General features: G+C 43.6%; 2 protein-coding genes and 4 long non-coding RNA genes across 10 annotated transcripts; 4 read left to right on the plus strand and 2 right to left on the minus strand.

Moving 5' to 3' along the window:
* Positions 1 to 35,002: 35,002 nt before the first annotated feature.
* On the minus strand, positions 35,003 to 37,607 carry LOC311013484. The gene is made up of 3 exons (XR_014597138.1): positions 37,462 to 37,607; positions 35,168 to 35,258; positions 35,003 to 35,085 (listed from the first exon to the last, which is right to left on the minus strand). It is a non-coding gene; the product is annotated as an uncharacterized lncRNA (long non-coding RNA).
* On the plus strand, positions 37,138 to 233,857 carry LOC311013486. The gene is made up of 2 exons (XR_014597140.1): positions 37,138 to 37,245; positions 229,746 to 233,857. It is a non-coding gene; the product is annotated as an uncharacterized lncRNA (long non-coding RNA).
* On the plus strand, positions 67,392 to 233,857 carry LOC311013455 (storkhead-box protein 2-like). Of its 4 annotated transcripts, none has more exons than XR_014597129.1 (5): positions 67,392 to 68,546; positions 174,240 to 174,392; positions 223,098 to 225,474; positions 227,544 to 232,539; positions 232,590 to 233,857. XR_014597129.1 is itself a non-coding variant. In XM_084009542.1 (4 exons), the coding sequence occupies exons 1-4, from the start codon at positions 68,354 to 68,356 to the stop codon at positions 227,746 to 227,748; spliced, it is 2,928 nt and encodes a 975-aa protein (XP_083865668.1). In that variant the 5' UTR covers positions 67,392 to 68,353; the 3' UTR covers positions 227,749 to 233,857. The 4 variants fall into 4 exon arrangements, 2 of the variants coding, with proteins under 2 accessions (XP_083865668.1, XP_083865669.1); XR_014597130.1 differs by having other exon boundaries at positions 227,544 to 232,514; positions 232,565 to 233,857; XM_084009542.1 differs by having other exon boundaries at positions 227,544 to 233,857.
* On the plus strand, positions 88,905 to 94,887 carry LOC311013461 (uncharacterized protein). 2 transcript variants are annotated; one of them, XM_084009554.1, is made up of 14 exons: positions 88,905 to 89,305; positions 90,577 to 90,790; positions 90,956 to 91,031; positions 91,121 to 91,404; positions 91,519 to 91,581; positions 91,676 to 91,752; positions 91,899 to 91,967; positions 92,395 to 92,600; positions 92,876 to 92,978; positions 93,102 to 93,264; positions 93,406 to 93,509; positions 93,789 to 93,933; positions 94,033 to 94,159; positions 94,657 to 94,887. In XM_084009554.1, exons 1-14 carry the CDS (start codon positions 89,226 to 89,228, stop codon positions 94,860 to 94,862), a joined length of 1,917 nt encoding a protein of 638 aa, XP_083865680.1. In that variant the 5' UTR covers positions 88,905 to 89,225; the 3' UTR covers positions 94,863 to 94,887. The 2 variants fall into 2 exon arrangements, with proteins under 2 accessions (XP_083865680.1, XP_083865681.1); XM_084009555.1 differs by having other exon boundaries at positions 90,588 to 90,790.
* LOC311013488 lies at positions 99,702 to 104,651 on the plus strand. The gene is made up of 3 exons (XR_014597144.1): positions 99,702 to 99,771; positions 100,045 to 100,145; positions 104,240 to 104,651. It is a non-coding gene; the product is annotated as an uncharacterized lncRNA (long non-coding RNA).
* LOC311013498 lies at positions 187,203 to 188,130 on the minus strand. The gene is made up of 3 exons (XR_014597154.1): positions 187,985 to 188,130; positions 187,414 to 187,503; positions 187,203 to 187,287 (listed from the first exon to the last, which is right to left on the minus strand). It is a non-coding gene; the product is annotated as an uncharacterized lncRNA (long non-coding RNA).
* Positions 233,858 to 288,358: the final 54,501 nt, after the last annotated feature.

Raw genomic sequence — 288,358 nt, forward strand, 5'->3', positions numbered from 1 at the left:
GCGTACGTAATTTTCCACTCCAACGTTCAGATGTATCAAAAGTGAAATGAGCGTGGAAATGTGCGGTGTCCCACGCCAGCTTCATGGCTGGCGTACGCACGTTTCTACAGCTATTGTTCCTTTGGCGACACTCTGAGGTGATGCTGGGAAACTGTTAATTATGTGAAAACAATTAGTCCTCAGAGTAATGTGCACATCAGAGACACATTAATGGACAATTAACACACACGTGTTTGCAATCATATGGATGGATATAAAAGCATGCGCAAAGTGATGAAAAAATGGCATTAACAATGGCAGCCTTGGCCTTGTTAGAAAACATCGCAAACGGTAACATCAGACGTGAGAGGGTGTTTATAAAACGGGAGGATATGTTAGCAAATGACGACAACTGGCTCATGAGTCGTTTTAGGTTGCCGAGGCCAGTGTTACTGGAGCTGTGCGCAGAGCTGCGGCCGGCCCTAGAAAGAAACACAGCCAGGAGCCAGGGGTTGTCCGTGCCCACACAGGTGCTGACCACTCTGGGGTTTCTGGCAACAGGAGCCTTCCAGAGGGAACTGGCCGACCGGTCAGGAGTGTGCCAGTCCACTCTGAGCCGAGCCATGCCAGCTGTGTGGGACGGGATCAGAATGTCATCCAGGTACATCAAATTCCCATACAATGCTGTTGAACAGGCCAACATTAAAGCGCAATTTGCAGCAAGAGCCGGTTTCCCTAATGTAATCGGAGCTATTGACTGCACACATGTTGCTATAAAAGCGCCATCACAGGATGAATTTGTTTTTGTCAACAGGAAACATTTTCATTCAATAAATGTTCAAATAATATGTGATGCACAAATGCAGCTCACCAACATCGTGGCAAGGTGGCCTGGTTCAACGCTCGTTCATTCTTACTAATAGCATGGTTGATAACAGGCTGGAGGCTGGCACGGTGCGCGATGGGTGGCTTCTCGGTGAGTAAATGTATCCGTTTAATTGCGCCCCGAATGTAAACCAGCACAATGCCCATTTGGGCACGTGCATTCAAATATGTGCATTTGTTTTTCCCTGGTGAAAATAGAGCGGCAGAGCTATCTAACAAGCCCTTTATTGTCTCCTTGTGTTCAGTATTTGTGTCGATAAACGCGTGCGTAAAGTTGGAAATGTCACACACTGCAGTAGCCACGGCGCACTTCTGCAGTCATTAATATATATAATAATATAATATATAATATATTAATATCCTCCTGTCCCCCCGCCCATTGCGGTCACGCTTCGGCGGTGGGCCGAAATCCTCCGCTTCACCTCCACTTTCACGTCGGACCATTTCTTTTTTATTTCAGGGAGTGTGCGCTGCTCCGACCCCACAGCGTTCACTGCCTCACACACACGCTCCCACTCACATTTCTTTTTTTTTGTGTTTATGCCTGATGAGAGGCTACCAAATAATACTGTTCTTTGAGTCTCGACTTCGTTTAAGAGCGTTTCGAGCTCAGACTCGGTGAAGTTGCGCTTCTTCCCTTTTTCATTTTGGTGGTGCAGAGAGGGGAATCCCCGGTGCAGGCCCTATTTAAATTAATTTGCATATTTAAATGGAGGCGTGGACAGGGAGGAGTTTAGCACTTCCACATGTGCGCTTAATTCCACGTTGATTGGGATGTACAAAGGAAAAGTGCTTGGATCCATGCGTACGCACACTTTGATACATCTGATTTTTTTTGTGCGTAGGACAGTTTCTGGATTCTAGCGTACGCAATGTTTCAGTAGGAAATCCACGCAATTCTTAGTACATGAGGCCCCAGGTATCTTGTTGAGCTGCTCAGTGATTCTCTTCTTCCACTCTGGCGGGATAGATGATTCTCCAAAATCCAACTTCAGAGTAGGGGGAGGTTCTGATGGTGAACGGCTCATTGACACAGTATGTGATAAGATCTGGGGTGAAACTGCAAGTTCAGCGATGGTGGAGAGAGGTGGAATGGTCACATCCTGGTCCGACTCATTGCTGAGGATGACTGGGATCTTCTTATGGGACTGGCTTGGGAGCATAACCAAGGAGTTCTTTTTTTTTTTTTTACATGTATTTTTATTGGTTGTTAGACAAGATGTACACTGTCACACATGTTGCAATATGTCAGTTAAATTTCTTTTTGTGTCAATGTACAATGAAACAGTAGCATTTTAACAATTTACATTTTTATATTTTTATAAACCCCATCCCACCCTAACAATCCCTGTGCCATAAAAAAAAAAAATATATATATATATATATATATATATATATATATATATATATATATATACACACACATATATACATATAAAATAAAATAAAAAAAATAAAAAAAATAAAATAAAAAAAAAAATAAAAAGGGGGGGGGGGGGGGGGGGGAGTTCTCCTAAGATGAAAGTGTTTGCGCTTTACGTTAACGCTTATATACTAATGAGAGGGGAGAGTGACAAGTTTGTCAAAATAAACCAGTAAAGGGTCCCAGACTTTGTTGAATTTTTCGGTTGATCCTCTAAGAAAGTATTTAACTTTTTCAATTTTTAAAAACATCATCATATCAGAAAGCCACACAGATGCCTTCGGTGGTAATTGGGATTTCCATTCCAAGAGAATTCTCCTTCGAGCAATTAGAGTGGCAAAGGCAATAACATTTTTCTTGTTAGTGGCTGTCGCAGTGTCGTTACCTCTTACCCCAAATATAGCCATTAAAGGGCTAGGTTGTAGATGTAGGCCAAAAGCAACATTCAAAATCCCAAATATTGATTTCCAAAACTCTTCCAACTTGGAGCACGTCCAGAACATATGAGCTAGGTCTGCGTTAGTGGCTTTACAGCGATCACACGTATCATCTAGTTCAGGGTATATTTTTGCAAGTCTGGCCTTACTATAGTGAGTACGGTGGAGAACTTTAAATTGAATCAGATTGAGGCGTACACAAGAAGAGGTTCCATTTACACAGCTAAGAGCTCTAACCCATGTCTCGTCTGAAATGGCTGTTCCTAATTCTTCCTCCCATTTTGTCTTGATGTCCTCGGTTGATACACTATACGACATAATTGAATTATATAAATCTAATTATATAAATTAGAGATTTGGCCCTTCAAAGTTAAGGGAATCTTTAGTATGACATCCAAGTTTGAACTTTCCGGTAATTGAGGGAACGATGGGTTGTACGTTTGAATAAAGTGGCGTATCTGAAGATATCGGAAAAAAATGGATTTAGAAATGTGTGAGTGTTTTTTGTCCAAATCTGTGAAAGTAGGAAAAATATTATCTATGAAAAAGTCCTTGCATGTAGTAAGACCCATAGTGTCCCATTGTATGAATGTGACATCAAGTTCCGCAGCTGGAAAAAGGTGGTTGTTACATATGGGACTTAGCATAGAAAGGCCAGACAATTTAAATGTTTGCCTGAATTGTATCCAAATTCTTAGGGATGAGCGCACTACTGGGCTTGAGGAAAACTGTGACGGGGAGAGAGGAAGTTTTGTTGTTAACAGTGCAGGAAGTGATGACAGATTACAGAGCTTTGCCTCCTCACTGCACCAACCCGTGTCTGGGGCCTGAAACCAGTACATTATTTTTTGCAGATTCGCTGCCCAATAATAAACCCTGAAATTTGGGAGAGCAAGCCCACCCCCTTTTCTTGGCCTTTCAAGCAATGTTTTACGAAGTCTTGAAGATTTACCTCCCCATATGAAACTTGAGAGTAGGGCATCAAGTAAACGGAAGAAGGATTTTGGCAGGAAAACTGGGAGGCTCTGGAACAAGTATAAAAATCTAGGCAACACATTCATCTTGACGCAGTTGATTTTTCCAGCTAAAGAAAGGTAAATAGCACTCCATCTCTGGAGGTCAGATTTTAGTTTCTCCATAGGTGTGAAGTTGGCTTTAAACAGTTCAGAAAAAGAAGGGGTGATATTTATTCCCAAATACTTAAAACCTGAATGTGATATACAAAATGGCAAGTCTGTGTCTGGAATCTGCTTTGTTTATCATTGATAGGGAAACACACACTTTTTGAATAGTTAATTTTATAACCTGAAAAACCACCAAAGTCAACCAGAATCTTCAAAAGTTCGGATTTACAGGATAGCGGGTCCGTTAAAAATATTGAGAGATCATCAGCATACAAGGAAGCTTTATATTCCATCTCCATCCTTCTAATGCCATGTATGGATGGTGTAGTTCTAAGTTTAATTGACAGGGGCTCTATCGCTAAAATGAACAGTAATGGGCTAAGTGGGCAGCCTTGACGCGTGCCCCTAGATAAAGGAAAATACTGTGAACATAATTTATTAGTGACTACTGCAGCTTTAGGAGATGAATATAATAGACGAACCCAGGACATAAATTTCGGCCCAAACCCAAATTTACCCAGTACAGCAAAAAGATATTCCCATTCTACTGTGTCGAATGCCTTCTCCGCGTCTAGGGAGACCACCACCTCTGGTCCTCCCCCAGACGCTGGAGAATGCACCACATTCAGGAGTCTACGAATTTTAATGAATGAGTGACGGCCTCTCACAAAACCGGTTTGATCATTTGAAATTATGTCTGATATTATGGTGTTTATTCGAGAGGCCAGAATTTTAGACAGTATCTTAACGTCCACGTTCAGTAAAGAAATAGGCCTATAAGAGCTGCAATCCACCGGGTCTTTACCAGGCTTCAGTAAGACTGTGATGAGAGCCTCTGTGAGGCTCTTTGGGAGAGCTGTCTGTTCAAACGAGTACTTAAACATATTGAGAAGCAAAGGGATCAGTTTTAAGGAGAATTTTTTATAGAATTCGACTGGGAAGCTGTCCGGCCCAGGGGCCTTCCCGCTCTGCATGTCCTTAATTGAGTCATCTACTTCCTGTCGGTTTAGAGGTCTTTCCAGGTTGTCCCTTTGTTCCTGTGCAATTGTTGGAGTATTCAGGGTTTCTAAAAAATTAACCATAGAAGAAGTGTCCTGAGGAAATTCTGAGGTATATAACTCAGAATAAAATGTTTTAAAGGTATTATTAATTTCTTGGGGATCAATTGTCAATTCTTGAGGTGTTTTCCTAATTGTTGATATGAGTTGGGCAGACGACTTAGCCTTTAACTGGTGAGCAAGTAGGCGTCCTGCCTTCTCCCCATGTTCATAAAAGAATGCTCGTGATCTTAACAAGTTATGTTCAGTCTTTCCAGTAGATAATAAATCATATTTTGCTTTCAGATTTAAATTTTCTTTGTATAGTTCAGGTGTTGGAGTTGTTGAGTATTGATGATCAATTTTAAGAATAGAATCAATGAGCTCCTCCTGTCTTTGTTTTCTTTTTTTTATTACGTGAAGCTGAAAATGATATTATTTGTCCCCTCAGTACGACTTTTAATGTTTCCCATAATATGGATGGTGATACAGAGTCATTCTGATTGGTTAAAATGAAATCATCTATTGCTTTAGACATGAACTGACAAAAATCTTCATCTGAAAGTAATGCCGTGTTAAGTCTCCAAGCTGGCCTTGGTGGGTAGTTAAGTGTAAAGCCAATATCAAGAATAACGGGTGCATGATCAGATTCTACAATAGCAGAGTAGTCTACAGATTTCACTGAGGGAAGAAGACGCTTATCAATGAAAAAATAGTCTATTCTTGAATACGACTGATGAACATGTGAAAAACAAGAGAATTCTTTTTTGTTTGGATTCAAAAATCTCCATGGGTCAATACAGCCAAGGTGCGTCATAAGACTTAAAAGAGCTCTGGACATTTTGGATGGAGGTGCAGATTTGGGACTTGACCGGTCTATGGCTGTGTCCATCACGCAGTTCATATCACCGCCAAATATTAGATGATGAGTATTTAAATCTGGTAATAAGGTGATTATCTTCCTGAAAAAATCTGCATCATCCCAGTTGGGGGCGTAAATACTGACTAAAACCACCGGGGGACTTCCGGTTATGGCGTCGAGCTAGAAAGTTGCACTTCGTGAGTCTCTGACAAGTGAATCATAAAACAGACCCTTTTAAGTCCTGAACGGCAGCTAAGGCGGAGAAAGCAAACCAAAATGGGGAAGAGCAAAAATTCAACAAGACAAAAAACTGAAAATCAGTTTAATGCTGAAATACCAACAACGAGGTCGACGCTAGCTAGCAACGAGCAACGGGCTAGTGACGACGAGGAGGCTGCTAGCCCGCTCGCGGATAATGGCATCACCAAGATGACGGACACAGCCGCAGTCTCCGATGAAGAGTCTCCTCATTACATTCATCCCCAACAGCCAGATCCTATACTTGCGGCCATTAATTCACTAAAGGCAGAAAGTTTAGAGCGTCATCGTGAAGTCCTTGACGGTATAGCACACATCAGAACCGATCTGGATAAAATCAGGGCACGATTAACCACAGCTGAAACCCGCATAGGTGACACGGAAGATACAGCACACAGCTTACAGCCAAGATGACGAAGTTGGAAACGCAAGTAAAGTTTCTTACTGAGAAGAACGAGGACCTCGAGAATCGCTCACGTCGCTCCAATCTCCGTCTCATCGGCCTCCCAGAAACCGCAGAAGGCAGGGACGCAGAAGCCTTCCTGGAGAAGTGGCTCCCCGATATCCTTGGTGCTGAGAATTTCCCTACGGCGGTGCGGATTGAACGGGCTCATCGTATCCCCAGCTTCTCCACCGGTCCAGCAAATTCCACGCGCTCTGCCCCCTTTCCCAGGCCGTTAATAATTAAGTTTTTAAACTTCAAGGATAAAGTTTGAGTGATGAAGGCGGCGCAAGCAAAGGGGAAAGTTATGTTCGAAAACAGGCAAGTGAAGTTTTTTTCCGACTTCTCCGCTGAAGTGCAACGTCAGAGGAAAGCCTACGACGCGGTGAAACAGAGGCTCCGCTCGGAGGGAATCCAGTACGGTTTGCAGTTCCCTGCTAAGCTCCGCATCACACACGGTGGAAAGAACTATACATTTCTGTCGCCTCAAGATGTACATGTCTTCCTCCAGAAACATATCAGGAGCGGCCACCCAGAAGAGGTTGAATAAGTGAGTTATGTCATATGTGCCTGGGTTCCCACCCCACACGGAGCAGTGTGCCATACGGTAATACAGTGCGTATTTACAGATGTTAAAGTGATGCATTTATTGAAACGTTTGAGTAGCTTTCGATGGTAGACTTTATTTCAATGATGACTGAAATCCCCCTCTCTTGAGTTGTGAGCATGGACTTTTAGATTATTTCATCATTAGACAGCACATGCAAATATAATATACTTTGGGTGGTAATCTTGACATTATATACTTTACAATTATCTGTTGATTTGCGCAGTGCATAGTTTTCTGTTTGTTTCTTCCATCTACCTTTAAACTGTCCCGTGCAACAATATTAAGAGACAGAAACATAAGCTATTATTTACACCTAGTTTGTGTTAAATGATTATTAATCCAAGTCAACCTGAGCAAATCAACATTTACAATTTTAGTTTCATAAGAAATCCTGTATATTCAAAGGGTCTTTATATTATGTAGACTAATAGTCAGAGATAAAGCGTAAACGAGTTAGATTTATTTCCGTTGCTCCTCTTTGCAGGATCAACAAAAGCCAAGGAAGTTGGTGTAATGATTTAGTTTTGACTGTAGATAGAAGGCAGTCGTTAGGTCGATGACACAGGTGTTAACTGTGGTTGTTTTGCAGGTTCTAGCAAATTGTTATATGTCGATGTTGCTTTTCGTGTGTTTGTTTTGTCTTTGTTTGTTTTTTTTTTCCTTTTGGATTTCTCACAATTTGTCTTATGGTTATTTTGACCTGTTGTTCAACCTCTTTTGTAAAGCTCGTTGATACGGTGATACAGCCACTCAGATTCAGGATGGTCCCTTTTGACAGATCTATTTATCAAAGTTTACATGGCTAGTAATCAGCTATTTAAAATATCCTCTTGGAATGTCAGAGGCCTGGGTAGATTGGTCAAATTAAAACAAGTTATGACAAGGCTTAAACACTTGGGTTCTAAAATAGTACTCCTACAGGAGACACATTTAACTTCAGGTGAAGTTATCAGGTTAAGGAGAAGGTGGCAAGGTCAGGTCTTTGTGGCTAATTTCTCATCCCATGCTAGAGGGGTGGCCATCCTAATTCACAAGTCAATACCATTTCAGGTCAATACCACCACTCTAGACCCCGGGGGCAGGTTCATTATATTACAGGGCTCTCTCTTTGGTCAAAATCTTATTTTAGTAAATGTCTATGGCCCTAATAAAGATGAGCCACAATTTTATAATAATATTTTCCTAACACTTGCCTCACTTAGAGGGGATATTATTATAGGTGGGGATTTCAATTGTGTGTTAAATCCAGATTTTGATCGTAATGGTAACCAGGTCTCCTCCCACAATCAATCGAGGAAAATAATCCTTAACTTCACGCGGAAGAGTTGGGCCTTTGCGATGTTTGGCGGGAGCGTAACCCAGACAAGAGAGAGTTTTCATGTTATTCGACTACGCATAAGACGTTCTCAAGATTGGATTTCTTCCTGTTCTCCAAAATTTTAGTACCAAATGTGAAAAATTGTTATTACAATAGCATAATCATCTCCGATCATGCTACCGTATCTATTGAGTACAGTGCTACCAAAGAATTCTCTGGACCTCCCAGATGGAAATTTGATACTAGATGGTTGCAGGATCACGAATTTATCCGCTTCATTGACCAACATATAGATTTGTTTTTTCTTGTCAATACCACTGAAACCTCTTCCTTAATTAGATGGGAAGCTTTTAAGGCGTATATAAGAGGCCAGATCATTAGTTATACAAGCTTTAAATCTAAACAGTTCAAGAACAAAATGACAGAAATTGAAAACCAAATTAAAGAGTTGGAAGGTGAGGTCATAATTAACCATACCCCAGCACTTGAACATAAACTAACCATACTGAGAGCCCATTATAATGAACAGTCAGCAAACAAGGCCCTATCTAATTTAAATAAATTAAAGCAGTCCTTTTATGACCAGGGGGAAAAAGCCGGTAAACTGCTTGCCTGGCGAATTAAAAAATTACAGAATGAGAAAATGATCCACGAAATTGAAAATTCAATTGGAGTTGTTACAAATGACCAAAAGGAAATAAATGAGAGATTTAAATTATATTATGAAAAACTTTATAAATCTGAACTGCCTAGTAACACGAACAAGATCACAAGAACCAGTTTTCTGGACAGTCTTGATTTTCCAACTCTTTCTGTTGAGGACCAGGAACTTCTGGACAGTCCAATGAAGCTTTCAGAGCTAGAAATTGCACTTGCAGCTATGAAGGGGGGAAAAGCGGCAGGCCCTGATGGACTTCCCATCGATATATTAAAGACTTTTAAAGACAAGCTGCTGCCTCCCTTTCTGGACATGCTTGAAGAAGCATTCAAAATAAATTCCTTGCCACCTTCTCTCTCTAAAGCTCTTATTATGAACATTCTGAAGCCGGGTAAACCACCATCTAAATGTGAATCATATCGACCCATATCACTTTTAAATGCTGATGCAAAGCTTATAGCCAAAGTCATAGCAAAGAGGCTAGACAATCTCCTGCCAAGTCTAATTCATGTAGACCAAAATGGATTCGTTAGAGGCAGACAGGCGTTTCAAAATTTAAGAAGGGTGCTCAATGTTGTTCACAACGAAAAGGAAAGACCAGATGCGGCCATTCTATCCCTGGACGCTGAAAAAGCCTTCGACAGAGTAGAATGGCCTTACTTATTTGAAATATTGCCCAGATTCGGTTTTGGAGAAAACATTGTTAAATGGTTAAAACTGCTCTACAACAATCCCACTGCTGAAGTTCTGACAAACACAATTATTTCAGAACCCTTTAAACTAACCAGGGGTACCCGACAGGGGTGCCCATTGTCACCTCTCTTATTTGTCCTGTCGATCGAACCCCTAGCAATGACAATCAGATCCCACCCCTTAATAACAGGAGTTACAATTGGAAATTATGAACACCGTCTGGGCCTCTTTGCTGATGATATTGTTATATTCTTGAGACACTTAGCGCAATCCTTACCAACACTTATAAAATTGTTGGACACTTTTGGAAGTATCTCTGGTTATAAGGTGAATAACACAAAATTTAATATTATGTTCTTTAGGAAGACTGAGAGGGACAACCCCCCATTAGTGAATACATTTCATAACTCACCTCATGGCTTTACCTATCTAGGAATAAAAATAACTCCAGATATCAACGACATAGTTCATACAAACTACGATCCAATTTTAAAATCAGTATCAGAATCCCTTAAAAGATGGTCAGAGCTTCCCATTTCTATGATTGGCCGTGTCAACATTATTAAGATGAATATCCTACCAAAACTTTTATATTTATTCCAATCTATCCCTTTGCAGCCCCCTTCTAATCTATTCCCCAAATTGAAAGAAATGACAACAAACTTTATTTGGAACAACAAACGCCCAAGGCTTAGACTCACCCTACTTTACCTGCCATTCGAAAGAGGAGGACTGAAAGTTCCAAACTTTATCTGGTATTATTGGGCGGCCCAGATTAGTGCAGCAATGTTCTGGTTCTCAGACAATTCCACAATACCCTGGGTCTCAATAGAAAATGCCAATACATCTCCTCTCCCACTAAAGCTCTATCTGTATTCTAATACATTGAAAAATCTGCTTAAAGACACCCATAACCCATTCGTCAAGAATACAATAAGAGTCTGGTATAAAATTCAATCTTACTTTAAAATAGACCCAGTTATTTCAGGCTTTACACCGATCTGGGGAAATAGCAGATTTTCTCCAGGCAAAAGGGACCTCGGCTTTAAATTGTGGGCAGAGAGAGGGATTAGTAAAGTTATGGATATGTTAATGAGGATGGTCTGCTTTACAGCTTTGATGATTTAAAAACAATCTATAATATACCTTCAAAACATTTTTTCAAATACCTACAAATTAGGAGTTATATTTTAACAGCACTCAAACAGTCCCCCTATAGACCACCTTTGTCTACTCTCGAACAGGCTGTTATTGATCATCTTAAAGGACGCGGACAGGTCTCTTTGATTTACAAGATCCTTGTGAATGAATCTAAAGAATCATCAGATAAAAGTAGATTGGCCTGGTCTAGAGATTTGGATGTAGAGATAACTGAGGACGAATGGAAGAGAGTTTGCCATGATGCACAAACCCAGACTATCAATACCAGATACAAACTTTTACAATTTAAATGGATCATGCGTACATACATAACTCCCTCTCTGCTACATCGCTTTGATAATAATAACCCAGATGTATGTATTAAATGTGGTCTCGAAGAAGGAATATTGTTTCACTGCCTCTGGAGCTGCCCTAATATTAAAAGTTTTTGGGAAAAGGTAATTGAAACTATTTCAGTTTTCCACCAGATTTACAGTTGTCAAGTTTGAACAAAAAAATTGTTATTCTCTGCTCCCTACTGGCTAAACACTGTATAGCAGTCACATGGAAAAGTACAGAGACTCCGACAGTGAGTCATTGGCTCAAAAGCCTCTCCAACTGTTTAGCTTTAGAAAAATTGACATATGCTTCCAAGGGGAAAATGAAAATGTTCTTTAAAGTGTGGGGACAATTTATGGGATTTCTTGAGAGCCACCAAGCAAGGGATTTACTTGATTTAGATTGTCATTTCTGATGCCAGTGCAAAATTTTGGAGCATAATTTCTATAGAAAATGCAGGTTGTAATTACTCATGTATCTCTAAGTATTATTATTTACTTGTGATTTGTTTTTTATTTGTTTTATATGTGAATATTTGTATTTGTCTATATTAGAGTTGAGCCGGATACTCGGCTGAAACGAGTATCCGGTACGGATAAAGCACTTTTGCCGAGTACGAGTATTATACGAGTAATACGAGTCAATATCTGTGCTCGGATTAAATAAAAATCCTCATTGGGTAGCTGACTGTGTCTGCGTCCTGTGATATGCTACAGCCCCTCCCCTACACACTCGCAGATGTGTTGTTGTGTCCGCTCTGATCACTCACACACAGAACAGCTCTCTGTCTCTCCCTCAGTCACTCAGGTTCGCGGGTCGTTTTCCGTTAATGTTTAGGGTTTCTTTCTTCAGCTTCAGGTTTGTTATTACTTAGGTTGGTACTTACTTATGAACTAGTAGAGTTCTGGTACTTCGTTCAGACGTGGTGCCGACTCGCGTTGCGTCTCTGCCTGTCGGAGATTTTTCTTTTTCTTTTTTTAACCGTCATCTGGCTGCCTGGCTCTAACACTTTCTTGCTGTATTTCGTGAAAAAATAAAGCTGGTAGTGGTATAAATATTGGAAATCAAGCTACACACACACACACACACCTGGTGTGGGGAAAAAAAAAAAAATATATATATATATATATATATATATATATATATATATATATATATATATATATATATATATAAAAAAAGATCACACTGATCATAAAAAAAATTAAAGTTAAAAGAAAAAAGTTATTGTTGAGTATGAAAACTCTTGTTCATTACATTTTACTTGGTAATTGCAACCGCATGTGTTGTATTCATTGTTGCAAAACTTGTTCTGTAAATAGTTTGTTTGCTATCGTGATCAAAACCATTGATCTGAAGCTCAATGCTGATGCTGTCCTGTAAATAGTTTTCTAATCAGCAATAAATAACAATTTCTGATCAGCCCATATCAATTGCATGCTTAAAATAACATACCAGTTAAAACCTCGCTCATTTCAAGACAACCAGACCCACTTCCGGGTTAAATCCCGCCCATTTCCGGGTTAGGGCCCGCCCACTCCGAGTACAGATACAGATAATTCATATGGTTAACAGATACAGATACAGATAATGCTGTACTCGCTCATCCCTAGTCTATATGTCTATTTGTTGAAAAATTTGAAAAGCCAATAAATATATTTCTAAAAAAAAAAAAAAACCCACCGGGGTGTGATAGAGACGACCTGATACTATAACATAGCGTCCCTGGGGATCTGAAATTATTTTTGAAGCAGTGAAGAGTACTTTTTAATGGATTATAATTGCAGCACCTCTAACTCTGTTACTAAAGGTTGAATGGTACACCTGACCTATCCAGGCCTTTCTAAGCAAAACTTGATCTTGTACTCGTAGGTGCGTTTCCTGCAGAAATGCAATTTCAGTGTGCAACCGTTTTAAATGTGAAAAAATTCACGCCCTTTTCACTGGGCCATTCATGCCTCTGACATTCCAGCTAACAAAACGTACTGCAGACCCTCCAGCTAAAGTTGTGTTTGCTCTATTCATAGCTTAATAAACAAGCGGATTGGGTAATGATACGGCTGAAATGGATGGTGCTGTATAGCCAGATCGGGAGAGTATAAAATGGAGAAGAACGGGAGAAGAAAAAATAAATAAATAAAAAAAATAAATAAAAAATAAACCCACCCTGGAACATGTGTAAACTCTAGGTTCGTTCTCTGAACAGTAACGAACCGCAGCTATCTTACTGTGACTATGCTTCCAATAGCCCATGCGTTTTTCCCCCTTACACAATGCTCCCCAATCTCACTTTAACAAGTATACACACTCAGCGCATTGACTCTGAACAGAGATTAATAACATTGTAGTTCCCAGTCAACATAAACAACCGCCAATATTATAACAAGTAGGCAGGCTAACTTAGCATTATTCGAACTATTGCATAGACAGGATAGATGGCTAAATGATAAATAAATGAATCTGAACCATAGGATCTGAACAAATAGTCTAGGAAAGTAGTTTTGCTTGGGCTACGCCCCTCTCAGGCTGTAACGTTAGCCAGCTGACAACAAACATTCTGCTATCGATTATGAAAGTGATACAGACTGATATTAGCTTCACTTAAAATGTAACAGCTCAAATTAACCAACCTTCAAACATATTGATAACTTGAGCTCGATGGATTTCTGTCGGTCTCAGATTAGTCCATTTGAGTCAGAATCAGTCAATTGGTCCGGCAACCCGACGGTCATAGAACACCTTGGCAGCTTCTGGTGAGTGGAAAAAGAGAGTCTCATCCTCAAACTGAACTCGGAGACGTACGGGATGCAGCAGGCTGAATCGTATCTTCTTCTCATAGAGGAGCTGCTTGACGTTTTTAAATGCAGTGCGTTTCTTCGCCAGGCCCGCAGACATGTCCGGGTAGATCCTCAGTTTGGAGCCGTTAAACTCCACGTCGTGCGTCCGGGCCCACCGCAATGCCTTTTCTTTCACCTGGAAACGATGGAAACACCACAAAGGGACGGGGCGGCTGTCCTTCTCGAGGTCTTTGGCCGGGAGAACGATGAGCCCGCTCCAACTCCGGTGGGTTTCCAAAAACCTCTTCGCCCATTGCTTCCATTAGCAGGTCGGATATAAACTTGACGGTGTACTGGCCCTTCTCGCTGTCCTCCGGGACGTTCAGGATTCTCAGGTTTGCTCTGCGAGAGCGGTTCTCCAGGTCATCCACGCGCTCGAGCAGTGTGGCATTTTGCTCCTCTAGTCGTTTTATTTTCCCGTCCGCTGTGAAAATCGCACTGAAGTTATCCCCAGCCAGAACTTCGGTTGCGCTTAGCCGTGCTTGAAAGCTAGTAACAGTCTCTGTCAGTGCATTCACGGAGGACTGAAGCGGGGCAATTGACTCTTGAATTAAAGCAGAGATGTCCTCCTTGAGCGAAGACCGTTGTTTCGACAACTCGGCTACAAGCTGGCTCACGGAAACAGCCTCGGCGTTTGCAGTCGTTCCACCACTGTGTGGGCCAGCACCAGCCATAGCAGCTACCTTGCCAGCTACACTAGTTCGGGTTGCTGGCGCAGCCCACAGCGGCGGCGCACTGGTCGACTTATTCTTACTCATCTCGCCAAAGTTAGTGGCCTTTTGTCTGTCTTAGACTGATTTAAGCAGTTGGATGTCCTGAGCGGCGTTTTTAAAGGTTAATATTGATAAGTTAGGTGGGGAGCTCTGCCTTCGAGCGTCCTACCCCCGCATGGCCAAACCGGAAGAACCAAGGAGTTCTTGACACACAGCCCACCTGACAGTGGTGAGGCTGGATGCTCCACAAGCGCCCACTGACCAGGAGACAGCATACTGGTGTGGATGGAGCCATCTATGAGGGTGGTGTGACCAGCAGGGATGCAGATAGGAGACTTGCTGGCTAACCTCACCACTCCATCTCTGCCCACCTGTTGTTGCTGGTGGCGGATCTGCAGCAGTTTAAGCACTGCTTTGTAGCCATGGGCAGTCGGTTGGAAGTTGGCGTATTCACTCCCCATGCACTGGTTGTAGAGTGGCTCCAGGCTGTTCATGCCAATTAACACTGTGGACTGATGGGCTCCGACGTCGGGAACGACAAGTGCCAGCGTAGAAACATCCAAATCAACTCCCAGGAACTCACTGGGGAATGTGACCACCACCTCCACATATCCAAGATAAGGAACTGCTTGTCCTGCAGCTCCTTCCACTTGCAGTAAATCACACAGGGATTTCACCGGTTGGTCCGCAAAATGCTGGTTATAGAATGTCACCGGGATCGTAGTAACTTGCGACCCCGTATCCAACAGACAATCAAATTCTTCACCAGCGATTTTTTGATGTTGGCTGTGCAGCGGGATCCGACCAAGCCTTTGGGCAATCTAGCTGGAACAGCGGGGGTGGTCTGGGTTACTTCATGACATTCAACATGGTCTCTTTGATTGGGACATTGTGGGTCCACAACAGTTCCGGTTCGCCCCACAACTGGAACTGACTTTAGTTTAAAAGACGTCTTGAAGGAATGTCTGATTTCTGCCATCTTTGCTGCTTATCGCTGAACTGCTTCTTCTTTGCGGCAACAAGTGCAGAGTTCGGGGGATTGTCACAGTGGGTCTTTATATGGCCGTCTTCATCACACCGATAGCAGTAGCCGGGCTTGGAAACAGAAGACGGGTTCTTTGATGACTTGCCCGCCCTCTGCCCCTCACCCCACATGCGGCCCGGTGTGGGCTTGAAAGCAGCGGCTTGACTGGAGCTTGAGCTTGACTGGGCAGCAGTGAGAGTGGCAAGCTGCTTCTGTATATCAGCCAGTTGTTGAGCAAGTTGCTGCGTGATGTTGGTGAGTGAAGCAATCTCTCCTCTCTCTGCACTGTCGGGATAAGCATACTGCACGTGGACTGCAGCTCTGGGTCGTGATGATCCGAGATGTTGCTTCATGCGGATGGCTTTTGCAGCTTCACGATCTTCCTCAGTTCGTAGAAGGAGCAGAAATTCAGCAAACGATGGGGGATTATGTTTACGTTGCTTCAGTTGGAGTTCTGTAATCAGAGAATTGTCCCAACAGCCACGGCAGAACTGAGTCAGTATGTGTCGACCAAAGTCTTTGTTTAACACTCCCCCTCGTTTCATAGCCTGATTCAGCGCCACCTGCAACCGTTGCAGATAATGGGACGGCTTCTCTCCACCATCCTGGAATGTGTCCATGAATTTGGCATATAACTCATCGCCATCCTGTACCGTCCCATATGCTGAGTCAAGTGTCTGTAGATACATTGCTGCTGGAGTGGTCTCAAGTGCTTAACCATATCAGCAGCAGGTGGTAACAAGCTGTCGAAGATTTTACGTGAGCGTTGTAGGTCGGACACTGCAGGATCTTGTAACAGCAACTCAACTCCGGAACGCCATGAGTCGTAGTCTGACTCGGTTTGAGGTCTGGGCGATCTTCCAGAGAAGGCTCTAAGACGCTGTGTGGGATGCATAGCGCTGTCGTCATTCTTGACAATATGCTCAACCACATAGCGTTGAACTTCAGGTGGATTAAGGTTGGCGTGTGACATGGCTGGCAAAGAAGGTCTTGGGGCGTGTTGGGCTGGGGGGTCTGACTGGACCTTTGGCCGTGGTTCAGTGCCCTGTTCTGAAGCAGCAGGACCCACTGGAGGACCAAAGGTGGCAGCAGAGAGCAGTGGTGGATTTTGCAGACTGACTGTGACAGCAGGCGGTGGCTTTCCATCCTCCTCCGAAGGAAACTCAACATCAGTGGCAGTGGGGTTGAGCTGGGAGACTGACTGACCGAGCAGAGACATCACCCCGTTAAGGACAACCGCAAAATCTTGGCCGGTCAACTTTGCGACTATTTTTAATTCGGAGAGGTAGTTCTTAGTTTGCAACTTCCCTACCTCATCCGCGCAGACTGTAGATAGGTCAAAGATCTTATAAGTAACCTCACCGCCGTTACACTCATATACATATGGTAAGGTTGGATGCAACTCAGCTAATGCAGCGCCCGAATAATATTCAACCACAATCGAATGGTGAAAAGCGGAATCGGGTTCATCAATACGTCCGATATTTGAAACGGAACCATACTGCTGTAAAAAATCGATTACCTCATCATCTGTCTCAGTTTTTGTCGCTTCCTTTATCAAAACTGAATTTGGAATCTTAATGCCACGTTTCTCGAATATGTCCATTGCCACAGAGTGCAGAACAATAACCATTACTCTCTATTCAAATTCATCCATCCATCCATTGTCTACCGCTTATCCTGTATTCAGGGTTGCGGGGGGGCTGGAGCCGATCCCAGCTGTCGATGGGCGAAGGCAGGGTACACCCTGGACACCAGTCTATCACAGGGCCAACATGTATAGACAAACAACCATTCCCTCTCACATTCACACCTACGGGCAATTTAGAGTCACCAATTAACCTATCCCCATCCTGCATGTCTTTGGACTGTGGGAGGAAGCCGGAGAACCCGGAGAGAACCCACGCTTACACGGGGAGAACATGCAAACTCCACACAGAAGGAACCCAGGCCGACCCGGGAATCGAACCCGGGATCCTCTTGCTGTGAGGCGAGAGTGCTACCCAATACACCACCGTGCAGCCCACCCGACAATCCAGAACTATATATTCAAAACTTAACATCCGTAACATCACCTTCCACCGAACTCACCGTCTCAGCAAAGTGCAGGAGAATAAAATCAGGCCCATCATCGTCTAATTCGAACACTATCAGCATAAGGAACTTCTCAAAAGCAAAGGAAAACTACTTAAGGACACCAATTTCAGAATAAACGACCAATACCCACGGGGAAATAAACGAACGAAGGAAAGCTCTCTACCCCATACTAAAGGAACAACGGAAAAACAACATATGTGCAGTTATGGCAGTTGACAAACTAAACATAAACGGACACTTATTCAGAAGCCCAGAAATTACACCCTGGCTTTTCTGACCACACAACTATGCCAGATACAATTACACCTCTTAGCTCTCAGAACTAGCTAGCCCTACAGTCAAGGTTACCCTCTCTACTTGCTCCCTCAGTTTCTTTTTTCTTCCTCTATTCAACCGTCTCTCTCTCTCTCTCTCTCTCTCTCTCTCTCTCTCTCTCTCTCTTTTAATGTACCACTCTCTGCATATTGCTTGTTTATGTCCTGTCTTTTTGTCTGTCTTTGTCAATTTGTGTAAAATCCCCTTGTTCAGTGTCTGTTTAGGTCTGTACTCCTCAGCACCATTATTACCTCTCAGCTCAACCTCAAGGGAAAAGAATGGAAAACATGCTATGCAAGATATAACACACATTCAGATTTCTGATGACCAAAAACACACACAACATATCCCCTTAACTGAACCCCTCTATCTCTTCCTCCCTCTTCCTTTATTTTTGCCATTTTAAATATCCCCTAACCCAAATACACACACCAGCACACAATTCTGACATACTTGGCATACACTCATGCGTCCACTTAAATTGATATCATGGAATATACGTGGCTTCCGTAACCAATCCAAAAGACTTAAAGTAATTAATCATCTGACAAAATTAAAGGCTGACATTTGCTTCCTACAAGAAACACATCTAACAGTCACAGAAATACAGAATCTTAAATTCGGTCAATTTGACAAAATATACTCTTCAACATACAACAGCAAACAAAGAGGTTTCTCAATTCTAATTAATAAAAACATTCAGTTCTCACTAAACCAATCTATCACAGACCCAGAAGGAAGATTCATCATCATAAACGCAGTTTTTAACCATACAACATTCACACTGGCAAATATTTATGGCCAAAACAATGACGATCCATTTTTTTTCCACAACCTTTTCTCCTCGCTATCAAATTCCAGCAACCTCATCATAGCAGGAGACTTCAACACTGTCATTAATCCCACAGTTGACCGCTCAAGCAGCTCTGGCAACTCAAGAACTTGGCATTCCACTAACACAATAAAACAATATATGGAGGACTATGGCCTTGGCAACAGTTGGAGAATGAGCAACCCCTCTCTAAGAGAATATTCATATTTTTCGACAGTTCACCATTGTTCCTCTAGAATTGATCTATTTATAGTCAGTAACTCGCTTATACCCAAGATATCAGATAACACAATCCACTCAATAGTAATTAGCGAACATGCCCCCATCTCCCTCTCTATAAATACTCAGACATATACCAAAACTTCAACCACATGGCGATTCAATACCTCACTGTTAGAAGACCCCGACTTTACAACCCTTATAAGGCGAGAGTGGCCATTCTTTCTGGAGATGAACGACTCTCCGGACTCCTCACCTTCACTGCTATGGGAAACTGGGAAAGCCGTAATCAGAGGCAAAATCATTTCATACTCTTCATACAAGAAAAAACAGCAACAGCATTTGGAAAACACATTGTAACAAAACATCAAACATTTAACGAATGAAATATCCCACCACCCCAGTGAACCAAAACAAAAAGAATTTAAAAAACTCAGAACGCAACTTGACGATATCATACAGAAAAAAACACAATTCCAAATTCAACAACTGAACTATAATGGTTTTCAATACAGCAATAAAGTAAACAGTAAATATTTAGCAAATCTACTCCAACACAAAAAAAGAGAAATCAATCATCCCATCCATTTCGGACTCCGCAGGAATTATTAATCAAGACCCACAGGATATAAACAACATTTTTCGCAAATTTTTACATCAACCTCTATTCCCCCACCCACCAACCAACACAACTGGAAATAGACACCTTCCTAGACAATGTGACTTTACCCAAATTAACTAAAGAACAAACAGACATTTTAGACGCACCTCTTAGCCTCAATGAATTAATAATAATAATAATACATTTTATTTAGAAGCGCCTTTCAGGTCACTCAAGGACACTTTACAATTTAAAACAAGAGCAAACAAATAACAAAACCATTAAAAGTGCAAGTAAAAACATCATGAAAACTACAATGAGAATGCTGTCCTGAAAAGCTGGGTTTTGAGAGCGGATTTGAACTGAGGGAGGGAGTCAATATTTCGGATGTCCGATGGGAGTGAGTTCCAGAGTTTGGGAGCAGAGCGGCTGAAAGCTCTGCTCCCCATGGTGGTGAGCCGGGCAGAGGGGACAGTGAGGTGGATGGAAGAGGAGGATTTGAGGGAGCGGGTGGAGGTGGCAGTGTGAAGGAGGTCAGACAGGTAGGGAGGGGCGAGGTTGTGAATGACTTTAAAGGTATGAAGGAGAATTTTGAAGTTAATACGGAAGATAATTGGAAGCCAGTGGAGTTGCTGTAGGATGGGGGTGATGTGGTGAAAAGAGGGGGTTTGGGAGATGATAAGGGCAGCTGAGTTCTAGACCAGTTGGAGCTTATGGAGGGATTTCTGGGGGAGACCAAAGAGGAGAGAGTTACAATAATCGATACGGGAGGTGACAAGGCTATGTACAAGAATAGAGGTGGTGTGGGGGGTGAGGGAGGGACGGAGGCGATTTATATTACGAAGATGGAAGTAGGCAGTGCGGTGGTGATGTTGATATGGGATTTGAAGGAGAGTGAGCCATCGAGGATGACACCCAGACTCTTCACCTTGGGGGAGGGGGAAACTATGGAACTGTCAATTGAGAGGGAAAAACTGTCAACTTTGGATAGAGTGGATTTAGTACCAACTAGAAGGATTTCTGTTTTATCACTGTTAAGTTTGAGGAAGTTTGAGGTGAACCAGGTTTGTATTTCAGAAAGGCAATCTGTCAGGGAGGAGGGAGGGAGGATGGAGTTGGGTTTGATGGAGAGGTAGAGCTGGGTGTCATCCGCGAAGCAGTGAAAAAGAATATTAAATTTACGGAAAATAAGGCCAAGGGGAAGGAGGTAAGTAATGAAAAGGAGGGGACCCAGGACAGAGCCCTGGGGGATACCAGAGGAGACAGGGGAGGGTTGGGAATGGAAGGATTTGAGTTGGATGAACTGAGTGTGGTCTGAGAGTGTAGGAAAACAAGGTTAATACCTAAAGGTACCTATGTAAACTGTGTATGTAAGGAAACTAGGGACGATATTAAAATATGTATATCAATGTGTATTAATCTACAATTTTAATACCTGCTCTCGTAAAAGGGGCACCATCTGTTGGTCAGACAGAACTTTATAGAATTCACGTTAATGACTCTAATGACCACTTATTAATTAATCAATCAATATCATTTAATAAATCAGTCTCATTTCCTTAGATCATAAGTTCTTCAAATAGGGATCTTTGTATTCTGCACAGAAGAAATATCCACGGACAACGACTTTATGCTATAAGGTTATTTATTGATTAACTAGGGATGAAACAAAAGTGAATAAAACAATAACAGATGTAATAAACAAAACACCAATACAACGCCAGGAATATAACTGGAAATGTGATCAACAGCTCATCTAGCACGTTTGGCGATAAAGGCGAGTGTGTTCTTTCTAAGAATTTGGACTCCTTAGTAAGAGGAAAAGGTGAATTAGGGAATAAATGACCTCACAGGTATTAGATATTAACAGACGCTATACTTATATTATATATATATATTATATTATACATATTTTGTAGAATGTTTAAGCTTACACCAGAGATAGAGGCAGAAGTGATAGAAGTCTTTTATCTGCAAAAATGGGAGCTCAGTCACTCTTCAAATGTACTACTTTATTTCAACAAGCCACATTTTAAGTACCTACCATACTAGGTTATCATTGAGCTACACCCCTGATATTCGATGTCTGGAGGCTATCAGTAACAGATATACACTGTAGAAATTTTGAAGGCCACAGGTGAGATAGTTTTCCAGATATTGCTGTTTAAAAATGGCTTTTCAGAGCATGATGCCAAAAACCGTCTAAACTACCCTTCATTCAATGATGTTTCATGAGAAAACTATTGAGAGTAGAGACTTAATATTTTGGATTTTTCCTAGTAACAAGTGTATCTTTGTACTCAAATTTTTTCAGGACATTGTGAGATGGTCAGGTGGGAAGATTTTCAGAAATTTGATGAAATGACACGGAATGACCCCAAAGCACTAGCCACCAGAATAGAAACAGTCACTCCCATACTCATTCATCCAGATCAGACAGGCTTCATAAAAAATAGACACAGATAATGTCCGCAGACTGTTCAACCTATTCAATATATCACAAGAAACAACAGAAAACCATTATCATTTCACTTGATGCAGAAAAAGCTTTTGATAAGGTAAACTGGTCATTTTTATTCAATACTCTCCACAGGTTTGGCTTTGGAGAGTCGTTTATCCATTGGATTAAAACACTGTACACATTACCAAGGGCCACAATTACCACAAACGGAATCACATTGAACCTCTTGCAGCAGCAATACGACAAAACAGCATTATCAAAGGAATTCAGGTAGCAAACAAACAATACAAAATCAGTTCATATGCAGATGACCACTTACTTTACATACAGAACCCAAAGGTGTCACTGAAAGAAACTTTCAATATCATGAATAGATTTTCTCATGTCTCACATTACACTATCAACTGGAACAAATCAATCTTACTACCTCTCTCCGATAATGCATGGGATTCTGGAGCTCAGGACACCTCCCCCCATTTTCAAACTGGCAACATCAAATACCTAGGGATTCATATTTCCCCCAGGCTGTCAGAGCTTTTTAGCCTCAACTGTACTCCCCTCCTCAGGAAAATTGAAGACGATTTCAAACGCTGGTCAAAACACCCACTCACACTCATCGGAAGAATAGCTGCTGTCAAAATGAAAACCCTTCCTCAGAGTAACTACCTCTTCTCTATGATCCCCACTACTCCCACAGATAATTGGTTCAAAAGTCTCAATTCATTAACAACACAATCTTATTGGAAATATAAAAAACCCAGAATATCACTCTCAACACTGCAAAATAAAAAATCACATGTCGGGCTTGAGGCACCAAACTTCCATCACTACTTCCTGGCAAATCAATTACAATACCTAGTTAAATGGATCAACATACAAAATCACAACTACCCATGGCTGGAAATAGAACAAAACCAATGTACAAATATCACAATAGCAGACCTCCCCTTCCTCTCACAATCAATCAAAAATTCCAACTTCTGCCAACGCATTACCATCAATTCAACTCTGACAGCCTGGTGGAAAACAAACCAAATCACAAAATCATCACTAGCACTAAACGTGTACACCCCACTCTGGCACAACCCAGTGTTCACATTACAGAATAAACCTTTTCACTTCTCCACATGGGCACACAAAGGAATCTCACATCTTCAACACATGTTTGACAACCATCAATTCATGTCATTCAATACACTGACAGAAATATGGGGTTGGGAGAGAACAGTATACCAACAGCTTAAACTTAAAATTAAAGATAAAACAAGCCTCACCAACAACACATTACAACCATCTGAACTTGTAGAAAAACTCATGAAAATTAATAACTTCAAAAAATTAACCTCCCAGCTATATACAATAATCACAAACCTAAAAACAACAATAACACTCCCAACAACCAAGTGGGAAAATGACTTGGCGTTCTCTCCCAACCCTGATTACTGGGAACAAATCTGCAATGACACATTTTCCATGACCACTAACACAAAGCTACAGCTTATTCAGTATAAAGTCATTCATAGATCTCATATCACTCAAAGTAAAATGTTTAAAATGGGCTTAGCCAACACAGATATTTGTTCACAATGCACTTTAGGTAACACAGACGACTATCTGCACGCCATGTGGCTCTGTCAACCAGTCTACTCTTTTTGGATCACAATCATTGAGGCATTCTCTACCATACTGGACTCCAGAATCCCATCATCTCCAACACTCTTCTTAATGACATCTCTAAAATCCACATAACGCAAAACCCCTTGCTCATCTCTCTAGCTGTCGCTATTTCCAAAACTGGAAATCAAAGAAATCATGCCACATCAATCACTGGAAAAACTTAATCACAGAATACATCCATCCATCCATCCATCCATCCATTGTCTACCGCTTATCCTGTATTCAGGGTCGTGGGGGGGCTGGAGCCAATCCCAGCTGTCATTGGGCGAAGGCGGGGTACACTGTGGACAGGTCGCCAGTCCATCGCAGGGCCAATATGTAGAGACAAACAACAATTCACACTCACATTCACACCTACAGGCAATTTAGAGTCACGAACCTATCCCCATCCTGCATGTCTTTGGACTGTGGGAGGAAGCCGGAGAACCCGGAGAGAACTCACACTTACACGGGGAGAACATGCAAACTCCACACAGAAGGAGCCCGGGCCGGCACAGAATACATTACAATAGAAAAACATTATGCACATAGAAGGAAGCAAATGTCAGCCTTTGAAAACACCTGGTCCCCTTTTCTATCATTTTTAAATTTAACAAAAACATAACCATTACCCCCCCCCCCCCCCCCCCCCACCCCTTTCCTTGCCCCCCCTTTCTGTCTTTATTTGTGTATACATTAATTGATTAATTAATCAATTGATTGAACTCCATCCATCCATTTTCTACCGCTTATCCTGTATTCAGGGTCGCGGGGGGGCTGGAGCCGATCCCAGCTGTCATTGGGCGAAGGCAGGGTACACCCTGGACAGGACGCCAGTCTATCGCAGGGCCAACATGTAGAGACAGACAACCATTCACGCTCACATTCACACCTATGGGCAATTTAGAGTCACCAATTTACCTATTGATTAAACTCAATTTATTTATTTTATTTAACTATATTTCCTCCTTTCCCCCCCTACATTCACCATTCTACAGACACACACTAACAACACTCAAACATAGCATGTAAACAAAGCCCTTCCCAAAACCTGACCATGACCATTCACAGACCTTTCCACTCAATTACTATGCGTAACTGTCTAGTGCCGTCCTGTCAGTTCTGTTGTCGTCCCATCCCACTGTCTGTCTCCCTGTCTGTCTGTTTTTTTATTAATTTAACTTTGTACTTTCCTTTTGTATCTTATCCTTTTAATTTTTCAAACTCAAACTGAAATATTATTTTAGCACAAACCAATTTAACACAAAATCAATGAAGTCAATGCGGCAGCGTGTTCCTTAACCAATCCACACAGCAGTTAAACATAAACTTGAACATATAAAGCAGCATTTCAAACACCATGAAAGTAAATAAAACATTTCACTGACCATTGGCATCTTTGGACTGAAACTATGAGTGAACTTGGAGCGTCTTCTCTCTGAAGTTTCTTTGTCTGAGTGACTGAGAACCTCCATATCTTCACAGGTACTCCAAATCAGTTACAATGACTGATCAGGTGACAAGCAGCCAGTTTGCTGCTGCTGGTGCACTCTGGGAAGTGTGGTTCTTTCAGACCCATTCCTGAGATTCAGCTCAACAATGTGGGCTAGATGTTACATGCATGAAATCATATTTACCACTGAACTGTCTGAATTCCTTTGACACTAGTTGAGGTCCGTTATCACTAACTGCACCTCTGGAATCCTCTACCTTGCAAATGTGGCTTTTAACTTTCCTATGACCTGGCCACAGCTTATCATAGGTAAGTGTAGGATCTCTATTGCTGCACTTCCCCCATCCTATCCCACTACGTTCATCTCTGTTCTGCACTAGCTACATTGTGGAGGGAGACAAGAAAAAAAAAACACCTGCCAACCACCTGCTAACCAATCACCAGCCTTCTCCCACAGTGGACAGGCGTTCCTAATTCCCTCATCGTCCTAGCATATGTGCAGCCACACCTCTTAGAAGGGGAGGGAACCCAAACTCAAAGAAATACACACTATGACACTGTGAGGTGTTAATTTTGTGCTGTTAAGTATGGCTATTGCAGAGGGGATGAAGGATTTCTTGTAGATGTTTTTCAGATAGATAGATAGACTTTATTGATCCCAAGCTGGGAAATTAGAGTCTAGCAGCAGCATTACACACAGTGACAACACAGTAACTAAAGATAAAGAACACAATATGTAAAAAAAAAAAAAAAAAAAAAAAACATATTGGAAGAGCAATATAAAAAGTATAAGATGTATAAATCGCAGTAGATTAAAGCGCAAATTGAACAGTGAAAAAATAAATAAATAAAAATCAGGTGCAGTGAACAGATAAACAGGGGCTTGAGGGGTGTATTATTATTATGAACAGAGTTTTAGTTTTAATTTTATTGTAGAGTGTGATGGCATGTGGCAGGAAAGATTTCCTGTATCTGTCCCTTCGGACAGTGGTACATAATTGTCACGACTATGGGTTTTTGTAGTTTTGGTTTTCGGTTTTATTTTGTAGTCCTTCTGTCTTGTGTTGTCACGTGCTTTACTTGCCTGTTTCCCTCCTTTTTTGTCTCCCAGCTGTGTTTCATTGTCTCGTCAGCCTTGCCCCTCGTTCTCCCCCAATCACCATAGCCTGCTCTTGTGTTTCCACACCTGTCTGTCGTCGAACTGATCATCCCTGGTGTATTTAGTCTGTGTGTTTCCTTTCTGTCTTTGCTCGGTCGTCTGTTATATCCCTGGATGTATACCCACCACCTGATCTGTCCTGCATGTGTCTCCTGGTGTTTTCTGGATTACTGTTTGTGAGTTCTCTTTTTCTGTGGATTATCTTGTTCCCTTTTTTTTGTGGGTTAGGGATAGTGTTCTGCCCTTGTGGCCTCCTTGAGTTTTTTGGAGGTCCTAAACAATATTATGTGTACTTGGGTCCATAACTCCTTGATTTTTAGTATACTATTGACAGTTACAAAGTTTGCCTGATGGTAGTAACTGCAAGGAGTGATGGAGGGGGTGAGAGGGGTCCTGTGTGATCAGGCTGGCTTTCCTGATGTCTGAGCGGCTGTACAGTTCAGATGGGGGGGGGGGATTATTTTACAGAGTGATTAACTATGTGTGAGAGTCTTGTTTTGTGTTTGATGGTGAGTTGGTTGTACCAGGAGTAAATATTGTAAGTGAGAACTGATTCAATGAGGGAACAGTAAACCAAAGTTAAAATGTCCTTGCTGACCTCAAAAGTTTATGAGCAGGTGGAGACGTTGTGCTTTTTTGTATGTTGTATCTGTGTGTTGTGAGAAGGACAGGTAAGTGTCTATTTCTGTTCCCAGGTACCAGAATACCTGCACCTGTTCCACTGGGTGACCCTGGATGCTGAGTGGGGACACAGCCAGAGCGCAGGAGGTGTTGGAACAACCTGCTGATACCCCCACTTAGCTGAGTGGAGCATTCCTTGAGCACCCTGCCTCTACACCTGTCAGGGCCAGAGGCCTTGTGTGGGTTGACTCTGTGCATTGTGGAGTTCACCAGATGCTCGTCAATAATGAGGGGCTGGAGGTTGGAGCAGGGGGTTGGGGTGGCCCAGGTGGGTGTTGTGCTGCCCCCATTGAAGCGGGTGAAGATGTTATCTGCAATAGTTGAACCTGGGCAGGCAGCCCCTACAGGCCTGGGTGTACTGCCCATCATGATGTTTAAGCCTTGCCATGTCTCCCTCGCATTCCCAGAAGTTAGCTTCTGCTCCACCTTGTTCTCATAATCAATTTTGGCTAAATTGCTCTTCCTTCTAAACTCCTTCTCTAGTTCCATCACTATATTTCTCTAAACCCCTTTCTTTTTCTTAGACAGATATGGAGTTATATATAGAGAAATATATATTTATTTCTACTAGCTAGGCTAGCTGCTTTCTTCAACTTCCATTTTTGTGCTCAGCTAGGCCATGTTGTGGATGGGACATCAACTTCAATGACCTTGAAATGAAGAACATTTTCTTTTTGTGCTAGACAAGATGATGGTTAGCTGAGGTTGTGAGTTAACTTTTGGGGAAAATAAGCTTATGTTAGCTTAATGTTAGCTTCATGTTCCTCTCATCAACAAAACTAAAAAGATAAGGAGGATTTCTCTTTCTACGCCTTGAGCTAACAGATTCCTCCAGTTTCCAGTCTTTGTGCTAAGGTAGGTTAAACATATTGTAGACTTTCTTTAGCTAATGACGTACAAGTTTTACTTTGTCTTATGCATAACTGTACAGGATGGCTGCATCAAATGCTCACATTTGTTTGGATTGAGTTCAGAATAAGAAATCAGAAACAAATTTATTGTTAAGTACATTTTCACAAACAAGGAATTTGAAGTTACAAGTCTTCTCTGTCCATTTAGCTCAGTTAGGATCTTGGTCCAGTTAGTTTGGAGTAAGCACCTGAGTCCGGTTAGCTCAGAGTTAGTATCTAGGTCCAGTTAACTTTTGGTGCCTGTTAGTTGCACTGAAAGAGCGCCAGGCTTGAAGCTAATTTTACATAGTGGCAAAATGGTTGAATTACAACTTCCAGGTCCGTCACGTGATGCTGTTGGGCCCAAACATACTTTCCCCACAGACATACATCATTAAAGAGATATTTGTAAATCAGCGGATATTATCCATCAGTCCTCATTTAAATCATTGGGCAAATACAAAGTTATTTTCCTTCCTCCGTTCATGTGAATGAGACAGTCAGGGCCAAGAGCTGGGAGGGAGGGCAGAAGAACATCTGTGTAATTTTACCCAGAGATCGCCTTCAACATTTGTACAAAATCCCCACTCGCTTCCCAAACAACCGGCTTGTCATCATGCTGCTCCAGCTCTCCCTGCCCAGAACGCACAGCTGAGGACGATCAGCTGATTCCGGATGCCATATAACTCACCTGTTGCCGCAAGCCATGGGTCACATCCAGACAGGTCTCCTTTTTCCTGGCTAGCAAACTCTAACTGTGTGCGTCATCGGCACGCCACCGATTGCATCCGGACGGATCGCTAGCCCGAGAGCATCCAGACACGTCTCCTATTTCCTGGCTGGCAAACTATACCGGCGTGCGTCGCTAGCACGCCACCGTTTGCCTCCGGACGGATCGCTAGCCCGAGAGCATCCAGACACATCTCCTTTCTCCTGGCCGGCAAACTCTACATTTACATTTACGTCATTTAGCAGACGCCTTTGTCCAAAGCGACTTACAATAAGTACATTTGTCAAAAGAAGGAAACAAAGAAACCACAACGTATCATTGCCGATAAAGTAAGAGCTAAAAATAGAACAAGTGTTAGTTCCTCATCTGAGTAAAGTAGTACCTTAAGAGCAACAGTGCTATGATCAGAGTGCTATAGGTAATGGTGTTTTTTTTGTTTTGTTTTTTGGGGGGGGGGGGGGTGTTAGTGGGTCATGCTGTTGAGTTGAGGTGAAGTCTGAACAGGTGAGTCTTGAGCCTTTTTCGGAAGATGGCAAATGACTCTGCTGTCCTGACATTAGTCGGGAGTTTGTTCCACCACTGAGGCGCCAAAACAGAGAAGAGTCTGGACTTTGCTGAGCGACATTTGTTTGATTTCAGCGATGGTGGTACCAGCCGGCCAGCTGAAGTAGAGGAGCGAAGTGCTCGCTTCGGGGCATGAGGTTTGACCAGTGTTTGAAGGTAGATGGGTGCCGTTCCATTGATGGCCCTGAAGGCCAGTGCCATCGTCTTGAATTGGATGCGTGCTGCAACAGGGAGCCAGGAGGGGGGTCACATGGGAGAATTTGGGTAGATTGAAGATAAGGCGTGCTGCAGCGTTCTGGATACGCTGCAATGGTTTAATCGCAGAGGCCGGGAGTCCGGCCAAGAGAGAGTTGCAGTAGTCAAGGCGGGAGATGACTATTGCTTGGACCAGGAGTTGCGTTGCATCCTTTGTGAGGAAGGTCCGAATCCTGCGTATATTGTAGAGGGCAAATCTGCAGGATCGGGCCACAGCAGTGATGTTGGGGGTGCAGGATAGTTGGTCATCGAGGATTACACCCAGGTTCCTCGCAGTTGACGACGGCAATACTGTGATGCCCTCGACAGTGACCGACAGATCCATGCGAGGGCAGTCTTTCCCTGGGATGACGAGGAGTTCAGTTTTATTCAAGTTAAGCTTGAGGTGTCAGCCAGACAGTCCGAGATGCGAGTTGCAATGTGAGTGTCAGAGGTTGGGGGAAAAGACAGGCAACCCATTGTCATTATTTAAATACATTTCTGTTAAGTCACGATCTAATGAGTTGACACAATAGTGATAAGATGAAAGCAGTTCTCTCTAAAGGTGCTATTGACATCATTGATAACGTCCAGCCACTAGATGTCACACTCATCCTCCCCCCTTCCATTGCATTCACGTCACAACACAGCTGTTGCTCAAAGCGCATGCGCCCTCAATGGGTTGCCAGTTTGTTGTCATGGTCAAAAGTGACACTCAGACAGACTCAGTCATGTCAAGTGATGTCACACATCTACACAGAGGTAAACAAAACATTAATTTTGGACCCATCAATTAAAAAAAAAAATTATTCATTCACGATCAAAACATTTTTTTCACGAAAAGTGATACTTTGATTTTGCAGCTTTCTAAAAGCTCTGTGGATGGATAATTTTTTTTCATTATTCGTTTAAATAAAAATGTTATCAATATGACCTTTAAATCAAAAGCTGTTTGATCCAAAAACACGTCTATGATTTATCACCATAGAAGCTGCCAAACAGACACCAACGGAGATCTCTTTCTTAAAGGGATAGTTCGGAATTTTGGACATAAGACCTAATTCCAACTCAGCCGGTGTGTTCGAGACGTCTGGAGACGTTTTCAAGAAATTTCATTCAGTTCTTCTAGATGCCGAGTTCGCTTGTGCTATGGCTAGCGCAAGTCAATTAAAACATGTAGGAATTTTGTTCACAAGTTAGTCAATCAGAAGGACCTCACAGAGTCTATATTGCGTTGTTCAGATTCTGCAGGAGGATCACGAAGACAGCGGAGTCGTTGGTTCTTTAGTGCGCCATTACTGCAGGCATTTATTTGCAGATGGACATCAGATGAACAGACGTCTGGAGAAAATCTCTTCTCTAGCTAAGAGCTGCTGTGTGCAACACAGTGCTCTGTACCAGAGGCAAAAATGTTCTGGTGTCTATACTATCTGCTCCAGAATATATATTGTTACAAAGGCAGGGCTTATGTGTCATGCTTATGTGTGCAGATGTGTATTTTTGAGTTGCTGCTCCCTCCTCCGAGTGGTTCCTCTTTTGGTCTTTGAGATGATGGACGCAGTGACAGTCCCGAGAGTTGGGGCCTCTTCCTGCTCGCTGACCTCCATCACCTCGCTGACCTCCATCACCTCCATCCTCGGGTCCTGCAAAGAAAACCCTAATGCGCGTCTGCCATACATCATGTGTCCCCCCCCCTGTCTGCCTCAGGCAACTTATAATTGATGACTTCATGTGTGTAAGCGTCTGCTGTTTTTGTTCCTCTAATGTGATTAAATGCGTTCATGGAAAGTGTATAAGTCCTCTATTCGGCTGCGTCTGTGCTCTACAATGAGTGTCTCATGGCAGTGCCTTTGCTGATTGTGACTTTCCAGCCGCTGTCTATAGCCGCTGGATAGATTAATATCAAACACATTACATGATTATAAAACATACATGATTATGGAGAACCTACATGATTATGAAAAGCCTCCATGATTATGAGACATGCAATTTATGAAACCTACAATTTCCAGGTGTCCTGAACTTCTAATCATTTTTATATCTACAAACACTAGACTGTCGATGTACATATCTGTGTTGATAGAATAATATTTGAAACAAAACTAACCTCGCATCGCATGAATCATCCATTTTTTGAGGGACTAGTTTCTCAGCAACAGCAGAATTTTACTTTGCCCCGTCAGACTCAAAATTCTAAGACGCACTGCTCGGAATCCAGCCGGAAAATACACACCTGAACACCGCCGATTTGTCGGCCCTTAAGCCCCCAAGGCTGCCTGAAAAGCCCTCGGAGCTCACTCAAACACTGGGCAGCACACGGCCCTGCGAACCCACAATTACGCACCGCGAACCCGAACCTCTGCTCCCTCCATAGAACCGTAAACCCTCGGAGGTGTTGCGGGGAATCCCTCCGGTAAATACACACCTGAACACCGCCGAATTGTTGGCCCTTATGCCCCCAAGGCTGTCGGAAAAGCGCTTGGACCTCACACAAACACCGGGCAGCACATGGCCACGTGAATCCACACATGCGGACTCTCCGTCGGACTCAAAACTCTAGGACGCCCCGCCCGAAATGCTGCCCGTAAATAGGCAATCGAACTCGGGCCGAAATCAGGTCAAATTGTCGGGCCTCATGCCCTCAGACCTGGGTGAAAAGCGCTTGGACCTCACGCAAACACCGGGCAGCCCACGGCCCAGCCAACCCACAATTACACACCGCAAACCTCTGCTCCGTCTGGAGAACCGTGAAACCTTCGGACGCGTTGCGGGGATTCCCTCCTGGCACCACCAGTCTCCGTTTGTTCGGTTCCGGTTCTCAGCTCCAGCGGGGGCTATCTCAGTCTCCACAGACGCTTGTTCACATTCTGCCCTTTGAGCATCCCTCTCGCGCAATTCTTCCTCTGTATATTCAGGCTCGTACAGGTACGGTGGGTTTGGGTGGAAAAAAACTTGTCATCAGATCTTCAAAAGTTTCAGTATATTCTCCAAAAGTGGCCATTTCTGTGAGATTGAAGAAACTAGCACTGCAGGCTACTCTGCGTCTGTAGCAATGACAGCAGGTAAACAAACTATTATAGAACCGGTAACTTATAAGTGCTAAGTGATATCAGTCCGCCGCTGCCATAGTCTACTAGGAAGTATGACACGCTGCTGAGACATAAATCCTTAAAAATGCAAGGTTGGTTTTATTTCAAACATTCTATCAACACAGATATGTACATCGATAGTCTGCCGTTACAATTGATTTGCCTCGGGTGCACTGTGGAGTCGGTATGAGTGTTTTTAATGCCATGCAAACTAGAACGATTGACTTGCGCTAGCCATAGCACAAGCGAACTCGGCAACTAGAAGAACTGAATGAAATTTCTTGAAAACGTCTCCAGACGTCTCGAACACACCGGCTGAGTTGGAAAATAGGTCTTATGTCCAAAATTCCGAACTATCCCTTTAAAGAAGTCTGCATTCCAGGACTGAATATGTCAATGCAAGTCTTCCAGGTCGTCCTATTGGAGTGTAAAAAATCATCCAAATGTCTCAAACACATATTATCCGGTGTCCCCGAAGTCCTCATGTCCTTTTTGAAGGAGTTACTTTGGATTTCTGGGTACATCAGAGAATTTAAGTCTCTTGCTGCCGGTCACCAGGAGGTCGACAGTCAGCTAAATGCGTTTCCATTGCGGGCAGCATGGGTGGTGATCCGGTTCCTGCTGTGCACGGGTTGCCCCTGGCTGTAGATGGTGTCCTGGGGCCTCATTTATAAAGCTTGCGTACACACAAAACGGGGCTGGAAACGTGCGTACACCACTTTCCACGCAAATGTTGTGATCTATAAAAACCAAACTTGACAGGAAAGTGTGCGTACCCGTAAGCAAACTCTGAGGCATGCGTACCGGTACGCATATTCTGGAGACTGGAAGGGAATCAGCAGTAAACGTGAGAAGAACTATATATTTTTGATGCCTCGCACACATTTAATTACACTCCATATCATACGTTAGATCTGCGTTATCATGATGAACTCCAGCAATGTTTTTGACGCTTTTAATGAGTGATAGTTTTTTTCATATTAACACCTTCTTTTAAAATCTGACTTATATCTTAAATCAAAATAATTTTGAAATAAAAATGAATTCTTTCTTTCGACAAATGTACTTATTGGGGGGCATTAGCTCAGGAGGTAGGGCGGGTTGGCAAGATTGCTGGTTCGATCCCTGGCTCCTCCTAGCTGAGTGGCTGGTGTCCCTGAGCAAGACACCTCACCCTAATTGCTCCTGACGAGCTGGCTGTCGCCCTGCGTGGTTGACTGTGGTGTGAATGTGTGTATGAATGGGTGAATTGTCAGTCAACACTGTAAAGTGCTTTGGATAAAAGCGCTATATAAATGAGGCCATTTTATTGTAAGTCCCTTTGGACAAAATGCTAAATGCCCTAAATGTATATGTAAATGTAGGGGCTGTAATGAAATTGTATCTGTATTTGTATATATGTCCTTTTTGATGAACTTGTATGTTTCTTATTTTGTGCATCTGTATCTATTATCAATACAAAATATGACAAAGCTAAAATGTGAAATGCAAAGAAATATACTGAGTAAGTAAGAGTTTCAATCTAATAAGGGTGTTGTCTGATCTGTATGAAAAGGAGTAAACACCATATTTTGTTTAGTCTATTATGATAAACATTTGAATCTAGACGTTTTGAGTTCATTAGCCCTTTTTGGGCCTTTAAGCATTTGAAAATATTTTTAAATGCCGTCAAACTGCAACTTATTTAGTTTAAACAATTTAATATTTGTCCTTGACTGTTATTATAGCCATATAGCATTATGTTAGTACATACAGCAAAGATAGCAATTTTTGTGTTTTTATCCATTGGCCAAAATTCAGCTCACTGGTCAAACAGCTCTGATAAGACTCACATAAAGATTAATGTGATAATTGACTAATGTGATGGTTGACCATGATTCATAGAACAAACACAGTGTTGACAATGTTTACTTTCTCACTAGATTTATTTAGACTTATTTCGCGCACCAGGAGACAAGCTATATACAGGAAAACATGATATTGTAAATCAATATCTGGAACAATAATATAATACTTATTCAGAAATAGTTAGTTAAAATAAATAGGTTGGCTCCCTAGGATAGGCCTAAATACACAGTATAAAAATGTCTTCTCAGATTCTTATATGGAAATGTATGACCAATTATAGTTCTAAGGAAGAAGAACTACTTGTTAGCGTTCCTGTTGTCTGCGCTGCTACTTCCTGGATCATCAGCTGTTCAGGGCTAATGAGGCTCTACTTGAAGTGACTCACTGAATTTGGGTCTGAGCTCCACCCTCTCCTGTTCGTCTATGTTATCCAGGATGGTGTATCTGGTTTTCTTCCTCACTTTAGTCTGTCTCTTCCTGGATGCAGTGGACACAAACAGGCTATTGACTACACAATGACTCATTTCACTCACTAGCAGGAAAAACAATGTGAGTTCACCTCTTGAAGCAGCAGATGAAGGTCCAGCTGAGGGACAGGATGAAGACCATGAGCATGAAGCTGGTCAGGATGACGTACAGGACCCTCCAGTCTGACAGGAACAACAGTTGTGTTACATGAAAGCTACTGCCGATTTAAGCCTTTTATCTAATGATAGATTCACAGTTTAATATATTAACTGCATAACAATTGATAATAAGGACATACTTTTACTGAAGGAGTATTTTTACTGTGTAGTATTATTCATTTTATTGTAACTGTGTGTAATTTACTTTGTGGTAAAATCGACCACTCAGGGGCGCGTCAGGAAATCAGCCATTTTGGGCCATTTTTGCAGTTTTATCCAATTTTAGTGTTTGTATTTTAATTTGCTCCTCCTACACCGGTCTGATCCCTACCAAACTTGGTGAGCCTGTTGTTAAGACTTTAACAATGAAAAATGATCAAAAGCTCTTACATAAGTCAAAGGGCGTGGCCAGGTCGGGGCCATGACCGCGAACAAATGTCATGCTTCGCTACCAAACTGGAAGTTGTTATAACTTCAGTGTACATTGTCTGATCTGCTCCAAACTTCACTTTTGTCAAGAGTCTATCCCTGAACATGCCTGCACTGTATTATTGACCTGCGGTCAGAGCGCCACCTACTGGTCACATGAAATGTCATGTTTTTACACGTTTATGCGCTCCTCCTCATGTCTTGGCCTGATCCACCTCAAATTTGGTCAGAAAAGCCTCAAGACGTTGCTCATGCTTACTGTTGAAGATTGGGAGGATGCCTTGAACACCGTTACCGTGGCAATGCATTTCAGCAATATAAGAGGAAAGGATATTTCCAGTGAGTTGCTAAAGTCCCGATATCCTGAAAATTTGTACACCAGTCCATACCATGTCTGATATGGTTATCAACAGATGAAAATTCAGACACGGGACGACCAAGCTCGCAGTTTTGATTATAAGTGTATCACTGTGTGGTATAACTTTATTATAAGTGTATTACTGCGTGATATAACTGTGTGGTATAACTAATTATAAGTGTATTACTTTGTTGTATAACTTAATGTGTACAACCATGTGGTATAAATTAATAGTAAGTGTATTACTGTGTGGTATAAATTAATAACAAGTGGCCCATGGCGCAAGGGGAAGGAGAAGTGGAGGCAAATTCAGGAGGAGGTGAGGGCTGTAGCGGAGGAAGGCACAGGCAACAGGCAATGGACCGGAAAGTCACCTGGACAGACCTATGGCAGGCGGAGTCACACCGCATCGCCTTCCTGATTCAGGCAGTCTACAATGTCCTGCCTAGCCTGGTGGACCTCTTCACCTGGGGAAAGGTGGAACCCCCAAACTGCTCTCTGTGCTCAGCCAGGGGAACATTGGAGCACATCCTGAGCCCCTGCCCAAAAGCCCTCAGTGAGGGCCGGTACACATGGTGTCATAACCAGGTGCTGAAACTGATTGCGGATGCCACCAGCAAGGGTATCAGCAGCTGCTAGCGAGTGCCAAACACCACCAGCACAATAGCATTTGTCAAGGCAGGAGTGCAGCCAAGGCCAGGACACAATACTGTGGCAGCAGGAATCCTGTCAACAGCAGCTCTTAGTGGACCTGGAGAAACAGCTCAGATTCACCCAGCACATCATCAGCACCATTTTGAGGCCAGATATACTTCTGGTCTCCGAGGCTTCCAAGAACATCCTCATCGTAGAGCTGATGGTGCCATGGGAAGATGGCTTGGGGGAGGCTCATGAAAGAAAGAGGACCAAATATGAACATCTGGTCATCGGCTGTCAAGAGCAGGGCTGGAAGGCAAAGTGTATGCCCATCAGAGTAGGCTGCAGAGGATTTGGATCACTCCACAGATCCCTCAGTGTACTGGGCATCACAGGAGAAGGACCAGAGCCATCAAGAACATCACAGAGGCAGCTGAGAAAGCGTTGAGATGGCTCTGGATCCGGAGAGAAGGTCCATAGGGACAAGCGAATGCCACCTGAACACGCATCGCGGTCTGATCAACCGTGGTGGGTCACTTGGAGGAGGGTGTATGATGTTGTGAGACCCGAAACACCCGAGGATACCAGGTTAGATCACTGATGATGTGTTCAGGTGCATCAGAAGATGTATTCGAGAACAGTGTATAACACAGTAGTATAATACAGTGTATAACTCTATTATTTAATAATAGGCGTATTATTGTGTGGCATTTGTAAATAATAACTTTATCACTGTGTATTATTAGTTAATAATAACTATTACTATTATGTGTCATGTATGATGTCAATAATGTTTATATATACCACAGTTACTCTCTCCGTCGCCAAGGTATCGACGAATCAGGTTCTCTGTCCAGAATGGGTCACATACACATTCCTTGGAGATTGGATCACACTGACCACGCCCCGAACAGCGAAGCTGGCACACTGAAATTAAACATTAGTGAGTTGCTGTTTAAACATTTCTTTAAACTGTTTGTTCTAAAGAGATAAAAGCAATTCAATGTTCAGCATCATCAGCAAGTTTCTAGTGGAGCATCATTAGCATTCAAAGTGTTACGCTGCACTGAGCAGGTGATGTTAACTGTTTAGCTCAGGTGACTGTTGGTGATGCAGACTGTGGTTAGAGTTTTGTAGCTGCAGTTGTGCAAGCCATCGTTTAGCGATTGGAAACAACTGTAATGTCCACACAATGCTCAAGGCGTGATAAAATGACCATATGATCCGCAGTGTCAAAGGCAGCAGAATTGGTGCAATAAAATTAATTGAGTTGACAGTTAAAAGTAGGTTATTAAAAACTGTTAACAGAGCTGTTTCAGTTCTGTGGAGTAATTTTAAAGCCAGACTGGAACTTTTCATAAAGTCCACAGTTCTTAAAATGATTGCAAACTGAATAAAAACAACTTTCTCAAAAACATATTAGAGGATGAGAGGGATTGCTATCTAGAGGGCAATTTGTGGGGTGCAGACGCTGCATTACCTCTCATAATTGTCATGATCTGTGTGTCATGATCTGTGTGTGTCATGATCTGTGTTTTCTTGATTTTGATTTCCTGTTTTATTTTGTAATTTTGCCCTCGTGATTCCCTGTCTCGTACTTCCTGGTCCTTGTTGTTTCCACTGTCTTGACTCCCCCACCCTCTCGTGTTGATTACCATGCCTGCCCTGATGTGTTTCACCTGTTCCTCGTCAGCTCCCTGCCTCCCTGTGTATATAGTCTGTGTGTTTCCCCTGTCTCATTGTTGGGTCATTGTCGTTTGTCGCTGTTGCTGTCTGTCACTCCCTGTCTGCTGCACCACGTCATGTCCATGGATTTATTCGTTTCTGCCTCCCGTGTCTCTTCGTGTTTTGGTTCCTTTTTCGTAAGTGTTTCTTTGACTGGTGTTTTTGCCCCTGAGGTCTCCCTGGTTTGATACTTTGTTTTTTGACTTAATTTTTGGTTTTGTATTTAGTTTGTTATTGAAATAAAACCTTTTAACTGCATTTGGGTCCTCACCCCCTTTTTCCGAGTCTCCGTTTGCCCCGAACCTGACAGAATGACCCAACCAAGAGAGGACCTAGCAGCTCATGGTCAGGACATTATCAGGTGGGTTCAGGACTTTATGACGAATCCTGCTAGCAGGGCTCGCCAAGTTGCTGCCAGCAAACCTTTTTTTGAAGCCGCAGCTAAGCCACCAGCCCATGTCTCAGCCACAACCATGCTAGCAGCCCATGCCACAGTCACAGCCATGCCACCAGATCATGTCTCAGCCACCGCACAGCTTCCCAGCTCCTGCCCGAACCCGTTTAGGGGTACTCGTCTGGCCCTGGGAGGGCCAAGGAGCATCTAGCTGGCTAACCGGCAGTTGGCTCGTCGGTTGCCGGCCTCGAGGAGGAGGTGCGGCACGAGGAAGCGAGCCTCCCCGATGCTGCTCACATCGGTTCTGACGGGGGGCCGTCCGTCACCAGCCCACGCCTCAGTCACAGCCAAGCAACCAGCCCACGACTCGGTCACAGCCGCGCCACTAGCCCATGTCTCGGCCAGTGGTCTTCAGTCGGCGGTCCGGTCGACACCTGCCATTGGTCTTCAGTCGGCGGTCCGGTCGACACCTGCCATTGGTCTTCAGTCGGCGGTCCGGTCGACACCTGCCATTGGTCTTCAGTCGGCGGCCCGGTCGACACCTGCCATTGGTCTTCAGTCGGCGGCCCGGTTGACTCCCTCCAGTGGTCTTCAGTCGGCGGCCCGGTCGACTCCCTCCAGTGGTCTTCAGTCGGCGGCCCGGTCAACTCCCTCCAGTGGTCTTCAGTCGGCGGCCCGGTCGACACTCTCCAGTGGTCTTCAGTCGGCGGCCCGTCCGTCACCAGTCCCGGCAGAGGATCGTCCGGCACCAGCCCAGACAGGGGTCCGTCCGACGCCTGCTCCACGCAGCCTTCGGGAGGTCCGCTCGTCACCCGTTCCTGTTCCGACGGGGGGCCGTCCTGCGCCTGCTCCACGCAGCCTTCGGGAGGTCCGCTCGTCACCCGTTCCTGTTCCGACGGGGGGCCGTCCTACGCCTGCTCCACGCAGCCTTCGGGAGGTCCGCTTGTCACCCGTTCCTGTTCCGACAGGGGGCCGTCCTACACCTGCTCCACGCAGCCTTCAGGAGGTCCGCTCGTCACCCGTTCCTGTTCCGACGGGGGGCCGTCCTACGCCTGCCCCACGCAGCCTTCGGGAGGTCCGCAGGTGACGGGGGGCCGTCCTACGCCTGCTCCACGCAGCCTTCGGGAGGTCCGCTCGTCACCCGTTCCTGTTCTGACTTTTCTCACCCACTTATCCTCTCTGTCATTGAACATAATACTGCTGGGCAACTTCAATATTCACATGGACAATCCTCATCTCCCTCTCACCAAAGACTTCACGTCCTGCTTAGACAGTTTTGCATATCGGCAGTACACCACTATTCCCACTCACTACAAAGGATACATTCTGGACTTAATCTGCTGCACAGGTGTCTCCCCTCTCAACATTACAGCTGATGCACTCCCCATTACTGACCACCGTCTCCTCTCATTTACAATAGAACTCACTCTCTCCATCACTAAGTCACCACCGATTTCCTTTCGAAATATAAAGAACATTGACCCCACCACTCTCACTTCAAGCATCCATTCTTCCTGCCTCCTCGACATCCATAACCTATACACCCCTGGGCCCAGTATTTCAATAGTGATCCGACTGAATTATCCTGGTCGGATTGGATTAAATCGTGATCTGATCTGAAAACTGGGTATTTCAACACAGATCCAGTTTTGGTAATCCAATCCTCCCTTGAATCCAGATAAAGGGCTGGATTTGGGTATTTCAAAACGTAAGGCAGAGATCTGGATCAGCTTGATACCAAAAATTCAGGATCATTTGGATCCCACCTCAGAGGTGGATTTGACTTGGATTGACAATGTCTCAGCTAGAGATGCACCGATTGCAAAATTCTTGGCCGATACCGATTTCCGGTTTTAAAGGAGGTCTGACCTGCCAAAACCGTTTTTTCCGATACCGATTTTCTATCTAAGAAATTATTATAATCATATAATAGACACCAAATGTGTTTGGCTTGAGTACCCTTTCCCAAATTTTATACAAGTACCCCTCTCCCAGACAACATTTTGCTTATATAACTGCAATTAAAACCACAACTAGTGGTAGGCTATATGATGCTATCATAACCCCCATTTTCAAGAATAAAACATCACAAATAAGAAATATGTTTTGGACACTCGGGTGAAGAGAGGGGCTGAGCTGTCAACTGATCACCACCTGGTGGTGAGTTGGATCCGCTGGCAGGGGAGGAAGCTGGACAGACTTGGCAGACCTAAACGCGTTGTGAGGGTCTGCTGGGAACGTCTGGTGGAACTCTCTGTCAGGGAGGTCTTCAACTCCCACCTCCGGGAGAGCTTTGACCAGATCCCGAGGGAGGCTGGGGACATTGAGTCCGAATGGACCTTGTTCTCTGCTTCCATTGTTGACGCGGCTGTTCGAAGCTGTGGCCGTAAGGTCTCCGGTGCCTGTCGTGGCGGCAATCCCCGAACCCGGTGGTGGACACCGGAAGTAAGGGATGCTGTCAAGCTGAGGAAGGAGTCCTACCGAGCCTAGTTTGTTCGGGGGACCCCCGAGGCAGCTGACGGGTACCGGCAGGCCAAGCGTGCTGCAGCACGGACGGTCGCTGAAGCAAAGGTTCGGGTCTGGGAAGAGTTCGGGGAGGCCATGGAGGAGGACTATCGGTAAGCCTCGAGGAAATTCTGGCAAACCATCCGGCGCCTTAGGAAGGGGAAGCAGCCCTCCACCAACACTGTTTACGGTGGAGGTGGGGAGCTGCTGACTTCGACTGGGGATATCGTCGGGCGGTGGAAGGAATACTTCGAGGATCTCCTCAACCACACTGTCACGTCTCCCATTGGGGAAGCAGAGGCTGGAGACTCAGAGGCTCATCCACCCATTACCCGGGCTGAAGTCACCGAGGTAGTTAAGAAGCTCCCCGGTGGCAAGGCACCGGGGGTGGATGAGATCCGCCTTGAGTACCTCAAGTCTCTGGATGTTGTGGGGCTGTCTTGGTTGACACGTCTCTGCAACATCGCGTGGCGGTCGGGGACAGTGCCTCTGGACTGGCAGACCGGGGTGGTGGTCCCTCTATTCAAAAAGGGGGACCGGAGGGTGTGTTCCAACTATCGGGGGATCACACTTCTCAGCCTCCCCGGGAAAGTCTATTCCAGGGTGCTGGAGAGGAGAATTCGGCCGATAGTCGAACCTCGGATTCAGGAGGAACAATGCGGTTTTCGTCCTGGCCGTGGAACACTGGACCAGCTCTATACCCTCCGCAGGGTGCTCGAGGGTTCATGGGAGTTTGCCCAACCAGTCCACATGTGTTTTGTGGACTTGGAGAAGGCATTCGACCGTGTCCCTCGTGGCATTCTGTGGGAGGTACTTCGGGAGTACGGGGTCGGGGGCCCTCTGCTAAGGGCTGTTCGGTCCCTCTATGACCGGAGCTGGAGCTTGGTTCGCATTGCCGGCAGTAAGTCAGACCTGTTCCAGGTGCATGTTGGACTCCGGCAGGGCTGCCCTTTGTCACCGGTCCTGTTCATTATTTTTATGGACAGGATTTCTAGGCGCAGCCGTGGGCCGGAGGGGATCTGGTTCGGGAGCCACTGTATTTCATCCCTGCTTTTTGCGGACGATGTGGTCTTGTTGGCTCCTTCGAGCCAGGACCTCCAGTCCTGGGGCGGTTTGCAGCCGAGTGTGAAGCAGCCGGGATGAGGATTAGCACCTCCAAATCTGAGGCCATGGTTCTCGACCGGAAAAAGGTGGCTTGCTCCCTCCAGGTCGGGGGGGGAGTTCCTGCCTCAAGTGGAGGAGTTTAAGTATCTTGGGGTCTTGTTCACGAGTAAGGGAAGGATGGAGCGTGAGATTGACAGGCGGATCGGTGCAGCGGCTGCAGTAATGCGGTCGCTGTATCGGTCCGTCGTGGTAAAGAGAGAGCTGAGCCGAAAGGCGAAGCTCTCGGTTTACCGGTCAATCTACGTTCCTACCCTCACCTATGGTCATGAACTTTGGGTCATGACCGAAAGAATAAGATCCCGGATACAAGCGGCCGAAATGAGCTTCCTCCGCAGGGTGGCGGGGCGCTCCCTTAGAGATAGGGTGAGGAGCTCCGTCACACGGGGGGAGCTCGGAGTAGAGCCGCTGCTCCTCCACATCGAGAGGAGCCAGTTGAGGTGGCTCGGGCATCTGCATCGGATGCCCCCTGGACGCCTCCCTCGGGAGGTGTTCCAGGCATGCCCCACCGGGAGGAGACCCCGAGGAAGACCCAGGACACGCTGGAGTGACTATGTCACCCGGCTGGCCTGGGAACGCCTTGGGGTCCTCCCGGAGGAGCTGGGGGAAGTGTCTGGGGAGAGGGAAGTCTGGGCGTCCCTGCTCAGGCAGCTGCCCCCGCGACCCGGTTCCGGATAAGCGGAGGAAAATGGATGGATGGATGGAAATAAGAAATAGACTGAAAGTTTCAACAGTGCCTCCTGAGCAGATTTATTTTCAACACTGACCATAACATTCAGTCCAGTTTACAGGTCAATAACTAACTTACATTCAAACAACAACATTCAAAAACGCCCCAGCAGTTGCCTGGAACAATGTAATTTATTGACTAACCCTCCAGTACCTCTGGGTACCCCCATTTGAGAAACACTGGAATAGTTGACTTTCAATGTCACATCACATTCAATATATTGCAGGCTTTCAACAACACCTCAACACAAGCAGCAAACTTTAAGACAAAAGAAAACTTTAACTCCATCTAAAAAAATAAAGTGCAATGAAATCTTTGTACTTGAAAATTAAAGCTGGTGCTCAAAGTAAATTACACCACCTCTTTTAATATTTCAAAATAAAAAGTGCAGCATATAATATAGGATAAAACTAAAATATTAATACAAACAAAAGATAAAGTGCACTATATGTACTTGAAAATGAAAACTGGTTCTCAAAGTAAATTGCACCACATTACAGGCCTTTGACCTCTCTTGACATCTCTAAATAAAAAAGTGCAACATAATATGGGATAAAAAAAAAAACCACTAATACAAACAGGTAGCTTTAGGTTGTGAGCAAAGTACTGTAGAAGAAAATGTATTACCTTACAATTCTTATTTGGTTTTGGTATTCTCTCTAAACATCAAATGTCCTGCTGAGCTGTTTTCCATTGTGTTAACCCTTGCCGTCTTGATGAAAAGGCTCTTTGATCATTCCCTCTTCTCTGTAACATTTGTCTCAAATACATTGATCAAGGCCCGATGAGTGACCCCTGTAGTGACATCGTCTAGCTCTCCCGAGAACGGTCACACCTTGTAGATATCAACAGATGTCTCTTCCTCTGCAGAGAGACATGTGTTGATTCAATGCAAATCCACTGATGATGCCTTCGCTTTTGTTCTCTGGCATGTTCTGTATAAATCCATCTCAGCCAGGCCATTCATGACGCCTTCCCTTTTGTTCTCTGGCATGTTCGGTCACACCTTGTAGATATCAACAGATGTCTCTTCCTCTGCAGAGAGACATGTGTTGATTCAATGCAAATCCACTCATGACGCCTTCCCTTTTGTTCTCTGGCATGTTCTGTATAAATCCATCTCGGCCAGGCCATTCATGGATACACTGTGAATTTCTTTTCTCCACTGTCAGTGATTAAACCTCATTTGAACCAGCCACAGAATTGGACCTGAAGAGTTTTCTTCTACAGTACTCAGTCCCACTCTCAATGCAATCACTTAACCATCAATGACAGGTTCTTCTTCACAAACAGAAGCATCTCTGCCTTCTCACCAGAAAGCCTGTTTCTTTTCTCATCTATGACATTACTAGCCAAGCTAAACAAGCGCTCACTATCGACGCTTGTACATGGAGCAGAAAGGTAGGCTTGGGCAAGCGGGGCAAGTGCAGGGTAGTGTGTTTTGTTTTCGTGCCAGTATTTCAGTACATCATTTACAGTTTCATCTTCAGATCTCTTGATGGGTAACTCGGACAGGTAACGATGTAACTGCACAGATGAAGGGCTGCCCAGCAGTCGCTCTTCCTCATTGCTAGCACTCTCCTTCAGTATCTCATCATGCACCGAAAGCAGTAGACTTGCCCTTTTGGCTGCAGGTTCCTCAGAAGGCTGATCAGGTTTGTGTCTGCTGGCACTGGTGTCCACTGTGTCCAGCATGTTCAGAAGCACCCTTTTCACTTCATCCTTTACTTCTGCTTAGAAGTAGCAGGTTTTGTATCTGTATCAACAGACAAAAGGAATTATTTATTTATTATTTATTATATTTATTTTTATTATATAGCCACATTAGCCAGGCAATACATAAATGTTGTGCACTCTGCACATACACAATCAGGCACTAAAAGGCCAACAAAAAACACCTTTTTTTGTTTTAATTAATTTTATGTTTTGATATACCCATGCAAACACATTAGCCTATAGCTTAGTAGCAAATGCTTATTCATTTAAGAATAGTAGTTGGCTAATAAACATTATTAGCAGTAAGTTATAACTTGCCTGGGATCCATAGCAGTGGCCACAGCGTACAGTGAATTCTTCTCGATGTCTGCAAACCTTCTCTGGACCGCTTCCAACAGCGTGGCTTTGGCAGTGCCCACACCACGGTCTGTGTCTGCTGCTCTCCCCAAAAGGCGTTTCAGTGCAGTGATTTCAGGGATGACAACTGCGGCGGTGGCTGACGAGGAGCTAATTGTCTTAGTGAGTTCCTCAAAAGGTTTAAGGATGCTCAACACATTCTCAATTAAACCCCACTGATTTGTGCTGAGTACGGCCGGGGAGCTCGTGTTCTGTTGCGTATAAGCCTAGGGCACGTTTCTGTTCCAACAGCGACTGCAACATATAAAATGTGCTGTTCCACCTCGTGGGGACATCTTGTTGCAAGCGCTTCGTGGGTTGACCCAACTCCTCCTGGATAGCGTGGAGTTTTGAATAGGCTAGCAATGAATGTTTAAAGTGCGTGACTATTCTCCTGCCTGTTGCCACAGTGTCAGTGCGTTGAGACTGCAGTCCCTCACTCACCGCTAACTGGAGTGTATGAGCCATACAAGGGATACTGGGGAAGTTGCCATCATCCAGTGCTTTGGTCATATTCCGAGCGTTGTCACGCAACACGACATGAACCCTCTTCTTGTCGATTTTCCACTCCACCAACATTTTTTCAAATTTGGCTCTTAGATTGTCCGCGGTGTGGGACCTGGGGCATTCTTCACAGTTTAGAAGGACTTGATGTAGCTCAAATTCATCATCCAGCCACTGAGCAGTCAGGCTCAACATTGACATTAAGCTCACGTTAGAAGTCCAAATGTCCGTTGTGAAACTGACCGGGGATTTAGTGGCGTCCAGCAGTCTGTGTATATGGCTTGAAACGCTCTCAAACAACTCTGGCAGCGCTGTGTCAGAAAAGTACCGCCTACTTGGTAATTTGTACCGTGGACTCAGGTGTTTCATCAGATTTACGAAGCCTTTATCCTGTACTACGCTAAACGGCTGGTCGTCCAGTGCCATAAACTCCATTATTTTCCTAGTGGTGGCGTTGGACTTTTCAGTGTTGATGTTGAACATAGGAGCCACGGTGGAGGGTTGTTGTGGTTGCTGCGGCTCTGCTGCATCCCTCCTCTTAGCAGCAGTGTCCTCCTTATATTTGCTAAACAAACCTGGATGCTTCTTTTCCAAGTGGCGTATTAAGTTTGTTGTTCCAAATGTCTTAGGCGTTGATCCTCCACGGCTTACTTTTGACTTGCAAGCACTACAAACAGCGTGTTTTGGGTCGTCCTGGGGCAAAGTGAAATAAGTCCAAATCAGCGACATGTTTTCTTCCTGAGTCTTGCTAGACCGAAAGACCTTCTAGGCCGAAAACCGGAAATTACGACAGTGACCGGCCGGTCACCGATTGGGGCCGATTGGATATAAAACCGGCTTTTTTAATCGGCGGCCGATTGATCGGTGCATCTGTAGTCTCAGCTCCACTTCTCCTAGATATTGTTACTCAAGATGTTCATTACACTTAATCTAAATTGTCAGTGCATTACTTGAAACAAATTGGAGTAATTTAAGAACATTTAAGGTGTAGCAAAAGTGTTTGGCTATGTTTGTGTACAAACTGATTATTTTACTTAACCAAATCAGATGCTATTTTGCTTTAAATGACCACAATTATGTTTAGTGAGAGCCTTCTACATAAAGGGAGAAAAATTAGGATGGAAAAAATGTATCTAATTGTGTCAATGATCAAGCTATAATACATGAAAATAATGCAACTACAGTTTCAAACACTTTCCAGCACTTTATTCAAAATCCAACAACTTATCACTGCAATTGAAGCATTTCTAAGGATTTCCAGCACTAATACAGACCATGTCCTTAATAGCAGAGTGGGCTCTGCAAGTAGAAGAACGGGAAGGAGTATGAGTAATATCTTTGTCTTCATTTGGACTCCACAATAGTGACAGAAATTGTGTGCATGATGATAACAGCATGATTTTCCCAGCATTACTGTAGCATCCTGACACTTCTGAATGAACTGCATAATTCATACACAACACAAATATACACAGTGAAATGTTTCCAAAGCACTGTAGCAGTCTGGTCTGTACACATGTAGCCTATTTTAAGTCTGCTGTGTTGCCAATGACGTTACGCTAATAAACTCTGAACAGGTTGATGTTAGTTTAAACAGTTATGGTATAATGTACCTCAGATTAATTACCTTGTAAATCAAACAAGTCAATGGAGCCGAGTTAGCTACCGTTAGCACGGCCACGGCTCAATTAGAGATCGCTACAGCCTGGTTTTCAGTACGTGACAATTCATATAGTTAGCTAGCACGATATGTTGGTTGGCGTTCATATGGTCCTTAAACCGCTCAACATTAGACAACGGTAAACTTACATTTTTGACGTGAAAGTTGTGCTCCCAGCTGCTCCTTCCGTGAAGTAGTCCGCCATGTTTCAGATCCGGAGGCGGAGACTTGAGATTTGGTAATCCCTATCCAGCCAGGTCGGGATCACGGTTTTCCACCCGGCCAGTGTTTTGAAATACTCAGATAAAGTCAGCAGGATCACCTTGATCCATGACTGAGAAAAGGAGGATTTCATTATCTGGATTATTCTGATCCGGATTACAAGTTTTGAAATACTGGGCCCTGATGATCTGGTTTCCCATTACAACGCTGGACTACATAATATCCTCAACTCTCTTGCTCCGCTAAAATCCAGATGTGTTTCTTTATCTGTCTCTGCCCCCTGGTTCACCCCTGATCTTTGTCTGCTGAAAGCCAAAGGTCAGCAACTAGAACGACTCTGCAGGAAAACTGGTCTAATTATTCCCAAAGAAACTGCATCGCTAAATCCAAAACCCTTTTTTACACGAACCAAGGAAACTCCAAATCACTGTTCACCCTACTCAATAATATCACCAAACCCCATGGCTCTCCCCCCCTCATCTATACACAACCTCCATCTGCAACTCCAACCCTCATCTCAGCATCCCATCTCACTTTCATTCGCCCCCTCAAACATTCTCCTCCTTCCGGCAGAAGTCATTGAACTAGACCCCCTTCCCACACAACTTGTTAAAGCCTCCCTCCCCTCCTTGGTCCCCCTCATCTCTGCCATCATCCACTCCTCTCTCACCACTGGAACTGTCCCTATATCCTTCAAAACTGCTGCCATTACCCCAATTTTGAAAACACCTGGTGCTGACCCTAGTAACTTCAACAACTTTCGTCCTATCTCCAATCTACCTTTCATGTCTAAAATTCTGGAAAAAACTGTGGCCTCCCAACTCCATTCTCACCTTTCCCACAATAATCTGTATGAACAGTTCCAGTCTGGTTTCCACCCACTCCATAGCACTGAAACAGCACTCGTCAAAATTACCAACGACCTTGGCAGCTGATTCTGGACTCCTCACCATCCTCATCCTCCTTGACCTGAGTGCGGCCTTTGATACCATCAGCCACACCACCCTCCTTAATAGGCTATCACCAACTGGCATCATCCACACCCCATTAGACTGGTTCACCTCTTTCCTCTCTGGCCGCACTGAGTTTGTTCAACTGAAGTCCTTAACATCCACCCTTTCCCCCGTCACTACAGGTGTGCCCCAGGGCTTTGTCCTGGGGCCCCTCCTCTTCATCGTCTACCTTCTTCCCCTTGGCAATAGCTTCCACAAATTCAATATTAGTTTTCACTGTTATGCGGATGACACCCAGCTCTATCTCACCGCTAAACCCTCATCATTCTCGCCACTGTCGCTGTAACGCTTGCCCCTGGGTGATGTTGGGAATTTGAAATTGTGTTGACTCTTGAAATTTTGAATTTTTCTAGTCCTGCTCAATGTGTTAAGTGTCCTGAGATGACTTCTGTTGTGATTTGACACTATAAATAAAATTGAATTGAATTGAAAATCCACTCTCCCGCCCACCGCTCTCACTGATTGCATCTCTGAAATAAAAACCTGGTTCACCTTAAACTTTCTTAAATGAAACAATGACAAAGCTGAGCTGCTTCTCATTGGTACCAAATCCATTTTATCCAAAACCAACAGCTTCTCTCTCACTATCGATAATTCCTCTGTTTCACCATCCCCCCAGGCTAAGAGTCTGGGTTTCATCCTTGACAACACATTATCTTTCCAGCCCCATATCAATAACATTACCCAGACTGCATACTACCACTTACGAAACATTAATCGTCTCCACCCTTCTCTCACCTTCCATACAGCTGCCATCCTTGTCCACAGTCTCGTCACTTCCCGCTGGATTACTGTAATTCTCTCCTTTTCAGCCTCCCTCACAAATCTCTCCATAAACTTCAACTTGTCCAGAATTCAGCTGCCCGAATCATCACCCGAACCCCCCTCCATGAACCACATCACTTCAACAGGTCCACTGGCTCCCAGTTCAGTTCCGCATCCAATATAAAATGCTCCTGTTAACATTCAAGGCCATCCACAACCTCGCTCCGTCCTCCAGTCTACCTTCTCGCTCTCTCAGATCCTCTTCCTCTATACACTTGTCTGTCCCCTCTGCCCGTCTCACCACAATGGGGAGCAGGGCATTCAGCCGCTCTCCTCCTCGTCTCTGGAACTCCTTACCACCCCAACTCAGGAACATTGATTCACTCACACATTTCAAACCACAACTCAAAACATATCTGTTTAAAAAGCCCTATTTCATCTGACATCAGTTGCTTTATTGTTTATTTTTATTTATTATCATTATTATTATTGAAGATTATTATTATTTCATTACTTTGTTTCAACACTTGTCACTTTATATTGTTTGTTCTTTGATTGTTTCATTTAAAAATGTATTTTATGGAAGTACGGTTGGGCTGCACAGTGGTGTAGGGGGTAGCACTGTCGCCTCACAGCGAGAGGATCGAGAGGGTTTGATTCCCGGGTCGGCCCTGGGTTCCTTCTGTGTGGAGTTGCATGTTCTCCCCGTGCAAGCGTGGGTTTCCTCCGGGTTCTCCGGCTTCCTCCCACAGTCCAAAGACATGCAGGATGGGGATAGGTTAATTGATAACTCTAAATTGCCCGTAGGTGTGAATGTGAGCATGAATGGTTGTCTGTCTCTACATGTCAGCCCTGCGATAGACTGGCGACCTGTCCAGGGTGTACCCTGCCTTTGCCCAATGACAGCTGGGATCGGCTCCAGCCCCCCCGCAGCCCTGAATACAGGATAAGCGGTAGACAATGGATGGATGGATGGATGGATGTATGTACGGTGTCCTTGAGTGACCAGAAAGGTGCCTTTAAGAGTAATAATAATCATGCTTTATATTTTGATAATTATTTTCCATTAAACAGGATCTAGAACCGCAAACGTTATCGATTCAGTTACGTGAGAAGATGAGGACGAGATGTCAATAAAGTTAAAAAAACAAAAAAAAAATGTAGTATGAGATGTGTATACTTCCATGTGAACAGTCTGAGGGTAACAGCATACTCAAACGTATATTTAGTAGGAAGTATGCAGTACATACACTGCGGGATGTTTGTGTCAAAATGATTCAATCAAAAAAAAAAACGACTTCAAAACTTTCTTCACTTCATTCAAATAACTTCAAATCGAAAAAAAATATTTTCAATAAAAAACACTTCAAATTCTTTTTTGCATTTGAGTTTTTCCTTTGATTGAAAATCTTTTTTTTTGATTGAAGCAACTTTTTTGGGATTGAATAATTAAGACACAAATGTCCTACCATAATATGGCCCAAACACAAAAAAGATTACTTCAATCAAAGAAACATTTTCAATCAAAAAAAAGTGTTCAAATGCAATTTTTTGAGTCTCAAATCTTTTTTTGCATTCAAAAACTTTTTTCTATGATTGAAAAAGTTTTTTTTTTGATTGAAGTGACTTTTTTATTGAAAATACATTTTTTTTTTTTTGAAGCAACTTCTTTTTTGATTGAATTATAAAGACACAAATGTCCTACCCATAATATGGCCCAAACACAAAACAACATTACTTCAATCTAAAAAGTTGCTTCAAACAAAAAAACCTTCATTTCTATCAAAGAAAACATTTTCAATCAAAGAAAAACAGTGTTCAAATGCATTTTTTTTTTGAGTCTCAACCATATTTTTGCATTCAAACACTTTTTTTCTTTGATTGAAAAGGGTTTTTTTGATTGAAAATATATATTTTGATTGTAGCAACCTTTTTTTTGATTGAATAATAAAGACACAAATCTACCTCCAAAGGCAATACACATATATACAAATATGTGTATTTCAACGGTATATCTGCACTACCATTCTCTCTCTCTCTCCCTCTCTCTCTCTCTGAACGGATAAATACAAGAAGTGTTCAAACTTCTTGGTTACAGAAACATGGCGTATTAATTTTATGGGGTTATTTACTCCATAATGAAAAAAATAGCTCTGAACAGCTGAGCAGAAGCGCTTGTGGACCGTCACGGAGAAATACGCGTCTGGTGTGAACAGGGGGGCAGCGGACTGTGCGCGATTTTCTACGGCGCGGTGGGCCGGTGTGAACCTGGCGTTAGTGAGAAATCAAAGATCCTTGTGTGCTCAGTTAAGAACAGGAATCCTTCCTCTGGCCCTTGAAGTTGGCAGATTTAAAATCATCCCAGAGGAACACACACAGACTTTGTGAACTTTGTGACTTAGGAGAGGTAGAAAATGAATCTCATTTTATTTTATATTGTCCTTTTTTATGATGAGCTGAGAATACCTTTTTTCAACGAAATGTTTATTCAGTATCCTGAAATGTTTTGGAGCACTGATGATGACAGGATTGAAGGGTTGTTTAATATCAATGTTTTTAAGTTAGCCTCTTTTGTTGCTAAAGCTTGGAAGAAACGTCAGGATGGTTTATTTTGTTAGTATTAGTATTGTTAAGCATCTACTTTTGGTTTCTGGTCTTTTTGTTGTCTAATATTGGTGTCTTGTAAGCCCTTGTGGGCTGGGCATATTGATTATGCATGACACAATAATAAAATTGAATCAATCAATCAATCATGTACTCGTTCATCGCTTCCCAGCAGCAGCAACCCGAGGCTGAGACATCCCAGACCAGATGACACCAGTTAGGATACCAACGCAGAGCGGCGCTCACGGTCCTGAACCATCCCTCGGCAGACGGTACCTGCAAACTTCAGTGCCCTAATTTACCGACGGGAAGAGTAACTGCTTGGGTTTCCAAGGAAAAGCTGAGACCACGCTGCATAACGTAAGACCGACACAGTCTACACTCAGTTGGTGACCAGAGTTGAGGCAAATGTGAAACTAATTAATAGCGTTCACTAATATTTTATATCCGTTGAGGCATTAGGCTTTATTACTAAGAAAGTCCAAATTCTTAGGAGAAACACACACTCGTCCTTATCGCCAAACTCCCTATTTTCATGGTTAATCAGTTTCTTTCAGCTATACTTCTTGTGTTTTATGTGTGTTAACATAAATTCCACTTGTACTCTTTTATTCCCTTTGTTTAATCCTTAGTTAATCAATAAATACCCCAAAATCATAAAGTCGTTGTCCGTGGATGTTTCTCCTGTGCAGAATACAAAGATCCCTATTTCAAGAGCTTATGATCTGAGGAAATGAGACTGATTGATTAAATGATGATAAGTGGTCATTAAAGTTGTAGGGGCCACAGCCCAAAGATTCTCGGATGTGACTTCTCAACGAACGAAAGATGAACTATTCACCTTTAAAAGATATACAGACAAAGGTCCCCTCGCAGCAGATGAGTAAACATTCTCCTTCAGATCACTGGACCGATCTGGAGGAAATGGAGGCCACTTTATGGCTCGGTTAAAGGATTTCCGAACCCCGAAGTCAGAGCATCAACGAGTTCCCCACGCACCCCGGATGAGAAGAGGGGGGGGCAAAACCTTCAGAAACACCAGACTTTGTGGCACCATTAACACATTAGTGGTTGATTTAACACCTTGATTCCACAGAGAAACCTGGTCGGGTTAACAGATTACGACCTCCTGTCCCCCTCTCCGGACCTTCTCAGAGATATAAGGTCTGGTTAGATACCAGTGGGAGTCTGCTGTGTTGGTCATATAAATACCTTTGACCAGGGCCGGCCCGTGGCATAGGCCGTATAGGCAAATGCTAAGGGCGCCGTCCATCGGGGGGCGACACGCCAGTGCCACAAATGGTAAAAAAAAAAAAAAAAAAAGTTGGTACAAGAAATAATCCCACGTTAATTAAAATGCAAAGCAAAGCGTATTTAATAGAAATAATATTTGTAACAACATTACAACCCCCCCCCCCATGCACGGTGCGCCCCCTCCCTTCCCGTATCATGATTCTTTTTGGACGTCATCACATCAAAAAATCAACACAAGATGTCAAAACGGCCAAAACTGTCCGGTGCCCAGGGAAGAAAAACAAGAAAAGAAGAGGAGGAGGAACGAGCAAAAGACAGAGGTAACGTTACACGAAATTATTTGTCTGTTACAGATAGTAACCTGGCTTTTTAGCATTAGGATAACGTTACATGATTCGCTAATTGCTAATCAATAAATAGCTAATGTTAGTTGACTGTTTTAACGTCAGTTAATATTGTGGAGGGGGCTAAGTTGTTATGGAAAGTAATAATGTAACGTTAGGTAATTACAGTACTCCCACCTTACATTCCTCAGGGACATTTGTATTAGATCTTTTAAGCAGGTGTTTTATATATTTTAGGGTTTGTATTGCCTTCTGGTTAGCTCACGTTTGCCCTGCTGGTAATAGTCACTTTTCCACCCCTTTATATATTATAGTAAGCCTAGTTGTTAAAGTGCACATCATTAATGTTAATTAAGCAATATCACATGAGAGAGAATGCTGTTTTGAATATGAGCACTGCTGTGATTCGGTCAAAGATAATCATAACATTCTCATATGATATATTACTGCTACTTTGCATTCTGCTATTCAGCATTTCACTGTAATGATGACAATAAATTGAATCTAATCTAATTTGCATATCAGTTAACATCATACATATATCTCTTTGGTTTTCATTTATATTATATCATTTCATTTTATTCCTGGAATCATGTTTTTATTATTAGACTGTAATCCTCAATGGTGTCACATACTCTCTTCAGATGCACTGTTGAAGTTTCTAAATCCCACCCCTGGGCCATCTACCACATCTACCACTGCTGCCTCCACCTCAGCAGCACAACCCAGCCATGATGCAGCATCAGCAGCACAACCCAGCAGTGATGCAGCAGCATCAAGTGGTCCTCCTGTTGCCCCCACCTCAGCAGCACAACCCAGCAGTGATGCAGCAGCATCAAGTGGTCCTCCTGTTGCCCCCACCTCAGCAGCACAACCCAGCAGTGATGCAGCAGCATCAAGTGGTCCTACTGTTGCCCCCACCTTTAATATCTTGTTTTGTGCAGTGCCTTATTTATATTGTATTTTTAATTTATCTTATGCAACTTGTTGACACGTTTTATTTTGTGTTTAGTTAGATTTAAGGCTATTTATGAATGTATGTAAAAATGATTGTATTTCATATATTCATTTTATTTTTTGTATTCATTTATTTATTCATAATGTTTTATCTTGTTAACTATTCTGATTGTGAATTTGCTTTCTTTAAGTAAAAAAAAGGTCAAAAATAAATAATAAATACATTTTTTTTATATTCTTTATTTAGGTATGGCAGTTAATGTCATAAAGGCAAAGGCAGTATCATTTTTCTCCGCCATCCAATTTTTACATTTTAGATAAGTTAGCATAGAACAGTAACAAAAAACAAAAAAAAAGAAAGAAAGAGAAAGAGAGAGAGAAACCATAAAGAACTTTGTACAGTTTGGGAGAGAAAGTGTGCACATACATGTCCATAATGTCCTTACAGTAGAGAAGTGACCAACATGATTCTTAGGTAGGTGGGGGGGTGGGGGGGTTATGGGTAGTCTTCAGCATGTATGGGAGGAGCGGGAGCAGTTCTCAGTGCATGGCAGGGGAAAGGTGGATCGGGGGAGTCGAGGGTGGGATCAGAATATTAATAGGATCGTATCAGTGTCAATCTTCAGCATTAAAAAAAAAAAAAAAAAGGGACAGGGTGAGAGGAAAGGAGAGACAACAAAACAAGGTTCATTTATCTAATACCTCCACAAACTCTGGGCGTAAAGGTTTCACATATTCAACCCATTTTGTCCAAAGTTTAACAAATGCATTTTTCTGGAGACGGAGACAGAATGTAATCTTTTCCATGACGTAAATATCATTCACTATGTCTATCCACTCCTGAACAGTGGGGGACTCAGGGAGCAGCCATCGCCTTGTGAGCGCTTTTTTAGCAGCAGATATCAAAATACCAAATAGATATTCATCTGACCGTTTCACCAGGAAGTTGGCCTTTCCCAAATATAGTGTAGAAAACTCAAAAGTCATATCAGCATTGAATATGGTTTTCAGTACTTTGTGAATCTCTATCCAAAAGGGCTGTATCCCTGGGCATTCCCAGAAAACATGCCAGTGGTTAGCTCCCTGAAGTCCACACTGTCTCCAACATTTGGTATTAGCCTCTCCAGTATATGCTTTCTGTTTTGGTGTAATGAAAAATCTTACCAAACATTTCCACCCAAACTCCCGCCATGTGTTAGAATTTGTGCACTTCCACTGGAATTTACATTTTTCGAGCCAATCTTCACTTGTAATCGAGAAATTACCTTCCTCTTCCCATCTTGCTTTAATATATTCAGTAGAGTGGGCTTTTTTTGTCCTAAGGCCTTTATAGAATCTGGAGATAACCCCTTTATTTGAGTCTTCTTGATAGGCACCGATAAGTATCTTCAATATGGGGTCATTTAAGTCTGTTTTCTTTTTAATATTGTGTTCGAAATGGTTACGTATTTGGAGATACCTATAAAAATCAGATTTTTCAAGGCAGTATTCTTTCCTCAAATTTTCAAAGTCCTTTAATTGTCCTTTTTTTGTTAAGGAGTAGAATGTCGTTATCCCTTTTGACACCCAGAGTTTGAACCTATGGTCTATTGTGTTAGGCTTGAAGTCAGGGTCATAAGCACACCATTGGATTATTTGTAATTTATGGTCTAGTTTGTACTCTTCTTTCATCATGCTCCACGTTCTCATTTGAGCTTTGATCCATGGATTCTGCAGACGATTAATGAAATCTCTTAAATTTTTGTAAGCTAAAATTGCGTGAATTGGGGGATCATTTTGAATAGAGAGCTCAATATCTTTCCACCTGGCGTGGAATGTTGGATTACATATATTAATTAGAGGTTAAGCCTGAGCTGCAAAAAAATAATCTTTAAAGTTTGGAAGAGCCATTCCTCCTTCCTCCCTTGGGAGCTGCAGGGTTTTAAATTTCACTCTGGGTTTTTCCCCCTGCCAGACGAATCTAGAAATAACCTTATTCAGTTCGGATAGCTGTTGTGACGGCATTTCTACCGGGAGTGCTTGAAATAAATATAGGTACCGTGGAAGGATGTTCATTCTTACCGAATCTATTCTGTGGGTAAGACCAAGGAAAGAGATAGAATTCCATCTATGTATATCATCTTTAATTTTTGTTGATAGAGGGCCATAGTTTATCTCTCCCAGTGTTAGAATGTCTTTTGGTAAGTATATCCCAAGGTATTTCAAAGTGCACTGGTCCCATTTAAATTGAAATTTCTCTCTGAGGTGTCTTGAGGGTGAATGATTGAAGGTCAAAATTTGCGTTTTTTGTATATTCAACTTGTATCCTGAGTAACTACCGAATGTTTCTAAAAGGTTCATTAATTCAAAAAAAGAGTTAGGGGGGTCACTTAAATAGATCAGCACGTCATCGGCATACAAAGCCAGTTTGTGGTCTTCATCATTTATACGGATACCTTTGATGTTTTCGCACTGCCTTATCCATTGTGCGAGGGGCTCAATATAGAGCGCAAAGAGAAGCGGTGAGGCAGGGCAGCCCTGTCTAGTGCCCCGTTCTAATGTAATGGCATCTGAAAGGTGTCCGTTTATTTTTATCCGAGCTGACGGTTTATTGTACAGCGTGTGGATGATCTTGACAAAGCCCTCATGCATCCCAAATTTTCCTAGGACTCTGTGTAGAAAAGGCCAACTCACTGAGTCAAATGCCTTCTCGGCATCTAAGCTAATTAAGAAAGCTTCAATTTTGTTCTGTTGGATATGTTCCAGTATGTGTAGTGACCGTCTGATATTGTCGTGAGTCTCTCTTTGTGAGATAAATCCAGTCTGGTCATTATGTATTAACTGGGGGAGAATCTTCTCTAATCTTCTGGCAAGGATAGCTGTGTATAATTTATAGTCAACATTTAACACCGATATCGGTCTGTATGACCCACATTCTAATTTATCTTTTCCCTCTTTTGGGATAACAGAGATCACTGCCTCATTCCATGATGGAGGCATTTTAGCATTCGTCATTGATGTATTGCAGGCACGCAGAAGGCTTGGCATCAGATCAAGTCGGAAAACTTTGTACCACTCTGATGGGAAGCCATCTGGGCCAGGTGACTTGTTCGCTTTAAGCCTGGAGATGGCATCATTTAACTCCTTCTCAGTTACTGCAGTCGTTAATGTTTTATTTTGGTCTTCTGATAAGACAGGCAAATTGAGAGAGTCGAGGAACCTATCAATTTGCTGTTCATCTTTTAAGTGTGGTTGTGTATATAGAGACTTGTAGTATTTCCTAAATGTGTTTTGTATTTCATCTTGTTTATATTGAATAGTTTTGGAGTCTGGGTCTCTTATTTTATATATTGTACTGTCTGTTTGCTGTTTTTGTAGCTTCCTTGCCAGAAGCTTAGATGATTTTGAATCTGATTCGTAGTATTTCTGTCTTGTAAATATCATTTTTTTCTCAATTTCTTGTGAGAAGAGCATATTTATTTCGTTTCTAATTTTCTTAATGTTTGTCATCAAAGTCGATTTCTGTTCTCTTTCATGCTGCATCTCAAGGTCCTTTAATTCTTTATTGAGGCTAATTTCAGTTGTTTTTCATGAGCACAGAATGAAATAATCCTTCCTCTGACAACTGCCTTTAATGCATCCCATACTATAGTTGAATCAATTTCTCCTGTATCGTTGTCTTCTAGAAACATTTTTATTTCGTCTTTCATTTGGGTCTTTAATTTAGGGTTGTTAAGGATGCTCGTATTTAATCTCCATAATGTTCTTCTCATATTGTCACCAATATGAACCTTGCAAGAGAGAGGTGCATGGTCAGATAAATCAATGCATCCGATATCACAGTTTTGTACTTTATGGCGGTCCCTTTTCAACACGAAAAAATAATCTATCCTCGAATACACGTCATGAGGACATGAGTAAAAAGTGTAATCACGGCTCGATGGGTAAAAATCCCGCCAAAGATCAAGTATACCTAGTTCTGACATTAATATGTTAATTTTCTTATGTAATGATGTGACGGTTGTATTTTTTGATGAGTCTAATTTTGGGTTAAGACGGATATTCCAATCTCCACCGAAAATGACAGTACCAGTCGCCCCTATCATCAAATCAAAAAGTTTTCTATATAGGGCAAAATCACTTCCAGGAGGTGTATAGATGCTACCTAGTGTTATGATTGTATCCTCAATTTTCCCTGTAACCATTATGTACCTTCCTTCTTTGTCTGATATCTCTGAGATGTGTTCAAATGACACTTTTTGTGAAATCAAAATTGCTACACCTCTTCTATGCCCTGATTTGTAAGATGAATGATATACCTTTGAAAATCCCATTCTTTTAAGTTTCCCATGTTCTGATGGAGTGAGATGTGTCTCTTGTAAGAGCACAACCTGAGCACTTTCCTTTTTCATTTTTGACAGTATTTTACTTCTCTTTGCTGGGTTTAGAATACCGTTTACATTAAGTGAGACTACCTTAAGTATTTGCTTATTCATAATTTACCACGTCAGTTAAATCCACCCTCTCTGTGCCCCTGTTGGCATTGGATTTATACACTTTAAACATCTCTCCCAAAAAACAGACATAGTAAGAACAAATTGAAACAGTCTTTATCAACACGCCACCAAAACAAAAAGGAACAGTTGTTTCCGGTGGTGAGGCTCGTCTCAAAGGAGCCTTGCGGGACTCTGGAAAGTCAAAGCCCTCGTAAGGGAGAAACCCACGTCGCAGCCGCGGTGGGGCCCTTAATTGTTGTCGCATAACTATGGTAATAACAAAACCAAACGTGGATTGTTCGCCCACTAACAAGTCCCGACTCTTAATTAGTCAAAATGATATTGTAGGACGACTCGTGGATATGTGAAGCCCAATAACTTTTCCTGAACAAACACTCAGTGTGGGGCGCAGCCGTCCGGGTGTGAAATACCACTTATCTGCATCTACAGCGTGGCTGTAGTCGCTCCTGCCTCGGGCACCTGCCTCCTAAACTCCTGGAGTATTTCTTTATATTGGGAGTGGGGGTTTCTCTTGGGTTGAGTGCAGCCGTCCGCTGCATCGGGTTGATCTCCGTGGCGGTCGCGCCGTCTCCCCGCTGCCGGCTGCCATGTAGATAGAAGCCCGATTTCCTCTTGATCCGGAGCGCTGGCGGATTTCACCACAGCCACTGAAAATCCCCGTGCGACCATATCTCTCGTTGCCTCCGCAGCATCCTGGTATAGACGGGTGCCGTCGTTGTAAAATACGCGCATCTTTGCAGGATAGGGCGTCTGGAACTTGATCTGTCTTTCTTTCAGCACTTTCTTGGCTTCGGCGTATTCCCCGCGTTTCTTCAGCACTTCAGAAGGAAAGTCATGGTCGACATAGAAGCGGACATTGTCGCAAAGCACTTCTTTCTTCCGCCAGGCTCTCCGCTATTCGGTTTCTTGTGAGTATATACACTACACTGCCGATGCAAGGGGGGCGCCACCTAAAATCTTGCCTAGGGCTCCAGATTGGTTAGGGCCGGGCCTGCCTTTGACACTTGAAGCCACATATGTAGATAAGGAACACCATATGTTGTTCCTTTGAAGTAATGGTAGACATTTCCTCAGTCGAGACCACTTTTAGAGTGTTGGGACCTAACCGTTAGGACTACACAATGCGGCCTACAAAGCCTACCCAATGCGGCCAGACAAAGAGACAAAGGAGATAAAAAACTACAACCACCATTTTAGTGTCACCTCCACCTGGTCGCGAGATCTGACGTCACACAACTGGGGCCCTATTGGCTGACAACTGCATGGGACTCCAGGGGGTCCCCCGGACCAGCCGTGAGCTATAAATCCCGCGGCCACCAGGAAACTTTCTCTCTCCAAAGTAACTCGCGTTACGCCAGGAGGTGAACATAACGTCCAGGGTTCGACAATAACGGTTGCCCGATTGCCCGGGGCAAGTAAAAATAACCGGCGGGCAGGTAGAACCTGTTCAGACTTGCCCGGTCGGGCAAGCACAAACTCCGACAAATTCGTATCATCTGTCTGCTGCAGTTGCAGTGTGCTGGTTTTTTTTTTTTTTTTTTTTTTTTTGTGTGTGCTTCGATTGGCTAATGGTACAGACACACCAACTCCGGCAGCGACGCAACGGACCGTCGAACGCACCGGCGAGTGGGCAGTTCTGTGTTCAAGTTGGATCAATTGGATAGACGTCCTGCGAAGTGGGCGGGACTTGAGTTTTGCTCTGCCGTTTCCAACATGGCGGCCGGGCCACAAACGATCTCATTTTACAGTTAAACTACACGTTAAAGCATGTTTCTGAAAACATTTGAGGCGGGAAATGTGTAGTGCAGTAACAGAATCTGGATTCATATTTGATCAACACTGCCTAGTTTGATAGTTTGAACGAAGTTTCTGGAGCCGGCGGCACTGCGTTGGACGGACGGCATTTACATAAAGTTCAATCCATCGAACTTTATGCAAATTCACATACGGCGACAGGGCCGCCAATTCGACGTGCCGTACCCATCATGCGGAGCTCCTGCTCTACAAAGACAATAGGCTCGTTCGGGATGGTCTTGGCTTGACTTGACTTGACTTACCACGCCGACGAGAGCTGCAGGTGTCTGAGGGGTCGGGCTCTAAAAGAGACGGCAGGCAAACGCCGTCAAGTCGGACAACAAAGTCAACGTGACTATAGTGCTCAAGCGATAGAACACAGCAGCAAACCAAAGAGGATATGTTTTATATATATATAAAACATATATATTACACACACACACACACACATACATATATACATAAATACATACACACACACACACACACACGCAAGGCAACATGTGGAAGGCATTATTTTTTCCAGTATATTTGTATTATCATTCTATGTTTGTATTAACCAGACCTCACATATAATAGGCCTACTCACAACACAATGCACGGAACTTTAGATCAAGCCATGAGATCAATGCGACCAAAATAAAAAGTATCATTTTACCACAAGGTGGCCGCCGAGTGCGATCCTGAACACACGTCATTGAACTTTTAACCAATGAGAACCATTCCGCTGTAGCGGAGGTGTGGACAAGCCGGTTGCAGCCACCGTTCACCGCGCTGCCAAGCGCCGCAAGAAGCGGCTCTTAAAAACTTGTTCTCGCGATGTTTTGGGTCACGTGATATGGTCGCGACCCTATGACGTCTTTGCAGTCGGCTGCTAAGTCGGACACAAATTCTAGCCATCATGCATCGCTTTCAACCCACAATACATCACGTTAGGTGGCGCGCTGCAGGCGGCTACATCAAGTCGAACGAGCCTAATGAATGGGATCCGTTGACTTGACGTCTGCTGCCGGAGTTGGTGTGTCTGTACGAGCCTCTGTGCTGACGTGCTGACGTACCGACGCAGACGTACGGTGACGTTGTTTCACTTCCGCGGGAACGACAGCTATCGCAAACAATATTTAGACAGCCATAGCAAGTCACTTCCTCACCTGGCCTGCGTACAGGCTAAAAAACACCGAAATGTTCCCGGACCGATGGACCGTTGTGTCCAAAGACTCTACCTGGAGAGCCACAACCAGATAAAAAAATGTCTAACGACAGCTTATCATGTTGCCAAAACGGAGCAGCCGTTCACGCAGTATGCATCTCTTCTAAATCTCCAGACGACAAATGGAGTGGACGTCGGGTCAAGATACAATGTCACAACATTTCTTTCATTGGTTGGAAGAGAGCAGGGAGAAGTTTCATATGAAATGTAATGACAAATGAAAAATAAAAACAGCTTTCTGACAGAAGAAGTGTTGTGTAGTGTCGTCTACAGTCAACAGATAATGGATTTTAGTAAGATATAAGTCTTGAAGAAAATTTGCACAACACCGCGGTGCCACAAAAAGAACCTCTTAGGCAGGGCAAGTAAGAATTTAGGCAGGGCAAGTAGATTTGAAAAGTACTTGCCCGACGGGCAAGTAGGAAAAAACCTTAACGTCGGACCCTGACGTCTGCAGCGTTTTCCTTTGTCCTAGGCCGCAGTCTTTCCCCCAAACTCGCTGGACGAGCAACAGACTGTTTTACCCCTCTTTTTCTCTACTCGTTTTATTTTTCTTTTGTTTATCATTTTGGATCCCGAGGAGACCACCGCGACAGCGCGACTCTCCCGTTCCCCGCGGTAAGAAGAAAAACTTTCTTCGTCCCAGCTGCCAGCAGAACGGATAACTCGACCCGTCTTTGTCTGAAATCAGCTGACTAAATCGCCGAGCCCCGCGATTGTTCATCGTTCCTAACGGTTACTAACTACTAATTACTAACGGTTTTCTTCAACCAATTGGATCCGGCGCTGAACGAGCGCCCACGAACTACCGTCCGTTGCCGGCGTCAAGGAACGCCATCACCGCACGGGACGAAACCCTCACATCGACGCATCTCACATCGACAAAAGTAAGAGGCTATTTTTCTGGGCAGAAGCAGAGATTCGATAGTGTAGGACATGCTTGTAATTCTTGTTAATGTGTTTTAAGTTCTGATCGCGGACCGCCGAGTCCGTTTGTTCATGTGCTGCTGTATGTGAATGCTGATCGTGTACCCACACAGCTGGGTTGATTTCTGTAACAGTGTTTTCGACTAACCTCCGCCATATTCGCGAGCTCAGAAAGCCTCTACTATCAGTTAAAAGACCGGTCTCGCGGAATAAACGCCAGTTCATTCACGCGAGCCCATGTGATAGCGGCACGGCTTCTGGGCCTCAGAATATCGCTCGCGCCTTCTCTCTCTCTTTGTTTGTGTCCCGCTAACACACACACACACACATACACGCCGCACACACGTGTCCTAAGCCAGCTGTTCCCGGCGGACGCTAGGGACATAGCTACATCTGGTGGCTACATACGGCTCTCTCTCTCTCTCTCTCGCTACTCCATCGGACGTCAGTGGCTCCGCCCCTGAACGCTGCGAGGAATAGCTCCACCTCTCTCTCTCTCTCGCTACCCCATCGGACATCAGTGGCTCCGCCCCTGAACGCTGCAAGGAATAGCTCCATCTGGTGGCCGCACATAGCCATCTCTCCCTCTCTCTCTCTCGACACGCACGCAGCACACACACGCACATGCACACACACACACATACGCACACACACACACTCCACGTGTGTCTCTCCCTTTGTTTAGCTTTGTGTGTTAGGTAGTTAGGTAATAAGGCTTTGTTAATTGCATTGTTATTGATTGTGATCATTATTACTGATTTTAATAAATCTTATTATATTATAACTAGCGGTCTCTTGTGCTTGTTGTGTATATGCCACTGGATAACAGCAGGTTGTGAAGGCTAGTGCTTGAATTTCACGCCCTTCTTAATTGTTAGATTGTTTTTATGCTTCCATGCCAATGATCACGATGATTGGCATGTGAGTATAAAACCTTTATATTGAGACTGAATACAGGTTTAGGTTATCTTTTCCCTGATCCCAGGGTGGTGCCCCGTTTATTCATGATTATATCATGATAATATATTAAATATAATTATTAATACCGATAATCATATTGATATTGATAATTAACTGTTGATAACCAAATCTGCTCCTGCTACAACCCCAACAAGAGCAAGGCTACGAAATGCTCATGGACACTCCGAATCACAGTCTGGATTCATTATGGTTACGTATCAGTTGATAATTGTGACTGTCTGTTCAAACCCGAAGTTTCTGCGACCCAGAAGTACGCAGCTCAGAAACTGTGATTCATCCATAAAATGTATGTAGACCTCTACTGCCCTCAAGTGGCCAGAGGTAAAATGGATCATCTCCCAGTCATCGTTAAGCAGATCAGAAAGAAAATCAATAGGTGTTAAATTCCGATGTATACCTATCAATATACGAGAATGTGTAAACCAGCTTCCATGGAACTATAGTGACTCCAGCGTATTATGTTAATCCATATCAATGCCATTTTCTTTTAGGAAAACGTGAGGACATTCATTTAATAATATGGTAAAGGATCTTGGACGTACTTTCAGTTTCATTACAAATGTGCCATGTTACGTAATGACGCGAAATGCAGCCTACTATTGGAGATCAGTTTGACCATAACGGCGAGATGGTGTTCACATGTATAGTTATAGGATTGCATGTATTTTTATAGTCTAATCGTATAAATCTCCGACCGCCACCCGAGAGGGTTGCCCCGAACACGCCCCTTTCAGACAACATAAAACGGCGCTTTCTTCCCTCTCGGAGTGTCTTGCCTCCCCGCTCGTGCCACCAGGCGCTGGCCATCCGGCCTTCGTCTTCTCTCTTTTTACCCTCTTCAAGTTTTGTACTTTTCTTAGTTCCCAATTTTTACTCCTTTAATTAGAATAGTTTGTTCGACGTTAGATTCTTCAATTTTGCATTTTTAGGTTTTCTTTTTCCGCAAGCCTTTTTGATCAATGCTAATTCAACCAGCGGCCGCAAGATTTGGCATATTGACTAACGCTTATACCTAAGCCACCCAAGGCCGAATTCAAGGAGAAGACTAAGACGGATTACGGCAAAGACGGACGCCCGCTACGAAACTACCGCAGATCGGCGCAACGTTTCCCTGGGTCCACGGCAAGGAAGATCCCTCCGGGTCTACGTCACCGACGGAAGAGCGACCGCTTGGAGTTTCAGTAAGCCGAGAAGAAGCGTCCCAAAGTAAAACCGAATCCACATTCAACAGTAATGACCGAGTTGCAGGGTGAAACTAAGTATAGCGTCTGTTAATATCTAATATCTGTGAGGTCATTTATCCCATTATTCACTTTTTCCTCTTACTAAGGAGTCCAAATTCTTAGGAAGAACCCACTCGCCTTTATCGCCAAACGTGCAAGATGAGCTGTTAATCACATTTCCAGTTATATTTCTGGCGTTGTATTGGTGTTTTGTTTATTATATCTGTTATTGTTTTATTCACTTTTGTTTAATCCCTAGTTAATCAATAAATTCCCCTAAAGCATAAAGTCGTTGTCCGTGGATATTTCTTCTGTGCAGAATACAAAGATCTGTTATGTTAACAACAGAGAGTGAACCCAAATGCACGACTCGATTCAGGTAGTCAGTTCCAAAAGTACTTTTTATTGGTGACAGAGAAAATACCACGGTGCAGGAGGTATAGAGGGGTGCTGGAGAGTCCCGGGGTCCCATGAGGAGTGCTGGCGGTGACGAGTGAAACGTCTGTGATGATCCCACTCGTAATGGCGGAGCTGCGCGTCCCCGGGGTCTGCGTTGCGCCGGTCGGAGGCTCCATAAATGGATGGTGGGTCACCGTGACCGGCAGCGGCAGAAGTAGGCGATAAGGCGGGGAAGTAAGCACGCAGATGAACAGACCGGCAGGCAGGCAGACAGGCAGGCAGGCAGGATCAACTGTGGCAGAGGAAAACAACCGGTCAGAACAGCTACACTAGCCGAATCACAAAAGAACAATTCTCTAGGAGCCAGGATCAAACTGGGTAGCTACCGCTCAGGCAGAGAGTATGAACTGGCGAAGAGTGACTGGGAGTCCGGAGGTTTTATGGAGAGGTTGATTAATGAGATGACACACACCTGGCTCTACCTGCTGGAGAGAGAAACCACGCCCATGCACAAGGAACACAGACAGGGAGGGAGAAACAGGAGGATCAGACAGACACGGGGAAACAGACAACAAACAGAAGAAGAGGGGCTGCCATGATGTAGATCATGACAAGATCCCTATTTCAAGAACTTATGATCTAAGAAAATGAGACTGATTTATTAAATGATATTGATTAATTGTTAATTAATGAATAAGTGGTCATTAGAGTCATTAACGTGAATTCTATAAAGTTCCGTCTGACCAACAGATGGTGCCCCTTTTACGAGAGCAGGTATTGAAATTGTAGATTAATATACATTGATATACATATTTAAATATCGTAATTTCCTTACATACACAGTTTACGTAGGTACCATTAGGTATTAACCTTAGGTACCCTCCTTCCTGACCCCCTCCTCCCACCCAACCTGATAAAGTACTTTTTTGGGGACGTCAGGGGATGTCCGTTAGGGGCGGGGTTCTGTCACAGTCTGCTCTCCTCCTCACCTCTGCCCCAGTACTTTTCCACTCATGTCTGTTCAGCCAGCCAGCCACGTCCCCCTAATCAACCCAACTCTCCCCCCACCTGGGGAACAATGGGATCTTAGATGGTGTTAAATTATTTTATTTCTAAGAATTCTGCAGGATCTCTGAAAAGTACGTCCTACTCCATTCATAGTTTTTAGGCACCGCCGTTGGAGTGTTTTGGGTCATATTCGTATGTGGAGTTGCCACATAGGTGGTAGAGGCTCGAGTGGACTCGTAGACTCATCTTAAACACCATAAAACAAAATTGGCCCCCTGCCAAAGCCTTGGTAAAAGTGTAGGTTACGTATTTCCACTGCTGGGAAAGACGAAAAGGAAAACTAACTCTTTGACAAAGAGCTGAGTCATTTGCTGCTGACATCCAATTCCAGCGAATGGGTGAATTAATTTGATTGAAAGAACTGGCTCTTGGGACAGACCACCATCTCTACTGTGTGCCGCTAACTAAAGAGTCAACCTAACAGCTCCATGCCATGGCTTTTCTCTAGCTAGACTTTGAAACACATTAAGACTCACTAAGTAGCATTCAATTGCAGGATATGAGTGTGTAGAAGTGTGTTTCCTATGAATGTGTAGCACTGCTCTGCTTGAACAACAGCGTGTGAAACGTGTGTGTTGACTGACATGATTTCGAGCCCTCCCCTCTCTCTACTCCCTCCCCTCCCTCCTCTCCAACAACACGTAGAGCATCAGAGTGCAGACAGGCTGAGCAGCAGGCAAAAAGAGAGCTGCGAATGGACCACAAAGACAAAGGAGAAGCAGCTCATTCCGCTCTGGATTAACCTTTTCTCCTCACGTTGCTTTTGTGGAATTATCTAATTTTGTCCCTTTGCTCAGCCTTGGTATGCTGTCTGTCTCTCACACATACACACAGAGGATCAACTACTGGTGTGTGTGAACGGCTGATCATGGATGAATGAAGGTAGAAGGGAGTTGTGTGTCTGCTTTCACATGGAGCCTGTCGTTCTCTCTCCTCCTACTGCTTGCTGAGCAGCCTCTGTCCTCTGGCTTGTCTTTTGTATTAGTGCCCCTCCCTCTCTCAATCTTTTCTTTCTTCCCTTCCTTCACTGCTCGCGTTTTACTTTATGACTGGATTCCAAGGTACTCTTTTTACCAATCTCTCTACTCTTCCCTCTTTGACCAACTCAAAAAGTGCCATCCCCTAATTTCTCATGCTTCTGCCAAAGCTTCTACATAACCAATCTGACGCAGAACAAAGGCATCAGGCTAGGCTAACTGCTTGCCAATAGAGTGGTGTAGACACCTTAACTTGTCACTGCTAGGTGTGTGTTTCTTGTGTGTGTGTGTGTGTGTGTGTGTGTGTGGATTTGGACATCACAGCAGAAGCATTCATTGGCTGACAGGAACCAGTCATTCCATGGTGGATTTGTTGTGACCTGAGGAGGAACAAGAAGTGTATGCAGTTGTTGGTGACAATGACATGACCATGAGAACATCTGGCCAACACAGGATTGGGGTTCTCTATTTTTCAACATGACGACTATTTGATTGTCACTGGTGGATTCATTGCCACGAACGCTTCAGAATGGAATTCACGTGAGGAACTGGGAATTCACAGGCCTGGTCGACCATTTGGTACATATATACCGAAGTTTGCTTGTGGGAAAACTATTTTGATGTAGTGTTGTCGATAAGTTTACTATCCGTCTGCCACCCAGTGCGGCGTGATGAAGAAGACAAGCAGCCGCACGCTCAGGCGGGCATGGCCCAGCTCTGAACTGCCACCAGCAGTCTCTGTAGAGCCGCACAGAAGCCGACGTTCACGCAGTGAGAAGGACTACCCAATCCACAAACACAGCAAGAGGAGCCACTACCCGCCACAGTACCCATGTCAGAGTCCGCCTGCTTACATATACAAAGGTACAGTACAGATGGAAGCATGGGAAGCTGTTTGTGTGCTGTTTGGCTGCTCTGACACTACCTGATAAACCTTGTTTTTGCAAGTATATTTCTGATTAGAGAGGTCACATTACCTTATGTATTTATATACTGTATACTCTATGTAAGAGCACAACAGTGATTTAGTGCTCTACTTGCAGAAAGTTGAATGAAGATACAACTAATTGTGTATTGCCTTTTAGTTTGATGTCAGATATAACAATGGAACCACATATTTAAATAAAAAAAAGAAGGAAAATATGGCTCAGAAGTGCCCTTCTTCCGTGTTCACAGCCAGCTACTTGGCTAAGTGACCTGATTGTGGTTGTTGCCATGGATACTGAATGGTTTCCATGGTAATGGTTTTGTAACTCTAACCAAAATTATTTGTGCCAGTTTATTACACATTCTGGTTACATTGACTGGAATGCAGGTGATATGTTCTTTACGTTTGCCCTGAAGCGAAAAGAATGAGTAGCTGATATATGTGTGTGTGTACTTTTGTATTACTTAATGATGGCTAGTTCTACATTCCTATGTGCTCCTGGAGCACAAGGGGCCTCCATGATGTGCACAGAAATTTGGACTAAGATATAGTCTTGATCAAGTCCCTATCCTGAATGGCTGAGTAGGATCTTATCAGTATTTACCTAAATATTAATTAAATATGTATGTGACACATAATTATAGACTACTAAATCATCCATCCATCCATTGTCTACCGCTTATCCTGTATTCAGGGTCGCGGGGGGCTGGAGTCGATCCCAGCTGTCTTTTGGCGAAGGCAGGGTACACCCTGGACAGGTCGCTAGTCCATCGCAGGGCCAACATGTAGAGACAAACAACCATTCACACTCACATTCACACCTACGGGCAATTTAGAGTCACCAATTAACCTATCCCCATCCTGCATGTCTTTGGACTGTGGGAGGAAGGCGGAGAACCCGGAGAGAACCCATGCTTACACGGGGAGAACATGCAAACTCCACACAGAAGGAGCCCGACCTCGCTGTGAGGCGACAGTGCTACCCACTACACCACCGTGCAGCACTTCTAAATCATATACAACTTATTTTTGACACGCAACTTGATTGATGAAGTTTTGCTGGAGAATATGACTGATGAAGCTGATGCGAGTTGTCAGCTATAGAAAAGATCTATCACCCTTGTGCTGTTGGAGTTACAAAAACAGTGAATATACAGCAGAGTTACAGAGTGGAGCTTCTTCCTTCACAAAATATTTGGCAGTCTATCTGCTGTAGTGACAAAAAACACAAAATGTTTAATTATGTTCTGTCATGAAGTTACTCACAGAATAAATATTGATTTGTGACAGCTGATATGGTCAGAGAGTTTGATCTTTTTAAACAGTAAAAATGATGGTCAGCGTCAGCTAAAAAGTATCAATATAGTAATATTTTACCAGGTTGGGTGTCAAAATCTAGAGTGACATGCCCACAGTCCAATTTTCAGTTATGTGCAGTGAAATGCTACTGAAACATCAGTACAGTAAAGTAACACTGTGCCGTGCAGTAAAGGAAAAAGGAGAAGACATTCAGTAGAAATACTGCAAGTGTAAAAAGGCACAACTGGCAGATTATTCATTCCAAAATAGCTGCATTACTCCTAGACATGCTTGCAAAAACCACAGTATATCTGTTGTCTTGTTGACTATTTTCACAGCTATGGCATGGAACTGCAGGCTTTCGTCAGTTCCTCCTCCACCTGTTGCAATTCTGCCATTTGTTCTTTATACTGCTTCGTAGCATGTTTGATTTGGTGATGAGCTGTGCCATCAGAGTGCCAGCCTTTCCCTCTGCTTGTGTGGCAATCTGATCATCTGATCAGCATCATCCAGCAGAACTTTTGCCACCTCAGACAGTCATTTCTTCTTCTTCTTCTTCTACTTCTTCTTAAGTTCCTTGATACGTTCTGCAGCTGCCCTTTGGTACTGTGTTGCAATTTCAGTCATTTTCTTTCAATTTTCCTCATCAAGGTACATCCTGTTCATGGACCTAGCTGATGCAACTGAGGACAGCACCTCCTTAGTGATAGGGGCCTTGAGGACACCCCCCAAACAGTGTCATAGTCACAGATCAGTTGCTGGGTGACCATTGTTTCTTCTTGCATGTTGCAGGTTCCAAGCCTCTCTTCACTGTTGCCTGGCCATGCGATAGGAGAAGAAGCTTCTTACAAATCTCCTATAGCTCAGGGTAGCATTTGCTCTGGAAAGCATGATGGAGGAAGTCATCCACCCTTGTCTCAGTGGGTCGGTAGGAATGGAAGGTGTCATTTCTAGCCTCAACAGATAAGAAATCACAAAACACTTTATTTTACAGTCACACTAAGTACTAGATAAGAACCAGGCAAATTCATAGTAGTAATCTGCACCTTTGGATACCTAACACTTGTTTAGATGCTTTTTACATCACTCTTAGTTTGTTTTACATTTAGGGACAGATATTGAAATTAATGCAGAAAGAAAACTTAAAACTGCCCCTTTCTCTCACGCCAGCTGACACACCACCTGACAACTGCTTATCTTGCAGAAACCTCTGAACGAGATTCCTCATCTTGCCCTGGCACCATTCTGGGTCAGAACATCTTTCTAGGGTCCAAACAGGTCAGCTGCCTCACAGTGGGATATTTTAAGGGGCTCTTGTCCTGCACTTTCTTAACGATAGTTGACATCACCTTGATGAAATCCCTCTTAAACTTTAGGAATGGGAGTTCCCCTATCTTTTTCTGTCTTTGCAGTTCTTACCAGGGACAATGAGAGTGATGTAACAACTAGTAAATCCATTTTCTGGATCCTGATCATATAATTTATACATAACTTAATACACTACCTTCAGAGTTGATTCTGAACCCAAGCCAATGTCCACTGCCTCAGAATGGACTCGATTCTTTTTGTCACCAACGTCCAGTCTGGCCAACTGGAGTGGACTGATGTCCTGAAGGACCTCCCTCTTGAAGAAACGCCTTAGAATACACTGTGAACAGAAAATGTAACCCAAATAATAACAACCATTCAATGGACAATATGTAAATACTGTTCTTTACTAAAATGGAAATACTCAAGTAAAGTACAAGTAACTCAAACTGTACTTAATAACAGTACTTGAGTAAATATACTTAGTTACTTTACACCACTGGTTTTGCTCACCTCATTTACATGCATTAGAGAGGCAAAATGACGTTGCTGAGTGGGCAATTTAAGAGTCCGGGAACATTGCACCGAATAAGTCTCCCTCATTTGACTTATACAACTGGTGTTTTGTCAGTGTTCAGACACCACAGTCTCTCTGCGTCGGCGTAGACCCAAGCATTGTCCGGAGATTTGTTGTTGCTGTCCCCGTTGTTGGTATTGAACATGGGGGGTGGAGGCGTGGTGGAGACGAGAGTGGAGCAAAACTGAGAAATACCTGGCATTTGTTGGCAGGTTGATTTCACAGCTTTGTGTTTCACGCTGATTATGTGTGACTCCACGGCCGTGATTCCCATTGTGCCAAGTTGGAAACTCTTCTTGCACAAAATACCCTGTGCCTCGTATACACTGCCTGGTACCGGTTTCATCCATGCAGCGAAGTCTTGGTTTACCAGCAAGTTTTCATTGAATTTACACTTTCCCATGTCGTCCAAGTTAAAGTGACAGTGAAATTAGTATGCAGTGTGCATCTGCTCTGTGCGTCCCAAACTGCAACCAAATGACTTTGGTTTGTTGGTTTCACTATCATGATCTGCGTGATATTGCGGCGAGAGTAACATTTTTTTTTTATCATTGAATGTTATGAATTATTTTTGAGATTTGAGACTAATGTCAGAAAAAACTTCCCATGTGTTAACATTTTTAAGACCTTTGAAAGTCTGATTCAAGACATTTTAATGACAGTTAAGGCCTTATTTTTAGATTAATGAATTCAATGCTTTTTAAGACTTTTAAAGGATCCACGGAAACCCTGTTTTTGTAGAGTTCTTTAATCATCTCTCTACAGTTCAGTTTATTGTCTATAAGAGCCCAGGTACCTGTATGAGTCCACAGACGCAATGTCCACCCCCTGGATGTTCACCGGTGTGGGTGGCTCTTTAGTCTTCGCTGCGTTGATCTGGAGGTGGTTCCGCTTGGACCAGTCCACAAAGTCCTGGTTTAGTCCCCTGTACTCTGTATCGTCCTGTACCTGATGAAGCTGACGACCGCAGAGTTGTCAGAGATCTTCGAGTCTGCCGATCAAGCAAAAGCACCGCATGCATATCCGAAATGACCTTACCTGAACTTGTAACAATGTTAAACCTAGTTCTCTAAGTCGTTTGTCTATACTTTTTTGGTTGGCTTCTTTGTTAAAAATAAGTTTGCTGTGCACAATGTTGCCTTTTATCCGCAAATTTTGATTGCACAGACGACATTCATCATTTACCGACATTGCCCTGATTGCACTGCTGCTATATCCAAGATGTTGGCTGTTCTTGTTCTGACGGACAAGTGTCTTATCCAATCATATGCAAGGATTTTTGATCAGGCCCAGCCTTCTGAAACACGATCCCAGATGGATGAGTGGAGCTAGGCGGAACGAAATTCATCTGGCGAGAGTCAGGTTAGTAAATAAATATTGTAGAGAACAGAAAAGAAACACTGTTTAAACGCTCTAAAAAAAGTACTGGAAAAAGCTGTAAAGCGAGTACCAATTGGAATGTAGAAAAGAGATGATTGACAGTTGACATCGACAGAGAGTTATACAGAGAGTTGCGGCAGTGATTTTCTTTTTTGCCAGAGAGTAGAATTCAGCGAGAAAGCGAGGGGCGACGGGCGAGTAGCAACGTATGTGAATGCGGCTATACGCGCACACACTGTCAAACGGGTGGAGCTGAGGGGGGGTAGGCGCGGGACTATGGCTTAAATTAGACTATGGCAGTGCGCCATAGTCTAATTTAGTCTTATTGTCTGCGTTTAGATAGCACCCCGGCTTTGCAGAATAAGTGAGACGTCTATGGACTCGTCGGCCATATGGCGTATTCATTGAGCGTTGAAAATCTGATTAGCTCGATGCATCAAAACAACTACGAAAGGTGAACTTTTGCTCATCTCGCATATTTACACGACTCTTCAACCGCAAGTGAAGTTGCTGTGCATCATAAACATGTTGATGCGTATAACGGCTGCCTGTATGAGCACCTACTGCCGTTTTATCTTTTCAGATCTATGCTTGGAGCTTGTTGAATCCGCCATTGGTGTGTCACCCCAGTAACCTGTTTCCACTACATCACGTCTTTTCCGCCTCGGAATCTCAGAGCGTTTAGATAGAACACTTTATCACCTCGTCTCGCCTCTGATGCGGCTCTGTGACTACCTCAGAGGCATAATATTCTGTTACGCATTTCAGTCTCGGCTAGCATTTAGACTGACGACAGGGCGGAATAGTCCCGCAGCGAAAAGGCAGGCCAAAAGGGGTTTTGGAAATAAGACTGTGTAAAAACAGTAGAGAAACTGTAGTAAAGAAATACTGTAAAGTGCAGTAAATAAACACAGCAGTAAAGAAACACTGTAGAGTGTAGTTAAGAAACACAGCAGTAAAGAAACACCAAAGAAAGTTGTAAAGATACAGCTGAGTGCAGTAAAGAAACAGCAGTAAAGAAACCCAGTAGAGTGCAGTAAAGGAACACTGCACTGCAAATAAGGGTAGCTCAAATTTGAGGAGAAAATCCTTAAAACGAGAAATCCTGTCTATGCAACAAGCTAATTCCACTTAACAAGAAATCTTGAAAAAAGATGGTTGAATCTAAAAACAAGAAGGCCCTTATAAGTATTCAAAAGGGTTAAAATAAGCAGAAATGGCTGATCATTAGATCAAATCACTTGAACCCAAACTTCCTACAGCACAATAAGTGAAATATACTGAAAATAAGCAAATAATTCTGATTGAAAAAAATTGTATTCTTAATATTAGAAAATTATTGCTTTGGAACAAGAAATACATCACTTAACCAAGTAAAAAATGACTATTATTGAATCTCTAGTATATCTGGTATTGAAAAATGATTCAGCTGTTTCTTGATACAAGTTGGCTCATCTTGAAAAACCTAAATCCATATTAAAACTAAAACTTAAAACCAGTCCTTATTCTTAGAATATACATCTTAACTGATTCTACTGAATCAAAATGGCAGTATCAGTATTGTCAACATTTATTAAAGTCAAGAATAAGACCTTTTAAGGATATGCAGGAGCCATGGTGGGTTACTTCCGTAAATAACCCATAATATATAGGTTAGCTAGCAAAGCTATAGCTAGCAAAGTCAGGCACACAAGTTATTGAAAGGCATTGCAAACAAAAACAAACACAGCCTGGGGCCCGTTTCACAAAGCAGGTTCCACAAACTCTGAACCTAACACTGAACTCTGAGTTGACCAACTCTGAAATGGGCTGAGTTTTCAGTTTCAGAGCAGCGGTTTTGAATTAGTTCAGTCAACTCTGAGTATGTAAACTCTGAGTTACGCACGTACCTGCCGACTCTATAAAGCCATCATCAATGGAGCTCCGATACTACGATTCACCATGGCAACGGGGAGAGCGTCATTAGATATTACGCATTCAAGTGTTTATGTAGAAAACAAGCTCATCCTGAGAAAGCGGAGCAACGTAACTGCAGCAAAGTAGTGATAGTTGGCGTGGCAGACAATTACTGCCCGATCTACTGTGTATAACTGAATGAAACAGTCTATTGATCTAAAGGCTATAAGTCTTTATTTCCAGACTTGCAGAGCGACACTGTGGTGTAATGGTTAGCAACGCCGCCCACTGCGCAGGCGACAGGGGTTCAACTCCCGTAGTTCACAAAGTAGCGCACAGAATGAATTATCCTTTTCATTGGGTGTAATCCCCCCAGGCACAGAAAGAAAGTGGCGTCAGTTGAAAATTAAGCATAAGAATATTGCGCAAATACGTTGACAAAGGCATATGATTTTAATCATATTTCACATATTAAATAGTAAATATAAGCAGGTATTTCAACACAGAAATGTACTTAAACATTTCATAAATCTCACGTTCGCAAAAACACTACCTCCGCAAAGAATCTGGTTGCGGATTATGTCCGCGATATGCAGGGCTCCAGACTAACATTTTTCACTAGGAGCACAGTGGCCCCTAACTTAAAATTTTAGGGGCGCAAGCAGAAAATTTAGGAGCGCACACCGAAATCGACTTGCAAAGTTTTCCTATAATTTTCACTGTATTACTGATAAATGCTTTGACAATAAATGCGGAGCCACTCGTCCCGAAAGCTGAATTTCCTGGCTTTTTTCGCCACGACCGTCTCCTCACAGTCTGAGTCGGACTCATTCTCGACGTTTGTGTCCTCCGGTAGAAAGTACGAGCTGATAGTCCGCTTCGCCGCCATTGTCCATTGTTTTGATGCCGGTATGTGAAATCTGTGGATTCGCGCGATAACCCCAAAGAACCGCCTCTTTTCACATATTAGCCTATCACAGTGGTCATTCGCCCCCCGCTCTCACGCACATTGGCCAGCCGTCTCCTTTCTTCTTCTTTTGGAGTTAATGTCGGTTGGCAAACCAGCTCATTTTTGCATTACCGCCAACTAGTGGGCTGTAAGTTTGTCAGCAACAAAAAATATAAAAAATTTTTTTTTTAAAAAACAGCAAATTTACTGGTCGCGCATGCGCGAGTAGATTAAAAATGTACTCACACTGTCACAGATTTAAGTCGCAAAATGCGACCATTTAGTCGCAGTCTGGAGCCCTGGATATGAAATGTTGAAAATGTCGGAGAATATTGTTTAGATAATATCTAATGTGATTGGAAGGAAAGGTAATCAAAATTATCTCCCAACGCAAAGCTGCTAGAATAATTTTTATTTCCATATCGATTAGGTTGGAAAGGATGGCACATTTTTTTCAAAGTTGGTTCAGATTCCGGAAAAAGGCGGAGACATGTAGGGAGAAACTCACGGTTTGTTGAAGCAAACCTGCTAGCGAGCAGGTTAGGTTCACGGAGTATGTTACCCGGGTAACTGACTCAGATTTATGCTGAACTGGCTTTGTGAAACTGAAAAACCAGAGTTTCCCTCATCTCAGGGTTAACTAACTCAAGGTTTTCACTAAACCTGCTTTGTGAAACGGACCCCTGTACTCGGAAGCAGGATTTGGGTTTAGCAAGGTAACTTCAAAATCAAATTAAATCAAGCTTTATTGTCATTCAGCTCAACATACAACTGTAGTGCAGGCAGAATGAGAGAGCGTTACTCCAGGAAACACGTAAAAACAGTAAACAGATAACAGTGGAAACAATATGAGCATTAAAAACAGTAAAAAATAAATAACGAAAAACCTAGGCAATCATACCACACACATCCCTGGATTGTCCAGCAAAGGATTTTTTTGTCTTTTTTTTTTGTCTACAGTGGCAATAGCAGCAGCCTGAGCTAAAACAAAAGTGCATAGAAAGTGACCTGGGGATGGGATTAAAACCAAAACTAAAAACAGTTAAATTAAAATTAAGGTGCAGAGTGTGAACATAAATACAATGTTTATTGCACTCTCAATCAGCAGTTTAACAATCTGACAGCTTGTGGGATGAAGCTGTTGATCAGTCTGTTTGTTCTGCCTTTGATGCTCCGGAACCGTTTTCTTGATGGCAGCGGTTCAAAGAGATGGTGAAGAGGGTGGGAGGAGTCCCTGACAATACTCAGTGCCCTGCTCCTGCAGTGGCTCTGGAAGAGATCTTGGACAGAGGGGAGAGAAACTCTGATGACCCTCTCAGCTCCCCTGACTATCCTCTGCAGGGCTTTCCTATCTGACATACTACAACTGGAGTACCATGTCGAGATGCAGTAGGTCAGGACGCTCTCGATCACACCTCTGTAGAAGGTCCTGAGGATGCTGGTGGGGAGAGAGGCTTGTTTCAGCTTCCTCAGAAAGTCTCTGCTGGGACCTCTTGAGAATCGCTGAGGTGTTCTTATTCCAGCTCAGGTCCTGCGATATCTGCACTCCGAGGAACTTTATGTTGTCCACTCTCTCCACTGTGGTGCCGCTGATGGTGAGGGGAGCATGCTCAGGCCATGACCTTCGGAAGTCGACGATCATTTCCTTTGTCTTGTCCACATTTAGCAGGAGGTTGTTCTCTCTACACCAGTCCTCTAGGTATTTGACTTCGTTCCTGTACACTGACTCCTCGTTGTCACGAATGAATCCAACCACTGTGGTGTCGTCGGCAAACTTCATAATCAGGGTTAACCCTGGGTTTTCCGTATTACGACACTGGTTCACTTCTTACTGGGGTACATCACTATGGTAACTGACGCTGCAGAGCTAACCTGTTCCGGAGCAGGTTATTTTCCTGATCAACACGGAGAAAAACACCACCTACTGACCAATCAGCTCTCTTGGTGCGTGGATAAATAAAAAAAGAAGCTCAGTGGATTGTGAGAGGGTCTCTTAGGAGAACTAGTGTTCAGAGACCGGCAAAACCCTTTTTCTTTCCCTTTGCCCACAATGTTTTATATGAGAGCTACAGATTCTCATCTAAGGGAATGACTTTTCTATATCAGCGTAAAGCCTCCTGACCACTTTGAATTATGTTTTATATTTATTTTATTTGCGCCCAAGTCCATTTTACACCACCAGGGGCCCGTTCTAGAAAGCAGGCTCAACCAACTCTGAACCTAACCCTGAACTCTGAGTCAACCAACTCTGAGATGGGAAACTCTGAGTTTTCGGTTCCAGAACAGCAGTTCTGAATTAGTTTAATCAACTCTGAGTATGTCAACTCTGAGTTACGCGTGTGCCTGCCGACTCTACAAAGCCATCATCAATGGAGCTCCGATATTACGATTCACCATGGCAAACAGGAGAGCGTTATTAGATATTACTGAGTGTTTATGTAGAAAACGAGCTCATCCTTAGAAAGCAGACCAACTTAACTGCATCAAAGTAGAGATAGTTGGCGTGGCAGACATTTACTGACCGACTTAATGCGTATAACTGAATGAAACAGTCAATTGATCTAAAGGTGATAAGTCTTTATTTTCGAATGCGCAAAGCAACACTGTGGTGTAATGGTTAACAACGCTGATACGGTGCTGGCGACAGGGGTTCTTTATTTTGATTCATCACCTACACGATTACACGACACTATTTGATGAAAAAAAATGCTATAAAATTGTAAAACAGAATTTCGAAAAATTTAATTGGAAAACAGAATAAAAAAAATAAAAATGGAAAACAGAATAAAAAAAAACAAAAAAAACACGGAAAACAGTTTTCAAAAAATGTAAACGGAAAACACAGAATTTCAAAAAATGAAAACAGAAAGCTCGGAATTTAGAAAAATTAAATTGGATTTCCTAGGGTCCTAGTCAAGTGGGAGAGCGGTATGAGCTACCATCTACAAACAAAATTAACTTTTGCAAGTGGTTTGTCTAGTAGATCGGGAGCATAATTATCAACTAAGGTCAACTTTTACAACTATATGGCTTACCATCAATGAGGAAAGGAAGGAGGGAAACAGGGTTAAGAGGGTGATCAGCATAGGTTAGGTTTGGAACAGGTTGTGGGTCAAAAGACTTTAGGATACAATTCTGTCAATTTACCCCCTTTTTTTCAGTCTGGAAAAAAAAGCAAAATAAAAAATGTACAAGGGAAAATAATAATGAAACTAATGAAAAAATAAAAAATAAGATTACATAAAAAAGAATATAATTATTAACGAGTAATTTATCCATCCATCCATCCTCTTCTGCTTCATCCGGAGCCAGGTCGCGGGGATAGCTGTCTGAGCAGGGACAGACTTCCCTCTCCCCGTACACTTCCTCCAGCTCAAACGGTAAAATGGGGAAAATTAATACAACAAACTAGTTAAAGACAAACAATAACACCAAAAGGACAAAGTACTAACAGTATGTGAAACATGAAATAAAAAAAATAGAAAAATAATTTATTTACAAAAAGACTAAAATAACAACAGGTAGGTTGGGGAAAATTCATTAAAACAGACAGACAAACCAACTAGTTAGAGAAGGGATAATACTAAAAGGACAAGTATTAACAGTAATGATTAACAAAAAATAATAAAAATTGAACAAAAAGACTAGAATAACAAAAGGTAGGAGGGGGGATTAATGAAAACAGACAAGCAAACTAACTAGTTAAAGAGAAACAATATTACTAAATAACAAAGGATCAGTGAAGAAAATTTTGAATTTACACGAATAAGAAAGTACACTTTACGACGTTGTTTATCACGAACCAGCAGTCATGAATCACGATGAACAAAAGGTTATTAGCTTAACGGATAAGGAATTAGAGCTGGAATGTTGTGTTTAATTGTAACATCTCGAACAACTACTCAATTCCAGCAATAATTTCTCAGTAAGAAAACAACACACAAACAAAACGAACAAAACAATCTTAACAAGACTTAGACATATTTAGGGCTGCAGCGGGCCTTAAATCACAACACAACACAAATACACAACATTGATTAACAAGATGTTGCAATGAGCTCATACAATACACAAACTGTCAAACCGGTTATACACACCTCATTCATTCCATATAACATTTTTTTACAAAGAGAAACACTCAAATCCATAAGATCACAGACAGTTTCTCCATGCAAATCGTCATTATACTACCAAGTAGGAATTACGATAACAAATGGTAGACTGGTTACTCCAATAAAATGTCATCCACTTCGCATAACAATCCCTCACATAGAGAAATCCTCAATCGCAGAGAATTCCACTATGCAAACGGTCATTATACAATAGGAATCACGATAACATGAGTGGTAGACTGGTTACTCCACTAAAATATCATCCACCTCGCATAACAATCTCTCACATAGAGAAACACTCAAACCCATAAGGTCACGGAGAATTCCACTATGCAAACTGTCATTATACTACCAAGTAAGAATTATGATAATATAGTGTCAGACTGATTCACTCCACTAAAATTATCCACCTCGCATAACAATCCCTCACATAGAGAAACAATCAGACCCATAAGATCACGGAGAATTCCACTATGCAAACTGTCATTATACTACCAAGTAGGAATTACAATAATATGAATGGTAGGACTGGTTACTCCATAACAATATCCACCTAATATAATATTCCGTTACACAGAGAAATACTCAAACCCATGAGGTCACTTCGTAGAGAATCGCACCATGTAATCCATCATACTACAAAAGGCCTTTTTGCTTAAAACTCACCAGAACTGCCTGCAGTCAGTCACTGCTATTTGAAAATTAAATTGCGTTACCTGGGTCTATGGAAGATCCGGACTTGAGACAGGGCATTGTGAAAAGTTAGGAATTTTACAAGAGGTTTCCTTTACCCGACTGGGATAACTAAGGTGGGTGACTGTGGCTCAGGTGGTAGAGCAGGTTGGCTAATGTTCAGAGGGTCGGCGGTTCGATCCCTGCCCTTGTCACTGTGTTGTGGTCATTGTGTCCTTGGGCGAGACACTTCACCCAGCTTGCCTTGTATGAATGTGTATGCTCTATGTTTGAGGTGGTGGTGGGAGGGGCCGTAGGTGCAGAATGGCAGCCACGCTTCCGTCAGTCCGCCCCAGGTCAGCTGTGGCTACCATCGTAGATTACCACCACCGGTGTGAATGAATGGAACCTGGAAACCTGTGAGAGTGCTTTTGGAACTGAATTCTTAGTCAACCAACTCTGAGTTTTAGGTTCCAGAACAGCTGTTCTGAATTCAACTCTTAGTATGTAAACTGAGTTAAGCGCGTGCCTGCCGACTCTACAAAGCCATCATCAATGGAGCTCCGATTTTACGATTCACCATGGCAACCGGGAGAGTTATTAGATATTACGGAGTGTTTATTTAGAAAACGAGCTCATCCTTAGAAAGCAGAGCATCGTAACTGCAACAAAGTAGAGATAGTTAGCATGGCAGACATTTAAGGCCCGACTTAATGCGTATAACTGAATGAAACAGTTGATTGATCTAAAGGTAATAAGTCTTTATTTTCAGCTTCACAGAGCGATACTGTGGTGGAACAGTTAGCAACACTGCCTATGAGCAGGCGACAGGGGTTCAACTCCTGTGGTTCACGAAGTAGCACAACGAACAAATAACTGTTTTCATATAGCTGTAATCCAACAGGCACAAAAAGAAAGTGGCTTCATCTGAAAATTAAGCATAAGAATATTGCACAAATACATAGACTAAGGCATATGATTTTAATATTTCACATATTAAACAGTAAATACAAGCGGCTATTTCAACAAAGAAATGTCCGTTTTCAGAAAAATCCCTTTCGCAAAAAATCTAAAGAGCTCTGCGAAGAATCTGGATTATGTCCGCGATATGAAAGGTTGAAAAAGTCAGAATATTGTTTAGATATGTGATCGGTAGGAAAAAAAATGTAATTTTCTTCTGTAGTCAAAATCCTCTCCCAATGTAAAGCTGCTAGAATCACCTTTATTTCCATATTGATTAGGTTGATGAGGAAAGGACGACATGTCAATTAACAGGCATATAAGAGAAAGAAAACGGTAGGGAAAAGACATTGTATTATTGGCTTTTATATTCATTTATACATTTTTGTTCCTAAATACAGAGAACCACTATGTATCCTTTCAGATAATGTCAGGGTTGGGGGGAAAAGGATGGGAAAAACAGACTAAGTCATTGCAATACCCCAGGAGATAATATTTGTTTATCCATCTACTTATTGTCAAGTATAGAGTTTGTATACTAGGCTATAGCTTGCCTCGCACTACTAGGCTTTTCATATGTTCTATTCAGACTGGTAGAGTGGGAATGCAGAGAAATGTTGGACACTACTAGAAGGCAAGGGGGGCTCTATGCAGGACCTCGGTTCACCTCTAGTGAGGGGCCCCTCCATTGCTGTGGGACCTTCCCCGCTCCTTCCAACAGGGGCACGGGCATGATAAGAGGCCCGTTGTTATCGGAAGCATTGTTTTGGAGTTCGAGTTCATAGTGTTAAGGCCCCTACACACTGCCCAGACGTCCAACTGCCTTATCCGACCACTCTCCGCCCACTCTGTTGCCTCTCGTCTGACCCGTTCGGCAGAAAAGTTGCGTTGTACACACCGCTTCGACGTGCTTCCGACACCACAGCAGCGTGTACGTTCTGCGCTTGCGCGAGATGCAATAAGCCTCCTTAACAGCGGGTGGCGCTAGTCTCGTGCCAGTACTCCAAAACAGGAAAACAGGAAATGACGGAACGGAGTGCAGATAAAAACAATGCACACACGTCTTGGTTCAGTATTCGTTCGACTCGAGAAGACCTTTGTGGACTAAACACTTGGCATTTCTGTAAAGATGACTCTGGCTAGGGTGACACTCGCGTTGTGTGCTCTCGGGCTCATTATTTTACGAAGACGTCGTCTCAGTAGGGAACGAGTAATACGGAGTTTACCATCGTCACTTCCGCCCCGCCCACACACCGCCATTGGATACTCTGATTCGCTAGCACACCGCCAATCAGAGTATCCAGTGGCTCAGACGTCCAACAGCCCACCTCCTCAGACTTCGCATGCTCAGTCTGATCAGACAACGTCCGCGCGGCTCCGAAAGCTTCCGACGCAGCTGTACACACCAAACATATGTGTTCCCGACCTCGTCCGAGCCTCTCCAAACGCTTCAGACGTCCAACGGTTGGGCCGGTGTGTTCCTGCCTTTAGAATTGCAGGCGTCAGTGGGAGAGAAAGGGAAAACTTAAAGAAAGGTGGAGATGCAACATAGCCAACTTAAAGTGGTGTCTCTAAATGTGAACGGGTTAAATAACCCAATGAAAAGAGGGAAGGTCATAGCGAAACTGACAAAAAAAAAGTATCACAGGTTAGCTTTCTACAAGGAACACATTTATCGGATCAGGAGCATGAAAAATATTTTAAAAAATGTGATTTAAAAATGCCATACTATAGCTCATACAAAAATGGGAGGAAAAGAGGGGTAGTGATTTTAATTTAAAATGCAATAAAATTTGAGACTTTAAATGAAATGAAAGATAATGGAGGATGATACATTCTGGTTAAGGGGAAAAATTGAAAATCAACTAGTTGCACTCGTCAATGTCTATGCACCTCCGGACAGTGATAAGAGTTTATTCAAGAATGTATTTTAAGTTGTTGTTCAAGAAACAGAAGGGATACTGATATACGGAGGGGATTTTACCATTACACTGAATCAGGATTTGGACACAACTAGTGCATAGAAAAGTAGCAAAATTCAAGTGTCCCGATACCTGTCTTTTAGTCAGGCCCGCCGACGGGCCGTTTTGCACTAGTTTTCCCATTCATTCTGTTTACTCGCATATTATTTTTATGTGTCTGAGTCATATTACACATCATTTGAAAGCTACGAGTCTCGCGAATCGAAAAAGTACGCCGTTTTATGCTCACGGAAAACACATCGAAAGCAAACACAGCATGTGTGCAAGGAGTGCACAGAAAAATAACAACAATATGACAGGAGTTCCCTACCTTTCGAGCTGTCTCGAAGTCCAAAAAGAACATGTTGCATGCTAATCCTTATATCCAGAGAACGGTAAGAGTCTAACGAACAAAAGTAGCTACTTCGTTTAGTCCCACGAGCACGCGATCTCCGGTAATCATCAATAACACGCCATGTGTTGACGTTGTGAGTTTCTGAACAAAAGATTGTTTATAGATGTTTATCGCTAGTTATCGCTCTTCGATGACGGACTTTGCTAACTCCGTGTAGCGCTACTTCCTGGTGACAAAACAAGCCCCCTTCCACGATCCTGCGATCCGGATTGGCTGAAAAATCTGTCCATCAAGAGAGCCAGTGCGTCACTGCCTCTCGGCTGACCAACCACGAGAATCCCCAGGCAGAGAGCCAATAGGCAGAGGAGTACATTTTTGACTGACAGGTCTTATAGCCAATGAGTTTACGATTCCAGCAGTATGTTACATGAGGGGAGGGGGCTTGAGGCTGAGAGCGCAGCAGCTCAGAAAGGTCAGACTGTGACCTGCAGATATGATAGTTATGCAGCGTCTCATTACAGAAGGCTGTTATGTAAAGAAACATTAAAAACATGTTGGTTTTATTAGTAGTAGTTGTAGAACTGGTGAAATAAACAACAAAAAAAAGTAGAATTATATACCTAAAAATACCCATAATCTCATTTGGAACACTTTGTTCCAGATGCAGCTCCGTCTGACATTGCCCTACAACACTGCACTTGCAAAGCTCATTTTTGGGTGTCTTTTTATCTACTTTCTACCAGTTGTTGGTCAGGCTTGTGGCTGTGGCTTCATTCAACTTTTAGGCCTATCTATAACAGCCACAGCGAACTTGTTTAATTCAAAAAGAAAAATAATTTAGGCGAGGCAAAAAAAATGCAATTTCCACTATGTTTGAGCTGCAGTAACTCAGTGTCAGTAACACTTAGAGTATATCTGACACCTGCAGAAGAAAATTCAAAGGGTTATCTTTCAGGAATGCTCAGCTTTGTGCCTGTAGTCATAAGGGTTCAAAAACAGTAACCATTTTACTTTGGGTATGTCGTTTTCAGCCTTTTCTTCAAAAATAGGACGGCAAAGCAACAGTACCCTAACCCAGTTACAGTTACTGTATTAACAGAGCAAGGAGTTTCAGATGTTTGGAGGTAACTACATCCATTCGAGAGGGACTTCACATTCTACTCAGCTCCCCACTCAGTCTATACAAGGATAGATTATTTTTTCATGAATATAGCGGATAGATTTAGAGTAGAAGAGTGTAAGATTGGAGTAGCAGACATGTCAGATCATTGTATTCTCCACTGGACACTAAATATTAAAAGCAGGAAAAGGACTACTGTATGGAGAATGAATGTTAGTGTACTAAATAATCCAGGACTTGTTGAGGAGATCAAAACAGAAATAAATATATACAGGAAAGAGAACGACAATGGTGAATTGATTTCACAGTGATTTGACTACTCTTTGGGATGCCATGAAAGCAGTTATGCGGGGAAAACTAATATCTCGAGCAGCATGCAACGAGAAAGATAGACTGAAATTATATCAGAAGAAGATTGAAGAGCTTAAAAAAAGAATACAACAACATAAAGACTCAATGGATGCAGGTTTACTTCAACAAATCAAGGAAGTGAAGATCAAAGTGAAAGAGATACGTGGAGATGAAGTGGAAAATAAATCTAGACTTCTGAAGTAGACTTACAACGAAAGTCTGCTTCAAAATTATTAGCTAGGCGAATAAGGAAACAGCAACTCACGAATACAATCCATAAAATCAGAGATCCTTCAACCAACTCACTAGAATTTGAACCAGGAAAAATAGAATAAGTATTTGAAAAGTATTTCAAAAAGCTGTATACACACTCAGCAGATGAGGAACTAATAAGAAACTTTTTAAGTTCATTAGATCTACCAACAATAGGAGAGAAACAAAACAAATATTTAAATTCATATATCACAGCAAAGGAATTGGAAGAAGCCATGAATAAGCTGAAAACAAATAAAGCCCCAGGTAGTGACGGCTTCCCGGCTGAATGGTACAAAATGTTTAAAAAGGAATTGAGTCCAATGTTATTAGCAGCATTCAATGAAATCTTAAAAAAAAGGTAAAATTCCCCCCTCTTGGAAAGAAGCCATAATCACGGAGCTTCCCAAGGAGGGGAAAGATAAGGAATTCAGTGAAAATTATAGGCCAATATCAATATTAAATTGTGACTATAAGATATATACAACCATCCTAGCTAAGAGACTCGAAACTTTTAGAATAGAACTAATTAACGAAGATCAATGTGGCTTTATTAAGGGACGCCAAACACAGGACAATATAAGGAGGACTTTACATATAATTGAAATAGTACAAAAAAAGGAGAAAGTGCCCTGCTGCTCAGCTTGGACGCAGAAAAGGGCTTTCAATAGCGTTAGTTGGAAATTGTTATACCCTACCCTACTAATTTTGAGCTGGCTGACAAAGGATTCTAAATTTAAACCAAGGGCAATGGAAAATAGTTATGAACAATGGATAAACAAGGGAATTACAGCAATATGCAACATTATTGAGCGGGACAAAATTAAAAGCTTTCAAAAACTGAAGAGGGAATTTGGACTGGAGGATTACAACCAATTTAGGTATTACCAAATTAGGGACTTCTTTGAGAAATAAATAAAATCAGGTCTACCTCAGGAGCTGAACAAAGTAACTACAACACTATGTAATCATTACTGGAAAAGTGGTTTCAACAATGTACCAGGTTCTGGAGAAGAACAGAGTAACTTCTACACTGCATACAGGAGACAGATGGGTAAAAGAATTGACTGACCATTAACTGATGAGGACTGGTTTAACATATGTGATGTACAGCTAACCACCACCAGCTCCAGGATGTGGAAATCATTTTGCTGGAAAAATATGATGAGGTTCTTTATTACTCCCAAAACAAAGAGCAAATTTTCAATTACACAACAAACATTGGGAATGTACTAAAATCAGAAATTATTAGAATGATGTGTGAGTAGAATTGAAAACAATACTGGGATATGAACTACCGAAGACGTGAGAAATTATATCTGTGTAACCTGACGGGACATGAAGACAGATACCTGGTTAAAATTCTGCTGGTGCAGCCAAGAAGGGTATCACCAGAAAATGGTGTAGGGGGTGCCCTCTGACTCTGAAGTACTGGCTGGACGCAGTCGAGGAGATACTTAACATGGAAAGACTCAGGTATATAATGGGACTCCAGCAAACAAAATTCGATAAGAAATGCGAAAAATGGACAGAATACCATTCACCACTGAAAACTTTGATGTCAGACATTTGAGAGTTATTACTAAGAACATGTACCCCACTGATGCTGTTCTGTGTTCTTTATTGTTTATTTCAAAAATCAATAATATCTGAGTTGAATAAAAAAAGAAAAAAACAGATCATGACAAATTCTCACCTTAAGGCCATGAAGCAGTGCCTCACTGGCATTTCTGAGCCACTTTGGTAGTGGAGTTGGTGAGGGGGGAAGTGATGGGAGTGCATTGAGGGGTGTGATAGGGATGTAGAAGAACAGAAAAATGGCCTTTTATTGAATGGTTTGAACATGGCTGACATAACAATGGAAAACCTCAATGTATTTGCGGTTGGTGCCACCAAGTATGCGACGCAGCTCATCCATTGCCTAGGACAAAATTGTGTTCAGGTATTACCACAGAGCAACTTACAGTTTTTTACAATTGCTAAACGACAGACGGCACAACTGGAGCTACGTGTGTAAAACTAACACCGTCTGCATCACCAACACTCGCCTGAGTAAGCAGTTTACATCAACTGCAAAACAGGCTCAGTGCAGCGAACACTGAACCATCATCATGGCGACAACACACTGTCACTCGGAATACACTGAGAGGAAAAACACTTAACATCGACACCAATACACAAGTTAAACACTTTTCATCTTTATAGATTGAATCATTTGAGTGAGTTTATGTCAGGCTGGACTAAAAAGAGGATTCAGATGCAGGGCAGAATCAAAATTCAATAGGCTTTTATTCTGTAATTAGAGGCGTCAAGACAGAGAGACAAACAAATAGGCTGTGAAACCTAAACCTGAGGGGTATTCCACCAAACTTGCTAATTAAGGCGGCGCTTACCTGGTTAAGCCTGGTGAGAACTAACGCCAACTTCCACTTGCGGCTAAACCCATTCCATTAACGCATTTCAGCCGCGCCTTGTTAAGGCTAATTCAAGCCAGGTTAACGTTGTGTGTTACACGCGTTCACGGGATATAAAGCCAGCCCAGAACCGTGAATGTCGAATAATCGAGAAAATGGCCAAAAAGACCAGAGCAAAAAATTATTGATGGAAATAAAAGTACAAACCCATCATAACCAAGAAAGGGAATACTGTAGTGATAAATAAAAATTGCGAGGCTGCTTGGGCAAGAATTGCTCGTTATATTTGGGTTCTGGGGAAATTGTATGACATATTTATCATAGAAGTAAAGTATGATAAAGTAAAATGTTGGTCTAATTCTCTGATCTAAAGACAATTATGCAAGCAAAAAACAACATATGAGACATCCTCACCGGATTGTGAACCCCGGCTGCCCGCGTTTGGGGGCAGGTGCATCACCACTCACCCAACTGGGGGATGAACAACATGTGAAATACATATGTATTTAGATAATATGGCCAGTCGGTTTTCAGGAAATAAACGATTTATTCATATTTTTTTAGTTGCAAGCATGTATTCTTAGACACTTGATGAAAATATAGTCTGTTTGTACTTCATATATGTAATTTTGGCCATTTTTGGTCTTTCATGTGACGAAATCACGAGGACTAGGCGTGGCGGTATGGAGTAAGAGAGCTTCCAAAAAGATGTGTCCATGATTCTAACCATTCGTACTCGTAATGATAAACATTTGTATGTAAATAAAAAAGTTGTACCCAAAATTCTGCTGTCATACACATGAGTCTGAGAAATTGTTCGGGTTAGGATTGTTTTTATGTGAGTATGAATCTAAAAGCTGTGAGTGCAAAGTCTTGTGAATACAACTCTAATTTCTACGACTACGAAGTCTTCACTGTGAACACGAATTCAAGTTTGTGGGTACGAGTAGAAAAAGTGTTGAAATGACGTCACAGCAGGTCACAGGGGAAAGTAATCGAACCCCGAGTGATGCGCCGAAGCCGAGGATGGCTGACAACAGCAGTGCACCGATGGACACCGCGGGTAACTCAGGGGAAGCAGCATCACAGGTAAAGTAAATAACACATCCAACATTTATTTATTTTTATTTAGTTATTTATTTCATGAAATTGTACTGTTTTAAATCATATACAGTTTATGGACGTGAAGACTGCTACTGCTTTAGCTTAAAGGCTAACGACATGCCCGGTGATGCTCAGTTAGTGCTTGCATTAGCTACTAGCATTAGAAGTTGGCTTAAGTTAGCTAATTAGCGCTGATGAAAACAAAAACAAAACTAATTTGAGATATAACGTGTATATTTGTGTAGTCTTATCTGTCATAAACAAGAGATTAGGCGTTACGGTGCGCGTTTGTGTCGCGGTGCTAGACGGTCTGAGGCTCCATTCTCCACGTAATTAGTCGTTTATTTAACCAGCACTATTACTCTGAAGCTGTTTAATCAAGGTAAAAAAAAAAAGAACCATAAGGAAAATATCCTGCATAGTTCCTCTGTAGCCTCTTTGATCAGAGCTGCGCCCCCAGTAGCGGGCGCACCGCTGCTGGGGGCCCTATAAAGCCCTATAAGAGTTATTATTATTTGCCTGCAGTCATTTGCTTGAGATTAGGCGCACAAGTGTGGTTTGCATGGGTCCAGAGTCAGACCAGGGATCTATTATAATACATCCATGGTCCAGACTGGCTTTTTGTTTGTTGTGGATGCTGACCCAAGCTCAGACTTTAAGAAGAAGTTAGTTTACTTTGAAGGCATTCTGTAAAATCGTGGAAAGTACCCATGTCTGTAACATTTACTATCTTTTTTCTCACTCAGGGCCAATTAAGGGACATCATCAACACAGCACAAAATCTGGTGTTGATGTTAAGTAACAATGTACCAGCGAATGTCAGGCCAGTCAGTCAGAGAACTTCAGGAGAAGCTGTTGTTGGACAGGGAGTGCAGTCAGTTCCAACAGCGAGGCAGCCTCAGCAGGCAGTGCAACAACTTACAAGATCTCAGAACAATGGACTGTCAGTGAAACAAGAAATGGCGCGGTAGGGTACATGCCATGGGTCATTTATTGCACTCCCAGTTTAGGCACATTTGGCCAAAATGGGTCCCTGATTCTGATTCAATCAGAGGGCAGTGAAACAGCTGGAGATTTTTTAATTTTATAATTTATTTTCTGGAGCTTCAGACCATTACCATATTAACTATTGCATAAAACAAATTAAACAAATCTACATACTGTAAGCTAACATAATCACTTAGTCTTCTAAGTTAGTTTGCTTTTTGTTGTTGATGGAATATAAAAGAGAGAATAATACTATGCCATCTTTTTAGGTCTTTTCCAGGATTCTTTCAAAAAGAGGCAAGAGGCAAAAGGCGTTTTGCACCATATAGGATGAAAGAATCTGGGAAGAGCTTTTTGGTGAACTTTTTTCTTCTTGAAAAACAATATGAAAAAACACCAAAAGGAGAAGAGGAACTGCCACTCATGCTGGCTGGCCTTGGAAAACGTTCACTATCCATATCTGAAAATGTGACACATTCAGAGGTACACTGCCATTGCCTTGTGTCAAGTCATGTCTCAAGAGAAAAACACCCATCTTAGAATTAATCTTGACACATGATTTAATTAATATTTGCATGATGAAATACACAGTAGTTCATAAATACGACTCATTGCATTAATGCTTTAACTATTGTTTTGTCTCTTCAGTTTTCAGATTTGCTTTTGAGTGCATACCCAAGACTGGCAAATATCTGCGGTGGCTGGATGCTGCACAAGTCCACAGGTATGTGGCGTATACACTGGATTAATGTTGTTTCAAAATAGTTACTCTATATTCAGGTTTGCTTAGTATCCAAAACTTTTCAAATTTAGGTGGGGGTGGGCGGCGGAGCTTGGTTGTCATCCCTCCAGATCTACATGGTTACACTGGCCAGCAGCTGAAAGCAGTGAGCGGGAATGGGAAATACACATTGTACATCTCTCCTCTACAAGAAGAACTTGATACAATTCCATTACCACCCGAAGCAAAGGAGTTTGAGAACATGCCCAAAGCCCAGTGTACAACCTGCAAGAAAATGGTTCCTCTTCAGATTCTTCCAGTACACATCAAGGAATGCAGGACAGAATTTGTAGATTTGTCCTCTTCTGCTGAAGAGGTATGTCAACGTTGAGTCTTTTAGGCTTTATTTCACAGCTGTTTATATTGGAAAATGAGATATTATTCTGTATTATGCTCTGAACACTTGCGTATTACTGTTTTTCTCCCCCAGGAAAGCTGCAACGAAGCACATGAAGATGAATCCCCAGATTCCATTTGTGACCAGACGGGCAAGGTGAAATTGTTTGTGCCTTCCTGGTAAATCAAGATATTAATCTCTGGGATAATGTAAGTCTTTATTCACATGCCTTGTGAATTCTTTTTTTAAGACAGCAGAGTGTCCTGTGTGCAACAATGCATTTCAAGTTGACATGATTGAGATCCATGCAGCCACATGCGGATTGCGGTAATATTAATGATTTTAGTGCATTTTTTCATGTATATCTTCATTTGACAAATGACATGTAAGAGGATTGCCTTGCAAAATGTTATAGATATGCAAGTGTTTCTGTCAAGATAATGTAGGACAAGCTGTTTTCTTTGTGTGTGCAGACCTTCAAAAAATGATGGCCATGAGTCAAGTGGATCAGTATCAGTCAGTCAAATCAGTACCTTTCAAAGGTAATATTGTACATTAGGTAATCATGGTGGCATATCATGTCATCTGGATAATACACAATTTAAAGAGATACTGCAGTATCAATCATCTTTTTCCATTTGAAAAGCTTTATATGTGTGGAGTGTGATCACAGAGAAATGTGGTAATCATACCTTGCTCTTGTCTTGACTTACATGAGGCCTGCTTTCACCCCTTAGAATTTCACCAGTACAGGAGGTGTGGCAATTGTTGTACCATGCCACACCCCAACAACCACCTGGAATAATTGTAACAAACAGCTATGAAATTATACAGACAGTATAACCATGTCTAATTTTGTTTGTTATTCAAATGCTCAGTGTTGAACAAGAAAAGTAAATAAAGCATTCAGAAAAGACAAGTTGGTGTCTATATTAATGTTTAATTTTTGTCTTTTGTTTTTAATTCCAGTGCTGAGGAAATCTTGGATTGGATCGCTTTACAAGTTGATGAATCAGACACATTTTCCATCTGTGTTTCGAGAACTGACCTCTTCAGCAGAGGCATGCAACAATGGCAGCGGCAGAAGAAGACATCGCCCAAATGTAGACTTAAGGTCAGATTCTTTGGCGAGGCAGGCATCGATACTGGGGCCCTGAGCAGAGAATTCCTCACAGGTATACATTTTTGTCTATTTTTCATTTCACAATAAGAGGACATTTGTGCACATCATATTCTTACAAGGCCAGATGCAGGATAAAAGATAATCAAGAACAAAAGGAAAGGAATTATCCGCACACTGGATATAGCTCTAAGAGTTATAATAAGAGGATAATTTCTTCTCCTTCAAACATCAAGTCTCTGGTGGTGTAGTGGGCTCAAATGCTAATTAAATGGGGGGGGGGGGGGGAGTGAAGAGACCTTTGAATTAACTGTATTTGCTGTTTTGCAGAGATGCTAGCAGAGATTGAAAACAGACTATTTGTTGGAGGGTCAGATAAGAAAGGGAAGAATCCTGTTTATTGTCTCAACAGTTTGGACTCTAACTACTTCAGGTGTGTAATGAAATTCATTGTGTTTTCTTTTAGCATATTAATTGCAATGCTAGTTAACCCTGTTTTATATAATTGTAAATAAATTCAGGCAGTTTATATGTGGTGTTGTTGTGTTTTGTTTAGGAGTGCAGGAGAGGTCATGGCAGCTAGCCTGGCACAAGGAGGACCTTGTCCTAAGTTCATGCGCGAGTGGTGCTTCAGATACCTCTGCTCCGGTGACTCTGACAGCATTCTAGTGTCTCCCAGTGATGTAACAGATTTAGAACTATCACAGCTTATTGAGAGGGTAAATTCAATTTTATTAAAATTAATAATTGCATTAACCTCATTATGAAATGGCTTGCATAATTACTTTTTTGGTTTGTTTCTTTTACAGAACAATAATACAATGCAAATTAATTTCACTTGACACCTACTCTGTTTTCAGATAAACAGCGCCAGTAAGGACAACATCAATGACCTGGTTGATGATATTGTGACCTGCGGATACACCGGACCCGTGTCCATGGAAAAACGAGACAGCATGATAAGGTATGTCGGTGACATTTTTGTTTTTCATTAAGGCAAGGGTGTATTGTACAAGAATTTGTGACTTGAATTAGGCTACTTGTTTGGTCATGTCTAAAACATGGATTACAAATAATATGGCATTGGTTTCATGCAAAGCTGCGTTCTTCACATGTCACCAAATAATATATATTTGTATATATTTTTTTCTTAAATAGTAGTTTTGTCCCCCCAACCCACCCTCTACGTCCAACAGGTATACTACAACAGTATATTCTCCTGATGAAACATTTTGTCCATTAGAACTGTCATACTTCACTCCACCATGAGAGTCCTCCCAATGCTTGACCAGCTGAGAAAAGGCCTGCAGGTGTATGACCTCCCAAAAGTCATGAAGAGTCATGAAGACCTCTGCCAAACGCTGTTTATTCCAGGGGAAGATGATGAGGTAAATTTTTACATTTTAGACTGCTTTTAATTTCGCATGAATGTCTTTTGCAAGAATTACAATGTTTATGCAGACTGAAATGCTCTCTTCTTCTTAAAGGCGGATGCAGCCTTCGTTCTGGAGAGCAGCCGTCCTGTCTACAGTGAAACTGGTTCTGCCAAGCACAAAAAGGAAGTAAACATCATGAACTTTCTCCAGGACTACCTCCAGGAAATTGAGGATTCTGGTATGTTTTAGCCAAGATAGGGTAATAATGAGGTTAACTTTTTCTGTTGTCCTGCAGTACATTTTATATAGTGCAGTGTAAATGGTTAATCGATTGAAACTATACAAACCAATAAATCTAAGCGTTTGTGGAAACTTGATGTCACTATTTAAAATGAATGTAACTGATGAAATGTAATATTGTGACCTCTAGGATAGCAGTTTCATTAAACTAGACATGGAGGGCTTTCATATGGATGACTTGTATAGTTATATTGACTAACAGCTATACTGAATAACAGGGTGTCTGAACTTTTGCCACAACATTGCCCGTCATCCAGTCAGAACAAATGCAGCTTTTGTTAAAATCTCTATGTAGTTTCTACTTTGATTTATCAAATGTTCTTATACTGAAAAAAAAGTAAATGTGATTTGTATATGTAAGGGATTTTACCAACTTGAAAACTAAAATGTATTGTTTTCAATCCAGACTAACATTGTCTTAATCTCTTCATTAAGGACACGAGGGCCCCAGCAACAAAAGCATCTGTCCAGAAGGCTTGACTGTTGGACGAATAATGCAGTGGGTCACTGGACAACGACACAAGCCAGTTCTCCCAAGCGAGAAGAAGGACTTTGGGATAAACATAAAATTCAAACATGACTGTGACACAAAACACACACTTTGTTTTCCGACTGTAACACATTCCCTTCAGCTCACTTGAGAACATACAGTGAATTCAAAAACATAATGACACAGGCCATTTGCCATGGGCAAGCCTTTGATAAGGTGTAGCCACTCAGAAGGAAAACAACCGTAACTGCAACAGGTCAGCTCATATGTTTTATTATTTTATTTTATCATTTGATGTGACAGCTTACTGTTTCAGTTATCTTTTTTGTTACTGTTACAGAACCATTGCTTTTGTATTGGTTGATGGTTGACTCCAAAGTTGTTTTTTACCTCCATGTACTCTTCAGAATACCCAGTCATTTTTTTTGTTTTTGGGTCAAGTTGGAAAAGTCACAAATTTAATTCTGATGACTCTTGTGGAGATTTCATGGGAAAGTTTTCAATAAAAATGTTTGGGACTCCTGTCTCATGTTAAATTGAACAGATGTCAGGCATGCCTTTTTTTAAACAAGTGCACTGACTGTTCACCTCTATACAATCACATCTTTGCAAGGTCGTGTCAGGCATTTCTTATGTTTCCATTAGACTTTCAATACACTGAACCATTGTTATGTAAATGTCTCTGCCAAATGATTCTGATGAGGCCAAGGGATTTATCATGGACCGTACAGTTTCCATAATATCTGGAGTCAGAGGGCACTCAATTTCCTGGACCTGAACTCCATATGGTTCCTCCTGTACAGCATCAAACATCTCCCAGTCTGTTCCAAATAGCTCTGTGTTCTGGGAAAAAAACAAAAAAACGTTTTAATGTTATTTTGTATGAAATAGCATTTGTTAGCCTGATAGAATAACTGCCTGAGTCATAATGAATCTGCAGTGTTAGGGGAACTAGGTAGATATCATAATTTAGTCAAAATATGACATAGGCAATAAAGTTATAAGGCTAATGATTGAGAAATATTTTAACAATATACCAAAGCACACACTGACATACACAGGCACAGTGCAGTGACAACAGAAAACATTAAACCAGAGAATAAAATGTGTTTAATGTTCAATCAGAACATTGAGTACATCTATTATAAATCTTGCTTTGCTTACTTGCTCTATTTGTGTGATCACATCAATGAAGTATCACACACACACACTTACTTGTAATTATTTTTTTTTAAATAACTTGCTCCTGAATTTTAACCTCATACTCCTTCCACACTGTTGAAGATATTGACCCCATTCAAATAACAATAAAAAAAAAATCAATTGTATACCTAACCTCCACATATTCAGGTTCAAAACCTGTCAACTGCACTTCACCTTTGTAAACAGCACCTTGAGTTTGAGCTTCAACAAACCTGCAAATCTTCATTCGGGTCACAAGGGTTCTTCATGTGGCCCATAACCCAGAGCTGGTTTGGGGAAAGTCCACCTTCAGACCGTAAAGGATGGTTGTCCCAGCCTTCTGTGAAGGTGTGAAGGGCCTCTGCCAGACGTGGAAGGAAGACATAGTGTACACAAAACAGATGAACAACATCTGCCAAATGCAACAGGCCATCTTCCTCAAGACTGAGAAGAACTTCATAGTAAAGGTGTGTCACGCTGGTCCAGACATCTCGCCACAGGCGCTCTATTCTAGATCAGAAACAGGAATTATTCAGCTGAAAAGTAATAATTGATATTGTCTGACTGAAAATACTTTACAACAATAATTTTACATTTTACATTTTAAAATGTATATACTGTAAATTATTTGAATTGTTTATTGTAACCTTTGATTATGTACGCTGCGCCCAGCTATGAAGCTCCCTCTTCCAGCGCCTTTAACAGTGAACATGGTTTCAGCAATTTTGACATTTTCAACGCCTTCATCGCCCCTGACCCTTGAAAATACATGGAAGAAATGTTCAGCCATATTCATCACAACAAAATATTCCATCAAAAATTACTGAAATTAGTAATTAGGACAATGAAACAATAGCCCAAGTTCATATCATTGTTTACCTGGAAGGCCAGCCATAGTTTTCCACTGCCTTCAGAAAAAATGAATGAGCAGTGTTTGAGCGGTTATTTGTTGCAGGTTCCAGATAGAAAATCTGTGTAGAAAGACAGTGTTTGAAACTGCAGAGGCAAAATATTAAGGTCTACAACACATAACATCAGTAATCTTCATTTAAAATGTTTATTCCCTGCTCTTCTCCTCCTGTGCCTCTGCCTTTGTCTCCTCCCATCCTGCTACTCTTGACCTCTCTTTAAACTCCTCCCCTCCCTCCTCCCATCATATTTTTTCTCCATATGATTGGCCAGTCAGTATTGCTCCCTAAGATTGCCAGTTGGGTCCATCTACTTAAAGTGATGGAGTAAAATATGATCAAATTCATTGTATGAACCATGATGTAGTTTATGACATGTACAGAGATAATAAAGCACTGTAAAAAAAATTTTTTAAAAAGGTGACAGACCTTTCTTGAGTACCCATCTATCGCACCAAATATGACGATGTTGTACCTTCAAAACAAAATATGAAATTACAATGAGCAGTCCCCCCCCAATAAATAAAAATGTGAATAAATCTTAAATAAGTCATACCGTATGAGCTTATGATTGGTGTCCACATGGACTAATGACAAAGGCCCCTGTACAAAGTATTTCCTTCTCACTATGCACCCCAGCCGTGTCATTCTCTCCAAAACTCCTGGAGCATCAACTCTGTGCATGGACTCTTTGATCCGATCCCACTGGACCCTATGCCCATCAGCTTGCAGATAGCCTTTTACCATTCGATATCCCGCATTTGGGATCCGCCTTTTGATGGACTGGACAGCATTATCCAATTCACTGTCAGTTAGGCTGCTGTATGTAGACCGCGTGGACAAGCCAAGTTCACGCATACGCCTGAAGATTGTGCTTTGGCTGACACCCAACAGATTTGCAATGCAAGACACTGGTAAGGGGACGTCGATGAGCCGGGACAGAAGCTCCTCAGAAAAAACGAACTTTGGTCGGCCTCGTCCTCCAGCTCTAATGAAAGCACAGGGACTCTCTTGGGAAACAGCTGCGTGGATCTTATTTTGCAGGGATAAAAGACACTCCACAATTTCAGCTGGGATGTTTAAAGTACTGGAGGCAGCCGTCACAATGAATGCTTCTTGATTTACAATGTATTGTAAATAGTCCAAATTCAAGTGTGGTTGATTCAACACATCTGTAATCCTTGATTTCAGGCGTTCCAATAACCGAGCAGCTACTGGTCCCTGTAAACAACAAGTTTGATGTATTAAATGCCACTGTTAACATAGTAATTTACCAACATACAGTAATCTATCAATTCCACATAGGCTGGACAGACATTCAAAATAATTTTGTATTTTAGCAAAATAATATATATGCCAATCATTAGCATGCAAGTTAATACAACAAAAATCAATTATTATATTATTAATTATGATTATTATTACTACAGTTTGGACCCATGCAAACCACACTTGTGCGCCTAATCTCAAGCAAATGACTGCAGGCAAATAATAATAACTCTTATAGGGCTTTATAGGGCCCCCAGCAGCGGTGCGCCCGCTACTGGGGGCGCAGCTCTGATCAAAGAGGCTACAGAGGAACTATGCAGGATATTTTCCTTATGGTTCTTTTTTTTTTTTACCTTGATTAAACAGCTTCAGAGTAATAGTGCTGGTTAAATAAACGACTAATTACGTGGAGAATGGAGCCTCAGACCGTCTAGCACCGCGACACAAACGCGCACCGTAACGCCTAATCTCTTGTTTATGACAGATAAGACTACACAAATATACACGTTATATCTCAAATTAGTTTTGTTTTTGTTTTCATCAGCGCTAATTAGCTAACTTAAGCCAACTTCTAATGCTAGTAGCTAATGCAAGCACTAACTGAGCATCACCGGGCATGTCGTTAGCCTTTAAGCTAAAGCAGTAGCAGTCTTCACGTCCATAAACTGTATATGATTTAAAACAGTACAATTTCATGAAATAAATAACTAAATAAAAATAAATAAATGTTGGATGTGTTATTTACTTTACCTGTGATGCTGCTTCCCCTGAGTTACCCGCGGTGTCCATCGGTGCACTGCTGTTGTCAGCCATCCTCGGCTTCGGCGCATCACTCGGGGTTCGATTACTTTCCCCTGTGACCTGCCTGTGACCTGATGTGACGTCATTTCAACACTTTTTCTACTCGTACCCACAAACTTGAATTCGTGTTCACAGTGAAGACTTCGTAGTCGTAGAAATTAGAGTTGTATTCACAAGACTTTGCATTCACAGCTTTTAGATTCATACTCACATAAAAACAATCCTAACCCGAACAATTTCTCAGACTCATGTGTATGACAGCAGAATTTTGGGTACAACTTTTTTATTTACATACAAATGTTTATCATTACGAGTACGAATGGTTAGAATCATGGACACATCTTTTTGGAAGCTCTCTTACTCCATATGGCGGTACCTTCTGCTGGTACAGTTGTTTCCGACAGACGGACTCCTCTAGAACCCCGCTCAAGTAAGCCTGATGGTTAGTGTGCCCCGGAGCAGGCTAGTTTGGTCGGATAAATTCCCATGGTTACTTAGCGATGTGCCTCAAGTCACGTTGAAGGAACGCAACTCTTGCTTAAGGTAGCGAGGCTTATCGAAATTAGCCCGGCTTTGCACTTAGCGAGTTTGATGGAACACCCCTCCGACTACATTCAGGCTGTGTTCGAAATGCCATACTAACGTCCTACTCGTACTAAATTGTGACGTAAATTTGAGTACGTAATGCGTTCACATACAATAGTATGTGGATTTGTGTACGCAAGAAATGCCCGGATGTATACTGCATTGGCAAGAATTTCTGAGTATACAGCGGACCTTGCTAAATCTACTCAACTTCCCCAAAATGCATTGCGGCTCGTCTGACTTCTGAAAAGTTTTGGATAATGAGGGACGATTGCGGTGATTCTGTTGACAGCCCGACACAAACCGCGTACACATGTAAGTAAACTGTAACACGATTTTTATGTTTCCAGCTGACTTTAAAATCGTATTGATAATGAACGTTACTTTATTGTTGTTGGAATTGTACGAAGGTCCTGCCAGCTGGCTAGCCTACAGACAGTAATTTACCATAGAGGTTAGCGAGCGTAACCGAAGCGGCAAATGTGCCGTTTTTACCGATGTTAACTAAGAATATAGTGCTTATGTTAAACCGTGGTTATATATTTACTAACGGTGATTAATAACGCCGTGCACCGTTGTTCGTTAAAGGGACGGATGCAGACACCGAGCCCCTCATTCAGTGGAGGGAACGATGAGGAGACGTTCACCGGCAGGAGGAATGCTGCTCTGAGAGGCTTCACTTAAAAAATGTGGTGTTAAATGTGATAATTCTCATATGCAGGGCTTACTACTGTTGCATATTTAGCTACTCAATGATATAAGGTTGAACACCAGCGTATATAGACGGGAGATGTACTGCTCTCCTGAGATGTCTAGCTGAAACGTTCTGTTGAACAGCAAGAAATCATCAATGAACTGTAACACTTTTCTACGTGCTGTTCTTCATATAGGATGTTTATTGAAGAACATTAGATGGAGGGAAGGTGGAGCCGGATGGACAAAGAAGAAGTGGGAGAACATGAAGCAGAAATACAAGGTGAGTTGGAAGCAGTTTAAAGTATTGAACACTATAGCATAAAAGAAACAAGATGAAGTTGTCTTTCTTATTAATAATCAGGCAAAGTCAGTGCTGGGTAATATCTACAATGTGTTCAAACATCAGAGTCCATTAAGTTGGTCCCATGTGGAACAGTATTACAGTACATGTTATAATATACAGTGCCTTGAAAAAGTATTCATACCCCTTGAACTTTTTCACATTTTGTCACTCTACAACCACAAACTTAAATGTATTTTATTGAGATTTTATGTCATAGACCAACACAAAGTAACACATAATTGTGAAGTGGAACGAAAACGATACATGGTTTACAAAAATGTAAGCAAATAAAAATCTGAAAAGTGTGGTGTGCATTTGTATTTAGCCCCCCTGTGTCAATACTTTGTAGAGCCACCTTTCAGCTTTGCACATCTAGAGACTGAATTTTTTGCCCATTCTTCTTTGCAAAATAGCTCAAGCTCAACCAGATTGGATGGAGAGCATCTGTGAACAGAAACTTTCAAGTCTTGCAGAGATTCTCAATTGGATTTAGGTCTGGACTTTGACTGGGCCATTCTAACACATGAATATTCTTTGATCTAAACCATTCCATTGTAGCTCTGGCTGTATGTTTAGGGTCATTGTCTTGCTGGAAGGTGAATCTCCTTCCCAGTCTCAAGTCTTTTGCAGCCTCCAACAGGTTTTCTTCCAGGATTGCCCTGTATTTAGCTCCATCCATCCTCCCATCAACTCTGACCAGCTTCCCTGTCCCTGCTGAAGAAAAGCATCCCCACAGCATGAGGCTGCCACCACCATGTTTCACAGTGGGGATGGTGTGTTCAGGGTGATGAGCAGTGTTACTTTTCCGCCACACATAGCGCTTTGCATTCAGGCCAAAAAGTTCAACTTTGGTCTCGTCTGACCAGAGCAACTTCTTCCACATGTTTGCTGTGTCCCCAACATGGCTTGTGGCGGGACTTCTTATGTCTGTTTTTCAACAATGGCTTTCTTCTTGCTACTCTTCCATAAAGGCCAGATTTGTGGAGTACACAACTTATAGTTGTCCTGTGGACAGATTCTCCCACCTGAGCTGTGGATTTCTGCAACTCCTCCAGAGTGAACATGGGCCTCTTGGCAGATTCTCTCACCAGTGCTCTCCTCGCTCAGTCTGTCAGTTTAGGTGGACGGCCATGTCTTGGTAGGTTAGCAGTTGTGGCATACTTCTTCCATTTTTGGATGATGGATTGAACAGTGCTCCTTGAGATGTTCAAAGCTTTGGATATTTTTTTATAACCTAACCCTGCTTTAAACTTCTCCACAACTTTTTCCCTGACCTGTCTGGTGAGTTCCTTGGTCTTCATGATGCTCTTTGTTGACTAGTGTTCTCTAACAAAGCACCGAGGCCTTCACAGAACAGTTGTATTTATACTGATACTAAATTACACACAGGTGGACTCTATTAACTAATTAGGTGACTTCTGAAGGCAACTGATTGGACTGCATTTTATTTAGGGGTATCAGAGTAGAGGGGGCTGAATACAAATGCACACCACACTTTTCAGATTTTTATTTGCTTAAATTTTTGTAAACCATGTATCATTTTCGTTCCACTTCACAATTATGTGTTACTTTGTGTTGGTCTATCACATAAAATCTCAATAAAATACATTTAAGTTTGTGGTTGTAGAGTGACAAAATGTGAAAAAGTTCAAGGGGTATGAATACTTTTTCAAGGCACTGTATGACTAGTGGTGAATATCTAAACAATGATTATGAGAAGTGTTGTTTGTTTGAACTGAAGATGTCAGCACTGAGGGAGGAGAGGTCACTGCTACACACTGGAAGTGTTTGTTGTCATGGATGAGGTGATGGAGCAAAGACCTGCTATTACCCCACTACACCCCATCTCCTCAGCCATGATGCCAACCACTGCAGCAGGGTCTCTCCTCCTGAGCAGGAGGGAAATAGACCTGCAGGCCTAAAACATGAGTCAACAATCATATATACACTCAACAAAAATATAAACGCAACACTTTTGTTTTTGCTCCCATTTTTCATGAGATGGACTTAAAGATCTAAAATTCATTCCAGATACACAATATTACCATTTCTCTCAAACATTGTTCACAAATCAGTCTAAATGTGTGATAGTGAGCACTTCTGCTTTGCTGAGATAATCCATCCCACCTCACAGGTGTGCCACATCAAGATGCTGATCTGGCATCATGATTAGTGCACAGGTGTGCCTTAGACTGTCCACAATAAAAGGCCACCCTGAAATGTGCATTTTTTTGCTTTATTGGGGGTCTGGGGACTCAGAACCAGTCAGTATCTGGTGTGACCATCATTTGCCTCATGCAGTGCAACACATCTTCTTCGCATAGAGTTTATCAGATTGTCAATTGTGGCCTGTGGAATGTTGGTCCACTCCTCTTCAATGGCTGTGCGAAGTTGCTGGATATTAGTGGGAACTGGTACACGCTGTCGTATACGCCGGTCAAGCACATCCCAAACATGCTCAATGGGTGACATGTCCGGTGAGTATGCTGGCCATGCAAGAACTGGGACATTTTTAGCTTCCAAGAATTGTGTACAGATCCTTGCAACATGGGGCCGTGCATTATCTTGCTGAAACATGAGGTGATGTTCATGGATGTATGGCACAACAATGGGCCTCAGGATCTCATCACGGTATCTCTGTGCATTCAAAATGCCATCAATAAAATGCACCTGTGTTCTTCGTCCATAACAGATGCCTGCCCATACCATAACCCCACCACTGCCATGGGCCACTCGATCCACAACATTGACATCAGCAAAGCGCTCACCCACACGACGCCACACACGCTGTCTGCCATCTGCCCTGAACAATGTAAACCGAGATTCATCCGTGAAGAGAACACCTCTCAAACGTGCCAGACGCCATCGAATGTGAGCATTTGCCCACTCAAGTCTGTTACGGCGACGAGCTGGAGTCAGGTCAAGACCCCGATGAGGACGACGAGCATGCAGTTGAGCTTCCCTGAGACGGTTTCTGACAGTTTGTGCAGAAATTGTTTGGTTATGCAAACCAATTGTTTCAGCAGCTGTCTGAGTGGCTGGTCTCAGACGATCTTGGAGGTGAACCTGCTGGATGTGGAGGTCCTGGGCTGGTGTGGTTACACATGGTCTGCGGTTGTGAGGCCGGTTGGATGTACTGCCATATTCTCTGAAACGCCTTTGGAGACGGCTTATGGAGGAGAAATGAACATTCAATGCACGAGCAACAGATCTGGTTGACATTCCTGCTGTCAGCATGCCAATTGCACGCTCCCTCAATGCTTGTGGCATCTGTGGCATTTTGCTGTGAGACAAAACTGCACATTTCAGAGTGGCCTTTTATTGTGGGCAGTATAAGGTACACCTGTGCACTAATCATGATGTCAGATCAGCATCTTGATGTGGCACACCTGTGAGGTGGGATGGATTATCTCAGCAAAGCAGAAGTGCTCACTATCACACATTTAGACAGATTTGTGAACAATGTTTGAGAGAAATGGTAATATTGTGTATCTGGAATGAATTTTAGATCTTTAAGTCCATCTCATGAAAAATGGGAGCAAAAACAAAAGTGTTGCGTTTATATTTTTGTTGAGTGTATATTCAGATATTTATTATTTAGATTTGTACACAACCTAATAATCGTAAAACATTAAACAGGAAACATTTGTCTGTAAGAACTTCTACTGTGTGGTATTGCTTAGAAACTGCACCACTGATAAACACAAATAAAACCTCAACAATAATCATGTTCCTGCAACACAGGGATCTGGACATTTGGAGCAGACACCGCAGCTACGAGCCTCTGAGGATATCTCAGGACTGCTGGAGTGGCTCGGCTTCGTCACTGTCACCCCCATCACCACCGTGGAACTATGGACATGGAACCCATCTGTTCTGTTAGTAAGCAGTGGACGAGGTTCTCCGTGGAACGCCTTGAAAGACAGAAGTCCTTCCTTAAATCCCCTTCCCGAAGTAGAGGCCCATCGGGGGAACAGGAGGATTGACCTGCAGTACGGCCGTCTGGCACCAACCTGTAACAGAAAACATCAGATATTACATTTATTCTGAATGTTTTCCTATTCATTTGTTGATAAACTACTTATTCCTTCTTATCATACACGTATTGCAACCTGTATATTAACATGGATTATTTTTCTAATAAATTATTCACTAATATCCCACTTGCTTGTACTTCTTTATTTTTATCACACAAACTCAAACATGATATTATTAAAACCACTTATATTAGCCTACATGTAGACATTTGTTTATGCATGCATATGCACATCTATTGATAATCAAATAATAAAGGAACGTATTTAAACCAAATAAGTCATATTACTTACTTCAGAGGGAAATCCCGTACATGTGAATAATGTAGCTCCTCCGACGGGCCGATTGCCTCCGTCGTCTCCGTGGTGAAGGTGCTGGTGTTCCGTGGTCAGAGGTATAATACGATCTATGAACGATTAATGTTCGATAAAAGCTGCTTAATAGTCGCGATCGATGGCGAGTGAAGGCAGCTACTCAGGTAAGAGGAAGAAAGAGGGAAAGCGTGGGAGCGTGCATATATAATAAACTGTAGAAAACATTTGACAGTTGTAATTTGACTTAAAAAATATTTTGAAATATTTAATTAACTGTAATAATAATCATGCTTTATATTTTGATAAGTAATTTCCATTAAAAGGGAGCTAGAACCACTAACGTAATCGATTCGGTTACGTGAGAGAAGATGAGGACGAGATGTCAATAAAGTTAAAAAAAAACAAAAAAATGTCGTATGAGATGTGTATACTTCAGTGTGAACAGTCTGAGGGTAACAGCATACTCAAACGTTCATTTAGTAGGCAGTATGCAGTACATACACGTTGAGTATGTAGTAGGCAGTACGTTAGTATGGCATTTCGAACACAGCCTCAATATCAGCGAATAAACAAAATAAAGAAAAGGACTAAACTGAAAACCTCACTAACGGTGGGAACTCAACGAGACTCGGAGAAACAAACTACAAGACTAAATACAAGAAAACGAAAAAGGCTAAACAAAAATTCTCTCACAAGGGAAGACAACTCAGGCTATGAAAACAGGCTACTCTACGATACAAAAGAACAAAGAAATCAAAATCGGGAGGAAGGCAAACTAAATCTGTGGGCTGAGCTACACTATAAAATATTACAAACAAAAATTCCCTCTTCTCGAGGCACAAAAATGACAGAAAAAACAACAACAATGAACTTCAATACTTATCATGACAAGACTGTGACGAAGGGCTTGGGTGATGGACAGACGAAACGCACTGGCACAGGACAAACGAAGACACAACACATGAGGGAGAGTGGAACAGGTGGAAACAATCAGGAATCGGGGATGACGTCAGACCAGGGACACATGAGGAAGGGCAAGTGACCTGAAATGAGAGGGGAGTTAGACTTTCAAAATAAAACAGGAAGTTCACAAGACAAAAACCAAGACAAGAAAAAAACCTCACCACGGCGTGACACTTTACAAAAATCAATATTTTCTTTAAAGGGGCCAAATTATGAAAAACAGGTTTTCTCTGGTCTCTACACCTATAAACGTGTCCTCCCTGACCCTGTCAACTCCCAGAATGAGGAAAAAAAACAAATTCCTGCATGGTCTCTGCAGCCCACCCCCCAATAAAACGGTGCTCCTACAGGCAGTGGCGGCTCCAGAGATTTTCTGTTGCAGGTGCTATGGGGATGCTCAACACTTAAGAGAAGGTGCTTTGAATTTTGGGGCATTTCATTATGGCGGTGGCATCGGACCACCCTTGGTATATATAGCTACACACGCGTACACGCATTAACTATACTCGTTCCACGACTATAAGCAATATATGTAAAAGTATTCAACACAAGGGCTATAGATACAACATACATGACATCAAGGACACAATTTTGATTTCAGAAGTGGGGGGGACACAAGTATTTTTAATAAAACTCTAACTCTTTCAGTGTTTTCTAGTAGTTCTTCTAGTTTTCTATCGCTACTTTTAAGTCTACTGTTCCCTTTTTTGGTTTGACTGGTTGTAAATCATGTAGCAAAACATTATCACCCAATTCTAATCCAATAGTGATAATAACAACAATAATAATAATACATTTTATTGATCAGATTATTAAGAGCTTTGTAGATGATGAGGGGGATCTTGAAGAGGATATGCTGCTTTATTGGGAGTAACTTACACGTCGACTTCTAAAGAAGTCTCTTATGTCCACTTCTCTCTTTTTAGACATCCTGGCTGCGCCTAATTACCAAACACACACGCACGCGCACGTGCGTGCGCGCACATACGCACACGGACACCGATTCAAACGTTAATGTAAATGAAACCTCTGATATTAACATCCATCTAGCGGACGTGAACTAACTTTCAGTAGCGGACTCCTGTAGGACTCCTGACCGCAGACTAGCAGACCGTCGGTGTGCAAGAAGGAGTGACAGCGGGGACGGCCAATCACATAAGACACGACAGAGCCAATCGAGGCGCTTGTGGGCGGTCTAAACTAAGGGAAACAGGCTTCAGCTTGAGCGGACGTTTTCCGCCTGGTCCTAGTGCTTGACGCGTCTCTGTTTACTATTGCGTAACATTGTTTTTGGACGGTAAAAAGTGCACGGGACCAAAACGGCTTTTTGAAAAAGTGCAGGGGACCTTTCCCCTGTGTCCCCCCCCCTAAATTACGTCCATGCATGACATTAAAATATAAATATAAAAAAACTACAGACATTTCTTGGGGGTGCTGGGCGGGTGCTATGGCTATTATAGGGGGAGCTACAGCACCACCTAGCGCCCCCCTGGCGCCGCCACTGCCTACAGGCTGTTCAGATTGAGCTCCTTTCGTTACGTAATGAAAGGAGTCATTTGCATAGGCTGAACTCCTCTGCACGATGATATCCGAGATATCCGTAAGGGGGGCGTTTCGCAACACAGTGCGGAGAGCCAGCCCAACAGCGCGGACGGAGAGCCAACAGTTGCTCGCTCTGGCCCCTGGGAAACATTTGACTAAAGTCACTGGTGACAACGGGCTGCCGATTACCAGAGTTGGCTTCTCAGCAGGGAAGTAATTGAGGAGATGGAGAAGTAACTGAACATTAGACCCACTGGGCAGGAGAGAACAGAAGGAGGAGAGGGAAAGAGAGAAGCCATCATAGCTGCTAAGCAAGCTGTTGCGCTAAAGTGGCTAACAGAGATAGTGTGTAAACAACTGCAATATAGCGAGAAGGCAACTTAGAAAATGAGCGATGTGTCTGCTGAAGCAGGGATGTGTTTAAGCTTAAACTTACGATAGTTAGCCGCTGAACAGGGAAACAGGTTAAATTAACAGTTAGGCTAGAGAGAAGAACACAGCCTGCAGTGAGTATCACGGAGAAACAGGAAATTACACATGGCACTGTTAGAGAAGTCTTACGGGAACACAGATGTGACCATACATATGATGATGACATTTTCATCATCATTGACCCCATGTCCTTGTTTGTCACTGCAGCACTGCAGAGCAACACATACCTACTAGTTCCCCCTCTGGAGGTCATTAGAGGATAAATTGCTGATACTCATTTACTGTATTTGATGAAGTCCAGTATTAGTCTGAAGCAGGCCCGGCCCTAACCAATCTGGAGCCCTAGGCAAGATTTTAGGTGGAGCCCCCCTTGCATCGGCAGTGTAGTGTATATACTCACAAGAAACCGAATAGCTTTATTTTTGACCTTTTTTTTACTTAAAGAAAGCAAATTCACAATCAGAATAGTTAACAAGATAAAACATTATGAATAAATAAATGAATACAAAAAATAAAATGAATATATGAAATACAATCATTTTTACATACATTCATAAATAGCCTTAAATCTAACTAAACACAAAATAAAACGTGTCAACAAGTTGCATAAGATAAATTAAAAATACAATATAAATAAGGCACTGCACAAAACAAGATATTAAAGGTGGGGGCAACAGTAGGACCACTTGATGCTGCTGCATCACTGCTGGGTTGTGCTGCTGAGGTGGGGGCAACAGGAGGACCACTTGATGCTGCTGCATCACTGCTGGGTTGTCCTGCTGAGGTGGGGGCAACAGGAGGACCACTTGATGCTGCTGCATCACTGCTGGGTTGTGCTGCTGATGCTGCATCATGGCTGGGTTGTGCTGCTGAGGTGGAGGCAGCAGTGGTAGATGTGGTAGATGGCCCAGGGGTGGGATTTAGAAACTTCAACAGTGCATCTGAAGAGAGGAGTATGTGACACCATTGAGTATTACAGTCTAATCATAAAAACATGATTCCAGGAATATAATGAAATGATATAATATAAATGAAAACCAAAGAGATATATGTATGATGTTAACTGATATGCAAATTAGATTAGATTCAATTTATTGTCATCATTACAGTGAAATGCTGAATAGCAGAATGCAAAGTAGCAGTAATATATCATATGAGAATGTTATGATTATCTTTGACCGAATCACAGCAGTGCTCATATTCAAAACAGCATTCTCTCTCATGTGATATTGCTTAATTAACATTAATGATGTGCACTTTAACAACTAGGCTTACTATAATATATAAAGGGGTGGAAAAGTGACTATTACCAGCAGGGCAAACGTGAGCTAACCAGAAGGCAATACAAACCCTAAAATATATAAAACACCTGCTTAAAAGATCTAATACAAATGTCCCTGAGGAATGTAAGGTGGGAGTACTGTAATTACCTAACGTTAAATTATTACTTTCCATAACAACTTAGCCCCCTCCACAATATTAACTGACGTTAAAACAGTCAACTAACGTTAGCTATTTATTGATTAGCAATTAGCGAATCATGTAACGTTATCCTAATGCTAAAAAGCCAGGTTACTATCTGTAACAGACAAATAATTTCATGTAACGTTACCTCTGTCTTTTGCTCGTTCCTCCTCCTCTTCTTTTCTTGTTTTTCTTCCCTGGGCACCGGACAGTTTTGGCCGTTTTGACATCTTGTGTTTTTTTTTTTTGATGTGATGACGTCCAAAAAGAATCATGATACGGGAAGGGAGGGGGCGCACCGTGCATGGGAGGGGGGGGGGGGGGGGTTGTAATGTTGTTACAAATATTATTTCTATTAAATACGCTTTGCTTTGCATTTTAATTAACGTGGGATTATTTCTTGTACCAACTTTTTTTTATTTATTTTTTTACCATTTGTGGCACTGGCGTGGCGCCCCCCGATGGACGGCGCCCTTAGCATTTGCCTATACGGCCTATGCCACGGGCCGGCCCTGGTCTGAAGGATTAGTTAACGTTGGAAATTATCAGCCAAATGCTGGTGTAATAGTGGCTGCTATCACTGCATGAAAAGTGGGATTTTCGTCAGTTAGCGGCCCTGTAAATTGATGTGGAAGTTCAGGTTTACGACTGCAAACGGCAATTTGCAGGAAACACCGAAAACTGACGTAAATTGCCGGGAATTGACGTGGGCCTTGCTTGGCAGTTGTCCCCCCATGACCCCCCTCCCCGTAATCCTAGGGGAGGCTTTAACATGTAAATGAAAATGCTGTGAGCTATACAAATGCAAATCAGGGTAGCAGGGGGAGTTTTCCACCAGGTGACATTTTTCTGAAAGGTGTTAACTTAATTTCATCTTCATTCAAAGATATAACTTAATTTCATCTTCATTGAAAGATATAACTTAATTTCATCTTCATTCAAAGATACACAAAACAATTTGCTTCAACAATTACTTTTAATCAGGCTTTGCCACAAAGGTAAAATGTACATTCATGCAAACAAAATCACAGTCTCCTAGAGCTCAACCACTGTGCATAGTGGTATGACTACAGTGACCCTTTCTTTGGTCTTGCTTAAATGCACAGTGGATGTGTTAACCACACATCTCCCAGCAATGCGCTCAACAGGCAGAAATGATGCTGGGTATGACGTGTCTGTTCCCTGCAATCTCCAAACTTCTATTGGCTTTCCATAAAAATGTCTGTCCGGATGGGGATGAAGCCAGGAAACTTGCGCAATAACATGTTTAAATGCAGTACCTTTTGACACAACATTAACAACTATAAACTGCTTTATAATGGCTGGTCGTAGTTCTGCTAGAGGGTCAAGGATGGGTTCATATATCATAGATCTCGGCTGTGTTAGAAATGCCATACTAACGTCCTACTCGTACTTAATTGTGACGTACGTAGTGCGTTCACATACAATAGTATGTGAATTTGTGTACGCGAGAAATGCCCGGATGTATACTGCATTGGCAAGAATTTCAGAGTATACAGCGGACCTTGCTAAATCTACTCAACTTCCCAAAATGCATTGCGGCTCGTCTGACTTCACAAGTTTTTAGTGGTGGGCAAGTGAAGCCTTATGAAGCACTGAGGCTTTCCTAGCAATTGTGTTGAAAAAGATTCAAAGCTTCAACGCTTCAGTGATGGTGACATCTGGTGGACAACTGAAGCCATAGCAACCTCTCAAGAGCACGACTGACGCTCTGACACCGTTTCAATCCCATGTCAGCAATAAAAGTTTAGAAAAGACTGTGTGGTTTATTTACGTGTTTTGTTCATTCATACATTCATCGCCCATACTGTAAAACATCCCAGATTAAGCCAACGGATAAATCTAAATGATATGAAGGGTTAAATGTTGGTTAAGGGGTTTATTTATTTGATCATGGTATGTGAACCAAAGAGTCCAGATAATAGTTTGTCATAGGAGAAGTTGTATGGTCGAGGAGGAATGTTTATGCACAGAACAGACAGGTTTGTATTAAGAAATAGAATTTCTTCCACTGTGGCAGGCTTCAGTCTCCTCTTCTGGCACACGACGCATGAACGCTACGAGCCAATGAAACGCACTGACACACACTATGAGCCAATGACATGCACCGGTACACTATGAGCCAATGAAACGCTTCGAAACATTTCGAAGCAATGAAGCACTTTAGTGTTTCGGTCACGTGACGCTGGTGTTCGATACAAGCTCCGACACAGAGGTTCGAACCACTCCGCTTCAGGAAGAGCGACACAAGCTCCAAAGCCTCGGTATCATTTGCCCATCACTACAAGTTTTGGATAATGGCGGACGACTGCGGTGATTCTGGCGACAGCCCGACACAAACCGCGTACACATGTAAGTATACTGTAACATGACTTTTATGTTTCCAGCTCACTTTTAAATCGTATTGATAATGAACGTTACTTTATTGTTGTTGGCATTGTACGTTAACGTTACGAATCGAAGGTCCTGGCAGCCGGCTAGCCTACTGACGCTAATTTACCATAGAGGTTAGCGAGCGCAAGCGAAACGGAAAATGTGCCGTTTTTACCGACGTTAACTAATAATATAGTGCTTATGTTAAACCGTGGTTATATATTTACTAACGGTGATAATAACGCCGTGCACCGTTGTCCGTTAAAGGGGCGGATGCAGACACCGGGCGCCTCATTCAGTGGGGGGAACGAGGAGGAGACGTTCACGTTCACCGGCAAGAGGGATGCTCCTCTGAGAGGCTTCACTTAAGAAAATGTGGTTTAAATGTTACAATTCTTATATCCAGGACTGCTGGAGACTCTGAGGATGTCCCAGGACTGCTGGAGACTCTCAGGATGATTGCGGTAAGAATATGTTCGGTGACTGCTAGCTAAGCTAAAATTAGCAAAGCAAGCCCAAGCTAAAAGTAGCTTAAAAGCTAATAGTCCAAGCTAAAAGTAGCAAAGTAGCCTTGTAAAAGAACAAGAGAGAGGAACCAGCGTAACGTTAAGTTGCTTTGTTGAGTGTATGTTGTTGGGTCTTTTACAGGAAGCAGTACGCCGTCTTCACAACTCGGAGACGAATTGTAGGCGCTACGAACCGGAGCAAGGGTAAGATTTAAAGAATATGCTTTCATTCTGCTGTATAAGGAAATAGATGCGTTAACAGTAGATACCGATCTTAACTGTTAATTTTGTTTTCACAGACGAACCTCGCCTCATAACGAAGCTGTGACCTCTTACTTGCTCGGAGCTTTGTCCGCAAGTCCGGATTTCTATGACGCTGATAGTGACGCCATTGTGTGTAAGTCACTTTTACTGTTTTCTTCTTCCCTGTTTTAATTTTACTGTGACTTAAGTTTTCTTATTCATACCACTCATTTAATTGTTTTCCAGCTGCCTGTAAGACATACTATGAAACGGTACGCAGGAGCTTCAGACACACACAGCCTGATCTCGCATCGCAGGCGGAAGTTGTGAAGAGGTCAGCCCGGAGTCGTTCCAGGAGAAAGAGGGTAAGACTTATTAGATTTATTAGATCCGTTTTTGGTCAATGTGACCAAACCTACCTAAACCTATTTTTCAGGTGCATTAATAGATGCGTTGTGTCCATGCGCAGTGCATCGCGCAGTACTGATTGTCTTTATTTATTGTTTTACAGCTGCTGGAAGCGAGACGGAGTGTGCTTGCTGGCGATGAGGTGGACCGTTGGAAGTGCGCCACCACAGACATGATGTCTGATGAGGAGGACGGCGTCGTTGGCGGGGTGTCTGGATGGATTGTGTGACCTCCATCCTCTCGTAGCCAGGAGCTCACCGAGCTCTGTGCGACTCTACAGTCGCGATTAGAGAAGACTCCCAAGTACAGGGCCACGCACCGCAGGCGGCTGTAAAATTGACCAAATTCGGACAGAATGTCGCCAGTTCATTTGTTTGTTGTGTGGGCAAATTTGTACAGTTGTGTTGTCAATAAAGCTCTTTCTTTGAATACTTCCTCCTGGCAATTTTTCCTTTCCTCAATAAATTCATTCATATTTATATTTATAAATATATAAATAAATAAAAATAAATATGTGTGTGTATATATATATATATATGTATAAATATACATATACATATATATATACATATATAAACATATATATATGTGTGTATATATATATGTATATATATATATATAGTGATAGATCTGCTAACCAATCACTAGTGATTATTCTTGTTTAAAAGACCCAGTGTGACCAATAGTAACACATCTGCCAACGTGGGTTGGCTTTACATTTATAATGACCAGATCTGCCAACCAATCACGAGCGATTATACTTGTTTAAAACTAGTTGTTTCATCCAATCCTGAGTGAGGATATTCAAGCCATCTCTGGCCAGGCGCGGTTTCGCTGCTATTCATATGCTAATTAGAGCCTTCGCTGTGGTTCGTTTCCGACAATTTTCGGCACAGACGAACGCGGCGTTCGCAGCCTGTAAATAGTCGTTAACTCCCGAAAATTAGGGAGATTTCCGGGCGTTTACAGGGACGAAAATCCGACTTTTCATGCAGTGTATATTTGCAATGCTAAATCTGCTATATTCACTCGCCAGTCAAAAAACAATGGTAGCCACAGGCCAGTGAGTGACAAATAAGTAGCATGGTGTAACTGTCAGTTTGTCCAGGTAAATGTTATTTTTCACCAGTAAATTCACCCAGCTGGTACTTATTAATGTACCTTATGTCATAAGTTGTCATCTATTTGGTTTCATTTATTTCCTTTTCCACCGGCTAGAGAGCAACGTCATTACGTCATTCTAGGCTATATGTCTGCATACATCCTTTCCTCAGAAATGCTTTGACAACTTCAAGCATTAACACTGGCGGACTATAACTCTCCTGGCTTTGCAAGCCTACATTGGCATCAACACAAGACTGATAGAACACATTCATGCTGCTAGTCTTGAATGCTGTAGACCAGTGGTCCCCAAACTACGGCCCGCGGGCCGGATACGGCCCGCCTCCACATTTGGCCCGGCCCCCTGAACAATACCAGAGATGCATTTTGATTTTTTTTTTTCATATACAGTGCAGTCATGCACTGTATGGGCCCTAGTTTCGTAGACCAGCGCAGGGCGGCGCAGGGTGGCGCAGCCGGCGCAGTGCAAGTTTCGACCCGTGCAGCCTTGCGCACCGTCAGTTTGGCAGTTTGGTGGATCGCCTGCGCCAAGATGGGTGTGGCGGCGCAGCAGGGGGAGGCGTCACAGATTCAGCTTGGCGTAGCGGAAGTTTCGTGGCAAAAAGCCTCGCCGAGACTGCGCTGAAAGCCCGCCAGCTCCAACCTGGTCTACTTTCGGCGCAAGGCGCAAGGCGTAAATAAAGTCCATTGATTCAATGCGAATCACAGCTGGCGGATCGGAAGTTTGGCTGACGGCGCGCAGTGCGCACACGTCACCGAGACCTCACAGGCAGGTTTCCACAGTTCCAGGCACATTTAAATGCAATAAATAATCACAACAAACACTATTTAATGCAACTAATTGAATCAACACATGAATGTATATCTATATAGATTGTCCCGTCACATCTGACGTCAGATCAAAGGCGGATGGCACGCGTAACGGAAACTCAGCCTCTCGGACCAAAACATCTCCCTCTCTCTCTCCTGTTTTTTATAATATGGGCATTGTTATTATTATGATACGCGCGCACAGCGCGTGATGCGCGTGGTGGGAGCGCCGGCGCTGCTTCTGTCATCGGGTTGTCAAGTGACGGATCTTACACTGAACCTCCCCTAACGCATTAAAGGAGAGGAGAGGAGCTCATTTGATTGGTGAAGACCTGAATCGGCTGTATTAATCCCAGTCCACGCCTCGTCTCCTCCTCGTCTCCCACTCACGCCTTCTTCTCCTCCCTCTTTCCCACTTGCGCCGGTGGGCGAGACGGGAGGTGTGCCTGCGCGAGCCTGCGCGGTGCACGAAACTTGCAAACTCCAGGCGAACCCAGAGAGGGTTATTTGATTATTATTGATTTCATAAATAGTGTTATTATTTATTTCCTGACTTTTTTTCTGTGAAGAACCCAGAGAGGGTTATTTGATTATTATTGATTTCATAAATAGTGTTATTCTTTTTTTTCTGACTTTTTTCTGTGAAGAACCCAGAGAGGGTTATTTGATTATTATTTATTTCATTAATAGTGTTATTATTTATTTCCTGACTTTTTTCTGTGAAGAACCCAGAGAGGGTTATTTGGTTATGTGTGGCTTTCTGGAAAACAATACATTTTTACGTTTAGGCATCCCTGCGATCGTCAAACTTTTTCTGTTACAAACTGGCTCAAAACTAACCTGTCTCACGACGGTCTAATCCCAGCTCACGTTCCCTATTAGTGGGTGAACAATCCAACGCTTGGTGAATTCTGCTTCACAATGATAGGAAGAGCCGACATCGAAGGATCATCAGAGAAGGGAAAAGTTATGTGGCCCTCACAGGAAAAAGTTTGGGGACCCCTGCTGTAGACGGTGGTTTAAGCACAAAGCCCCGGATGTTTTTTAATTAGCCCTGAATATAAATTTTCAAATTTTTTTTCTTTTTTTTTTTTAAAGATCACATCCTCAAACTACGGTTATCTTATGTTGCTTCGATAAAACAGTGTTTTTGGACAGGTTTGAGTAACAATTAAAAAAAAAAAAGCCACTACTTTGGCTTTGGCACACAAGTGGTTTACACCTCCAAGGTCGCACGTGATGTCATTCACCCAAAACATATAATTAATGTGGATACGTGTGAATAAACATTTTTTTTTTTTAAACGTGCATTTCTTGCATTTGTGTTTCTCTGTTGATTAAGCATGGGGGTTAAGCTCAGGAGGTAGAGCGGGTTGGCTGGCAACCGCAAGATTGCCGGTTCGATCCCTGGCTCATCCTAGCTCAGTGCCTGGTGTCCCTGAGCAAGACACCTCACCCTAATTGCTCCTGACGAGCTTTGGAGAAAAGCGCTATATAAATGTCTCTTCAGAAAATTTGTTTTGACAAATAATACAATAACAATAAAATACACAATACTACAAGGGAAGTAGCTAACATTAACTAGCTAGCAGCTAGTTGATATTACATGGGGAAAAAACAATCTCTTATTATTAGCATCTGTCTGTAAATGCAATTGTAGTGTGAGAATTGTGAACCTAAAAATAATTAAGCTTGGGCTTCTTCTAGCGGGGAGAGTAGCTAAAGGCTATAACGTTGAACCATCTTGTTTATTTTCTTTTTCATGCATGAAAGCTAGCTAGCAGACAGGGATCCTGCATAGCCTGCCTCTTTTACTGTAGCTGCTAATGTGTTAAATGGAAAAACAATCTGTTGTTACCTAGCTTGCTAATGTCAGTACATGGGTGCAAACTAAATTCAAAATGGGTCATTCATTTGATGATCTGTGGTTATGGGATTGCATCGTTTTCATCTTTTTCACCGGTGATATGATAGGTTTGCAGTGCACCCATGTACTTAACCAAGCATTCGTCTCTGAATGCAAGTGTAGTGTAAATTGTGTGTTCTTAAAGTAATTTAACACACTTTTTCTCAGATGATGATAATCAAGATGGCACTGCTGCTGCTGCTTCTGCTAGTACTGCTGCTACCATCAGACAGACAAGCACAAGGGATGTTGGAAGAGGTAGTTAGCTTGTTTCTTACAATCACTGTGTGATTATTCAAGGTGTCTCTCCACCACTAGGTGGTAGCATTAGGACAGGTTGACATGTTGTTCCCCAGAGCTGGTTGGGTTTAAATGAAGCTGGACAGATGGGCAAAATAGAAGAAAAGTTGGGCAATTATGCAGGAAAATAAAATATTTCAGATATGTCTTTTTTATGCTACACCAGAATGGCGTCCAGTGTTTGGGCACGTGAAAATGCCATAAGTTGGTGGCAACTTTGCCAATAATTATTTGAATTAATTGCAATGGGATACCAATATTGAATATACGTAATAAGCTATAAAATATTACGTTTACATTCAATTTTCAGGTATGATAGCAGATAGGGATGTGTTCAGGGATCCTGCAGCAGACCAACGGGAGGACAATGAAAGAGCAGGTACCTGTAGGGTATGTGGAGATTGTCTCTAAAAATTTCGGAGCGCGCCATGTGTGCGCATCTGCTTAGCTCCTCTGGGCTAAGCCCCGGATGTGTCAAAATCCTAGGGACGCCCCTGAACTTGATCTGCTCCGTAGACCGATTACAATGTCTTTATCTGAATATTCAGATTTTATAACAGCCAGGAGGTCAAGTGGGATGTCTTGTGGCGATATAGCCACAGCACTGAGTGACCACTTTGGTCTCCTGCGAGGCTTTTCCGAGAGGAATGTGAGCCGGTGGTGCTCTGAGCAGGGACTCAGCGTGAAAGATTTCTTCCCAGACAGACGACTGGAAGGCGAACTTGCGAAAGCGATTGAAGAGGTAGGTGAATCGTTGTCATAGTCCGATTTGGCTTACCACTGGTTCGATCTACTGTCAATCAAGAGGCTATAGGTCTATAAGAAAGCCAGACACTTGCACCTCCCCCATAAGCAATGGATATTGTGTTTGCATGTGTCCTTATGATTATGGTGATTAATTTTTTTTGCTCTGGAACCAGTTTTCCTGGCCAAGAGCCAGTACTTTGGTTGTGGAAACAGTAAGAACTGGTTCGCGATTAGGCACCGGCCTTCAAAATGTCTCGATGGGAAAGAGGCAATAGTAACCTAAGAGGCTGGTTGGAATAGAACCAACACCTCTCAGCAGGAGGGACTGTGTATATACTGAAGCTGCTGGCTGAACATTCAACCTCTGTTTGGACAGGGACTGTTGAATAACCTGCTTGGTCTTCTCTTCTTGTTCATAGATCTACATGCAGGAATGTAAAGTAAAATCCTGCTATTGCTGATTCTTAAATAATGATTCAGCAAATCCAAGTCAACATACTGACTTTGATTTTAGAGAGTAAAGCATTCTAGTTGTTAGGGGTGTCAACAATAATCGATTCGGCGATGCATCGCAATGCGGGGCATGCACGATTCAGCATCGATGCGGCAACGCGCCATAATCGATTATGTCACTGTTTATTTTCTGGCCTCGAGTGGACAATAAAGTTGTGAAGTTTCAATTACTTCCGGAGGCACTTTCCGAACAACAAAACTAAAGTATCAAGATGGCTGAGGCGGAGGGAGATGACTGTGATAAATGGGCAATTAAAGTCGCAGTCGGCAAGTCTGGCAGATCGAGTCACATTTCGAATGTTTCGAAACACTCAGGCCCCTCCCCCTCTACCACCGAGCTCCTCTGCTCCCTCCCATTGAGTGCTCGTCAGTGCACGTGCACCAGATTCCGTGAACCCGCCTGTGTCTTCTCTCATTGATAAACTGGAGTACACGCTACACAGAGGTAGGCTGGCTAACTTACTTATAGATAGGAACTGCTAACGTCATTTAGCCTATGCCTAGCTTGAGGCGTGTGCCTGTGATATGGGGGGAGGTGGGCTCTGTGGCCTGTGCACAAACTGTGAACTGCGCTGAGTGGATGGGATGATAGGGGCGCAAAACAAACAAGTTCTAGGTGCACATAGAGGCGCGTTTTTTTTCTAAAACTGGATGATTTATGTTCTTCTATCGGCACATAGTGTCGGTTTCAGTGAATATGGTCAAAAGCAGGGAGAAGAGAAACATTTCTCATTCAAAGCACTGAAAGCAGTGATTTTTGTTTTCTTTTTCAGGTTTGAAAATGCCAACGAGCTTAAGGTTGTTAAGGCATTTCATAGCCTTGTTTTTCCTCTGTGTGGAGCAATCTTTTGTTTGTACCTTTTTAAATAGCATAGTTTAAGTTTGTAGCCATTTTCCTTGATCCTCCTAGTAGTGATGTCCAAATGAAGCTTCATGAAGCATTTTCTTTATTTTCTGAGCCCAATAGATGGCGCTCTCTGTTCAACAAAGGGTTGAAAGCAATGGAAATATATCGGCCTTCAACCCTTTGTTGAACAGAGAGCGCCATCTATTGGGCTCAGAAAATAAAGAAAATGCTTCACGAAGCTTCATTTGGACATCACTACCTCCTAGTGACTTTGAGTTTGTAGTTTTCATAGTGCTTGTTTTTTTTTTGTGTCAGAGTCAGGTTTAGTTTTCCATCAAGTTCATAGCCCCTTGTTTTTTCTCCCTGTGGAGTGATATTTTGTTTGTATCTTTTTTATTTAAAATAAAAGCCAAATCTGCCTCAGTCCTCTCCTTGTCCAAGCCTGACAGCGTCCACGTGTGTCCACACACATGCCTGATTGCATATATTTAGTAGTCAAAGGGGTGGCTGTAAAAACTGGATAAACACATTTCTTTCCTATAAAATCTTCACAGTAAAAGTTCACGTGAATATGTTGTTTAAAAGCTTTTATTTTGAAGAAACAACATCAGGAAATGCTGGGTATCCTGTACTATGAAGCAGGATTTGGGCTTAGCCAGGTAACTTAAAGATGGTGTATGTAATCCTACTTAATACTTAGAGGAGGCAGGAGGAGGTGCTATTTTCAAATCTTGCTAGCTCTCTTGCTAGCTTTCCAACATTACATACCCCAGCTTTAAGCGTTAACCCTGGGTTTTCCGTCCTACGACGCTGGTTCACCTCTTACCGGGGTAGATCGCCATGATAACTTACACTGTGGAGCTAACCTGCTCTGGAGCAGGTTATGTTCCTGACAAGAGATCAACGTGGAGAAAAACACCACCTACTGACCAATCAGCGCTCTTGGTGCGCGGATTAAAGAAAAAAGAAGCTTGGTGGATCGTGAGAGGGTCTCTTAGGAGAACTAGAGTGTACAGAGACCTGAGAGTCTGAATATGTTTTATATGAGAGATACAGATTCTCATCAGAGGGAAATACTTTTGTGCTAGCGTACAGCCTACTTACCACTTTGAATTATGTTTTTATATTTATTTGCTCCCAAGTCCGTTTTACACCGCCGGGATTGCAGCTGAAAGAATTAGGCTGATGTTGTCATACACCACGTTATAAGAATACATCTAAGCAACATATTCATTATTTTAAAGTTATATTTGTTGGCCTTTTATTGTGGAAGGACATCGTGAGAGTGAAAGGGACGAAAGAAAGCGACGACATGATTTAAGAGGGCCGCAGGGCTGATTCGAACCCGGGACCGCTACAGGGAGCCTCGGTATAAGGGGCATTAACTCTACCACTGAGCTATCAGGGCAGTTACCGTGATAATTTAATCAGCCAGATCCACTAGTGTCCTGATGGTGGGGCATATTACCGTAAATCCTCTAATATAGGCTCGGGCCTTTATTTACTCAAGCGCATCACGGCCTAGGCCTTTATTGGAAGGAGACCAGATTAAGAGACAGGCCCCTATTTCTATTTGAGCAAAATGGACTACCAGTAGAATGGAAAAAAAAAAGTTTTTGTGTCTATTTGAACCTATAAAATACTAGGTGCTGCGCAGCTGCCATATTACGGTAAACAACGTTTACCGCTTGCCAGTATTGCACGCTTGGTGGGCTGCCACTAGGATGATTGACAGGCTCTCTCCTTCATACAATCACGCGCACACTTCATGGCTGCACCTGATTGGACGATCCCTTTCACAGCTGTCCTGTCTGCTCCCAGATTTCCAACAGATCAACATGGCCGCTCGTTTGGAAACTTTCTCTTATTTTACGACAATAGTTCACCGAAATGTGTTTCTGAAAACATTTTGTGGAGAAATAAGCTATGCAGTTGCTGAATCTGTCTTTATTTTAGATCGACAAAGGTCAGTTTAACAGATTTTCGATAGCGTGCGGGAGGCACCGTCTCTGCATGCATTGCAGGGCTTCTTACATACCGTCAATCCTCTAATATAGCTTCAGCCAAAATCTCCGCGACACAAAGTCATTGCAGGCTGACAATGAATGGGAAGTGTGGAAATAACGCTTTCTGTGGACACATTTACATTTACATTTAGGTCATTTAGCAGACGCTTTTGTCCAAAGCGACTTACAATAAGTACATTTGTCAAAAGAAGGAAACAAATAAACCACAACGTATCATTGCCGATAAAGTAAGAGCTAAAAATAGAACAAGTGTTAGGTCCTCATCTGAGTAAAGTAGTACCTTAAGAGCAACAGTGCTATGATCAGAGTGCTATAGGTAAGGTTTTTTTTGGGGGGGGGGGGGGGGGGGTGTTAGTGGGTCATGCTATGTAGAGTCGAGGTGAAGTCTGAACAGGTGAGTCTTGAGCCTTTTCTTGGAAGATGGGAAATGACTCTGCTGTCCTGACATTGGTCGGGAGTTCGTTCCACCACTGAGGCGCCAGAAGAAGAGTCTGGACTTTGCTGAGCGACACTTGTCCCGGCCTCCATTAACCTCCGCCGACAGTGAGACCGGCCAATGTGTAGAGACCGGCCGGTAGTAGAATACAGGCCAGTATTAGAGGATTTACGGTATACTACTACTAATACAATTAATACGACCGTGAGCCTCCTCCGTGAGCCACGTCCCTCGCACCTCTCCCCAGGGAGAGTCGGGGCCACATTCGACTACGACCTCAGATCAGACGAGACAACCCGCTGAATTTAAGCATAGTACTAAGCGGAGGAAAATAAACTATCTAGGATTCCCTCAGTAGCGGCGAGCGAAGAGGGAAGAGCCCAGCGCCGAATGTGGGAAATGTGGCGTACGGAAGACCGCTTGACTGGTGTCGCTCGGGGGCCTGAGTCCTTCTGATCGAGGCTCAGCCCATGGACGGTGTGAGGCCGGTAACGGCCCCCGTCGTGCCGGGGTCCGGTCTTCTCGGAGTCGGGTTGTTTGGGAATGCAGCCTGTCCATCTCAGCTCATCTGTCTGTCAGCTTGAACTCGTCGCTGATTGGATGTCGCGGCGCGATGCCGCCTGAAAAGTTCGATATTTTCAACTTTATTCACGTCGCTTCATTCGCGTCAGACGCGCCATTCGCTTCATTCGCGCCGCGTCTCATCGCGCCAGACGCTCCATTCGCGCCGCCTCCGCCTGAATCGCGTGTCATCGCGCCATTTACATTGATTTTCAATGTAGAGTCGCCGCTCAATTTGCGTCTATCGCGTCCGGTGTGAACACCCCATTAGGGTTACTTAATCTGGATCTCTGAAAGATACCCTGGGTATGTTGAACTCAAAAAAGTCAAAGTCAAAGTCAGCTTTATTGTCAAGTGTGCTAATATGCATGACATACAGCACAGATGAAATTTCAGTCCTCTCGGACCCAGTGCAAAAACGGCATGTAAACACTAAAATTAAAAATAACAATTTAAAATTTAAAATATATACAACATATAATATATCAGTGACAATAGGCAGTAAAGTGACAGGTATGGTTATAAATAGAAATAGAAATGGACTCACTTCATAGAACAGGCCCCAGGACTCGCAGCAGGGCTCAGCTGGGCTCCAGACCCAGTTTTTCTCGAGTCTTCCCTTACCTCTGCTTAGGAGAAGTGTTGGTTATGAATTAGGGCCAGGACTCAATTAAAAAAAAAAATCTAATTAATTAGAGGCTTTGTAATTAATTAATCGAAATTAATCGCATTTTAATCGCATATAAATATTTGACCTGAGAACAGTGAGAAGTAATTTTTTTCACATGGATTTTTAATATACCATTGAATAATGACTGAATACATGAGCTTAAGCACCACAATATTGTTTATTTTTGTTCAACCAAGTCCAACAGACCAGTGCAATTTTTGCCATTAACGTCCACGCTAGCTACCACGCTAGCCGCTATATGTTTTGCATTGAGGTGATACTTGAGGCTCGATGTGCTGCGGTGATATGCGAATTCCTTGTTGCATAGCTTGCACACAACCATGCTCTTATCAACGCTTCTATCTCACTGCATGAAAAGTCGGATTTTTGTCCCTGTAAACGCCCGAAAATCTCCCTAATTTTCGGGAGTTAACGACAATTTACAGGCTGCGAACGCCGCGTTCGTCTGTGCCGAAAATTGTCGGAAACGAACCACAGCGAAGGCTCTAATTAGCATATGAATAGCGGCGAAACCCCGCCTGGCCAGAGATGGCTTGAATATCCTCACTCAGGATTGGATGAAACCACTAGTTTTAAACAAGTATAATCGCTTGTGATTGGTTGGCAGATCTGGTCATTATAAATGTAAAGCCAACCCACGTTGGCAGATGTGTTACTATTGGTCACACTGGGTCTTTTAAACAAGAATAATCACTAGTGATTGGTTAGCAGATCTATCACTATGTATATATATATGTGTATATATATATGTATATATATATATATATATATATATATATATATATATATATATATATATACATATATGTTTATATATATATATATATATATATATATGTATATTTATACATATATATACACACATATATTTATTTTTATTTATTTATATATTTATAAATATAAATATGAATGAATTTATTGAATTGCCAGGAGGAAGTATTCAAAGAAAGAGCTTTATTGACAACACAACACACAACTGTACAAATTTGCCCACACAAATGAACTGGCGACATTTTGTCCGAATTTGGTCAATTTTACAGCCGCCTGCGGTGCGTGGCCCTGTACTTGGGAGTCTTCTCTAATCGCGACTGTAGAGTCGCACAGAGCTCGGTGAGCTCCTGGCTACGAGAGGATGGAGGTCGCACAATCCATCCAGACACCCCGCCAACGACGCCGTCCTCCTCATCAGACATCATGTCTGTGGTGGCGCACTTCCAATGGTCCACCTCATCGCCAGCAAGCACACTCCGTCTCGCTTCCAGCAGCTGTAAAACAATCAATAAAGACAATCAGTACTGCGCGATGCACTGCGCATGGACACAACACATCTATTAATGCACCTGAAAATAGGTTTAGGTAGGTTTGGTCACATTGACCAAAAACGGATCTAATAAGTCTTACCCTCTTTCTCCTGGAACGACTCCGAGCTGACCTCTTCACAGCTTCCGCCTGCGATGCGAGATCAGGCTGTGTGTGTCTGAAGCTCCTGCGTACCGTTTCATAGTATGTCTTACAGGCAGCTGGAAAACAATTAAATGAGTGGTATGAATAAGAAAACTTAAGTCACAGTAAAATTAAAACAAGGAAGAAGAAAACAGTAAAAGTTACTTACACACAATGGCGTCACTATCAGCGTCATAGAAATCCGGACTTGCGGACAAAGCTCCGAGCAAGTAAGAGGTCACAGCTTCGTTATGAGGCGAGGTTCGTCTGTGAAAACAAAATTAACAGTTAAGATCGGTATCTACTGTTAACGCATCTATTTCCTTATACAGCAGAATGAAAGCATATTCTTTAAATCTTACCTTTGCTCCGGTTCGTAGCGCCTACAATTCGTCTCCGAGTTGTGAAGACGGCGTACTGCTTCCTGTAAAAGACCAACAACATACACTTAACAAAGCAACTTAACGTTACACTGGTTCCTCTCTCTTGTTCTTTTACAAGGCTACTATGCTACTTTTAGCTTGGACTATTAGCTTTTAAGCAACTTTTAGCTTGGGCTTGCTTTGCTAATTTTAGCTTAGCTAGCAGTCACCGAACATATTCTTACCGCAATCATCCTGAGAGTCTCCAGCAGTCCTGGGACATCCTCAGAGTCTCCAGCAGTCCTGGATATAAAAATTATAACATTTAAACCACATTTTCTTAAGTGAAGCCTCTCAGAGCAGCATCCCTCCTGCCGGTGAACGTGAACGTCTCCTCCTCATAGTTCCCCCCCCCCCACTGAATGAGGCGCCCGGTGCACGGCGTTATTAATCACCGTTAGTAAATATATAACCACGGTTTAACATAAGCACTATATTATAAGTTAACGTCGGTAAAAGCGGCACATTTTCCGCTTCGCTTGCGCTCGCTAACCTCTATAGTAAATTACCGTCAGTAGGCTAGCCGGCTGGCAGGACCTTCGATTCGTAACGTTAACGTACAATGCCAACAACAATAAAGTAACGTTCATTATCAATACGATTTAAAAGTCAGCTGGAAACATAAAAGTCATGTTACAGTATACTTACATGTGTTCAGAAGACATCTCTCGGGGCGCATGCGCACGCTGCGACCTGTAGGAAAAGTTTGTTTGGCTGTCAATGTTTTTATCGTGTTTTTACTGTTTGATGTGTGTTTTTGTCTGTGACATCGAGATCCCAAGCGACTTCAATTGTGCACGGTGCTTTTGACTGCAGCAACATGGATCTTTTTTGGGTCGTATCGCTGTTTTTGTTACCTCTCCTGTTTTATCCGGATATCATATCTGCTGCCTGCCCAGGCAGGAGGCAATACAGCAGAAGTGAGTTGCTGCAACTTAACTTTGTGAGACCGGCTGGCGTGCTAGACACCACGCTACAGATTCCGGGTCTCATCCGAAGATATCCAAATAACATCCACGGAGAAACAAGGGAGAAGAGGAAAAGGAAGAGGGGGAGGCGAGGAGGAGTCCGGCTACGACTGAGGAAGATGTCGCTTAACCGGCTCCCGCTACCCTCTATGATCCTCGGAAATGTTCAATCACTAAGAAATAAAATGGATGAACTCCAGGGGAATGCCCGCTTTCTTAAGGATTTTAAAGAGTGCTGCGTGATGGCGTTTACAGAGACATGGTTAACCGAGCGCGACCAGGACTCGGACCTGATGATCAGCGGCTTTGGAGCTCCGCACCGCCTAGATCGGAACAGTGAGGTGACAAAGAAAACGCAGGGAGGGGGGGTATGTCTTTATATCAATCAGAGATACTGTACGTCTGTTACAGTGAGAGAGCGCATTTGTACTCCAGATGTGGAACTTTTATCAGTGTCGTTACGCCCCTTTCACCTACCTCGCGAGTTTCCCCAGATCTTCATCACAGTTGTTTACATCCACCCGAGAGCGCACGCCCCCTCCGCTTGTAAAACAGTGTTTGACGTAGTACAAAAACTGCAGTCTATCTCCCCTGACGCCCCGGCTTTTGTAATGGGTGACTTTAACCATGTTTCACTTAAGAAGTCAGTCCCCAACTTCCACCAATATATAACATGTCCCACCAGACGGGATAAGACTCTTGATATGTGCTATGGGTCAGTAAAGGAGGCATATAAATCATTTCCGCTACCTCCTCTGGGCCATGGAGACCACAACTGTGTGTACCTCATGCCCACATACAGAACTGTACTGAAGAGGGAAAAGGTCTATACAAGGGACATTCAAAACTGGACAGAAGAGTCTGTGCAGTGTCTAAAAGCCTGTTTTGACTGTACTGATTGGGACATGTTTATAGAGGCAAGTGGGGGGGACTTAGACGAGTTAGCAGATGTAACATGTTCTTATGCCACATTCTGTAGAGACAATATCATACCATCTAAAAGGATAAAAATGTACTCTAATAACAAGCCATGGGTAACAAAATCCGTCAAATCCAGCATACAGGCTAAGAAACAGGCTTTCAAACTTGGGACTGCCTCTGAATTGTATGAAGCCACGAAAGATTTGAAAATTGAAATTCTAAGGGCAAAACAGGACTATAAAACTATTTTGGAAAATAAAATGGCTGCAAATAACCTGGGCTCAGCATGGTCAAGTATGAAAGCCATTGCAGGCACTAGTAACTCAAAGAATATAAGCACTGTCACTTTAGAGGGTTTTAACACAGATTATGACCTTGCAAATGATCTTAATCATTTCTTTTCCCGTTTTGACACTTATGATTTCAGTGAAGAAAAACAGGAGCTCAGTCATAAATTAGCTGACCAGAACCACTTCACAATTGAAGAGGATAATATTGAAAAGGTATTCTCTTCCATAAATCCAAATAAAAGCCATGGACCTGACAATATATGTGGCAGACTGGTTAAGTTGTGTTCTAGAGAACTTAGTCGAATATTTCATTACATCTTCAATAAATCCCTTCAAAATCAGCATGTCCCAAAATGTTGGAAAGATGCGGTAGCCGTTCCAGTTCCAAAGAAAAGCTGCCCAAAAATTCTGAATGATTTTAGGCCTATTGCTCTGACATCTATTGTCATGAAAGCTTTTGAAAAATTAGTGAGAAATGAAATTTTAAAGAAAACAGAGTCTGATATTGACCCATTGCAGTTTGCCTATAGGCCACATAGAGGTGTCGAGGATGCCACAGTCACTCTGATGAACATGCTCTTTAAACATCTGGAAGGGAAAGGAACACATGCTCAGCTTTTATTTATAGATTTCTCTTCTGCTTTTAATACAATTCAACCCCACATTTTAACAGAAAGACTTTTAGAGCAATTTGATTTGAGTAAAAATCTTGTTGGATGGGTTTTAGACTTTTTAACCAATAGGACGCAAAGAGTGCGAGTCAATGGAGTACTGTCTGACCAGATCTGCTCCTCCACTGGCTCCCCTCAGGGCTGTGTTCTGTCCCCTCTCCTGTTCATCCTTTACACTAACATGTGCCCCAGCAAAAGAGAAGACAGATTTATTTTAAAGTATGCAGATGATTCTGTCATTGTAAGCCTGCTACAAGGGAATGAAACAGGCCATGGCCCAGTCGCTCAGGATTTTGTAGACTGGTGCGATACGTCCTTTTTACACATGAACATTTCAAAAACTAAAGACATGCACATAGATTTCCGGAAACTCCCCAGTGCTAAGGAACTCACCAGCATAAAGGGTCAGACTGTTGAGTGGGTGGATAACTATAAATACCTTGGGACCATCATCGACAATAAGCTAAACTTTGAGACAAACTGCGAAGCTGTGTACAAAAAGGGGAACCAGCGTTTATATTGTCTGAGGAAACTTTCATCGTTTCACATTGACAGTAAAATGCTAACCATGTTCTACCGCTGCTTCATTGAATCTGTTATATCCTTTAGCCTGGTGTCTTGGTTTAGTAACCTATCCCTAAAAAATAAGAATTCCCTGAACCAAATCGTGAGGTGGGCTAGTAGGCTGATCGGAGAGCCACAGCTGAACCCAGAATCCCTGCATACAAGGCAGCTACAGAGACTAGCTGGGTCTATCTTAGAAGATGGATCCCACCCACTATATGGTGAATTTCAACTTCTCCCATCAGGCCGTAGGTACAAAATGCCTGCCTGCAAAACAAAGAGATACAGAGGCAGTTTTGTTCCCTCAGCTGTCAAAACGTTAAATAGTCAATAAGTAATTAAGCCACTCACTAACTTATTAACCTATGGATTGTATTTATTTATTTATTCTGACCTGTTTTTTTTTTTTTTTTTTGTATCTGCCATGATGGCTTGCATTTAGTATTTATTTATCTTTTGATAGTAATACCCTTTTGTATGCTTCCTATCCATATTCCTATGTCTGGAGCACTGTTGTCACTTTTATGTCTATGTCGGTCGATGATGTTAATGTTGTCTGCGTGTGTGTGTAAGCAGCCAATTCTTTCTTTGTACCTGCAACCAAATCTACCTTCGGGTACAAATAAAGTTACCTTACCTTACCTTACCTGTACGCGGTTTGTGTCGGGCTCCTCGCCAGAATCACCGCAGTCGTCCGCCATTATCCAAAACTTGTGAAGTCAGACGAGCCGCAATGCATTTTGGGAAGTTGAGTAGATTTAGCAAGGTCCGCTGTACTCAGAAATTCTTGCCAATGCAGTATACATCCGGGCATTTCTCACGTGCACAAATTCACATACTATTGTATGTGAACGCACTACATACTCAAATTTACGTCACAATTAAGTACGAGTGGGACGTTAGTATGGCATTTCGAACACAGCCGAGATCTATGATCTATGAACCCATCCATGACCCTCTAGCAGAACTACGACCAGCCATTATAAAGCAGTTCATAGTTGTTAATGTTGTGTCAAAAGGTACTGCATTTAAACATGTTACTGCGCAAGTTTCCTGGCTTCATCCCCATCCGGACAGACATTTTTATGGAAAGCCAATAGAAGTTTGGAGCTTGCAGGGAACAGACACGTCATACCCAGCATCATTTCTGCCTGTTGAGCGCATTGCTGGGAGATGTGTGGTTAACACATCCACTGTGCATTTAAGCAAGACCAAAGAAAGGGTCACTGTAGTCATGCCACTATGCACAGTGGTTGAGCTCTAGGAGACTGTGATGTTGTTTGCATGAATGTACATTTTACCTTTGTGGCAAAGCCTGATTAAAAGTAATTGTTGAAGCAAATTGTTTTGTGTATCTTTGAATGAAGATGAAATTAAGTTATATCTTTGAATGAAGATGAAATGAAGTTAACACCTTTCAGAAAAATGTCACCTGGGGGAAAACTCCCCCTGCTACCCTGATTTGCATTTGTATAGCTCACAGCATTTTCATTTACATGTTAAAGCCTCCCCTAGGATTACGGGGAGGGGGGTCATGGGGGGACAACTGCCAAGCAAGGCCCACGTCAATTCCCGGCAATTTACGTCAGTTTTCGGTGTTTCCTGCAAATTGACGTTTGCAGTCGTAAACCTGAACTTCCACGTCAATTTACAGAGCCGCTAACTGACGAAAATCCCACTTTTCATGCAGTGTCTGTTCATTTTTTATAACAAAATTTCCTATCCACGGGGCCAACCAAAGTGGTCTCATCAGCTTCTTCATTCATGTTCACTGTGGTTTGTTGTTGTCTGAAGTCATGAACGCAAGTTGGTGCTCCAGTATAATCGGTCGGCCTGAAACTCATCCAGTGAGAAACTTTCCGCGGTGCAAAAATAAGTGCGATTAAAATGCGTAATTTTTTTTAACGCGTTAAAGTCCCGGCCCTATTATGAATGTTTAGGTATAATTATTCTTCAGATCAGTGTCATGTTGTACGAATTATGCTCTCTATGCTCTAGATACACAAAGTGGGGCTATTTGTATGTTATCAGTCATTCAGATTAATCCTGCTCACACAAGGATTATTGACATGGGCTGATCTCAATTAGCTGTGTTTCACTAATTTACAAACTAAAGTCAATGTAAAGCTGCAGGCTAAAAATGGGAACTTAACCCTCACTGAGCTGCCTTCACTGGCACGCACGCGCACACACACACACACACACACACACACACACACACACACACACACACACACACAGACACACACACACACACACACACAAGCTGATGCAATGGGTGCTCCTCTTCTGAAATGCAATCATAGCTCTTCCTTTTTGCTGCCTGCTGAGTTATGCTCAGGGCAGCTTCACACACGCACACACACTCCTCTGATAATAACAGAGTTATAAGTCTGATCATGATTGGTTGATAGCAACCAGGCAACCAGGCTTCAGCTATATAGCTATGGTTGGGATTTAAAAAAATGTATACATGTAATATGTGTGCTGCAAAAAATTCAGGATTTATCCAACAATTATGTTGTGGATTAGTTGAATAATCTTACAATGAATTCATCAATTATTCTAAGGTTTGCATTTATTATTAATATAAATATCAAAACTTCAATTCAATCTTCTCTTAAAAAAATGTAACAAGATATTAGATCACTGTATGTTGTGGCAAGTCTTTCCCTGATCTGGAGGATCAGTACTTTATCATATGGATTAATTTCATCATTGAGGTAACAGTTAAGATAATCAAATGTATTTTGATTATCTTCAACTATATCATGGGTATATCTATATAACCTTATCTGTTGAATGGCAAGTTCCTATAGAAGAGTGTCTTCACATTTCAGCCCCATCTGATTTACTGCCGATCAAACTCGACATTAGAAATATGCATCAAGGGCATTAACACTTTCCAGCCGCCAATGCAAATTGTGAACAACAAATATATACCGAACTTGTCAGGAGCTGCTGACAACATTCATTGAGATTTTATATAGAAAATTACCAACAAATTATATAAATGTCGCTTTTCAAGACACTCAAAGCGCTGACTGATGGAAGCGTGGCTGCCCTTCTGCGCCTGCCACCGACCACCACAGCACACATACAGCATTCATACGAGGCAAGCTGGGTGAGGTGTCTTGCCCAAGGACACAACTGCCATGACACAGTGAAAGAGCAAGGCTCGAACTGCTGACCCTCCGAACATTGGTCAACCCGCTCTATCACCTGAGCCACAATCGCCCCACATATAGGCTACATCATCACAACATTAAAGGTCATAATTGATAACATTTTTATTTAAGAAAAATAATACATCCAGATAGCTTTAAGAAAGGTGCAGAATCAAAGTATCGCTTCTCATGACATTTTTTTTTTATTGTGAATTAATCATTTTAAAACATTTTGACGGGTCCATAATTAATGGTTTGTTTACCTCTGTGTAGATGTGTGACGTGTGGCTGCGGCTTCTAGCAAGGCTTGTGAGCCAATAGAATAACAGCGTTGGTATCACGTGGTATCTCTGCATAGTCAGGGGTCAAGAGTCTTTAGGGTTGCCAATTAGTGTGAAAAAAATGGAAAATGGCTGAGTTTGACAGTAAGCGGGCGGCATTTTGGTAACACCACCGCACAAAATAACCCAAATGTATAGCTTAATGTTGTAAAATGAATTCATACCACGAAAGACTCACGCAGGTTGTGCAACGAACTGGCAACCCATTGATGGCGCATGCGCTTCAAACTACAGCTCTGTTGTGACGTGAATGGAAGGAGGGAGTGCGAGTGCAACATCTAGTGTCTGGATTGAATCAATGTTGTCAATAGCACCATTAAGAATGATGTTTTTCTTCCCCCATTTGTGGCGCCCCCTATGGATGACCGCGTCCCTTGAATATGCCTATACAGTCTATGCCAAGGACCAGCACTGCTCTTCAGCACCTTTATCACATGAGATGTGAGAGCAACTGGTCAATGGTCATTGAGACCAAATGGAGTCCACTCCCTGGGGACTGGAATGAGGCAGGGGCGTAACAAGGAGAGACGGACTCTCACTCTCTGTGAATGGAGCAAGCCGAGTTGTGTTGGTGCACTGGAGCTAATCATATTTACAATGCTTTTGATTTAATACGTCACACTACTGTTGACGCTTTTTCACGTTACAGTCTCTCTGGTTAAGCAAAGCCGGGATGCCTCTATAAAAGGAGACACTGTTGCAGTGTTATACAACTAAAGTTCTTTATAAATGGTTCGACCGTGGCATATCGAGGGCTCTGCTTTCCTTCATTAGGGCAGACGCTCTGTGTAAAACGCACCACAGGCAGGTGGGGGAGGGTCGAGGATGAGAGGTATGGGTTCAAGGAGCTTACCAGGGAGGGGTGAGGGAGGGAGGGGGACAGCATTGTTGGCAGTGGAGGTCTAGGTGTTAGGTTCAAACATGAATCTTAGCAAGCTGTCAGCAATGTCTGTCAGGTTATTATTTTCGTTAGATACAAGAGTTTTATATTTATTTGTCCAGGTTCACATTTGGAATTTGTGCAATGATACCTACAGAAATCAAACATATAAAGAGACACAGGTAACATTATTGTTAGCTATAACAAGTTTTCTGTTTAAATTATTTTTTCACATACCATGACAATTACCATATGTCACACTAGGTTACAGGATGGATGCAGCAGCTGGAGGAACATCCTGGGTTGGCCCCCGGTCTGCCTGAGTGTGTTCTCCCTACAGAATGCATTAAACATAGACAGAGCTGTCTATGGTGCTTTACACATGAGGGGAATAGAGCAGTAAGTGATTTGTTTTTATCATAATTGTAATCAAAGTGTACAGTTAAAGGTAACGCTGTTTATGAAAATGAATACCTCCATTCAGGATTTGATGCAGTCTTCCTGTCCATAACTGTGTTGACACATTTTTAAAAATAGAGACGCTAAGTGGCCCATGGGTCCTTATTTTGGAAAAAATATGTATGGTACTCAACAATGAGAATTAAATAATAATTTGATCCTGTTTGAATTTGACCATTAATTACACAAATTATGTTTGTTCATTTAAAAGATAATTTTAATTGTAATACTTGTCATAACCTGACCCATAGGAAATAACAAAAGGATGTGCAAAACAACAAAAGCTATTTATTATTGTCAGGAAACGTCATGAGTGGTAGTCAGTGACATCAGTAGTGTTAGTGTAGTGTTGTGGAGTAAAAGGATAAAAAAAAAGTTGCAGGTGCTGACAAGGCAAAGAGAGAGCCAGTCACTCTAGATGCTGGGACTTTTAGGGGCCCTAGTTTCGTGGCGCAGCGCAGGGTGGCGCAGGGTGGCGGAGCCAGCGTAATGCAAGTTTCGACAAGCGCAGCCTTGCGCACGGTCAGTTTGGCAGTTTGGTGGATCGCCTGCGCCAAGACGGATGCGGCGGCGCAGCAGGGGCAGGCGTCACAGATTCAGCTTGGTGCAGTGGAAGTTTCGTGGCAAAAAGCCTCGCTTAGACTGTGCTGAAAGCCTGCCAGCTCCAACCTAGTCTACTCTTGGCGTAAGGCGCAAGGCGCAAATAAAGTCCATTCATTCAAGGCGAATTAGAGTTGGCGGAGTGGCAGTTTGGCTGACCAGTGCGCAGTGCGCACACGTCACCAAGACCTCACAGGCAGGTTTCCACAGTTCCCGGCACATTTAAATGCAATAAATAATCACAACAAACACTATTTAATGCAACTAATTGAAACAACACTAGAATTTATATCATAGATTGTCCCGTCAGATCAAAGGCTGATGGGCACGCGTAAAGGAAACTCAGCCTGACTGAATTAACAGCTGAAACTGTGATGCAAACTAACGAGTTCACATCTCTCTCAGCTAGGGGGGCTACACGAAAAACAGTGATTTAGGGGCGCGCAGGTGGCAGAGTGGTTAGAGCGCATGCCATGTATGTTACACGTATGCATACGCCGCCGACCCCGGTTGGAATCCCGTCCGAAGGTCTTTTGCTACATGTCACACCTCCCTCTCTCTCTCTCTCTCTCTCTCTCCTGTTTTTCATATCTCTCCACTGCTAATAAAATTTGTCTATGCCTGAAAAAATCTTTAAAAAAAATACAGCACTTTTGGGGATGTGTTCTGCTTGTGCGCTGACTAGACATGCCTAAAATGTGCCTACAATTTCTATAGTGATATAATATCGGCATTATAATTATTATGACTATACGCACGCACAGCGCGTGATGAGCGTGGTGGGAGCGGCTTCGCTGCTTCTGTCATCAGGTTGTCAAGTGACGAAACTTGCACTGAACCTCCCCTAACGCATTAAAGGTGAGGAGAGGAGCTCATTTGATTGGTGAAGATCTGAATCGGCTGTGTTAATCCCAGTCCACGCCTTGTCTCCTCCTCGTCTCCCACTCACGCCTTCTTCTCCTCCCTCTTTCCCACTTGCGCGGGTGGGCGAGACGGGAGGCGTGCCTGCGCTAGCCTGCGCGGTGCACGAAACTTGCAAAGTCCAGACGGACACACCCTGTCCCCAATATATTTTCAAAGTCCCAACATCACCCGGGAGCAAGCATTACAATGCGACAGTGGCGAGGAGCTTTGTAATCGGAGACACCATTGCGGCGTTAGGCCGCAAAGCAACATTTTAAATATATTTTATATATATATATATGCCCCCCTCCCCTGTCCCCCACTCAAACTTGTAAATACAGTCCCCTCAGAAACTATTGGAACAACTGAGGCCATTTCCTTTATCTTTGCTGTACACTGAAAACATTTGGGTTTTACATCAAAAGATGAATATGAGAGATCAGCTTTTATCTCCTGGGGCCTCATTTGAAAACTGTGCGTAGGATCCTTACTAAAAGTGTACGTACGCCCAAAAGCTCAAGTCAAGCTGTACGCAATGTTCCCTTTATAAATCACAAATCACCTACAAGTGTGCGCACTTGAATCCCACCCTGTACACGCCCACTTTTTACTATATTAATGAGCCGGCATGCAATCGTTTTCGTGTGGTGACCTGTCATGGCGACAGGTCAGAGAAAATGAAGAAGCGTAACTTTTCCGAAACTGAAATAGAGACACTTATTGGGCAGGTGGAGGCCCGAAAAATAATTTTATTTAGTGGCCACGGCAGCGCGATCACCAACAAAAACAAGCAGTGCGAGTGGCAACACATTGCTGCTGCGGTCAACGCGGACGGTGGCAGAACTAAAGAAAAAGTGGTCCGATCTGAAGGTAAATTACATCTTTCTGCTCCTTTACCAACATGTATTTAATGTATTGCTTGAGTATTTGAGGAAGTTTGACTTTGATGCAATTTATTTTAAATGTGAAAAATAATCTCATTCATTCAAGGTGGAAGCCAAGAAAAGTTTGTCCTCCAACTGAAGGAGCGTGGCTGCAACTTTTGGGGGGCCAAGCACACCTGCGCTCACTTCACTCCACCGCACAATTGCTGGCATAATTGGGGAGGCCAGCGTGTCAGGGATTGTGTCCGAAAACGAGGGAGGGAGACACAGACGCGACTGAGACCAGAGGTATAAGGGTAAACAGATTTTAAACTTTTATTAAAAAAAAAAAAACCCCACAAAGCTAAATAGTTTGTCCTTCCGTCTGCAGCGTTGGGCGTAGAGGAGGGTGACGGTGAGGAGGGTGACGTGACGGGCCCTCGGCACAGCGTCCGGGTCTGGCACAAAGCAGCAGCATGCCAAGCAGTAGCGCACCCCGGGCGCATGGCACATCATGCAGTCGGGTGCTCACTGATGTCGTCCTGCAAGTGCAGTGAGACACAATCACCGCCATTAACAACGTTGCAGATGAGCTACGACAAACGCGCACTGTGTTGCAAGAAATTGCCATGTTAATAAAAGAATCTGTTAAAAAATGAACATTGATTGTTGTCTTCCTTACCTTACAAACGCCGCATGACATCCTCGCGGATTCTTGCGCCCTGTTGATACCCCTCCAGTCTTGCAGGGGGCTGTGGCTCGGGGTCATCATGCTGGGGGGGAGGGAGGAGGTCAGGAGGGAGAGGGATGCCGTTCCTCAGGGCCAAGTTGTGCAAAACTGCACACACCCTGATTAATGTGCACACTTTTGCAGGGAGGTAGAGTAGTTGGCCATAGATAGTAGTCCATCTGCTCTTCAGGAGGCCGATGGCACGCTCCATGACTGAGCGCGCACGAGCGTGGCACTCATTGTAGTGCATTTCCTCTGCACTCTGGTGGTTTAAAAACGGGGTGAGGAGCCAGCATCTTAGGGGGTAGCCACTGTCCCCTGCAGGTTACAGTTAATACATAAATATAGGGTTCATAAGGACGAAGGGTTACAATTTCTTCATGTTCTTCCAAGAAGCCAGCCATCACGTCCTGCGCCTGCCTGCAGTCTGTTCCCTACACTGCTGTGTGTCAATATGAATGAATCATGTGTTGAGCCAGGCCAGCGTGCCACAATGTTGGTTAGGGTCATATATACGCATATGACCTGTATATTAATCGAGTGTACATTTTTTCGATTGACATACACAAACTCGTTTTCATATGGAGCCCTTATTGCAATATGAATGCAGTCAATTGCACCGATTACATTAGGGAAACCAGACATTGCTGCAAATTGCATTTTAATTTCGTCCTGTTCTTGCACAGTGTAGAAAAAAACGGATATATCTATGACCCATATTATTAATTCCGTCCAAAACAGCAGGCATTATTGTGCTCAGGGACAGCTGTGATATAACAGACCTATAGAATTAGATAAAAAAAAGAATTATATTAGATCAAAAGGTCTTAATGAAATTGATTATATACAATATGTATGTAAAACACGTACCTGTCTGCCAATTCCCGCTGGAAACATCCGGTTGCCAGGAACCCCAGAGTCGTCAGGACCTGAATTTGCACCGGAATGGCATGGTTCCAGCGTGTCGCCCTCTCCAATACTGGGCCCAATTCAGCACATAGTTCCAAGAGCAAGGCTCTAGGGAATCTAAAACGGCTTATTAGCCAGTCATCATCATGGGCCAGCAAGTCATTACGGTCCCGGAAAACTCGTCCTCTCCTGATTCTGCCATTGGCATAGTCCTCCAGCAGTGCCAGCAATGCCATCATGCAGCATTATGCACTGGGGTCACTGTAGTATTTATAGGTTTACAGCAATTAGAGTGATTGTTTACACCTTGCCAACATGACAATATGAATTAGTGGTATTCCCCACCCCGAGATACAATTTGAACAATGAAGTGTAATAGGCGAACACATTTCTTCATGCCGGTTTGTTATGGACAGCATTATAGTAAGGACTGATAACGAGGACAAGGTGTAACAATTATACGATGGCTTATTGGCTGTATTTATGTGTTGATTGACATATGCACAGTAAATAAGGAGAAACATTTAGTTATTCCCACTGTGTTGTGCAGTGATCTAATGGAGGGTATTTATTGTATCCTGTATTACATGCAGTCGGGCCGTCTCCTCCTCCTGCGGTGACAGCGCTGATTCAATATTTCGAAATTATTTTGATTTAAGATACAAGTTGGATTTTCTTTTTCTGAAAAAATATCACTCAGTAAAAGCGTCAAAAACACTGATGGAGTTCATCGTGATAACGCCGATCTAACGTATGATATGGAGTGAACTTAAATGTGTGCGAGTCATCAAAATGATATAGTTCTTCTCACGTTTACTTCCTACGATCTGACTCCAGTTCACCACAGCTCCATCTGTGTCGCTGATTCCCCTCCAGTCTCCAGAATGTGCGTACCGGACATTCAACCGTCAAGTTTGGTTTTTATAGATCACAACATTTGCCTGGAAAGTGGCGTACGCACGTTTCCAGCCCCGTTTTGTGTGTACGCAAGCTTTATAAATGAGGCCCCAGGTATTTACATCAAGATATGTGAAACAACAAAGATAGCAGCTTTTGTAGCAGGAAAAACACATTTTTAGGTGAGCAAAATGATAGGAACAGATAGATTTGACATAGATTACAGTGGATAATACTTAATATTTAGTTGCAAATCCTTTGCTTGCAATAACTGCGTCAAGCCTGCGACCCATTGACATCACCAAACTTTTGCATTCTTCTTTTGTGACGCTTTTTCAGGCCCCAGGCTTTTCACTTTTCACGTTTGTTTGGGTCGTTGTCTTGCTGCATGATAATAATGGATTGGATTTATATGGCGCTTTTCAAGACACTCAAAGCGCTCTGAGAGGGTTGCGGGTTCCATTCATTCACACACAGCCATACCGGTGGTGGTAAGCTACGATAGTAGCCACAGCTGCCCTGGGGCAGACTGACAGAAGCGTGGCTGCCATTCTGAACCTACGGCCCCTCCGACCACCACCTCAAACATACAGCAGTCATACACATTCACACGAGGCAAGCTGGGTGAAGTGTCTTGCCCAAGGACACAACGACCATGACACAGTGACAAGGGCAGGGATTGAACCGCCGACCTTCCGAATATTGGAACCACTCTACCAACTGAGCCACAGTCGTCCCAGTGATGTCCCGATTATTTTTGGTTGTAGCTCTCTTAAATTGGCAGACAAAATGTTTCTGTAGACTACTGATTTAATTTTGCTGCTGCCATCATGTGTTACATCATCAATGAAGATCAATGAGCCTGTCCCAGACGAAGCCACGCAATCCCAAACCATGACATAATCCTCGCTGTGTTTCACAGATGAGCTTGTGTGTTACATCATGAGCCGATCCTTTTGTTTTCCCACACATTAACCTTTCCATCACTTTAGTGAAGGTTCATCTTTGTCTCATCAGTCCATTAAACTCTCCCAGAACTTTTGAGCCTTGTCGCTGAAATTTGTCGCAAATTCCAATCTGGTCTTCATATTATTATTTCTAATGAGGGGTTTGCATCTCCTGGGGTGCAGTCGAATAGTCAAAAAATAAGGTCCTAACTCCTATTCCTAGCTCCTATTCCTTGACCTTTGGAGAAAACGTCACAGGGTTAAGGAAAGGTGATAGGAGAACTCAAAAGAATTTAGGAAAAGACAGCCGCGGTGCTCAGAGAATCCAACCGGACTTTCACTAAGCTACGTCATTATAACGCGGCCGCTGATGATTGACAGCTGATGAACGGCACTGATTGACGTGCATCTGCGCTGGAGAAACTACAATAATGGACTACAAAAAAAGCGTCATCCACTTCTCCACATGTTAGTTTTATAAGCAGCTTGTTCACTGCCCGGCTCCAGGTCCAGCAGCTCCTCCTTCCTGTTTAACCATTGGCTGTATTTACATTTCGTTTGTGGTTTTAGTTTAGTTTTTGTCAAGTTTGTAACATGATTGAAATAAATAAAAAATACCACTCAATTATTACTACTGTCCACACACATTTATCAACACAATTCCAATTACTATATGTCTGGGTGAAAGTAATTGTTAAATATGCAAATGCACATATCGTTTGTTTTCATGAACAGCCGAGATGTGCGGCACTTTAAATGTTGCTCTCACAAAGAATTGTGGGTCGGTGTAATCTCCTTTCCTTTCGTATAGGAAGATCCGTTGAATCCTATGCTAAAGGAGCTCAGAAAGGAAGCATTGGAGCTCCTTTCCTTTGCATTTAGAGTATTCGAACGGCTCTTATCATGGCGGCCACTTGTTCAATTCCGGGTCACTTCTTCAGTTAGGAACCTTCCTAAGCAAAATAGACTATTCGACTGCACCCGTGGTATAGCCTCTGTATTTTTGTTCCCAAAGTCTTCTGTGACCTGTGATACCTTCACTCCTGCCCTCTGGTGGTTGTTGGTGATGTCACTGACATTTGTTTTTATGTTTTTCTTTACAGCTCTCACGATGTTTCTGTCAACTGCTGATGTTTTCCTTGGTCTACCAGTTCAACGTCTGTTGCTCCGTACACCAGTGATAGTTGTACTGCAATGGCTCTGATTATTTTTCCTCTTCTCTCAGCTTTTCTCCTATAGACAGCTCTCTGGTCTTCATGTTGGTTACACCTTTTTTTTTTCAAAGATTTTTTTAGGCATAGACACCTTTTATCAGCAGTGGACAGATAGGAAACACAGGAGAGAGAGGGGGGTGTGACATGCAGCAAAGGCCGGGATTCAAACCGGGGTCAGCTGCATGCATACATGGCATGCTCTCTAACCACTTGGCCACCTTTTTAAATATAAATGCAGTCTACACAGGCAAAACCCAAGGCTGAAACTGGGAGGAGATATTCAGTGCTTTTCATTTTTTGAATAATCAATGTAATAGGACACACCTGGGCAACAAAACACACCTGTCAGTCACATGTTCCAATCATTTTGCTCACTTGAAAAATGGGTGGGTTCAAACAAAAGCAGCTATCTTTTAAGTTGTGTAACATATCTTGATCGAAATACCTGGAAATAAAAGCTGAAAAGCTGATCTCTTATCTCGTATTCATCTTTTGATGAGAAACCCTAATGTTTTCAGTGTACAGCACAAATAAATCAGATGGCCTTGTAGTTTCAGAGGGGACTGTACGTCATCACGTCGTAATACAACACACACATGGCTTTATGTTGTTTTCAAAAGGTGTTGTCATCACAAGAGAGAACACATACAGATTGTAATTTTACTGAAAAGTTGCATCTGCACATATTTCGAGTAAACACTTGGCTGAAGCCCAAGCTCAACCCAGAATCCCTAATGTTCTGCACAGTCATCAACAGTATCTTCAGTCATAAATCAGCTTGATCCGAGTTGAACACTAATGAGTGGGACGGCCTATTGGTTAAAGCCTAGGTCATGTCAACTTTGCATACCCTCGGATGTGCTCTTGCATGAATCTAACCGTACTGAAATCTACCTCTTTCAATCGTGCCGGGGCCGAGGAAGCGCAAGTACGGAACGGAGAGCTCACAGTAGTCAAACAATCCGGACTTAAGGCTCAATCGTGCCTGGGGGCGATACAGACAGAGATCTTGGATGTTGTTCCTGGAATCTGCTGGGGCCACTGTTCCAGTTTGGGTGTTACAGGCCTGAGTACTCCAGTTGCCACCGGTACCACTGATACCTTTACTTTCCACATCTTTTATAGCTCCTCTTTCAGCCCATGGTATTTTCATGTAACTTCTTCCTGATGTTGCTGTCTCTTGGGATAGCTACATCTATAACTACTGCCGTCTTCTGTTGTTTGTCCACCACCACAATGTCCACTTGGTTAACCATGGTCTCTATTGATCGTGTGCGCAGCTCCTGTTCTTGTGCTGCCATGATTAGTACCAGTTAGAAAGCTTCTCTGTGCAGTCCTTCAGATCAACCACTTCCTTGATCTGTCGGTGATACATGTTGTGCAAGGGCTTCTCATTCCAGTTCCCCCTCTTCTTCATTCTTGGGTTTCTGCTGTGTGAGATATTCATTTAGAAAGTCATAACTTGGGGCCATCTTCCTGAATTAATTAGTCCTCAGCCTCCCTCATTCTGCTTAAAGGGATAGTTCGGAATTTTGGACATAAGACCTATTTTCCAAGTCAGCCGGTGTGTTCGAGACGTCTGGAGACGTTTTCAAGAAATTTCATTCAGTTCTTCTAGTTGCCGAGTTTGCTTATGCTATGGCTAGCGCAAGTCAATTGTTTTAGCATGGCATTAAAAACACTCATACCGACTCCACAGTGCACCCGAGGCAAATCAATTGTAACGGCAGACTATCGATGTACATATCTGTGTTGATAGAATGTTTGAAATAAAACCAACCTTGCATTTTTAAGGATTTATGTCTCAGCAGCAGCAGCAGCGTGTCATACTTCCTAGTAGGCTATGGCGGCGGCGGACTGATATCACCTAGCACTTATAAGTTACCGGTTCTATGCCTATTTACGGGCAGTATTTCGGGCGGTGCGTCTTAGAGTTTTGAGTCCGACGGAGATTCGCAGAGCCGCCCGCTGCCCGGTGTTGGTCCGAGCTCCAAGGGCTTTTCACCCAGCTCTGAGGGCACGAGGCCCGACTGTTCGGTGTGGGGTAGGTCTCTATTTACCGGAGGGATTCCTATAGCAGCATAACTAAGAGCTGGCAAACCTGAGCCAGCCCTAACTATAAGCGTTGTGAGACTTTCAGAGGCTACTAGTCGTGGTTATCGGCCTTAATCTAATGTCAGCTACCCTTGATTGTTGAGGCTATCTGCTGTTCTCGGGGCTTGGTACCCAATCCCACAGTGTGGGGGTGTTGATGACTCCCCCCCTCTGACCTGTCGTCCTGGCTATGTCTTATTCCAGAAGCTCATTTCTTATCAAGTTGCCCTGGTTCCTCAACAGGTGATATGGACCATTTGCTGCTGTAGACTGTCCAACACTGGCGAAGGTCTCCCTCTATTGATAACATTTCTTTCTGAAATAAAAAATCCAGTTTAGAGAAGTTCCTCAGCTCAGAAATACCGGCGGCTGTCATGTTAAGTTTGAAATGTGTGGGATGACGTTGGCTGCGCAAATGTCCAGTGAAATCTCGATTGTAATAGCTCCATGTTTGATATTTGCAAAGGCACAGAAGAGTTGTACTTTTTGACGTACATGTTAAAGGGGCCCTATATTATGCTCCTTTTCAACAATTAATATACATTATTGATATCTCCAAACCTGGTCTTTGAATTACTCAACTGGAAAAAAACAATCGGAACATGTATTTCGGAGTGGCTCATACCCCTCATTTTCACCCACTCCTTCAAACAGGTGATTCTGACGGGGTGTAGCCTTATGCTAATGAGATGACCACCGACCCCGCTCCTCCTGAGGAAGTGGTTGTGTCTCTCCGCCCTGTGCTGTCCGCGTCCAGCTACAAACAAGACAGCGGTTCAGCTGTACCGCTTCCGAGATCGAGAACCAGGAGCAGCTCCTGCAGAAGTTCTGATGCCGCGGATGCAGCAGGACATTTTTGAATTGTTAGTTAACATGTTTGTATAACGTTTTGGACGGTAACTCGATGTGTGTGTAAGCGTAGCTAGCGCTAGCCACAATTGTCGCTGATCCCGTCAATACAAGGAACAGGATTTGGTCAGTATCATGTCGTCCTCCAGAATTATGTGCTGAATTTTAATTATAGACTGTGTGCTGTGTTTTATAAACGTGATTGTGCTCCATCTGAACATTACGTGCCAAAATTACCGTTACAAAATTGAAACATGACGTTTACTGCTCATCCACCTCAGCTTGTCAGTAAAGTCCGGCAGGTTACCATATTAACAAGATTTATGTTGTTGAAATGCTCAAATGATGCACTATATCCGTCTAGGTGCACATGTGAGAATTGTGCAACAATACCTTCAGACACCGAAAATGTCTGCTGCATGGAGACACCACAGGTAATATTAATGTTTGTTACACCAAGTTGGCTGTTGAGATTATTATTCACATAACATGATGATTATCATGATTTACACTAGGTAAGAAGACGGATGCAGCAGCTGGAGGAGGAAGAGGCATGTATGGTGGAACATCTGGGTTGGAACCGTCTGCCTGAATGTTCTCTCTCCAAAACGCTGTAGCGATCGGCTGTCGTAATTGCATCACCGCCCACCTGACCTAGAGTTCATTCACATTTTCTCACTGTTAACACCCACAATCTTGGCTTCATCCAATCACAATTCCCCACAAAAAGGACCCATGCAGTGTGAAAGTGATCAGTGAGAAGTCTGCGGTGTCTCTGAGCCGCCAGTACTGCATTTTTGTGGAGCGTTATCTTGGCATCTAATCGTGTTGGAAAATCCGCGCTGTGGGTGCCCAAGAGTCTTTGGAGTCTGTATCAGGAGGAGGAATTAACCTGTGGATATATACCTGGTTGATCCTGCCAGTAGCATATGCTTGTCTCAAAGATTAAGCCATGCAAGTCTAAGTACACACGGCCGCTACAGTGAAACTGCAAATGTCCCAGGATGCCCCTTGGTTGGGTGGAGATGGAACTGAGCCTACAGGATAAAACCTGGCTGTTGTGCAGTACACGGTGATGTAGTGGGTAGCACTCTCGCCTCACAGCAATAGGGTCCTGGGTTCGATTCCCGGGTCGGCCTGGGTTCCTTCTGTGTGGAGTTTGCATGTTCTCCCCGTGTAAGCGTGGGTTCTCTCTGGGTTCTCCGGCTTCCTCCCACAGTCCAAAGACATGCAGGATGGGGATAGGTTCATTGATGACTCTAAATTGCCCATAGGTGTGAATGTGAGCGTGAATGGTTGTCTGTCTCTACAGGTCGGCCCTGTGATAGACTGGCGTCCTGTCTAGGGTGTACCCTGCCTTCGCCCAATGACAGCTGGGATTGTCTCCAGCCCCCCCCGTGACCCTAAATACAGGATAAGCGGTAGAAAATGGATGGATGGATGGATGGATGGATGGATGTTGGCCATGGTGGTGCTGGATTCCAAGACCCTTGCATTTCCTGCTCTACTGGGATTGGACTTCGTCTTCTTCACAGGAATGCAGGTTGATGTTGCAGGAGGAGTGTACTGGTTCACAGAAAATGAAAAAAAGCAGTTTCCCTCTCTGATTGGGGAGGGGGAGACTAGCAACTATGTTGCTTTCTTTTCAGTGGTAGCTCCATTGGACACTGCACCCCTGCACTGACCACTTTGGAGGACTCAGACTTGTTCCTGAAGGCAATCGGGTTTTACGCATTTAAAAAGGAAGTGGGGTGCCAGTCAGAGTCATGTCAGACAAATAATAATATAACATAGAAAGAAAAGAGCTCCGTCAAACCATACAAACAATAGAGCAAATAGTATGAAGCAGCAAATGAAATGTCAACCAAACCAGCACTGCGAAAAACAAATACACCACAATTCAATTCAGTTTTCAATGTGTATGATTCAATTTTTTGTGCAACAATTGTCCCACAGTCTCAAAATTCAATCCAGCAAGGAGATAATCCGGTTTTCTCACAAACCCAAAACAGTTCAATCCAGTTCATGCAGCAAAAAAGAGGCAACTCAAAAACTCCGCTCCGGGTTTTGCTGCGGATCCCCACAAGACAAATCAAACCAGGAAATCAAATCCGAAATAGCAGCGTCTGTATCAACACAGAGATTATTTACAATATATACACCGGGTGCTCATATACACCAGGTACTCACGGTACCGTGGAACAGTCAGTCAGTCGTAAATCGGGATTGCAGCGTTGGCTTCGGCTCCACCGGGACCGACAACTCCAGGAAAACTTCCGACTGGAAATATCCACGGGTTAATTCCTCCTCCTGAAACGGACTCCAAAGTCGTCAGTCGGGATGCAGCACCGGCTTCGGCTCCACCGGGACCGGCAACTGCAGGAAAAAACTCTGACTGGAAATATTCACGGGTTAATTACTCCTCCTGACACGGACTCCAAAGACTCTTAGGCACCCACTGGGCGGATTTCCCAACACGATCAGATGCCAAGGTAATGCTCCACAAAAACAGTACTGGCAGCTCAGAGACACCGCAGACTTCTCACCGATCACTTTCGTCCTTTTCGTGGGGAATTGTGATTGGATGAAGCCAAGATTGTGGGTGTTAACAGTGAGAAAATGTGAATGAACTCTAGGTCAGGTGGGCAGTGATGCAATTACGACAGTCGGTCGCTAGAACGCATTAAATATATCCATCCATCCATTGTCTACCGCTTATCCTGTATTCAGGGTCAAGTGGGGGGGGGGGGGGGGGGGGGGGGGGCTGGAGCCGATCCCAGCTATCATTGGGCGAAGGCAGGGTGGCCAGGACGCCAGTCTATCATAGGGCCAACATGTAGAGACAAACAACCATTCACACTCACATTCACACCTATGGGCAATTTAGAGTCATCAATTAACCTATCCCCATGCATGTCTTTGGACTGTGGGAGGAAGCCGGAGAACCCACGCTTACACGGGGAGAACATGCAAACTCCACACAGAAGGAACCCGGGCCGACCCGGTAATCGAACCCCGGACCCTCTTGCTGTGAGGCGAGAGTGCTACCCACTACACCACCGTGCAGCCCACATTAAATATATATAGAGCTGATTATGCGGTTTTACACGTAAGAGGAATACAGCACTAAGTTGTTTGTTTATCAATTGTGTTTTATACAAATAAATTCCTCTATGCAAGATATTATGCAGTCTTTCTGACCGTTACTTCAGTGATATCGACCATGACACATTTTACAATTACTGTAAAGACTTTATTGTCAAATTAATCAGCAGTTCACAGTTATCTCAGGACACTTCACACATTGAGCAGGACGAGAACATGCTCATGATTTTCAGAGGCAATACATTTTCAAAATCCCAACATCACCCAGGAGGTAGCATTGCAGTGCGACAGTGGGGAGAAAAAAACTTTTAGGAAGAAATCTTAGTTAGTTCTGTCTTTGTTTGTAGTAGTTCTGAACTGTATTACAGAGATAGGCCTTTATTTTTGCATCCCCTCAGTGGATTGGGCTAAATAACAGAAACATCTGTCATAGTAATGTCATATATCTGCAGCAGTTTATTGATGCATTCCTAAAATGTATTTCCTCCAGATCAGGGGTCTCAAACTCAACTTACCTGTGGGCCACTGTAGGAAGAGTCTGGGTGAGGCTGGACCGCATCAAGTATTCCAGAAATTAGGGGACCAATGATAGTGGGTGCGGCTTATATTCATGTGCGCTCAATAGTCCGGACATTACGATGCAAGTGACCAACGTTGCTAATTCGTGTTGTTGTCACGAGCCTGAACTATGGTAGCCCACAAAAGTGTTAAAAAATACAAAACGTACAGGGCAACGACTCATGCAGATAAAGTGAAGAAAAAAATGTGTGGGCCGCACTAACACTAAGCTTTGAATTCAGGTAGGGGGCCGCAAAATATCGTTCCCCCCCGGGCCGCGAGTCTGAGACCCCTGCTCCAGATTGATCATACACTACAAAACCTCATTAAAAAACAGGTGGCATGGCAATAGAAATATATTCACATCCACAAATGTAGTGATATTTTCGTAACTCGCCAAATGTCTGTTGAGGCTGTGGCCGACTCTGCAGGGTCATATCAAGGTCTTCTGAAGTCAAAGAAGAGCTGCCTCCAAAGTATCCTCCTCCTCTACCGGGTCCAGGCGAGCTCTCTTTGACGGTCTCCTGATTGTAGTGGATGTCAAACAGGGCAGGCCTGCTGGAACCATGGCTGTGCCAACACCAAAGTCCTTGCAGGGTAGCTGTAGCAGAGTTGTATGGAGGAATGAAACCCATGATATAACATAATAGAAATACACATCTGCACGACTACTAGTAGTTGCTGTTGTGCTGTTAAACCTGATCTAAAGTAGGCTACATATCAGGCTACACACCTTTACTTGAGTAAGGAGCCTGTAGAGTCCTCCCAGACAGGTGAGTGCCAACAGTAGCTGCTTTGGTGGGTTGCTGCGGCCGGCAGAGTCCCTCGTTGTGGGACGCTGATGTGAGCTGCTGCTCTGTAAGGTCAGAGTTTACAACTACATCTGAAATGTGGAATAAGTTACTATTTCACTATAACTGATGTTGTGATCTGCCTATAACTCGTAAAATCCCTGAGCTGTATATCCTGACCTGTACCGACCCAATTTGTCAAAGCTCCTGTCGGTGAAGTGCGTAGCACACACAAACAAACATTTCATCCACCGGGCCTTGAGATGCTCCGATGATCGGCAATTGTGCTGATTGCTGCAGCCAAGGACTGCCAACTCGCTCTTGGATTTTGGCATTTTTAGTTTACTGGTTTGTATGTAAATCACGCTAACAAGGATTATGTGGCCGGGGCCACACAGCGCGAGAGGGTTCCCATATAAGGCACAGGAAAATTTGCCACTGACGTCATTTAGTGCACATTCTGCACACTGTTCGTTTATTTGGAGCATTTCTTTCAAATGGAGAAAGAAAAAGAGAGATGGTGGTCTTTTCTGATACTGTGGGGACCTATGGACACCCCAGGGAGCAATTTTAGGTTTGAAAATCATGGAAAAGTCGATTTTTCATAATAGGGCCCTTTAAAGAATACAGAATCAAAGTGCCCATGCTTGCCATCCACAATGAATTGACATTAAAAGCACTGCTTATATCAGGTTCGGTAGAGTAACGGGGGGGAAGCAGGCAGGAGACAGGTAACGAAAAAAAATATTACTAACTAACAAACAAAGTGACAACTTAGTGAGACACAAATAAATACACCAGACGCAAGATAGCACAGCATGCAGGGAAATTAACCAACACATACAATGACCCGACTGAGAGACAGACACACACAGACTATATCCACAGGGAGGCAGGGAGCTGACGAGGGACAGGTGAAACACAGTAGGGCTGCGGTCGAATAGTCTATTTTGCTTAGGAAGGTTCCGAACTGAAGAAGTGACCCGGAAGTAAACAAGTGGCCGCCATGATAAGAGCCGTTTGAATTCTCTAAATGCCAAGGAAAGGAGCTCCAATGCTTCCTTTCAGAGCTCCTTTAGCATAGGATACAACGGATCTTCCTATACGAAAGGAAAGGAGATTACGCCGCCCAACAATTTTTTGCAAAATTTAAAGTGCCGCACACCTCGACAATTCATGAAAACAAACGATATGTGCATTTGCATATTTAACAATTACTTACAACAAAAAATGAAACTAAAACCACAAATGAAATTTAAATACAGCAAACGGTCAAACAGGGAGGAGCTGCTGGACCTGAAGCCAGCTGCTTATAAAACCAAAAACATGGGGAGAAGTGGACAACGCGCTTTTTGCAGTCCATTATTGTAGTTTCTCCAGCGGAGACGCACAGTCCTAGGAACAGCTAAGAAACTGAAGAACCCTCAGGCTCCCAGGCCTCTGGTAGAGGACCCGAGCTTGAGGGAGGAAACACAAGACTGTCCATGGGGCATTTGTATATAAAGTATAAATGTGTGTGTGTAAAACTACTTCAACTTCCTTGTGATAATATACTTTAACTTTACTGCACTGCTATTTTTATATAAGCAATCATTTCATAGTGTGTGTGGGTGTGTGTGTGTGTAAGTGTGTGTCCTACATCCAGCTTTAGTGCTGTAACTGGGTCACACCAGAACCCAGCTGCAGTACTGCAACACCGGCTAGCAGAGCATGTGCTACACACACACACACACACACACACACACACACACACACACACACACACACACACACACACACAGAGAGAGAGAGAGAGAGAGAGAGAGAGAGAGAGAGAGAGAGAGAGAGAGAGAGAGAGAGAGAAAGAGTAGAAGAGGTGTATAGCAGAGCAGCTACAGAAATCTTAAAAGGGAAAAGACTGTGTATGTGTGTAGCAACAAAGAGCAACGGGATGCGTTGTCATGACAACCCACTTGTCCGCCCGCCCACAAGCTTGTATGTCAACGGGCATCACACAGTGAGGGAGGAGAAAAAATCATGGGTGCAGAGTTAGGCAGTTTGTGATTGGTCACACCTCCTTGTCTTTGTGTGGCGCAAGGGATTGTGGGAAGCCCTTGACTGAATGCTCATTTGTGTGTGTGAGTGGGAAAAGTGTGTGCGTGCATGCGGGTGTGTCTGTGTGAGGGGGAGGAGCAGAATGTGTGTGAGAGAGAGGTGGATGAGCTAGTGTGTGTGTGTGTGTGTGTGTGTGTGTGTGAGAGAGAGAGAGAGAGAGAAAGAGAGCTGCGCTATCATCACAAACTAAACTAAGCTTTTTAACAGGACATTTTTTTTTACAAAAGGAGTGGATTACTCTCAGCCAAGGTTTGAATCTGCCTTTCACACTCTGTCTGTCTGTCTGTCTGTCTGTCTGTCTTTCTGTCTCACTGTTTCATTAGCTAGCCTGTTAGCAGCAGCTGCTAGTTAGCATTAGCAGCATAGCGTCACAGCTCTAGAGAGAAACACAGAGAGAGTGATAAAAGGACGGATGCAGACATGTTGTAGGAGTGATGGTTATGAGAGGTTTATAGAAAACATGAGAAATGGAGGGATGAGAGAGAGAAATGGAGGGTGAGGGAGGGAGTGTATGACAAAAGGAGGGGGTGTGGTTTAGTGCTGTGGACAAAGGAGGCTGGCTGATTGTTTACTACCACTGCAGTGAAAGAGACATGGACGATCAATGCTCCATCATCCCCCCTCTCATTCTCTTTTTATTCTTTCATCACTCTGCTTCGCACAGCTGCTCCCTCTTTCATTCTTTCTACTGCATCAGTTGTTCTCTCCTACTCTCCCCCGTCTATCACTTCCTCTTCCTCTGCTTTTGGACAGTGTAGTAGTAATGGAGGGAGCAGGGCTGTAAGCTAACGTCTGCTGCTACAAAATGGCTCTCAAACTCAGTGACTTCATTACCAGGACTGGATCAGAAATACTCCTGCTGATACAGATTCTGAAAACTGACAGTAAAACTCACCAGTCGATGCTTTGATGTGTTTGTAAAGACCTACGATATTGTGTCTTCATGCTAGCTGCCTGCTATGTGGCTTTGGTCAGTCAGTCTGTGCCGTCTTCACCAGCATTAAGCAGTTTGTAGTCCTGGTGAAAAGAAGTGGTAGTTACAGAGATGCCAGCATTTGTTAAACTTCAAGACAAGTACTGGCAGTGGTAGAGATTGTTCAGATTTTGTTTAGTTTTTTACAAATCGGGTCTTATTCTTCCCTTAAGTTAAAGGGACACTCCACTTGTTTAACTCAAGGGAATCAATTCTGCACTTTCTTAAAGGGGAAACTTGCCAACTTTTTGTGGATGTCCAATCAGTGCTGATGGTAAATATAGTCCACTGAAGATAAAGCTGAGCTCTGTTGCTCGCGTAGCTGTGCCTACATGTACCAGAATATACTGCACATCTCTTGTGCATCAGTGTAATGAATTAACAAAATAAACTCTCAAAATGTCAAAGAAGGAAATATTCTTGTATACCGAAAGATACAACCATACACCATCTGAATTCAAGTTTCTCTCCATGACTGAACTAAACATGTTTTATTCCTTTGCTAACTCATCATAAAACATCTTTGTTAGTCTTTTCAATGATCTAACAACCAGCGACTCTGGTTTCATCCAAGTACATTCATGATTCACAGAATAAGATGTAAAAATATGGCGGCTCTATCACTTCCTCGGCCCGGCACGATTGGAAGAGGTTTAATTTGGCACGGTACAAACATGTACGGGCACATGCATGGGTACGCAACGTGGACATATAATCGATAGGGCTTGGGCATGATTTAGACTCTTAAGCCCTGATTATGCTTCCGCGTAGTGATCACGCAACGGCCACGCAGTTGCTGGGAGACCGTGATGGTTCTGCGTTGGGTTTACGTGTGAAATGCAATTCAAAGCCACACCGGTAAAGGGCGCTATGTTTTTTGTAAAGACTGACCGACCGACCGACCGACCGAGACTCTTGACGTATATCGTCGTAGCCTCGTTATAGTCTATTTGTTTACTTTCCGGCTTTAAACGTCCACAATTTTTCAGAACTTGGTGTTTTATTTCTTTGTGCAAAAGCGACAAGGTGCAAACAATAAAACGAGGTGCAAACAATAAAACAAGGTGCAAACAATAAAAGTAGCCTTTTAAAAGTTTAAATGGCGGTGTTTATGAGTGGAAACCGGATAGCGGTCTCCAGCGGATATAGTTAGCGGACCAATCACAGCCAATGCCGCTGCGTTGGTGTTGCGTCGCCTCGACGCGCGTCTAGGATTTTTGGGAGGCACACGTCAGGCCCTTGCGTTGGACGTAAGGGGGGTCCGCAAGGACGTAAGGGGTCCGCAAGCCCCCTTGCGTTGTGTCGACGCGGAAGCATAACTCAGCCTTTAGTTTGAGCAGTACCGGAGTGGAACTGGATCGGGACGTAGTGTGATGCTCCGTCCTATTAACAATTGTTCTCTATTGTGATGACTTTTAAATGGCGCTTCTTGGAAACTACATATTACGATGTGAAGATGTATAGGTACGGTTGGGCTTGAAGCAATGTGAATGCAAGCTGGCGGGGGAGGGGCCTAGTGTGAGTGCGCCCTCAGTTTCTGTTGGCTTCCGGGTGTAATTTCAGCAAAGACGGTTAGTAGCCCCATTTAGACTGCCTTTTCCTGGCAGGAGTATTCCGCCGTTATTCCGCCCCGTCGTCAGTCTACTCTAAACGCCTGCCGAGGCGGAAAAGAATATTACCCCTTTGAGACGGCAACAGATGTAGTCAAAGAGGCGAGGAGGTGATACGGTGTTCCAGTGGCGCCGCCAGCCGGAATCCTGTACGCACTGTGCTTACTTTTTTTGAAGGTGGGCTAGATATTTAAATTTCAGCGGGTGACACCAAACAACGTCTGCCCAAGCAAGTCAGAGCTTTTCTTTCTCTCACACAGTGACCTGGAGAGACGCAGCCGCATTTGAGAGGACGATCGCGCGTGTGTGCGCAATTGCGCATAGCGTGTTTGCCCCTCTCCACTACACAATATAGCTCGGCTCTAGTCTCGTCACCTCTCTGCTGCTGAGCACTGTGGGCCGGACCGATGCATGTCTCTCTCCCCGGGCCGGGAGAGCTATCATACCGTACTGTGCGTGTATGTCCAAGCGTGTGTGTGCGTGCGTCGAGTGCTCACAAGCGTGCGCTTGTGTTTAGGGCGGGGATAGAGGGCACACAAAAAATATTTGCACCGGGGCCTATCACCATGATATACGCTACTGATCTCACTGATACTGAAAACATTAGATTTTGTCTTAAAAAAGTGTTTTTCCATTTGTTGTTGTATTTGCCGTTTCTGTGCGTACATTGAAATTGAATCCTGGTGGCGCCACTGCGGTGTTCTATCCAAATGCTCCCAGCACCCGAGGTGGAAAAGACGTGATGTAGTGAAGACGCGTTACCAGGGAAAACAACACCAGTAAAAAAAAAAAACAGTAAAAAGACACTTGTTAATAGGAAAAATCCAACATCTTAGGTCTCTACTGTCAACAGTTTTCTCATGAAACATCATTGAATGAAGGGTAGTTTAGACGTTTTTTGGCATCATACTCTGAAAAGCCAACAGCAATATCTGGAAAACTATCTCACCTGTGGCTAGGGTGATATTGATTGAGTTTTTATCAATATCAATGCCATTGTCGATTCTGCCTATCGATCCAATTCCTTATCAATTCTCTTACCGATTCCTGAGTAGTTCAATAAATACTTATATACACTATAATAGGGGGTTTTAGCCCATAAATTAAAAATAAATAAAAAACGCACCTTGAATTTTTACACATTTTATTAACAAAAGCACTGCAAACCATTATAACGAAAGAAAAGCTCAACATAGAACGTTGCACACACTTGTTTGGATTATGCTAGAAGTTATTTGAAGCTTCTAGCTGCTTTTGTCTATGAAATATGGATATTCTTTTGGGTAGTGTCTATGGGTGTTTTTTTTATTTATTTATTTTTTTGCCAGGAATGATCCTTTCCTCTCCCTGCCCTAAATATGTGTGTATATAGTGAATTTCTTCTGTGCCATTCATGTATTTAACTTTCTCTATCACTACAGTAACTTTTTGACCGTCATTTTCTCTGATTTGAACTCCTCTGTGTCTCCCGTTTGGGCAAACACGGCCAAGCGTAAATCAGGCTTTCCTATTGGCTGTAAAAGCCGATACGGGAGCCAATACAAGCGTCCGATGCATAAACGTAACTCTATACGTCACTAGCAAGATGGCGGATGAGAAGTTGATCGATATACATAAATAAATAGAGAAATGCGCCACAGAGACGAGGAGAAATCTAGTCACATCTTTACAACTTTACGCGTTTGTTTTGTTGTCAGAAATTAATCGCTCACATGGACAAGCAGGGTACCGTTGTTTAGCCCCGTTTCTCTAGTTTAAGAAGAAAAAAACACATGTTTCTAGCGCAAACCATTACGGAGTTATGACGCTCTAAAGACAACATGATCTTTTGTAGCGTGTTTATAGGTTGTCGGCGCACGCAGGGTCGTCGCAAAGAGAGTGACGCAATGTACCGCGATGCAAAATCTCGAGTAAACCGGAAAACGTGGTTCCGAATCGTTAAGAAGAATCGATAACGTTGGAGGCGAAGGATTCCGATGGAATTGGTTAGTTGGAGCCGGTTCTGAGTAGGAACCGGTTCTCGATTCCCACCCCTACCTGTGGCCTTAAAAATTTCTTCAGTGTATATCTGTTACTAAAAGCCTCCAGACATAGAATATCAGGGGTGTAGCTCAATGATAAACTAGTATGGGAGGTACTTAAACTTCTCCCAAAATGTGGCTTGTCGAAATGAAGTAGCAAATTTGAAAGATCAAATTCTTGTTAAAATCATATTAAAAAATTGGGAGGGTGTTTTGCCTCATTTTGTCGCAGTGATTTTTTAAAATCCTGATATTGGTGGGGTTTTGTGGCCGTTTTTGGTACTGCATGTCCTAACAGCCTACTAGTAAACATCACTGCAGGGCAATTCAATTGTGTTTTTTACCATTTACCAAAGACTTAGATGTGACTAAATGCTACTGATAAAATTATCCCAACGAAAACATAAAATGTAGCACAGTTGTAGTTACAGAGGCAATAAGTCATTGAATGTGAGTTGAACATGAAAGCAGCTTTAAATGTCTTAAACCACGAACAAACATATGATAGCATAATATTAAAGACTGCACATTTTGTCATACTTTAGGTATGTACATAGACATAGATTACACAACCAAATCAAATAATAATCTTAATTTGATCATAAAGATTTTACATTACAGTAGAAAAGTCTCAAAAGTTTGATATTGAATAACAGCTTGTCTCTATGCTCACTATGAGACAATATGTGAGTTGTGTGTATGATCAGAAATGGTGGATAGGAAGTATCAGAGATGTTTCAGATCAAGATGAAGATGTACTGATTCAGTTCATGCACCCACATGGCCCTGCCAAGAGTTTCTACTGAAGAGAAGACATGTGCAATGTCCCGCTGCAGCATATAATTGGAAGGATTGATGTTCCCTATACAGAGACTGGGCGCATGTTTGCCATCAAAAAAGATGAGCACAACAGAGCAGAGATGTACATTAGACAATTTGTAAAGTGACTACCAAATTAATGAATGTGACTAAGGAATTGGATCTAAAAGATGAAAAAGTGTGTGGTCCCTCATAGTGAGCATAGAGACAAACTGTTATTCAATATCAAATTTTGGAGACTTTTGTACTGTAATGTAAAAATGTTATGCTCAAATTAAGATTATTATTTGATTTGGTTGTGTAATGTTTATACATTAAAAGCTGCTTTCAGCATGTTCAACTCACCAAATGCAGTACCAAAAACGGCCACAAAAACCCCACCAATAATGAGGCAAAACACCCTCCTGATTTTTTTAATATGATTTTAACAAGAATATGATCTTTCAAAAAAAGTAAGTTTGGACCTGATACTTGTCAGTTTTTTGGAATATGGCTCTGAAGTTGGGCAAAGATGTGTTTACTTCCATTTTTGAGCCTCAATATCTGTGAAACTAATCATCTAATACCCCTTTTCGCCTAACGCGAACCTAGTTCAAGAATCGGGCCGGTTCCGTGCTGGTTCGCAGTTGGTTCAACTTGCGAACCTTCTGAGAAACGGTTTGCTTTTCCACCGGCGAGAGAGCCCAGAGAGCTGCGTCATTACGTCACTGTATACGTCTGCATAGGTTTGAGGATTTCCCCGGCCGGTAGGTGGCGGTAATGCACCTCAAAGCTGGTCAGCTGAGGACCATACTGCGAGGAGACAGTTCGACCACTGCTTAGCTTTTGAATCCATATTTTGTTCAAATATGTTCAACGAGTTGCTTTCACGAGCCCTGTGTTTTTTAAAAATGGCGCTCACAACATTTCCGTTGCTGTAGTTGGTCACGATAACCCCGCCCGCAGCCCCTGACGTAAGCAAGACCTTCTTTCGGGGCCGGTTCCAGCCCAGCAAGGAGTTGGGGCCGATCGCGAACAAGTTTTCCTGGCCGAGAGCCGGCTCTTTGTCTGTGGAAACAGGAAGAACTGGTTCGTGATTGGGCACCGGCTCCGAACCGGCCCTCAAATGCCTCGGTGGAAAAGGGCCATAAGAGAGACCATCTTTTGTAGAATGTTTAGGCTAACACCAGAGATAGAGGCAGACGTGAGACAATTCTTTTATCTGCAAAAATGGGAGCTCAACAACTCTTCAAATTTGCTACTTCATTTCGACAAGCCACATTTTAACCATCAGGCTTACTTGAGCGGGGTTTCAGAGAAGTCCGTCTGTCGGAAACAACTGTACCAGCAGAAGGTTCCGCCAACCCTAGTCCTCCTGATTTTGTCATGTGTAAGTCCAAAAATGACCAAAATTACATATATGAAGTACAAACAGACTATATTTTCATCAAGTGTCTAAGAATACATGCTTGCAATTAAAAACATATGAATAAATAGTTTATTTCCTGAACACCGACTGGCCATATTATTATCTAAATACATATGTATTTCACATGTTGTTCATCAGTGTTTAATTTCGTTAACGAAAACTATGACGAAATATGCTTTTAAAAGCATTTTTTCTATGACTAAGACGAGACGATGACGAGCTAAAAATAGATCCTTGATGATAAAAACTATGACGAGATGTCTGCTTCGTTTTCGTTAACGAGACGGGACGGGACTAAAATGTTAATGGTGTGTTCTACGGACATTAAAAAAAAACTTGTTTTTTTTCCTCTTAAACTAGAAAAACGGGGCTAAACAACGGTATCCTGCTTGCCCATGTGAGCGATTTATTTCTGACAACAAAACAAATGCGTAAAGTTGTAAAGATGTGACTAGATGTCTCCTCGTCTCCATGGCGTATTTCTCCGTGTGTTTATGTATATCGATCATTATTTTCATCCGCCATCTTGCTAGTGACGTATAGAGTTACGTTTATGCATCGGACGCTCGTATTGGCTCCCGTAGTGGCTTTTACAGCCAATCGGAAAGCCTGACTTACGCTTGGCCGTGAGTTGTTGTTTGCCCGGGAGACGGGAGACACGGAGGAGTTCACAGCAGAGCAAATGACGGTCAAAGAGTTATTGTAGTGATAGAGAAAGTTAAATACATAAATGGCACATAAATGGACTAAAAGTAATGACTAAAAGTTGACTAAAATGTTTTTACTTTTCGTCGACTAAAACTAGACTAAAACTATGAAGGTAAACAATGACTAAAATGTGACTCAAACTAATAAGCATTTTCGTCTAAAGACTAAGACTAAGACTAAATCTAAAATAGCCGCCAAAATTAACACTGTTGTTCATCCCCCAGTTGGGTAAGTGGTGATGCACCTGCCCCAAACACGGGCAGCCTGGGTTCACAACCCGGCGAGGACGTCTCATATATATATTTTGTTACTTGCATAATTGTCTTTAGATCAGAGAAATTAGACCAACATTTTACTTTAACTATGATAAATATGTCATACAATTTCCCCAGAACCCAAATATAACTTGCAAAAACATGATAGGCATAAAGATGTTATTATTAATACTATGTTAAAGATCCCAATGACAAAGGCGTTGCTGAATGCAATTGTCAGAGAGAGAGATAGAGAAATACTTCACACTAAAACTCAGTTCCGGCTAAAGAAAGAAATTTCACAAACTTCCATAGTCGGGAATTGAACCCTGGCCAGCCACGTGCGAAGCTGGCACGTTACCTCTACACTATCCTCACATTCAGGAAATCCTTGTCAGTATTATATTAGAACATGTTACTCTTGACGGTACTTACGTAGTTAATTGCTCTGCAATTCTTGCCCAAGCAGCCTCGCAATTTTTATTTATCACTACAGCATTCCCTTTTTTGGTTATGATGGGTTTGTACTTCTCGTACAGTTCCATCAATAATTTTTGCTCTGGTCTTTTCGGCCATTTTCGCGATGATTCGACATTCACCGTTCTTGGCTGGCTTTATATCCCGCGAACGCTCGTAACACACAACAACGTTAACCTGGCTTTAATTAGCCTGAAAAAGGCTTTGCTGAAATGCGTTAATGGAATGGGTTTAGTCGCAAGTGGAAATTGGCGTTAGTTCTAACCAGGCTTAACCAGGTAAGTGCCACCTTAATTAGCGAGTATGGTGACACTTTGGATGGCAAAAATGTATCCTGTTGTCTCCAGACTTTAAATGTAGAATCTAGAGATTACTGATTTGGTAGTCTAGATAACAGGAAGTGAAGGCTCAGGAATGTCACATTTAATTTTTTGGCATTTTTGGAGGCCCCTAACTTCTCTTCTAATAGTGATAGAAGGCTGAACATTGGTGTGTTGGTTCATTGTAGTTTGTACTACACAATTCTGCAGGATCAACATTCCTTACTGTTTGGATGAGAGGTGGGTCACCAACATTTTTTTTTTTTTTGACGGACAAAATTATTTTTCACTTTTTGGGTGCCCCTAGCACCACGATTAATGATGATATTTATTCTATTCTATTCATGATTATTTGTTAGATTTGGGAACTTTGCTCCTGCCAAAATTAATTTGAAGGGTATGGTACCACTGGTGGGAGTTTTATGGGGGTCCAAAAACCCTTTCGGGCAGAGGTGACTCTTTCGAAACCCCATATTTGGACCCCCAAATGACCATGTGGGCACTTGATGATCCTAATGGGATTTATACCAGATAAAGATACATATTTGTTCTTTCTTTTAATAAAACCTTTGATTATGAAGCTCCTTAATATGAATTTTATTCTTCATGATTCACCATTTTGGACATTTTTTCCAGAAGTCTGGAATGTAGATCAGGGAGAATTTAGTGATGATAAAGCATTAAAATAGTGGAAATAACTTAGGATTATGCTCAGTGATGGCAAACAATTAAATATTAAGACTGCTGGCCATTCATTTCCTGAAAATTACAAATTAACCCCTTATCCCGGATTAAAGAGACCCGCCAGTGACAAGCGACTTGCAGCACGAGCAAGTCTGTAGGCCACTGATGCAAACCATATTCTGACACCAATGGAGATGTTTCAATTGGCAAAAGAAAACATTAAGAACATTACATTCTTCTTTATTTGTGCAGAAGATATTACAAAACACGAGGAAACGTATGAATTGGAGAGATGTTCCGCCTCGGCCAAAACTATCAGTGGAACAAGATCTCATCATTGCTTTATTCCAAAAATAAGATACGGATGAAAAGAATATCACAGGATACAATATTCACAGATGTCGATGCAGGACAACAATTGGATTCAGAACACTTGGATACAGAACACCCGGAGGCAGAACACTCGCAGTCAGATCAGCCACAAAACTGCATTTTCCAGCCAGGAAAATACATTGCCTGTATCTATGATGACTGGTTCATTGGAAACATTGTTGAATGTTAAGATGAACATGGCGACGTTTTTTATGAAATTCATGAAGCGTGTCAACAGCATCCTCACATGGTCATCAGACCAAAGTATCGCCAAAGTATCGCCAATACAAAATTGACCAAAAGGACCATGACAAAATTATGTCACTGCTTCCACAATTTCTTGGATAATAGTTAAAGACACTATGATCTATTATCCAAGAAATTGTGGAAGCAGTGACATAATTTTGTCATGGTCTTTTTGGACAATAATAAAATTGAATTGAATTGGTCAAGTTTGTATTGGCGAGCACTGCGTCCATAGATGTCTGGCACACTGACACAACAAATGATATGTTGGAATGGCACCCAACAGGGGATCTGTCTTTTGTCCGATGGCCTGTGAGGATGTTGCTGACACGCTTCATGAATTTCACAAAAACGTCACCATGTTCATCTGAATGTTGAACAATGTTTCCAATGAACCAGTCATAATCATAGATACAGGCAATGTATTTTCCTGGCTGGAAAATTGAGTTTTGTGGCTGATCTGACTGCAAATGTTCTGCCTCCGGGTGTTCTGTATCCAAGTGCTCTGAATCCGATTGTTGTCCTGCATCGACATCGGTGAACATTGTATCCTGTGATATTCTTTTCATCCGTATCTTATTTTTGGAAATTGGTATAAAGCAATGATGCGATCGTGTTCCACTGATCGTTTTGGCCGAGGCGCAACATCTCTCCAATTCGTACGTTTCTTTGTGTTTTGTAATATCTTCTGCACTAACCAAGAAGAATGTAATGTTCTTAATGTTTTCCTTTGCCCATTGAAACATCTCCATTGGTGTCAGAATATGCTTTGCATCAGTGGCCTGCAGACTTGCTCGTGCTGCAAGTCGCATGTCACAGGCGGGTCTCTTTCTTCGGGGATAAGGGGTTAATCTGTGATTTTCAAGAAACTAATGGCCAGCAGTCTTAATATTAAATTGTTTGCCATCAATGAGCATAATACTAAGTTATTTCCACTATTTTCATGCTTTATCATCACTAAATTATCCCTAAATTCCAGACTTCTGGAAAAAATGTCCAAAATGGTGCATTATGAAGAATAGAATTAATATTATGGAGCTTCAAAGTCAAAGGTTTTATTTAATTAAAAGAAAGACCAAATATGTATCTTTATCTGGTATAAATCCCATTAGGATCATCAAGTGCCCACATGGTCATTTGGGGGTCCAAATATGGGGTTCCAAAAGAGTCACCTTTGCCCGAAAGGCACAAAAAGTGAAAAATCACACATGCCGTCAAAATATTTTAAGACTTTGGTGACCCACCTCTCACCCAAACAGGAATATTGATTCCTGCAGAATTGTGTAGTACAAGCCACAATGAACTAACACACCTGTTTTCAGCCTTCTATCACTATTAGAACAGAAGTTATGGGCCTCCAAAAATGCCAACAAATGAAATTCCAATGTGTCAAAAAGGGGTGTGGCACTTGAAATTCAAATGGACAAATGGGCAAACCGTTAATGACCTGAAACTTCAGATTCCCCCCTTTGGTAACATAAGGCATATTTTCACAGCTTTTCAGCAAATCTGAGACGTGTCCATGGTGTACATGGAACCCCGATATTGGCTGTTTTCACATGGAATGACCCCAATACTATTGTCTTGAATTGGATGTGGGTGCAACAGGGAGCCAGTGGAGGTCATGGAGGAGGAGAGGGGTCACATGGGAGAATTTGGGTAGATTGAAGACAAGGTTTGCTGCAGCATTCTGGATACGCTGCAATGGTTTAGTCGCTGAGGCCGAGAGAGGCAAATCTGCGGGATCGGGCCACAGCATTGATGTTGGGGGTGCAGGATAGTTGGTCATCGAGGATTACACTGCAGCTGGGTGTCGTCTGCATAACAATTGTAGGAGAATCCATGTGATGTGATTACAGAGCCAAGTGATCCAGTGTATAATGAGAACAGAAGCAGTCCTAGTACTGAGCCTTGAGGGACACCTGTTTCCAGAGAGCAGGCTTTGGACATAGAATGATTCCATGTGACCTGAAACGTGCGATTTGTCAGGTAGGATGTGAACCAGGTTAGAGCAGAGTCAGTGATGCCAAATTCAGCCAGGTGGAGAGGAGGATTTGGTGGTTGACTGTGTCAAATGCAGCATATACGTAGGGGAGAATAAGGACGGAGGAATGGGATGAGGCTCTGGCATCTCGCATGGACTCAGTCACTGTGAGGAGGGACATCTCAGTGGAGTGAGCAGTCCTGAAGCCTGATTGATTAGGGTCAAGGAGGTTATTCTGTGAGAGATAGGATGACAGTTGGTTGTGGGTGGGACATTCCAGGGTTTTAGACAGGAATGAAAGAAGAGATACAGGTCTGTAGTTTCAGATGTCAGCAGCGGCTAGGGTGGGATTTTTCAGGAGTGGCTTCACTGTAGCTGTTTAAAAGCCACTGGAATGAGACCTGAGGTGAGGGAGGAGTTGATAAGGGTGGTGAGGAATGGCAAATGGTCATGTGAGATGTCTTGGAGAAGAGAGGAGGAAATCGGTTCAAGGGAGCAGGTGGTGGCACGGTTAGACATATCAACATACATTTACATTTAGCAGACGCTTTTGTCCAAAGCAACTTACAATAAGTACATTTGTCAAAAGAAAGAAACAAAGAAACCACAACATATCATTGCCTATAAAGTAAGAGCTAAAAATAGAACAAGTGTTAGATCCTCGCCTGAGTAAAGTCGCAAACATATCTTAAGAACAACAGTGCTATGATATAAGTGCTATAGCAGTGATGTTGGGGGTGCAGGATAATTGGTCATCGAGGATTACCCCCAGGTTCCTCGCAGTTGAGGAACTCACTGTGACGCCCTCGACAGTGACCAACAGGTCCATGCGAGGGCAGTCTTTCCCCGGGATGAAGAGGAGTTCAGTTTTATTCAGGTTAAGGTTGAGGTGATGTGCAGTTGTCCAGACAGAGATGTCTGCCAGACTTTCCGAGATGCGAGTTGCAATGTGAGTGTCAGAGGTTGGGGGAAAAGAGAGGAATAGCTGGGTGTCATCTGCGTAACAATGGTAGGAGAATCCATGCGATACAGAGCCTACTGATCTGGTGTATAGTGAGAACAGAAGTGGTCCTAATACTGAGCCTTGAGGGACACCTGTGTCCAGAGAACAGGGTTTGGACATAGAGCCATTCCATGTGACCTGAAAGGTGCGATTTGTCAGGTTTGATGTGAACCAGGTTAGTGCAGTCAGTGATTTTGTGGTTGCCTGTGTCAAATGCAGCAGATAGGTCGAGGAGAATAAGAACGGAGGAGTGGGATGAGGCTCTGGTGTCTTGCAGGGAGTCAGTCACTGTGAGGAGGGCCGTCTCAGTGGAGTGAGCAGTCCTGAATCCCGATTGATTAGGGTCAAGGAGGTTGTTCTGCGAGAGATAGGATGACAGGTGGTTGTAGGCGGCACGTTCCAGTGTTTAAGAGAGAAATGAAAGAAGAGATACAGGTTTTGGATGTCAGCAGCGTCTAGGGTGGGTTTTTTAAGGCGGGGCTTCACTCTAGCTGTCTTAAAAGCCGCTGGAATGACACGTGAGGTGAGGGAGGAGTTGATCAGGGTGGTGAGGAATGGCAAGATGTCCTGTGAGATGTCTTGGAGAAGAGAGGAGGGAATTGGGTCAAGGGAGCAAGTGGTGGCACGGTTAGATGTAACAAGTGCGTGAACGTCTTCAGAGGTGAAGGGGCTGAAGCTGGTAAGGCCATCAGTGTTGAGAGTTAGTGGAGATGTTTTCTGGGGGGTTATAGGAGTGACTGAGGAGCTGATGTCATTTACTTTCTTGGTAAAGTAAATTGCAGTCATCAGCAGTAAGGGAGGAAGGAGGGAGAGGGGTAGGAGGGGTGAGGAGGGAGGAGAACATGGAGAAGAGTTTCCTGGGGTTGGAGGCGGAAGAGTTCATCTTTGCCAGGTAGAAGGCAGATTTAGCTGCCGAAACAGTTGAGGTGAAGTCAGAGAGGAGGTGATGGTAATGAGCAAGGTCCTCGTACTGGCCTGATGTCTTCCAATATCTCTCAGCCGCTCGCAACAATGATCTGTTGGTTTGCAGAGGTTCGGACAGCCAGGGAGGGGAGGAAGATGAGCGCGCTGGTCGTGAGGTGGGGGGACAGAGAGTCTCCAAAGAAGAGGACAGTGAAGACATCAGGATGGAGGAGGCTTCCTCAATAGGCATTAAGGAGAATTGTTCTGTGGATGGTAGTGAGGAAAGAACAGTTGAGGAGAGAGCGGATGGAGTGAGCGATTTCAGATTGCGGTGGCTGATGACAGTTCAATGCGTAGATGGGAGGGATGTGGTGGACTTCATGGGGAGGGAGAAAGTCACAAAGTGGTAATCGGACATGGTGAGCGAGAGTGCCGAGATGCCATCATCAGGGGAGCAGCTCAGGAGGGCATCCATCTCATCTACAAAGTCCCCTAGAGGACCGGGTGGGCGATAGATCACTATGATGTTGAGCTTGAAAGGAAGGGTGACAGAGACGGCGTGGAATTGAAGTGCAGATCGTGGTAGGTGGTCCAGAGGAAGGACCTGGTAGGACCACCTGGGTGAGATGAGGAGCCCAGTTCCTCCTCGCCCTGTTCGTCTTGGGGAGTTTGAAAACGAGTAGGCAGTTGAAAGAGCAGCTGGAGTGGCAGTGTTTTCTGGGGGGATCCAGGTCTCCGTAAGGGCCAGGAAGTGGAGAGTCTGCAGGTATGCATGCGCTGAGATGGTGTCCGCCTTCTTGACTGCAGACTGGCAGTTCCATAGCCCCCCTAGTACTTCAAGTTACGTACCAGTGGAGAATGGTGGGTGGCGGAGATTGGATGGGTTACAGCCTCGACTGATGGGTCTCTGGCAAAATCTTCTCCGGTTTGATGTCCTGACTGGGATAGGACACATGGCTGCGATGGGTGGTGGTTGAGATGTTATGCCTACCTCAATAGACTTCCTCTCTGGACTCCCGCAGATAGACTCCCTTGTCTTCGTTCGGCTGTCCTGACACTGCAGCTGACGCTGTAGTGACAAGCTCTTAAGTGCTCGGTTTACCACACGCGCAGACTGAGGTCCCTCCCTCCAATCAAGTCTATTGACGACAGCTGAGCTGGCTGAAACTAGGTAATTGCCCACTCAGTAAGATCAGCTTCACAAGAATTTAAACAACAGGCTATCTAGACAAGACTAAATGTTACAACTAGCTCTACTCACAGAATGCCTAAACCCAAATCTATAATTAGTTTCTGACTTACCAACAAGATACAAAGCAGCTTCCTTCCTTTCTCCAGACAAAATGTGGTATCAAGTTTGTGAATGTCTTCAGAGGAGAGAGGACTGAAGCTGGTAAGGCCATCAGAGGTGAGAGTTTGGGGGATGGTTTCTGGTAGGGTATTGGAGTGAATGAGGAGCTGTGGAGGAGCAGTGAGGGAGGAAGGACGGGGAGGGGTAGGAGGGGTGAGGAGGGAGGAGAACATAGAGAAGAAGGTGGTGGTAGTGGGCAAGGTCATCATCCTGGCCTGATTTCTTCCATTTTCTCTCTGCCGCTCGCAACACTAATTTGTTGGTTGGCAGAGATTTGGACAGCCAGGCAGGGGAGGGATCGCACTGGTCGTGAGATGGGGGCACAGACAGCATCCAAAGAAGAGGAGAGTGAGGACATCAGGATGGAGTTTCCTCAGTAGGCATTAGGGAGAATTGTTCTGTGGATGGTAGTGAGGAAAGAACAGTTGAGGAGAGAGCAGAGGGAGAGAGGGATTTCAGGTTGCGGCGAGTGGTGACAGTTCGAGGCGTAGAGGGGAGAGAGAAAGTCCCAAAGTGGTGGTTGGACACAGTGAGAGGGGTAACAGAGAGTGTTGAGATGCCACAGGATCTTGTGAAGATAAGGTCAAGTTGGTTCCCGGCCCGGTGGGTGGGTGGAGGGGGGGGGAGTGTGGGGTCAAATGTGGAGAAGAAGTCAATGAATTCAGATGAGTGCAGCTTTCTTGGGTGGATGTTGAAGTCACCAAAGACGATGAATGGTGTGCCATCATCAGGGGAGCAGCTTCGGAGGACCTCCATCTCATCTAAAAAGTCACAGAGAGGACCAGGTGGGCGATAGATCACTATGATGTTGAGCTTGAAAGGAAGAGTGACAGAGATTCGTGGAATTCAAGTACAGATCGGGGTAGGTAGTCCAGGGGAAGGGCCTGGTAGGACCATCTGGGTTAGATAAGGAGACCTGTTCGTCGTGTGAAAACGAGTAGGCAGTTGAGAGAGCAGCTGGAGTGGCAGTGTTTTCTGGGGTGATCCAGTTCTCTGTAAGGGCCGCGAAGTCTGCAGGGAGGCATATGCTGAAATGATGTCCACCTTCTTGACTGCAGACTGACAGTACCATAGCCCCCCTAGTACTTCAAGTTTGGATTACCTCATGCAGGTTTAGCCCCTTCCTCCAATCAAGTATATCGACTACAGCTGAGATGGCCGAAACTAGGTAATTGCCCACTTGCCCAGAATTTACACCACAAGGTGTCTAGACAAGACTAAGATCCTGTTCACACGGAAACGTTTTTTGTGTGTAAACGCACAAGTCTTGTGCGTTTCGGCCAGCCGTCCACACAGATCTGGCTTTTTCTTTTTTTTTTAAACCAGGGGCCCGTTGCACAAAACTATGATTAAGACATCCAGGATAAGTGACTGAGCTGAGCTCAATCGATCCAAAACAAGAGCGTCCAGGCTTAATTGGTTGCACAAAGACCAAGCCAGGATGAGCAGACGGATTCATCAAGCCAGGTGAAACCAATCCTGGATAGGTGCGCGCTCAAGGCTCCCTCAAATAGACCCCACCGCCGATCACAGATTCACTGATTCACCATGGCAAATAGAGCGGCAAACTTTTCCCTGCCGGAGGCAGAAATCCTCATGGAGGCATACGAGGAGGTCAGGCTGCTCTCACTCAGCTTTCGTACTAAAAAGTACGAAAAGTAAAGCGCAATATTTTCATATGCTTTCCTACGTATTACACAAAGCCATGGTCACGTGACCGATGCGATTTATGCTGGTTATTAGAGAGCATCAGACCTAAACCTAAAGGCAGGAACACACCGGCCCAACCGTTGGACGTCTGAAGCGTTTGGAGAGGCTCGGACGAGGTCGGGAACACATATGTTTGGTGTGTACAGCTGCGTCGGAAGCTTTCGGAGCCGCGCGGACGTTGTCTGATCAGACTGAGCATGCGAAGTCTGAGGAGGTGGGCTGTTGGACGTCTGAGCCATTGGATACTCTGATTGGCGGTGTGCTAGCGAATCAGAGTATCCAATGGCGGTGTGTGGGCGGGGCGGAAGTGACGATGGTAAACTCCGTTACTCGTTCCCTACTGAGACGACGTCTTCGTAAAATAATGAGCCCGAGAGCACACAACGCGAGTGTCACCCTAGCCAGAGTCATCTTTACAGAAATGCCAAGTATTTAGTCCACAAAGGTCTTCTCGAGTCGAATGAATACTGAACCAAGACGTGTGTGCATTGTTTTTATCTGCACTCCGTTCCGTCATTTCCTGTTTTCCTGTTTTGGAGTACTGGCACGAGACTAGCGCCACCCGCTGTTAAGGAGGCTTATTGCATCTCGCGCAAGCGCAGAACGTACACGCTGCTGTGGTGTCGGAAGCACGTCGAAGCGGTGTGTACAACGCAACTTTTCTGCCGAACGGGTCAGACGAGAGGCAACAGAGTGGGCGGAGAGTGGTCGGATAAGGCAGTTGGACGTCTGGGCGGTGTGTAGGGGCCTTAACCACAACCCTTGGGGGGTTTAGCTCAGGAGGTAGAGCAGGTTGGCTGGCAACTGCAAGATTGCTGGTTCGATCCCCGGCTCAGGGATGCAAACTTGTCACCTTTCGGCGAAATTCGCCGTTTTTGTTCCGAAAAAGGTCATTTGTGTGATTCATGGAGATCTGCAATAAAAATATTTCGGGGGGGGGGGCGTCCAAGTAATCGGCGAACGCAAGCTGTCATAAATATTTATTCCAAGCTTGTTCGTTTGGCCAACCCGTGTAATCATGTCATCTTCGGGTCTGTAGCTGCCTTGATGCCGTACTAGACAGGAGTGACGTTGGTACGCTTCAAAAACGTCATGGTACAGACACACCAACTCCGGCAGCGACGCAACGGACCGTCGAACGCACCGGCGAGTGGGCAGTTCTGTGTTCAAGTTGGATCAATTGGATAGACGTCCTGCGAAGTGGGCGGAACTTGAGTTTTGCTCTGCCGTTTCCAACATGGCGGCCGGGCCACAAACGATCTCATTTTACAGTTAAACTACACGCTAAAGCATGTTTCTGAAAAAATTTGAGGCGGGAAATGTGTAGTGCAGTAACAGAATCTGGATTCATATTTGATCAACACTGCCTAGTTTGATAGTTTGAACGAAGTTTCTGGAGCCGGCGGCACTGCGTTGGACGGACGGCATTTGCATAAAGTTCAATCCATCGAACTTTATGCAAATTCACGTACGGCGACAGGGCAGTCAATTCGACGTGCCGTATCCATCATGCGGAGCTCCTGCTCTACATAGACAATGAATGGGATCCGTTGACTTGACGTCTGCTGCCGGAGTTGGTGTGTCTGTACCATCAGGCTTTCTAACGTAGGCTAACGTGCTAATGTCAGACAGTTCGCTGACATACGCATCGCAAATCACAACCATTTTTGCTGGTTACAATAACGGTGTTATCGGATAGTACAGTGTCTATTTCTCAGGAACCTTTGAAAAATCTAAGCGAGAAAACAACGTTAAATGTACCTACCATACCTTCACATTAAAAAAAAAAACCTAAAATAAATAATGGAAAATCAACGGAGCAAAGGCTTACTCTGATATCGATGTAATGTTAGCGAATGAGGGGTGAGAAGCCCCCTACCTCCCCTTGCTAATATTTATTCCGTTCGTCCAGAGTCAAATCTATTCTTGAGGTTCCAAATATTTTCAAAGCAGTTTGTCTTTCAATGTGAGGAGTCGATCGAGTTATTTTATGTTCCGTCGTTTGAAGCAAACCTTTTAGCCCTGGCATTGGTCTCCCATTATTTATACCTTCACTGGAAGGGAAGTCCATTTTCCAGGCTCTCGCCAGCCCCCTTCAGTGAGGCAGAGGAATAACATTGAAGCATATGCAATATATATATATGTGTGTGTATATATATATATATATATTGTGTGTGTATATATATATATATATATATATATATATATTCCGCGAGGGGGTTTGGGTCCTTGTCACCTTTTTCATCCCTGATGAGTTTGCACCCCTGCCGGCTAACCCTAACCTTAACCTTAACTCTAACCCTAACCAACAAACGAAAGATCATATACATTCACTGAAGGAATAATAAGAGAACAAAGTGCAGATTTTCGCTAGGAATGTCATCAAAACGTACTTTAATACTACTACTAATAATAATACATTTTATTTAGAAGCGCCTTTCAGGTCACTCAAGGACACTTTACAATTTAAAACAAGAGCAAACAAGTAACAAAACCATTAAAAGAGAATTTTGAAGTTAATACGGAAGTTAATTGGAAGCCAGTGGAGTTGCTGAAGGATGGGGGTGATGTGGTGGAAAGAGGGGGTTTGGGAGATGATACGGGCAGCTGAGTTCTGGACCAGTTGGAGCTTATGGAGGGAATACTCTCCTCCGCTAAAACAACGGGGTTACAATATTATGACTTTATTCTAGTAAATTTATGACTTCATTCTCGAAGTCTGTGAAATTTTATTTTTTCTCTGTGGCTCTAATATTCCGTCATTTTATATATAGCCTTATAGATATGTAAAACTGTAAATTACCTAGCAACATCATCTAAAATCATAATTTATCCAAAATGATTGAAATGAATGATCACAAACATTTAAATAATGACAGTGGGTCTAGTTATATGTGATAACAATGTGTAGTGGGCAGTGGAATAACTATTACCATTAGTGGTGACTGCTGACTGAGATAAGGGATGAGATTAAATAGATCCTGGAATTTAGCCTGGTCTGGAGCAGGCTCACTCGACAGAATAAATCTCCATGGTAACTTATACCATAACATCCTACTGCCCCCTATCCCGCTTTTATGCAACCGGATCACGGATAAATTGAACCAGGATAACCAAGATATCCCGGCTTAATCCCTTATCCTAGTTTTGTGCAACAGGCCCCAGGTCCCAGTGTGAAAAAGAAAAAACCGCTGCCTCTACGTTTTGTCTTTGTTTTCATGTAGATGGAAAAAACCCATATGCTGATGTCATTGCCCCGCCCCTCGACCCTCTAGCCTGACTTCTCCCCCCACAACTTCTCATAACAACAACAACAACGGCATTCAACGTGCTTGTGAACGTTCTGTAGCAGCTATACTGCTCCTCTGTACGACGGCATATTAGGGCCACTGTATAAAACAAACCGAGAGCCATGAGAGGCGGGCAATATTCCGGGAAAAATGTCGCAGATTTGCTCATTTTTTACGATGCTAATGTGGCGAGGAAGGGGTCAACCAAAAGAAAAGAAAAAAAGAAAGCTCGACAACGCCACCCTGGGAATTTCACCCAGAGAATTCCTCAACTTAACACAAGGCAGATACGTAGGTTCGTTGTTACTCAGCGCATGAGACGTGGTTCAAAGTTTTAAAACAGTTTTATTTTATTAAATTAATTTTTCTAAAAAATTAACAAACTCATTCACATCAGGGGAAAAAACGTAATCAGGGCTGGGGCCTAAGTGGATGGAGAAGGGCTAGTGCAAGGGAGGGATCCACCAAAAATAATAATAAGACAACTTAAATCACCAGGCACAGTGGCAGACACTCCTTGAAGAAAAACCCACAACCAAGGACACAGCAAGACAGGACAGGATGATGCCACCACCGAGTCACCAGCACCACCACCACCGGCCTCCAGCAACTGAAAAAAAGGCGGGGGGGGGATAAAACAAATTAGTGGGGTTTGCAACACACACCAAAAAGAAAGAAATCAAATATCCATCCATCCATCCATCCATCCATCCATCCATTGTCTACCGCTTATCCTGTATTCAGGGTCGCGGGGAGGCTGGAGCCGATCCTAGCTGTCATTGGGCGAAGGCAGGGTACACCCTGGACAGGTCGAAAACAAATATATAATATATATATATATATATATATATATATATATATATATATATATATATATATATATATATATATATATATATATAATATATTTGTATATTTATATATATATATATTATATATTTGTATATTTATATATATATATATATTAGGGCTGTAACGATACACCAAACTCACGATTCGGTTTGTATCACGATTTTTGACCCACGGTTCGACACAAACCTCGATTTTTTTGTTAGTGAGAAGAGAGATTTTTTTTTTTTAATTAAACATTTTATTTATGTAATATTTCAATAACTTGGAACACTAGAAGAATAGAACAGTTGAAAACCTTTCTAAAGATTAAGAACAATATTATCGTCTCAAGTATGGTTATAAATATAACATACAAATAAAATACTATAAAAATAGACCATTTTAAAATCTTTATAAACTGGACAGATTTGAACACTTAAGATTAAGAACAGTATTATGGTCTCAAGTAAGGTCTCAATAACATGAGCAAAAAAAATTGAACCCATCATTTTCCACCACCGAAAAGGGGCGCATGTCCAGATCCATGAATGTTGCAATTGCCCATGTAATCTTTTGAGCCCTGATTGACAGGCGCTCTCCTTCAAACAATCACGCGTACAGTTCATGGCTGCACCTGATTGGACGATCGCTTTCACAGCTGTCCTGTCTGCTCCGGAGTTCACGCAGACCAACATGGCGGCTCGTTTGGAAACTTTCTCTTATTTTATGAAAATAGTTCACCGAAAGGTGTTTCTGAAAACATTTTAAGCAAGAAATAAGCTATGCAGTTGCTGAATCTGTCTTTATTTTAGATTGACAACATTCAGTTTAGAAGATTTTCCGTTCGCGAGCGTTCCCGAGGGCGGCGAGTCGAGCCCGGCGCCTCTGATTAGCATAAAGTAGATTCACTTCAACCTTATGCAAATGAGGAGCGGCCAACTCGCGCGCCGTCTCTCGACATTCGCTGCGACGCTACCAGAATGCATTGCACGGCTTTTCACATAGACAATGAATGGGACGCGGGGAAACACAAGTTGTGTCCTGATTCTGCCTTCTCACACCGCGAGACAGGTTCGTGGATCAGAGTGTCGCGATTTCAGTTTCGATACGTGTGCCGTTACAGCCCTAATAAATATATATATATATATATATATATATATATATATTATATATATATATTTTAGCGGACCCTTGGCGTCAACAAATAAGGCGGAGAGATTCATGACGGGTGCTTAAATTTTATTGTTGCTGTTGCACCGTGAAAACTACGGAAAAGAAATACAGAAAGAAAAATAAAAGATACATTCATTGAAAAACATTTATTTCAAACTCGGGAATAAAATAAAAGCCCAAATACGAGTTAGACATACCTCGTTCCACTAAACCAAGGGAGCTAATATCATTGTGTTGAAGGTGCCTTCTGGAGAACCATATTCCCCCTAATAACAACAAACAAACTTAGAACAGATTGCAGCAACCGGAACAACATAAAGATGATAGTGATTACATTAAAATAGAGCAAGCTTACTTCGGTATCAAAGAAACACCTCAGCAGCACAGACGCCACGCCAACCCAGCAAAACAAAGGAGATGGTGACGGGGGCGCACACAGGTAGGCAGACGCGCACATGTGAGGAGACGCACAGGTGAGCTTACAGGCTCCCTTTTATAACCTACCACCCTCGCCAAGATTGGCCACTAGATGGCAATACAAAGCCATCCACTGGCTCAAACAGACAGCACACAAAAAAGGAGAACGAGGTGACAGCCCAAATCAATCTACTGTTCTTTACATATATATATATATATATATATATATATATATATATATATATATATATATATATATATATATATATATATATATATATATATATATATATATATATATATATATATATATATATATATAATTTGAAACACACACTATCACTCACTGAATCACCCATTCACATACACTCAATAAGAGAGGACCAGTCCCCGGTCAAGGCCCTCAGTGTAAAAAACACAAAACAGAGCAACCGTCCTGCCCAAGACGTGCGGACATAGTCCTTAGCTGGAAGCAAGCTGCGCTTCCGACGGCCACCGGGTAACGCCGTTTTAACAGCACAGACACTCGCACACCCGAGAGGAGGGAGGAGGAAACAAAGGACTCCAGGCAGCCGCCAGCATTTACCTGTGACCACACTAGCATTAGCCACCTAGCCATAATAATCACCATAACGGAGAGAGATGACACTTACCACTGCCAACAATCTATACCAGCGCGCGCACACCGGATGGGAGAAAAGAGAGCAGCACACAAACAGTCGCCCTAAAACATAACACACATGCTTGTAGCAACCTAACAAAGGGAAACGACCAACGAGATAGAAACAGCGTGCGGCCATACCTGTCGGGCAAAACCTCTGACCCGGAAGTACCACAGGCGAGGAGAGAGCAGAGGAAGAACTGGTGGGCGGACTACCGCTTTTATACCGGTCAACTGTACGGAAACAGAAAGAGAACGGAAACCATAGTAACCAAGTATAAACAAAATAAAGGAGAAATAAAGACAAAATCCTCCTACTGCTACACTAACAAACAACCAACGCATTTATTTTTCTAATTAATCCATCACAAAGTGTGACAACGCCTCGTTAAGTTCCTTAGGGTGATGGCTGTTGATGGTTATTGTTGGTTTTAATTATATGGGCCAAATTGTCATCTTATGGGTGTTTATTGATCTGGGTGGTCGGGTGGATAGTAGCCGTAGATTTCACTTGTTGCCATAGCAACGGCAAACATCCTGTCAAGCAACGTTTTTACTTCCCCATGCTCCGTCTATTCTTCTGCATTTTTGGTGTATTTTTGTAGCAGAAACAGCAATACATAAGGGCCTGGCGTATGTACTACAGCGCGCTGAGTCCTTTTCAGTGGATTCGTGTGGACGCAGATTTTCTTGAAACGACGCCAAAGAAAAACAGAGAAAAAAAAGTTCGTTTTTGTACATGTGGACGAGGCCTAAATATTACAACTAGCTCTACGCCCATAATGCCTAAACCCAAATTAGTTTCTGACTTACCAACAAGATACAATGCAGCTTTCTTCCTTTCTTCAGACAAAATGTAGTTGTCCCCTTGTGTCTCCGTTCTCAAACTCCCTTCAAATCGGGAAACAACAGCAGCAACCTCAGAGCTAACAATTTATACTCATGCCCGATGTTGATCCATTTTCGGACATGGCCGTCATCAGTCGGAGTTGTTTTGGTGCATCTCTAAACTCTGGCAGCAGCAATGACTTGACCGATGTACCAAGCCGTTCCACTTCACACAAGCTTCTGTGATATTGGTTTGGTATTTTTTTTTTTGAAAGAGCTACAAACAACTAGCAAATCGTCTGTGTATTTAACTAGTCCAGTGAGCTCCTTAAGAGCTAAGCATTTTTAAAGCAGCTGCTGCTGTTGTGACCCATTTCAGCGTGATCACGGCTATATGCATTATGTACACATTCTTAGAGACCCACAAGTTGAAAGATCCTTCAACTCTTTTAATCTGCTTAGTCTGAAAAACTATTCAAGTTGCACTGGTTTGAAATGTTCGTTCATTACCATGAACGCACACTCTAGTTTATATATAAACTGTTACTATTGTATTTACACACCGACCTGCTGCCACAAAAACTCACCACAGCACCAAATGAGAAAGTCCTTGTGCTAAGACAGCATTCATTTTAGTATTGAGCATTTCATACCTTTATTGGATTAACCAGGAATTTTATTTGTAGATCTGAGACGTGAGACTGCATGGTCTTCATATGTCTTCTGTCACTCAAAGTGACTGATTTCTGTCTTTTCACAGGTGATGTGTCACCCATCAGTATGTCCCCCATCAGCCAGTCGCAATTCATCCCTTTGGGAGAAGTATTGCTTTTGGCTATCTCTACTATGAACTCCGCCCACAAGCCTGTCACTCAAGAGGCCCTAACTGAACACCTGCAGACATGTTTTCCAGGTAACACCAGCTCACACACCAACATCAGTCCACAGCTGACACCATTCATCATTCTCCCTCAGATCCACTACGGTCCGTTTACATATGAATAATAAGTTGGATGTTTCATTTTACTGCTAATATTTAGGGAAGTAAGTTGACAGCCATGTCTACTAAATGCCCTAAATGTAAATGTCTGATAAACATGGTCTGACCAGCTTCTTTTCATCTGGAGAAAAATTATGTAAACTGCTTAAACTGCTGATCCAGCATTCCCACTATTTTAAGTTTTGTTTTTATTTGCAGTGGCATAAATAAAACTGACAGCAGTTAGAAAGTTTGTTTTTAGTCATTTAACCCTGGCAGGTTACTGCCTGTCAAGGGAGTAGAATTGGGTAGAATTGGGTAGGGACGCTAGGGACACGTCCCTACCAATATTCAGCCGCTACTGTATAGTCACTATCAATACAACCGCTGTCCGTAGTGTTTAGTCAATGATTATGGCACACAAAGGGTTATGTCGGTCTCTGCTAGAAGTCCCGCCTCTAACCTAAATACCGCTCCCTGATCGGCTGCCGGTTTCTCGCTAACTTACATGTGATTGGCTGTCCCCACTGTCACTCCTTCTGCTTGTTAAAACTACCTGCAACCTGCTAGTTGGACCGGACGAGAGGCAGTGCATGTTATCTGCAACTGCGAGTGTAAGTTGTCAACATGTTCGGCATTTGTTCTTCCTGGGTCACGTCAGCGAGATGGATTTTAATATCAGTGGTGTCATTTACATTTGTGTTTATGTCTGTTTGCGTGCGTGTACGTGTGTGCGTGAAGAAAAGAAAAGTGGATATAAGGGACTTCTTTAGGAGTCAAAGTGTAAGTTACTTCAAGGGTGTATAGGGAGAGGCTCAACAATACAGATATTGAATAAAAGAGAACATTTAATGCCAAAGAGAAACACCTTTTTAAAGTTATTTTTAATTCTTATTTTCATGTATTTGTGTAGAAGACAGCAACGGTTTAAAAACAAAAATAAAGAAAATTTGTGGTGGAAATACAATAAAACCTCAGATTCTAGATGATCATGTGATTTTATAATGATAAAATATAATTAATTAATATTAAGTAATCTAACCTATAACATCTTCATGACGTGAAATTATGATTGCTAATGCAAAAAAAACGTCAACTTTCAGGAGTGCTGCCTTGGAGCACTTTTGTGTCCCCACCAAACCTACTCCCTTGCTGCCTGTGATTTTAGTCAGAGCCAACTGGTAGCTTTACTTCTAAAGTTAGCAACAACCCCAGAGTAGGATTGTACAAGCCCCTTTGAACCTGCCTGACCAGCCAAATTGGTGGTGAGTACCAACAGAAATTCAATTTTCAATTCAATTTTATTGTCATATCACAACAAAAGTTATCTCAGACACTTAACACATAGCAGGAGTAGAACATGCTCATGATTTTCAGAGTCAAAACAACTAAATATCAAGTCTACAATATAGACTTTAGTATATTCATGGGATGGGAAATGAAAATGTAATGCCACGATTATCCTGCCAGTGCCAAAATAATTTTAATTCATAATATTATTCCAGTAATCATCAGAAATAACAGCAAAATAGAATCCTCAGAACCCAACAACTAACAACGCTTATGTGTTCCTCAATCAATTGATAATCGAAAATATTTATTCAGTAGTAATTTTTTCTTAGTAATTCTCATTTCTACCAGGCAGTACGATTTATGACCTATTCTCTTTTTACATTGCATGGGTTTCCCTCTTTAGAGACTTGCATCATGTCGCCACTGCCCTCGTATGATGTAATGACAGGCAACACACACATGCACACGCACACACAGCTGTCTGCCCAGCTGCTGTTCAGTCTATCAATGAGTTTTTAATGTGTTAATCTATGGCTCCTCGGTGTGATTTTGAAGTATAATTTCACTCACATGGAACAATTTCATCAATCATTTGCACTGATTTGATCATTCTGACACTGAATAAAGTGATATTTTCACCTTGATGATATTTTATGTTCTGTGTGACGGAGTGTGTGGATAAAGCATTAAATTGTTACTTATTTAGTCTGGCTTAAAACGGCCACCGCTCTGACTATCATGCTATACTGATTTGAATGGTTACTACATGTCCGATATCATTTATAGGTGTAAAACTATTAAATAAAAGTAAAAATAATAATCTTATCTGGATCCAGTTTTATACTTGCTTCACTTGGAGCCTATGGTGAAAGAGGTCTATGTTGTTTTTATATTCATTGTATTTTTAAAACCAAATACACCACTCTTTTTAATTCAAGGAACGGCATTTAATACAACTGTCTGTCCAGAATGAACCTGCAAACTGTAAATGGGGAGTTGTTTTCCTTGATATGTTAAGGTTTGTTCTGAAAAGTTGATGCCTTCAGCAGAACTCCTGATGGCCTTGACACAATTTTCTATCTCTTTTATTCTCAGCGCAATGTAATTTACATTTTAGTACATTTTTTAGAATCATAATGCAGAGAGATTACGGGAATTGTGAAAAGAAATTCTGGGCCTCTAACTAGTGATGTCCAAATGAAGCTTCGTGAAGCATTTTCTTTATTTTCTGAGCCCAATAGATGGCGCTCTCTGTTCAACAAAGGGTTGAAGGCCGATATATTTCCATTGCTTTCAACCCTTTGTTGAACAGAGAGCGCCATCTATTGGGCTCAGAAAATAAAGAAAATGCTTCATGAAGCTTCATTTGGACATCACTACCTCTAACCCAGATTAGCTCTGGGAACTGTGGAGGGGCATTATTACAAGAGCTGTTAGATACACATCTGATATTGTGTCTGTTTTCACAAAACATATTGAGTCAGTTTTCAAGAGAATGCCTTCAAAAGAATTCACTGGCAAGTCACTCTCCTCTATCTTTATCTGAACAACCTTCTTGATCCTTACCAGTCTGGTTTCAAGGCAAGCCACTCAACCAAAATGGCCCTTCTTACTGTCACTGAGAGATGTCACATTGCTAGCAGCCTCTCTCTCCTCTTTTGGACCTTTCAGCAGCGTTTGACATGATGAATTACGAGATCCTCATTTCCATCCTCCAGGATCTTGGTGTCTCTGATCTGCTCACATCCTCTAAAACCAGAGGATATGTGTCAGAACCTTGTCCACTCACTACTGGGGTCCCTGAAGGTTCTGTCCTGGGTCCCCTCCACTTTTCTCTGAATGTCAACTCTCTCACAACCGTTGTTCACTCACATGGCCTTTCTTACCACAGCTACGCAGACGACACCCAACTTATTCTCTCTTTTCCCCAGTCCGAAACACATCAACATGAATCTCTGCTTGTCCGACTGACGTCTCTCCATGGATGTCCGCACACCACCTGAAACTTAACCTAGACAATCAATCAATTTATTATTTAAAGTGCAAAATCACCATGGTACATGGTCTCAATACACTTTACAACAAATCCAGTACAATAATAACAGACTATAAAACAACAATAAAAACATAAAAACAATGATAGCAGACTTTAAAACAATAATAAAAAACATCAGAGGGAAATGATAAAACAATGAAGAATTAGTTACAACCAAAATATAGGGTAAAAAAGTGAGTTTTAAGACGGGACTTAAAATTTGTAACGGATGTAAGTTCTTTGATGTCAAGTGGGAGGCCGTTCCATAAAAAAGGAGCACGGTAGGAGAAGGCTCTTCCAGCTGATTTTTTATTGGTTGAGGGGATGACAAGGAGGTTTGAGCTAAGGGAACGAAGAGGACGTGGCGGAATGTAGGGAGAGAGTAGTTCAGTTAAATACGATGGAGCAAGTCCATTTAAGGCCTTAAAAGTTAAAAGAAGAACTTTAAAATCAGCTCTAGCCTGAATGGGCAGCCAATGCAATGATGCCAGAACAGGAGTTATGTGGCAGAATCGACTTGTTTTTGTTAATAGTCTGGCTGCTGAATTTTGCACAAGCTGAAGACTCCTGGTAGAACAAATGGGAAGGCCCGAAAAAAGGACATTACAGTAATCAAGGCGGGAGGTCACAAGGGCATGGAGAACCACCTCAGCGCTTTGCCGGGATAGAGCAGGACGGATTTTGGCAATATTACGCAGGTGGAAGAAGGCTGTCCTTGTGATGTCCTTGATGTGAGTCTGGAAAGTCAGGGTTGGATCAAAAGTAACACCAAGGTTTCTAATGTGCGTGCTTTCAGGGATTGAGCAACCATCAATGTTAAGACAGAAAGTCTCAGAAAAGTGCTTTTAGTTATTAGGCTTAATCAGCAGCAAATCAGTTTTAGCAGTGTTAAGCAAGAGTGAGTCATGAGTCATCCAGCTCTTGATTCGGCTTACACATGTTTCCAGATTTTGTATTTGAGAGGGGTCATTAGGCTGCAGTGGGATGTATAGCCTGCATGTGTGTGTCATCAGCATAGAAATGGAACTTAATACCAAAATCTGCAATTATCCTACCTAGGGGGAGCATGTAAATACAAAACAGAGGGCCCAGGACAGAACCCTGGGGCACACCAGCGGTAACCGTAGAGGAATCTGACAAAGAGTTATTAAAACTAACACGTTGGGGTCAGGGCTGTAAACGAACTTTTTGGCTCACCTGCCAAGGGGGCCGGTAGATGAAAGAATCTACCGGCCAAGTCAATTTTTTACCGGCCAAATATAAATTGCCTCTTTTTGTTGCATATATATCTGTTTCAGTACTTTTCATTGAGATAACAGTATTATAGAGCACATGCTTAAAAAAGAGGCCAAAGTATTATTTAGAAATACATTTTAATATTATTAATTGAATTTCATTCATTTCATCTCAAACATTGCAAATTGAAAACTTTAACAGTGCAAAACTGTGACAAAGGAAACACTCATTAATTACTCATCAGAACTGAGAGAGAGAGAGAGAGAGAGAGAGAGAGAGAGAATGGTAGTGCAGATATACCGTTGAAATACGCATATTTGTTTATCTACTCTTCACATTTATTAAATGTATTTTCTCTTCCTGTTTCCCAGTGCAAGTTGAGATACACAAATATGATCGCATTTGTCAATCGCGGTATTTTATTTTGAAAATTGACCGGATTGTCTCGTGTTTCTTAGTGTGATTTACTGCCAGAACTGATGCGTTCGCTCGCGGCACGCGTGAAAAATAGAGCAGACGCGGACAGCCGCGCCTATTCGCAGCGCTTCCGCGGCCGGTGTGAATCACACTCACTGCGCCAAACTTTTAAAGAGCGGTGACGCGCTCACTACGTTGCTTTGGGGGAACTATTTTCTACAGCGGTGATGTCGGGGAGCTACTTCAGTGTGACACACAACAAATCACCGGTTTAGCTTGACGTTTGCTACCGTCATAATTTATCAGTTTACAGCTATTACAATGTTTTGTTATATCATGCATAATTTATTGCAAGAGCACGACCATCGGGACAAACATTTACCCGCCCCAGTGGCATGTATCCCTCCAAAATTAAGTCACCAGGGGAATATTTTAGTCGCATTTGGCGAGTGGCGACCGCTAGTTTACAGCCCTGGTTGGGTTCTACTAGATAAGTAAGACTGGAACCAAGAGAGCGCCAGCCCCCGAACACCAACAGTCGGTGTAGAAGCACACAATGGTCTACGGTAGGACTGGGCGATATGACCTCAAATCAATATCACGATATATTGAGGAACTCACCTCGATAACGATAAATGAACGATAAGTAACGTGCAAAATGGCACGTATAGGGGTATTTAGAATAGGAAAAATGTCCTTAAAGAGGTCAGAAGGGATGGGATCTAGTGAACACGTTGTTGGCTTTGAAGCGGAAACCATTGAGGCCAAGGCCTCAGCAGAAATGGGTTGAAACTGAGCGAGTGAACCCGTGGGCCAGGACCCAGAGTGCTGGCTTGTCATGGTACTAGAGAGCTGCTGGCTAATGATATTGTCCCTTATTAGGGAGACTTTATCGGTAAAAAACTCAAGAAAATTGTTCGCTGTGAAAGAGGAGCACGGAACAGCTGAAGAGAGTGTAAGCCTGGCCACAGTATTAAACAAGACACGATGATTGTTCTTATTGGTTTCAATCAAGTTGGAGAAATAAGAAGATCTGGCAGCAGAAAGGGCATGTTTATAATGTTTAAAACTAACAGTCCAGGCAAGGCGTGAGGACTCTGATTTACAGGTGCGCCATCTGTCTTCAAGTCTACGACATGCCCGTTTTAATGAGCGAGTGTGGTCGGAGAACCAAGGCACAGATTTTGTTTGAGTGCCTCTACTAGTTCTAAGAGGGGCAAAGAACTCGAGCGATTCTGACAGTGCACTGTTTAGGCCATCAATGAGGTTGTTGACGGACATGGCAGTGTTGGAGAAAGACTCAAGTTTATCGTGCAGATGATCAGCTAGAAGGGACTTAACATGGTTGTTAATCGGACGAAAAGAGTGGGGGTTAGATTCAGAGCGAATAGTCAGTGCATGAGTTAGCAGGTTAAAAAAGATACTAGAGTGATCAGACACCGGGACCTGAAGAATAGAAGGGAGGCCAGCAGTAACATCCTTTGTACAGACTAGATCCAAAGTATTACCAAGATTATGAGTGGGGCCAGAGACATGTTGGATGAAGTTGAGACTAGAAAGAAGATCCAGAAATTCGGTTGCTTTGGAATCCAAAACACATTAATGTGAAAATTCAGGTCACCCAGCATAACTATTTTGTCATATTTAATCAGAGCGGTAGATAAAAATTCAGAAAACTCGGTTAAGAAGATGGGATTAAACCTGGGTGGTCTATAAATGAGTAATGCCAGGATATGTTGGCGGTTTCCAATAAGCACGGCCAGGTACTCAAAAGATGCAAAGTTACCAAGTGAGCATGTTATACAGGAAAATTGATTAGAAAAAATAACCGCTAGGGTTGGGCATCGTTTGGATTTTACCGATTCCGATCCCGATCCTCTGTTTCGATTCCTGTTCTAAACGATTCTCGATTCTGATTCTTTGAGGTGCAGGTCAACAGGTCCAGTGTTGCCACAGTTACTTTGAAAAAGTAATCTGACTACTGACTACTCCTTTGATTTTAAAAGTAACTAAGTTAGATTACAAGTTACTTTATTAGTTACATTCAACAGCTGCATCAGACTACCGATTATTGCCAATACTCACTGTATTGATGTGTTTTTTTAACAGTAACATCAACAATGTATCCACTGACATTTTAAGTTGCACTTGAAAACTATGTCCTGATAGAAAATACATGTTTTTATATAAAAAAAATAAAGACAGTCTTTCTTAACTTCACTTAACTTAAATAATTGTTTGCATATTGTAATGGCAGTAACATCATGAATGAACATTTTATGAATATTGAACCGGCATTAGAGCAGCAAGGATTGGTTGTATGAAACAAATGAGCACAGTCCTCAAGTATGAGCGGCGTGATGACGAAGGGAGGGGGCGGGGCCAGCAAGCAGCGAGACATTTCTCCACTAAACACTCAAGAGAGACTCCGCTCGCATTTCAGCACAGACTGAGTTAGCAGGAGCTCCGTGAAATCGAGAACTCGTCTTGTTTATTCACACGCTGCGCCTTTTCACCATCACTGGACGGGACCTGCTATTTTAATGTGATTGTGCAATGCTGTGACTCTAAATGTTTTTTCCAGTTTGACGTTGTATTCTTGAAAGTAGACAACACTTTGTTGTTAACACAGAGTGTACAACGAGCCTTTATGTTGCCATCTTTTGCTGAGATGAAGTCGAAATAATGCATGTATTTCCAGCTGGAACATGCGTATCTTTCCCCCTCCATTGTTTACATTTCTGCCGGTATAGCGACTACACGCGACCGTCCGTGAAGGTGTCGGCTAACATACTTCACCCCCGAGACGCACGAAGAAAGCAGATCTTTTTTTTTACTGACAAAAATAGTAACGCACCGTGTATTTGGATAAGTAACTTTAATCTGACTACTGGTTTGGCAATAGTAGTGCGTTAGACTACTCGTTACTGATCGTTCTATCGCGGAGTCTCCGCACGCCGGGCGGAGTAATACAAACTAGTGCGAGCGGAGTAAAACAAACAAACTAGTGCGGACGTTTAAGAGCCGAAAAACAGGATCGCAATTCCAACAGCTTCTTAACGGTTCCGGAACCGGAGTTTAGGAACCGGTTCCTATTTAGAACCGGATCTCGATGCCCAACCCTAGTCCCCCACCCGTTTTGTCTTTCCTAGCAGAAAATAAAAAGCTATACTCAGGGGGTGATGCCTCGATAAGAACAGCACTGGCAGTGGAGGAAAGCCAGCACTCAGTGAGGAAAAAGAAATGCAAAACATAGTGAGAAATAAAATCATTAATATAAAATGTCTTACTGGAGAGTGACCTAATGTTCAGTAAAGCACAACTGAGGTTGACAGGGGGAAGAACTGAAGGGACAGGAACTGTTTTAATACTAATTAGGTTAGATGTGGACTTCCCATGAGTGCTAGTGTGATTAACTTTACTGGGATCAGGGTTGTTGGTATGAGGACAGTGGAAGCGTTTTGACAGGATACAATGCCTATCAGTAACTCTAATAGGGATATGAGAGCTGATAGGAGTTGGAATTGAGATATGAGGATCAACTACAGATTTTACAGGTGTAAAGGAACTAGGTGGAGTAAGGGGGCCAAAATTGGAGACAGTGCACGTACTAAAGATGGCAGCAGGACCTGCACTATCAGAGACAGTGTTGTGACCACAAGACAACGTGTGCAGGACAAGACCAAGCTTCTAGACAAGGGCTCTCCCACTCAAGACCTTACCATCACCATTGACATATCTGTGGTAGCCTCCACCCAGACTGCAAGGAACCTGGGCGTGAACCACCAACTCTCCCTTACTGCCAACATTGCTGCAACAACCCAATCATGCCGACATGCTGGGAGGATGTATCCCCTTCTTACCCAGAAGGCGGCACAGGTTCGGGTCTGGGCTCTTGTCATCTCACGCCTAGTCTACTGTAACTCTCTCCAGGCTGGTGTCTACACTTGCCATCCGACCTCGGCAGCTCATCCAGAATTCTGGTCTTCAACCTACTTAAGTTCTCTCACACTACTCTGCTCCGCTGCTCTTTTCACTGTTTACCAGTAGCTGCCCACATCTGCTTCAAGACACTAGTACTCACACACTGTGCTGCTAATGGATCAGGCCCAGCTTACATCTAGGGCATGGTTAAACCCGACACTTTAGCACACTCACTCCGATCTGCACCAGCCAATTGGCTTGATATGCCCTCACTGCCAGGGACACCAAGTCAAGTGATGAAATCACCACTGTTTTCTCTCCTGGTTACCAAATGGTAGAACATGCTCTCCATCGGGATCTGGACAGCAGAAAACCTACACATATTCCGCCGCATGCCAGAAAGCTCTGGCACCCGCTCTACTTTCAGAAACTCTAAGCCAATGGAACGACAAGAAACTTCATTCTGAGAGCATAGTGCTCCAGCAGGACAGTTTAATGAGCTCCTTAAGCTCATTCCTCTCAACCACCAAATCCTCCTCTCCACCCTGGCTGAACTTGGCATCACTGACTCTGCTCTAACCTGGTTCACATTATACCTGACAAATTGCGCCATTCCGGTCACATGGAATGACTCTATGTCCGAACCCTGTTCTCTGGACACGGGTGTCCCTCAAGGCTCAGTATTAGGACCACTTCTGTTCTCATTATACACCAGATCACTAGGATCACATGGATTCTCCTACCATTGTTACGCAGATGACACCCAGCTATTCCTCTTTCCCCCCAACCTCCGACACTCACATTGCAACTCACATCTCTGAATGTCTGGCAGACATCTCCGTCTGGACAACTGCACATCACCTCAAGCTTAACATCCATAAAACAAAACTCCTCTTCATCCCGGGGAAAGACTGCCGTCGCATGGACCGGTCACTGTCGAGGGCATCACAGTATTGCCGTCGTCAACTGCGAGGAACCTGGGTGTAATCCTCGATGACCAACTATCCTGCACCCCCAACATCACTGCTGTGGCCAAATCCTGCAGATTTGCCCTCTATAATTCGAACTTTCCTCACATAGGATGCAACGCCAACTCCTGGTCCAAGCATCGGTCATCTACCGCCTTTACTACTGCAACTCTCTCCTGGCTGGACTCCTGGCCTCGACGACTAAACCATTGCAGCACACCTTGTCTTCAATCTCCACTGACTCCCTGTTGCAGCCCGCATCCAATTCAAGACGATGGCACTGGCCTCAAGGCATCAATTGAACGGCACCCATCTACCTTCAAACACTGGTCAAACCACATGCCCTGACGCGAGCACTTCGGTCTCCTACTTCAGCTGGCTGGCTGGTACCTGGTACCAGCATGTTAGCGTGCACTGCTGACAGATTGTGCGTGTCTGTCCTCTGTTCACCTCTGCGTGTGTGTGTGTGTGTGTGTGTGTGTGTGTGTGTGTGTGTGTGTGTGTGTGTGTGTGTGTGTGTGTGTGTGTGTGTGTGTGTGTGTGTGTGCGTGCGTGCGTGCGTGCGTGCATGTGTGCATGCGCATGCGTGCAGAACCTCCCCCTAACTCGGTCAAATACCACACAAGATCATATTAATGATTATTTTAGCTTTTATCAGTGGTCCATGTCTCTAGAGGAAACACTGTCAATGTTATGGATGGCATGCTGAAATATTTCTGATGTTGCCTGTGGGTGAATGTTCATCTTGTTTTCTGTGCTTGTAATGCAATGCAGCAACTACCGTAAAGCATCCAAAGTGTTTGGATACTGGTTAGGACTAACAATACAGAATGTATCAAACATATTAGGAAAACGGTAGAAATAACAGTATGATTATTCGCCAAACTGTCCTTTACAATCACCCCTGATAGTAAACAATTTTCAGTTAACAATTTTACTTGAGATAAGAGATAATTGCAACTTATAGTTTTATAGCCGCCAACACTGTAAATTCCAACATGTTGTTTCAACTTAAAAATATGAGTGAAAGGGCTGCCTCAAAATTCTAAGTTAAGTGAAATAAAATAATTTGTTATCTTGATTAAATATTCCTTGTTGTGTAAACCTCTGCATTTGTTTGGTTGATTTAGATTTCATAATTGATTCAACTCCTACGGGTAGTTGTTTGAACTTGCAAATCTACTTCAGTTCACTTAAAATAGTCAGTTGTGTAAACCTTTTGTTTCAGTTAAGTTGACTTGGATTTGTTAATTGATTGAACAACTTAGGGTAGTTGTCTGAACTTGAAAATCTATTTAATCTTAATTAAAATGGTCAGTTGTGTAAACCTTTTGTTTCAGTTAAACTGACTTGGATTTATTAATTGATTGAACTGTTTAGGGTCGTCATTTGAATTTGCAAATCTATTTTGGCTTAATTAAAAGTGTCAGGACATTTGAATGAAATTAATTAATCTATTGAACTTAAACATCCATTTCAACACAACTAATGTAGCCTGTTATAATAACTTCGTCTTAGTAAAATAGATTTAAATGTGTACATTATTCAACTCCATTTCCGGGTGTTGAAACTTCCAACTCCATTTCTGATTGGCCATTTAACCTAATATTCAAAATCATGCTTAGCAAAACCTTATCAAAATTATTTAAATAAAAAAAAAGTGATTTAACAAAATAAATATTACAGTTACCTGTAATTAATGGCTATAGCAAGTTTGTTTCAAAGAGAAATATGACAACCAACAATCAACATGCAACCAGTTACGGTAAACATTTATTGGTGCACACACTTGAAAATGCTGTCAGTGGAGGGCCACAAAGATCAAGGATGATACATCTAACACCACAGGCCATATTTGAACAGATAAAGGCTGGCCCAACCCCTTCATAACATTGAAAAAAATGAACATTTCAAGTATCAATTTGTCAATACAAAACGCGTGTGACATTTTCTTTAAAAGGGATAGTTAAACATTTTGGCAAATTGGCCCATTGCCATAATCGCTATAGTCATAGCAGTAGGTTTGTTTAACCAAGAAATCTCATTAGCCTCCATAGAGTAGCTCTGAGCAGCTCACGGCTGCGCTGCGGGGTTCTAAAAATAACTTACACCAACAAATAACTACTATGACTATGGCGATTATGGCAATGGGCCAATTTGCCAAAATGTTTAACTACCCGTCACCATAAAACTGGAAATGCTAAAATAGCAACAAATAAACGAGCCAGCAACATGCCCCCATTACTCAGCATCTAACAGTAGAAATTCTGACCCTCTCATCATTTCGACTTTTTTTAAACTCACAGGTTTGACTTTTGACATTTTCTCTTTTACTGGCAGAAATGGGCTGCAAAGCATCTGCTTATTTAGTAATGTACAAAACCGAAAACCATGGGGCGGTCGGTGGCGCAGTAGATAAGGCAGCCGCCCCATGTACGGAGGCTCAGCCTCGGCGCGGAGATCAGTGGTTCGACTCCCGGCCCGGCAATCTCTTTCGCGCATGTCTTCCCCCTCTATCTCCCCTTTCCACACTGTCTCTCTCTGCATAAAACAATAAAAAATAAAAAGGCTTGCATGGCACTCCAGCCATAAAAAATAATCTTTAAAAAAAAAAAGTTTTAGGCATGAGATGAGTCATCCGAGCACGACCTCACATGGTTTTCCGCAGGAGTCTGTTTCTTAAACCATGCACAAGTGGGGAACACTGTCCTCCACCAATGTTCATCAGGACCTTCTGAATGACTTCAAATGTGTACCTAAGTTCCTTTGGATAGTCTATGTTGAGAGAAAAAAGAAGCCCCATCAGCAAGGCAATGGCATGTGGGATGTCCTTCAGATCAGACAGGATCTCTGCTTCCTCAAGGACCACTGACGTGTCAATGATGACTTCTCCGTCCTTCACCATCACACCACCAACTTTCATCCCCTCTGTGAAAGTGTCCTCATCATCTGTGGCCTACACAAGATTTCAAAGAAAGCAAAAATGTCTTAATATCTTTTAAGTCTAGGCTTAAGACAGGCCATTTTAACATAACTTATTCTTGACCACCTGTATAATGAAAAAAACCTCAACAATGCTTACCTCAACAGTCTTAAAAAAACAGGAGGGATCCTCCTTGAGAAAGTGAGGAAGGCCCAGCAGAAGAACTGTCCTCTTTCGGTGTGTGGAGCTCTTTTAAAAAGAAGAAAAAAACAGTACAAGCAATAACTGGTATTTGTTCTATCTGCTAACAAACAGACCTCTAACAAGTAATAAGACATTTTATTGCCTTGCATTTTGAAAATCAAATTTAATACTTTTAAAGACTTTCAGGATCTGCTGTGCTGCTTATCAGTGTTTTCTAGATTCTTTGGCATCTGCACTCACAAACCCAGCCACCTCCACATTAATAGATAAGACATGGGTCAAACAAATAAGTCGTAGTACAAATCAAATTAATTTTCCCCACAATTCTTGGCTACTTGACGCAATAAAAAGCAGGTTTTTATGTCATGACTGACAGCTCAGCTCATGTCCCAGCTGTATGGGCAGGAACTCAATACCTTGGTTCCAACCCTGATCACTACTGCACAGACTCTGGCTCTAAATGTCACCAGCACAAGATGGCAGAACTTGTATCTGGGATACTTTGGACAGTGGGTGGAACACTTACGTCATCATTGAGACATCTCATCAGCCTGGTCAGGTCCACTATGCCACTCTTTGCTTTGTACAGCTCAAGGAACCTTTCCAGATACTGGTCCAGCCCGGAGAAGAAGGAGTCCCTTCAGGTCAACAGATGTAAGGCGAGCAAATTCTGCTTCAATCTGTGAATGTGGATATAAAAAACAAACAAACAAAAAAAACAGTCAAAGAATATGCTTTAATTAGTACTTAAACTGGACACTGAGTTTATAGTTTATAGTTTTGATTATTTGAAGTGGGGTTGTATGAGGTACTTATGCATAGTCAGTGTAGTAGCTACAGTAGATCTTACAGTAGATAAGGTCCACCATAAAAAAAAAAAATAATACAAACACTTCACCTTGCCAGCTTTTTCTGGTGGGAAAACACAAGTGCCACAAAAGGTAAAGTGGTGAAAATATTCCTAAGTGTACATTGCTTAGCTTCTGACACCAGCACTTCTGCAGTACTGTATGCAATACAATGACTATGGATAAATATTTAATACAGTCAGACTTCAAATAATCCAAACTATCTCTTTAGTGTAAAATTGTTGTCTGTCTCTCTCAAGGTCACTTTGGGCTTTCCCTTCTGGAAAATCTGGCAGGAAGTTCACTTCTGACTTTCTGGCCCTCTTCAGTCTTTTTGAACTTGTTGATCCAGAGGTACGTGCATTGACTCTGAGCTCGGAACATCCAGCCACTCGCATCTTCTGCCGAAAGTTGCCCATTTTAAACTTCAAACTGAACTTCCAGCAATACCACCCACAGACAGACCCTGGTTCCTTCAGACAAGGATGCTTGTTGATGAGAGCTTGGGCTAGATGATCATACTCATCACGCGATGGGTAGGGATTGTGAGCATATATGGCTTCTGCTAACTTGTCTAAGATGTCCGATTTCATGTCTTTTGAAATGTCAATTAGGGTCCCATCTCTATGGAAGGCTTCATTTCCTTTCTTCAGTTTCAACTCAACATCAAAAGAAAATGCAGGAATGACAAATGGTTGAGGCAGCTGACGAGTTTGGGTACCACTGGGGCTCTCCTCGAGGGAAGATGATGACAGGCTTGCTGTGTCTAGAGTTGAGTCTGTGTGGTATGATTCAGAAGACTTGGTGTGGACTTTCAAAGTTGCTTTATCTTTAGGAAGCTCCGACATGCAACTTAAATTGCACAGTTCATTATCAAATTCAGGGTCTTGATACTGAATCACAAGGTCCCCCTCTAGTGTCAGTTTGGTCTTCAGGATTGAGCAGAAGTCATCGACAGTCTCAGGCAAGTTGTCAATGGTAACCTTTCTAATGTCATTCTCGCTCAAGATGATGCGCAGCAGCATGATGAAACTGATGAAAGAAAAAAAATTGAGACAGAAATTACATAATTTCACAATCGGATTGAGTGCGGTCATATTAACAATTGTGTTCATATTATAATCATGTCTTTGAAGTGTCTCGGTTATTTGTTTGTGCATGGAAGTATCATCCTAAACTCGTACTTGTTATTATGTGCACTGCAATGAGAGGTTCTGTGATGCACATGTACTGCTTAGGTAGGCAGTGTGCCCCAGGTGTACGTTATTTAATGAATATCAATTACAGAACTGTAACAAACTCTTATAACATACCGGTACCTTTATTGTTAAAGACGGGCAGAAGCTGTAAGCTGATGCTCCAAACTCCAACTGTGAAAAAATAGAAATTACATTTTTAACAAACAGAAAAACTTGATTGCAATTGTGGGGAGGCCCATGAGCTACAAAACAATTTCTTCTCAATTGCTTGCTTGACAGAGGAGGCCACAATGTCCAGGGAAACATTTGATACACATATATATATATATATATTTTACAAAAAGTAATAGTGATTCGTGCGCTGCTCCGACCCCACAGCGTTCACTGCCTCACACACACGCTCCCACTCACATTTCTTTTTTTTTGTGTTTATGCCTGATGAGAGGCTACCAAATAATACTGGTCTTCGAGTCTCGACTTCGTTTAAGAGCGTTTCCAGCTCAGACTCGGTGAAGTTGCGCTTCTTCCCTTTACTCATTTTGTAGATCTGATGGTGCAGAGAGGGGAATCCCCGGTGCAGGCCCTATTTAAATTAATTTGCATATTTAAATGGAGGCGTGGACAGGGAGGAGTTTAGCACTTCTACATGTGCGCTCAATTCCACGTTGATTGGGATGTACAAAGGAAAAGTGCTTGGATCCATGCGTACGCACACTTTGATACATCTGATTTTTTTTGTGCGTACGACAGTTTCTGGATTCTAGCGTACGCAATGTTTCAGTAGGAAATCCACGCAATTCTTAGTACATGAGGCCCCAGGTGTGTGTGTGTGTGTGTGTAGCTTGATTTCCAATATTTATACCACTACCAGCTTTATTTTTTCACGAAATACAGCAAGAAAGTGTTAGAGCCAGACAGCCAGATGACGGTTAAAAAAAGAAAAAGAAAAATCTCCGGCAGGCAGAGACGCAACGCGAGTCGGCACCACGTCTGAACGAAGTACCAGAACTCTACTAGTTCATAAGTAAGTACCAACCTAAGTAATAAACCTGAAGCTGAAGAAAGAAACCCTAAACATTAACGGAAAACGACCCGCGAACCTGAGTGACTGAGGGAGAGACAGAGAGCTGTTCTGTGTGTGAGTGATCAGAGCGGACACAACAACACATCTGCGAGTGTGTAGGGGAGGGGCTGTAGCATATCACAGGACGCAGACACAGTCAGCTACCCAATGAGGATTTTTATTTAATCCGAGCACAGATATTGACTCGTATTACTCGTATAATACTCGTACTCAGAAAAAGTGCTTTATCCGTACCGGATACTCGTTTCAGCCGAGTATCCGGCTCAACTCTAGTTCTCAATAAAAATGACTTACTTTGCACAGAGCAACTCTGAATATCACTACGACTGGCTAAACAAAAACGACAAAACTTGTAAACATTAAAGGACTCCTGAAAACCAGCAAATTAATGTGCTCCTAAATTATCAGATGATACATACAAGACGGTACCTCTTACACTGGTTCCCAACCTACTGATGTAAATCCCTTGGTTTTCAAGCAGTTGGAGATCTCTCAAAAGTGGTTCTACAATCCTGTCATAGCCAAATGTTTTAGCATCAACACTTTTACACAGGAGAGCAAGATATATACTAGACAATGATGACCTGTATTTAACAGGTAAATTTGCTATTACCCAGTATATTGCGCACACTTTGTGCTTTTTTCTTGAGGTGCCTAAAGGATTACAGACCTCAAAATCATCAATATACAGACCTAGAGAAATTGTCTGATCTTCCCCGGACAGAAGTGGGTTCTCTTTGAAATATGATCCATCAAATAGGGTCTTGTAATGACCAGGTAGTGATTCTGTATTGGCTTCTTCTAAAACTTTGTCAATAACATCACCCCTATTTAACAATCTTTGCAGTGTTTTTAGAACTGGGACATAAACAAAGGTTTTCTTTAATGGCAAGTCTAAAACATACTCAACTGGGTCTATGACACCAAATTTTTCTTTGAAATAGGACAACCTTTTGTGATCTGATCCCAGACACCCACTCTGGGAAATAGAGCTGAGTGGATTGAGGCCGTGTAAAGCGTCTGTTACCAAAGTTACAGTGTTTTCATCAACGTTACAACTGTGCTGGCTTAAGACCTTTTTTACTGTATTCTCATTTAGTTCACCAATTAAAACACAATGTCATAAAATTCACTATTTCTTGAGTGGCTAATTTGGAAACATGCAGGACTGCTTGCATCCGCAAAAGTAACGATGCAAGCCTTTCCTGAATTTTTTCAGTGGCGTTATGGTACTCTGGTTCATTATCAGAATTATCCTCAAGTGGCACATGAAAAACACTGTCAGCAACATGTGACTGTGATTCAGCCGTTTCACATTCTGGCAATTCACGTTCTTCGACAGTGATCTCTGTCTTTAAGTCTTTTAAAGTACAATGTGGGTGACAACGAGATTTATGTGATGTAAAACTTGAGTAAACGCTTGATTTGAAAAGACAGTGAGTAAAAGGACAGGTAACAGTCTCCCTATTCCTCAGGTGCTTCCCAAGATGAGCAATATATTGTTTTAGGCTGACTGCCTCTTCAAAGTCACACAACAAGCATTTTACTTTAAAGCCAACAAGTCCACTACCCTGTTCTATGAGCCCATGATCTCTCAAGTGGACCTGCAAGGATTGTTTAGATCTGAAATACTGTGCACAGTCTTTGTATATGCAGGGTAGTGGACAATTTCTTCCGTAATGTCTGTGGCTATTTTGGTAATGTTCAATGATTCTCTTACGATTTCCACAAAAAAAAGTACAAAGTTTACAAGTCCACTTCATTCAACATTAAAACAAAGAAGAAACAACAGGCAGAAAAAAAAGTCAGTTGTCATCATGTGGACCTATGGGAAAAAATTATACCAAAAAAAAAAAAAAACACTCCGTTATGAACGGCATTACAATCCTAAGCCTTATTTTTCTTTCACATTTCCTGTTTCGACTTTAAACATTATTATTGAGCTTTCATTTTATATTAAATTGTTCTAGCACCCTTTTTTTATAATCTCCTATAATCCCCTCACAACAATCTGTTACACCCAGGTTAAGAACCACTAGTATAATAATGCCCTGACAAACATCTCAATTAATAATTTGTTGTTTGCATATCTTACCATTTCATTGATGCAACTCGCATGCAAGTTTCAACAGCACTTTATTACTAATTTAGATTATCTAGGGTGTGGTTGTATGAGGTACTTATTCAAGGTCAGTGTATTACCTTTCATAGATGCCGTTCAGCCGGGCCCGTTACGGAGAAGCAGCAGGAGGACCGGTGCAGGAAGCTCCGCAATGTACTGCTGTGGACAGTCAGCAACAAAATGTATTTAACATCTAAAGAGATGAAGTTTTAATTTTTTTTCCCCCATTAGTATATCCAAAGCAGCACCAACGTCTGGCATTTACGAGGCATGTGCTTGACTAGCTGGTTAAATGGAGCTTGACTTGCTGGTCAGTACGAGAAATACAAGTCGGTTAAACTTATTATTTTATCAATCTAACGTTACATGTACAGTTAAACTGTTGTGTCTAAGATGCAGCCAGCCGCCAACCGGGGATTCAGACCAGTAGATGGCAGCCCCCATCTCTCCCTGTGCTATTTGAGCAAAAGGGACTACCAGTAGAATGAATAAAAACGAGATTTTGTGTCTATTTGAACCTATAAAATACTAGGTTCATTTATTGAAAAAGTCTCCTCTTTGGCTCCGCAGCTGCCATATTTGCTTGCCAGTTACTGCACGCTTGGTGGGCTGCCACTAGGAGGATGATTGACAGGCGCTCTCCTTCATACATTCACGCGCACACTTCATGGCTGCACCTGATTGGACGATCGCTTTCACTGGTGGCCTGTCTGCTCCCGGATTTCAAACCGACCAACATGGCGGCTCGTTTGGAAACGTTCTCTTATTTTATGGAAATAGTTCACCGAAAGGTGTTTCTGAAAACATTTTAAGCGAGAAATAAGCTATGCAGTTGCTGAATCTGTCTTTAATTTAGATCGACACGGGTCAGTTTAAAAGATTTTCGACAGCTTGCGGGAGGCTGCGGCGCCCCGTCTCTCCACACTCGCTGCTACACAAAGGCATTGCATGGCTGACAATGAATGGGAAGCGTGGAAATAACGCTGCCTGTGGAAACTAGTTGACATGACATTGAAATATTTCACTTCAGGTGAAAACAAGCTCTCAACTTAATCACTCTGATAAACATTACTCACAAAACGTCAAGAGATAAAATATTCAGACACTTACTTTGCTTGTTTAACAGAAAAAATATAGAAGACTTTATGTAACGTTAGCGAGAACCGAAGGCTGCTGGTGCTATAGCACTGCTAACGTTACCCACACTGGGCAAACTATGCGATTACCGTTTAAAATGGCCATTATTACACACCCGACAAACAGTTGACTAGACACGTACATTTTTTTCCACTGCAGGTGTGTGTGTGTGTAGCGCACACCCGTCACCCTCCCCCCACTGCCAGCTCGTTAACATTACGTACCGCAGGCTATCTCAACTTAATTACCGGTAGTCTAAAAATAAACATAAACTCACAAAACGTCAAGAAATTATACATCTGTATACTTACTTTAATTATCAAACAGAAAAATACAAGTGTACACCTTCAGAATTCAAGTTTCTGTTTTAGTTTTTATCAAAGACTAGCTTAATTAACGTTACCTTGTTAAACCACCACAAAACATTTCTAAACTCGACAGAAAAACAGACAGAAAAACAAAAGAAAACTCACCAAAATGTCTTGACTCTTTTTCCACTGCTCCGGCAATCACTGTCTGTGGTGTTGTCGGAAAAAATCCATAATTCACCGAGTAAAGGAGATGTTAAAATAGTGTCCATGCTGAAACAAAATGTCGTCCGACAAGGGGGATGGAAGGGACGGAGCACATGTATCGACGGCCAGCGGCTACCCATAATGCATTGCAAGTCACAAAAAACGTGACCAAAGTCAAGTTGACATACATTACTAATTCAGTTGGACCTGGATTTTCAATTGAGCATTTATTTTGTAGTTGAGACGTTTTTAACAAGTAATTTCATGTTGTTATAACAACCTCAGTTATCATTTGTCCTACTGACATAATATGTAAAGTTAACAAACAGTCAAAATCACAATTTACAGTCAATAGCTGTACTACACACTGTGTGTCTGAACCGGGAACACTATTCTCATCATTAACAGAAGACGGTACATGTTTTCTGCTCTCAATGTTCCCCAGCAGAGGGTGATCAATGTAACACAATATGTAGATGTGTGAATGTGTCGATGTAGCGATGAGTCAGAATCCAGAACAGCAGCTTCCAGAGTGAGCCTGCTTCTGTCTCCACCCACTTCCCTCTGCTCAGTCATTTGAAAAAAAATGGAGAGGAAAGGGTATGGGCAGACTGTGTGTGTGTGTGTGTGTGTGTGTGTGTGTGTGTGTGTGTGTGTGTGTGTGTGTGTGTGTGTGTGTGTGTGCAATCTGTCTGTCTGCATGGAGTTGCATCATTGTGGCTAGGCTGAAAGGCTGCTATGATGTAACTGGCAGTAATACCTCGAGACTGACAGACAGAGGGAGAGAATGGGAGATACTGAGAAGAGAGTCATACAACAGAGATGAATGGAGGAAAGAGAAGAATAGAGAAGTAGCAGAGAAGATAAATGAGAGCCATAAGAGAAGAAGCTTGGTGGAGGGTTGAAGTGGAACAGATGTCTGGACATTTGTAAACTGAAATGACAGCACACACTGTATAAGATAGAGGAAGGCTGAAAAGAAAGAAAAAAATTACTGGCCACCACTGAAGTGACTTGTCATATCACAAATAGTCTGCAAGTTTCTGTTAGGGAAACTTTATTTCAGTAATGTGGTTAACAGGTTGTAAAGACCATCATTTGCACTCACACTGATCCAAACAGTGTGAGTGCAGGGGGTGGGTGTTGGTGGGTGAAGGGGGGATCCTGGGGGTCCCGGGCCTTTGTTGATGTGGCCAGTTGCAGACGGGAAGAAACTGTTTTTGTGGCGTGAGGTTTTGGTCTTGGCAGACCTCAACCTCTTGCCAGATGCTGCGTCTCTTTTTCTCTGCTTTTGGTGTATTTTTATAGCAGAAACAGCACCACATATAGGCCTGGAATATGTACTACAGCGTTGTTTACAATTGATTCGTGTGGACGCAGATTTTCTTGAAACGACCCCAAGGAAAAACTGAGAAAAAAAGATTTGTAGTTAAGTTTTGGTACCTGTGGGCGGCCCCTCAGACCCTTCCTGACATTGTTATCTGAGAACTGCTGTTGAGAGTCTTTGAATACGAGAGTTTCTCTCACCGCCTTGCTAAACCTGTATTTGGTCTCCTTAAACCGGTCTTTGTCGCCGCTCCGAAACTCTTTCTCCTTTGTCAACCTTAGCTGACCAAGTTCTGCTGTAAACCAGGGTTTGTTGTTATTGTAGATCACCCTGCAGATGGTACACAGCTGTCCTCACAGAAGCTGATCAAGATGTCACAGCATCTGTGTACTCATCAAGACTGTTTGTGGTAGACCTGAAAATATCCCAGTCACTTCAGGCCAAGCACGTCTGAAGATCCTCCACAGCCTCACTAGCCTCACTAGTCCACTTAGAACACCTCACAGCAGGTTTACAGAGTTTTAATTTCTGCCTGTATGCAGGAATAAGGTAGGCCATGATGTGTTCAGAGTGTCCCAGTGCAGCACAGGGGACGGCGTGATAGGCATTCTTTAAAGTTGTATAACAGTGGTCCAGCGTGTTCTCCTCTCTGGTTGGGCACTTTATGAGCTGGCGGTGTTTGGGGAGTTTATGGCTGTAATATCCTCTGTTAAAGTCACTGACAACGATAACAACGGGGTCCAGGTTAGTCCGCTCCATGTTCAGTATTGCACATACTTCTAGTAAACACTCGGCCTCTGGATTAGGGGTGGGAATCGAGAACCGGTTCCTACTCAGAACCGGCTCCAACTAACCAATTCCATCGGAATCCTACGCCTCCAACGTTATCGATTCTCCTTAACGATTCCGCACCACGTTTTTTCCGGTTTACTCGAAATTTTGCGTCGCGGTACATTGCGTCACTCTCTCTGCGATGACCCTGCGCGCGCCGACAACCTATAAACAACCAGGCAGCATCATGGAGAGGAGGAAGTGATCGAAAGTCTGGCTACATTTCACCAAACGCAATGAAAATGCTGCCGTGTGTAATCAGTGGAGGCATAGACCCATTGTAGCCTATACGCTACAAAAGATCATGTTGTCTTTAGAGCGTCATAACTCCGTAACGGTTTGCGCTAGAAACATGCCTTTTTTTCCTCTTAAACTAGAGAAACAGGGCTAAACAACGGTACCCTGGTTGTCCATGTGAGCGATTTATTTCTGACAACAAAACAAATGCGTAAAGTTGTAAAGATGTGACTAGATTTCTCCTCGTCTCTGTGGCGCATTTCTCCGTTTGTTTATGTATATCAATCAACTTCTCATCCGCCATCTTGCTAGTGACGTATAGAGTTACGTTTATGCATCGGACGCTCGTATTGGCTCCTGTATCGGCTTTTACAGCCAATATGAAAGCCTGATTTACGCTTGGCCGTGTTTGCCCAAACGGGAGACACAGAGGAGTTCAAATCAGAGAAAATGACGGTCAAAAAGTTACTGTAGTGATAGAGAAAGTCAAATACATGAATGGCACAGAAGAAATTCACACACACATATTTAGGGCAGGGAGAGGAAAGGACCATTCCTGGCAAAAAAATAAATAAAATAAAACTAACACCCATAGACACTACCCAAAAGAATATTCATATTTCATAGACAAAAGCAGCTAGAAGCTTCAAATAACTTCTAGCATAATCCAAACAAGTGTGTGCAACTTTCTATGTTGAGCTTTTCTTAGGAGGGAGGGAGGGGGGGGGGAATTTTGAAGTTGATGCAGAACTTGACCGGGAGCCAGTGGAGCTGCTGCAGTTTTGGTTATTATAGGACAGAGCCCTGGGGCAGACCAGTGGTGACGGGGAGGGCTGGGGGCTGAAAGATTGAAGTTGGATGAACTGGAGTGAATAGTAACAGTAGTAGTAAATGTCCCCTAGGTTTGAATGTGTTAACAGTAGTAGTATTAACAGTATTAGTATTATTATCAGTAGTAGTAGTATATCAGTAATATTACAGTTTTTCTCAGTTGCTTTGGTGCTTTTCTCACATCACTATTAACATTTGGACAGCAGTTAGTGCATTTCTCAAAACAATTAGTGCAAACTGCAAAACCTAGTGGATAACCTGCAAAAGCACGTCACTTGCTCAAAATGGATAGTCCATTCCTCAAAAGCAAGTATTCATGTCAATGAAACTGCCAGTGTCATCAAAATGAGAAGTCTTGACACCATCGGTTAGAACAAGATATTCAAATGGCTTTGTCATGTTTTCATTATGACAGCTTATTCTCTCAGTGTTTTCCAATGCAAAAAAGTAGTGCTGTCAAAGTTTACGCGTTAATCTTTGCGTAAATTATGAAATATTTAACGTGTTAATTTTTTTTAACGAAATTAACGCAGCTGTGTTTTGTTTACTTCCCGTGGCGGCTGACGTAAGACCTATGACGACGTGTGCCGCAAAGCCGTTAGCCATTAGTTTTTAACGGAGTTCAGCGTAAGAGGGGGGGTGGGGGGGGGGGGGGTTCGCAGAGTAGTTTTTTTAATTATCCCGGTAATTTGTCTGCGTGACAAACACGAGATGTGGCGTGTGGTGCTTTGTCCTCTGACATTGTAAACAGACTGGTCTGTCTCAGTAACGGGCTGAATGTGAAGGAGGACTAAGCTGACTTGTTCTATGGAGTGAAAAGGATTTATCATTCTGACTTCACAGCAGAATATTTCCTTGTTCTTTTTTCCATATTTGCATGTTCTATTGTGGACCTTTTTGAAATGTTCTGTTAGTGCATATAAGAAATATGCCTTTTTGAAGCTGACAGTTCATTTTGATGGCCTTGATGGTTTCTTTGGAAATCTGTAGTTCACATGAGAGAATCTGTGCTTAAAGTTAAAAAAGCTGCTATTTAACAATAGTATTTGAATTTAAATACTTCCTTTGTGTTGATTCTACATACATTCCATCATTTTACATTTAAATATCCATTATAACATACTTTATTCTTCAGAAGAAAGAAAGTGATTAATTGCGATTAATTACGGCAAATTGTGCGATTAATTAGTTAATTTTTTTTAATCGATTGACAGCACTAAAAAAAAAGGTCAGAACTCGGTGACACGACCTGAAAATGCTCAAGACAGCGCTATACACTACTGGTACAGCCATTTGAAAACTACAGTAAAGTTACACATTGCTGTAGTTAGGGGAGTAAGTACAAGACACTGAATACTTATGTTTCACATTTTTGCTGTATATGCTCTTTGCAATTCTACAGCATTGTGCAAAAGAAAAATACACCACAGTCACGTATGCAGAACAAACATAAGAAACACTCTTTTGGTAGAGCTTCAATTCACAGTGGTTCTTCCAACATTTGGTTGCACCCTCCGACGAGCCTCAGCCATTGTGAGGCCGTGATTGACAGCATTGTCCACAACTGTAGCCCTCATTTCATTAGGAATCTGCCTATGTATTTGGCCTCTTCTGTTCTTCTTCCTCTGATTTGTCCCCTTCCTCCCTGAATCATCAACCCTCTTCCATGATGCAGACCTTCCATTTCTGTGCCACAGAATTGTAGAAATGGTCCACACTATGTCCTACTCGGTTCATATATGCTTGCCAAGTGAGGGCTCATGGGATTCATCCCTGAGTGACTGTGAACAAGTGGCTTGTCATTGGTTACAACTAATACACACACCTCCTCCTGAGTGAAAGCTGAAGTTCACCTGAGAGCAATTGTTTAATTTAGGAGACATTTCCAGGAAAAAATGATAAAGGAAGGTATAACATTTGATAACTAGTTGAACAATTTTGTATGTAATGGCTCAAGCAATGAAATGAAGACTATTAGTTTTATTGGGAACTACTATTCAGCATCCATAAGTATAGTTCATTTTGACTGACATGACATAAGCAAATTATAATGTTATAAAACAGCAGAAAATACTATGATGTGCACAAATGACTAATGAACTAATAGTTATGAGAATTTTCATTCTGATCTGAGAAAAGCACCAAAGCGACTGAGAAAAACTGTAACAGTAGTAGTCCATGGTAACAGGCACAGCCACGTTTAGATGGATCCATCTGGTGGGATGGTGGGGATGTGACATCATCAACCTGCTGATGATCCTGCATAGTGGTAACCAGTCTATCATAGGGCTGATATGTAGAGACAGACAGGTAACCAGTGTTGGTAATAACGGCGTTAGAGTATAACGGCGTTACTAACGGCGTTATTTCTTTCAGTAACGAGTAATCTAATAAATTACTTTTACCATCATTGCAACGCTGTTGCCGTTACTGAGAATGTAAAGTTGCGCGTTACTACAATTTGGTTGAATGAAGAGCAATGTGTCGGCTTTGGCCAGTGCCACACATCAGCTGCCTGGAGAGAGCAGTACACTACAAGACAGCGACAATGGCGACGAGCCAGGAAAATGCAAAGGTAGCATTCTCGAACTGGAAGTACCGGTACTACTTCTCACTTATTGAACTTAAAGGCAAGAATGTTTATGTAACATGCACGCTATGCCCAGGAAAAAAGACTTTAGCCACGTCTGCCTCAAGCAACTCCAATCTGATGAAGCACCTCACATCAACACATGCTAAGTATGCTTGAATGCAAAATGTGTGAATATTATTTTATTTTCAATATTTAATATTGTTACTTTATGGAATATTTAAGAGGAGGATAGTGTTGTGTTTATTGTGCAGTAGGCCTAATATACAGTTACAGAGATTTGCACTTCCTAATGGCCAGTTCTATTTCATCCTTACTGACCGCCAGAGGCGGTGCTTAAAGCACTGGATATCTCCACCTCGCGCATGCGCATTTCGAGTACCAATAACAATATAGTCACCTGTGACCCCCACGTGACACCGGGAAGGCTATATCTTCCGGTGTCGTAAGAGGATCTGTTCCTTTTCATCTTCTCGCTGTGCATGTACCGTGTTGCACTTTGTGCTGAGAAGGAAGTTGGAAACTTTTGTTTACAGCTGGCTGCGTGCAGCCTCGTGACGACAGTCGGAGCCGCGGGCAACCCGTCCTCCAGAGGCTGTCGCTAGCTGATCTTCGTCTGAGACCAAACCAGCGTGGAGTCAGGTTTGTGTCGGCGTTTGTTGGTTGAGGCAGTGTTTTCGCTCCCGATCCTAGCACTCGTTGGCCTCCTTGCTCTCAATGTTATTGGTGTCTAACCAATTTGTTTTTGTGTGGCTTGCCGGTGAAAGTAGTGTTTTCGCTCCCGCTCCCGGTGACGCTTTTATTCGACTTCTGTTTAGCAGCAGCGCTTACGCTAGCGAAGATAATTATCTGTTGTTTATTATTTACGGTGGAGGCAGTGTGTTCGCTCCGCTCCCAGCTCTTGTTTGCCTCATTGCTGTTTGGGGTATCTTACCGGTGGAGGCAGTGCTCTCGCCCCCGCTCCCGGTAACGCTATTATTTGACTTTTGTTTAGCAGCAGCGCTTACGCTCACAGCTAATTGTCCGTTGTTGATTGCTTACTGGTGTAGGCAGTGCTTTCGCTCCCGCTCCCGGTAACGCTATTATTTGACTTTTGTTTAGCAGCAGCGCTTACGCTCACAGCTAATTGTCCATTGTTGATTGCTTACTGGTGAAGGCAGTGCTTTTGCTCCCGCTCCCAGTAACGCTATTATTTGACTCTTGTTTAGCAGCAGCGCTTACGCTCACAGCTAATTGTCCGTTGTTGATTGCTTACTGGTGAAGGCAGTGCTCTCGCTCCCGCTCCCGGTAACGCTATTATTTGACTTTTGTTTAGCAGCAGCGCTTACGCTCACAGCTAATTGTCCATTGTCGATTGCTTACTGGTGAAGGCAGTGCTCTCGCTCCCGCTCCCGGTAACGCTATTATTTGACTCTTGTTTAGCAGCAGCGCTTACGCTCACAGCTAATTATTGTCTGATTAATGATTATTTGCTGGTGACGCCCGCTCCCAGTAACAGGAAGCAGGGGGCAGCAGACACCTCTATCGGGGCCATCATGCGTATGGCTCTTGCTCGCCTACAGCTGGATGTGCCACAGACAGACGCGGCTCAGGCTAGCGCCTTTTTCAGGCGCAGCCCTGCCCCGACCGCACTCACTGTTCCTCCTTCAGAGGAGTACTTGAAGGAGCTTCATGCGTGTTGGAGGGACACCAGGGCCTTTTCCCATCCGTCCTCAGACGCAAGGTCCGGCTTGGCTGCCATGCAGGATGCGGCACAGGTTGGGCTAGGCCGTATGCCACCAGTTGAGCCTGCCATTGCGGCCCTCATTTTGGCTCCTGATGAGGCTTTGAGGCCGGATGCCAGGTGTCCCCGGCCTCAGTGCAGGGTCACGGACGACCTTCTCACAAAGGCCTATGATGCTGCGGCACGCATGGGTCGGATTGGCAATTCCCTTTCCCACCTACTGCTGGGCCTTTCTACCTCTCTGCAGCAGGCGCAGATTGATCCGTCGCTGCAGAGTCTGAGTGATACCTCGTTACAGGCATTGGCCCTCATGTTGAGGGAGTTGGGGCGCACAATGTCCACCATTGTCCAGGCTAGGAGAGAGCTGCCCAGGCTACTCAGACCAGGCAGCGGCTATCCGGTCTACGCAGGAGTGTGTCCGCTCCTAGCAGGCCCAGGGGCCCCTCGGCTGTCCCCCGGCAGCGCTCTCAGCCACCTGGTTACCCTGGTGGCCTGCGGAGGTCTCAGCGGCCTGCTCAGCAGCCTGTTGATGACTTTCGGCCCCCCGGGCGCCTACCTTCCCGGCAGCCTCGTGCCCCGCAGCCTGACCGTCGCCCCCCCCCAGAGCCTCGAGAGGCGGGGGGGGGCAGGCGCTGGGGCCACGGGGCCGGTCGTCGGATGTTTTTTCCAACGGCAGCTCAGTTACTGGGCTGCCTGTACTTCAGACCCCTACGAATTGCAGTTCCGACGCCGGCCCCTGGCCTTCAGCCGGGTCAAAATGACTGTCAACGATCCGGCGAAGGCCTTAGCTCTGAGCCAGGAGTTGTCCGCCCTCCTGGCCAAGGGTGCAATCGAGCCAGTGGACCCTCTGCTACACCCCAGGGGGTTCTACCCCAGGTACTTTCTGGTAACAAAGAAAGGTGGCGGATTTCGCCCCATTCTCGACCTGAGGGGACTCAACAGGTTCCTGAAGGTGCTTCCATTTCACATGCTGACCGCGTCAGACACGCTTCGTGTGGTGACCAGGGGGGAGTGGTTCACCACTGTAGATCTAAAGGATGCTCCATGTCCCAATTGCGTTGCACCATCGATGCTTCCTGAGATTTGCTTTTCGCGGCCGGCATTTTCAGTTCAGGTTTCTTCCCTTTGGCCGTGGCCCGGCTGGGCTTGACAGTAAATTTTTCCCATCCCAATGACCCATGTCGCCTCGGCGTGTAGACGACATCCTCCTCCACCTTCCCCTCTTCAGGGGTGGCAGGATGGTGCCATTCCTTCAGTTCCTCCAGCTCCTGGGCAAACTGACAGCTGCTTCAGCTGGGGTGCCGTTGGGCTTGCTGTCTCTGCGCCCACTACAGATGTGGCTGAACAGCCTCCACTTGGACCCCAAGTGGCACGGCTACCGGAAGGTCAGGGTGTCTCGGCGGTGCCTCTTTTCTCTGTCCCCATGGAGACAGAGGTCGTTTCTGTCTGTGGGTGTACCCCTGGGCGCCATTCCATCCCGCCGGGAGATGGTCACGACCGACGCTTGCCTCTCGGGGTGGGGCGCGGTATGGCAGGGCAGGACTGCCCAGGGGCAGTGGCCGGCCCAGCACCACATTCATATCAACGCGCTAGAGCTAGTGCATCTGGCGCTTGTTCACTTTCTGCCTCACCTGTGGGGCAAGCATGTGCTGGTTCGATCGGACAACATGTCCACTGTTGCCCAGATCAACCACCAAGGGGGCACCCGGTCGACACAGCTTCTCCAGGTAGCTCGGAGCCTGTTGACTTGGGCGTATCCCCGTCTGGCCAGCCTGCGGGCAGTATTTATACCAGGGGAACGGAATCTGGCCGCGGATTTTCTTTCGCGGCAGATGCCCCCACCAGGGGAGTGGCGGCTTCATCCGGAAGTGGTCGAGACGTTGTGGGGTCTTTTTGGCAGGGCGGAAGTGGACCTCTTCGCTTCGGCGAGTCGACACATCGCCCCCTCTGGTTCTCCTGGACGGAGGTGACCAGCCCCCTTGGCCAGGACGCTCTAGCTCACGATTGGCCGCAGTGTCCTCTGGATGCCTTCCCACCGCTGCCCCTGATTCTTCCAACACTCCAGCGGGTACTTCTGCAGGGCCACAGGCTCCTTCTGGTGGCCCCCCTTTTGGCCAGGGAGACTGTGGTTTCCACTGCTGCGCAGGCTCTGCTGCAGCTCTCCGTGGCGCCTCCCCTACAGGACGGACCTCCTTTCACAGCTGGGGGGGTCTGATTTGGCATCCGGACCCCGGTCGCCTCCAACTCTGGGCTTGGCCGCTACAGGGCCCGACCCACTGCTGAGGGTTTACCCTGCGGACGTCAGGCGTACTATTCTGAATGCCAGGGCACCATCTACCCGGGTTCAATATGAGAACAGATGGAGGCTGTTCTCTAACTGGTGTGTAGATAAGGCAGTAGATCCAGCACATTGCTCTGTGGCCACTGTTCTGGAGTTTCTGCAGTCCCTGCTGGATGGTGGTCACGCTCCTTCCACCTTAAGAGTCTATGTGGCTGCTATTTCTTCCCAACACGAGATGGTCGACGGAGCCACAGTGGGGTGCCACAGGTTGGTGTCCCTCTTCCTTAGAGGGGCTCTGAGGCTGCGTCCCCCTAGGACCCTGAGGGCTCCAGCATGGGACCTGCCCCTGGTGCTGGAGGCCGTGTCCGCTCCTCCCTTTGAGCCTTTGACCCAGGTAGGGTTGAAATGGCTTTCTATGAAGACGGCTTTTCTGCTCGCCATTACCTCTGCGAAGCGGGTCGGGGAGTTGCATGCCCTCTCCGTGGCTGATACCTGCCTGCGGTGGAACCCTGATGGCTCAGGGGTGGTCCTGTGGCCGAATGTGGCGTTCCTACCCAAGGTGCTTTTACGTGCCCATCTTAACCAGCCTATCCAGCTCGCACGCTTTGACTCCCTGTCTGAGGATGGTCAGTCGGAGCTGCTGTGCCCGGTAAGGGCACTTGAGGCTTATATTGCCGCTACTGCCGGTATGCGGCAGTCGGAACAGCTGTTTGTGTGTCATAGTGGCCCTAACAGAGGCCGTGCGCTTTCCAAGCAGCGGCTGTCCCACTGGGTTGTGGATGCGATCACGCATGCCTATGGGGCCTGTGGCCGCCCCCCGCCATCCGGGGTAAGGTGTCACTCCACCAGGAGTGTTTCAACATCATGGGCGGCACTAAGAGGGGTGCCCCTGGAGGCGATCTGTGCTGCGGCATCATGGACGTCACCTGGCACATTTGCACGTTTTTATCGTGTCAACGTCACCGCTCCCCATCCGATGGGTGTGGTCCTGTGTCCAAGTGCTGCTACCCCCGATGAGTGGGGTGGGTGTTGGATTCTTTGTGACCTTGTTGGTATGGGTCATCCAGTGCTTTAAGCACCGCCTCTGGCGGTCAGTAAGGATGAAATAGAACGAAAGTTACGAATGTAACTACGGTTCTATGAATCCTGGATGACCGCCAGAGCATCTTGTCACTCAGAATCCGTGTGTTTTCGCGAGAAGATTCTGGGAACAGATCCTCTTATGACACCGGAAGATATAGCCTTCCCGGTGTCACGTGGGGGTCACAGGTGACTATGTTGTTATTGGTACTCGAAATGCGCATGCGCGAGGTGGAGATATCCAGTGCTTTAAGCACCGCCTCTGGCGGTCATCCAGGATTCATAGAACCGTAGTTACATTCGTAACTTTCAATTCTCTTTTGTTTCTTTTTACCCAATTTTACATTTGTGTGTCTTAAATTTGCACTTGAATTTTATTTTATTTTTTTATATATTTTTATGTCTATGCATATCCTGTTGCAGGCTGCAATCTATTGAGTTCAAATAAATACCAAATGTTCTAAAATACTGTCGATAGTGTTTTTATTCTTCAATCAGTTAATATAAACATCTTTGATGTTAAAGATGTTATAGAACGTAATAGCGTTCTAGAACATAAAAATAACGTCAGTTGCTTTGTTGAGTAACGAATTACTTTTACAACTAACTCAGTTACTTTAAGTAATTTGTAACTGTAACTAATTACTTTTTTAAAGTAAGATGAACAACACTGCACCAACCAGTCTATCGCAGGGCTGACATGTAGAGACAGACAGGTAACCAGCCTATCACAGGACTGACATGTAGAGACAGACAGATAACCAGTTTATCACAGGGCGGAGATTTAAAATAAGTCACTGATTCAGCAAGCCTGATCTCCTCAGGCGGGATGTGCCAATACCTCCATACCTTCGGAGACAGAGCATTCAGTGTGATAGCCCCCACCCAGTCATCCGAAACACCTCATCCTTATTCATATTCAAAACCAATAACCTCAAACACCATCTATTCACCACAGCCTTCGCACCTGTATAAACCCTGTCACCTGTTTCAGTTTGTTTTGTTTTGTTTGTCTGTTTGTATTTTTTGTTTTCTTTTTTCTATGTTGTGTAAATTATCCTTGGGTTCCACGATTTTTCTGTTCTCGGCCTTTCTGGACGATTTTTTTCTTTTTTAAATTGTGTTTGCACCACTAGAGGTAGCATGAGGCGGTTTCTCCAACCCACAGAAGTTGCCCAGTTAGTGCAACTCATCCAGGATGACACAGTGTGGTAGGAAGGTTTGCTGTGTCCCCCAGCACAGTGTCAAGAGAATTTCAGAGATTCCAGGAGACAGGCCAGTACCCAGGAGACTTGGAAGGGGCCGAAGAAGGACAACAACCCAACAGAAGGACCGATATCTGCTCTTTTGTGCATGGAGGAACAGGAGGAGCACTGCCAGAGGCCTACAAAATGACCTCCAGCAGGCCGCTGATGTTCAAATTTCAACTCAAACGGTCCGAAATTGACTCCATGAGGGTGGTTTGAGGGCCCGACGTCCACAAATAGGGCCTGTGCTTACAACCCAACACCGTGCAATGCGATTGGCATTTTCTAGAGATCACAGAGATTGGCAGATTTGCTATTGGCGCCCTGTGCTCTTCACGGATGAGAGCAGGTTCACCCTGAGCACATGTTGTTAAAATAATTACCCGATGGTTTAGAACTGGAGGAAGGAGATCGGAGTCAGCTCAAGGTCCAAACAGGGATTTAATCTTGATCAAGAGGAGAATTCACAGAGCAACATGCTGGTCTGTTACAATGTGTAGACTCGTCGTGCTGTGAGACAAACATGATATTTATCCATCTTCTTGTGGGTGTGTTTTCACTCAGTTCACAGGGATGGAAGTCGTAAACTCAAATGTTTAACTAAACCTTGCATGGGTCACAAACCCTACCTGGGTCATAAACCACAACTATGTCGCAAGGCACACATGGGTTGCAAAACACACACAAATGGCCACAGGCCACAGGTCACAGGTCACAGGACACATTTACATTCACACCAACCCTTCTCATGTGTAAGTCTTCAGTTCAGATATCTCTCATCAAGAAGTGCAAAATTTCCATATCACATGTGACCGACGTGACAGGGTCTGGCGACGCCGCGGAGAACGTTCTGCTGCCTGCAACATCCTCCAGCATAACCGGTTTGGCGGTGGGTCAGTGATGCTCTGGGGAGGCATTTCTTTGGATGGTCGCACAGAAGGTCCATGTGCTTGCCGGAGGTACTCTGACTGCCATTAGGTACTGGGAAGAGATCCTCAGACCCATTGTGAGACCATATGCTGGTGCAGTGGGCCCTGGGTTCCTTCTAATGCATGACAATGCTAGGCCTCATGTGGCTGGAGTGTGTCAGCAGTTCCAGCATGATGAAGGCATTGATGTTATGGACTGGCCTGCCCGTTCCCCAGACCTGAATACTATTGAGCATATCTGGGACATCGTGTCTCGTTCCATCCACCAACGCCATGTTGCAACACAGACTGTCCAGGAGTTGACTGCTGCTCTGGTCCAGGTCTGGGAGGAGATCCCTCAGGAGACCATCCGTCGTCTCATCAGGAGCATGCCCAGGCATTGTAGGGAGTGCATACAGGCACGTGGAGGCCACACACAGTACTGAGGATCATTTTCACATTTCTTGAAAAATCTCCACAAAAGTTGGATCTGATTTTCCACTTTGATTTTCGGAATGATTCTGAATCGAGACCTCCATAAGATGAGGATTTTGATTTCATTAATCATCCTTATGTTGTTTTGTTGTCAACGCATTGCACTTTGTAATGAATAAAGATTTCCAACTGTATATTTGTTATTCATTGAGAACTAGCATGTGGTGTTTAAGTGTTGAGCAGTTTATTTATATCATGATTTAATTAATCACAATTAAAAATGTACCCTTTAGATGCTAGTTTTGATCATATACCACCAACCGCCTTGTTAAAATAATTACCCGTTGGTATAGAACTGGAGGAAGGAGATCGGAGTCAGCTCAAGGTCCAAACAGGGATTTAATCTTGATCAAGAGGAGAATTCACAGAGCAACATGCTGGTCTGTTACAATGTGTAGACTCAAAGTGTTGTGAGACAAACATGATATTTATCCATCTTCTTGTGGGTGTGTTTTCACTCAGTTCACAGGGATGGAAGTCGTAAACTCAAATGTTTAACTCAACCTTGCATGGGTCACAAACCCCACCTGGGTCATAAACCACAACTATGTCACAAGGCACACATGGGTTGCAAAACACACACAAATGGCCACAGGCCACAGGTCACAGGACACATTTACATTCACACCAAACCTTCTCATGTGTAAGTCTTCAGTTCAGATATCTCTCATCAAGAAGTACAAAATTTCCATATCATATCCCTCCTGTTTATGCTGATTCTAAGCATAATCATAACATAAATTTTGAAGTGTGAGAGCGAAAACCCTATCAGGCAGTTCAAAACATTCTTATTATCCATTATCCTTCTAGAAAGGGAAACTCTCTCACGGTCCCACTGCCCCGGCAACCACCCGCAGGTACTCCATTTAACAAGGCACAGAAATTATATAAAAATAAGCATAAATTCAAAAGCATTTTGATTACATTGTTGCCCCCAAAAACAAAACATAAATGTCCTCGCCAAGCTAGTCAACCTATCGGGCTTGGCTACGGACCTATCCCTACCTAGTTAAACTATCCCTTGCACGTAAAAAGAACAAAAACAATGGGGTCTCCTTCAATATGTACAAATGCTGTGAATATTTTTCTCCTAAGTGGCCCTAGTTGGTCAATTCAGAAAACTACAACTTCAGTTAGATTTTCTGTAGCCTCATCATAATCAGTAGAATATATATCTCTTAGTCCGTAGTGTCCTTATCTTCATCAAAGAGGTTACCATATAAATCATCATCTGTCAGATCAGAAGTAACATTTTCTTGTGCTGCATTCTCATAGTCCCCTCGGTGATCATCGGTGGTGGGGATCCTTTCGTACAGCATAGTTGTTTTAGTCACAGCGGTGTCAATGAGTCTCTGTAACAGTCCTCTCAAACAGGGGATACAACAACATCCACAAACGATTAGAATGGTAATCATTACGGTTACAGATAACATCATAGTTTTTATAGAACCTGCCCATTTTACAAAAATGTCCTGGAGCCATCCTGTCAGAGGATCTTCAAAACCAGAGTTTTCAGCTAACTCTGCAGATAGGGAGGTTAATCCATTCAACGCCTTAGTGATGCTGCCATCAGGTGCTGTATTGTTAGGAATAAACGTACAACACATATCTCCAAACATTTTACATACTCCTCCTTTTTCAGCCAACAACATATCTAACGCCATCCTATTCTGCCATGCCATTAAACTAGTCTTATCTAACTGTATGCCCCCAATTGCTTCCTTAGTGTAATTTAAAAATCTTTGTTGGTTATAATAGACGTAATTTATTCAATCCACAGCTTTAAACTCATCAGGAACACCTCGAGGAACACCAATTGCATCTATATAAACTCTGTTGTCAAAAGATCCTGCTGGTGCATTTCTTTTTGTTCGTGAATTATGTATCATCACTTTTTCTAATGCCATTGTGTCATATGGTAAAATATATGTCGGCATTAATAATTGTACCATAGCACAAGTTCCCTTCCAATCAGTTGGTAATTTTGCTCTGAGTATCTTACCTCCACAGAACCACCATACATCAGCTCTGGCCATGGTTTGATCATTCACTATGTCATCAGTGACATTGCTCTCGCCCTTAATTACATCAATGATGGTTTTACAGGTTGTCAATACTCCTACTGACACAGTACCTTTGCTTCGTGTCAAGCAGGTATAATTCCCGGTGTATGGCGTAAACCAAGGTGGTTTAATCTGTGATGACACTGGGGTGAACAGAAGTTTCAAAGTGGTGCAGTTTGTAGCATTCTCTGATTTGTATAAATCAAGCATGCAACGAAAACCTTTTGGATCATTATCTGGATTAAGGGGCCTGGCTGCTGCACATGCTAGACAATTGGAAGAGGATAACTTGCTGTTTCGGGCTGTGTGAACGATCCATTGTACATTTGAGTCTGTGAATCCTGTTTCTAGGGCATACGTTTACAGGATTACAATTGTTCCGCGAATATCTTGTTTTACACGTATCTTGATCATTTTCAGTCGGTTTTTCAAGTTAGAATTTGGGTTGTATCCCCAATCCCGTGGTCCTGTATTAGCAATTACCCAACTCCACTTCTCGCACGCACACCCACCTATATGAACAGTTCTACCCAACACACTTCGATATGTAGTGCATGCCGCCGTGGTGACACATATATTTTTCTGTCTCCAGACAGTAAAAGTGTTGTCCTGAACAGGGGAAAACCTGACATGCATTAATCTGAGCAATGCAATTCATCCCTTAAGTACATTTTATTATCACTGCACCTCCACTAGTGTCCCACCTGGATTGTATTCCTATAGCTCTTTCCCTCATTTTATCATGTACCTGGCCTTGTGTCACTATATTTGAAATAAGGAATGCAATTGTGGTCACACATAAAACAGTTATCAAGCATAGTTTTAAATCCGGCATGGTGAATGTTTCTACTTATCTGACAGTGGTATTTGTGCTCTTTTGCAGTGTGTGAGATGGATCCAAGTCTGTCTTTCAGCTATGCGGACTGCTGTGGGTGTAGACAGTAACACTTGATAGGGTCCTTCCCAGCGGGGAGCTGACCAATTCTTTCGCCTCAGGACTTTGATAAACACCCAATCTCCTGGGTTTATTGGCCCTACTGTTGGTGCTGGATCTGTAGGAGGAGATACTGTAGACATAATACTTTTGTTCTTCATCATTTTTGACATGTAGTCAACGATTGTTTCAGTCAATCTTGTATCATCTCCCTTCGTATCCATTAGCGGTACCCTAAATGGCCTTCCATATAATATTTCAAATGGTGATAATCCTGTACTGTTAGGTTGAATGTGTAAGCGTAATGCTACAGCTGGTAGACATGTTACCCAACTCTTCCCTGTTTCTTCCATAGCCTTCCTCAGTTTTGCTTTAATAGTTCCATTGTTTCTTTCCACCAGTCCTGCTGACTGTGGATGATAGCTACAATGGAACCTGAGTTGGATTGAAAATATTTCCGATAGCTTTTGTATTACTTGATTCCTAAAATGAGGACCGTTATCACAATAAATCTTTTCTGGAAAACCATACCTTGGAGCTATGACTGTAGCTAGAATTTTGGCCACAGTTATTGCATCATTGTTCACTGTTGGTGTAATTTCTACCCATTTGGAGAACATATCCACTATCACTAAACAGTATTTCTTTCCTTCAGCTCTGTTCAATTCAATAAAGTCCATACAGATACATTGGAATGGGTATGTCGCTTCTGGGAATTTACCTGGTTTTGGACGTAGTCTACCTTGAGCATTATGCTTAGAGCATATCAATCATGAGGCACAAATGTTTTTGTGTAATTGTGAAATCCATATGTAGTAAAAATGTTCTCTATTGTGGATACCATCCCTCCTGTTGAGACATGGGTAATCCCATGACTCAATATCGCAGCAAATCTAAATACATTTTTTGGTAATATAGGCTTTCCGTCGAGGCTCTCCCAAATCCCCGTTTCTGTCTGTGTGGCTCCTTTATTTCGCCACATGTTTTTCTCAGTCTCAGGTGAACTATTTTGCATGTCTCTCAAAATGTCATGATCTATTGTAAGCGTAGTCTCAGTAGTATAAATGTCATCTACATTTTCCTAAATAGCAGCTGTTATTTTGCTTCCTCGTCCGCTTTCTATTCCCCATTGAAATAAAATCTTTACCTGTAGTATGTGCGGCACACTTGCATATTTCAACTTTTCTTGGCAGTTGAATGGCATCCAGTAGCTGCAAAATGAGATCTTTATGTGTAATAGGTTTCCCTGTAGATGTTACCATGCCTCTATTTTTCCACTGTTGTGCAAACACGTGAAGTGTCGAGAATGCATACTGGCTATCTGTATATACAGTTATATCTTTATTTCTCCCTATTTTGCACGCCTCTGTAAGTGCAACAAGTTCTGCTGCCTGCGCAGAGAAATGCGACGGTAAGGAGCCTGACTTCAAAACCTTGTCAGATGTTACTACAGCATATCCACTTACATTTGTCCCGTCAGGATTCTTTTTACATGAGCCATCTACAAATATCACAATATCAGCAGCATCAAGTGGTACATCGGTGAGATCTGGTCTTGGTAAAACTCTAGCACTAGTTTCTCCTACACAATCATGTGCTATTCCATCTGTTTCATTTGGTAGCAGGGTTGATGGGTTTAATGTAGTGCATCTCTCTATAGTGAGATGTGGCTGTGACAGTAGGATAGTCATACAACTAAGATGTCGCGCTGGTGACATAAAGGCTATTTTGTTCTGCATTAGAAGTGCTGAGACCGCATGTGACACCATAAGTGTCAGTGGGTGAAATAACACTATAGAAGCAGAACTCTGCACACTGAGTGCAGCTGCCTGTACTGCCTGCAAACAAGGTGGCATAGCCTTTGTGATGTTATCAAGTTTTGATGAATAATATGCAATAGGTCTCTGTTTTCCTCCAAATGGTTGTGTTAGAACACTAGTCATAAAACCAGATCTTGCATCGCAAGTCTGAACAAACAGCTTTGAGTAATCAGGGAAAGCAATACTGCAGAGCTCACTAGAACTTGTTTGAGTCTAACAAAAGCATCATTCGTTTCTTGAGTCCATGTTATTTTGTCTTGAGCTGCCATAGGTTGGTCATATATAGTATTTTGGAGTGGTTGTGCTATTTCAGCATAATTAGCAATCGATTGTCTGCAAAAATTAGTCATACCTAAGAAAGACATCATTTGTCTTTTGGTTGTAAGTTTTGGTGCTTGTAAAATAGCTGTTTTCCTTTTTTCGTCTAGATGTTTACCTGACTGTGAAATATTAAAACCTAAATATTTTACAACCGTTTGCCACAATTGTAATTTATTTTTGCTGACCTTATGTCCTTGTTCAGCTAAGAACTTTAATAGAGCTAAAGTGTCAGTTTTGCCATCTATTTCAGTTTTAGACGCTATTAAGATGTCATCCACATATAATAGTATCTGGCTTTTACACGGGGTTCAAATTTTGCTAAGTTTGTGGACATGGCCATAGAAAAGATAGTTGTCTGTAGGCAGTCTACCACCGCCTTCATCTTTTCTGATTATTCTACTTCACTTGCCTTTTTTCTTCCGCCTTTCTTGGTTTTTCATGGTCAGTCGTAGCTTGTATCCCAGCAGTTCCAACACCAATTAGGTGCTTCCTACGGCTGTTTCTATCGGTGCAGGAGTGGAGAGAGTAGATGCGAAGAGAGAGGGAGGGCGAAGGAGTGGAGCTGAGGCCTGGACAAGAGGCGGTGGTAGCTGAGGGATGTTGTACGGGGGAGGGTGGAGACCCAGAGGCACATACTTGTCATCCTGTTTATCTCGGTTGGAGTACAAAACAGGATAAAGTTTATTACATACTGAATCTTTTTCTTTTCCTTTTTCTTCTTTTCTTCCTATCTTTTCCTTTATTTTTTTCTACCAATTCTTTGCACTCTTCCACCTGCAACTTTCCTTTAAACCCATACTTTTTTTCCCACTTCTTTATATATTTTACATTATCTAGAGCTTTCTGGCTCATTCATTTTGCATCTCATTTATATTGAACCTCGTCAGGTTCACAACAACAATTTAAAACAACTATTACAATTTCCCAGCTTGAATTTGTTAGTTATTTGTTTATTTATTTATTTATCTATTTAATTATTTTCAATACGTATTTTTATTTAAACGTTTTTTTTATTTCACCGTTTTTTTTTCTTCATTTCTTTTCCTTTTGAGTACTCTTACCTATGGGTCTCTGACCCTCCCTGACGTCTTTTTGTTTTCGCAGGCCTTCGGGATTAGTTTAATCTTTGTCCTTCCAAAAACAGCTTACCTGGATTTAGGGTCCTGCCCTAAATCTAAGAGAGTCCTGCTCCCCCAAGCCTTGGCTTGATTCCTATTTATTTCCTTTTTCCTATTAGATCTCTGACCTATTCTAAGAGATGGATCCCCCAAGTTCCCGACTTGCTTTACTTATTAGAAATTTCTTACCCTTTCGATGAGTCCCTGACTCTGTTTGCCTGGCTGGTCCGTCTCCCCTCTGTGGTTAGCCCCGTCACCGCCCCCTCTTCAGAGGACCTGGCCTCTCTGTCCAAAACGAGGCTATATGAGCCCCGCGGTGGAGGTCTTTTCAGAGGGTTTCTAGTTCCTCTGCCTTAAGGTCTTCAGGTCCTCTGGTACGAAGAGAGGGAAAGATATTGGGGCCCCACGTTGGGCGCCAAAGTGTTAAAATAATTACCCGTTGGTATAGAACTGGAGGAAGGAGATCGGAGTCAGCTCAAGGTCCAAACAGGGATTTAATCTTGATCAAGAGGAGAATTCACAGAGCAACATGCTGGTCTGTTACAATGTGTAGACTCGTCGTGCTGTGAGACAAACATGATATTTATCCATCTTCTTGTGGGTGTGTTTTCACTCAGTTCACAGGGATGGAAGTCGTAAACTCAAATGTTTAACTCAACCTTGCATGGGTCACAAACCCCACCTGGGTCATAAACCACAACTATGTCGCAAGGCACACATGGGTTGCAAAACACACACAAATGGCCACAGGCCACAGGTCACAGGACACATTTACATTCACACCAAACCTTCTCATGTGTAAGTCTTCAGTTCAGATATCTCTCATCAAGAAGTACAAAATTTCCATATCACGCCTTTTGAAAAATACACTATAATTTCATATTCTAAAAAAATATTTGACTTTGATTTAGGGCTGCAGCTATTGAATCTTTTTGTAATCAAGTAATCTATCGATTATTCCATCGATTAAGGAAGGAATCGGATAAAAACTTGACATTGTATATAGTTCCCATATAAATGTTAATTTCTTAACACATTCGGTCAATGACTATAAACAGGAATAAAGATGAGAAAAAAGAAACGGGGGAAAAAAAGGTAAGGATAAATGGGATGTTTTTCATTATCTAAATCTCAACACAAACAAGAAATCAAAATAAACTAAATTGTTCAAAAATAAACTTAAATCATCTTTGGTGATAAACAGGCCTATTCTTTTGATTGATTTGTTTTGAATTTATGCATTTCATATGGTTTTCCACTGAGGTACAAACATGCCTCATGACACAAACCAGAAAAAAATTAGGCATTTTCATAATTTTTTTCAAACTGCAGGATACAAGCCACTGTGACAAAAATGGCAATTTTGTTCTGATATAGATAGCAGAGACTGCTGCCTTCATGTTCATGACAAAATAAGACTTTGTGTGTGTGTGTGTGTGTGTGTGTGTGTGTGTGTGTGTGTGTGTGTGTGTGTGTGTGTGTGTGTGTGTGTGTGTTTACATGTGTCATCAGATAATTGGGCCGCATTAAAAAAACTCCTGCCTTCTCAACCTTGTTTACATTTTCACACCATGAGAATTTGCTGCACTAAAACTGTTCTGGGGCATGTGGGTCATGTTGATATCTTCTGTGACGTTGAGGGATTGAACATCTTTTTGAGTGACTTTAGAGACAGGGCTGCACGGTGGTGTGGTGGGTAGCACTGTCGCCTCACAGCAAGAGGGTCCCGGGCTCAATTCCCGGGTCGGGTTCAGGTTCCTTCTGTGTGGAGTTTGCATGTCCTCCCCGTGTAAGCGTGGGTTCTCTCCAGGTTCTCCGGCTTCCTCCCATAGTCCAAAGACATGCAGGATGGGGATAGGTTCATTGATGACTCTAAATTGCCCGTAGATGTGAATGTCAGTGCGAATGGTTGGCCCGCGATGATCGGTAGATCGATAGATCAATGAACACTCCGACTGCACATTGTTTTTTAACTCTAGAGGTTGTGATTTCTTAGATTGAATCTAATAAAGCCACTGATATTGATCTAGTCGATTGTTTAAGCATTTCTCAATGATTTTGGAGAATTTTAAGTAAATTGTAAGTGAAAGTAATGAGACAGGTCTGTAATTTGTGAAGTGGAGCTTGTAAATGTATCTTGCTCTGTAAATGCTCATCTTGCTTGGAAATGTACCAGTTTGAAATGATAAATTACAGATGTATGTAAATGGTTTTTGAATTCCTCAATTACCTTTTTTACTACAGTCATCACATTCAGATTACCTTTTGTTTTTACATTTCACAACAATGTCCCTTTCATCCACTGCTGTGAGGAACATTGAGAAAGGATTTCTCTTTTTTAGCTTTTCTAAAACATCCTCAGATGTCTCTTGATCAGGAATTTTTCCTGCCAGGTCAGGACCAACATTAAAAAAAAAAAGAAGAAAAAAAAAGATTAAAGCTGTGGGCCACGACCTCCATGTTATACTCTTCCTTTTCATTATCCACAAAGTATTTGGGATAATTATTTTGTTGAGACACATTTTTTATAACACTGTTCAATATTTTCCCATATTCCTTTAATATTGTTTTCATTCTTTTCCAGAATATTCCTATAATGTGCTTTTTTACTGGTCCTTATCATATTAATTAACTTATTTCTTTTTCAGTGGTCCCGGCCCGCGGGCCGGATACGGCCCGCCTCCACATTTGGCCCGGCCCCCTGAACAATACCAGAGATGCATTTTGATTTTTTTTTTTCATATACAGTGCAGTCATGCACTGTATGGGCCCTAGTTTCGTAGACCAGCGCAGGGCGGCGCAGGGCGGCGCAGGGCGGCGCAGCCGGCGCAGTGCAAGTTTCGACCCGTGCAGCCTTGCGCACCGTCAGTTTGGCAGTTTGGTGGATCGCCTGCGCCAAGATGGGTGTGGCGGCGCAGCAGGGGGAGGCGTCACAGATTCAGCTTGGCGTAGCGGAAGTTTCGTGGCAAAAAGCCTCGCCGAGACTGCGCTGAAAGCCCGCCAGCTCCAACCTGGTCTACTTTCGGCGCAAGGCGCAAGGCGTAAATTGATTGATTCAATGCGAATCACAGCTGGCGGATCGGAAGTTTGGCTGACGGCGCGCAGTGCGCACACGTCACCGAGACCTCACAGGCAGGTTTCCACAGTTCCAGGCACATTTAAATGCAATAAATAATCACAACAAACACTATTTAATGCAACTAATTGAATCAACACATGAATGTATATCTATATAGATTGTCCCGTCACATCTGACGTCAGATCAAAGGCGGATGGCACGCGTAACGGAAACTCAGCCTCTCGGACCAAAACATCTCCCTCTCTCTCTCCTGTTTTTTATAATATGGGCATTGTTATTATTATGATACGCGCGCACAGCGCGTGATGCGCGTGGTGGGAGCGGCGGCGCTGCTTCTGTCATCGGGTTGTCAAGTGACGGATCTTACACTGAACCTCCCCTAACGCATTAAAGGAGAGGAGAGGAGCTCATTTGATTGGTGAAGATCTGAAACGGCTGTATTAATCCCAGTCCACGCCTCGTCTCCTCCTCGTCTCCCACTCACGCCTTCTTCTCCTCCCTCTTTCCCACTTGCGCCGGTGGGCGAGACGGGAGGTGTGCCTGCGCGAGCCTGCGCGGTGCACGAAACTTGCAAAGTCCAGGCGAACCCAGAGAGGGTTATTTGATTATTATTGATTTCATAAATAGTGTTATTATTTATTTCCTGACTTTTTTTTTCTGTGAAGAACCCAGAGAGGATTATTTGATTATTATTGATTTCATAAATAGTGTTATTCTTTTTTATCTGACTTTTTTCTGTGAAGAACCCAGAGAGGGTTATTTGATAATTATTTATTTCATTAATAGTGTTATTATTTATTTCCTGACTTTTTTCTGTGAAGAACCCAGAGAGGGTTATTTGGTTATGTGTGGCTTTCTGGAAAACAATACATTTTTACGTTTAGGCACCCCTGCGATCGTCAAACTTTTTCTGTTACAAACTGGCTCAAAACTAACCTGTCTCACGACGGTCTAATCCCAGCTCACGTTCCCTATTAGTGGGTGAACAATCCAACGCTTGGTGAATTCTGCTTCACAATGATAGGAAGAGCCGACATCGAAGGATCATCAGAGAAGGGAAAAGTTATGTGGCCCTCACAGGAAAAAGTTTGGGGACCCCTGCTTTATATCTATTCTCAGCCTCTTTAGTTTTCAGCCTCATGAAGTGTCGATACTGTCCCGGTTGTACTCGGAATGAAGTAGGTAAGGACCCAAATGCAGTTTAAAAAAAGGTTTTATTTAAATTATAAGCTAAAACAAAGCAAAAACAATGTCCAAAAAACTAAAAGGGAGACAACGGGAAAAAACACTACGCAAAAACATCCAAAAACTTCGGGAGGCCAAACAGGCAAAAACACTATGAAAAACAAAGAACGAGATAATCCAAAGCATAGACAAAAAAAACAAAAAAACTTGCAAACAATAATCCAAGGCGTAGACAAGACCAGAAGACATTGGCAGGACAGATCGGGTGGTGAACGCATATCTGGGATAACACAGGATGACCAAGCAAAGACCGTACAGAAACACACAGACTAGCAGCCTGGTCTCACAGACATCCGTGAAATAGCCACGCAAATCACGCCAATGCAAATCAATGCCACTGACCTCCCGTGGTCTACACACGGATTTCCCCGTACATATCTCACTCGATGGACGTGCTTTCTGACTGAATTGATAGGGAGGACCATCCAACCCGCTCATACAGAGCAGTCATGTTAAGGACAGGATGACTCAAATAAAAACCCAGAGGCTATGAAGTGTTCATTAAAACAATCGAGCATTTTGGCCTTTTCTGTTATTTTTCCCCTCATTTGTTACAATGCATGGGGGAAGCTCCACACCTTTATTATTATTTTCTGATAATGATTTAATAATTTTCCAAAATTTTGATGGGTTGTTCAGATTATTTGATGTTTGAGAAAGAAAATAATCAGCTTTGGCCTTTCTAATTTTAACTGTACATTCATTGCGCAGCTGTCTGAAAACCAGCCGATCAGAGTCCTGTTTGGATCTTCTGGTTTTTGCCCATGCTTGGTTTCGTATTTGCAGGAGATCTGATAAGTCTGGTGTGAACCAAGCATTGTTGCGGCCTTTCACTCTGTACTTTTTTAGTGGAGCATGATTGTTAATTATACTGTTAAAACCCTCATAAAAGAAATCCCAAGCATGATCAACATCTGCAATTAGACTAATTTTCTCCCAGTCAAAGTAAAATAAGTCGTGAAAGAATCCTTGTTCTGAGAAGTGTTTTAAATCTCTTTTGAGTAAAATACGTGGTTTGGTTTTTGGTATTTTGGTATTTCTAACTGTTGCAACAACACAGTGGTCACTGATGTCATTTGCAAATATGGAAGCGGTGGAATACTTGTGGGGAACATTTGTTAAAATAACATCTATTGAAGATGATTTTTCTGTATTTTTTATGTTTGGCCGTGTGGGACTATCAACAATCTGGAATAGATTAAGTGAATTACAGTAAGCCCTGAAATCATCAGAAACTGGTTGCAACCAGTTCAAATTTAAATCTCCCAGGGCTACTAATTCCTTGGAGTTCAAATCTGAAAGGAGTTTCATTAAAGAGGGCAGAGCCCCATTATCAGCTGATGGTGTCCTATAACAGCCAACAACAGTTATAGGAATGGATTTGGAGACTTCAAGCTAAAAAAAAACAAACAAAAAAAAAACGCCCATGGACACTACCCAAAATAATATCCATATTTCATAGACAGAAGGAGCTAGAAGCTTCAAATAACTTCTAGAACAATCCAAACAAGTGTGTGAAACTTTCTATGTTGAGCTTTTCTTTCGTTATTATGGTTTGCAGTGGGGTTTTTTTTATAAAATGTGTAAAAATTCAAGGTGCGTTTTTATTTATTTTTAATGTATGGGCTAAAATCCCCTATTGTAGTGTACGTATTTATTGAGTGATACACACAGTTAGCTGAGGTTGTGCTGATTCTGGGGATTTGTATAACTTTCAGTGTTGTTGTTTTTTTTTTTTTTTTTTTTCTACATTCCTCCTCTTTGGTCTCCCCCACAAGTCCATCCGTAAGCTCCAACTGGTCCAGAATTCAGCTGCTCGCATTGTCTCCAGAACTCCTTCCATCAATCATATCACGCCCGTTCTTCAACAACTCCACTGGCTTCCTGTCAAATTTCGCATAGACTTTAAAATCCTGCTTCACACTTTCAAGGGCATCCACAACCTCGCACCCCCATACCTCTCTGACCTCCTCCACATCAACATTCCCTCCCGGGCACTCAGATCTGCCTCCTCCATCAGCCTCACTGTGCTCTCTGCCCGTCTGTCCACCATGGGGTCCAGAGCCTTCAGCCGCTCTGCCCCCCGCCTCTGGAACTCCCTCCCCCCCGACATCAGGAACATTAACTCTCTATCCATCTTCAAATCCCGTCTAAAAACCTACCTCTTCAAACTCTCATACTCACTTTAAGTTATCTTCCACCCTGCAGTTTTCTGATTTTATTTTGTTTTTATTGCACTTATATGTGTCCTTTGCTTTTTTTAAATGACTGTTTATATGTTGTGTAAGGCGACCTTGAGTGCCCTGAAAGGTGCCATAAATAAAATGTATTATTATTATTATTATTATTACATCATGTCTGTGTAATTTAGCCTGTCAGGCATTGCATTTCATTGCATGTATGACTATGTAGTAGCATATGTACGCATTGCATTTAAAAACATCACTTCCCATAATGCCTTGCTAGTTGAAATGGATGAGAACAATATAAATGTATATGGCTACAAATACCCTAATTCCTTCACTCAGAGATTTATGCTGATTATTTTAATGCTAAAAACTAAGATTGTACTTTTTCATTGCCATTGATATTTTTTTCAAGTTTAAGTTTGTGCGTCACTCATGTGCCGATCCCAGAAACCATTGCCTGGCGCGATTCAAAGGTCATATATCTGAAAAATAAGCCTTGTGGCACATGAGGGACATCCATCTGAATGTTTCAGAGTTGGTTTGATGACTTGAGGTCAAAAGGTCAAGGAGAATAATACGTTTATAATACATTTATTAACTTATTTTAATCATGAAAAAATTGCCAAAATGACATATCTGAAAAAAATAAGCCTTGTGGCACATTAGGGACATCCACCTGTATGTGTCAGTTGGTTTGACGACTTGAGGTCAAAAGGTCAAGGAGAATAATGTGTTTTTGTTTGTGGCAAGTAAATAAAATTCTGGGGATGTGTATAACTTGATGATACTGTAAAATTGAGCGACTTTTTATGTCCTTGAGTTCCTCAGCCGCAATAGCCTTCTTTGGACCCATGAGTTATAGAGCTTTGGAGTGGTCTTCGAATGAGTTTTAAGAGTTAACTGAGTTTAAAGAGTGCACTAGCATTCGCTGACAGCACAGCTAACAGCATTGACAGCTTGACACGGTTCAAAATTGCACTTTCCTGTCTGTGGTTAAAAGCAAACTGTTGGTTATGTTGAGGAGGGCAGTTTCAGTGCTGTGTTAAACTCTAATGGACATGATGTATCGTAATGGTGCACATGTTCAGTCAGTCAGTACATGGTAACAGTGACAGGTATAGTTTTGTGGAGAATGAAAAACAAGGCGAGAATTTAATTTCACTCCTCCACACAGCTGGACAATCACTGCACAATATTAGAAATGGGCTTTCGGGTACTCTGAGACAATCTGAGACTGACTCACTATCACCTTTACATTATACATTTCTGTGGAAGGATGCATGCTGTTTCAATATTTATTTATTACTGCATTTGCAGAGCTCAACATTAACTTGTTGTTAAAGCAATAGTTAAATATCTCTTATGCAACAAAAAGTAAAAAATGTGGGTTTGCACATTAACACTTTGTGACCCTTGGGGACTGTTTTGTCCTTTTCATTTCTTGTTTGCGATCATTTTGGCTGTGTTACTGCTTATGGCATACATTTATGCCAAGGGGGTATTTTTGGGGGAAATAATTTTTTTGTAAACCTTCTATATTATGTCTATAATACACTGTGTACACACTTTTGTTACATTGAGACAAAAATGTCCTCATTGAAACCCATTATAACTGTCATTTTTGACCCCAGGGCCATTGCAGCACACAGTCATGATTTTTTTTCTGTCATTCTGGAATTCGTGCTGCAGAATTGTAATTTTTACTAGTTTCGACCAGATCAAGCCATTTTCCTATTTTGGGAACACAGAAACAATTCCTCCCTTTTCCAAAGATTTACTGTCTGTTGTATTACAGATCATAGCAGGCCAGTGGAATAGATGTATGCAACAAACATGATGTGGGTGTGTAGATATGGATGTAAGAGAGTGGTGTATATGAGTATTTGGAGAAATCTGTGATGCGTTTTTAAATTTGTTAACACAACTCTGACTCAGCAATTTAGGAGAACAATGTCCCACTGAAACCAGGAAAAGCTACAATTTTTGATCACACTGCCATTACAGCAACTTTTTAGGCTTTCATTCTGAAGTCAAGGCTTCAAAATTGTAGTTTTTATTGTTTTCCAACAGATTGAGCCTTTATTCCAATTTTGGGATACAGGGAAAACACATGTAATATTCCTTAGTTCCTCCATGTGTTTTTGAGCACTGGCAGACAGTTGAGCGAATATATTCAACTCGGATAGTGTCAGTGTGTGTTTTTAAAATCTGACACTACACAAAAAATAATAAAGCATCAAAATCAATATTTTTGCTAATCATTGACATATCCCAGACTGTGATTGTGTGACCAGTTTGCATTTAGTAAATGGAAAATAATTCATGTTTTGTTTGTTTGTTTCTCCTGAATGTGATTCCTTGGAGATGGATGGATTATGTCTGCTCTAAATACTTCTTGTGTCTGATTTTGCTCAGGTGTTCCCACACCAACGGAGGAGGTCCTGCACCACACACTAAGCATGCTGGTCCGTGAGCGGAAGATCTACCTGACACCTGACGGATATTTTATTGTAACCCCTCAGACTTACTTCATCACTCCGAGCCTCATCCGAACCAGCTCCAAGTGGTACCACTTAGACGAGCGAACGGCTGATCGACACCAACAGAAGCAGCATCAGCAGACGCAGTGCACCTCCCCTCTCTCTGGCACCATCACCTCCGGAGCCATACACGATCGAACACACCCAAAGTCCAGTCAAAACCACAGTGGAGGCGGTGGGGATACTTTTTACAACAACAACAGTTTCCGTGGAGACGACCCCCCTAGCCACCACACCACCCTGCAGCGTCGATCACCAAAAGACCACTGGGAGGCGTACTCGTCCCAGCACTCCCCACAAACACCTCCTCAGCAGGCAGGGGGCAACACAGAAAAGAGTCGAAGCACCCTTGTGTTCCCCTTCAAGACGGACACGCACACCAAACACCGAAGTGGGGTCGGAGGGGGAGGAGGAGGGGGAGGAGGAACTGGAGAGATAGAGAAACAAGTAGGGGGAGGAAGTGGTACAGGAAGTCGGAAATTTGGTTTGAAGCTGTTCCGTCTGAGCTTTAAGAAGGACAAGGCCAAGCAGCTGGCCACCTTCTCTGCACAGTTCCCCCCAGAGGAGTGGCCGCTTCGTGACGAGGAGGTGCCCAGCCAGCTGCCACGACATGTAGAGATGGAGATCATCCGCCGAATCAACCCTGACCTCAACGTGGAGAACCTCGCCCGGCACACAGCAGTCATGAAGCGACTCGAAGAAGAGCGTGCCCAGAGGAACAAAGCGTCGTCAGCCAATCAGAGCTCCAGGAGTAGGAGGAGTGGAGGTAGACACAGGAAACCATCTCAGACCAAACTCAGCCGCTCCCATAGCAAGACAAGGGCATCCCGTGGTGAGCCAAGTGATGGTTCCCATCTGGAGCTGGTCGACAGGGACTACAGAGCTTACTCATCCTCACTGGCTCGGTCGCCGAGGGAACATGCACTGGCCATGGAGAGGCAACGAGCTCGCCTTCAACTGGCACACAGCAACCCCAACATTCTTGACTCCTCTCACCTGCCTGTCACGCCAGAATGGGATGTGTCAGGAGAGCTCGCCAAGCGACGCACAGAAATGCCTTTCCCTGAGCCAAGCCATGGCCCATCAGCCCACCACTCCAAAGTCCACCGCTCACACTCCCACACCCAGGAGAGGAAGTCCAGAAATGAGCGCAGCAACAAGGCAAAGGAGCGCTCAAGATCCATGGACAATTCCAAAGGACCACTTGGAGCTGGGTTGATAGGACCGCCCGATTATTATGACGACCGGAGCCGTTACCATACTAGCGATGGCACCCTAAGAGCAAATCAGAGCTCTTCTCACTACTCTAATGCCACACCCCTCTCAGCTAAACTGCCTGTGGATTCTTTGGGATTGGATGGTGGCAGGAGTTTAGAGAAGAGTACGAGCAGGGACAGCCTGCCGGCATACTCACCCAAACCACTGCCCACCATTGTCCCTCCTGATGATTACTTCCAATGTGGCGGTTCCTCTGAGGCTACTCTCCCAGCAGTAAACCCACTGGGAACTCTGGGCAAGAATAGCCATGATGGATTGAAACGAGGAAGCGCTGACAGGCAAATGGACAGACCGACACCCCACCCACTAGAAAGTAAGGAGACCTTGTCAAAGGTGGGACCTAAGGGTGGCAGCCTGCCTCCAATACCCCTTTCTATCCCTGACACCCCCCTTCCTAATGGAAGGCCTCTCCACAGTGCCTCTTCTGGTCAGGAGAAACGTAAGGAGATCTTTAGTAAAGAAACACTCTTCAAACCTCCTCCTAGCCTTCCTCTGTCCGGCTACAGCTCACTGAGAAAACTCCCTGCCCTCTCCTCTTCCACTCTGTCATTGTCCTGCGATGTACTTGATTCCCAGGAGGCCTTTGATGCTCCCAAACCTCTGGTGGCCACACCCTCTGCTCCCCCACAAGGAATTGAACCGACCACCAGTGCTGCAGAGGCTTCCTTTGACTACTACAATGTTTCAGACGATGATGAACTCGAAGAGGGGGTATCTAAAAGTCGAGGAGAGGATGAAAAGGCTGTAGGAGGTGTTATTGGGATGCGAGGAGGTGGCGCAGGGACAATGCAGTGGCTGTTGGAGAGAGAGAAGGAGAGGGATCTGCAGAGGAGGTTTGAAAGAACCCTCACTTTTCCTGGTGCTAAAGAGAACTTTCCGGAGCCAAGTCAGAACCAGCAGTTGGCCCATTCTGCTCGACTTGACAGTATGGACTCCAGCTCCGTCACTGTTGACAGTGGATTCAACTCACCACGGTAACATGTCTTTACATACTGCATACATACCCCATAGTTCCTGTCCGCTATATGATATAATCACATTTACCACTCTGATTTTACATTCATCAAATGCAGTACATTGCATTGTAGGATTGTTAGCACGGCATTTTCATTAATTTGTCTTTAGTTTTTTAAGATTTTTGGTGACATATCCAAGAATATATCATGCCCTACTTTGTGCAGTTGTTAAAAATGATCAACAGACTGAAATAAGACAGGCTGATTAGCATTCAATATAGTTGTATATCTCAGTATCAAAACTAATTTGCTTTAGCTTTCAACATATGTAAGTAAATTATTTTAGAAATAACTATAGCTCAAAGGCTGTGTCCTTAATAATTAATTATTCTCAATACAAGTTAAATTCAATAGTTAACTAACTAATAGAAATCAGTAAAGGGATATTACTGACATTAGCATCATTTTATATCATAACACCGGGTTGTGAGCAAAAAGTAGCCCGCTAAGGTTGAAAAATAAAGACAGGTGGTCATGGGGAAGACCCAGGACAAGGTGGAGGGATTATATCTCCACACTGTCCTGGGAACGCCGACGACGAAGATGGTGATGATGATGATATATTGCATAGTAATGTGATACTTTGAGTGTGGATTTTGTACACCACTGATGTATACTGCACCACTATTTAAGCGATAGAGTTGACAAATAGAGCTTTCCCAATCCCAATCTGGCATTAAGTGTCTGATCCAATGCTTAGATTTAATACAGCTGCCCAGTGCACACTTAAACTACAAACTGAAAATGAGGAAATGTCTGTGGCAAGCGTGCTTAGTATGCATAGCAAAGCTTACTGTCAGGACAGTGTAAGGTGAAAGATCACACAGGATAGACCAATCAAATGTTGCATCCGATACCCATAGTCATTCCCGATCCTAACCCTCACCATTTCTACAGGAGAATACATATTTGATCAGAATGCAGGAAATTAAGGGCTTGATGCGCAATATGTATCCTACCACAACAAAACCTCCTACTTTGATTCAATGTGAATTCCTGACAAAATGAGAATGTCTGTCATACAGGGTTTGTAGTACTCCTGGCCAGGGCATAAGAAGCCCAAGTCTTCTTGAGGACGCTGCTACAGTGTCTGTATTGTGTCTAGGTTAAAGGTAAGAACTTTGTGTTCGACATAAGAGACACAATGTCTTGATTGTGACCTTGCATCACCTGGAGCAGACACTTCAAGGGGCCATATTATGAAAAACGGGTTTTCTCTGGTCTCTACACCTATCCATGGCGCTGGGTGATCTGGCTGGTGCTCCGTGAATAAATCCTGGTGCGGGTGAGCTGGAGACAATCCTCCCTCTGTCTCATGCGCTCTGGTGCGTCTTCACTGGGACATGTCTGACAATGCGCCTTGCATGACGGTCCGGGTCTGGTCTCTTGCATTTCATTTTTACGGCTACGCTCCGTGTTAGCTTCTATGTGTGTGCTAACCACTTCACATCGGGCTGCTTCAGTAACGAGGGTCAGTACAAAGCTGGCTTTTGACATGACACTGACCCTCGTAAGAGGATCTGTCCCAACCATACGGGACCCAGCAACTTCACCTGAGTCACATAGGCGAGCCATAGTGATACATACATGGAAACATTGGCACATGCTGCCGCGTAGCGTAAGCGGCATCCTGTCTCTCTCCGAGTAGGCGATGACAGACGGAGCTCATTAGCATTTAAAGGTGCAGACACAGAAACAGCCTAATCTCAGGAAAGTTCAGTAGAGCTCATTTGAGCAACTTTTAGACAGCTGAAATTCAGGACCACGGATGGGTTTGGGACAATGCATATCGAATACAGTGTTGTTGGACCTCTGACAGCTGTGTGGAATTGAAGAAAAACAGTATAATATGGGAACTTTAACTCAGACCAAGGTAAACCAATTCATCAGATGTATTATATTGAGGGAATCAGGTATAGAGAAAATTCACCTCACACTCGTTTCCTCTCGTCTGTTTCTGAAGCACTATGCACATCATGTGGTGTGATTTTTCTGTCAGTCCTCATTGTGTGTCTGTCTCTCTGCAGAACAAGGGAGAGCCTAGCATCTAACACCTCTTCTATAGTTGAGAGTAACCGTCGGCAGAACCTGGCACTGAGTCCCGGCCATCTCGGCATCACCACCGGCACTGCCACCCCCTTCTCCTTCCGCGCCATCCCAGAACCTGCCGGCACCCAACCAGAGAAACTACAGAAGCCCAGCGTTTGCCTTGCATCAATCACCAGCGTCTAGGGGCAGAACTACTGTAAGGGCTGAGTGGAGCACCGAGAGCCAATGGGGAGGCCGGAAAATAAAAGGCCCACCCCCAAGGATTGTTGCATCTTTAGACTGAATCAGTGGAGCTGCCACATACAGCTATCAACACACACACAGATAAAGGAAGACCACCAGGAAACTGCTCACACACACACACACACACCAGGCCACAGGGCAGACTCAGACCATGTCATTCTACAGCCTCTAGTTTACACACTGCTGTTGTGTTGTTTCACTTTCACGTGGGTTCTCATGTGTGTGTGTGTGTGTGTGTGTGTGGGTGGGGGGGCATAGGTAATCTGTAATCTCAGGTATCCACACTCATTCCAGCTGCTCCAGATGAGGTCTTCTCCCTCTAGTGGTGTCTCCTGGTACACAGCTCTGCTGGCTATTGTTACTGATGGTCCACACATTTTCACTTATCAGTTCACCACCGGCAGACAACTTTTGAGGTGCAGCGCCAAAAGATATGCCAATGACAGTTAGGCTAATGCTGTTGACCATCACTCTAAAGTGCATCAGCAGTGTGAGGGGACTAGACAAACAAATTGGTTTACTACGACACTCTGTAGAATGAAGCTGAGCAATTTTTGTATCTGTTGGATACAATGATGCTCATTTGAGCACAGTTTTAACCAGCTTCTCTCCTCCAATGTTGTCGGAGGTATGACAACCTGTGTTGCTCCAGGGATGAGATTTTTGATCACAGACTGTTGAGACTTTCATACTCCTCATGTCCACCAGATGCATGCAGATTGTCATGTTTCAACTTCGTTGTGGCTCTTTTCTCCGCTCCACTGTCATAACAGCTCAGATAATTGCAATGGCCATGAGAACTTTCTTAATTTGTAGTGGATTGAGTTCTCAGGGCCATTGCACTTATCTGATCAACAGTACACAAGACTTTATTATTTTAAAAATGTTGCAGTATCAAAGAGACGTAAACAAATATATAGTTATTTGAAAGTAATAGAATAAATGGGGCAAAGTGGGCATTACAAAGAGGAACATACAGTATACACATACTTAACACATTTTAAGTGAGTTTATATGTACATTGTATAAACACCTATATGTATTGACAGGTGATGTGAAATCAATAATAAATGACATGCTGCATTCTATCCATCAATCCATTATTGATCACCAATTGATCAATACTGATCACAGCTGTTATATTGGCTGAAGGCAGGGTATACCTGGACAGCTCGCCAGACTATTACAGGGCAGACTCATGGAGAACCATTTAAACTCACATTTACACCTACGGGACATTTTAGAGTGACCAATGAACCTATCCCCATCCTGCATGTCTTTAGACTGTGGGAGGAAGCTGGAGAACCCGGAGAGGACCCACGATTACACAGGGAGAACATGCAAACTCCACACAGAAGGAACCGGGAAACGAACCTGGGCCACTACATGTGCTGCCCTTCATGCTGCATTTTGTTACTGAATTTGTCTTTATATATTGTATCTGAATGTACATAGATAGGCTAAGTCCTGTCCTTCCTGTGTTCCCTATTTGAAGTTATTTCAGTTATTATTTGAGTAATTTCTTTAACATTTCTATATTTTTCTGAAAATAAGGTCCAACGGGGAACACAGGAAGGGGCGGGACTTAGCGTCTGCATTGAGTTCCTGCAGTTGAAGTGACAGCCTGTAACGGCTGGCGTACCGTCAAGCAGAAAGCATGTTTCCATCTGTCCTGCTAGCATGCTGTATTCACACTGACCGTTGAAGAAGCCACATAACAACATACATACATAACATCTTCACTATGACTGTCACAAACTAAACCCAAAGTTAAACATGGTCAGATTCCTTTCAATAAACATCGCTAATTGATAGATGTTGGTGATTCATAGAGATGCTGCATAAGAATGGGCCCCTGTTGCGGTTTAACCTTTAGAGTATAGCCATCACATTCACACAATTCCCTTTTCTTTTACACACTACTTCTGTCTCTACAGGGGCCTGTACTACGAAGCGAGTTCAACATACCCAGGGTATCTTTCAGAGATCCAGCTTAAGTAACCCTAACAAAGGCAATCGGAGATAAGCGGTCACACGAAGCTGGTTATCAACTCGTTAAGTCAACCCAGGGTTTACCTGTCCAGCTATGAGCGCGTGCACATGAAAGAGGCGGCATTTGCAGCATTTGACCAATCACATACATGGATCAATCTACGGCAGCGGAGCGGCGTATTTCACGTACGAGGAGCGAACCATAATCTTACAGAAATACGAAAAAGTCAAACATATAATACAGGCAAAAGGCAACAGTTTCATCTGCCAAATGCAGGAAGGACAGCTGGCAAAAACTCCCCGACTGTGTGAATGCGGAAGTCGTATTAATAGTATTAGTAGTATAATATGACTGCCCCGTCATAAGGACACAAGTAGATCTGACTGATTTGATGACAACAGTAACTTCGCTGATAGCTTAGTGGTAGTGTTTCTGCAGAGGCTTCCTGCAGCGGCCCTGGGTTCGAATCCGCCTTGCGGTCCTCTTTTAAATCATGTCGTCACTCTTTCTTTAGTCCCTTTAACTCTTATGATGTCCTTCAGCAATAAAAGGCCGAACACAACTTTAAAATAATGAATTTGTTGCTTGGATGTATTCTTATAATGTGGTTTATGACAATATCAGCCTCATTCTTTCAGCTGCAATCCCGGCGGTGTAAAACGGACTTGGGAGCAAATCAAATAAATATAAAAACATAATTCAAAGTGGTAAGTAGGCTGTACGCTGACACAGAAACGTCTTTCCCTCCGATGAGAATCTGTATCTCTCATAAAAAACATCGTCAGGGACAGAAAAAGGGTTTTGCCGGTCTCTGTACACTCTATAGTTCTCCTACGAGACCCTCTCACGATCCACCGAGCTTCTTTTTTTTTATATATCCGCGCACCAAGACAGCTGATTGGTCAGTAGGCGGTGTGTTTCTCCACGTTGATCTCTTATCAGGAACATAACCTGCTCCGGAGCAGGTTAGCTCCACAGCGTAAGTTACCATGGCGATCTACCCCGGTTAGAAGTGAACCAGCGTCATAGGACGGAAAACCCAGAGTTAACGCTTAAGTTACCTCGCTAAGCACAAATCCTGCTTCGTAGTACAGGCCCCTGTTCACCTGAGACCTCATGTTTTATTCACAGAGAAACTATGAATAACCATTGTTCATGGAGGACTGTATGGCAACGTCACAGCAGGAACTCAGTTGACCTTAATGACACCAGACCACAGAAAGAGAAAAATAATTGGTTTGTTTTCATATGGATACGTTTCACCATTTGATCCTTTGAAAAAAACATCCAGTTGAAGTGAGAGGGTGGGGGGGGGGGAGCATGAATACGCAGAGCAACATTAGAAAGCAAACAACAGCTGCGTACAGTGGACATGAGGGGATACAATCATATCCCTGTTCATATCTTATCTCTTCTAGGAGTTTTTAACCAGCAAACAACACTGACTGTGTCAGTTAAAGGATAGTGAATTTGAAATTAAATGTATAAATGACCAGGAGAAGTGAATGCTGTACATTCATTTGGAGCAGCTGAACTGGCGTGTGGCTGAGCAGCCAACCGAGAATAAACAATTCACCTAGACCAGTGTTATACACAACAAGGAGGGATGTGACTTTCTTTTCAGTATTCTTTTTAATTGTACACTATTAATAACCGTTAATTTACGTTTCTATCAAGTTCATGTCTACTTTAATTTTCTTCTTGGATCAAATCCCTGAGCCACTCTCACTCCTGGTGCTACGATGTATTGTGGTCAGTGACGGCCGTGATAATAGTCACAATAAAAAAGGTGATGAGAGAGTTGGATTATAATAAATGTTTTTTACTGTTTTATAATAGGAATCACCTGCATACTTTTGACAATAGCCACTGCAGTCCTATAGGTCAATCATTTCCCATTCTCCTATAGGCTAGGGGAGCTGTCAGTCATTCCAGTGTTGTCGCCCAATAGGCTCCTCTACAACTACCTCCACAGCCTCAAAAACACAGCCCATCCTTTCAAATGTCACACTATCATCAGCCTGTGAATGTCTGCACACACACACACACACACACACACACACACACACACACACACACACACACTCCAACTCATTATTTCGTGGCACATGACTTCCTCTGCAGAGTGAAACTCTGTCTGGATCCCAGAAAGGGACTTAAACCCAAATAGTGTGGTTCTTATTAATAAGGTGTGTAACACAATATCCTGACATACAGCTATGCAAGCTAGCCCTCTGTGACAAGGCACAAAGAAATGAATATCAGATTTACGCTGTAGTACTCCAGATATAACCCAAAGCCGCTTTCTCATGGGCATCCATTTTGATTGTGTGCACAGACGCCCTCAGACAATGTCTATGACAAAATTGCATTATCATACAACTAAACTGCACACTTATTTGCTCAGAACAAATGTAAAAAACACACTCTTGTTCCCATTAACATTAAGTCCTACTCTGAATCTTGCCACTACACAAGGATGCAACCTCATGCCTTACCACTAGTTACCACAAGTAAAAGGTTCAGTTCCATCGTCTTGCTCTGTACCAGGGCACTGCTTTATGTTCTTTACCCAGTGAACTGATGTTTATGTTCAACTAATGAATTTCAATTGGAAGTATCATTTGTGCCTGAACCAAGTTTAATTTTTTCTGTCAGTGTATCCCCAGTGTCAGAAAGAAAAAACTACATCACACTACAAAACCAACGTTAGGTTTAGGCAAACAAGCCAACATTAGGTTTAGACAACAAAACCAACTTTAGGTTTAGGCAACAAAGACAACGGTAGCTATAGACAACAAAACAAATTGTATGTTTGGACAACAGAACCAAAGTTTGTGCACGTGGTGTCCAACACCAGTCAGGTGGTTGAAAGCCCATCCACAAAAGTTATCTCTCAAAATGTAATACTACGTCACTATCTCTGGATGGTGCACAGTCATGTGGATGCATTTAATTAATTTCTCCACTGTGAAAATGGACAATTTGTGTTTTCACAAAACCAATAGAATATATTTGACAACCTGCCATGAAACTGGATTGATCATTCAGATTCTAGTCTCTTTTTTTCAAAGTATGTTAGAATGTCAACCCATATTCTACAATATCAGACGCATTCTAATAGTACTTAGAATTCCCTCTTTTGTCTACATTATATGATTCATATACTGTACCTGTAATCGTTTTTTGTCTCTGCTCTAACCCAACAGCAAGCTTCCAATCAATTACAAGGCCCACCCTGGTAGGGCTTTAATGCTTATGACATATTTGCGGGAGGATTATAATCCCAATTACACCTCTACAGAAAGGTTTGTAGTGTCAGTTGTACTCACATAATTTGTTTTTTTCCTATCTTCTATGACAACAGAAAGAAACATAGACAGGGAAGGATAAATCCATATTCTGGTCAGTTCTGTCTCTGTTCCTCCTTAACCATTTAGAAGGTGTCCTTTTCCTTCAGTCTCTGTTGTCTTGGGTTGACTACTATAGTTGAGTTCTTGTCCCTACAGCAGAGTTTAATCTCTGTACCACCATTCAGGGACTGTAGCTCTTGTTTCTCAGACACAGTGGGCTTGTTGTCCCTGTTCCGTCAGTAAAATAGGGCTGCGGTTCCCTGCCTGGTGGATATCATGAGTTCCATGCTTAATGTCTGCTAAATACACCGTCCCCTCTCTGCCACTGTCTGGCCCAGTGGTCCCCCCCATTGACCCCTAGTTCCCTCCAGCTACAGTCCTGTAACCTTCCAACCCTTTTCTACACTGACAGTCCATGAAAAGTCTTCCCTTAACATCGGCGATGGTTTATAAAAATAGAGATTCAACAATAACATTGTTTCTAACGGTGACGTAATGTCATACCTGTAAATGATGTGTCAATGATCTGTCATGCCTAGTCAAATAATTTAAACAATAAAAAGAGGGATTTCTAAAAATGTCTATAATATCTGAAAGTCCCTTTGATGTGTAGTACTGGTGTTACTATTGTTGTAGTGTATGTGATACCCTATTGGGATTGTGCTACTTTTTAAAGGTAATAAAATAACAATGTTTGGTTACACCACTGTTGTGTGATTTTTAATGTAATTGTTTTACTTTTTGCCCTCAGGCTTGTCAGGTTAATGAGTTTAGTGGGAACAGGTCTGCCTTGATAACTTCAGCAGGTGAAGCCAGCCACGCCTCCTGCCACACACATGCCCTGCATGAGAAAAGAGAGAGAACCAAACAACCAAACCAAACAGAACCATCACAGAGAACAGACATGGGGTTAAATAACTTGTCTGTGTTTATTAATATGCAAATGTGGTCACAATATCAGGAGTGTAATATGTGCACATTAATAATCAACTTTATTTGTATGGCAATGATTGTCTATGATCTGGGGGGTTGGAGGGAGTTCAGCTGTAGGGCTCAGATGGCTGGTGGAAACTTGCTTAAGTAGTGAGACATGAAAGGATGGGTGGAAATTCAAATAGGAAAGCAGCTTAGCAGTCTAGTCAGTGGGCACACTGGAGATTTCCCTGTACAGAATGAACTGTCACTTCTGTATACTGAGCTGGGAAGAGTGGGGGTTGGAAACCATTACAAGCTATAAATGGAGACATACCTGCCAAACCAGTGTGTTGTGGGCATAGGTAGTGATGTCCAAATGAAGCTTCATGAAGCATTTTCTTTATTTTCTGAGCCCAATAGATGGCGCTCTCTGTTCAACAAAGGGTTGAAAGCAATGGAAATATATCGGCCTTCAACCCTTTGTTGAACAGAGAGCGCCATCTATTGGGCTCAGAAAATAAAGAAAATGCTTCACGAAGCTTCATTTGGACATCACTAGGCATAGGTTTAGGGTAAGAGTGGCTGGATCCAGGAGCAGTGGTGGTTTTACAGGGAGGCAAACAGAGGCAGCCGCCACCCTGAACATATATCTTGCCATCCCAGTTGCCACCCTATTTTAATATATTTTATTCATTAAAACACATGCTTGGAATTTAATGATCTATCCACAGAAATTTAGCTCTCATCTCTTTTCTATTTAAAATATGCCCTCCCCCCTTCAGAATTTTGAAATGGTTTCACCCAAAGAAAGAGAGAGGCTGTCCGAAATCACTCCCTACTAGTGCACTATATAGGGAGTTCGCCATTTTGTAGGGGTGTCCAAATGTGTAGTGAGTATTACTATTCCCTATGTAGTCCACTCAAAGTTTCCCAGAATGCATCTCGAAAAGAAGTGTACAACCGATGGTCACTCGTCGAGCAAATTTGACCATAATGCATTGCGCTGAAAGACAAATCGCGAAGGAGAGAGAGCATGAAAAAGCGGCAAAAATATTAATAATTGTATATTAATACATGTTTAATATTTAATGTGTTGTGCACAGAGCAGAACAATACAACACAAACGACCAAAGTGTGATTTTCTTTATTTACTTAAAAAAAACGCAATATATATTAATTATTTATATATATATATATATATATATATATACAGCTGGATAAGTACAGTGGTTGTGATCACTGACTTGAACACGGGAGACCGGGGTTCGAATCCCGGTCAAGACAAAACATCATCCAGTAAGGGTCCTTAGGCAAGACCCCTCATGATATACCGGCCTACTTCAGGCATGAGTGAACACAAAAATGATAGAGTCATACCGGCTCAGATGTTGTCCGGGGTTAACAAGGTCTGCGTCAATTGCTAGGGGACCAGGGCAAACTGATGAGAAATGGGCTACTGGAACGAAACACAGATGGACGAGGGCAGAAAATATGGAGTTGTTGGAATGCTACTATACAAGCAATCCCAGAGAGAGGGGTTACATGCAGCGAACGTGGGACCATTGGATACTTCGAAACCCACAATCAGGGCTAACAAAGAAACAGCTGTTAGCCCAGTGTTCCAACATCCGTAACCGAAATCTACTATCACAACTAGAGATTAATGAAATACAACAACAATGCTGCGGCAAGGGGGAGCCAGGACAACAGATCAGCGGGGGGATGTCATCATCATCCCCCCAACCAGCGATTGGGTACCAAGCCCCAACAGATACCAACTGCCTCAACACAAGAACTGCTGACCTGAGAAGGAAGATCGTGACCCAACTAGAAACCTGGAGCCCCCAACAAATACCGAAGCTGAGTTCCCAAGTACCTTCAGAAGATCTACTAGTGGCTGTGGACGCTGCTCTGAAAACATCCTGGGGATCCACAGGAACCATCACTGAGACCAACAAGCTGATACACAGTACAGCAACAGTAATCATGGAGATGCTTGGGTACAAGGTGGGCTCGGGACATAACAAACAGTGCCCACCATGGAAGAGACGGTTAGAGGCCAAGATAAAGGCAACACGGAGAGAAGTTAGCCAGCTCGCTGGACTGCAGAAAGGGAACATGGTGAATAAAGAGGCACCCAGGAAGTACAACTCACTCGCCATACCAGAGGCACTCGAAACTGCCAAACAAAGACTAACAGCTCTGGCCACCAGGTTGAAGAGATACACCAAGGAGGGAGAGGCCAGGAGAATAAACAAGCTGTTCTCCACTGAACCAGCCAAGGTGTACTCTCAGTGGCAGGGAAACAACAACCAGTCAGACCCACCAAGAGCTGAGGTGGAAAAATACTAGAAAGAGATATGGGAAAGAGAGGCATCGCACAACACCGATGCCCAATGGTTAGTGGACCTAAGAGCTGACCACAGCAGCCTCCCAAAACAAGAACCAGTAACCATCTCAATGGCAGACATCCAAGAAAGAGTGTCAAAGATGAAGAGCTGGACAGCACCAGGCCCCAATATGATCCATACGTACTGGCTGAAGAAGCTAACTGCACTCCATGAACACCTAGCAGCACAGATGAACCAGCTGCTGAGGGATGGGACCCACCCAGAGTGGCTAACCCAGGGCAGGACAGCCCTAATCCTGAAAGACACCCAGAAGGAACCCGTCCCATCCAACTACCGGCCAATTACCTGTCTCTGCACAACATGGAAGGCCCTGTCAGGCATCATTGCGGCAAAGATGAGTAAGCATATGGCTCAATACATGAGCGAAGCACAGAAAGGAATTGGCAGTAACACCAGAGGAGCCAAGCACCAGCTACTGGTTGATAGAACACTCGCCCGAGACTGTAAGAAGAGACGAACCAACCTGTGCACTGCCTGGATTGACTACAAGAAAGCCTACGACTCAATGCCGCACACATGGATACTGGAATGTCTAGAACTGTATAAGATCAACAGGAACCTAAGGGCCTTCTTCCAGAACTCGATGGAAATGTGGAAGACAACCCTAGAGGCCAATTCAAAGCCAATTGCCCAAGTCAACATCAAGTGCGACATATACCAGGGAGATGCACTATCACCACTGCTGTTCTGCATAGGCCTGAACCCCCTCAGTCAGATCATCACGAAGAGTGGCTACGGGTACCGATTCCGTAGTGGGGTGACAATCAGCCACCTGCTCTACATGGATGACATCAAGCTGTATGCCAGGAGCAAGCGAGAAATAGACTCACTGATCCACACCACCAGGATCTACAGCGATGACATAGGGACGTCTTTCGGATTGGACAAGTGTGGCCGGATGGTCTCAAAGAGAGGCAAGATGATCAAGACTGAGGGGATCGACCTACCAGAGGGCAACAAAGATGATATCCAAGTAACTTGGCATCCCACAGGCTAATGGAAACCATGAAGAGGCCACAAGGAAATCAACCGCAGCCAAATACCTCCAGAGAGTAAGGCAGCTGAATGGTAAGAACAAGGTCCGAGCCATCAACATGTATGCACTACCTGTCATCAGATACCCTGCTGGTATCATAAGCTGGCCAAAGGAGGAGATAGAAGCCACAGATATCAGGACTAGAAAGCTCCTCACCATGCACGGAGGGTTCCACCCCAAGTCCAGCACCCTGAGGCTATACACTAAGCGTAAAGAGGGAGGCCGAGGGCTAGTGAGCGTCAGGCCACGGTCCAGGATGAAACATCGAAAATTTTGAAAAAATGGCCCCGAAGGATGAACTGCTAAGTGAATGTCTCAGGCAGCAGAACCCTGATGAGAGTGCAGAGGAGGAGGAGCAGACAACCTGGAGGGACAAGCCCCTACATGGCATGTACCACCATCAGATAGAGGAAGTGGCTGATATCAAGAAATCCTACCAGTGGCTGGAAAATGCGAGACTGACAGACAGCACAGAGGCACTAATCATGGCAGCCATAAGCACAAGGGCCATAGAGGCCAGGATCTACCAGAGCAGATCAGATCCAAGATGAATAATCAAAAGGTCCTAACTCCTATTCCTAACTCCTGTTCCTAACTCCTATTCCTTGACCTCTGGGGAAAACGTCACTGGGTCAATGAAAGGCGATAGGAGAACTCAAAATGATTTAGGAAAAGTCGACCACGGTGCTCAGAGAATCCGACAACTTTAACGAAGCTACGTCATTATAATGCTGCTGATGATTGACAACATGATAGGCACCAGCGATTGACGTGAGTCTGCAGTGGAGAAACTACAATAATGCACTACAAAAAGAGCATTGTCCACTTCTCCCCATGTTGTTGGTTTTATAGGCAGCTGGTTCACTGACCGGCTTCAGTTCCAGCAGCTTCTCCTTCCTGTTTGTCCGTTGGCTGTATTTACATTTCATTTGTGGCTTTAGTTTTGTTTTTGTCAAATTTGTAACATGATTGAATTAAATATAAATATCATTCAATTATTATCACTGTCCACACACATTTATCAACACACTTCCAATTACTATATATATGCATGAAATTAATTGTTTAATATGCAAATGCACATATCATTTGTTTTCATGAACAGCCGAGGTGTGCTGCACTTTGAATGTTGCTCTGTCAAAGAATTGTGGGTCGGCGTAATCTCCTTTCATGGAGCTCTGTAAGGAAGCATTGGAGCTCCTTCCCTTTGCATTTAGAGAACCCGAACAGCTCTTATCATGGTGGCCACTTGTTTACTTCCTGGTCAGTTAAGTTAGGAACCTTCTGTGCAAAATAGACTATTCCACCACTGCCCGGGTGCCTGACGAGAAGTTACCTGCAGTCTGCAGGCTGCAGAGCCACAGGTTGGTCAAAATTGTTTCCATCAGATAGCCTGATCATAGACTAACACAGTCCTGGCCTTGCATTCTATATCAAATATATTTTTGTTCTCAATTATTTTTTTAGCCCTTTGTTTATAGCTCTTAATTATCGATATGTTTATGTTATTAAGTTAGCAGCTAGGCTAACTCGCTAGTCATGCTTCGCTAGCATAGAAGCGTTAGTTAGCTACCTATCCTGACCTCTGGTTTTTAGTTTGCAGAGGTTACACTCGCGGTAGCTCACTAATCAATGTGGTAGTAGTAAGTAATATTTGATCAAGGCTGGCATTATGCCCTACCTACTGTATATTGTTAATTAAGTAATATTTTTCTTAATTGAAACAGTGATATAATGGTCCTTATCCTCCACTCCCCCTTTCTCTATCTACGTTTAGATATATCACAGTCAAAGATTCACAATCACACCCGACGGCCTTTCCCAAGACGATGCAAGGAAGTGCAATGAGATCCTTCCACAGTGAATGGTATAAGGAACATGTGTGGTTAGAGTATTCAAAGTCTTAAAATGCAGTATACTGTTTTTCTAATTGTATTAAGTCTTGCTGGCATACAGTTTGCATAGTATAAGAGGGTTGGTGGGGGGATGAAATGTGTGTGTGTGTGTGTGTGTGTGTGTATGTGTGTGTGAGAGAAGGGGAGAATATGGAAGGGTGGTTTGATTTTTTTTGTTTTAGTTTTATCTTTTATTGTTGTATGCAAGACAATGTTAAATATCAAATTCAATTCAATTCAATTTTATTTATAGTGTCAAATCACAACAGAAGTAATCTCAGGACACTTAACACATTGAGCAGGACTGGAATACGCTCAAAATTTCAAGAGTCAACACAATTTAAAAATCCCAACAACACCCAGGGGCAAGCATTGCGACATTGGCGAGAAAAAACTGCCTTAATAGGCTTTTAGGCAGAAATCTCGTGCAGCCCAGGCCCTTGGGTTCCAACTGCATTTGGTGTTGGTAGTATGGTAGTAGTAGCATTAACAGTAGTGGTGGTATTAACAGAAGCAATAGTATCAACAGTAGTAGTCCATGGCAGCAGGCACAGCCACGCCGAGATGGATCCATCCCAACCACGTCGCCGTAGACCAAAAAGCAGGAGCAGTTGAGCAGTCACACAGCGGGCAGTTGGAGCTACAATGTGGTGTTTCCAGTGTCAGGCCAGTTAGCAGTCTGCATCAGTCAGGACCTCAGTGGACTCTGCTGGACCAGAAAGCATAGCCAGACTCCCGCGAGTGATCCCGGGAGTAGTCAAGTTAGTGACAGTAGAGATGCCGATTTTAGTCAATTACTTTAATTAAAAATACTGGCGGTAAGAGGCAAACAAGACCACAACATCGGTGCAGTCCGGATCAGGTTCCACCACGGTCCAGGGAGCCCTGCTAGGCAAGAGAGCACAGGGACTCCGGGGGAACATACACAGAGAGAGCACGAGAGAGAGAGAGAGAGAGAGAGAGAGAGAGAGGCTCAGTTTGTCACTATAATCCCCCAGCAGTCTAGGCCTATAGCAGCTTAACCAAGAGCTGGCTCAGGGCAAACCTGAGAAAAAAAACCTTTTTTTTGGGGGGGGGGGGGGGGGGGGGTGTTAGTGGGTCATGCTATGTAGAGTCGAGGTGAAGTCTGAACAGGTGAGTCTTTTTCGGAAAATGGCAAATGACTCTGCTGTCCTGACATTAGTCGGGAGTTCGTTCCACCACTGAGGCGCCAGAACAGAGAAGAGTCTGGACTTTGCTGAGGGACATTTGTTTGATTTCAGCGATGGTGGTACCAGCCGGCCAGCTGAAGTAGAGGAGCGAAGTGCTCGCTTCGGGGCATGAGGTTTGACCAGTGTTTGAAGGTAGATGGGTGCTGTTCCATTGATGGCCCTGAAGGCCAGTGTCATCGTCTTGAATTGGATGCGTGCTGCAACAGGGAGCCAGTGGAGGTCACGGAGGAGGGGAGTCACATGGGAGAATTTGGGTAGATTGAAGATAAGGCGTGCTGCAGCGTTCTGGATACGCTGCAATGGTTTAATCGCAGAGGCCGGGAGTCCGGCCAGGAGAGAGTTGCAGTAGTCAAGGCGGGAGATGACCAGCGCTTGGACCAAGAGTTGCGTTGCATCCTTTGTGAGGAAGGTCCGAATCCTGCGGATATTGTAGAGGGCAAATCTGCAGGATCGGGCCACAGCAGTGATGTTGGGGGTGCAGGATAGTTGGTCATCGAGGATTACACCGGGGTTCCTCGCAGTTGACGACGGCAATACTGTGATGCCCTCGACAGTGACCGACAGGTCCATGCGAGGGCAGTCTTTCCCTGGGATGAAGAGGAGTTCGGTTTTATTCAGGTTAAGCTTGAGGTGATGTGCAGTTGTCCAGACAGAGATGTCAGCCAGACAGTCCGAGATGCGAGTTGCAATGTGAGTGTCAGAGGACGGGGGAAAAGAGAGGAACAGCTGGGTGTCATCTGCGTAACAATGGTAGGAGAATCCATGCGATGTGATAACAGAACCTAGTGATCTGGTGTATAGTGAGAACAGAAGCGGTCCTAATACTGAGCCTTGAGGGACACCCGTGTCCAGAGAACAGGGTTTGGACATAGAGCCATTTCATGTGACCTGAAAGGTGCGATTTGTCAGGTATGATGTAAACCAGGTGAGAGCAGAGTCAGTTATGCCAAGTTCAGCCGGAGTGGAGTGGAAGATTTGGTGGTTGACTGTGTCGAATGCAGCAGATAGGTCAAGGAGAATGAGAACGGAGGAGTGGGATGAGGCTCTGGCGTCTCGCAGGGACTCGGTCACTGTGAGGAGGGCCGTCTCAGTGGAGTGAGCAGTCCTGAATCCTGATTGATTAGGGTCAAGGAGGTTGTTCTGCGAGAGATAGGATGACAGTTGGTTGTAGGCTGCACGTTCCAAGGTTTTAGAGAGGAATAAAAAAGGGATACAGGTCTGTAGCTTTGGATGTCAGTAGCGTCTAGGGTGGGTTTTTTAAGGAGAGGCTTCACGGTAGCTGTCTTAAAATCCGCTGGAATGACACCTGAGGTGAGGGAGGTGTTGATCAGGGTGGTGAGATGTCCTGGAGAAGAGAGGAGGGAATCGGGTCGAGGGAGCAGGTGGTGGCACGGTTAGATGTAACAAGTGCGAACGTCTTCAGAGGTGAGGGGGGTAAAGCTGGTAAGACCATCCGAGTTGAGAGTTGGGGGAGATGTCTTCTGGGAGGGAATAGGCGTGAATGAGGAGCTGATGTCATTTACTTTCTTGGTAAAGTAAGTTGCAAAGTCATCGGCAGTAAGGGAGGAAGGGGGGGAGGGGTGAGGAGGGAGGAGAACACGGACAAGAGTTTCCTGGGGTTGGAGGCAGAAGAGTTGATCTTTGCCAGGTAGAAGGCAGATTTAGCTGCCGAAACAGTTGAGGTGAAGTCAGAGAGGAGGTGGTGGTAGTGAGTAAGGTCCTCGTGCTGGGCCGATTTCTTCCATTTTCTCTCTGACGCTCGCAACAATGATCTGTTGGTTCGCAGAGGTTCAGACAGCCAGGGAGGGGAGGGAGATGATTGCGCAGGTCGTGAGATTGGGGGACAGAGAGTGTCCAAAGAAGAGGAGAGTGAGGACATCAGGATGGAGGAGGCTTCCTCAGTAGGCATTAAGGAGAACTGTTCTGAGGATAGTAGCGAGGAGATAACAGTTGAGGAGAGAGCGGAGGGAGTGAGGGATTTCAGGTTGCGGCGGCTGGTGACCATTCGAGGCGTAGAGGGGAGGGATGTGGTGGGCTCCATGGGGAGGGAGAAAGTCACAAAGTGGTGGTCGGACACGGTGAGCGGGGTAACAGAGAGTGCCGAGATGCCACAGGATCTTGTAAAGACAAGGTCAAGTTGGTTCCCGGCCCGGTGAGTCGGTGGAGAGGGGGAGAGTGTAAGGTCAAATGCGGAAAATAAGTAAATTAATTCAGATGAGTGCAGCTTTCCCGAGTGGATGTTGAAGTCACCGAGGACGACGAGTGGTGTGCCATCATCAGGGGAGCAGCTCAGGAGGGCATCCATCTCATCCAAAAAGTCACCGAGAGGACCGGGTGGGCGATAGATCACTATGATGTTGAGTTTGAAAGGAAGGGTGACAGAGACGGCGTGGAATTCAAGTGTAGATCGGGGGAGGTGGTCCAGAGGAAGGACCTGGTAGGACCATTTGGGTGAGATGAGGAGTCCAGTTCCTCCTCCTCGCCCTGTTCGTCTTGGGGAGTGTGAAAACGAGTAGGCAGTTGAGAGGGCAGCTGGAGTGGCAGTGTTTTCTGGGGTGATCCAGGTCTCCGTGAGGGCCAGGAAGTGGAGAGACTGCAGGGAGGCATAGGCTGAAATGGTGTCCGCCTTCTTGACTGCAGACTGGCAGTTCCACAGCCCCCCTAGTACTTCAAGTTTCTTACCGGTGGAGAATGGTGGGTAGCAGAGATTGGATGGGTTACAGCCTCGAGTGAAGGGTTTTCGGTTAAATCTTCTCCAGTGTGATGTCCTGACTGGGATAAGACACATGGCTGCGAGGGGGGGGGGGGGGGGGGGGAGATGTTATGCCTACCTCAGTGGACTTCCTCGATGGACTCCCACAGATAGACTCCCTTGTCTTTGTTCAGCTGTCTTGACTCCCACAGATAGACTCCCTTGTCTTTGTTCAGCTGTCTTGACTCCCACGGATAGACTCCCTTGTCTTTGTTCAGCTGTCTTGACTCCCACAGATAGACTCCCTTGTCTTTGTTCAGCTGTCTTGACTCCCACAGATAGACTCCCTTGTCTTTGTTCAGCTGTCTTGACTCCCACAGATAGACTCCCTTGTCTTTGTTCAGCTGTCTTGACTCCCACGGATAGACTCCCTTGTCTTTGTTCAGCTGTCTTCGTTCTGATGGCCAGACGCTGCAGCTGACGCTGTAGTGACAGCCTTTTAAGTGCTCAGTTTACCGCAAGTACTGAGTGTGACCCCTCCCTCCAATCAAGTCTATTCACTACAGCTGAGCTGGCTCAAACTACTTGATTACTCACTTAGCATAGACAGTTTCACTAGAATTTCAACAACAAGCTATCAACACAAGACTAAATGTTACAACTAGCTTTACTCACACAATGCCTAAACCCAAATCTACAATTAGTTTCTGACTTACCAACAAGAGACAAAGCAGCTTCCTTCCTTTCTCCAGACAAAATGTGGGAACAGTGTCTGCCTCACGAACCAGAACCGGAAGACGGTTCCACAGAAGAGGAGCTTGATGGCTGAAAGCTCTGGCCCCTGTTCTAGTTTTGGAGACTTTAGGAACTACAAGTAACCCTTTATTCTGAGAGCGTAGTGCTCTAGGAGGACAGTACGGTTTAATGAGCTCTTAAAGATATGATGGTGCCTGTCCATTAAGAGCCTTGTAAGTGAGGAGAAGGATTTAAAATTATATTCTGGATTTTACTGGGAGCCAGTGCAGAGAAGCTAATACAGGAGAAATGTGACCCCTTCTTCTGGTTTTAGTCAGAACACGAGCTGCAGCATTCTGGACCAGCTGGAGAGATTTAAGAGATTTATTAGAGCAGCCTGATAATAAAGAATTACAATAGTCCAGCCTTGAGGTAACAAATGCATGGACGAGTTTTTCTGCATCTTTTTGAGACAGCATTGGCCTAATTTTAGTAATGTTACGCAGGTGAAAGTAGGCTGTCCTTGTAATTTGTTTAATATGTAAGTCAAAGGACAGGTCCTGATCAAAGATAACTCCAAGGTTTCTTACAGTAGCATTTGAGGCGATGGCAATCCCATCAATAGTCGCTATATCTTTAGACAGCAAGCTTCGGAGGAGTTTAGGCCCAAGTACAATAACTTCCGTTTTATCAGAGTTTAACATCAGGAAAATGCCAGAGCCATCTGACTGGGGCTGGACAAAGGAAACCACTGGTTGGCAGCCACTCTGGACCACTCTCCCTGAAGCAGCAAAGTCTTGCCATGAGCTGATCCGCTGTAACTGCCAGAAAGGGTGCACTGGACGGTGCTCCTGTCTCAAAGCTGCACTTAAATGTACAGATCTCTGTTTTTGTTCTGGAGACTGTTAAGATAAAAAAAAAAGAATTATTTAAAAGTTAAATAATAAATCAGTTAATTATAATAATAAATAAATACTATTATTGGCATTATTATCGGCATCATCATTATTGGCATCACAATTACTGTTGTTATTTTGGAAATAAACAACCATTTTGCACCGTTCACCTCCCTATGTCTGCATGATTTGACCTCCATATTGATTTAAATGCATTTTCTTGAATTCTGGTGGTTTCAAATTATCAGATACAGAATGGGCACCCAAAAGTTAGTGGGAAATGACACCTTAAGTGTTTTTCTACTGTGTTTGGTTCTAACGTGAGGCACTTTTGAATATTATTGGTGGCCATTTTGGATTTGACCTCTACCGGGCCTCAGAGGTCAAATCTGACTTCCCTCCAAATCTGAAAATGAACCTCATGGTATAACCTAACTATGGTAGAAGTTTCATGTATCTTTCAAAAAGTGCACAATTTTCATGGTTATCCGCTGTACTACAAGAACCCTTTCATGTTTCAAGGGTTTCATCTAGACCTCACACAGGGGGTTCTAAAAACGTTTACCTTTTTAAAGGTTTTCACAAATAACCGTCTTGTCTTCTGAGGGTTCTATAAATAACCATATTGTATTCTACAGATCAGTTTTACTTTCATATTATATTGTGGTCATTTATCATCAGTGTTGGGAGTAACGCGTTACAAAAGTAATGCATTACTGTAATGCATTACGTTTTGCTGTAACGCGGTAATGTAAGGCATTACAACAACAAAAAACTGGTAATATTTTACTCGGTACAAATCTCAGTAACGCGCATTACAATGACAACTTGCTGGACTTGCTCTGCCAAGACGTGTACACGACGTGCGGCAGTTGAAGCAGAGAGAGGTATTTGTTTGACAGTTGCAATAATTCTGTCCATGGATTTGTCGGGGGCAAGTTCCTCCAGAACAGTGACCATGCACTCCTTTAAAACCTCACTTTCCGTGAAAGGCCGGTTATTTTTGCAAAGCACCCAGGCAGCCTGCAGAGATGCACACGTTACTCTCTCTTTATCAGTTAAAGTTTGAGTAATAATGCCACTTGCACGGGAGTAGGCAGATTTCAATGTGACTATTTTTCTCTGTCGGGCCTCTGACTGCTCAGGATATGTGTAACACTTGTCTACAGTAGCTTTAACCAGTGTTAGGTGTGTGACTACTGTTGGTGTGGGCTAGTAGTTTCCCATATGTTCAGGTTCGACTAGGGAGGAAATAAATTACACTGATGGATAATAAAGGATGACTCCAGAGACGGGGGGTATGCAAAAAGGTACCATGTATTAGCAATTTCAACTTAAGCTTTGGCCATGAAAAACAACGGAAATAAACTATACTCTTGCAAGAAAGAAAACTGAGAAAAGAAAAAGAAAATTACTTAACTAAACAATTACCAATCCCCACAATCAACAGCTGATGCAGAGATAAATCATGTTACTTAGTGCACTTTTCATCCTTAGTTCATCACTTCATAAGTTATTCTATCAACAGGTCCTCAAAAAACACAATATCATTTCCCCACAGCAAACACATCCCCCCCCACAATACACACACATTGAATTAACGCAACTCTTTTTTCCCCCACAGACTTCCAGTCCACGGTTTGTCCAGTGATTCCTAGATCCACATTTTCCCAGCACAAGTCCATCAAGTCTATCAGTCAATCAGTCAGTCAATAAAATGTGCTGAGGAGTGTGTATGTGTGTGTGTGTGTGTGTGTGTGTGAGGGCCGAGGGAAAAGAGGTGAATGAGGGTGGAGGTTTGGCTGCAGTGTGGCCTACCACCGTGGCGGCCCGATGACGCCTGCTCCAAATATGAGTCCTGGTTCCCCAACTAGGCTCGTCAGATTCCTTTGGGTTAGCTCGCCATCATGTCCATGCACAACCTGGCATTCATTCCAATACAGCGACCACCCAACCGTAACGGATTAGCGATCCCCGTTCTCATCCAATCTAAAGCATTCAAAGGTGACGCCCGCACGGTGGCTCTCTGCAACTGCTCCGCTCCCGGCTTCCCCTCATTCACCTGGCCGCACTCTGCCTCACTTCCCGATTATACCCACATGAGCACTTTGCAGCTGCTCCCATTGGTCCCCCCCTGTCACATGACCTACGCCCACGCTGCATCCATAATAAACCCATCAAAAAATATATATATTGCGGCCTTACAATGCAGCAACCAACATCATTATTTAATAACATTCAACATTTCACTTCTCACTAAAAACCCTGGGTTACATATGAATCCTTGAAATTTGTGTGTTTAGTGTTGTGGTGACGGCGCAGATTATATTCTTTTGCAACAGCAACAGCTTCGTTGCAAATGAGGCATACAGGTAACGCATTTTCTGAAGGTTGGCATGACCAATGCGTACTTTTCAGTCCATTCGTCATTAAAGGATCTTGTTTTCCGCATCAACTTTTCATTTCATGGCCTTTGAGAGTGCCATTTTTGCCTACCTGTGTTAAGAGGCCTTTTCCTTCCACTAACTGAAACTATTCTGCCCTCCCTGAACGTGATGTGTTTAGTTTGGCAGATAGCTAACAGTTCTTCAATGAGAGGCAAAGTTTTCTTTCTTCCAAGGATTTATTGTCACTCCCAGTTGAAGTTTACTGTAAAACTGAAATACATACAACAAAGATTACATTAATATATCTTCAAGTAACAAATACGTCCAACCAACACAGTTTAAACAGCATTTACACTTACAGTAAAGCTATTAACATTCCCATTATAACAGCTAAGAATAAAGTCTGCTAGCTCAATGCTAACATACAATGCAAAACGCCATAGACAGGCTAACAAATTAGCATCGTCACAGCGGCAAAAAGATAAAACGGCCGCCGTCGTACACCAATAGAGTTACAGTTACAACGTTACAGTAACACACTTAACTACATAATACTCACAGGCATATGTTCTCTTAACTCTTGAATTGGCAGTGCTGAAGTTTGGCTGCAGACTGACTGCTTCTTTTTACCATTTTACTCTTTCTACCTCTGTCGCGGTACTGCCACCCTCAGGCAGAGACGTGCATGCCAGAGGGGGCAGCACAGAAACTGTATTAGCGCTGAAGCCAGTGACGATAGCCCTATAGTCGAGGCTTTGTTTCAGCTGTGTTTGTTGTTCAAGTGATCTATAAATAAAGTTTACTTGAATTGAGTTGCGGCAAAATATCTCTCTCAATCACTCCTGGTGGTTGACTGTGGTATAAGTGATAGGAGCCTGACTCATAAAAGCTAAAAATGCCTTCAGTTTTGTAATGAAATGAAAAAATATAAATGTAGCAGGATAGAGTCTTGTGTTCTGCTCCGGTTTGCATGGTCCTGTGTTTTCTTGTGCTCGTGATCGCTTTCAATCGACAGCCAATCAGTGTGTGTCGGCATACTATAAAGACAGGTAGTGGTCCGTTTTGCTCTCCCTCTGTCGCCGTAGCTTCCTCACTTCCGGTGTGCCCGCTGCTGCCGCAGGTATGAGAGCGGTCTTTGCTTGTGTCTTCGTGTCATCAGTTTTGTTAGTATGGTGTTAAAACCGAATACATGTCATCTTGTAGATGCCGTGGACCCTCGTCCTTTCCTCTGCCATGAGGCGCTCACCGATCACAGCTGGTAGGTCAATCTTTACCGTGCGCTGTCACATCATTTAGCATATAGTAGCTAATGGCTGTTGTTGTTTATAGGTATCCACTCAGCTGGCTCATAAGTACGGCCGGATTGGAACTGCGGGTTTGTGTCCGGTAGCCAGGAGTGTAGCAGCTACTTCCACCTTTAACCACGCTGCTGCTTTGCCTCCCGCTGTTATTGCGGTCATCAAGACTTTGCCCTCCGCTGTTATTGCGGTCCGCGCGGCGTTACCTGCCGCTGATTTGCGCATCGTCTGTCTGTTTGATGACGTATTGCTCATCTTGTCCTTAGTTATTTTAGTCCTGGCCATTTTAGTAAAGTAGTGTCAGTGTGCTTAGTCTATAGTTTTGTGTATTTTCTACTTGGTTAAACCCTTTTTATATTGTTTTGGGAAATTAAGTGTTTATTTCTTTGATCTTCAGTTGTTTTTGTTATTTCATCCCCACCATTCATCTGGTTTTGTTCTGTTAACCGTATCATCTTTATTTTTACAGCAGTTAATAAGATTGTTTTGTTCATTTTTGTGATCTGTTCACTAATTTGTATTCTGTTCCCTGTTCGTTTTAGAAGACGAGAGCCTAAAGTGGTGGGGGTTGGTGTTCCCCGGTGGTGGCGTCCCCTCCTGTGTGCTGTGTGGTCTCCCCCGGGTGTGATCCTTCACGTGTGTGTGTGTGTGTGTGTGGATGTGCTTACACGTGTGACTGGGGTGACCCCCTCTTATGGACCTTTCCCCTCCTGGTGGCCCACCTCCCCACTGGTAAGCCTCAGCTTCCCCCATGTTTCTTTGCCCTTTTAATTATTGATTATGTGTATGCTGGTCTGTGGTTGTTGTATTTAAAAATAAAAGTCTTGTGGATGGAATTACGCCTCTGGCCTCATCGTATAACGGACCTTTTGTGCCTTTCTTGTGAGTGACCAGTTTGGTCAGAGGTAAAAAGAATCTTATTCCTTGGGTGAAATTCCCAGGGTGGCGTTGTTGGCTCCTCCTCTAATTATACCAGCTTGCTGGTCGACCTCTCTAATACCGCTCGCCACAAATTGGCGTTGTTGACAGGATATACTTTGAAGGCTGAGACGTATGTTCCATTCCACTTAGTGCTTTATTTTTTTGTTGTTTTTTTGTTTGTTTGGAGGCAAAGCAGCAGTTAGTGTGTTAAGCTGTGGTCAGCCTGGTGAGGTTTTCTTGTCTTGGTGTACTGGGCTGTAGTTTAGCTTCACCTATCAGGCTGTAGTATGGAGGAGGAAATGCAAGAGTTGCGAGATCTGGTTGCACAGTTGAAGGCTGACAATGAGAGGTTGCGTCAAGAGCAAGCCCCTGTAGTACCACCCCTTAGTGCCACACCTTCGACCTCATCAGCACCACCTATTGCCACTGCCAGCGTCCCGGCAGCCGAGAGGTTAGTGTTTGTGCCTCGAGATAGAAAGTGTCCCATGTTCAGGGGAAGGTCAGGGATAGCATTGAGTGAGTGGCTTGAGGAAGTACAGTCATGTATGAGGGCTCGTCATTTATCCACAGCTGATCAGGCTTTCTTTCTCTATGACCATCTAGAGGGGGAAGCGAGGGAAGAAATTAAATACCGCTCCGGTACAGAGCGTGGGGATCCGGCTAGGATAGTAGTAATACTACAGGAACTCTATGGCTGCTCTGAGTCTTACGTGGCCTTGCAGGAAGCTTTCTTCTCTCGTAAGCAACATGAAGGAGAAACATTACTTGAGTTCTCCCTTGCCCTGATGAGTCTTATGGGAAGAGTAAAGCAGCGCGCACCAGCTGGAATGCTTAATGCAGAGGGTCTGTTGCGGGATCAGTTTGTTGAGCAGGTGGTAGATAGCACTTTAAGACGAGAACTTAAACAGTTTGTGCGTAGTCAACCTACAGCTACATTGCTCGACGTCAGAGGGGAAGCAATTAGGTGGGAACGTGAAGGTCTGCCTAGCACCTTTAGAGGCCGTAGTAACTCTGTCCCCTCAATCAGTGGCATTCAGTATGGAGTCCAGGGTGCTCATTCTGTTGCTAGTATCCCCCATTCATCTGAAATGGATGAGATGAAGGAAATATTGAGGCAGCAACAAGAACAGCTTAATCGGTTAACCCAGACCCTTGCTCGTATGCAGCGTCCTCATGCCCATAGTCATTCAGCTAATCGTGGGCCTCTAGTATGTAACCGCTGTCAGAGACCTGGTCATTTTGCGAGAGAATGTGATGGTGTGCGTGCTTCCCCTCGTCCTCAGTTCTCCTCGCAGGCTTCCCGGCCCTCTGCCCGGCAGTCAGAACCCACAGCAGCTCCGGAAAACTAGCACCCACCAAACTGCAGAGCCACAGTTTGGGTGGGGCCCTTAATGGCTCACATCCTGTGCTAGGCGAGTTAGCTCATGCTCCAAAACTGGTTTCATCTTGTCCCCATTTAGAGGTTGTTATGGGTGGAGTCAAGGTGCCATGTTTGATTGACACTGGGTCTATGGTTTCTACTGTTGCCGAGAGCTTCTTCCACAAACATTTTGAACCTTGGGGCCAAGAGCGGCTTCAATCTTGTAGTTGGCTACAGCTAAGGGCAGCTAATGGTCTAAGTATTCCCTACCTTGGATACTTGGAGCTAGATGTTGAGTTGTGTGGCAAACTGATTTTACAGTGTGGTGTTTTGGTCGTAAAGGACCTTCCTGGTAATGCTTCGCTTCAGGCCCCTGGCGTGTTAGGAATGAAGGTGATCCAGAAATGTTACCAAGAGCTCTTTGGGCAGCATGGGTTGGCATTTTTTAAACTGTCTTCTGTTGTTCAGGCCCCACAACCTGTTACACAGGCGTTGCAGAAGTGCCATCAGGTAACCACGCAGACCCCTCAGGAGCTGATAGGGAGGGTGAAGGTCAGAGGTAGGCGGGCCTGTCGCATTGCAGGTGGTGTGATGAGGATAGTGGCAGCTACTTGCTCAGAGCAGTGTTCTGATACAACAGTGTTGTTTGAGCCCCTTGACTCTGGATTACCTGCTGGTTTGCTGGCATCTCCATCTCTGGTTAGGGTGGTTAGAGGTACAGCATATATACCTATGGTGAATGTTGGCTCTGTAGAGGTGCTGTTATATCCACGCACTGTCGTTGGTACCCTGGAAAAGGTGAATGTTGTAAGCTTACCTGCAGGAATCGCAGAAGTTCCATCTACTGTAGCTACTGTAGCATCCCAGACGGCCTTACCTACAATGCAGGATCAGATTGAGGGTTTAGATCTGTCTCCCTTGTCCTCAGAAGAACAGGGTCAGGTGAGGTCTCTCCTTAGGAAATATACTCCTATTTTCTCTGCCCACGACGGTGACCTAGGCTGCACTAACCGGATCTCTCATGACATCCCTCTGGTAGATGAGACCCCTGTCAAACAACGCTACAGGCGCGTTCCTCCTACTGATTATGAGGCCGTTAAGGAACACATTAATCAGCTTCTTTCTGCACAGGTGATCAGAGAGAGTTGCAGCCCCTACGCCTCCCCCATTGTGCTAGTGAAGAAAAAGGATGGAAGCCTGCGTATGTGTGTTGATTACCGGCAGCTAAATAGTAAGACCCGGAAAGATGCGTTTCCGCTGCCACGCATTGAGGAGTCGTTGGATGCCCTGACGGGTGCACGCTGGTTCTCCACCATGGACCTGGCCAGTGGGTACAACCAGGTTCCAGTCACTGAGAAGGACCGGCCCAAGACTGCGTTCTGCACTCCCTTCGGCCTGTTTGAATGGAACCGTATGCCATTTGGACTCTGTAACGCCCCCAGTACCTTTCAAAGATTAATGCAGAGAATCTTTGGTGATCAACAAGGTCAGTCATTGCTTCTGTACCTGGATGACATTGTCGTGTTCTCTTCTACTGTACAGCAGCATCTTCAGCGGCTAGATGTGGTACTGGCTCGGCTGCAGCAGGAGAGACTCAAGGCCAAGCTTTCCAAATGCGCGTTCTTCCAGCCGGAGGTGCTCTATCTGGGCCATGTTATATCTGCCAACGGTGTTGCCACAGACCCAGCCAAAATAGAGGCTGTGGCCAAGTGGCAGCCTCCCCAGACAGTCTCTGAGCTCCGGTCCTTCCTGGGTTTTGTGAGCTACTACCGCCGCTTTGTGGAGGGCTTTGCAAAGCTGGCAGCCCCGCTCCACCGACTGATCGCTGAATTTGGAGGAACCAGGTGCAGACAGAGGTCCCCACAGCTTGCCACTGAGAACTGGACAGAGGAGTGTAGAGCAAGCTTCGAGGCGCTCAAGACCAAGCTCACTACTGCCCCAGTGCTCGCCTACGCAGACTTCTCCCAGCCCTTCATCCTCGAGGTCGACGCCAGCTATGGTGGTTTGGGGGCGGTGCTTTCACAGGAGCGGGAAGGCAAGGTGTGGCCTATAGCTTATGCCAGCCGGGGACTGAGGCCCACCGAACGTAACATGACGAACTATAGTTCTATGAAACTGGAGTTTCTAGCCCTTAAATGGGCCATGACTGAAAAGTTCCGAGAGTATCTGTTGGGCCACCGCTGCATTGTCTACACAGACAATAATCCACTCAGTCATCTGTCAACTGCAAAGCTCGGCGCTACAGAACAACGTTGGGCAGCTCAATTGGCCTATTTTGACTTCGAGGTCAAGTACCGTTCTGGCAGAAGTAACCGAAACGCCGATGCTTTGTCCCGTCAGCACTCACCTGGTCCATCAGACATGGCGGCCATGCTCTCTGGCACACCACTCCCCGAACCGCTCCAGCAGGCCCTCAAAGTGAGTGCGACTGTAACTCAAGCAACTGTGACTGTTTTACCTGAGAAGACTCCTGACGACATCCGCACCCTGCAGCAGGCTGATTCAGTCATTCAGGAAGTCCAGAGGTACTGGGAGCAGGGCCGGCGTCCCAGTTCTATGGAGCGACAACAACTCTCCTCACCTGCATTGATCCTGCTGCGTCAATGGGGCCGGCTAGTTAAGAGGGGCGACATCCTGTATCGGCAGATCTTTCGCCCTGATGGTGCTGAGCCAATCTTCCAGCTGCTCCTGCCTGCTGTGTTGGTCCCTGAGGTGTTAACACAGGTACATCAAGAGCATGGCCATCAAGGCGTGGAAAGGACCCTAGCTCTCCTGCGATCCAGGTGTTATTGGCCAGCTATGTCAACAGAGGTTGCACAATGGTGCCAAACTTGCCAGCGGTGTCAGGTCGCCAAGGACAACCAGCCTGCTGCCCGAAACCCCATGGGACATCTTTTGGCATCGAGACCAAATGAGATTCTGGCTATGGATTACACCCTGCTGGAGCCTGCTCGAAATGGCATGGAAAATGTCTTGGTGATGACAGACGTCTTCAGCAAATATACGCTCGCCATCCCCACCCGTGATCAACGTGCTTCTACTGTGGCCCATGTTTTAGTGGTGGAGTGGTTTTCAAAGTTTGGGGTCCCCGCAAGGATACACTCGGATCAGGGACGCAACTTCGAGAGCGCACTTATCCAGCAACTTTGCAATCTTTATGGCATTCAGAAGTCTCGCACCACCCCGTATCACCCAGCAGGCAATGGCCAGTGTGAAAGATTCAATCGAACTCTCCATAACCTGCTGCGCACACTGCCTCCATCCCGAAAAAGAGACTGGACCTCCTGCCTCCCTCAAGTCCTCTACTCTTATAACACCACTCCCCATCAGGCCACTGGGGAGGCCCCATTCTTTTTAATGTTTGGCCAGGAGCCCAGACTCCCCATTGACTTTCTGTTGGCCAGGGTCCAGGACCCCATCAGTGGAGATGTTCACGAATGGATTCAGGAACATCAGGCACGATTGCACATTGCTTTTGATGGTGCAAGAGAACGACTGAAAACTTCAGCAGAGCGCAGAAAGAAGGCTCATGATCAACACCTTCGAGGGGAACCACTTAAAGAAGGTCAGTTGGTCTTTCTGCGCGACTTCAGTGTCAGAGGGCGTCACAAGATACAAGACCTCTGGGGCTCCACGGTGTATTCTGTCCTCCAAGCACCTAAGGAAGGTGGAGCTGTTTACACCATAGCCCCAAAGGATGATCAGTCCAAAGTCAAGCGGGTTCACCGTACCTTGTTGAAGGCGGTGATTGGAGTAGAGTCCCCTGGCCCTGCAGTGGCCAGCCATTCATCTCCCCCTGGCAGGTCCGTCTCCGAGTCCTCCTGTGATGGAGATTTGTTGCTCCTGGTTCCCGAAGTTGCTCCTCTTCCAACCTTGCCAGCTACGAGGGCTGAGGCAGAGACTCAACCAACCCCTCGGCTGCCACGCCATCAGGCTCACCTGGTTCCCACGGTGCCAATTCCATCCAGGCCCCCTGTCATAATTCCGGCTCAGCCATCTGCATCCTGGGTTATTCCATCTACCAGCTCCTCTGACGCCACCAACCTGCCACCCCGAAGGTCAGCACGATCAACTGCTGGCCAGCATTCCAATGTCCACCGAATACCAAGGCCGGTGGGGGACTTGGCATTGGAGGCTGCAAACTCTCCCGGTTCTGTATCACACGCTGTTACTGCACTTTTTAGACCCTGGCGTTAGTTACATCTCCTTTGGTTTATTGTCGGGACGACCATTAAAAAAAAAAAGGGGTAGATTGTAGCAGGATAGAGTCTTGTGTTCTGCTCCGGTTTGCATGGTCCTGTGTTTTCTTGTGCTCGTGATCGCTTTCAATCGACAGCCAATCAGTGTGTGTCGGCATACTATAAAGACAGGTAGTGGTCCGTTTTGCTCTCCCTCTGTCGCCGTAGCTTCCTCACTTCCGGTGTGCCCGCTGCTGCCGCAGGTATGAGAGCGGTCTTTGCTTGTGTCTTCGTGTCATCAGTTTTGTTAGTATGGTGTTAAAACCGAATACATGTCATCTTGTAGATGCCGTGGACCCTCGTCCTTTCCTCTGCCATGAGGCGCTCACCGATCACAGCTGGTAGGTCAATCTTTACCGTGCGCTGTCACATCATTTAGCATATAGTAGCTAATGGCTGTTGTTGTTTATAGGTATCCACTCAGCTGGCTCATAAGTACGGCCGGATTGGAACTGCGGGTTTGTGTCCGGTAGCCAGGAGTGTAGCAGCTACTTCCACCTTTAACCACGCTGCTGCTTTGCCTCCCGCTGTTATTGCGGTCATCAAGACTTTGCCCTCCGCTGTTATTGCGGTCCGCGCGGCGTTACCTGCCGCTGATTTGCGCATCGTCTGTCTGTTTGATGACGTATTGCTCATCTTGTCCTTAGTTATTTTAGTCCTGGCCATTTTAGTAAAGTAGTGTCAGTGTGCTTAGTCTATAGTTTTGTGTATTTTCTACTTGGTTAAACCCTTTTTATATTGTTTTGGGAAATTAAGTGTTTATTTCTTTGATCTTCAGTTGTTTTTGTTATTTCATCCCCACCATTCATCTGGTTTTGTTCTGTTAACCGTATCATCTTTATTTTTACAGCAGTTAATAAGATTGTTTTGTTCATTTTTGTGATCTGTTCACTAATTTGTATTCTGTTCCCTGTTCGTTTTAGAAGACGAGAGCCTAAAGTGGTGGGGGTTGGTGTTCCCCGGTGGTGGCGTCCCCTCCTGTGTGCTGTGTGGTCTCCCCCGGGTGTGATCCTTCACGTGTGTGTGTGTGTGTGTGTGTGTGTGTGTGTGGATGTGCTTACACGTGTGACTGGGGTGACCCCCTCTTATGGACCTTTCCCCTCCTGGTGGCCCACCTCCCCACTGGTAAGCCTCAGCTTCCCCCATGTTTCTTTGCCCTTTTAATTATTGATTATGTGTATGCTGGTCTGTGGTTGTTGTATTTAAAAATAAAAGTCTTGTGGATGGAATTACGCCTCTGGCCTCATCGTATAACGGACCTTTTGTGCCTTTCTTGTGAGTGACCAGTTTGGTCAGAGGTAAAAAGAATCTTATTCCTTGGGTGAAATTCCCAGGGTGGCGTTGTTGGCTCCTCCTCTAATTATACCAGCTTGCTGGTCGACCTCTCTAATACCGCCCGCCACATAAACAATAAACATTAAATAATAATGTTATGCCAAAATGTTATTATTATTTCATTTTATTTGAGGGTCCGGCATCCAAGGTGACTGTCCAGTAAAATTCTGGCCCTCCGACAAATGTAGTTGGTGACCCCTGATGTAGGGTCAGATGAGCCAGAGCCAGGGCCAGGGCCAGCAAAGAGGCAACGGCGTGATGCTGTCCTGGAGCTTTTGGAGAGGGCTGTGTGGAAATCAATCAATCAATAATCGTGCTCCACCTCGACTCTACAAAGCATGACCCACTAACACCCCCAAAAAAAAAGATTACCTTACCTATAGCACTCTGATCATAGCACTGTTGCTCTTAAGGTACTACTTTACTCAGATGAGGTCCTAACACTTGTTCTATTTTAAGCTCTTACTTTATCTGCAATAATACGTTGTGATTTCTTTGTTTCCTTCTTTTGACAAATGTACTTATTGTAAGTCGCTTTGGACAAAAGCGTCTGCTAAATGACCTAAATGTAAATGTAAATGTGCTCCTGTAGAGCTCTCGGAGTGCATGTAGGTGCCGAAAGAGCAACTGCCATGCGCCCACGCAGTCGTTCCCCACACTGCAGATCTGCCTGGACCTGACCCTCGCCGTCATCAGGCCCCAGCACTTCCTCTGTTGGGTCAAGGGTGTCCCCATCCCTGAGGCAGAAGTTGTGCAGAATGGCACAGCAGGCCACAACCTTGACAGCGAACTCGGGGCGCACTCCCAGGGCTTTAAAAAACACAGATCGCCACCTGGTCTTCATGATGTCTTTGCATGGTGCCTGTTGAACCGGGCTGCCACAGCACTCCTCACTGGCTCCCGGTATGGTGTTATGAGCGGAAAGGGCTGCAGCATGCAAGGATACCCACCATCCCCCAGAATGCAGAAGCCCTCAGGTGGGTACAGTTGCTGAGTATACAGCGGGCTGGAATCAAGACCCTGGAATCATGCACTGAGCCAGGGTACCCTACAAACTAAACATCTAAAAATAAACACATGGTCACATACAGCCTGCATTTGAATTGAATAAAATAATTTGCGATTAAAATAACACTGGGCTTCTGCACTTGGGGGCTTGATCCACACATGGCATCCATCGATGCTGCCCACGACCCTGGAAAACGCTGCAGAACCAGCCAGACGGGAAAAGCCAGCACCAGTTGCTTCGAGGTCATCTGGTGGTGGAAATTGGATGAGACCCTCCCAGTGACCCAATGGACTATGTCATGAACGGTGGCCTGTGGGATGGCGAACACTTGTGCGACGACACGGTAAGAGGTGGCACTTGCCAGCCAAAACAAAAACACTAACACCTCCAGATCATGACCCCAGCCATGGTCAAAAGGAGGGTGCAGGATGGCCATCAGATGACCAATGGTGGGTCTGGAGAGGCGGAAGTCAGGTCGCAGGTCACTCTGCTCATCGAAATACATGGCCAAGACGGGAACTTGGCAGTTCAATGAGCAGTACCTGGATGGTTGTGCCCACTGTAAATAAAGAGTATAAACGAATCAATAAATATATTCAAACTGATAACATGTTGTCCTGCAGTGTAATGTGTGACTTAAAGCTATGTACAATATATCAAATGTCTGTTTTAATAATTTACTGTCAAGATTTTGTGATGTCTAAATAACCCCAGTTAGTAGGTGTAGCCTGACAATTAACCTAGCTAGCATCATCTTCATCTATTCACTTTCAATTTGACGACGTCTTGCTACTCGAGCAAGAGCTAGACGCCGCACATGTCTCTCTCTGGCCTCCTCCTCCTCCTGGCTAAAAGTATTCTGACAATGGTCAGAACAAACAAGGTGGCAATTATTTTTGGATCCATAATAGATCAAAATGCTCGTAAGAGTTGAATGAATGAAGCCTTAGTTGGTGGGAACGTACAGCGGGATCTGACATGCATTAATTATGCGTCAGTAATGACGTCATCAACGGCACCAAAAGAAATGCGAGTAGTGTCCGAAAGTGTTTTTTCATTTTGCCGATGAGTCCACCATATAGTGCCCTACATAGAACTCCCCTATGTAGTGAGTAGGGAATAGGGAGTGATTTCGGACACAGCAAATGTGTCGAAGCTCTCTGTCTCAGTGGAGTAGGAGGAGGAGCTTGTGTGCGCATGCTGTGAGCGTGACAGCGATATAAAAAAAAAGAACAAAAAAACAAAAAATTAATTAAATTCATGTTAAATGTTAAAGAGCCGTTCAATAGATTCGGTTCGTTCGTGAACGTCACAACTCCATGGAACGAGAGATTGACAACATGGCAGGAAAGCAGCCTGAGCCTATAGTTGAAAAGAGCTAGGCAGCCACCGCCACCCAGTCCTCCATCGAGGACACTCTTTACGAAGCCGCTCCGTTTCCCACTGGCGACAGCGAGCGATAACGGAGGCTGTGACGTTCATGCTAGCTGCTAGATGCTAGCTAAGGACGTGCCCTATCAGTACAGTGAGTGACCAAGCTTCAAGACACCGGTCAACACTTTGGACCAGCAGTATGTGTTGCCATCACGCAAACACTTCAGCAGAGTTGCGCTGCCTGCTTTGTACGATAAATGTTGCGCTGAAGTTTGAAAAGATGTCTCCACTGCCGAGTATTATTTATTTTTATTTATTGTTTTTACAATGGTATTGCTACACTGAAAAAAATTTGGAGTAACATTTACTTAAAAAAAGCTAGGAAAGTTTTTCCACACAGAAATCCCGTGTAATTTTTACTCCATAATTCTAAGTAGCATTTACTTCCTAAAAACACCTTTTCTTTACAAAAAATACTCAAGTAAATTTCACGAGCAGTATTACTCACCTATTGGAAGTAAATTTTACTCAATTACCATTGCATTTTTTAATTGCAAAATCCAGTTAAATATTACTAGTGGTTCTTACTCTTATTTAACTAAGCTTTTCTTTGTTTAATTCTATGAAATTATTAAGTAATATTTACTTGAATTAAATTTAATTTATGACTTCACATTACCACAATACATTTGTTGCCATTTCTGTAAAGTGAATAAAAAAACATTTAACATTTTTCAAATGGACATTTTATTTTCCCATTTGCACTGACATATGTATGTCTACAAAACATCATAACCTCATCATGAACAAGGATTGAAAACACACACACCTGTGTCACAATACAGACACCCACTCACGCACGCATGCACACGCACCCACACCCACACATTCCTGTCCACACACAATAGGGCTGAGAAACAGTGAACATCCTTTAAAATCTAATAAACACAGCCTTTGTATTGTAGGTGAGGAGTCCTCCCACACACTCAATGGAGAATTAGTGTTCTCTTAGTGTCCTCAATATCCTCTTAAAAGAAAACATGACCTGCTGCTGATGACACTTTCTTCCAAATATTCACAGATTTCAAAAAATCGGGGAAGAAGTGTCCGTTACAGAATATTTTTTACACTGTCAGCATTTGCCTAACTCCTGCATAGTGTTGTCACGATACCAACATTTTGGTACCGGTACCGGTACCAACATGTGTTTCGGTACTTTTCGATACTTTTCGATACTTTTGCAAAGAAAAAGAAAACGCAAAAAATGTCATTACTGACTTTATTTTAATAGAAAATCTTAGAACAATAACATATTAATCAGCAAATAAAATACCACAAAGACAAGCTTTTCTAATGCACACAATTTTAAAAATGTGAAAATATAAATACAATAATATAAAATATAATAATATAAATAAACCAGCTCTATTTGTTTTCTTCCAGAGCTACTTTTGTTAAGAGTGATGGGCGATGGCGCTTGCTTTTAGCACTGAATGTGGCTTTTTTTCCTGAGTAAATTACCTGTCCTTCCCTGAGCTCAGTGTGCAGGTCTGGGGGCTGGTCCTCGTTTGGCTAAGTCGGTGGTGTTTCCGCCGTTAGCCATGCATGTTTTAAACGCCGTTTACACAGTGGTGCATCGCGTTAACTGCCTCGCCTTGCGCATTTGTTTTAAGCTAAAGTACGGCCATATCGCACTTCGCGGCGCTGGTTTGTCCGCAAGCTGCGGTGTGGTGACGGTTGCAGCAGCCAGTCTCCTCTCCGTGCTTCGCTCGCTCGCGCTCTCTCTCTCTCTCGCTCTTTCCTCGAGAGCTTTCCTCCTGCTCCGTTTGTTGCTCCAGTCCACGCTGCTTGCTAACTTGCTAACTGTTTCCTCCGGCTTGCTTGCTTTTTCTTTTTTTCTCCCCAAGCTGCGGCTCGCTCCTCGTCCTCTCAGCTGTTACAACGCAGTGACGTCACGCGGCGAGTTCGCCGCGCTGTTGCGGGCGCTGCCGGCGGCGCTGCAAGTACCGGTCCCGTCCAAATGCAATACAGTACCGTTTTAAATGCCTCAGTACCCCGGTACCAAATTAGTACCGGTATACCGTGCAACCCTACTCCTGCAGTTCTCCAACACCTCTTTCCCCTCTATGACGACAGACACATAGCTGGGGTCTTGGCTTTCCTGTCCCAGGTTCTGACAGATGACGATGATTTTCATCAAGTATTGACTGCAGTCCTCCTTCACTACCTCTTGGCTGACATCCTGTGAAAACATATACAACTAGAATTAGAAATCAATGGCTGAGTCTCGATTTCAAACAGTTTGTGAGTGTTAAAAATGCCTAGACTGTTGAGGAGGGTGTGTCTGGAGGGTGTGTCTGCAGACCCTGAGACTGCAGACACAGACCTGCAGGTCTGTATCTGCAGTCTCTGCATCTGCAGACACATACCATTGGGGAGTGTTTGAGGTTAGTGTAAAGAAATGCATGGAAATATACATACACCACAGTGAACCACAATTCAGTGTAGATGGTGAGATAATCCTCATAAAATTTACCTCGTATTCTTTGATCAGCTCCTCTACAGACTCTCCAAGGAACTCAACCAAGCAACGGTCTCTTCGGCCTTCGATATGTTGCTGTTAAAAATCATAGGAATATTTAATTTCAGAGAACAATACATCACACACAAATGCAAACAGTTACCTATAGAGAATGTAAGCTTGCAACAGCATTCTACGTGGGTAAGTGTATTAGAAGTGTGCAACATAAAATCAATTTCTTAATGGTATCTGTTGAGACAATGTGCTCCATCAAGGGCTCAATTGTAGCTATAGGAATACTCAGAGACTCGCAGTGAAGATTATGTAAATGTCTCTGCTTTTTTGAGCACATAATATGAGAGAGGACAAGATTGTTTTGTTTTCTGTAAGAAATCACACAGTGATGAGATAAAGAGAAAAGTTTGAGTTGAACTGACAGTATCAAAATAAGACATCAGCAATACATTCATTAACATTAGATGATGCAATTACATTAATTAAAACATTTACCTCACTTAGTGAGTCCAACATCGGCCTTATCTTTGTTCCGGAAATCCCGCCTTTCTTCCTAAACATCTCCACAAGTTTGGTGGTGTGCCTGTCCAGTTTGGACAAAAACGTTCGCTCCAGATGAACTGTGGTTATTCGTTTGAACTCTTCTTTGATCTGAAACGAAAGATATAAACACAAAATCATATCCAGATGACTCAACAGACCCCAGGTACACTTAATTTTTGAATGAACAGGCCCTATCAGACAAAACTTGTAGTGTAAGAGAGAACTGGAGTTACCTGAGACAAGGAACTGACTGGCTGCGCCCACCATGTCCATGCTTTAGTCTGTAGTGTTTCAACAATGGCCCCTTCTTCTCTGATTCAAACCTACATATCTTGCACACCCATCTCATGTTGTTGCCCCTGAAAAATACAAATTCAATACATAAAAACTAAACCTGTGTTCTCTGTTCCTAATCATTACGAATTTGATCTTACCTTATCTCAGCTGTGGACTGGAAGTTGCAAAGTGATGAGCAAATGACCCTCTAGGCTCTGTAAAAGGGGAAAAAAAGTGTAATCTATGAATGTTTTAAATACATTTCTATTAACACAGCCACAGTTGACCCAAACAGACAGACACGTTTGTACTTCTATCTCCATGGGGACTCTCATTGACATAATGCATTACCTAGCTGAAAAGTGAAAAGTGGCTGTGCTGATTAAAGTGACTAATGTGAATAGTGAGTCCAGAGTTCAGATGTGAACTCGATCCTCACAAAGACACAGTTAGTCCCCGCCAGTATAGTAAAAGTCTGAATTTTGTCCCCAGGTAGATTGAAAAACACTCACACGTGCGCGCGCGCGCACACACACGCACGCGGACGCGACATTCCTCTCAAATGCGGGCCTCCGGTTTTGCACTTGTTTTCATCCAAACTTTGCAAACATGGTCGGGAGTGGCAGAAGTCTGTGGGGCGACACAGACACACAAAACCTACAAACACGGTTTGGGGCAGAGGACTAGCTGAACGGGAGGGCTGCGGCTCGCGCTCGAGTTTCGGAGGCGCGCCCAGTTTGAACGCAACTTTGAATTTGACCAGCGAAGGTGCGGTCATACCAGACAGCTCGATTATATTCGCTCAACGTTAACGTTATATCTGTTAAACGTTTATCACATTACCATGCAAGTCAGCCATTCCACCCAGCAACATATCCTACTTTGATAAAACCACAGCCTCCAGGCAAAACCGACATTGCGCTAGCTAGCTAACGTTAGCATAAGACGACGACGACAAAAAAACGAGCTGCACCGACTTACACAAAAAATAACACATAAAACGGGCCTTACAACGTTTGTGTGCTTGTTAGCTTTTGTCAAGACTTACCTCCGCGCTCCCATGTCGACTTGCAGCATCCCGCTGCTGCTCCGCAGTCTCGAGGGTCCACTTTTGCGAGGGAAGAAGCACTCGACAGCACAGTGTGCAACGAACGGCCCCTGACGTCACACACCGAGTGCAAAGGCTGCCAGGTTCACTGATATCACCCAAGTACATTTTACTTGCACATTTCAACTAATAAAGTTAATGGAGTAGGGTTAGTGAATATCACTTAGGAATAAAGAGTAAAATTTATATGCAAAATTGAGTATACATTTTTACAAACAAATACCAAGTAACAAACCACATGAAAACCGACATTTTAAAGTAAAAGCACTCAAATGGCATTTCTTTGTAGAATTCTATACATAATTGAAGTAATAATTACAAGGGCAAAAAAACGTTTTTTTCAGTGTATTATTCCTTCATCCCTGAAGCCTGAAGTGAAAAGGTGTTCCTGCCAAAAAACTTAGTTTGTAGGAAGCAAACTGCAATCTTGAGTGCATGTAGACTGGGTATTTATTTATATTTTGTTTTTTTTATTGCTATTTTTTATTATCTATATATATTATTTAATAGATTTTTTATTGTTACTAATTTATTTCTGGTTGTTTTTCTAAAATGTATATTTAAAGTTGAGTTTTGGTGGCTCAATAAATACTTTTTTGAAAGCAATGAATAATCGTGTTTATTAATCGTGATTTCAATATCAATCAAAATTATCTTGATTATTATTTTTTCCATAATCGTCCAGCCCTACTGTGCAGACAGATATGGCGCGTCTTTCAGTGGCTGAAGGCAGTGTAACATGTGGGGAGGTCAAAAACAGGGTAATGACACGTTCGCGGGCAATCGGTAAACTTGTTAATGGGTAAAGCTTGAATTCGGATGATGCTTAAATAACAATGATTATTGATAAATAAAAAAATATGAGTGGTTTAGCATTTATACATTCCAATTAAAATAATGTCTATATCTATGTTACATTAAACTGGAATAGGCCTTTATCTGCTGTTCAGCAAGTAATGCAAGTAAAAATATTGATGCTTTTGATATTTTGCTTAAATCAAGTGAAGTCAACTCATCTTTGTTTTTATAGTGCTTAACACATAATGCAGTAGATCGTGTGTGACAGAGAGAGAGAGATGCTTATGTAATTAAATATATATCCGCCTAAAAATAAAAATAAATAAACATTTATTTTCTTTCTCTTTTCTTGATAAAGAAAAAGATACCACGCTGATACAATTGCTATTGGCTGTCATATTGCTTTGAATGTGATTTGTTGATGTAGCTGTCATCAAGAAAACTGGCCAATGACAACTGTGCGCGCATTCTTTTTGAAAATAGGTCAGTTTGAATGGGTACGCTAGCAACCGGTGCACTAGTGGACTACCTGACCACTTACAGATTGCCTGGATTATTTTACATCTGCTTGCCATGTTTTCATTTAGATCGAATCTGAGTTGTGGGATTTCAACGGAGAACAAAAAAGTGGAGACAATTGAAGGGTCAGACAGATCTGTTTGGTCAGCTAACAATAAGTGGACTTCACGTTATAACTGTTCTGCTGTATCAGGTAAGAATACATTTCCCTGTTACTTTTTGTAAATTCATAACCTAACCTAACGCAGTGTTTGTTTTCATTCCATTAATTTACAGTGATGGTCTTGTTAAACCCGGTAGACGATGGATGGATGGATGGTCTTGTTAAACTAGCTAATACGTGAACATAAACTGAGAAGCAGAGCACACGTTACGTTACATAATTTAACGTTACAGTTCATTTACTTTGCAGTGCTGTAAACCGTTAGCTTGTGTGACACTTGGTGCAACACAAACTAGTTTTATATTTTAACGCCTGGTTAAACAGACCTTGAAACTGTGAAAACACCAGTTTTATGACCAATCCAGCTGTGATTAAACCATCACAACCATCTGAATTAAATTAAATGTAAATTAATTAGATGCACATGTTATTGAACATCAAAACAACACTGGAAACTTCTGTGTTTGTCCCCTGCTCATCCCACCCTTAAAAGCTTTAGAATGACCTATTTCACACCTTGTTTTACCAGCCAAAATGCAACTGCTTGATTAATGGATATTTTATTCACTTAATTATTATTACCTAGCAATACATCCAAGATGGAATGAATTAAAGTTTATCTCAAGTTCCATGTATTAAATACATACTAGATACTAGATAAATTCAGTGATACTTCTTTTTCTAATTCCAGAAATGCTCATCATGGCAAGGTGATGATTGCCAGAGGGAAAAGTAAGTAAATACAGCCCATACTACAGGTCATTCTAATACAATAAAAGATGTGAATGTTTTCAAGGTATTTACATAAATCATACTATTTACCCCATTAGAAAATCCTGATCAGCGAAGCATAATATACATCCACAAGTCGACGAAAGAGCGCAGGTGGAGGACGAGATGTCCCGCTACAGGTGGAATGTTACGCCTGGTTCACACTGGACGCAGAAGCGCGCTGCCGAAAATCGCGAGCGATCCGTGCACCCCCCGTTCAGACCAGACGCGTATTTCTCCGCGGCAGTCGACAAGCGCTTCTGCTCAGCTGTTGTTCATTCAGAGCTATTTTTTCCATTAAACCCCATACAATTAATACGCCATGTTTCTGTAACCAAGAAGTTTGTACACTTCTTGTATTTATCCGTTCTCTAGAAAGAGAGAGAGAGAGAGAGAGAGAGAGAGGGACACACACACAGACAGAGAGTGTGTATGGTAGTAGACAGTAGTAGTACAGATATACCGTTGAAATACACATTTTTTTTATCTTCTCTTCACATTTATTAAATGTATTGTCTCTTCCTGTTTCCGACAGTGCGAGTTTAGATACACAAATATGATCACGTTTGTCAATCGCGGTATTTTATTTTGAAAATTGCTTTTATTTTGAAAATTGACCGGACTGTCTCGTGTTTCTCTGTGTGATTTCCTGCCAGAATTGACGCGTTCGCTCACGGCACGCGCAAAAAATAGAGCAGACGCCGAATATGGGGTGTATGTGCATACATACCGAATATGGTGTGCATACTCGGTAGACCTAGCTGAGGTGATGGTACAAAAAGGTTTTGAAATTATGGTTTTATTCAGAAGATATCGGCCAATTAACAGAAGGTTGTGCCACCAAACGCATTTAGCATAACTCCATAACCTTTGGGCCAATCATCACGAAACTCGAAACCTATGTTGACATAGCTTCAAAGTACATACATGTCATTTTCTGCATTTAAATGTGCCTGGAACTGTGGAAACCTGCCTGTGAGGTCTTGGTGACGTGTGCGCACTGCACGCCGGTCAGCCAAACTGCCACTCCGCCAGCTGTAATTCGCCTTGAATGAATGGACTTTATTTGCACCTTGCGCCTTACGCCAAGAGTAGACTAGGTTGGAGCTGGCGGGCTTTCGGCGAAGTCTCGGCGAGGCTTTTTGCCACGAGACTTCCGCTGCACCAAGCTGAATCTGTGACGGCTCCCCCTGCTGCGCCACCACACCCATATTGGCACAGGCGATCCACCAAACTGCCAAACTGACGAAACTTGCATTACGCCGGCTCCTGCGCCATGAAACTAGGGCCCAGAGAGATGTCAGGAAGGCATGGAGGAGATGTGACCTCTGTCACTGTTTAACACTAGATCAACAGTCATGAAATTTTCCACACCTGCTAATGACTTTATACATTGTCTGATCTGCTCCAAACTTCACATGCACCTCAGACAGCTGTCATTTGAACCTTCGCCATAAACATCAAAACTATTATAACTTCAGTGTTTCTTCTCTGATCTGCTCCATACTTCCCACACTTGATTAGAGTTCCTTCCTGAACATGTCTACACTGTGATATTGACTCACAGTCAGAGCGCCACCTACTGGCGACAGGAACTGTCATTGTTTTTGGGACTTTTTCCAATTAACAGCCACACCTGGTTATATTTTGACTAATTCCTCTCATTTCAGCCTGCAAGGAGGACAAAGGGGAGGAGGGGTCACACTAGGGGAAGGAGGAGAGATGGCAGGAAGTCATGGACGTGTGTGAGCTCTGTGACTGAAATGTAGTTTCACTTTGGATCACACCAGATCATCAGTCATGAAACTTCCCACACCTGCTAATAATTGTATTAATTGTCTCATCTGCTCCACTTTTAGCACACACCTCAGACAGCTGCCAGGGAGATCACACATGAAGTCAGGGTGTAAATGAGCTCTTTGTAATATTGAGCAGAATTAATATCATTAATATCATGCTGAATACACATACACAGGAAACATGTTACAGTGTGTTACTTTATTGAGAAGGAAAGATACAGGGAATGGATTTGATATGGCCTATCACACAGACAGGTGTGTGTGTGTGTGTTTGGTCAATTAAGGCTGGCACATCCCTTTGTATGCCACTTTCAGGTTTCTGTAAGAAAAAACAGTACATGTTATTAGTATTGGGGTTTTGTCTAATTGGGGTTTGGCTTTGTGTGTGTGTGTGTATGTGTGCATGTGTGTGCATGTGTTTGTGTGACCGCAGCAATAATACAAACAGAAATAAATCATCATCAATAAGCAGAAATGTTCATCATTTCATCTCTTGTGACTGGCAGCTCTTTAACAATCCAATCAATAAAAAACTTCAACAGTAAATAAACACTGATGTAGTAAATATAAAAACTCTTCAGGTCCAATTCTGTGGCTGGTTTAATCACAGTGGAAAAAGGAAGTCACAGCGTTGCCATAAAATCCTTTCTGACATGAGTGAGGCAAATCAGAGAGTTTATAGACAGAACAAGAAGGAAGGTGTGATGAGTGGATTTGCATAGATTCAATACACGTTTCTTCCAAGAGGAAGAGACTACCTGAGAAAGACAAAGGTGTGACTGCTCTCGGGGCAGCTGGGTTTCTCTACACAATGTCACAACAGGGGCCATTCATCAGGCCTTGGTCAATCAATGTGAGATTAGGATGTTTCAGAGACAGTTCAGGAAGGGGGAAAGACCAAAAGGTCTTTTCATTAGGATAACAAAAATTAACCACAATCAAATAGGAGCAGCAGGACAGTTGATGCGTACAAGAGAAAGGAATATAAGTATGAGATAAAAATGAGAACTAACGTAACGTTTTTTCTTCTACAATATCAATATTAATTTTATAATTACATTATATTTCATTTAGCTGAAGCTTATATCTAAAAGCAACTTCCAATAACTGCATTAGACCAAAGGGGAACAAACCCAGAACAGCAAGAATCATGTAAGTACATAAGCTGCAAATAATAACGAGGCACCACCATGGAATCAGTGAAAGATACCCAAACCATGAAATCAATCTCAATATCAGGTTTATACTAACATGCCAATATTTAATAAATATTTGCATATTAGTAGTTGAAGGAGTGAGTCCAAGCTCTGGCCTTTACAATTAGCTGGTATCCAGATACACATGCACAATAAACACAAGACACTGTTGGTTAAAATATAATAAAATGTATTATGTGTTACAAATGTTACACTATAGAACCTATGCCAGTGACGAGGCTGTGGGTCGCAAGTCACACACTAGCTGGTCCTCTCGTGCGTCAACGGAGGAGGCAGCGAGTCAACCTGGTCCAGAAGAGAGGGGCGCGTAGAAGTTATCCTATTCTATGTCTGTATGTGTGTGTGTGTGTGTGCGTATACATGCCTTTTCGCATTGCAGAGAACACATTCGGTGCTGTAGGTCTTTCCATCACTGCCACACACTGGTATATACTCCTTGGTACAGACACCACTCGTATACTTCTCACAGCCAAGCTGGACACAATCACAGTTAATTACATGATTATTAACTCTTTAGGACCAGACCGGTGTTTCTACATGTCATTTTCCATTGACAACATCGGCCACCTAGTTTACATAAATCTCTACCATGTTTACCAAAATTGCTTTATTTTACTACTGTGACATAGTTTGTTTGTTAAATTTATTTTCAATAAACATTCCAGAATGTACCTAAAAAAAACTAACCTAAACCTAAACTCACCTCGTCGTTAAAATCCTCCTCCTAGCTCAAATTCCAGTTCGAAATTCAGTTTTTGTAAGGAACTATTTTTCCAGGTGTAATAACATTCGGCCAAAAGGCTCTCTTGGCTCTGATTGACAGCTCAGAGGGTCAAACCCAAGTATAGGAGGTCAACGATTGGCTGAAAGTGGCTAATGTGCATTCTTGACTCGTACTGATACGACTCAACAGTCACCATAAAGTGAGTGGGAGTGAGTCATGCTTTACAGAGTCAAGGTGAAGTCTGAACAGGTGAGTCTTGAGTCTTTTGCGGAAGATGGCAAGTGACTCTACTGTCCTGACATTGGTCGGGAGTTCGTTCCACCACTGAGACCCCAGAACAGAGTTGGGACTTTGCTGAGCGATCTTTGTTTGATTTCAGTGATGGTGGTCCCAGCCGGCCAGCTGAAGTAGAGGAGCGAAGTGCTCACGTTGAGGCGATTGGTTTCACCAGTGTTTAGAGGTAGATGGGTGCCGTTCCATTGGTGGCCTTGAAGAACAGTGCCATCATCTTGAATTGGATGCGGGCTGCAACAGGGAGCCAGTGGAAGTCACGGAGGAGGGGGGTCACATCGGAGAATTTGGGTAGATTCTTGAAACATTCCCGAAAGTGGTGTCATCACCTTATTCCTGAATTATTTATACAAATCAATTGGAAGCCCTGCCTTGATACTATTCATGGCTTGTCCAATTTCTTCACTATTAATTTCTAGTTCCAGATCTACTTTATATTCATTTGGAATACATGGTGTGGGTTGCTTGTCTTAGACTTAACCTAACTTTTTAGATATTGTAAATTGGTTTCATTGATTGTGCTATATTATTTTTCATAGTATCATTGCATCATTAAGTTCTACGGGATCCACAACAACATTCTTGTTGGATAAAATGATTATAATTGGTGTTTTCATTTCTAATTGTCTAATAATTTACCAGATTTATTCCACTGTTCACAAAATGGTTGTTTTAGTCTTCAAAGAGTAGCAGCAGCTCTGGAAGCAGATACTTTTTCATATTCTGCTCTCAAAATCAGTAGGTAATTTTCCATTTGTGGGTTACTTTTCTCATATTTTTTCTTGAAAACTCTGTATTTTATCCTCCAATTGTAATCTTTCTTTGTGTGTCTTTTTAGATTTGATTCCCGTATAACTAATAATGTGTCCTCCAAGATAGGCTTTAAATGCTTCCCATCTTGTACGTGGGGATGTTTGTGTTGTATTTACTTCAAAGAATTCATCTATCTGTATTCCTATATGAAATTTTATAAATGCTTCATCTTGTAGCCATTTGTGCTGGAAGCACCATCTAGGTGGGTCTTTTGTCAATTTTCTTTATCTACATAGATTAAACAACATGGCCCATGATCCGAGATCACAATAGCATTGTGGAGACATTTATGAACGTTTGACCATAATTCAGAGGAAATTAAAAAATAATCAATTCGGGATATGTCTGGTAGACTGTAGAGTAACAAGAGTAGGCTTTGACATTATCTCCATATGTCCATCAGTTTCAATTCTTTCATAAACTCGTTTATAACTGTTCTAGACTTGTCATGTGTTTGGTCTATTCCTGTGGATCTATCCATGGCAGGGTTTAGGGTACAATTAAAGCCCCCTGCTATTATGAACTGCCCTTCTAGTGTTGAAAGAGTGAGGAACAATTCTTCCAAAAACTTTGGGTCATCTTTATTTGGACCATACACATTCACGAAATTTAAGTTTTCTTATAGTAGAGTACCCTGGACTTTTAAATATCTTCCCATTTGGTCTTTGATAGTGTTACTTTGAACAGTGTTGTGTATAAGAGTCATCACTCCTCTGGCCCGGGATGATACTGATTCTCTGAATACACTACCTCGCCACCTCCTTTCAATTTTCTTTTTGTCCTCATCTAAAAGATGGGTTTCTTGTAGGAATACCAGTTTAGAGTCATTGAGCCCTAGTTTCGTGGACCAGGCGCAGTCAGCGTGTCCGCCTGGACTTTGCAAGTTTCGTGCACCGTGCAGGCACGCCTCCCGTCACTCCCACCCGCGCAAGTGGGAAAGAGGGAGGAGAAGAAGGCGTGAGTGGGAGATGAGGAGGAGACAAGGCGTGGACTTGGATTAACACAGCCGATTCAGATCTTCACCAATCAAATGAGCTCCTCTCCTCACCTTTAATGCGCCAGGCGAGGTGCAGTGCAAGTTTCGTCACTTGACAACCCAATGACAGAAGCAGCCCCGCTGTTCCCACCACGCGCATCACGCGCTGTACGTGCGTATAGTCATAATAATTATAACTATAGAAATCTTCATCATCTGCGCTCCACAGCTGCACCGGATTCCCCGTCCAACACCAGAACGGCGGGACACCGGGACCTCGCGGGCCGCTCAGACCAGCTGCAGCCCCAACTCTGGTGACGGGATGTGACGGGACAATCTATATAGATATAAATTCACGTGTTGATTCAATTAGTTGCATTCAATAGTGTTTGTTGTGATTATTTATTGCATTTAAATGTGCCTGGAACTGTGGAAACCTGCCTGTGAGGTCTTGGTGACATGTGCGCAATGCGTGCCGGTCAGCCAAACTGCCACTCCGCCAGCTGTAATCCGCCTTATGCCAAGAGTAGACCAGGTTGGAGCTAGCAAACTTTCGGCGCAGTCTCAGTGAGGCTTTTTGCCACGAAACTTCCGCTGCACCAAGCTGAATCTGTGACGCCTCCCCCTGCTGTGCCGCCACACCCATCTTGGCGCAGGCGATCCACCAAACTGCCAAACTAACCGTGCGCAAGGCTGCACTGGTCGAAACTTGCATTCGCCGGCTCCGCCACCCTGCACCACCCTGCGCTGCGCCACGAAACTAGGGCCCTTTATTTTTTAGCATAATCATGACCTGTTTAACTTTTCTGAGCTGTTGCAGACCTCTGCAGTTCCATGAAACAAAATTAAAATTTACTCTTTGAGACATAGCGGACACAACACCATCAAATCTTAATGAAAACTCTGTCTTCGTTCCTCGCTAACTGCCTCTGCCACCATTTCTGTGTCAACTTTCTGTCCTTCATCGAAAACTTGATAGTCGATTAACTTCAGCTGTTTTAGTTTTAAGCTGTGCACACACCGGAAGAACTGCCCGACTCGCGTCGGTAAATTCGGCGTCGGCTACTTAATATGGCCGACTCGAACAACGACATGGGCGGTTCACACCTACGGAATTACAGCCGATGCCATACGTTCCGCGCTTGCGCGAGATGTAATGTCTCCAAAACAACAGGCGGCGCTAATCTGTATTGTGGGCCAAAAAACACGAAAACCGGAAGTAGGCGGTCCTCTCTAGACCGCCTTCTTCGATTCCACTGGTTATCTGGTATGTTTACCATCGTCACTTCCGGGCGTCACTGATTCGCTAGTCAAGCTGCTAGCCTCCACCAATCAGAATGGTAAAAGAATGACCGACTCGAATGGCGGATTACACATTTGAATCGGCTGAAATTAACGCCGACGTGGGCCGATTCGAGCGACCACACCAAGTAGACTCATGTCACGGGCGCCGACTCTCTCAAAGACGCCGATTTTCGGTCCGGTGTGTGAGCCCCTTTACCCTGTTCCTTGTTAAATTATCAAGATTTGGCCATCGTAGAATATCCACGGTTGTACGTTTTGTTGCTAATGAGTATTTTAGCAGGAATTAATAGTATTCAACAGCAGAGCAATGTGAGACGCGTTTACATCTACATTTAGGTGAAAGGTGCGATTGGTCAGGTATGATGTGAACCAGGTTAGAGCAGAGTCAGTGATGCCAAGTTCAGCCAGGGTGGAGAGGAGGATTTGGTGGTTGACTGTGTCAAATGCAAGCAGATAGGTCGAGGAGAATGAGAACGGAGGAGTAGGATGAGGCTCTGGCGTCTCGCAGGCACTCAGTCACTGAGGAGAGCCGTCTCATTTCATCATTTTCCTTCGTCTTCCCTGCCCCTGATATGTCGATTAACCCCTGCTCTCTGTGTATATAAACCCTGTGTATTCTACATCTCATTGCTAGTTCGTCTTAGTACCTCTGTGTCTAGTGTTCCATCACTCCTTCTCATGCCAATTACGCAGTGTTTTTTAATCTTGCCTGTTTTCACTTGGACTTTGCTTTTGCCTCACCCATGCCTGCTTTGTTTGCCTTGCTGACGGATATACTGTGTATCGAACCTCTGTATGTAAAGACTTTTTCATCTTACCTGTTCTCGTGACTTGAGTTGTGCTATTAAGTCCTGCTTGTGCCCAGCATAACACTTCTTGTTGTTTTGTTTACCATGTAAACCAGTAGTCAAAATAAAAATACAGAATCAGAGTAGCACCTAGAGCAGTCTCACCTGTATGGGTCCAGCCCGGGATTCATCGTCTTCGTCTGGTGTGCCACACATCTCTGTCTCAGACACACACACACACACACACACACACACACACACACACACACACATGAGAACCCTCATTGACATTATTCCCTAACCCCAAACCCTAACTTTAACTAAACTCTAACTAAATGTCTAAACCTAACCCTATTTGATCCTCGGCCTAAGCCCCGCCCCCATGGCCACTCAGTCAAGTTGTCAAAGCTACCATGGAGCCCACTTTGCCACAACTCCACTTCCTGCATAAATATGATCTATTTGGTAAGTTATTGAGAGAAGCAGACAGAAGGGTCTTACAATGTGTTAAAGGATATATCCAAGATGTCAAACTGATTAAGCAGTGAAATATGCCCCACCTATACCATGATTCACTGCCCGCCAGTGATGCAGTGGTGAAGCATATCCTACATCATAATATAAGATAAAAATAAAATAGAATCTCTGGCTCCATTCAGGTGACGGGAGTGGTAAAAGTGATGCAAACAGGAAATCCTCTGTAGACCAAATTGCCTCATTTCAATCCGGGGCTGGAGTCGCATAGTCAAATAATTTGTTCCTAACGCCTTTTCCTTAACCTCAGGGGAAAAGGTCATGAGGTCAAGTAATGTTGGGAGCAGAACTCCAGGGTTCAGGAAAAGAGGGCCGCGGTGCTCAGAGAATCCAACTCTAGATTCAGACTTTCACTAAGCTACATCATTATAATGACTGTTGATGATTGACAGCTGATGATCGACGGTGGTGATTGACGTGGGTCTGCCTGGAGAAACAGCTCGGTGGATCGTGAGAGGGTCTTTTAGGAGAACTAGAGTGTTCAGAGACCGGCAAAACCCTTTTTCTTTTCCTGACAGTGTTTTATATGAGAGATTCACTTTTCTGTGTCAGCTTACAGCCTACTTACCACTTTGAATTATGTTTTTATGCTTATTTTATTTGCTTCCAAGTCCGTTTTACACTGCAGGGATTGCAGCTGAAAGAACGAGGCTGATATTGTCATACACCACACCATAAGAATACATCTAAGCAACACATACACATTTTCGGCTTTTTATTGCGGGAGGATAACGTGAGAGTTAAAGGGGAGAGGCAAAGTCGAAACCCTAACAGTGCCCCCCTCTTATGGGAGCCTTCAGGCAACCCATTTGGCTTTTTGGGATGGTACCAATGACCAACTCTTTCACCATCTGGGAGTCCAAAATTAAGGAACAGGGAGGCCATGACTCAGGTCCAGCCACGACAATGCACATCTAGGAGGCAGCGGACAGTGAAAGCTTGGAGACATGGAAAGTTAGGTGAATCCTCATTGACCTGGGCAGCTTTAACTTGACAGCAGTTGGACTGATAAACTTTTCTTTGGTAAATAGACCCAGGAAGTTCAGTGAAGGAATGATTTTCAGAGGTCAATCAAACTGACATTGCTTATATTCTGGAGCCAATGTTCATTGCCAGTACACAATATCCTTGTTGCTGCTGGAGGTTCAAAGAAGTGCTGCACGGGTGTCTTTCTAGACCTTACGGCACTGGCAAAGATGATGCCAAGAAGGAATGCCAACTTACATTCCTGGTAAGGAAACAGAGGAGGTTGATAACCCAGAGAGGCTTCAAAGGGAGACACACCTGTGGCAGTGCTGGTCAGGAAATTGAGCGCATACTCAGGCTAGGTAGTTATTCTAGGTGGTACTCTAGGTGGACACAATGAATACTAATCAATATTCATATATGAGCAAATAGCTCCTCCATGCTGTAAGACAGATACATTGAGAATTCAAAGGCCCAGGGAGCTGAAACATATTTTATTAGAATCCTCTGGCTCAGGGGATTACAATGATATCACACTTGTATCTGGCTGTATTGAAGTACTAAGAGCATCAGCTCACTTGGAATAGAATTGCAGTCTCAGCCAATATGGCAGCCTGCCTTATGTCCCAGCCGATCTCTGTGTGCCAATAACACATAATATTACCCCTCCTTGAACCGACACCTTACCGTGGTGGAGGGGTTTGAGCACCTGAATGATCCTAGGAGCTATGTTGTCCGGGGCTTAATGCCCCTGGTAGGGTCTCCCAAGGCAAACAGGTCCTAGGTGACAGGTCAGACTAAGAGCGGTTCCAAAGCCCTTAATGAAAGAGTTTAAATCGAGGAAGTCTACGTCGCCCGGATTGGCGTCACCGGGGCCCCACCCTGGAGCCAGGCCCGGGGTTGGGGCTCGCAGGCGAGCGCCTGGTGGCCGGGTCTGTGCCCACGGGACCCGGCCGGGCACAGCCCGAAAGAGCGACGTGGGCCCGCCCTCCTGTAGGCCCACCACCCGCAGGAGGGTTCAGAAGGGGCCGGTGCGGTGGGATTTGGGTGGCTGTCCTGGGCGGGTGCCCCGGCGACCCAATCCCCGGACGGTGACTCTAGCCATGGGGACATGGAATGTCACCTCACTGGGGGGGAAAGAGCCTGAGCTAGTGCGGGAGGTAGAGCGCTACCGGCTACAGGTAGTCGGGCTCACCTCCACGCACAGTCTGGGCTCTGGAACCCAACTCCTTGAGAGAGGCTGGACTCTCTTCTACTCTGGAGTTGCCCGCGGTGAAAGGCGCCGAGCTGGTGTGGGCTTGCTTATAGCCCCCCAGCTCGGCCGCCATGTGTTGGAGTTTTCCCCGGTGAACGAGAGGGTCGTTTCCCTGCGCCTTCGGGTCGGGGATAGGTCTCTCACTGTTGTTTCGGCCTATGGGCCAAACGGCAGTGCAGAGTACCCGGCCTTCTTGGAGTCCTTGGGAGGGGTACTTGAGAGTGCTCCAACCGGGGACTCCATTGTTTTACTGGGGGACTTCAACGCTCACGTGGGCAACGACAGTGTTACCTGGAGGGGCGTGATTGGGAGGAACGGCCTCCCCGATCAGAACCCGAGTGGGGTTCTGTTATTGGACTTCTGTGCTGGTCACGGTTTGTCCATAACGAACACCATGTTCAAACATAAGGGTGTCCATCAGTGCACATGGCACCAGGACACCCTATGACGGAGGTCAATGATCGACTTCGTGGTTGTGTCATCTGACCTCTGGCCGTATGTCTTGGACACTCGGGTGAAGAGAGGGGCTGAGCTGTCAACTGATCACCACCTGGTGGTGAGTTGGATCCGCTGGCAAGGGAGGAAGCTGGACAGACTTGGCAGACCTAAACGCGTTGTGAGGGTCTGCTGGGAACGTCTGGTGGAACCCTCTGTCAGGGAGGTCTTCAACTCCCACCTCCGGGAGAGCTTTGACCAGATCCCGAGGGAGGCTGGAGACATTGAGTCCGAATGGGCCTTGTTCTCTGCTTCCATTGTTGACGCGGCTGTTCGAAGCTGTGGCCGTAAGGTCTCCGGTGCCTGTCGTGGTGGCAATCCCCGAACCTGGTGGTGGACACCGGAAGTAAGGGATGCTGTCAAGCTGAAGAAGGAGTCCTACCGAACCTGGTTGGCTCGGGGGACTCCCGAGGCAGCTGACGGGTACCGGCAGGCCAAGCGTGCTGCAGCACGGGCGGTCGCTGAAGCAAAGGTTCGGGTCTGGGAAGAGTTCGGGGAGGCCATGGAGGAGGACTATCGGTCGGCCTCGAGGAAATTCTGGCAAACCATCCGGCGCCTTAGGAAGGGGAAGCAGCCCTCCACCAACACTGTTTACGGTGGAGGTGGGGAGCTGCTGACTTCGACTGGGGATATCGTCGGGCGGTGGAAGGAATACTTCGAGGATCTCCTCAACCCCACTGACACGTCTTCCATTGGGGATGCAGAGGCTGGAGACTCGGAGGTTCATCCACCCATTACCCGGGCTGAAGTCACCAAGATAGTTAAGAAGCTCCCCGGTGGCAAGGCACCGGGGGTGGATGAGATCCGTCCTGAATACCTCAAGTCTCTGGATGTTGTGGGGCTGTCTTGGTTGACACGTCTCTGCAGCATCGCGTGGCAGTCGGGGACAGTGCCTCTGGACTGGCAGACCGGGGTGGTGGTCCCTCTATTCAAAAAGGGGGACCAGAGGGTGTGTTCCAACTATCGGGGATCACACTTCTCAGCCTCCCCCGGAAAGTCTATTCCAGGGTGCTGGAGAGGAGAATTCGGCCGATAGTCGAACCTCGGATTCAGGAGGAACAATGCGGTTTTCGTCCTGGCCGTGGAACACTGGACCAGCTCTATACCCTCCGCAGGGTGCTCGAGGGTTCATGGGAGTTTGCCCAACCAGTCCACATGTGTTTTGTGGACTTGGAGAAGGCATTCGACCGTGTCCCTCGTGGCATTCTGTGGGAGGTACTTCGGGAGTACGGGGTCGGGGGCCCTCTGCAAAGGGCTGTTCGGTCCCTGTATGACCGGAGCAGGAGCTTGGTTCGCATTGCCGGCAGTAAGTCAGACCTGTTCCAGGTGCATGTTGGACTCCGGCAGGGCTGCCCTTTGTCACCGGTTCTGTTCATTATTTTTATGGACAGGATTTCTAGGCGCAGCCGTGGGCCGGAGGGGATCTGGTTCGGGAGCCACTGGATTTCATCCCTGCTTTTTGCGGACGATGTGGTCTTGTTGGCTCCTTCGAGCCAGGACCTCCAGCATGTCCTGGGGCGGTTTGCAGCCGAGTGTGAAGCAGCCGGGATGAGGATTAGCACCTCCAAATCTGAGGCCATGGTTCTCGACCGGAAAAAGGTGGCTTACTCCCTCCAGGTCGGGGGGGAGTTCCTGCCTCAAGTGGAGGAGTTTAAGTATCTTGGGGTCTTGTTCACGAGTGAGGGAAGGATGGAACGTGAGATTGACAGGCGGATCGGTGCAGCGGCTGCAGTAATGCGGTCATTGTATCGGTCCGTCGTGGTGAAGAGAGAGCTGAGCCGAAAGGCGAAGCTCTCAATTTACCGGTCAATCTGCGTTCCTACCCTCACCTATGGTCATGAACTCTGGGTCATGACCGAAAGAACAAGATCCCGGATACAAGCGGCCGAAATGAGCTTCCTCCGCAGGGTGGCGGGGCGCTCCCTTAGAGATAGGGTGAGGAGCTCCGTCACACGGGAGGAGCTCGGAGTAGAGGCGCTGCTCCTCCACATCGAGAGGAGCCAGTTGAGGTGGCTCGGGCATCTGCATCGGATGCCCCTTGGACGCCTCCCTCGGGAGGTGTTCCAGGCATGCCCCACCGGGAGGAGACCCAGAGGAAGACCCAGGACACGCTGGAGTGACTATGTCACCCGGCTGGCCTGGGAACGCCTTGGGGTCCTCCCGGAGGAGCTGGGGGAAGTGTCTGGGGAGAGGGAAGTCTGGGCGTCCCTGCTCAGGCAGCTGCCCCCGCGACCCGGTCCCGGATAAGCGGAAGAAAATGGATGGATGGATGGATGGATTACACAACATGTAATTAATTCATCGACCCCGAAAGTTGGAGGTTGTTTCTGGTACCAGGTTCATAAGGTTAAACACGTTAGTTTGAAAATCCGTTGGGACGGATAGTATTTGGACACTGGACACAGCTGGCTGAAGCTACGCTATAATTGGCCTGTCTGCATTCAAGGGCAGGAATTAGCAATGGCTCAATTAAAACCCGATCCTTAAAACCAAGTCTGAATCCTCAAAAGGACATTTGAATTTTGTCTGGAGAAAGGAAGGAAGCTGCTTTGTCTCTTGTTGGTAAGTCAGAAACTAATTGTAGATTTGGGTTTAGGCATTCTGTGAGTAAAGCTAGTTGTAACATTAAGTCTTGTGTTGCAGGGTTGCCAACTCTCACGCTCCTGGCGTGACACTCACGCTTTCACCATCAATCTCACGCTGTCAGGGCAAGCGTGAGTGTCACGCCGGGAGCGTGAGAGTTGGCAACCCTGGTGTTGATAGCTTGTTGTTTCAATTCTTGTGAAGCTGTCTATACTGAGTGGGCAATCAGCTAGTTTCAGCCAGCTCAGCTGTAGTCAATAGACTTGATTGGAGGGAGGGGCCCCAGTCAGAACATAAAGGACTGCCAGTGAAACTCCTTCAAGCCACATTTTGTCTAGAGAAAGGAAGAAAGCTGCTTTGTCTCTTGTTGGTAAGTCACAAACTAATTGTAGATTTGGGTTTAGGCATTCTGTGAGTAAAGCTAGTTGTAACATTTAGTCTTGTGTTGATAGCTTGTTGTTTAAATTCTTGTGAAGCTGTCTATACTGAGTGGGAAATCAGCTAGTTTCAGCCAGCTTAGCTGTAGTCAATAGACTTGATTGGAGGGAGGGGCCCCAGTCTGTGCATGAGGTAAACTGAGCACTTAAAAGGCTGTCACTACAGCTTTAGCTGCAGCATCAGGACAGCCGAACAAAGACAAGGGAGTCTATCTGCGGGAGTCCATCGAGGAAGTCCATTGAGGTAGGCATAACATCTCAACCCCCTCCCATCACAGCCATGTGTCTTATCCCAGTCAGGACATCACACTGGAGAAGATTTTACCAGACACCCTTCGCTCGAGGCTGTGTGACGGAGGGAGGAGATTCCTCCCAGTCCTGGTGCTGCCTGCTCATCAGGCTGAATGGCTGGCACCTGGCAAGGTGTGGGTGTGGCCACTAGGCCTGAGCAGAAGTACTCTGCTCAGGCTACGCAGTCTCTCTCTGCCTTTGGTCTGGTTTGGATCTCGCACATGGTGTGGGGACTGTTTGGGGCCTGGTGTTCTGTGTAATGGATTATTTTGGGTCAATTATAGGTTTTTGCATCCACACACCCATACATACACATTCAGCCACCTCACTTACAGACACGCATCCATAAAACACTATCGATTACTGATTCCTTTTCTTTTTGAGTTGTTTAATAAACTTCTTTGTTTAAAAAGTATATGTCTGGTGTGGTCTCCACCTTTTTTGTCTGGTTCCCTGATTAAGGAACGTGACAAAATGGGGGCTCGTCCAAAGCCAAGGTTGTGGTAGCACTGGTTTGTGTACTAAGTGTGGTTTTGGTGGAGAGTTACACAGTGAGAGTGCAGAGCTTTAGTTTGGTGCTGGTTCATCTAGTTTGGTAAACTGGTAAGTGTTAATTGTGGCAAAGTTTTCACTGGTGTTCCCCTCTGTTAGGTGTAGCAGCAGTCACTAATAGAGGGGCTGCTGCAGTTTTTTTGCCTTTACTGTTTTGGGTGGTACACTGGGAGGGCTTTTGGCGAACCCAGCAATGCCACTGAAGACTAGGGTTGAGTTTATCTAGTTTCTGGTTAGGCAGTCAGTAAAGGGGGGGACCCAGTGTTTGAGTCACTTGTTGTTTCTCGGTGTCTAGGTTACTAGATTTGGGTTTAGATATGGCTACTATTGTAGATGAGTTTATTGAGTCTCCTTCATGTGAAGTTTTACAACAATGTACAAAGGAACAGCTGCTCAAACTAGCACAACATTATGCACTCGTCGTGGATGCCAGGCGCACAAAGGAAACCATCATGAGTATTGTGAAGACAAATCTCCAGGAGGAAGGAGTTTTGAAGACAGAGGATGGTAAGAGTGGTATTTCTACTTCTGTGCCTGGGTTAACCTTTGAACAAGAAAAGGAATCAGTAATCGATAGTATTTTATGGATGCGTGTCTGTAAGTGAGGTGGCTGAATGTGTATGTATGGGTGTGTGGATGCAAAAACCTATAATTGACCCAAAATAATCCATTACACAGAACACCAGGCCCCAAACAGTCCCCACACCATGTGCGAGATCCAAACCAGACCAAAGGCAGAGAGAGACTGCGTAGCCTGAGCAGAGTACTTCTGCTCAGGCTACCCCAGAAAATACTGCCACTCCAGCTGCCCTTTTAACTGCCTACTCGTTTTCACACTCTCCAAGACGAACAGGGCTAGAGGAGGAACTGGGCTCCTCATCTCACCCAGGTGGTCCTACCAGGTCCTTCCTCTGGACCACCTACCCCATCAGATCTGCCCTTGAATTCCACGCCGTCTCTGTCACCCTTCCTTTCAAGCTCAACATCATAGTGTTATGATACATATACTCCTGAGCTGCTCCCCTGATGATGGCACACCACTCGTCATCCTCGGTGACTTCAACATCCACCCGGGAAACCTGCACTCATCTGAATTCATTGACTTCTTCTCCGCATTTGACCTCACACTCTCCCCCTCTCCACCCACTCGCCGGAACCAACTTGAACTTGTCTTTACAAGATCCTGTGGCATCTCGGCACTCTCTGTTACCCCGCTCACCGTGTCCGACCACCACTTTGTGACTTTCTCTCTCCCCATGAAGCCCACCACATCCCTCCCCTCTACGCCTCGAACTGTCACCAGCCGCCGCAACCTGAAATCCCTCACTCCCACTGCTCTCTCCTCAACTGTTATTTCCTCACTTCCATCTACAGAACAGTTCTCCTTAATGCCTACTGAGGAAGCCTCCTCCATCCTGATGTCCTCACTGTCCTCTTCTTTGGACACTCTCTGTCCCCCCATCTCACGACCTGCACGATCATCTCCCTCCCCTCCCTGGCTGTCTAACTTCATTAAAATCAAGGCATTGCAATGTTTACAAATCGCTATACGTGGGTCTTTCTCAGAATCATTGAAAAACGTCCACACCGCAGACATATTAGCGCTTATCCAGACAAGCGTGTGCTGGCCGCGCTTTTTTGTTGTTTCGGTGATAAAAAGTATTTCGGCCGAGAACCGAAAATGCGCTTTTGGACCATTTTCGGCCAAAGATTTTCGGTGGCCGAAAATTCGGTGCATCCCTAGTTACAACGCCACGCAATTCTTTGACTTGATAGGCTAATTAATTCACTTGAACGGTGCAGGTAAAGTTGCATTTTGTTCATTATCTTGCCTTACCCGTTTCATCGTCTTCATTGGTCGTTTCAGACCGCGAGCACATTTGAATGAAAAAGCTGCCGATTTTTGCACAATTGGCTGCGTCTGTTTCCAGGGCTTTTCTCTTTTTAATCCTCACTTTTTCTGCGCCACCCTTGCTCTTTTTATTTTCCATTTTGGGTTATTATTTTCCTTGTACATCTGTGGTTGGAGCTAGGCAAACACCACTGAAGTGTGCGGACTAGTGCACGACACGTACGTTACGTCAGGCTGCGTCTGTGTCTGTTTCTTGTTGGTGGGCGTGCCCTTAACCTGCGTCCGCGTCCTAGTTTCATTGGCATGATCTAACAGACCGCCAGCTCCCTGATATGACCAGCGACAGCGGTAACAGCATACACGTGATACCCACTCCACTCAGTGCCATGACTGAACACCGGCACAAAATAAATAAAAATAATAATTGAACACTGGCCCTCGCGGCCCAAAAGTCAGACCGGCCCACCGGGAATTGTCCCGGTCCTCCCGATTAGCCACTCCGGGCCTGCCCCCAACTCTCAACTCTGATGGCCTTACCAGCTTTAGCCCCCTCACCTCTGAAGACGTTCACGCACTTGTTACATCTAACCATGCCACCACCTGCTCCCTTGACCCGATTCCCTCCTCTCTTCTCCAAGACATCTCACACGACATCTTGCCATTCCTCACCACCCTGATCAACTCCTCCCTCACCTCAGGTGTCATTCCAGCGGCTTTTAAGACTGCTACAGTGAAGCCTCTCCTTAAAAAACCCAACTTAGACGCTACTGACATCCAAAGCTACAGACCTGTATCTCTTCTTTCATTCCTCTCTAAAACCTTGGAACGTGCCGCCTACAACCAACTGTCATCCTATCTCTCGCAGAACAACCTCCTTGACCCTAATCAATCAGTATTCAGGACTGCTCACTCCACTGAGTCGGCCCTCCACTGAGACGCCAGAGCCTCATCCCACTCCTCCGTTCTCATTCTCCTCGACCTATCTGCTGCATTCGACACAGTTAACCACCAAATCCTCCTCTCCACCCTGGCTGAACTTGGCATAACTGACTCTGCTCTCTCCTGGTTTACATCATACCTGACAAATCGCACCTTTCAGGTCACATGGAATGGCTCTATGTCCAAACCCTGTTCTCTGGACACGGGTGTTTCTGTTCTCACTACACCAGATCACTAGGTTCTGTTATTACATTGCATGGATTCTCCTACCATTGCTACGCAGATGACACCCAGCTGTTCCTCTCTTTTCCCCCTAACCTCTGACACTCACATTGCAACTCGCATCTCGGACTGTCATCTCTGTCTGGACAACTGCACATCACCTCAAGCTTAACCTGAATTAAACCGAACTCCTCTTCATCCCAGGGAAAGACTGCCCTTGCATGGACCTGTCTGTCATTGTCGAGGGCATCACAGTATTACCTTCCTCAACTGCGAGGAACCTGGGTGTAATCCTCGATGACCAACTATCCTGCACCCCCAACATCACTGCTGTGGCCCGATCCTGCAGATTTGCCCTCCACAATATCAGCAGGATTCGGACCTTCCTCACAAAAGATGCAACGCAACTCCTGGTCCAAGCACTGGTCATCTCCCGCCTTGACTACTACAACTCTCTCCTGGCCGGACTCCCAGCCTCTGCGACTAAACCATTGCAGCGTATCCAGAACGCTGCAGCACGCCTTATCTTCAACCTACCCAAATTTTCCCATGTGACCCCCCTCCTCCGTGACCTCCACTGGCTCCCTATTGCAGCACACATCCAACTCAAGACGATGACACTGGCCTTCAGGGCCATCAATGGAACGGCACCCATCTACCTTCAAACACTGGTCAAACCTCACGCCCCGAAGCGAGCACTTCGCTCCTCTACTTCAGCTGGCCGGCTGGTACCACCATCGCTGAAATCAAACAAATGTCGCTCAGCAAAGTCCAGACTCTTCTCTGTTCTGGCGCCTCAGTGGTGGAACGAACTCCCGACCAATCTCAGGACAGCAGAGTAATTTGCCATCTTCCGAAAAAGGCTCAAGACTCACCTCTTCAGACTTCACCTCGACTCTAGATAGCATGACTCACTAACACCCCCCCCCCCCCAAAAAACAAAAAAACCCTTAACTATTGCACTCTGATAATAGCACTGTTGCTCTTAAAGGGATAGTTCAGAATTTTGGACATAAGACCTATTTTCCAAGTGAGCCGGTGTGTTCGAGACGTCTGGAGACGTTTTCAAGAAATTTCATTCAGTTCTTCTAGTTGCCGAGTTTGCTTATGCTATGGCTAGCGCAGGTCAATCGTTCTTAGCTAGCATGGCATTAAAAACAGTGTTGCCCACTCCACAGTGCACCCGAGGCAAATTCATTGTAACGGCAGACTATCGATGTACATATGTGTTGATAGAATGTTTGAAATAAAACCAACCTTGCATTTTTAAGGATTTATGTCTCAGCAGCAGCAGCAGCGTGTCATACTTCCTAGTAGGCTATGGCAGCGGCGGAGTGATATCACCTAGCACTTATAAGTTACCGGTTTTATAATAGTTTGTTTACCTGCTGTCATTGCTACAGACGCAGAGTAGCCTGCAGTGCTAGTTTCTTCAATCTCACAGAAATGGACACTTTTGGAGAATATACTGAAACTTTTGAAGAGTTTTTTTCCACCCAAACCCAACCGCACCTGTACGAGCCTGAATATACAGAGGAAGAATTGCGCGAGAGGGATGCTCCTTTGAGCATCCCCCTGGGCAGAACGTGAACGAGCGTCTGTGGAAACCGAGGTAGCCCCCGCTGGAGCTGAGAACTGGGACCAAACAAACGGAGACTGGTGGTGCCAGGAGGGAATCCCCCACAACGCGTCCGAGGGTTTACGGGTCTATGGACGGAGCAGAGGTCTGGGTTTGCGGTGCGTAATTGTGGCTTCGTGCGGCCGTGAGCTGCCCGATGTTTGAGTGAGCTCCAAGGGCTTTTCAGACAGCCTTGGGGGCACAAGTGCCGAGAGTTTGGCGGTGTTGAGCCACGTGTTTACCGGCTGGATTGCGAGCGGCGCGTCTTAGAGTTTTAAGTCCGACGGAGAGTCCGCATGTGTGGATTCGCGTGGCCGTGGGCTGCCCGGTGTTTGAGTGAGCACCGAGGGCTTTTCAGACAGCCTTGGGGGTATAAGTGCCGACAGTTTCCGATGGAGCAAAGTAAAGTTCCACTGCTGCTGAGAAACTAGTTCCTCAAAAAATGGATGACTCATGCGATGCAAGGTTAGTTTTGTTTCAAATATTATTCTATCAACACACATGTACATCGACAGTCTAGTGTTTTAATGGATTTGCCTCGGGTGCACTGTGGAGTGGGCAAGACTGTTTTTAATGCTTGTCTAGCTAAGAACCATTGACTCGCGCTAGCTATAGCATAAGCGAACTCGGCAACTAGAAGAACTGAATGAAATTTCTTGAAAACGTTTCCAGACGTCTCAAACACACCGGCTCACTTGGAAAATAGGTCTTATGTCCAAAATTCTAAACTATCCCTTTAAGGTACTACTTTACTCAGATGAAGACCTTACACTTCTATTCTATATTCTGTTCTATTTTTAGCTCTTACTTTATCGGCAATGATACGTTGTGGTTTCTTTGTTTCCTTCTTTTGACAAATGTAGTTATTGTAAGTCGCTTTGGACAAAAGCGTCTGCTAAATGACCTAAATGTAAATGTAAGAAGTGAAGACTGGAGAAAAAGTCTCACACAGTTCATTCGGACACAACAATGTCACCATCCTTTTCTTCAGAGGAATGTTACCCAGCCAAGCCTTGCATACCACTGAACAACTTCTTGTTTTGCTGCTCTTTGTGTTTTTATTCCGTTGTCTGGGGAAACAATGTTGAAACTCAACATGCTACTTTTGGCTGAGGAACAAAATGTGTCTCTTGATAGTAAGCCTTTTTGACTAAAACTTTGGGAAGTATCTGTTGTAGGAAACTCAGCAGTCACAGAACTCCTCTGGAACTATAGATGGGTTTTTTTTACATTTGGAGTAGTAGTTGTAATAGTTTGTTTCAATCCCTATTGACAGTTTTCCAAAATGAATGCACATTAAAAAAATATATAGGGGTCCCTAGGACTGACAGCAAGGGACTCACTGTGTTCTGAAGACTTGTTTCTCGAGCCTCTGGTTAAACTTACAGTAAATGGCCGAGATTACGTGTGTATGATCGACACAAGAGCCAGGTACTCAACATTAAACACGCCACTTCCTCCATCAAGGAATACCATACCTGTTGTTGGTTTCTCGGGAAACACCGAAGAGTGGCCTCTGTCTAGACCTGTTCCATGCACTTGGAACACCCTCTCCTTCGAGCACTCATTTCTACTTTCACATTCCTGCCCCATTAACCTGTATGCCAGAGACATCATGTGCTCACAAAATGTTTCTCTACTCATGACCCCTGATTATGTCGATATTACCTTTCCTGACGGCTCTGTACACAGATGTGCAATGCCAAAGCATGCAATGAGACAAATGGTACAGACAGCTGTTGACACGAGTGACCCTACTGTTGCACAAGGGGCTGAGATCTGGTGGGGACTGATTCCTGACTTCCCCTCCACCCCAATCCATGATACATTTTCTCTCTGGCTCCCATGGATCTCTGTTCTGCACCTCTACTCTGATCCCCTCGATCCACCTCACTGCACGTTCAACTACGAGCTACATGGTAATGAGAACTATGATGTCTTATGGGATGGCTTTGTACAGCAATGTCTAGAGACCAGTGAATACCCCATTGTTGAACTATGTGATATATACGCAGGCCCAGAAGGTGTGGCTGCTGCCGTTTCCTTACCAGAATGTCTGCAGGTGATATATGCATTAGGTGACACATCCGCCCCCCACGTCGCATTAAAAGTGGCCAATGGAGGAGAAGCTAAGAACCTTGGTCCAATGATAAAGCGTTGTCTAGCGGCTACTGATTGGACACCCACCCAAAATGAAAAGCTCCGCTACTCAACATCCACTAAGACTTATATGATAACCCAGTCATCACACAGTCCTTCATCCAGAAAAACGTTACCTCTCCCGCACACATGGCAGAGAAAACACTGACCATCCCGACTCACAAATTATGTTGAACAGTCTTACTGGCAGCCCAGACTCTGACTCTATCATGGTGGCCACTGAGACTTTTTTGCGCCTGTGGGTTCAAGGTCTCTAAATCTAAACTCTAAATTGGCAGACCAAAAGTTACCTTTTTAGGCTGTGTAATTTGCTCCACTGGCCTTAATATGACCACTGCACAAAAGAGTGACATTTTAAACCACTCCAAGCCGATGACTGTAAAGTCCATGATGCAATTCCTGGGCCTAGTCACCCACAGTAAAAACTTTGTACCTGAATTCTCTGGCCAGGTAGCACCTCGTATACCCCTTTTCCACCAATGCGTACCTAGTTCAAGAACCGGGCTGGTGCTCGTGCTGGTTCGCAGTGGTTCAACTTGCGAACCTTCTGCGAACCTGTTTGCGTTTCCACCGGCTAGAGAGCCCAGAGAGCCACGTCATTACGTCACTGTATACAATTGACGTTTCCCCGCAACACTCATTTCAAGCATAGCAGACATTCAGTTCAGAAAAAGTGTTTATTTTGGCAAATAATACAATAAAAATAAAATACACAAAATACTAAAATCACAACATTCTTTAAAGTGTAGAGCAGTGTGTGATCAATATCAATGATCAGTGTTTGATGTTTAGTCATCTGCAGGTTGGACCAATATCGTCGATGTCCGACAGCTCTTCAAACACAAACCAGAGAACAGCAGTTCAATCACAAACTTGTCCACGACGCTGTGAAGACAGATGTTAAGTTACGTTGTTAGTTGGTAACGTTTAGTGAGCCAACGGCAGTCATAAGTGGCATGC

This window comes from Eutrigla gurnardus (genome assembly GCF_963514095.1).
Source record: "Eutrigla gurnardus genome assembly, chromosome: 5".
Classification (NCBI taxonomy): Eukaryota; Metazoa; Chordata; class Actinopteri; order Perciformes; family Triglidae; genus Eutrigla; species Eutrigla gurnardus.

What these genes read in the sequence shown, in the direction of transcription:
- LOC311013455 (XM_084009542.1), top strand. Translation starts at nt 68,354, where the DNA reads ATGAAGAAGACAAGCAGCCGCACGCTCAGGCGGGCATGGCCCAGCTCT. An exon ending in CCTGCAGACATGTTTTCCAG is followed by an intron (nt 174,393 to 223,097) that starts GTAACACCAGCT and finishes GATTTTGCTCAG; the next exon opens with GTGTTCCCACACCAACGGAG. An exon ending in AGTGGATTCAACTCACCACG is followed by an intron (nt 225,475 to 227,543) that starts GTAACATGTCTT and finishes GTCTCTCTGCAG; the next exon opens with AACAAGGGAGAGCCTAGCAT.
- LOC311013461 (XM_084009554.1), top strand. Translation starts at nt 89,226, where the DNA reads ATGCGCCGAAGCCGAGGATGGCTGACAACAGCAGTGCACCGATGGACA. An exon ending in TTGGACTCTAACTACTTCAG is followed by an intron (nt 92,979 to 93,101) that starts GTGTGTAATGAA and finishes TGTTTTGTTTAG; the next exon opens with GAGTGCAGGAGAGGTCATGG. An exon ending in AAACGAGACAGCATGATAAG is followed by an intron (nt 93,510 to 93,788) that starts GTATGTCGGTGA and finishes TTTGTCCATTAG; the next exon opens with AACTGTCATACTTCACTCCA.